The 230575-nt window shown below is 37.9% G+C and overlaps 4 protein-coding genes across 8 annotated transcripts; 1 reads left to right on the forward strand and 3 right to left on the reverse strand.

Moving 5' to 3' along the window:
• Positions 1 to 37083: 37083 nt before the first annotated feature.
• On the reverse strand, positions 37084 to 94853 carry SLC17A8 (solute carrier family 17 member 8). Of its 2 annotated transcripts, none has more exons than XM_046010761.1 (12): positions 94762 to 94853; positions 70067 to 70319; positions 64477 to 64595; positions 60093 to 60207; positions 58713 to 58800; positions 54668 to 54754; positions 54157 to 54296; positions 53882 to 54031; positions 52796 to 52928; positions 45484 to 45594; positions 40998 to 41125; positions 37084 to 39334 (listed from the first exon to the last, which is right to left on the reverse strand). In XM_046010761.1, exons 2-12 carry the CDS (start codon positions 70178 to 70180, stop codon positions 38993 to 38995), a joined length of 1527 nt encoding a protein of 508 aa, XP_045866717.1. In that variant the 5' UTR covers positions 70181 to 70319; positions 94762 to 94853; the 3' UTR covers positions 37084 to 38992. The 2 variants fall into 2 exon arrangements, with proteins under 2 accessions (XP_045866717.1, XP_045866716.1); XM_046010760.1 differs by lacking the exon at positions 94762 to 94853 and adding an exon at positions 85281 to 85577.
• Positions 94854 to 100347: 5494 nt separating this feature from the next.
• Positions 100348 to 157816, reverse strand: SCYL2 (SCY1 like pseudokinase 2). Of its 4 annotated transcripts, none has more exons than XM_046012948.1 (19): positions 157591 to 157816; positions 142230 to 142433; positions 133547 to 133704; positions 130237 to 130381; positions 127684 to 127833; positions 125695 to 125916; positions 124901 to 125017; positions 124186 to 124311; positions 123102 to 123278; positions 121034 to 121045; positions 120799 to 120921; positions 117161 to 117274; positions 113977 to 114109; positions 111747 to 111865; positions 107628 to 107728; positions 105621 to 105687; positions 104568 to 104660; positions 103477 to 103596; positions 100348 to 102411 (listed from the first exon to the last, which is right to left on the reverse strand). In XM_046012948.1, the coding sequence occupies exons 2-19, from the start codon at positions 142404 to 142406 to the stop codon at positions 101767 to 101769; spliced, it is 2799 nt and encodes a 932-aa protein (XP_045868904.1). In that variant the 5' UTR covers positions 142407 to 142433; positions 157591 to 157816; the 3' UTR covers positions 100348 to 101766. The 4 variants fall into 4 exon arrangements, with proteins under 4 accessions (XP_045868904.1, XP_045868902.1, XP_045868903.1 ...); XM_046012946.1 differs by having other exon boundaries at positions 104568 to 104663; XM_046012947.1 differs by lacking the exon at positions 157591 to 157816 and adding an exon at positions 157174 to 157550 and having other exon boundaries at positions 104568 to 104663.
• Positions 157214 to 190853, forward strand: DEPDC4 (DEP domain containing 4). The gene is given in 15 exon segments (XM_046011784.1): positions 157214 to 157468; positions 157907 to 158072; positions 160449 to 160594; positions 160596 to 160657; positions 161450 to 161591; positions 176097 to 176197; positions 176199 to 176260; positions 182744 to 182869; positions 184162 to 184220; positions 184222 to 184272; positions 184274 to 184302; positions 184394 to 184439; positions 184442 to 184484; positions 184697 to 184803; positions 190716 to 190853. Coding segments are annotated over 15 exon segments (1533 nt in total).
• Positions 190854 to 199972: 9119 nt separating this feature from the next.
• Positions 199973 to 224179, reverse strand: ACTR6 (actin related protein 6). The gene is made up of 11 exons (XM_046013919.1): positions 224053 to 224179; positions 222186 to 222303; positions 221714 to 221782; positions 219736 to 219859; positions 218131 to 218266; positions 217983 to 218039; positions 210595 to 210693; positions 210422 to 210500; positions 203461 to 203632; positions 201894 to 202032; positions 199973 to 200143 (listed from the first exon to the last, which is right to left on the reverse strand). The coding sequence occupies exons 1-11, from the start codon at positions 224118 to 224120 to the stop codon at positions 200014 to 200016; spliced, it is 1191 nt and encodes a 396-aa protein (XP_045869875.1). The 5' UTR covers positions 224121 to 224179; the 3' UTR covers positions 199973 to 200013.
• Between the last annotated feature and the right edge of the window lie 6396 nt (positions 224180 to 230575).

Raw genomic sequence — 230575 nt, forward strand, 5'->3', positions numbered from 1 at the left:
TTTCGAATGGCAGAGCTGAAAGGTGGAAAGACCTTGGTACCTGGTGACACCTCTGAACCCCTGAACCAACCCTGGAACAGACTATCTCCAGACTTCTTGTTCTGTGAGATGACACTTAAAGTTCATCATTGTTCGGCCATTGTTGAGTATTCTGATGTCTGCAGCCAAAGTCTCCTGAAATAATGCAGATATAATCTGCATACCCATGGTAACTGAACCCATAGGAGTGGATGAGACCAGTGCCTTGGGTGGGACTCTGATAAAAGCCAGTATTAAAAGTACGGACAGGAGGGAATAGAATCTATCAAGGGATGTTTAAAAGACCAGCTCAGACATTAACACTCTCAAATAACAACGGCAACAGTACTCATAATCTAGTAGCACACAAGGAAGAAATGTAACTGCAAACTGTCGATTTAGCTCTTTAATTGCAAATCTGTTCAAATATTTGACCAAGATAAGGTGGAAAACAGGAGCCACAGATTTTTATCTAAATAAACTTTTTTTAAAAATTCTGATAACTTTTAACTTTATACTTTTTTTTCCCACCCCATTATCCCAATCAAGAATTAGTATGGAGACATTCATTGATAGATAAAGTGAACGTCTTCAAATTCCTTGCTTAAGAGTTTCCTATGGGGTTGGGTCATGAAATTCACTTGGCCCTGGAGAAATCATTGCTTGTCAGCATGAAGCCAGGCTGATGAATAATTCTGACAACATCACACACCAAATTAGTGAACTGGCCAAATTCAGATTTCTCAACTAGCTACTGTTTTTGCCAAGTTTTTAATTATGAATGGACACAATAAGGTTATCTCTCTCCCTTCACTTAGAATAAATATTTGTACACTCACTGACATTACCCTGTCCATATAATGCATTTATTTAGTCATTGTGTTATTGGTAGTTTAAGGGGATAATACTCTGCTAGACCTAGCATAAAAGATGAGGTCAGGGAATACTTTGTGGGAGATAATAGTGCAATTTTAGAAATGTTTAAGGTAAACTAATTTAGCACTAGAAAGAAGAAAGGGCCTGGGAAAGAGCTCAGGAGTCAGAGTTGCTGTTGAATTTCAGCCTGTCACTTAGAAACTGAGAAATTAAGCAAGTTACTTAGACTCTCTAAATCTCAGTTTTTGCTCTGCCAGAGAGATAATAATATGAACTCCCTAGGGTTGTTCTGAGGACTAAATCATGTCTGGAAAGAGCTAGCACATGCCTGGCTTATAGTCCATTTTAATAACTAAAAATCCTAAATGAAACATTTGCAGGTTGTTTTTAATATTGGAAAAGATTATTGAGGGCAACTGTCTATTAACTACATTGCAAAAATGTTCTCCCAAGCATTCTTATGTTTCTTAACTTTGTATATAGCGTTTTACTTTGGGCAAAAAATTTCCACTTTTATGTAGTCCTGTCCACCCATTTTTTTTCTCTTTATGGCTTCTCTGTTTATGTCTTACTTAGGAAAGCCATTCTCATTTTTAAGATTTAAATATGCTGCTCCTTATTTTGTCCTAATACTGTCTTAGTTACATATATGTAATAATCTGAGACTTTGTTTTAGATTATGATCTAACTCTTTTCTAAATCAATATCCAGTAATCTTTCTTTACTATTGAAATGACAACCTTACCGTAGATTAAATTCTGTAAACGTATGCCTCCATTTCTCAACTTATTGTTTCATTGATCAATTTATTTATTTCCACATAAGTACCACATTGTTTTCATTAATACTGCCTTACAATATGTTTTAATATCTGGTAAGGCAAGATCCTCATTATTCTTTTTTCTCAAAATATTTTTTAATCCAGCCCAGTTTTTTTCAACCAGATGAACTTTGGAATCAGTTTATTAGCTTTCTTTCAAAAACAAAAAATCCAGTTATAAACATTATTGAGATTGGACTGAATTGACATATTTATGAAATTCAGTCTTCCCTTCCAGACCTATTTAAAATGTCTTTTGTATTCTTGAAAAGAGCTTTCTGCACCTTTCTTGTTAGTTAGGTTTATTCATATATGTATGTATAATAGTTTTTAAGTCATAAGCACAATTCTTATTAGGTTTTTTGATACCCATTTTATACTTTTATCACTAAGATAAGCAGTTTTATGTTATGCTTTCTAATTGGTCCTCACTACTATACATGAGAAAGCTATGGTTCCTAGCTTCTTGTGTGATCATGTGTGATCTTCTGAATCTTCATATTAGTCTGCCTAGTTTTTTCATTGGTTCTCTTGAATCTTTAAAAATAGAGCATCAGATTTTCATGAAAAGTGACAATTTTATCTCTTCCAATCCAATATTTATACTTTCTTCTTTTTCTCATTATATCATATGTGTTAAGCCCTCCAGAATAATGTTGAATAGTAGCAGTGATAATGGGCTTCCTTGTCTTGTTTCTGACAGAAGCAGGAATTTTTCTGATTTTCACCTTTAGGTATAATGATTTTTTTCCAATCTTACTTTTGCTGAGTGGTTTGATGAGATACATACATATCAAAAGCCTTTTCAGTATCTATGTACTTTTTACCTGTTAGTAAACAGCTTTTCAAATATTGAAGCATTCTTGTCTTCCTGGGATAAACCCCATTTTTTTGTGAAATATTATTTTTCTGTACATTGCTGGATTTAATAGGCTAGTGTTTTATTTAAGAATTTTTCATCCTGGGGCGCTTGGTTGGCTCAGTAGGTTAAAGCCTCTGCCTTCGGCTCAGGTCTGCTGAGCAGGGAGCCTGTTCTCCAGCAACCCCCCCCCCCCCGCCCCCCCCAACGCCTGTTTCTCTGCCCACTTGTGATCTCTGTCTGTCAAATAAATAAATAAAATCTTTGGGAAAAAAAGAATTTTTCATCCATTTATCAATGGGTGGGAATTTGTGTGGGTGCTCTCTGTGATAGTTTGAGTTACTGTCGCTCAGGTCCAAGCCTACCCTTCTATACTTTGATTCGTGGTGCTAGAACTCTGCAAGTCATATTTCTGCTCTGCCAGCTAGCTTTTTATTAGGCTCTAACAAAGAAGACTACAGGGCTAGAAGAGGAAGAGGGTATTTATTCCTTCCTGACAGCTTGCTGTGGTCTTCCTGTTTGCTCCTCTTCTTGTGTGTGGTATCCTGGCAACGCTTCTCGACCCAGGCAGCAGCAGTTCCTTCCCATAGCAACAGCTGACTTCAGTTGGTAGGGTTTTTTTCAATACTTGCGGAACCAGTCTTAGCGTGTTCCACATATCCACTCCACCGCATCCCAGACACCAGGACAAGTAGGGCAGTAGCTTCTCTTGAGAGATCTGAATTCAGTTCATGGAGATCCTCCTCTAAACTTCTGTATTTTAATAAATTTAAGTTCTTTCCTTTATTTCTTCATGCCCTGGGGTGGAACCTGCTTTCTGCTGTAACTGCAATGCTAATAGTTCTCTTGCTAGCCTTTCGGTTACCCGGGTAACAATTTTATATCAAGTTACCCATTCTTTTCATTATTTAATCATTTTTCAATAACTGGCAAGTTTTCTATCCCCTGACTGGACCTTCACCAGTCCACTATCCTGTCTGGCTTTGATAACAAGGTCTGGTCACCTCTTTGAATGAAGTTTTCCTTTTTTTCATCTGTTCCTTGAAGTTTAATAAAACTCTTCTATAGATACTTCTGGGCCTGGTGCCTTTTAAGAGGTAATAGTTGAAGTTAATTTTTAATTTATTTTGTAAATATAGTTCTATTCAATTTCTCTATTTCTTCTTAAGTCAATTTTGCTAATCTATATATTCTTTTTTTTTTTAAGGATTTTTTTTTAAGATTTTATTTATTCGCCAGAAAGAGAGAGTACACACAAGCAGGCATAGAGGCAGGCAGAGGCAGTGAGAGAAGAAGGCTCCCTGCTGAGAAAGGAGCCCGATGCAGAACTTGATCCCAGGACCCTGGGATCATGACCTGAGCCGAAGGCAGCGGCTTAACCACCTGAGCCACCCAGGCGTGCCTAATCTATATAGTCTAAGAAAACTGTATATTGCAACTTTCTTTCAAATTTGTTCCTATTAAGCTGTTCACAATATTCTTTTAAAATTCAATTATCACTCATATTTTAATTTGCCTGGGTATAGAATCTTAGATTCAAAATCAAATCCTGTCAGGCCTTTGAAAATTTGGTACATTGTTTTCAGCATTCTGCCAATGAGAAGTCTGTTACTACTTAGCTGCTATCCTTTTTGTAGAGAAAGCCTCCCTTTCTATTGTATTCTTTCTCTCCCTATAAAAGTTTCCTAATTTTTTCTTTATACTTTTAGAGTGAGGAATTTTCACCAGACAGAGTTTGTTACAAAAATTTTTTGTTTACAATTCTCTGTAAGAATGTCTATTTCAATGTAACATGTCTATTCAGTTTCAGAATTTTTTTTATTGTCTTGATAATCTTTGATTATCTCTTTTCTCTGTCTGGTAATCTTATCAGATGAGTGTTGGACCAGTTTCCACTCCTACCCATGATTGGGTAATAGGGACTAAATTTATGCTTTTGCCTTAAACGACTAGAAAACTGGATCAAATATCAGAAATGGTGGGTATTAAGACATTGAATAATGGAATTTAGGACTATCATCCCTGAGAAAAGTAAAACAAAAGAGGTGAGACTTAGGATCAGTCCAGCTTACTGTTGGGAGGCAATTTCCAGGCCATAATGCAGGGAGGTTGCTGCCAAACAGAAATCACTTGGCAATCTTGTTAAGTTAAGGATATAGAAATCATATTTTAGGGAGGCATCATTGTTCAGTTATCAGGTGGACAAAAGTTAAAAAGTATGGCAAGACTGGGGAAACAGATACAGACACCCTCATACATGCAGGTGGAATATAAATGGTAAAAATCTTCAGGAAGGAAATTTGGCAGTATATGACAAAACTACGTGTGCACTTAACTTTTGAACAAGCAATCTCACTTCTTAAGGGTAAATCTTCAATTATATGTATGTTCACTCCATCATTGTTTACAACTGCAAATATATGGAACAACCTAAATGTCCATATATAGGGGATCGGTTGGGTAAACTATGATACAACCACACAATAGCATGTAATTTCAGTATAGGAATGATAAGATTTCTATGAGCTGATAGGGAGCAATCTCCAGGATATTGCCAACTGAAAAAAAAAAAAGTACAAAGACTGTATGTAGTATGCTATCTTTCCTGTAAAAAAGAAAAGTACATAAGAAAATAAATGTTTCTGCTCATCTGTGCAAAAGAAATACAAGAAGGTTTAACCAGAAACTAATGAGATTACTACCTGTGAAGAGTGGGTGAGAATGATATGGAAAGAATGGGGGAGGAAGCATGGGGTGGTCGGGATGACAAGGGTAATGACATTTCTCTGGATACACCTTTTGGATAACATTGACTCCTAGAATCATGGTCATGTTTCATATGCCAAAAGAGAAAAACCAATTAACATCAACTGAGATGAATGTATGCAGAGGGGAGGGGAAGAGGAGGACCCAAAATGGGGTGTAAACAGTACAAGAGAACCTAACTGTATTGGGTGAATAATAAAGCCACACTTGCTGGACCTCTGCAAGGTCAAATCAGAGTCCAAACTCACAGCAAGGATCCACTGAACAAGCCTGAAACTGCCTCATAGCCAGAGACCTAACTTTGTTATGCCTTTCCTTGCCTGCATATATGGAGCCCTCTGTTTTATTGGGTTTCAGTTGTCATCATCCTTAGTGACAACCTTAGCTAGCATCTGAAGAAGCCATAGGTTTAGGAAAATGTTCATTATCTTTAGATTCTGCTCTTAGTTTTAGAAATACCTGCTATTGGGATCAGGAGCATGCCCTACCAAAGAGATTGATCGGCATAGGCTTGGTGGAAAAGGAAATTCTTCTTTTGTGAAATAAAGGGCATGATGTTGGATGAAAAGATTTCATTATCATCAGTTTCTACATGACTTTAGAATGTTCTTCATGCTCATTAACAAAGATTAATTATAGTTAGCCTTTTCAGTTTAATCAAAAGTGGAAAAGGGACAGGTTTTAAAAGCCTGGTGAGACACTGAGTAAGTGAGTGCTTAAATGATTCACTGTTGGGGACCTTAACTCTCAGCTTATCATGATGTGTTGGGTATAATGCTGAGAAATAATCAATAATCAAGAAGTCATTTTTTTTAACCTTTAAAAATATTGACCTGCTGATTTTCACTCAACAATTTCTCACAAGGAAGTCATCAGAGACACACCAAGTGTTTACATACACGGATTGCAGCATTATTTTTCATAGCACAGTAATGGAAGGTACCTAGACATCCAACTATAGAGAAATGACTAAGGACACTATATTACAGCTGTATTGTGGTATATTATGCATCTATTTAAAATGTTTTCCAGGGACGCCTGGGTGGCTCAGTTGGTTAAGCGGCTGCCTTCGGCTAAGGTCATGATCCCAGCGTCCTGGGATTGAGTCCCACATTGGGCTCCGTGCTCGGCGGGGAGCCTGCTTCTCTCTCTGTCTCTGCCTGCCACTCTGTCTGCCTGTGCTCGCTCTCTCTCTCTCTGACAAATAAATAAATAAAATCTTTAAAAAAATAAAAATAAAATAAAATAAATAAAATGTTTTCAAAAAAAAAATAAAGTGTTTTCCAAAACCATCTAATGACGTGGGGAAATACTCAGAATATTAGAAAATAACACTATAGGGAAGTTTGCCTGCATAGCAGAAAAATTTTGGATATCAATAGCCCAGATATATTTTCACTATGTTTGTTTGTTTTAAAAAAGCAGGATGTGTGTGTGTGTGTGTGTGTGTGTGTGTGTATACCAGTTTATATATATTTATTTATTTTTGTAAGTATGTATACATACACACACAGGGAAAAGCCTAGAACAGTAAATAAGGGAGGAAAAAAGACTACATGGAAATACCAAATTTTAACAATGTTTATCTTTAGGTAATAGGAATTTGAGGTAATTATTGTTTTCTTACTTGTATTTTAGATATTTCCCAGATATTCTGCATTAAGCACGAGTTACTTTTGATAATTTTATTTTTCCTGTTGCTCAAGCCAATAATCTTGGAGCTACCAAAAACCATTTTTCTGAAAGATCCCATATCCAATGCATCAGCAAACCTGTCATCTCTACTTTCAAAAGAGTTCTGAATCTATTTGCTGACTTACCACCTCCCCTTATGATGATCCAAATCACTGTCATCTGGCACTTGAATTTCCACCATAGCCTTCTTTCCAGTCTTTTTTAGTTTCCACACTTGCTCTCCACCTCCACCCCCACCCCTAGAAGTACCAGAGGAGGGGTTTCGGAGAAAATTATGGAGAGTAAAATGAGGTCCCATTTACAGAACAACAAGCCAAAGTCTAAAGAGGAGCATTTTTAATGGGGGAATTGCAGGAAAGGTGATACAAGAAATACCAGAGTCTGACATTGCATATGAAGTTATGCTCCTACTCTGTGATTAAATTATACATCCTACTTCCCATTATCCACTCAAAACACACAGTAAAAATCTCTTATCCATAGTAACATTCAGTTAGTTGTGCTTTGGGTTGCTGTAATAAATCATTCAGATCTGGCACAGTGCAAGTAGGAGACAAGATGACAAAGGAAGAGCAGGAAAGAAACTGGCGTTAGACGTGACTACCAGGAATCTTCAGAAAGCACTGAAGTGGGGCACTGATTTCCCACAGTACATGTGATGGAGGTTTGAGCCATCTTATTACCATATGAAGAGAAAAGGTCCTCTAAAGTCTAGAGAACATGGGACATCTATGTGGTACAGTTGGTTAAGTGTCTGACTCTGGTTTGGGCTCAGGTCATGATCTCAGGGCTGTGAAATCAAACCCCATGTTGAGCTCTGTGCTCATTGAGGAGTCTGCTTGAGATTCTCTCTCCCTCTCCCTGTGTCCCTCCCACTCTTGCTCTAAGATAAATAAATCTTAAAAATAAATAAATAAGTAAAGAGAAGAAGAAAAGAAAAAGAAAAAAAAGTCTGGAGAACTTAAGTACATCCACTCAGGCAATTATGTTACATTAACACAATATCAGGGGGAAAAATGGGTTGAACAGATGCCATTTCCACATTGCTTTCTAATTGGCTTCATGTGAAATCTCATGAGCTGAGGCATTGCCCCATTAATCTTCATATTGTGACACTTCCCACAGGGCCCTGCCACAAAACAGGTGTCAGAAAACAGTCATAAAATGAGAGGATTAGTGAATTAAGAAGGAAGAAGGAAGGGAGGGAGGGAGGAAATATGGAGAAATAAAAGGAAGGAGAGAAAGAGGGTAGAGAGGGAGGGAAAGGAGAAAAGAAGAATGAATGAATAAATCTATAGATAATAAGAATGGTTAGTGCTTCTGAAGCATTTACTATACCAGGTGCTACTTAAGCATTTTCATGTATTAACTCATTGACTCAAGATTAGAATTCAATTCCCCCTGGCTTTATGTATCTTGTGTATTTTCATTATCAGCTTCACCAGTGATCAGACTCATGATGCAAAAAACTCTCTAATGAGACTGATTTTAAAAAGCAGACATCCTTAATTAAAAAGAGGATGCTCATCAAATCTATTCTTATGCAAACTGTACAGGTGCTGTTGACTTATGGAAATGCATATGAGCAACCAGAAGCTAGAAATGCTGAGGGGATGTCCTCATTATTCCATTATATGAGCAACTAGAATAGACAGGCTAAGTCAAAACAAAGTAATTAGGCTGTTAATTCCGGCCTCCCCAAAAGCTACTGGTCTCAGCAGTTGTCTTAGTTCACTAATAACAAACCTAACATAGATTTGCACAGTTTTCCCAAAGGTCTTTGAGTACATTCTGTTTAATGTACTCACTCAACAAGTATTTATTGAGCACCTACTATGCACAAGGCACCACTCTAAGTGCCTGGGTACAACAGTAATCCAAACACTGACATGGCTCTATGGAGTTCACATGACCTCACCACTGAGACAGCAGGACAGTAATCCCCACTTCACAGATAAAGAAGTTGAGGTTCAGATTGCTTAAAAGACTCTGATCATGATCAGAGATAATGGCACTAGATTCTAAGTCTTGCTACTTGAATTTAAAACATGGTAACTTGAGTGGGGGAGGAGCAAGATGGTGGAGGAGGAGTAGATTGAAATATCATCCAATCCCAGGAGTTCAGCTAGATAGTTATCAAACAATTCTGAACACCTACAAACTCGAAGAGAAGAAGAGCAGCAATTCTAGGAACAGAAAATCTACCACTTTCTGGAAGGTAGAACATGTGGAGAAGTAAATCCGAGGCAACACACAGGAAGATAGACCACAGGGTGATGGGCCGGCTCCTGGCAAGCGGTAGAGCAGCAGAGCACAAAATCGGAACTTTTAGAAGTCTGCTCCACTGAGGGACATCACTCCAGAGGCTAAACAGGGAGTGGAGCCCTCACGGGGACTATGTGGTCTCAGGACCCATGGGGTCACAAAAAGAACAGGGGTGTCTGAGTGTGGCAGAGCTCCCAGGTATCAGAGTGAGGAAGCCAGCTGTAGAGATGGAACTGAGAAGTAGGCTCTCAGGTAGGAGTTACCTTAAACCATGATACAAGGCACAGTCAGGCCACTGCTTTTCAAGCAGGGACCCCACAAGTAGCAGATCCCCTCCTTCCTCCTCTGGGAGGAGCAACACAGGAGGGTATGGCAGGAATCTGCTGGGTTTGGAGATGACTCCAAATTGGGCCATGGGCCAGAGATAGAATGCTTGGTCGCAGCCTGGGTGAGCTTGGAGTGTAGCTGGAGACCAGGGAGAGGGAATGACTGACTGCTTTTCTCACTGAGAAGTGGGCTCCTGAGCTCTTGGCTCCTACAGGACCAAAGATTGGGAGGCCACCATTTTCATTCCCATTCTCCAAAGCTCTACAGAAAGTGTTAAGGGAACAAAAGCTACCGAGAGTGAACCCGAGCAGATTACTTAGCCTGGACCCTGGCAAGCGTAGTGAAATTCTACCTCCAGCAAAGACATCTGAGAATCACTTCAACAGGCCACTTCCCCAGAAGATCAGCAAGAATAATCCAGCCAAGACCAAGTTCACCAATCAATGAGAACTGCGGAACTCCAGAGTTAGGGAAAGCAACACATACAATTCATGGTGGCTTTTTCCCCATGATCCTTTAGTCTTTCAAAGTTAAATTTTTAAAATTTTATTTTTTTTCTTATTCTATTTTCTTTAATTTTCGCTCTTTCATATTTTAATGTTTTTTAACAATTTTATCTTATCAATACCTTTTTAATTTTTTTAAATTTTCATTGTTATAGTCATATTTTATCCCTTCATTGCATTTAACCTTATTTTTTGCATACATATAAGTTTTTTTTTCCTTAAAATTTTAGGATACAATTTCTTCTAATAGACCAAAATATACCCTAAATCTACCCCATGGCTTTGTTCGAGTCTCCAGCTTGGTCACATTCTTTCCTCTTTTTTTTCCTCTTTTCAACCAACTTCTTATCAATTCCTTTTTTAGAATCTTTTAAATTTTCATCATTATAGTCATATTCCATCCCTTCAGTGTGTTTACCCTCATTTTTGTATATATGTAAGTTTTCTTTCTTTAAAATTTTGGGAGGTAATTTCTTCTAACAGATCAAAATAAACCCCAAATCAAGTGTGTGGCTCTGATCTACTCACCAGTCTAATATATATACATTTTTCATCCCCCCCCCCTTTTCTACATCCAGTTTTGGGTCTTTTCTGATTTGGCTAGTATATACATTTCTGGGGTCATTTCTACCCTTTTAGTATTTTGTTCTCTCATTCATCTATTCCAATCTGGATAAAATGACAAGGTGGAAAAACTCACCACACAAAAAAAGAGCAAGACACAGTACTGACAGCTAGGGACCTAATGAATATGGACATTAGTAATAAGTCAATTCAGAATGAAGAATAGCAATTATCAAGATGCTACCTGGGCTCAAAAAAAAAAAAAAAAAAGCATGGAAGACACTAGAGAATCCCTTTCAGGAGAAATAAAATCCCTTTCTGGAGAAATAAAAGAACTAAAATCTAACCAAGTTGAATTAAAAAAAAAGCTATAAATGAGGTGCAATCAAAAATGGAGGCTCTTACACCCAGGATAAATGAGGCAGAAAAGAGAATTAGTGATATAAAAGACCAAATTGTTGGAGAATGAAGAAGCTGAGCAAAAGAGAGACAAACAACTACTGGACCATGAGGGGAGAATTTGAGAGATAAGTGATACCATAAGATGAAACAATATTAGAATAATTTGGATTCCAGAAGAAGAAGAAAGAGAGGGTCAGAAGGCATAGTGGACCAAATTATAGCAGAGAATGTCCCTAATTAGGCACAGGGAATAAGCATCAAGTCCAGGAGGCACAGAGAACCCCTCTCAAAATCAGTAAAAATAGGCCCACACTGTGTCATCAAATAGTAAAACTTATAAGTCTTGGTGACAAAGAGAAAATCCTGAAAGCAGATCAGGACAATAGGTCTGTAACATATAATGGTAGAAATATTAGATTGGCCGTAGACCTATCCACAGAGATCTGGAGGGCCAGAAAGGACTGGAATGATATAGTCAGTCATTAAATGAGAAAAATATGTAGCCAAGAATACTATATCCAGTTAGACTCTTGTTGAAAATAAAAGGAGAAATAAAAAGTTTCCAGGACAAACAAAAACTAAAACAATTTGCAAACACCAAACCACCCATACAGGAAATATTGAAAGGGTCCTCTAAGCAAAGAGAGAGCCCAAAAGTAACACACCAGAAAGGAACAGAGACAATATACAGTAGCAGTCACCTTACAGGCATTACAATGGCACTAAATTCATATCTTTCAATACTTACCCTGAACGTAAATGACTGAAATGCCCCAATCAAAACACACAGAGTATCAGAATGGATAAAAAAAAAAAAAAAAAAAAAACAAGACCTATTGATATGCTATCAGCAAGAAACTCATTTTAGACCCAAAGACACCTCCAGATTAAAAGTGAGGGGGTGGACAGGGCACCTGGGTGGCTCAGTGGGTTAAAGCCTCTGCCTTCAGCTCAGGTCATGATCCCAGAGTCCTGGGATTGAGCCCCGCATTGGACGCTCTGCTCAGCAGGGAGCCTGCTTCTTCCTTTCTCTCTGTCTGCCTCTCTGCCTACTTGTGATCTCTGAATGTCAAATAAATAAATAAAATCTTTAAAAAAATAAAAAATAAAGTGTGGGGGTGGGAAAAAATTTACCATGCTAATGGACATCAAATGAAAGCTGGGGTGGCAATCCTTATATCAAAGAAGTTAGATTTTAAGCCAAAGACTATACGATATGAGAAAGGTCACTATATCATACTCAATGGGTCCATCCAACAAGAAGATATAATAATTTTAAATATCTATGCCCCTAACATGGGAGTAACCAACTATATAAACCAATTAATAACAAAATCAAAGAAACACATCGACAATAATACAGTAATAGTAGGGGACTTTAATACTCCCCCTTACTGATATACACAGACCATCTAAGCAAAAGATCAACAAGGAAATAAAGGCTTTAAATGACACACCAGACCAGATGGAAATCACAGATATATTCAGAACATTCCATCCCAAAGCAACAGAATACACATTCTTCTCTAGTGCACATGGAACATTCTCCAGAATAGATCACATGCTGGGTCACAAACCAACTGGTGCCAAAAGATTGGGGTCATTCCCTACATATTTTCAGACCACAATGCTCTGAAGCTAGAACTCAATCACAAGAGGAAAGTTGGAAAGATCTCAAATACATGGAGGCTAAAGAGCATCCTACTAAAGAATGAATGGGTCAACCAGCATTTTAAAGAAGAATTGAAAAACTTCATGGAAACAAATGATAATGAAAACACAGCAACTTCTTTCAAGATATGTCTCCAAAGGCCAAGGAAACAAAAGCGAAAATGAACTTTTGGGACTTCATCAAGATCAAAAGCTTCAACACAACTGATATTTGAAAATAAAATCTGTGGGACACAGCAAAGGCGGTTCTGAGAGGAAAGTATATAGCAATACAAGCCTTTCACAAGAAACAAGAAAGACCTCAAGTATATCACCTAACCCTACACCTAAAGGAACTGGAAAAGAACAACAAATAAAGCCTAAACCATGCAGGAGAACTGAAATAATAAAGATCAGAGCAGAAATCAATGAAACAGAAACCAAAAGAACAGTAGAACAAATCAATGAAACTAGGAGCTGGTTCTTTGAAAGAATTAACAAGATTGATAAACACTTGGCCAGATGTATCAAAAAGAAAAAAGAATGGACCCAAATTAATAAAATCATGAATGAAAGAGGAGAGATCACAACCAACACCAAAGAAATACAAACAATTATAAGAACATATTACGAGCAGCTATATGCCAGCAAATTTGACAATCTGGAAGACATGAATGCATTCCTAGAGACATATAAACTACCACAACTGGACCAGGAGGAAATAGAAAGCCTGAACAGACCCATAACCAGTAAGGAAATTGAAGCAGTCATCAAAAATCTCCCAATGAACAAGAGCCCAGGGCCAGACGGCTTCCCAGGGGAATTCTACCAAACATTTAAAGAAGAATTAACTCCTATTCCCCTGATACTGTTCCAAAAGATAGAAATGGAAGGAAAACTGCCAAACTCATTTTATGAAGCCAGCATTACCTTGATCCCAAAACCAGACAGACCCCACAAAAAGGAGAATTACACACCAATATCCTTGATGAACAAGGATGCAAAAATATCCACCAAAATACTAGCCAATAGGATCCAACAGTATATTAAAAGGATTATTCACCACGACCAAGTGGGATTTATTCCTGGGCTGCAAGTTTGGTTCAACATCCACAAATAAATCAATGTGATACAATACATTAGTAAAAGAAAGAACAAGAACCATACAATACTCTCAATGGATGCTAAAAAACATTTGACAAAGTACTGGATCCTTTCTTGATCAAAACTCTTCAAAGTGTAGGGGTAGAGGGTACATACCTCAATACCATCAAAGCCATCTATGAAAACCCATAGTGAATATTATTCTCAATAGGGAAAAACTGAGAGCTTTTCCCCTAAGGTCAGGAGCATGGCACAGATGTCCACTATCACCACTGCTATTCAACATAGTACTAGAAGTCCTAGCCTCAGCAAACAGACAACAAAAAGAAATTAAAGTCATCTGAATCGTCAAAGAAGTCAAACTCTCACTCTTTGCAGATAATAGGATACTAGGGGAGAACACAGGCAGCAACCTCTTCAACCTCAGCCACCATAAATTCTTCCTATAAAGATCGCCAAATGCAAGGCAAGCAAGGGCAAAGATGAACAATTAGGACTTCATCAAGATCAAAAGCTTTGGCACAGCAAAGGAAACAGTCAACAAAACCAAAAGACAACTGAGAAGGGAGAAGGGAGAAGATATTCGCAAATGATATATAAGATAAAGGGCTAGTATCCAAAAATCTATGAAGAACTTATCAAGCTCAATACCCAAAGAACAAATAATCTACTCAAGAAATGGGCAGAAGACATGAACAGACGTTTCTGCAAAGATGACACCCAGATGGCCAACAGACACATGAAAAAGCATTCAACATCTCTTGGCATCATGTACATACAAATGAAAACCTCAATGGGATACCATCCCACACCATCCAGGATAGCTAAAATTAACAAGTCAGGAAATGACAGATGTTGGTGAGGATACAGAGAAAAGGGAACCTTCCTACACGCTGGTGGTAATGCAAGTTGGTACAGCCACTCTGGAAAACAGTATGGAGGTTCTTCAAAAAGTTGAAAATAGAGCTACCCTATGAGCCAGCGATCACACTACTGGGTATTTACTCTAAAGATACAAAAGTAGTGATCTGAAGGGGCACATGCACCTGAATGTTTATAGCAGCAATGTCCACAATAGCCAGACTATGGAAAGAATATAGATGTCCATCAGCAGATTAATGGATATTGATGTGGTACATACATACAATGGAATACTATGCAGCCATCAAAAGGAATGAAGTCTTGCCATTAGCAATGATGTGGATAGAACTAGAGGGTATTATGCTGAGCAAAGTAAGTCAATCAGAGAAAGAAAATTTTCATATGATCTCTCTGATATGAGGAATTTGAGAGGCACGGCAGGGGGTCATGGGGGATAGGGAGGGGAAAAAAAATGAAACAAGATGGGATCAGGAAGAAGACGAACTATAAGAGACTCTTGGGGCGCCTGGGTGGCTCAGGGGGTTGGAGCCTCTGCCTTCAGCTCGGGTCGTGGTCCCGGGGTCCTGGGATCGAGCCCCACGTCAGGCTTTCTGCTCCGCGGGGAGCCTGCTTCCTCCTCTCTCTCTGCCTGCCTAGTTGTGATTTCTCTCTGTCAGATAAATAAAATATTAAAAAAAAAAAGAGACTCTTAATCCACAAAACAAACTGAGGGTTGCTGGGGGTGGGGGGGTAGGGATAGGGTGGCTGGGTTATGGACACTGGGCAGGTATGTGCTATAGTAAGTGCTATGAAATGTGTAAGCCTGATGATTCACAGACCTCTACCCCTGGGGCAAATAATACATCATATATTAATTTTAAAAATGTATTGAAAAAAGCCAATGAAGCAAATATAATGTAATACAGATGATTATTGTATCTTGGTGATAGGGGTTTAGTATACTTCCTATTTTTCTTATGATTGCAAGTTTGCACAATATAAACTAAGTGCCTCTGGGGAAAAAAATAAATAAAAATAAAACATGGTCACTTGTATGGAGAGATCTCCTTATATAGAGATGAAATCGTTTTCAGCGTTTTGGTTTCCTCTCAAACTATAGAACATTTTGCCATGTGTCACACCCACAGGGTGAAGGCTGAAACTTTCATTCTCTTGTGGCAGTGTTGCTTAGAGGTTTCATTTGGGAGACTCCTGGTGGGAAAGCTGTAGACACCCTTGATTCCACTCTTTCTCTCAAATCCCTCAGCAAATCTGACCCAGAACCCAGTTACCTCCCTCTACCTCCATTGCTACACTCTGGCCTAAGCCCTGTTCATCTCTTATCTAGGTGTCTACTATCCTCCTTCCTCTTCACTTCTCTCATCACAATGGCCAGAGGGATCCTTTTAACATGTATGTTAGATATTGTTACTTCTCTGCCCAAAACCCTACAAAGACTCCCCCATTTCACTGACAGTAAAAGCTAGCCAGCATCCTTATGGTGGCTAACAGTGCCCTTCACAATCTGGCCCCCACTTCACCTGAACACTTCTCCTTCATTCTCCTCTTTCATTCACACTGACCTCATTCTTTCTCAAACCATAAGGCATGTTTCCACCTCAGGGACTTTATACCAGCTCTTCTCTCTGCCTCAAAATTTCACCCCAGACATCTGCATCTTCACGTCTTTGCTCAAGTATTATCTTCTTAGTGAAGTCTGCCCTGAGTACTCTATTTGAACTTGCCACACTCTCAGATACTTCCAGTATCTTTTACCATGCTCTATTTTCTGTATCACACTTACCACCTTACACAAAACTATATAAACTGTTTCTATATTATGTTCCTGGCCTTTCTTCTTCCACAAAGTCAAAAGTCTTTCATCCATTTATTTTCTTATGTATTCCCAGGAACTAGAATAATACCTGGCATATTGTAGGCACCCAGCATACATAATCATTATAATAATAATTTCTATTGATATTATTTGGAAATGTCAAGGGGCAGGAACTATGAGACCTTTAGAGAAAGAGATTTGCTCACTTGGAGACACTGGACTTCAGAGAAGTATATGAAAAATTTTCATAGTCAAAGATAGTTAGACGTGAATCCTAGCTCTGCCATTTACTTGGGGCCTTGGGCCAGCTACTCAGTGACTGTGATTTTCAAGTCTCTTGATGTCAAAATGGGAAAACTAATACCTATGTCAAAAGGTTGCAGTACGGGTGAAGTGATGTGATATATAGCCAGTATCTGGTGGTGCATTCCAAGCATAATTAATATTGATTGGCAATAGTTTGAATATCTCAAACTAATACTCAAGTAACACTTGTGTTTTCCTTGGTCAGATTCTTACTTAACAGCATGGCTTTGAACACATTCTGTCCCCTTTAGAGCCTGGGTCCATGGAGCTATGTAACAAAAGTGTTTGTTGCCATGTTCTCTCAGCAGAAGCCTATGAACATGGCTTGGAGAGTTCCAAAGGGACTGGTAGGAACCTTGGGCCTCACAAGACATTGCTTCATCTTTTCCAGTGGGTTAGCTAATCTGCCTCTGTTCGTTACCCAGCCCTTTAAAAGTCAACAGATAATAACAGGAGATAAATAAAACCTTTGTCACTTACTGCTGCCTCAGTTTTATGCATGTGATGCAAAAGGAATTGCAATAGGAACCTTTGAACAGGAGACCAGTCAAATGGCACATGCTGATAAACTTGTTTAGAATGCAGCTTTTTTTCCCCCCACTGGAATTTCTCAAAATTAACTAACTGCACTAAGACCCTTCTAGACAGCTGCTTTGATTAGTTATTCCCAAACTTCTTACCACTAGACATCTCCAATTACTTCCCACAGCCTCCATCATAGAAGTCCTGGTCTCCAAAGTTATCTCTACCAAAAAAATTGTTGTATCAATGATAATTCCTGTATTTTACATTAGTCAAACTAATGAATATAGTCAAACACTTATGCTCATTGGAACTTCCAATCAGCATGAAGCAGACATACTTTCATACTGCATGGTTATCATTTGAGACACAAACAAAGAAATGTGATATTTTACACAGCCTGAGCAGCCTAATTAGAAGTATATTCATTCATTCAACATATACTTAATGAACCCCTTTTATCTTCCAGACACTATTGGAGGATAAAGCAGTGAACAAAATGCACAAAAATTCCTATCCCCATGGAGTTCACATTCTAATGAAGATAGACAATAAAGAAAAATAAATAAAATATATAGATAGCATAAGTTCTAACGGAAACATAAAGCAGGAAAGAAAATGGGACGCTCAAAACACAGTAGGGGCACAGGATTGTTTTTTTTTTTTTTAATGGTGAGGTTAGAAAAGTTCTGACTGAGAAGATGACAACTGAGCAAAGATCTGGAGGAGGTGACAGAGTGATCCCTTGAGACATCTGAGAGAAGAGGAATAGGCCCTGAGAAGGAAGCATGCCCAGTATCTCTGCAGAGCAACTAGAAGGTCAGGACAGCTTAGACAAAGGACAGAAGCCGGAGACACAGTTAGGAGAATAGATCAAAAAAGTCTTGGATTTGTGCTCTGGATCGGTTTTTACGATTAGTGAGAAGGGAGCCATTGAGGGGTTTTGAGAAAAGCAATGGCTTAATCTTCGATTTTTAATGGCATCATTCTAATAGTTGTGTGAGAACATGTGATGTTTCCAGAAGTACCCTTGAAGGGATGCCTGGCTGGCTCAGTTGGTAGAGCATGTAACTCTTGATCTCAGGGTTGTGAGTTCAAGCCCCACTTTGGGAGTAGAGATTACTTAAATATAAAATCTTTTAAGGAAAAAAAATTCCAAAATTGCTTTGTTAAAAAAAATTTAAAATAAAAAATAAAAATTTAAAATAAAAATTAAAAAATGAAAGTTGTAAAGGCTTTCTCAAAGATGCAGAGCTTAAGCATTACTAATAATAGCCAAAAAGTGGAAACAACCCAAATGTCCACCAATTAATGAACAGATAAACAAAATGGTATATCCATATAATGGAATATTATTCAGCCATAAAAAGGAATGAAGTATTGAAACATGCTACTACATGGTTGAACCTTGAAAGCATTGTGTTAAATGAAAGAAGCCAGTCACATAAGACCATATATGAACCCAGGTATATGAAATGTTCACAACAGGCAAATCTGCAGAAACAGAAAGTAGATTAATGGTTGCCAAGAAATGGAGAAAGGGAGAATGAGGAGCAACTGCGAATGGGTATTCTTTTGGGGTGATGAAAGATGTTCTGGATTAGATAATGATGTTGGTTGCATAACTTTGTGAAAATACTAAAAGCTACTGAATTTTGCATTTTATTTATTCATTTTTATTTTCTAAAGATTTTATTTATTTATTCGACAGACAGAGATCACAAGTAGGCAGAGAGAGAGGGGTTGAGGGGGGGAAGCAGGCCCCCTGCTGAGCAGAGAGCCCGATGCGGGGCTCAATCCCAGGTACCCTGGGATCATGACCTGAGTCGAAGGCAGAGGCTTTAACCCACTGAGCCACCCAGGCGCCCCTGAATTTTGCATTTTAAAAGAATAAAAGTTATGATATGTGAATTAATCTCAAATTTTTAAATAAAAGATTTGACTTTTGGAAAGCAATGCCAATAAAGTTACTTCTCTCTGCTCTCTGCCCAGTCACCCTCCTCCCCTTGGGAAAAACACAGCACTAAATAAAGTCAATTCTGTGAAACTAGTCAATGCTCAGCCAGAATAATTTAATCCAGGAGAGTGGATTGTGATTGTGACTTGTTTCTTTCCTCCAAATGTCTCTCACATCTACCCTTGACTACATGTCCCTATCACCATGACCCTTATCTACTGTACACGGATAAATGCATCAGCCTGGCTGGGGCTCTTAACTCTTTTTCTTCCTGTCTCTAATCTCCAATCTGTTCTAACAGAACAATCACAAGACACCACTTTCATCACTCCTGTGCCCCATTTAAGAATCTGAAGTTGCTTACTCAATGCATATCCCATGTCAGAGAATGTATTTTCTAAAGAAAACAGATTTTTATATTTTCTAAAGAAAACGATTTTTATATTGCTTCTGCCTTAGAAATGGTGTTTGGATGCTAAAGTGTCAAAGATGTTTTGTTGGTTTACATGAAATATGGAATACAGTATTTCCAATCAGAGCTAGTTTGGAAAATTCAGGAAGAATGGTTGATGTAAGATACTGTTTATTTAATCAAGTATACCAGCCTATCCCTGACATTTTTTTTTAAAGATTTTATTTATTTATTCGACAGAGAGAGATCACAAGTAGGCAGAGGCAGGCAGAGAGAGTGAGAGGGAAGCAGGCTCCCTGCCGAGCAGAGAGCCTGATGCGGGACTCGATCCCAAGACCCTGAGATCATGACCTGAGCCAAAGGCAGCGGCTTAAACCACTGAGCCACCCAGGCGCCCTCCCTGACATTTTTTTAATTCTGCAACATCCATTTGCTTTTTCCCTTGCTCCTCCTATGTCTGTTCTCCCTAGGCCTTCTTCCTCCCTTCACTATTCTGAATCTTGCCTTCTTTCTAAGACCCAGCCCTCATTCCTGCTTCACTATGAAGTTTTTAGGCTAGGCCGGCATCCTTCAACTTGTCTGTTCTTTGGGATCTGCCAGCATTACCAGCTATCCAGAGTGTCGTCTGGGCATTACTCCACACCCTCTGGGGTGGATTTCAAGTGTAGCCAAGGTTGAAACCCATTACACTAGGCATATTTTTAATCCTGTTATATGTAGGAATAAAGAAGACAGATGAAGCCTTAATTCCCATAGAACTCCTATTGCACTGGAAAAATAAGCATGTTTTTAAAGTAAGGTAATTTCAGAGAGTGATTTTCAAAATAGATAAAAGCAAATAAGTAATAAAATGAAGAGTAGCTAAGAGAGTTGGAAGAGGCAACTTTAAACAGAGTAACTTTAAATATTATGAGAATTTCCACTTACATGTGAAATCTAGAATAGACAAACTCACAAAAGCAAAGAGCAGAATGGTAGTTACCACGGGCTGGGGGGTGGAGGCAGGGAAAATAAGCAGGTGATGGCTGAAGGGTACAAAGTTTCAGTTATGCAACATGAATAAGTTCTGGACATTACTATATAGTTTAGAGCCTCTAGCCAGCAATATTGTACTGTATACTTAAAATTTGCTAAGTGTAGATCATGTGTTAAGTGTTTCACACACTAATAATAACAAGAGGGGATGTGAGGAAATTTTTGGAGAGGATGGACATGTCTTTGGACTTATGGAGGTGGTTTCATGGATGTAGACCTCCCCCCAAACTCATAGAGTTGTACATATTGAATATATACAGCTTTTTACATACCTCAATAAGTGGTTTTAAGAAGAAAAAAAAAGATATTCAGTGACATTTAACCGAGATCCGAATGATGAAAGGAGCCAAGATAATAGGAAGGAGCAATTCAGAAACAGAAAGTTGTTTTTGAGAAAACAATGATAACAGAAAAAAGGGCAATGAACAAAGGAAAGCATGGAAAACACAAGATTGATAAAGAAGGCACATGAGGTAGCAACTTGTAGGTCATGGCAAAGTTTGGGTTTTAATTCTAAATGTGATGAGAAGGCGTGGTAGATTGCTTGCAAAGACGACTGCTATAATCCTTGCATCCCTATGTGGATGTGCCCTTGCAAAATGACTTTGAGACTCCTTTCATCCAGAGGCAAAATCTATTTTCCTTCTCCTTGAACTGAGGAGACTGGCCCTGGATCCAAGGGGATGTGGCAGAAGTGGCATAGTGGGACCTCAGAGACTTGCCCTGCAGCTTCCATATTCTCCTCCTTATAATGCTGCCCAGAGTCAACCATGAAAAGAAGCCCAGACCTGTCAACTGGAAAACGAGACCATCCAAACACCACCAAACACAAGATGGCCGAAGTCACGTGAGCGACCACACGGGAGACCAGCAACAGAGCCACCTGCCTGAGCCCAACCCAAATTGCTGATCCATGGGACTGTGGGCCATTACATAGTTTTGTTTTAAAAACATAAAAACTTAGTGGTGGCTTGTTCTGCAGTGATAAACAAGCGCTACAGAAATCTTTGGAGTTTAAAATGAGGAGTAAAATCAGATTTTTATCATTTAAAAAGCCAATTTCATCCCAGATACACTGATGAATCCATCTGTAAAAACAAAACAAAACAGGGTCTTAGGAGCACCTGGGTGGCTCAGTCGGTTAAGCATCCAACTTGATTTTGGCTCAGGTCATAATCTCAAGGTTGTGGGATTGAGACCCACAACAAAACCCCACATGGGCTCCATGATGGGCATGGAGCCTGCCTGAGATTCTTTCCCTCTCTTTCTGCCCCTCCCCCCTTACTTACACATGCACATGTTCTCTCTCCCCCTCTCTCTCTCAAAAAATAAAAAGTAAAAAAACATGGTTTTCAATCTTTCTTAAAAAGGTAAAAATATTATGGCCTTCATTACAGAGAGTGCTGCTTACAGGTCTATGTTGGACCACAGGGGCCTAACCCCGTCTCTTCAAAATGAAATCTTATCCTCAAGTGTATTAAAAAGCATGTGAAACCACAAACACTACACAAAAAAGGGAGCCAAAAGTTGTTTGACTCTTTACCCCATTTCAGCTAAGAATAGTATGAGAAAAATTCTGATGAAAACCAGGATAGCGTTTTAGACCAGAATTCATTATGAAATGTATTTCTAAAGAAGATTAAAAAGGAAGTATCTGTGAATCCTAAACTCTGGAACTTCGATTCCATGTTATGGTGAAATAATCAAAGAAGCATTACATCATTCTAAAAAATGTGAAAGATTACATCATTTTTAAAAATGTAAAAGATTAAAAAAAGATTAAAAGATAATCTTTGAACGTACAGTCTCGGAAAGAACTTTAAAACAACCAGCGCTCTTAAAATACAAAAAGCTATTTGTGTAATTAGTAAAAGCCAAGATGCTTGCTCTTGCTGTGCATAATTATTTGATCTGCAGAGAAATGGGATTCACTTTCGGTATATAAATAGCATAATTTTGTAAATGGCTCTTTAAGTGATAATGTTTAACCAAGCTTTATGGCTATTTATTCACAGTATTTCATGGTATTTTCCAGTAATTTCTCAAGAATGTTAACATTATCTTCCTGGGGTGTTCATCATTATGTTTGAGCACATATTATGGTCAAATGGTATATGGCTTGAAAAAAAACTATGCATACTACTTTCAAAATGATTTTACCTATTTAAGTCCAATGTCTTATAATCATATCTTATAAGAAGAGTGGGAAAGGATGGAAGAGAAATAAATTAGAGAAGTTCTGACCTACCTGATTGCTCCACCATTTGAAGCCGAACTCTCCTGTTCAGTCTATGACAGTAGAGAAAAAAGAAGAAAAGGAGTATAGAAATAGACAAAAATGAAGAAAGGTGGGTCCAAGTGAAGGGGAATTGGGGGGAAATGATAGGGAATAAACCAGGGAAGTTAGATGAGGAAAAGAGGAGAGATGAGGCCAGACACTTGAGCCAGAGAATTAAGCTTTCACAAACGGCATGTCAGTTACAGCTGTTGTATAACAATTAAGTTGCCTTCCATTCAGCACCTGTAGCTCATTCTGGGCAAATCTTGGCCTCTTTGGGGTCATGGACAACTTTGAGAATATGATGACAGCTATAAAATATAGATAGATCCTCTTTCTGGGCAGAATTGAACATCTATGCTTGCCATTTCCTTCTTGTTTTCTGAGGGTGTTCTATGAAATTTGGTGTTCTATCCAAAACTGAGAAGTTTTAAGGTCTCACGTCAAGGCACTCGGGTAGCTTCTCCCACACCAACATTATCCGGAACCACCATGGCTTTACTTGGTTTCAGGATCCAACTATAACTGCTCCTCTTTCCCTAGTGATACTCCCTTCACATGAAATTTGTGGCAAGGTGAGCACTTGGCCAGAAAACTCAGCCTCCTCCCCTAGTTCGGGTAAAGGCGGTTATTTCTGTCCTGCCACAGGCCATGGCTGAAAGGTGGTGCTATTCATCCTCATTGGAAGAATTTAAGGAAGAAAGGAAGTGGAGTCACCTGGCAGCAAATCTCAAGCCAGTCTGCAAACTCCACACAGAAGCTACCACACAGATGGCTGAAAGAGTTGAAAGTCTCAGGTTGGTGGGATGTCTTAGTTATTTGATGGAACTCCATTTCAGAATTCAGACATTGTGAGTAGATGTGTATATGTAGAACAATAAAGTTAATTCATATATCAGGACCCACAAAATGAAGGCAGCTTTTGTGGCCCGGCCCACACCACAAATCTAAACCCGAGCCAGCCTGCCAGAAAAAACACTTGTCGGGGAAACCTAACACATACCAATCACAATTCTGCAACGCAGCGTTAGTCAGCTTACCTGACCCTAGAAAATAGGACCTGTTTGCCTTATAGGAAAATCCTCAACCTCCTAGCCAGTCATGTCCTATTTCCATGTTGCCTCTTCTAATGTTCCCTAAAACTCATGCTTGCCCCAAACCCTCAGGAACAGTGTCCCAACTGCTTGTGGAACACTGGACTCCCACAATCTGTGGGTTGTTTTCCCTGGAATAAAGGACACCAAACTCATTACCGAATTGTTTTAGTTTTTTTTTTAAATAAAAGTAAATAAATTGCTTAGTTTTGTCATTTTGTGGGAGAGAGAAACAAAAGGGTAAGGGAGATGACGGGTGGAGCAGGGAAGGGGAGGGAGAGATAAGAGGAAAACACTATTACTAGGTGCTATTCCTGTGCTTGAAGTACTATCAGACCCTGAAATTTTAGTTACCTAGTCTCTTTATATATAACTATTAAAGAAATGCCTTTCAAAGCCACTTTGAAATTGTTTTTCAGACAGCTACATTTTTGCATCATCTATTCTGTTGTTGCTGCTAATAAGCTTAACTGGTTACTTATAGAATGATAAATAGAAATGAAAAGTCAGGTTAATTTTCCCTGGAAAATACCTCTTACAGATGAAGTCAAGGATTTATAATCAGGAACTATTATTTAAATAGTGAAAATTTAGAAATTGCCTAAAACATCTAACAACTGGTCTAGGCACATAAGATGAAATGATACCAATCAACCATTTTAAAAAATCATGTTTTGGGGGTGCCTGGGTAGCTCCATTGGTTAAGTTTCTGCCTTCAGCCCAGGTTATGATCCTGGGATCCTGAGATCGAGCCCCATGTCAGGCTCCCTGCTCAGCGGGGACCCTGCTTCTCCCTCTCCTGCAGCTCTGCCTGCTTGTGCTCTTGCTTGCTCTCTCTCAAATACATGAATAAAATCTTTTAAAGAGTAATTAAATAAATAAAAATAATTTAAAAATCGTGTTTTCATCTACAAGGATGTGGAACAATGGGAACTTATATTCATGATGATTGGAAAGTAAAATGAAATAGCTACTGTGGAAAAGTATTTGGCAGCTTCTTACAAAGTTTTACACCTACCCTATGACCCAGCAGTCCCGCCTCTAGAGAAATGAAAACCTATGTCTACAAAAAACAAGAATGTTTATAGCAGTTTATTCACAGTAGCCTCCTCTCCCCAAAATTGGAAACAATCCAAATGCCCATCAATAGGAGAATGGATAAACAACTTTTGTTATAGCCATATAATATAATACTATATGCCAATTTTTTTTAAAAAGAGAAACTACTGATAAACACAGTAACTTTTATCAGTTTTTTAAATAGTGTACTAAGGGAAGGAAGTAGGATTCAAAAGAGTTGATTCTATATGATTCCATTTATACAAAGCTCAAAAACAGCTAAAACTAACCCACAATAACAGAAATCAGAATAGTGATTACCAGTAGGGGCAATACACAGGTGTATGTATACATGAGTAAAAATCTGTCCATGTGTAAACCTAAAATTTCCATATTTTACTCTATGTAAATTGTATCTCAGTGATTATTTTAAAATCATGTTCTCAAAGAATATTTAAAGACACAGGAATTTATTATATAAGGTTAAGTGCAAAAAGCGGGACATAAAACTGTGTCTTACAGTATGATCCCAGATTGTTGAAAAATACATATGTATAGAGGAAAGGCTGGGGCACATGTGCTGAACGGCAAGAATAATTAAATCTGCTATAATATTAGCATGTATGCTAATATAAATAATATAAATCTGCTATAATGTTATAATATTATAAAGGAGCATGTTTATATTTTTTTAGGGAAAAGAAGTTTTTTAAGTATTCTGTAACTACCCTCTCCTCCCCATTTTCATTGCTCCAATCCTGGCTCTGCCCTTGTTTCTAAATTATTATAGCAGACTCCTAACTGATGTCCCAGACTCAAGAGTTTATCTAGCCCAATCTGCTTCTCTGGGTATTTCTTCCTTTTTAAAAAATAGAATTCTATTTTTGTGTCATGCATGTAGTATTTTTTTCTTCCTCTTTAGATTAAGATTTATTCTAATCCCTGTATAGACAATAAAAGGCCCACCCTTTGTTTGACCCATTCATCCAGATTTTGTTATTACCATGACACTGAAACTGCTCTAGTCAAAGTCACCAACAATCTTCATGTTGCTATATTCAAGCATCCATTCTCAGTCCTCATCTTCCTTGACCCCCGTTGGACACAACTGATCATGTCCTAACCCTATGTCCCCCTCTGAGCCATGCTTTTCTCACTTGGACATTAAGTTCCTCAGCCCACTCCCCAACTTCCCTCTGAACTCCATTTCCCCATCTCTTCTGCTGATTCCTCTTCATCTTCCTGATCTCTCTATGTTGGAGAACTCCCCAGGTTCAGTCATGTTCAAATCTTGTTGATCTCATCTGGTCTTGTGGCTTTAACTACCAGTGAGACGTGATGATGACGCATAAGTACACAACTTCAGATCTGACCTCTGCCCTGAATCCCAGACTGTTTCCACTGTCCACCTCATAAAGCCACATAGATATCAATAGGCAAGTAAAATTTCAAAATCAAACATGCCCAACTTCTTAATCCATTCTTCACCAGTCCTGATCCTCCCCAGTCTTCTGCCTCCCAGCAAATAACTCATCTTCCTTCAAAATGTGTCCAGAACTTCAAGGAACTGGTGTTCTTTGAATATGCCAAGTGTGTTCACCCTGAATGGCCTTTGTACTTGCTTTTTCCTATTCCCGAAACTCTTTGCCCAAATATGCTTCTGCCTTACTCCCTCACTACCTTCCTTTCTCTGCTCAAAGTTCATTTTATCCCTGAACACTCAACAACCCAACAACCCCCACACTCCACACCCCTCTTACCCTGTTTTATGTTTGTTTTTAGCATTTATAACCCTCTGACATACTGTGCATTTGATTTACTCATCAACCTGCTTATTTTTTTTTTTGTCTGCCCCCTAGAATGCAAGCTCCATAAGAACAGATTTTTTTATTTTGTTAATTTATTTTCTATTCCCAGTTTCTGGACCATTGTAGGTACTCAATAATTGAGGTGCTCATTATTAGTACTAAATAATTATAGGATGAATGAATGAATGATGGAATTTCTATTCCCATAGCAGGACTCTGTGTGTGGCCTCCACGGGGACTGACTGAGCAATTATTTTGATGCAGAAACAAATCCCCAAATGTCAATGGCTATAAGCATTTCTCTTAGTGAGTTTCCCCCCTCACCCAGGGGTTCCTCTAATCTCCTACCTAGGGACTATAAACCTGACTACCAGCGTTAAGGAAGTTCAACTCACAAAGGCAGTTGAAAGCTTTCAGTGTTCAATATGCAAACTGTTAATTAATTTCCCTGTGTTTAGTAAGGTTCATTCATTTATTCCTTAGACAAATATTTACCAAGTGACCACTAAAGCCAGGCACTGTTCTAGGTACTTGAGATATAACAGTGACCACAACAGACTAAAATCTCTACCTTTTGAAGCTTATATTGAACTATGACAGGTGCTCTTAAGTCCAGAGAGTTCCTGTCCAGAAGATTAACCTCCTATTTCCACTAGGTATGGAGAGAAACAGTTCCTTGGTTGAACTGATCAGGGACAGACTCTGGGGTTATAACTACTCCGTATATGCATTTTCAGCAGGGTTAGGAAATCTGGCAACTCTCACTTTCAACCAATCCTTGTTTTCAGCCCCCTTCCTCTGATCTCATTCTACCCCTGCCCCTCCCCATCCTCCAGAGGTACTTGGTGCTGGTGCCTTCAATTCTTCAGCTTCTGTGGGTACAGTAATTCAAAACAGCTTCCTTCTTTTTCCTTCAGTTCTGAGGTCAATTAATTCTGATGTATCCCCATTCATCTCCTAAATGCAATTTTCACCTCCTTTCTTGTGTTTGTGTTTCTATAACTGGGGTTCCCGGGCCTGGGAGAAATTCAATCCTCTGGAACCTGCCCCCACTCCCCAAGACACACATACCCAGTAAACATTGGGTTCAAACTTTCCATGTTGCACTTTGTGTAGTCAGGGAAATAGGGAAAAGACAAGGGCCTCTGATTCTTAATCTCATTTTAGTCCAGTAGCTGATGAGAAGAGGGCTCTCACCTATTCATCTGCTGTCTCACCTGTCCCTGTGCATGGGTCTAGACTAAACTACCAGGGCTCATTCCATCAGCTGGCTCATTCTCACTGAGATAACTGGGACACTTTCCTGACTTTGAGAATCACCACTGTCTGGAATTACTGCAGGCCAGGAGAAGGAGTGGAGAACAGATTAAAAATTAAGAATTAAGATTAAAATATGTCCACTTGGGGAACCTGGGTGGCTCAGTGGGTTAAAGCCTCTGCCTTCAGCTCAGGTCATAATCTCAGGGTCCTGGGATCAAGCCCCGCATCGGGCACTCTGCTCAGCGGAGAGCCTGTTTCCCACTCTCTCTCTGCCTGCCTCTCTGCCTACTTGTGATCTCTGTCAAATAAACAAATAATAAATAAATAAATAAATAAAATATAAAAAATAAAATAAAATAAAATATGTCCACTAGAGTCTTGCATTTAAGTTCTGTTCTGAAACACCACTTACTTATTAATAAATGTTTGAAATAAATAGTTGAACTTTCCTCATGGAGTTGTCATGAAAACTAAATGATCATGTATGGAAAAGCCTTAGCATAAGGTCTGGGACATAGTAATATGTGAAATCTAAAGGAAGACGTAGTTTTCCTTGTCCTTCAAATAGATCCATGTGGTTATTAACTCAGATTTGAATCAGGCCAGAATTTATTCTGCTCTAATGAGATTGAATTGGTATGTTTGTGGTCTCTCTTGGATGGGGCTCAAAACTCACTCCCTTATAAAATTTGCTCCCTACAACCTAGTTCAGATCTTCCAGAATGCCACAAAGTGGAGTCACATCATTTATGGCACTTGGAGTTAGGGGACTAATTCAGTATGCCAAGTGAGAGTTCAAAAGACCCTGAACCTAGGCTAGAGCTGAGTAGAGATGTAATTAGTGTTCACTCTCGGGATCCACAAGCTCTCCTTCATGTCCCAGCCACCTCTGAAGTTAGGTTGGGACTATATGACTAGTGTAGGTTGATGGACTAGAAGCAGAAATGACTGTGTCAAGATGGTGGAGGAGTAGCAGACTGAAATGACATCAGGTCGCACGAGTTCAGCTAGATAGTTATCAAACCATTCTGAACACCTACAAACTCAACAGGAGATCAAAGAGAAGAGCAGAAATTCTAGGAACAGAAAATTGACCACTTTCTGAAAGGTAGGATGTACAGAGAAGTGAATCCAACGCAACGGGAAGATAGACCGTGGGGGAGGGGCTGGCTCCCCACAAGCAGTGGAGCAACAGAGCACAAAATCAGAACTTTTAGAAGTCTGCTCCACTGAGGGATATCACTCCAGAGGCTAAGTGGTGGTGGAGCCCTCTCAGAGACAGTGTGGTCTCACGACCTGCGGGGTCACTGAAAGATTGGGGGTGTCTGAGTGTTGCAGAGCTCCAAGGTATTGGAGCGGGGAAGCCAGCTACAGCAACAGAGCTGAGGAGTGAGCTCTCAGCTCGGGGGTTACCTTAAACTGTGATCCGCAGCATAGTCAGGCCACTGCTCTTTCAGCAGGGTCCCAACAGGTGGCAGATCCAGGGAGACTCACCTTCCTCCTCTGAAGGCAGGAATCTGCTGAGTTTGGAGACTCCAAATGGGGCTGTGTGTCAAGATAGAAACACTCGATCACGGCCCAGGTAAGCATGGAGTGCAGTCGGAGACCAGGGAGATGGGAAGGATTGAGCGCTTTTCTCTGAGGGTGCACTGAGGTGTGGGGCCCCGAGTTCTCAGGTCCTCTGAGCTGGGGATTGGGAGGCCTCCATTTTCATTCCCATCCTCCAGAACTCTACAGAAAGCATTCAGGGAACAAAAACTCCCGAGAGAGTACTTGATCGGATTTCTGAGCCTGGCCCAGGCAAGGATGGCGCAATTCTGCCTCGGGCAAAGACATCTGATACTCCCTACAACTGGCAGCTCCTGCAGAAGATCAGCAAGAACACCCAGCCAACACCAAGCTCACTGATCAAGGAAAACAGTGGAATTCCAGAGATAGGGGAAAGCAATGCATGGAATTCATGCCTTCTCCCCATGACCCTTTGCCTTGCAAAGTTAAATTAAATTTTTTTTAACTTTTATTCTTCTTCTAATTTTTTTTAACTTTCCCTCTTTCCTCTTTTAACACTTTTTAACTACTTTATCTTAACAATACCTTTCTTTAAAAAATCTTTTAAAACCTTCATTATTATAGTCATATTTCATCCTTCATTGTATTTAACCTTATTTTTTGTATACATATAGGGTTTATTTTTTCAAAAAAATTTTGGGATACAATTTATCCTAATACATCAAAATACGCCCTAAATCTAGCACAGGGTTTTGTTCAAGTCTCCAGCTGGAGGACATTCTCTACCCTCCACCATTTTCTTTTTTTTTTTTCATTTTTTCTTCTTTCTTTTTCCAACCAACTTATCTTATCAATTCCTTTTTTAGTATTTTTTTTAATTTTCATCTTTACAGTCATATTCCATCCCTTCATCATGTTTACCCTTATTGTGTGTGTGTGTGTGTGTGTGTGTGTGTGTGTGTGTATGCATGTTTTTCTTTCTTTAATATTTTGGGAGGTAGTTTGTTCTAAGAGACCAAAATACAACAAAAATCAAGTGGATAGCTCTGTTCTATTCACCCACTTGAATAGAAATCTGTTCTACCAAAAAAATATATGAGGAAGGACACTATATCATACTCAAAGGGTCTGTCCTACAAGAAGATCTAACAATTTTAAATATCTATGCCCCTAACAAGGGAGTAGCCAACTATATAAACCAATTAATAACAAAATCAAAGAAACACATTGACAATAATACAGTAATAGTAGGGGACTTTAATACTCCCCCTTACTGATATACACAGACCATCTAAGCAAAAGATCAACAAGGAAATAAAGGCTTTAAATGGCACACCAGACCAGATGGAAATCACAGATATATTCAGAACATTCCATCCCAAAGCAACAGAATACACATTCTTCTCTAGTGCACATGGAACATTCTCCAGAATAGATCACATGCTGGGTCACAAACCAACTGGTGCCAAAAGATTGGGGTCATTCCTTACATATTTTCAGACCACAATGCTCTGAAGCTAGAACTCAATCACAAGAGGAAAGTTGGAAAGATCTCAAATACATGGAGGCTAAAGAGCATCCTACTAAAGAATGAATGGGTCAACCAGCATTTTAAAGAAGAATTGAAAAACTTCATGGAAACAAATGATAATGAAAACACAACTGTTCAAAATCTGTGGGACACAGCAAAGGCGGTTCTGAGAGGAAAGTATATAGCAATACAAGCCTTTCACAAGAAACAAGAAAGACCTCAAGTATATCACCTAACCCTACACCTAAAGGAACTGGAAAAGAACAACAAATAAAGCCTAAACCATGCAGGAGAACTGAAATAATAAAGATCAGAGCAGAAATCAATGAAATCGAAAACCAAAAGAACAGTAGAACAAATCAATGAAACTAAGAGCTGGTTCTTTGAAAGAATTAATAAGATTGATAAACCCCTGGCCAGACATATCAAAAAGAAAAAAGAATGGACCCAAATTAATAAAATCATGAATGAAAGAGGAGAGATCACAACCAACACCAAAGAAATACAAACAATTATAAGAACATACTACGAGCAGCTATATGCCAGTAAATTTGACAATCTGGAAGACATGGATGCATTCCTAGAGACATATAAACTACGACAACTGAACCAGGAGGAAATAGAAAGCCTGAACAGACCCATAACCAGTAAGGAGATTGAAGCAGTCATCAAATATCTCCCAATGAACAAGAGCCCAGCGCCAGACGGCTTCCCAGGGGAATTCTACCAAACATTTAAAGAAGAATTAACTCCTATTCCCCTGATACTGTTCCAAAAGATAGAAATGGAAGGAAAACTGCCAAACTCATTTTATGAAGCCAGCATTACCTTGATCCCAAAACCAGACAGACCCCAACAAAAAGGAGAATTACATACCAATATCCTTGATGAACAAGGATGCAAAAATATTCACCAAAATACTAGCCAATAGGATCCAACAGTACATTAAAAGGATTATTCACCACGACCAAGTGGGATTTATTCCTGGGCTGCAAGTTTGGTTCAATATCCACAAATCAATCAATGATACAATACATTAATAAAAGAAGGAACAAGAACCATAGGATTCTCTTAATAGATGCTGGGAAAGCATTTGACAAAGTACAGCAACATTTCTTGATCAAAACTCTTCAAAGTGTAGGGATAGAGGGTACATACCTCAATACCATCAAAGCCATCTACGAAAAACACACAATGAATATTATTCTCAATAGGGAAAAACTGAGAGCTTTTCCCCTAAGGTCAGGAGCATGACACAGATGTCCACTATCACCACTGCTATTCAACGTAGTACTAGAAGTCCCAGCCTCAGCAAACAGACAACAAAAAGAAATTAAAGTCATCTGAATCGTCAAAGAAGAAGTCAAACTCTCACTCTTTGCAGATAATAGGATACTTTATTTGGAAAACCCAAAAGACTCCACTCCAAAACTGCTAGAACTGATACAGGAATTCAGTAAAGTGTCAGGATATAAAATCAATGTACAGAAACCAGCTGCATTTCTATACACCAAGAGCAAAACAGAAGACAGAGAAATTCAGGAGTCAATCTCATTTACAATTGCACCCAAAAACCACAAGATACCTAGGAATAAACCTAACCAAAGAATCGGTACTCAGAAGAGGCAAAGAATTGGTACTCAGAAAACTATAAAATACTCATGAAATAAACTGAGGAAGACATAAAGAAACGGGAAAAATTTACATGCTCATGGATTGAAAGAACAAATATTGTGAAAATGCCTATGCTACCTAAAGCAATCTACACATTTAATGCAATCCCTATCAAAATACCATCCACTTTTTTCAAAGAAATGCAACAAATAATCCTAAAATTTATATGGAACCAGAAAAGAACCTGAATAGCCAGAGGAATGTTGAAAAAGAAAGTCCAAGTTGGTGGCATCACAATTCCAGACTTCAAACTCTATTACAAAGCTGTCATCATCAAGACAGTACACTACTGGCACAAAAACGGACACATAGATCAATGGAACAGAGTAGAGAGCCCAGCAATAGACCTTCAACTCTATGGTCAACTAATCTTTGACAAAGCAGGAAAGAATGTCCAATGGAAAAAAGACAGTCCCTTCAACGAATGGTGTTGGAAAGATTGGACAGCCGCATGCAGAAAAATGAAATTGGGCCATTTCCTTACACCACACACAACAATAGATTCCAAATGGATGAAAGACCTCAGTGTGAGACAGGAATCCATCAAAATCCTAGGGGAGAACACAGGCAGCAACCTCTTCAACCTCAGCCACAGTAAATTCTTCCTAGAAACATCTCCAAATGCAAGGCAAGCAAGGGCAAAGATGAACTATTAGGACTTCATCAAGATCAAAACTTTGGCACAGCAAAGGAAACAGTCAACAAAACCAAAAGACAACTGACAGAATGGGAGAAGATATTTGCAAATGACATATCAGAACAAGGGCTAGTATCCAAAATCTATAAAGAATTTATTAAACTCAACACCCAAAGAATAAATAATCCACTCAAGAAATGGGCAGAGAACATGAACAGACATTTCTGCAAAGAAGACATCCAGATGATCAACAGATATATGAAAAAATGCTCCACATCACTTGACATCAGGGAAATACAAATCAAAACCACAATGAGATACCACATCACACCAGTCAGAATGGCTAAAATTAACAAGTCAGGAAATGACAGATGTTGGAGAAGATGTGGAGAAAGGAAGATCCTCCTACTCTGCTGGTGGGAATACAAGCTGGTGTAGCCACTTTGGAAAACAGTATGGAGATTCATCAAAAAGTAGAGCTACCTTATGACCCAGGAATCACACTACTGGGTATTTACCCCAATGATACAAAAGTAGTGATCCAAAGGGGCACGTGCACCTGAATGTTTATAGCAGCAATGTCCACAATAGTCAAACTACAGAAAACCTAGATGTCCATCAACAGATGAATGAATAAAGAAGATGTGGTATATGTATATACAATGGAACACTATGCAGCCACCAAAAGGAATGAACTCTTGACATTTGCAATGATGTGGATGGAACTGGAGTGTATTATGCTAAGCGAAATAGTCAGTCAGAGAAAGTTATCATATGATCTCCCTAATATGGGGAATTTGAGAGGAAGAGTGGGAGGTTTTGGGGATAGGGAAGGAAAAAATGAAACAAGATGAGATCAGGAGGGAGAAAACCCATAAGAGACTCTTAATCTCACAAAACAAACTGAGGGTTTCTGGGGGGTAGGTATGAAGAGGGTGGTTGGATTCTGGAGATTGAGGAGTGTATGTGATATGGTGAGTGCTGTGAAGTGTGTAAGCCTGACAATTCACAGACCTCTACCCCTGGGGCAAATAATACGTTATATGTTAATAAAAATAAGTAATAAAATAAAATTTAAAACTTTTAAAAAAAGGGATGACAGTGTCATTTCCAAGTGAGGCAGTAAATAGCCAATGTGCCTTCCTTCCCCTTTGCATGGTGATAACAGAGGTCATATGTTCCAAATGGTGAACTGTAAGATGTGAGTGAAGAAAAAGACAAATCCTAGATACCTGAGTGACCATCTGAAACAAGCTTCCAGGCCACCCAACTAAACCCACACTCAATTAGCAACATCAGAGAGAAATCAACATTTGCTGTATTAAGCCACTGAGATTTGAGGTTTATTACCACACTATCTCTAGAGACATAAATCTGTTCAGGAGAATTTGTGAAAATAAAATTAAAAAGGACTTTGTTGTCCATTAATGACAGGCTACATAGTTCAGGTGAACCTTCACACTAGAAAAGCTGAGGAAAAAAATTTTCTTTTTTATTGTCTGTTCAACAGCATTGGAGAGTCAGCATGGAAGTGAAAAGTTTCCCGGCTACCATCTGGCCATCTGGGTGAAGACAAAAGTCCTGAGAAGTGAGCCTGGCATTTGAGGCCACTTTTCTCCTGGGAGCATTTGTTAATTATAACAAAGCCAGTGCTTGATAGCTAAGCAGTTTGAGGGCTTGGTATAGACCCAAAGTAATGCACAGCAGGGTGGGTTGAGACCCTGATGTGCTATAATCTAGGAATGAAGTTGAAATGAGAGTAAAAGAGCCTTCATGCTACCTGTAGCCCAGCTTTGAGTCATCTGGGTGGCCCAGAAGTTCTCAGATTTCACAAATGGAAACTCTCTGGGCTCTTGGAAAAAAACAAACAAAAATCCTTTCTGGACAGAGAGAGGAAAAAGGTATTATTTTAAACCTAAAATCATTTCTACAAACAATTTTTCTTTTTTTTCTAAGATTTATTTATTTATTCATTTTAGAGAGGGAGCAAGAGCAAGCATGATTGGGGGAAGGGCAGAGGGAGAAGGAGAGAAAATCTCAAGCAGAGGTCCCACTGAGTGTGAAGCCCTAGGCGATCCCATGACCACAAGAGCCACCTGGCGCCCCTCTACAAATAATTTTTCAAATACAATTTCGGATACAGAGAAAACCAAGTACAGACCAAGATAAGATAATATGAACAAGAATCAGCAAAACCCACAGAAAATGGGAACAGAATTACATGGTCTTCAGATATTGGCACTGAACAGACTTTAAAATAATTAGCTTACTGTGTTCCAAGAAATAAAATACAGGATTGAAAAATTTCAGCAGAGAACAGGAAATATTTCTTTAAAGACATAGTAGAACTTTGAAAGAATCAATAAAATTCTCAAACTGAAAATACAGTAACTGAAATTAACAACACAATAGATTTCTTTTTATCAGATTAGACCTTGCTGAAGAGAGAAATAAAGAACTTTAAAAAATCGGAAGATATCCAGAATGATACAGAAAGAAGGAAAAGTCTAGAAAATATAGAAAACGTAGAAGAGATATGGAAAAGACTGTCCCACATCCTGTCCAGCGTCCATTTAGCTAGACTCTTAGAAATTGCACACAGGTGAAGCAAAAGCAGTATCAGAAAACAGCTGAAATTTTTCCAAAACCAATGTAAGACATTGATCACAGACTGCAAATAAAATTAAATAGATTTGGCAGGGAAGACAGAGAGAAAGAATTACTTTTTTAAAAGTCAAAAATGACTCCAAGATTCCTGGCTCCAGCAAAGAGTGATGTGATTAGCTGAGAAAAGAAACAGAGACAGAACAGGTGTGTTGGGGGTCAGAAGGAGGCAGTGTGAAAGAGAAACAGTATATTCCAGTTCTTACCTGTTGAACTTAACATCCACACAGGGATAACAAATGTGTCTTGATTTCTCGAATAATTTTTTTAGTCATATTTAGGAGTCTTCCAAGACTTGCGTTCTTTACAAAAAGTCAAGCCTTTCTTGTCTCAAGAATCCAACACTTCAGGCTTTCCCATCCCTTCTGCTGAATTTATGATTTGTTTCCTGGGTTAACCTACAAATGGATATTTGTAGCAAAATATACATGGACTGAAAACTGCATCTGTCTGGTGTTCGAATGTAATTATCTGTGCGATGCAATCTTTGCAAAACCCATCACAACAAAATAATGTGTTTTCATTTTCAACACAATGACCCAGGGCTCCATTCTTTTTTCTTTCTTTAATATTAGAAGGGCAAGTTACAGGCACCTTAAATGCTTTGATTTCTCAAAATGTGGGATTTCTGCATATGACATTGACTTTAAATGATGGAGCAAATACAGCTTTGTATTGCAATCTTCAATATTACCTCAAGGATTATCATGAGTTTTTTTAAAAGTTATTTGACTTTATTAACAGAAGAAAAAATAAAACACTAGCTACCGTAAATTTCTCTGTCTCTCTTTTTTTAACGTAGAAAACAGCACAATCTTCACAACAAATTCTATGGCTGATGGATGAAAAGTATATAGCATGGTTTCTTTTCAACTGAAAAGTTTCCAGAAAGGTTGCAGGATGATAATGATGATAATAGTTAATATTTATTGAGCACTTTCTACATGCCAGGAACTGTTGTATGGGACTTACATGCATTCACTCATTAAAGAGATTTAAAGATATAACAAATTATATACCAATGACATACAGGATATTATTTACTAGAGAGTCAAGCAATTCTCTTTTGCTCCCAAAATTACCCTTTTGCAACTCGGCTGATACAACTAGCAACAAGAAATGTATGTGGTAGAACTTACAAAAAACACTTTATAATAAACTACAAGTAAATCTATAATTTTTCTTTGACATATTTTTCTTCTGAAAGTAGGAACAAAATTTTCAAAACCAATGAACAAGAAAACAATTTTATTTTCAAACAGTACCTTACATGCCAACTTTAAATTTTAAAATAACATTGGATTTTAAAATATATCCAGAGAATATCCATATTACTGCCTTATGTGATCAAAGATGAATATTTCAAGATCAGCTATAGGTCTAGTTGTTACAGGTGCTTTCATTTCATTTCCCTATATAATTACTACTATGTTATTTTTGTTTTTTTCCCAATAACATTCCAAATACAATCATTAGGAATACTTCAACCATAGTTGTGCATAGTTTAATCAAAGTTCCAAATATCACTAGCAAAAATGGCTAAAGATACACATTTTTTTAAAACAGAAGACTCTTCCAAGAGAATTTTACCTAATAAAACACATGAAACTACTTCTTGAATTACTGAATGTCTTAAAGATGTATAAGTAATTTGGGGCATTATTTATTTAACTAAATTCTTGATGCCATGAAGGGTCAAAATTTAGCCAACCCCTTGCTTACTTCCTCTCAGCCATTCTGGACATCAGATTCCTGAAAATATAGCTATCTTATTTAGCTTTTTTCCTTTTCTTTCTTTCTTTTTTTTTTCTTTCTCCTTTCTTTTCTTTGTTATGTTTTAACCTCTCTCCAAACTCAGGATCTTTGAATCCAGTCCCTCATACAGTGGCAATGCTTTCACACCAAACCAGATGTTTCCCATCCCTCATGTCTGCCAAAATAGGGAATTATCCCCAAGACAACCCTGTTGAGTTTTAGTTTTCATTATCTTAAAAAAAAAAAAAAAAAGTCTTCTCTACACTGAGGTGAAAACTTCTTCCCCAAAACTGCCACCTATTTTGGACCCCACCAATCTCAGCCCTGGCCCTTGGGTAAATCAATATCTTGTTGCTTTAGCGTCCTTAGCTGTAAAATGAAGGCAAGAAATTTGTCATAGCAGTGTGGGAATTAAATGACAATGTTTATAAAGCACCTGGCACAATGCAGGGCCTCCATGAGCAGTGGCCTTTATTGGGAATAGGAAACCCTCTTCTGCATGGCTGCCCTCGGAAATGTAGAGACAGCTACTGCTTTCTTTGCTCCAGGCCAAATATTCTCAGTTCCTTTGGTTTTTCTTTGAACAGCATGGTACTGTCTCCCTTATTCTTCTAGTCATTACTTCCTGAATAAGTTCAGTACTTTGAGAACTGAACTTTCAACCTAACTTTCAGAACACTTCTTTGAGAAGAGCCAACTGCCAACCCAAAAAATTATATATTTATCCCCATTTTGTCAACTGAGAGTGAGCTCCATACCCTAACATGTCATTGCAAGATATTTTCCTATCTTTCTCTATTGCTGATTAGATTTCCTCTCTCCTCCCTCCTACCTCCAGTATCACCATATTTGACCCTCTAGCAAGCCGGGCTATAGGGAAGGCAATAGGTATGGATACTTTCTGACTCTATGTAAGGAGAAATGGAAGTGCCCCTCAGACTTTAGGCTGAATCTGAGAAGTTTCTCTCTTCATTCTGGTAGGATGTCAGCTCTTCTTCATCAAGGGTCACGCCCCTCTGTCCTCTCCATTTCTTCTGGACTTCACAATTCTGGGTGGTGGCACCATAAGACATCTTCTTTTTGGGACTTGCAAAACTCTCATGGTTGAGTTCTGTCTCCTCAGCTAATTCATCTTGGTCAATGATCCCACACTTCTCCTCAGAGAGATTCTCAGGGTCAGCCCACTCCTGTTTCTCCCCTGAAGCAAAGACTCCATAGAAGATCACACCACTGTAGTGCACCAGAGCAGCTATAAGAAACACATTCTGCCATTCCTCACGGGTCTAGACAAGGAAATATAGTAACAATTAATGTGTTTTAGCCAAAAATAGAGATTAACAGTTTGTTCTAGGAGCTTCTACGGGGACAAAATCTCCTGCCCACACCCAACTGCAATGCTGTGCTTCTAGGGAAGGTGTGTGGCAGAAGACAGCCCAGGAGCCAAACAGAATTTGCATGTTTAAAAAATGAAAATTAACACAACAGTGAATACAGAAATTAGAGATAACCATGAATGTGCATTTTTAATTTAGACAACTACTTTTTAAAATAAACAATATGGGGGAGACTGGGTGCCTCAGTAGGTTAGGCATCTGCCTTTGGCTCAGGTCATGATCCCAGGGTCCTAGGATTGAGTCTCTTGTTGGGCTCCCTGCCCAGCAGGTAGCCTGCTTCTCCTTCTACTCCTCCTCCCTGCTCGTGATCTCTCTCTCTCTCTCTCTCGATCATGTTCTCTCTTCCTCTCAAATAAATAAATAAAACCTTTTTAAAAAATAAAAATAAAATAAATAATATGTAAGAATACATGCAGCGCCATTTCATGGGTCTTTTAAATATACAAATGGGGTTTCCATTCATATGGTAGGTTACATTAAACTTGCTTTAGGAACCCACCATTTAAAATATCAGAGGTCTCCCTCTTGCTTACTGTTGGATACATAACAATATTTGAATTGTGAAATTGTACACTCTTGACTGTCAATAGCTTACTTTAATCATATTATCTGTGTAAGATACGGTAAATCAAAAAATAATGGGAATTTGTGTTTAAAGTTAGGTGAAGTCATTATCTGAGATTTAGTGGTCAAGTTACCCATCCCACAATCTCATGAACAGAGAGGGAGAACACAGAACTTCTGCCTATAAAACCCCCAAATCCCACCTTCCTTTTCTCTTAAAGAAGAAGGAGGAGGAGGAGGAGGAGGAAAGTTAACCTACATTTTTTTCTCCAAGAAGCTGACTTTCTAAAATCATGTTAGTAATAGGCAATCTAACTAAGAAAAGTCAGGTAAAAACTCCAAAGAATCAGACAATTTTTATTTGTGCAAAGCAGCATCCTAAAACCTTTTCAGTGACAGGGATTAAGAAACCATGTGGCCTCTGGTTGAACTCTGGATAGATCTGGGCTCTTCTCTACTACCCACCCTCCTCTAAATACACAAAGGTTCAGTTATGACTGAGTGCCCCACCCTTGAAGGTTCTTAGATAAGGCTATTAATGTATTGTTCATTTTCTTCATAATAAGGAAGTATAACAACACTAATATCTTTACACTGGAACATGCTAAGTAATAGATGGGAATAGGCTATAAAGTTTAATTACCTAGAATTATAAAACAATCTTGGGTCAATTATTTATCCTGAGTTGATCACCTCAGTTTCTTCTTTGTATCTCTAAATAGTCCCTATGATGTCCATTTCTCTCCCCGACCCCCCGCAATACACACCCCTTGAGGAAATGTGGAACCAGACCTCAATCAGCCCTCTTGTCATCAATAAACAACATTTTTTTTAAAAAAAAAGAAGGAGGAGAAAAAAAATTCAAATGATTCAACCAAGGTCAAAGACATACACATTTACAGGCTGGGGTAGGGCCTTGAGATCTCAAGTTTGCACAGTAGTTCAGTCCTCTGATACTGCAACCCAGAGTCCCAAAGGAGACCATTACCTTGTGCTTAGTCATTGCACCAACAATGAGGGGACAGACCATTCCAGAGAGGGTCCCCACTCCATTTGAGATCCCCATGAGAATGCTGGCATAGCGGGGGGCAATGTCCAGGTGGTTGACGTTAAAACCTACAGTGAAGCCAAAATCTCAAAATCAGAGTCAAGAACATTTTGGTAACAACACAGCTTTTCCTAACTCTCACCTATCTATTTAGTTTCCTTGACCATATGACTAATGAACACCTCTCCTGAGACAGCTGGGTTGAGAAGTGTCAGGTGTGCCTGCACGTAGAAGAAAAATGTACTGTGATTGACCAGCAATGGCTCCCATGGGTTCTCCATGGAGAGAATTGTGACACCTGTGCTCCTAGGTGGAACTCCAAAATAACAGTGTTTTTGGGCAATACGGAAAAAATCGAAAGGATCACATTTACTCAGAGTAAATAACCGCAATGATTGTTGACAGTATGATTAGAACCAAACCTGGCCTTATAAAACCCTCCCTCCTAGTCCTTAACTCACTCCCGAAAGGCCACGGGAGGTGAGCCTGTCTTGGTGGCCACATGGCACAATGGAAAAGGTCCTTTTTTGATAACAAATATTTGCACAAACATTGGCAGAATCCTCTGTAACTTGCAAAAGACTTTCACATACATACTTGATTTGGAGTTTGTAAATCTGGATTTCAATCTTATTTCTACCACTTATGTAAGTTTTAGGGCTTTGTTTTCTCCTCTCTAATATGAGGGTAAAATGACTACTTAACTCCAAAAGATGCTGTGAGATGAGCCTCAGGAAATATGCATGCAAGAGCCCTTGGCAAGCAGCTAAGCTCTGCTAACCAGCGCTGCTACCACCAGGAGGACACCACCCGCTGCAGCTGCTGGGCTGAGCATCTCCCTCTCTTTGAGATCTTCTATGGGATGATAATGCTCCTGGGAATGGTAAAACAATAAGATGCCAACACCTCACTATTTATCAAGAGAGAGGAATGAATGGGTGGCTTAGTCGGTTGAGCACCTGCCTTGAGCTCAGAATCCCAGAGTCCTGGGATATAGCCCAAACTCCCTGCTCAGTGAGGAGCCAGCTTCTCCCTCTCCCTCTGCTGCTCCCTCCGCTCATGCTCTCTCTTTCAAACAAATAAATAAAATCTTTAAAAAATAAAAAATGAACGAATGGAATGAAGGGGGAAGAGCAAAGGCAGGAGAAGGGGCTAGGCTCCGAAGGAGGAGGCCACCTGCCCCCAGAACCAGTTCTACTAGTGTTGCCCAGGCAAGCATTCTAGAGTCAGAAAGATCTGCCTCTTGCAGATTGAGATGCAAACGTGGACAAAGGATTTAAACTTTCTGAACCTCTGTTTCTTCCTCTATGGGCTGGCATACTCATTCTTATAAAATTGTGAGAATTAACTTAAATAATGTATGCTAAGGACATGATACATAGAAGTGAAAACCAACATGAACGTTCTTTATAGCTGGTTATCCATCTGTCTTGTTTACCACTATCTTACCTGAACTGGCAAAGTGTCTGGTACATAGTATGCACTTGATAAATAATTAATTATGCATTTGAGCCATTGAAATTACAGCAAGAGATTGTAGGTTTTGCTTATTCATGTTTTTGTTTTTCTTTGCCTTGCCTTTCAATTCTCTATTCTGTGCAAAGAACCTGAAAATAGGATTTAAAAAAAAATTTTTTTGCCCTAATCTGGCACATTGGTTGTTTTTCCCTAGCTCCAATTCAGGAAGAATTTTGAGAAAACCTTTTTTGTAATAAATATACCTTCTCTTTCAGATCAAAGTGGCAGACAATCAGAATGTAAAACAGCTGCAAGATTAATTAATCTTACTGATGATTTGAAAGCGATAAACACTTTATTAGAAAAGAACCCAGAGATAAGAAGCAATTAGTATGATCGTTGAGTATTATATTCTGATACAAAGCCTAGGCATCTGTGCTCAGCTAAAGATAATGTGAGAAAAGCCATTTAGATTTCTAGCTGCACAACCCTGGTGTTTAGGAGAAAAAAATCATTGAGAAACTGAGATACTGTAGTGGATACAAAAAAAAAAAAAAAGCACACAAGCTAGGAGAGTCTCTCTTCTCTACATAGGACATTTCTCAAAATAAGGATCACCCATTCCTGTATCTTCCTAATCCCACCTGCGTCAGCTCTCTTGTTGATAATCAGTTCCTGAATGGTACCATCATCCCTGGCATCCCTATGAACTGCTTATAAAGTAGGTAGATAGCAGATGCTGAGGAATAATTGCTCCCAGGGCCCTTGTCCCTCCCACAGTGTCACTGCTGGATCAGGTAAACCATTTTTCCAATCCCAGCCATCCAATTTACATGGGCAAGTTAAGTTGCCTTTCTAAACTCTAGTGTCCTCACTAGTAAAATGGATACAGCAATATCCTTCTCACTGGGTTGTCAAAAAAAGAAAGAGAGAGAGAAAGAAAGAAAGAAAGAAAGAAAGAAAGAAAGAAAGAGGAAAAAAGAAAGAAAGTAGGAAGGAAAGAAAGAGGGAAAGAAGGAAAGAGGGAAAGAAAAAAGGCAGGGGCTGTTTTTTGGTATATTGGGTTTGTTTTCTTCCAATCATGGTGTAATTGCCAATCCAGGAACAATGTAAGCCTAAATATTTCATTATCTCTGGACACAGGATATGAATCCCTTTTGCATCACAGAGCTATCAGAGAAAGGTGTTCCACATCTACTGGAAACAAGTCATGATGGCTTTATCTTTGCTACTCAAAGTATAGACCATAGATCAGCAGCAGCAGCAGCAGTGCTGGAGAGCTTGTTGGAAATGCTGAATCTCGGGCTGAATCAGAATCTGCATTTGACAAGGTCCTGGGGTGGTTTGTATGTGCCTCAAAGTTTGAGAAGCCCTGGGCTAATGTGAATGAATAATGACTCAACAACACAATTCACAATAGTGAATACTTGTTAATTTTGTTGTGTATCTGGCACTGAACTAAGGGTTTCAAACACTTTATTTCTACCAGAATGTAAACTTTATGAGGATGGCATGTGATTTTTTTTTCTGCTATACTCTCCCTCCTGCTGCCAACAGCACCTGGCTCATAGGAAATGTAAGTGAATGCATGAATTATCTCAAGTTCATGGCCATCTCCCAACAACCCCCGTGAGGTTGCCATTATACCTCTTCAATTTCTAGTGAGGAAACCAGGGCTTGAGAATTTAAATAACTTAGTATTTTTTTTCTTTTATAAATAGCAAAAAGTAAAGAGAGGCCTCAAAATCAGGTCTATGCACCTCCAAATCCAATTTCTTAGCTGCATGCTACTTTTAAAATAGACCCCCCCTTCCCCCAATTTCATTGTCCAACAGCTCTATTTATTTTGAAAAGATCAAGGCTTTATTTTAGGATGGTTTAAAAAACTATCAGAGGTTCCATATTTTTCTGTTCCGGGATATTCTTACTCTGATCTTTCAGGCAGCCTAGAACAGCAGAAAGCACAGGCTTGGAGCCAGACAGAACTGCACTTTACTTCTTCCTTTGCTACCAACTATATGACAGTAGAAAAAGATCTGATTTTTCTGAGCTTTAGGTACCTCCTCGGTAAACTAGTGATATTACCTACTTGTTTCAAAGTGTTGTGACATACACATCATCTGTGTAGAGTGTCCAGTAGGTGATCACTGCCAGAGTGACAGTCTGGTTTAAAGTAGGAGAACAACTAAATTTTACTTTTTTGTCCAGTTGTGCATAGGGGGCTTCTGAAGCCCCAAAACATGATATAACAGTGTCCTGGCCTCTCACACACCCTAAGTAGACTGGTCTTCACTCCTATGAAACATGGAGAGACTGGTCTTTACTCCTATGAAACATGGAGACTGAGGCCACCTCAGGTAGTGTAAGAATTCCACAGAGGGCTTTGAACAGTCCCAGGAACAGAGTCTGCGCTTGGTCAAGGTTAGCTCTCACTAGCATCATTATTATTCTTAGTACTTGCTCTCGCCTGTTAGGAAAGTCACTTCCCTTCTCTAGACCTGCATTTCCTTCTTTAGAAACCGAAAGCCATGGAGAAGACAAAATCTAAAGACATTTTCCACTCTAAAACAACAACAACAACAAAACAAAACAAAACAAACAAACAAAAAAAAAACCTTTGGATTTTATAACATGATGTCAAATGACTACATCACCTGACTTTTGAGCTAATATTAGCCATTCTCTAGTTAGAAATGAAGATCAAAAATTCTACAAGAGCTTCTATGAGATGGGGTGACCTGGTCTTGAAGTATGAAGGGACCACTTCATCTGGGGCATGTGCTTGTGCCTCTGCCCATGACTCAGGGGGCTTATCATTCCCACATGATGAAACTCTCTAGCCCAGAGCCTGTTCCTTGAGAATGGCTTGGCTACTAAAAGAAAGTGGTAGAATATTCCTTTTCTCTCTCTTCCTCCCAAGACTCACTGAATCTGTAGAAAAGATTTGGAAAATGAAAGCACACCTCACCTGAAATAGCAAAGCCGCTAAATCCTACAGCAAGCACCAGAAAGGAGATGGCCACCCCTTTGGTATGGGAAAAGCCAACCACCAGGAGCAAGGTTGCTTCCATGCCAAAACCTGCAAAGGGAAACAGCAGGGAGAAAAAAACATATTGTTTCCATGTCAGTCAGCTCAGTTCATATATTTATCAAATAAGAATCTATTCCTATTTCCATAGACCTAAGTTTTTAGTATCTACATTCTAGCCCATTGCTAGCAATATTACCTGGGTGCTTCCTGATTACATGACTATACTAACATTACCCAGGTGTTCTGTGAGCCTTCCAACCTAAACCCTGGTGCACTGTGAATACTGAATGTTTCCAGCATGTTCCAGTGATGCCCCTGGGATGGGGAATATTTATTATCAGTTGCTTCGTGGGTAGTTCCCCCTGCCATTTCTAGATTACTAAAACTCTCTAATATACTGTCTGTGATCCCCCTTTGATTATATAAGTAATGGCCACTCACAGAAAAAAAAAATGACAACACTCTAACATATATTGCCAGAAATGACCAGAAAGCTGTGGTGAATATCTGAAAAAAACAAAAAAAAAAAAAACAAAAAAAAAAAAAACAAACAAACAAAACCCCCCAGAACCTCCCTTCTTGTAAAGCACAAGGCAAAATTCTTCCCTTTTTAGAAGTTTGCTAAGCTCTCAGCCTGCTTCATAAAAGCGTTGAGATACTTGCACAGAAGTACAGCAGGACAAAAGTACTTTCTGTTCCTTTCATTCTGAATAAGTGAATCCAGTACAATAAAAGATGAGGAAATTATGAAGATGTTCCTTCTCACAAAACACACACACATACACACATCCGAGTTCAGTCAACAGCAGACAGAAAGATGATATAAGTGCCATTTTCAGGTATATGAAGTGTCCTGGGAGGTGGAAGATAATGATTCTTCATTCTGGAGACTGTCTGCTGATTCCAGACATCACCTGACTGTTCTGTAGTCACCTCAAAGCCCACATACTCACATCAAGTCTCTGTTCCCCTATTCTTTACTTCTAAACAAAGAACACCACCACCATTTCACCTCCACCATGTTCTCTCTTGCTCCCTCAATTAATCTGTCCACCTGTGCTTAGAACCCAGACTTTAGAGTCAGATAAGCCTGGGCTCAGATTCCACAACAAATCACAAATTATGTGACCCTGGACAAGTCACTCCACTTCTTAGATGCCTCATCCCCCAAATGGTGCTAATAATACAACCTTGTAGGATGCTGGAAGAGTGAATGAAATTGGGTTAATAAGGCATCAAATACAGTGCCTATCACATAAGCATAGTGGGGCACCTGGCTGACTCAGTCAGTGGAACATGCCACTCTTGATCCTGGGACTGTGGGTTCAAGCACCACATTAAGTGTAGAGATTACTTAAAAACATAATAAAATCTTTAAAAGAAAAAAGCCAACAAAAGTCAAATGCTCAAATCTCAGAATCATCTTGGATACTTCTCATTCTTCCTCAGCTTTCACAGACAAATCTACAGACGTCAATTTGACCTCTGCTTTCTCCTCTGCCACTGTCTTGTCCTGATCCCATTACCTCTCACCTGGACAACGTCAACAGCTCCTTTTATGGTCTCCCCATCTCTCCTTCTTCCGACCCATTCTCCACATCAGTCTCTCTAAACCACAAAGCTAGACCATCGACTCTTTGCTTAAAACTTTCATCAAGGGGCACCTGGGTGGCTCAGTGGGTTAAAGCCTCTGCCTTCGGCTCAGGTCATGATCTCAGGCTCAGGATCAAGCCCCTCATCAGGCTCTCTTCTCAGCAGGGAGCCTGCTTCCCTTCCTCTCTCTCAGCCTGCTTCTCTGCCTACTTGTGATCTCTGTCTGTCAAATAAATAAATAAAATCTATTAAAAAAATAAATTAAAAAAAAAACACAAAACTTTCATCAAGAGCTCCACATGACCACTATAGTGCATATAATAAGCCTTTCCTGCTGTTCCATCTGCGAGCCCTCATCTCTCTGACCCTAGGCCATATAAAACCCTCCTTGTAGTCAAGCAGATCCATGAGCCATTTCCTACTCACAAAATTTGTTTCATGCCCCTAATGTCTTTCCACAGGCTCTTCCTTTGCCCAGGATACTGTTCTCCTACCACTTACTTCTCTTTTTCTGGAGAAAACTTACTATCCTTTAAAGTCCAATTCAAACATTGCCTCTTCTAGGAAGTTTCCCCAGCAATCCTGCCCTTCCCCCACCCCCATCAGTGAAGCTGACATCTCTTTCTTCGTACTAATTTTACAGAAATTTTCGTCATTGCTTTGTAATTTTTCATTTGTGTTTCTGCCTCCCCCACAAAGATACCAAATGTATAACACAGACCCTGGTTAGCATGTAGTATCACTTAGTAAGTAATATTTAACAAATTAATGCAAAGGGGATAAAAATGGGACCCAGAGTCAAGACAGGTTGAAATACAAGCCAAAACGCTTTTTGTAGACCTTGGTAAATTGCTTACCTTCTGAGCTCATTTTCTTAAAACTATCAAAGAAACAAGGCAAGCATCGGTGATTTCTTTAGATGGTCACTTAAAAAGAATCAGATGATGGAGCTCCTGGGTGGCTCAGTCAGTTAACCCTCTGGCCCTTGATTTCAGCTCAAGTCATGATTTCACGGTCATGAGATGGAGCCCTGCCTTGGGCTCCATGCTGGGTGTGGAGCCTGCTTAAGATTCTGTATTTCCTGTCTTAATCTCACAAAACAAACTGAGGTTTTTTTTTGGGGGGGGAGGGTTGTGTTATGGACATTAGGGACAGTATGTTCTATGGTGAGTGCTGTGAAGTGTGTAAATCTGATGATTCACAGACCTGTACCCCTGGGGCTAATAATACATTATATGTTAATAAAAATTTTAAAAAAAATTTTTTTTAAAGATTCTATCTCTCCTTCCGCCTCTGCCCTTCCCCCTGCTTTCACACCCAATAAACAAACAAACAAATAAAATCTTTAAAAAAGACTCACTTGAAATGGAAACAGCAGTATTTCTCAAGTGTGGGGTTTATACCACTGTTACTTGTTATCAATTTTGTTTCAACGTTTTAAATTAAATATAAAGGACAATTGCTAGTGTTTTATACACTAACTGATGTGCTTTAGAAGTGCCCTGTCTTAAATAAGAAGGCATCTGGCTGAAAATTCTTTAATTTTAACACTCTAGACAAAAGTTGTACCGAAAAATTAATTCCTCCAAACAATTAGAATGGAGACATTTTGTGAAGAATAAAACTTATGAATGAAACATTGGTTCATCTATAAGGGAAGAAAAATGATCTTTGCCAAATAGTCAGTAGATTTCAAAAAAGAAAAAAAAAACATTTATGAGCTTAAATGTTCCTACTGAAAAAAATGCTATAGATAGGACTATATATTTCAGGAGCTTGAGGATAAAACTTGAACTTCAGCAGTAAACAAGAGACCTTGAAAGTGAACCTATCAGAGCTGACAAGAGAAACAGAATTAGGATTTAAAGGTCAGAGAAAAATGTTCATTTCATATTAAACAATCTAAAAGTTCACACAGGCAACCAATTCAGCCAGACTAGAATTTTTTACCTCAGTCACGCTTTACATGTACTATAGAGGGAAGTACAAGGATTTGACATCTGTTTTTGAGGAGCTTGGAAATGTGCCCTGATTGAGAATGAAGTAGAGCAGAGCTTCATGTCTTAGGTGATCTGTTTGCTTTAAGTGATTCTAGCAGCAAACATCCCTTGTCTGTGGAAAGAAAAAAAGGTGACAGACTCTAGGAAATGTGTGATAGAGGATGAGAAATGTCCTCTGTATTTCCTCTTTGAGAACATGAAACCAACTAAATTCTCTAGAAGATCATGCAAATGCTTCCTTATGTCCAAATCAATCTGGCTTCCTCAGTGATGGCACAAAGCTCTCTCTTCATGTATTTATCTCTAGTCTAGCATCTTTGCATATAAGCAAAAGAAGACAACCATCTTTAAGACATACAATGTAGAACTCACTAGTCTGCTATTTCAAAGTATAAAATGACATGAAAAGACATGTGAGGGGGTTTGGGTTGGTTTTTGTTGTTGCTGTTTTGTTTGTTTGTTAAAGATGGGAGAGAAGCTAGGGAGATTCTATGTTTGCATTCTAGTTTCTGGAACAAAAAAAGGTTTATTTTCAACAGTCACTTCATTAGCTCTTTAAAATCTTTGATAATTCTCACCACCACCACCACCACCCAACACTGCCACTGTCAATTATGGCGGAACAATGGCTGAAGTGACTGGGGTAAAATTAAACACGAACAAGACAGTCCTATACAATATGTTCAGAGTCTTCAAGGCATGTGGCTTGAGAAACAGTTGTGCAAGTGGGGTTGAAATCCAGAATTTTTCTTCAAGTTCCAGGTTAAGAGATTACATAGTTTTGGCCATCAAAGATACATTTGAATAGCAGGTAGTTGTCCAATGTCTCCTTAGACAAACTTCTGTTTTGTCAGTGTTTTAAACACAGTGGAGGAAAAAGGCACTAACATATGCTGACAACCTTCTATATGTTGGACCCATGCTAGGTGCATTTGTACCTTGTCCCATTTCACATTTGTAACAATCACTGGAAGTAAATACTATTATTCAGATTTTAAAGAAGAGAGTTGGGCTCAGAGACTTTAGAAACCCATCCCACTCTATCTCCATTGATACCACTTTAGTTAAAGACACCATCTTCTCTCAACACAATAATTGAAATGGCCTCCTTACTGGTCTCCCTTCTTTTACTCTTGTGTTCTATGTTCTAGTCTTCAGATTTGAAAACATAAATCAGATCATGTCACTTTTTCTGTTTTAAACCTTCTATTTGCTTTGCAGGGTATTTCCAAAAAAAAAAAAAAAAAAAAAAAAATCCAAGCTCTATGCATATCTCAATGCCTCCCAAGATCTGGCCCTAGTTGAGCAGTCCCATCTCGTCACCCTCTGTCTTACTCTTAAGCTCCAGCCATTCTGACTTTCCTTCCTTCTGCTCTCTGGCATGCCACATTCATGCCTGCCTTTGGGCCATTGTTCATGCTGTTCCTTCTGCCTAAAACACTTTCCTGCAAGAGCTATAATACGATAGCTAACATGATGAGTTACCACCCAAGTGTATGCAATGGAAGGAACAGTCACTGAAGGTTGATGTGAACTTCACAAGAGGGAAGATGAACCCATGTGGAAGGACATGTGGTAAGGACTAGGTGAGAGGTGAAGGTGTGCAGAGCTCACAGTAAAGAGCAAGGGAATGAGCGGAGTCAGAGATGGAAAGAGATATCCAGGGCCTGGTGTGGAGGGAGATTTTCAGCTGGGGCAGAACATGATAACCAGAGGAGGAAAATTTGGCTCCTATATTAGTTTCTGATTGCTGCAGTACCAAACTATCACAAGTTTAGTGGCTTAAAACATTCAAATTTACTACTGTACAGTACTGGAGGTCAGAAGATAAAAATGGGCCCTAGAGAGCTAGCATCAGGAGGCTAGCAGAGTTGTGTTCCTTCTGGAGGCTCTAGGGAAACTCCATTCTTGCTTTTTCCACTCTAGAGACTGTATTCCTTGGCTTTTGGCTATATCTCAGATGTTTGCCTCTACCATCATATCTCCTTCATTGACTCTGACCCTCTTGCCTCCTCTTAGAAAGAACCTTGTGATTAAATTGGGTCCACCCAGATAATCCAAGATTATCTCTCCATCTCAAGATCCTTAATTTGATCACATCTGCAAAGTTCCTTTAGTCATGTAGGGAAACATAAGTACACATTCTGGGAATTAGAACTTGAACATTTTGTGTGTGTGGGGGGGGAACATCAATCTGTTTACCTCAGCTACCATAAATGCAGTGCCCCAGAGCTTCACCTCTCACCTGCCAGAGAGCAGGTCCACACCTGCCAACCTTCAGTCTCCTGTAAAAAAGTTCACGTCAATGGACACCTGATGCCAACACATTATTCCCAACTCCCTGGTCAGACTTTATACCTGAAATACTGTGGGACCATATTATGTTTGCCCTTGTGCAATCTCTGTGTATTCTTCATTTCTAAATGGCCCTGACCCATTTAATCTAGAGTGACTGTCCACCTGTTCCCTCCTTTCCAACGTAGTAGCTCCTGTGACTTTTCACCCATAGGTGGCACTGTTCTCTACTTCCTGCCTGCCCACCCTAACACCCCCGCCCAGTCCCGAGGAGGAGTAGTAGCAGTGACTGGGACTTTGGCAATGAGCTCAGACAGACCTGGGATCTTGCACAACATCTGCCACTTGAGCAAGTCACTCCTCTTTACTCCAGTTTCCTCACTGTAAACCACAGCATGGTTATAAGGATTAAATAAGATAATGTGTATAAAAGATGTCATTTAGTGTCTCACACAGAAAGCATCCAATAAATACTAATTTAAAACACAAAAACAAAAAGAGATAAGGAAAAAGTGGAAGGTTTAAAAAAGGTAAGCAGTCATAAACATGGCAGGGGTTCACGATTACTTTTACCTACCTTTTTTGGAAAATCACCCAGCTTCCTTGTCTTTGCCAAATCAAAACATAAAGCATGAAATAAATACAGAAAAGAGGATGGGGGTGTGTGTGTGTGAGTGTGTGTGTGTGTGTGTGTGTGTGTGTGTGTGTGTACCGCATACACAAGCATAAGCTGAGAGGAAAGAAGACTATTTGGATAAAATATTTTTCTTGTGTTTCTTACCAAAACCTGTTTGTGTAGAAAGGGAAAGAGATAAGGGAATAAACTACATAAGCAAAGGATTATGTGTTTGGGAGGATGTATGGGAAGGACAAATGATAAAGATATTGTCACAGGAAATCAGTTCACTTTGGCTTAAGAGTAGACAAAAGAAGCATTTCTGCAGTTGGGGGTGTGTACTGATTTACCAGCTAAGTTGCCCTATCTCAGGCCGCACAAGCACGGGCTGGAGGACCTGTTGGCAGGGACATGATAGGCACTCAAGTAACTGGTGGATGATGGACTTAGGAGCCTTTAAGATCCTTTCTTCTTTTCTTTCTTCCTTTTTTTTTTTTTAAGATTTATTTATTTATTTGAGAGAGAGGGGGAGAGAACCAGACTCTCCACTGACATGGATCCCAACACAGGGCTTGATCTCACAACCCTGAGATCATGACCTGAGCTGAAACCAAGAGTTGGCTTCCCAACCAAATGAGCCATCCCAGGAGCCCCAAGATCCTTTCTAATGGGTAGATATGCTCTGCAGCTCAGTTTCATCTCATTCTGTAAAGGCTCCTGAAGCCACCTATGACGTCCATAGTACCTCCACAGTTCATGATTTTTCTGACAGCCGTTGTGGTCAAAATTTTCCTGCTTCTTAAATAATCAGCCAATTGTCCTCCAATAGGCACAATGATGGTCATAACCATGTGGGGGACTGCTGACAGGAGACCCACCTGGAATAAAAAGAAGAAATGAACTATTTTTAGCTGCTATGGAGAGTTGCACTTCCCTAATTCTCTGGGTCCCCTCCACTCCTGCCCCGATCGAGTTTAATTATCTAATTACCTGGGATCCAGATGGGCCTGAATTTTGTAATAAATAATGAATGAGTGAATGATTTTAAGTACAGACCTGTATCTCCGACCAGATCGGAAGCTCCTTGAGGACAGACAAGACTCGTATTCATCACAGAGGCCCCAGCACCTCCCATAGTGCCCCCACATGCTAGTCAAACACTTGTAGCAGAGTGAGCGCTCACTGATGGCGCCACTATGACTTGACTATTCTAGCTCCTCCAAGGTCACTTCAGACAGTACCTGGAGCTACACACAAAACGACCTCTCCTAGGCTACTGTTCTCCGCCTTATACAAAGGAGGTTGCATCTTTCATGATGATGGTTTATGTTTTACCATCTACCCTTTTCCTTCCCAAAACACAGACAACCTAATGACAATGGCTGGGGACATTGAAAGAGGTTCTTTGTAAACCATACAAGGCAATGGTTGTTATTGCTATAACAACTCTCTCTGCCATTACAGAGAGAGGAGTAGTCAGCTACTCACTGAGTAATTTGGGGGGGAAAAACCCACAAAAACATCTTACCTTCAAATCTTTTTATCCTTACCTAATATGAAGGTCTTGAATTTAGCTTCGAAACCACTTTGAAATCGAATAGAACATAAGTCTTTAAAAGCAGTTTAATATAGCTCTGATCCTTATGAAGAAGAAATTAATAGCTATATATACCGTGCCCAAAACGTAGAACTTGTCTGACCTCTAGGGTATTAGGTGTCATAGAACTGTTATGAATGCTGATCAGTAATTTAATTATTTTGTCATGCAAAGATTTTCTCAGTCGAAGCAAGGGATTTAAAGTTCAAGAACATTTGAAGCATCTCTGTTTACCTTACTTATTGCAAATCCAAAGACCTCTTCAAAGTAAGCAGGCTGACTTATTAACAGCAAATAAAAAGTCCAGCTTCTGCAAAAATTTGCCACAATGATTGCATAAACAGGCAATGATGTGAAAAATCTTTTCCACGGGGTGTTAAATTTCTAGAGAGTAAAAACACCATGAGATTTTTAGCGGCTATATTGACATATTATTTTTTTAAGAGGACAACACAATCACTAAGATAAGTGGAAAAGAGACAAGTCTTCATCTTTCCCTCTGTACTTACACTGAGGCTAACCACGTTGGCTCCTTCTCCTATACTTGTCTCTATGTAGGTCCTCTCCTCACTGGATATGGTTGGGTGAGCAGCTGGGCACTCATAGGCCTGCAATAGCCAAAATGTGTACCAAATAATCCCAAACATGCCTGCAGTAAAAAACAAAATGTTTAATAATGTGGTTTCCTTGTCCTCCATCTCTAAATATTCCAATTTTCATAATATTCCCAGATGGCATGATGTTCATCTAGAAAAAAATATGTTGTTGCTTTTCCTACTGCTGATGCTGCCGTTGTTGTTGTTAACCAGTATTTAAAGAAAGATAATATTGTTCTCATTAATTAACCCAACTTTAATATAAGCATTAAAAGAACCCTAAGCAGACAAGTATTCCATTTATATGATAAGCTTGTTTTAATCATCTCTATCTTCCTATAGTAAATTCTTAGCCAACCCCATGATACAGTAAAATACCATCTCTATGAGTCATCCATGGAACTCATGAAGTCAAATTACTCACCATAAATATAAAAGACAGAGGCCCATCCAATGTACTGAACCAACACCCCAGCCAGAGGCATGGCAATCACTGCCCCCGCATAGGAACCTAGAACAAGAAAACATGGAGGACACTTGACAACTGCTACGTGGGTCCCTTTAGCCCATCTAGAGTCCCTCTTATGGAGAGGAAGATGAAGCCACCTGAGCGAGATCCAGAATGCCTCTGTGCAGAGGGACAAACTCTCCATGTGACTTAAAATAGGGCTCTGGGAGAGGAAAGTCACTGGATGCCCTTCAACTTTCTCCAATACCATGGAAGGACAAGACAAAGATTACTCAGGAACAGCAATTTCGAATCACATGAAAAAATAGGACCAAAAGATGGGGAAAAAAATCTAAGAGAAATTTGAAAAATTCAACCAGGTACAATATTAGGGGTGAAGATAGTAAACAAAGGAACAAATGAATCTGCCTTTCAGAGCTCACAGTTCAGGAGAATTACCACCTCGGTCTTTAAATGAGGACTTCAAACTAGTAAAAAAATCATACTTTTTAGAGTCTTAATTTCTTTTTAAAAATCATGAAACAATTCTATTCCAGGATGGCAGAATGAACAGGAAGGCTGCTCTCTCCACCTACCTCTAGAATGGGCCCATTTTTAAGACTATTTCTTTGTAAAAACAATTAACCTTATAAATACTTACATATATGTGGTTATTTTCTTGTCTAGACAAGATCCCAAAGTCTAGAGGCAGCAGCCTGGTCTCCACCATCCCCTACAGATCCATGATAATCTGCTATAGAGACATGAGCCCTAAAAACTCCCAATCAGTATTAACTGAATCAAAAAAATTACTCCCTCAAATTCCCTCTAGGATGTGAATTTAAAAAATTCTTGCTCAGAGAAAGTGAGTAGCAACAGGAAATTCTGTTTCAATGCCTAGGAGACCTTCAGGAAATGGGAGTTTGGGGATCTTCCACAGAAAGAGATGAAATCCCATCTTTCCAAGCTGGGCCTGACTGGCCATGAAAGGCCCAACCTGGAATCCTAAGTCTGGGCACCATGACACCTGAGAGAGTCTCTCAGTCTCTCAGAATCATTATTCTTGGGTAGAAGATGGGAAAGACATCTCTATCTCACAGAGATGTTTTAGAATTAAATAAACTATGTGTGTGAAGATGTTTTGTAAGCTGTAATTAGTGCCACACAAACCCCAACTATCAAGTGACTGTGATGTACAGAATGACAATGCATTTTTTTTTTTTGGCTCAAACTTACACAAACCAATAAGACAAGTATTCCAAGGCACATTGCTTAGAAAGATCTGCAGGCCTGACTCTGCTGTGGGTGTGGGGAAGGTGGTCTTTCCTGGACCAACGTTGCTAGAAGTAAGGGGTAGGGAAATGCCCAGGACAGTGAAGGTCCAGGGATAACTCCACCACCTAAGAGGCATTGGGTACTTTTTGTGTGTCCACTACTATGTCGAGGATTCCAAAGCCATGATTTTACTTAACGCTTCTTTCAAACTCTTGGTGTTGGTACCAATATCATCCTCATTTATAGGGGAAACCAAGGTGGGGGAAGGGCAGATAAATTTCCTGAGGTCACACAGGGGTGAGTAACAGGAACTAGGTCTGTAGGAATCCAGAGCCTTTATCTGTAACTACTTAACAATTTGGTCCTGCTTCCTCCACTCCAAAACTCCCATTAATTCTTCATAGTAGGAAGCATTCTCTCATCGAGGAAATTTTACACTTGAAATTGTCCTTCTCTGTCTAGTAGAAAACTCTTCCTCATCCTTCGAGACATGGCTGACTATAATCCGTCACACTCACAGCCCCTGAAGCATACCTCAATGGGGCGTGCCATCCACATAGCCCTGGGGGAGCTCACTGTACCTTGATCCCTCTGTTGGCAGACAGTGGAGGACAGAGGAGCCCTCCAATGATTGTCAAATGGTGTGGAGGTGGGGGAGTAGCCATTAGGAGTGGGCAGGTCCCCACTTCTGTCCTCACTAGCTGTGAAAACTCAACTAGATATTTCCTAAAGTACCTGCCAACTCCAATATTTTTTGTGTAAGAATGGATTAACCCCAAATTTGGGTTTCCTTCTAAGGACACTTGGCTGTTCTTTCAAACCAAGACCACACCTTAGCTGGGAAAAGTAATAAAGCTTATGGTTTTGATCAGGTAACCTTCCTTGAGAGTCAACCATTTCTTAAACCAGCCCTTGAAGGGTTATAACGATGCTAAGAATGGGGTGTGGCAGCTAGTCATTCTTGCTTTGCTCACAAATCAAAATGAAAAGCCCTATAAATAAACCATCCAAAGAAAATAAGATCAAGGATCTGACAATTCATAAGGTCAGAATCTTATATTCTTCTAGAGTTGGCACAGGTCAGTAGTGGAAGTGGAGATGATCTTAACTACAAACAAGAGGACAGAAATGGTTTCTAAGGACAAGAGAGGCTAAAGATGCAAAGACATCTCAACTGTGCATGCAGTTCCAAGCTAGGCATAATTTGGGCACATTGGTGAATACTTCACACCAAAGTCCCAGGGATTCTATATAATAATAATGATGATGATGATGATGATGATGATGATGATAATCTATATTATAACAACAATAATTATTATTATTCAAGGAGGTAAAGAGAAAGAGCAAGGGAGAAATAAATGAAAATATTCATAGAAATTAAGAAGAAGCTTTATTTCTCCCTTTCCCTAAGAAATACAGGTTGGTTTTTCCTAGTAAAGACACACTAGCTTGAACAACTAGGCAGAGCTAAATTCTGATCCTAATTTTACCCAATCCCCATTGTGACTTTCATGGCCTGAGGCACTTTTATCTTCCTGAACTCCTTCCCCCATAAAAAAATATTGGAAAATATATTTAACAACTGTGCTGATGGTGTCAGCATCCACTGTCCTTGTTAAGTTATGGATTGGTATCCAGGAGACCCTTCAAACACTGATTATTCCAGAGACCCATAGAGGGCCAGTCCCAGAAACATGACTTGGAATAAGACAACATTAACAGGGTGACGTTTGGTGACCCAGTAATTTACAGTCACTTCATTACTTAAGGACCACTAATATGCTTTCAGGTAAGAGGGATGGCCTCCATTTTCATCTGGAATGTAATGGTTAAAATTAATTAAAAGATCTCTATAACATTATGTACATAGTAGTGTGTAGTGAGGAAAGTTCTGAATTAAGAAACAGGTGGTTTAGTAGTGCCTGGGAGGCTCTGTAGGTTAAGTGTTTGCCTTCGGCTCAGGTCATGATCCCAGGATCCTGAGATCGAACCCCGCATGGGGCTTCCTGCTCAGCAGGGAGTCTCCCTCTCCCTCTGCCCCTACTCTCTCTAATAAACAAAGAAAATTTAAAAAATAAAAAAGAATCAGGTAGTCTAGCTCCTGTTCCATGTCCAGTGTGACCTTGGACCTTGACTTCCATTCAATAAAACGAAACTTTAAACTTTAGTTTCAACTTCTCTGTCTGTAAAAAGAAGAGGCGCAAAAGGCTTAATGATTCTCTCTTTTCTGCTTTTGACCTCAGCAAATATCATTTGTTGCCTAACTCAACAACCACTTCCAACCCCTTCTTTCTGACCTTTCTCTACTAATGGTGCTAGCAAAGACAGCACTTGGTTTCTTAGCTGCTTCTGCAGTTTCTAAAGAATCTGACACAATTAGGGTCAAGGAAATATGTGGAAGCCTCATAAAGGGCTTCTGGAAAGCATATGCTTTGCTGATAAAGGGAACAGATGTGGCTAGGGCGACCATTTCCACTTCTTCCTGCCTGGAATGTGGGCTTGATGCCTGGAGCTGTAACAACCCTCTTGTGAACCAGAGGAATGAGTGGGAGAGTAAAAAACTATCACTCCAAGGACAGCGGCATAGAAAATCAGAGCCCTGATGGATCACTGAGCAATGAAACCAGCACCAGCAATCACTCACCTTTAGATTTCTATTATGTAAAATAAATAAATCCTACATAGTAGGGTCTTCACTTGAAGACAAAGCATTCCTAAGTAAAACTTACTCTAACACACTTACCACAAAAAGAGGTTGTGGCGAGTCGGCTTCTCTCCAAAGGTGGTGCCCACTTACTCCACATCCCATGGCAGGCTGGGTAGGTCACACCCTGGCAAAACAGTTGAAAATAGAATATTGATTTGACTCCAGTTTCTGTTTGTGTTTGAAACGTGGACCTGCTTCTTTAAGAGAGGCTATAGGATCAAACCTAAATCATGAATACCAAGTAGCTTGTGTCAGCTATTTTAACTCACAGCACAGATGCTTCAATTTGAATATCAGTTCCAATGTAAGGGTGGTGGGGAATGGGGACAGAGCCTTTATATTTCATATTATTATAGAATATTGGTGTATAAAGAGATTTGTGCAATCAGCTGGTCCATCCCCTCAAGATATAGAACCTGAGGCCAAGAGCCATGAAGTGACTACATTCTAGTTTTCATGGCTGTTAATAGCAAGTTCTTTCCACCCAACAGTATTTTCCAAAGTCTGGTATATGTCCCTCTAGTGGAACTAGAGTTAGATTTGAGTTGCTACAACAAATGACTTTTTTTTTTTTTAACCATAACTGGTGCATATATACTCTAATAGGCTTTAAGAAACAATGTAACTGATGCATGAACCCATGATTTCAAAGATATTGTTGCTTGTGATAAGATTCTTATGTGTGTGTGTGTGTTAATGAGTTGATCTAGGGAAAAACTGTAGGTAAATAATAGTACAAATTGTACATGGATATGACAGAAGCAAAGGAGGTTAGAGGTGAATGACTGAGCTTGGGAAACGCTGCTCTATATCAGGGCTCAGGAAACTATGGCCTGATTTAGCTCACCATCTGTTTTTGTACTACTCTTGAGGAAGTACTGGTTTTTATATTTTTTTTCTAGACTCACATTTTTCTTTTCTTTTTTTTTTTTAATTCCAGTGTAGTTAATATACAGTGTTATATTAGGTTCAGGTGTACAATATAATGATTCAACAGGTCCCTGAGTTAAATCTTTGTGTAACACTACATCCTGGAAATTTATAGATTTATTAATAAATCCATTTAAGTTGTTTTAGTGGAAAGGGCCACTGCTATGTGAACTATCATATTTGGGCTTCAGTTTCATCATTCATTAAATGACAGGGGTTGGATTAGATTGCCTCTAAGATCATTCCTGCCTCCTCATGTGAAATTCTGCACTCTATGAAACGGTCCTTTATTGTGTATACATTTGTAATCACACAGCATTCTAATGAAAGCATTCGTGACTGTAGTTAAAACTGAAGAGTGGAAATAGCAGGACAAGGTGGAAGACCAGAAAACTCACTAAAGCAGTTTTCTTTAGAAGCTGAATTATCTAAAGGACCATACTGTATCAAGCAGTAGCAAAAACCATTAAGGATAGAATCTCCTACCTCCACTAGACCTTGCAAGATTCTGACACACATGACGCAGCCGTAATGCACTCTGGCCGCAGAAGGGATGAACATGTTCAAGGTTGATGTTAAGAAGATGGCGGCTCCAAAGACCCTGAGGGACCAAAACACTGTGTTAGGGGGCAGGCGCACTTGTGGATATGGTGCTTCAGTCAGACATCAGGAATGAACGTCACCATTCATGGAAAATCACCATGGAAATTAGTAAAAAGAGAAATAGATATTGTGTTAGGATCTGGTGTATCCCAAGCTAGACTGTTGGGCAGCTATGAATCCTGAGCTCATCCCTGGACCTATTACAGGCAGGTTGTTGGCAATATGGAAAAACCCTTCCTAAATGAGGTCCTGAAGCTGGAGATTGACCAACATGAGGTGAGCTTACTGGAAATCCACCATTCTGCTTGCTTCTACCCAACTGACTCTTTCTATTACCACATGACATTGACACATTTGGATTGTGTCTCCTGCTTCACAATTTTGCTGTCACTTTACCAAAAGGCCATACTATCAGAAAGCAGTCTGTGTCCTGGGACAAACCAAGCACAAAACAGGCTGTGTACCTCTCTGAGCTCCCAGCCTGTTGCCCAGTCCCCCATGCCTTCTCCCTGCCTGGACCAGAGTGTTCTGGGAAAAGAGAGCAGGCAGCATTTTCTTCTTTTCTCACACATAAATGATGCTTCAGCCCTTTTAACATGTTAGAAATATGTGTGATTTCCTTTTATGGCAGAAGTATAAGCAGTAATCCCTGAGATCATATGAGCCAGTATTTTATCGCTTTTTGAAAAGAATACAATAGATAAGTGATAATAAATGAAGGACACAAATTAGACCAGAATGTAAGTAAACAGAGTCATGCCTATACATATTTAGATCTTATGGTACTGACTTTCTTTTTTTACCTTAACCCATAAAACAAAATATATTTTATATTGCAACTCAAAACATAATCATACTCACAAATGTAACCAAAACAAATTTCAAGAACCAATACTTAAGTGTGCAATGAATTAAGATATTTTCTATTCTATTTTATTCTATTTGGTTTTCCTCTTTTCTATTTTTCTGTCCTTTTTTAGAAAATGCTCATTGGTACATTAAAAAGATTATCCACCATGACCAGGTGGGATTCATCCCTGGGTTGCAAGGTTGGTTCAACATTCTCAAATCAATCAATGTGATAGAACAAATCAATAAGAGAAGAGAGAAGAACCACATGGTCCTCTCAATTGATGCAGAAAAAGCATTTGACAAAATCCAGCATCCGTTCCTGATGAAAATGCTTCAAAGTATAGGGATAGAGGGAACATTCCTGAACTTCATAAAATCTATCTATGAAAGACCCACAGCAAATATCATCCTCAATGGGAAAAAGCTTGCAGCCTTCCCGTTGAGATCAGGAACACGACAAGGAGGCCCACTCTCACCACTCTTGTTCAACATAGTATTAGAAGTTCTAGCAACGGCAATCAGACAACAAAGAGGAATAAAAGGTATCCAAATTGGCAAGGAAGAAGTCAAACTCTCTCTCTTCGCAGATGACATGATTCTTTATATGGAAAACCCCAAAGACTCCACCCCCAAACTACTAGAACTCATACAGAAATTCAGTAATGTGGCAGGATACAAAGTCAATGTACAGAAATCAGTGGCTTTCTTATACACTAACAATGAAAATACAGAAAGGGAAATTAGAGAATCAATTCCATTTACTATAGCACCAAGAACCATAAGATACCTGGGAATAAACCTAACCAAAGAGGTAAAGGACCTGTACTCGATGAACTACAGAACACTCATGAAAGAAATTGAAGAAGACACAAAAAGATGGAAGACCGTTCCATGCTCTTGGATTGGAAGAATAAACATTGTTAAAATGTCTATACTGCCTAGAGCAATCTATAATTTTAATGCCATTCCGATCAAAATTCCACCGATATTTTTCAAAGAGCTGGAGCAAATAATCCTAAAATTTGTATGGAATCAGAAGAGACCCCAAGTTGCTAAGGAAATGTTGAAAAACAAAAACAAAACTGGCGGCATCACGTTACCCGATTTCAAGCTTTACTACAAAGCTGTGGTCACCAAGACAGCGTGGTACTGGCATAAAAACAGACACATAGACCAGTGGAACAGAGTGGAGAGCCCAGATATGGACCCTCAACTCTATGGTGAAATAATCTTCGACAAAACAGGAAAAAATATTCAATGGAAAAAAGACAGTCTCTTCAATAAATGGTGCTGGGAAAACTGGACAGCGATATGTAGAAGAATGAAACTCGACCATTCTCTTACACCATACAAAAAGATAAACTCGAAATGGATAAAAGACCTCAACGTGAGACAGGAATCCATCAGAATCCTAGAGGAGAACATAGGCAGTAACCTCTTCGATATCAGCCACAGCAACTTCTTTCAAGATATGTCTCCAAAGGCCAAGGAAACAAAAGCAAAAATGAACTTTTGGGACTTCATCAAGATCAAAAGCTTCTGCACAGCAAAGGAAACAGTCAACAAAACAAAAAGGCAACCCACGGAATGGGAGAAGATATTTGGAAATGACAGTACAGACAAAAGGTTGATATCCAGGATCTATAAAGAACTCCTCAAACTCAACACACACAAAACAGATAATCATATCAAAAAATGGGCAGAAGATATGAACAGACACTTCTCCAACGAAGACATACAAATGGCTATCAGACACATGAAAAAATGTTCATCATCACTAGCCATCAGGGAGATTCAAATTAAAACCACATTGAGATACCACCTGACACCAGTTAGAATGGCCAAAATTAGCAAGATAGGAAACAACGCGTGTTGGAGAGGATGTGGAGAAAGGGGGAACCCTCTTACACTGTTGGTGGGAATGCAAGTTAGTGCAGCCACTTTGGAGAATAGTGTGGAGATTCCTGAAGAAATTAAGAATAGAGCTTCCCTATGACCCTGCAATTGCACTGCTGGGTATTTACCCCAAGGATACAGATGTAGTGAAAAGAAGGGCCATCTGTACCCCAATGTTTATTGCAGCAATGGCTACGGTCGCCAAACTGTGGAAAGAACCAAGATGCCCTTCAACGGATGAATGGATAAGGAAGATGTGGTCCATATACACAATGGAGTATTATGCCTCCATCAGAAAGGATGAATACCCAACTTTTGTAGCAACATGGACGGGACTGGAAGAAATTATGCTAAGCGAAATAAGTCAAGCAGAGAGAGTCAAGTATCATATGGTCTCACTTATTTGTGGAGCATAACAAATAATATGGAGGACATGGGGACATGGAGAGGAGAGGGAGTTGAGGGAAACTGGAAAGGGAGATGAACCATGAGAGACTATGGACTCTGAAAAACAACCAGAGGGTTTTGAAGGGGCGGGTGGGGTGGGAGGTTGAGGAACCAGGTGGTGGGTAATAGGGAGGGCACGTACTGCATGGAGCACTGGGTGTGATGCCAAAACAATGAACACTGTTATGCTGTAAATAAACAAATTAAAAAAAAATAAATTAAAATAAATAAATTTAAAAAAAAAAGAAAATGCTCATTGGTAAATCACATGTTGATTTCATTACCATCTAATGAGTTATGTTTTAGAGTTTGAGAAACTGCTTTATAAAACGTATGGTTCATGAAATCCATACGTGCACAGTGACACAGGACGTACAATTGGAAGGAAACTTGAGACATTTAGTATCCCTGTGCAGCTACGTATACACCCTATGTATCCTCCAAGAGGCCATCTTCTTTGGCTTGAATGCCTGTAGTGACAGAGAACTCTACTGCTCCTTGAGGCAGCTCATTCTGTCTTGGGTAGTTTTAATTGCTCAAACATCTACAATAGAATTTCAAGGTCATTAAAGACATCTTGCAACCTAGAGGCAAGCCCCTACTACTCACATGACAAAGTCTATATGGTACTGGACTATTTTAAATATAGTACATAGGATCACAGAACGTCACTTGTCAAAGGAACTCAAACACAATCTAAACCATGCTTTATTTCACAGATGAGGAAAAAGACCCAGAAAAACAAACAAAAAAAAAAAAGTGACTGTAGAGGTCACCAAGTTGAGTTATTTAATGTCCAGGAACATTTCTTCTGATTCAGATTCAACTGCTCTTTTTACTACATAATCACTAAAAGAGTTGCAAGATAAATTAAGTTAGACAAAAAAGCAAATAACAAGAGACACTTAAGAACAAAATCACATCACATCAATATCTGTGCATCACATCTATTGGAATAGCTCCTGTCTTTCCTTCTGCATCTCTAAATTGAGAGCAAACTATGCAGATGTTATAAAAACACAAAATTATGTTATGATGTGTACCTCATTCATGTTATTTCAGTTTGCCTTACCTGTTAGCAGCAAACTTATTTGAAATGAAACCACCTGGAATTTGTGTCACAATATAACCCCAGAAGAAAGATCCATGGATAAGGCCCACTGTTTCTGGATCCCAGTTAAATTGTGCTGTCTGAAATGAGAAATCAGATATGGTTGTGTTTGTAAGAAAACACTTGACAACCATTTTTCACCGATGATCCTACATAACAACCCCACCAGGTCCTTCTTTCCTTCATTTATTCAACAAATATTTGTGGGGGCACCTGGGTGGCTCAGTGGTTAAGCCTCTGCTTTCAGCCCAGGTCACGATCTCAGGGTCCTGGGATCAAGCCCTGCATCAGGCTCTCTGCTCAGTAGGGAACTTGCTTCTCCCTCTCCAGCTTCCCCTGCCTGTGCTTTCTCTCTGTGTGTGTCAAGTAAATAAATAAAATCTTAAAAAAAAAAAAAAGAACGAAACTGGGGTGCCTGGCTGGCTCAGTTGGTAGAGCATGTGACACTTGATCTCAGGGTCATGAGTTCAAGTCCCATGTTAGGTAGGTATTACTCAAAAAAAAAAAAAAAAAGAAAGAAAGAAAATGAGAGAGAGTAAAATGAAACTAACAATCATTATTCAAATCAGCTCACCAAATTTTTACTTTCTGCTACTATGTGCCACACATTGTACTAGGCCCTGGGGATACAACAGTGAATGGAACAAGAGTAATTGTTGTCTTCACAAAGATGCGAGTAGGGACAGCAGCTAATAAACAAATAAACAAGTACAGTCTGTGTTAGATGGTGATCAGGGATGAGGGGGATAAAAATAAAGCAGGGATGGGGACAGGAAGTGCTAGATCGGAGTGAGGTAGAGCGCAATTTTAGATAGAGAGGGAAGGCTTCATTGAGGAGGTGATTTTTGAGTAAAGCTCTAAAGGAAAGAAGGGAGCAAATAATTATCTGGGAGAACTTTCAAGGCAGAAAAATAGCAAGTGCAAAGGCCCTGAGATTAGAGGAACAGCAAGATGTCAGGATACCTGGGAGGTAATGAGTGAAGGACACAAGAATAAGAGTTAAATTAAGCAAGGTTCAAATGATGAGAGACCCTTGAAATCACCAAAAGGACCTTGACTTTTAATCAAAGAGAGATGGAAACCATTAGAAGCTTGGAGCAAAAGAGGGACATAATTTTATTAAGGCACTGTCCATGTATTCCCTCCCTTAATTCTTATAACACCTAGAGGTAATTCTTGTCTCTTCTTTTGCAGATGAGGAAAACAAGGCTTGGAGAGACTAACTGACTTGCCCAAAGTCATACAACTAGTTACAAGGAGAGCCAAGATCATGATCTCTTATCGGCTTGACCCAAAAAACTACATTCTTTGCACTGTTTGTAGAACTTGACTTTCTTACTAAGAAAGAGAGATTAGACATCTTTGTCTTGAGTCACAGAATGACCCAAGGAGCTAAAGATCCAAGGCAGAGGGATCCACTTCTTCCAAAGACTAATTACCAATCAAAATGTCTCCTGCTCATACTTTCCTCTCTGAGGGACTGTGTTTCCAGGTATTCTCTGAAGGAGATCATACATGTCAAACAGCACTTGGGCCTGCTGAGAACTGACTTTCATCATCACTTGAGCCCCCATTAGAATCATAATGGCCCATGTATGTGTGTCTCTCTCTCCAATCTGAACCCAGAAATTGTACTTAGACAAGACTGAACACCTGAACTGAAACTTTGAGTTTAGTTTTCGTTTCAAGGCCAAGTATGTCAGTTCCTGAGCAAGACACTTCACCATGGAGGATGGACATGAGAAGTGATGGGAAAGGAAAGAAAAGAGTCCATGGAGAGATCTAGGACTTCTCTCAGAGAGAAGCAGATGAGGTACTGTATGGAACAAGCAAGCTGGAGACCTTAGCTAAGGATTTCCTCGTTCCCAGGAGGGCCAGCTCCACTCTGCCCATCTTGGCAGAGACTCTGTTTATGCCCTGGAAAGAATTAGGTAAAGACTCATTTTCTGCCCCTCATGGAGTACAGCCAGGATTTCAGTCCCACCACATGCTGGGCTCCCCACTGTCCAGGGCACGGACTGCACAAATATACACCTCAGACCTGCTCTCTGCCCTTCCCTCTCAGGAGATCCCATACAGCCCTAGCATAATTCCTTTTTAAAAAAAATAATTTCTTTCTTTTTTTTTAAAGATTTTATTTATTTATCTATTTGTCAGAGAAAGTGCGTGAGCACACAAGCAGGCAGAGCAGCAGGCAGAGGCAGAGAGAGAAGCAGGCTCCCTGCCAAGGTAGGAACCCAATGCAGGACTTGATCCTAGGACCCTGGGATCATGACCTGAGCCCAAGGCAGTGGCTTGACCGACTGAGCCACCCAGTGTCTTGCATAATTCCCTTTTTAACTTGACCTGGTTTCACTGCATTTCTATTCCTTGCAATCAGCAATCCCTGACCAGGACAATAAGGACAACTTGTTCAAGGTCCCAGAGTTAATAAACAAAAGAAGTCAAGTGTGATACCAGGTCTCGCCAATTCGAAAGCCCATGCTCTTAACTCTACAGGACTCATGATTCATGGGAAGGAGTTTGGACTTTTCCTGAAGGTAAAAAGAGATAATCACAAAGTTTCTCAAATATCAGTCATTTATTGCTTACCATATGTCAGATGCTATTCTAAGTGATTCATGTGTTTTAAAATTCATAATTATTAAACTAAAAGTGAGTATTCACACATCAGCTAAAATTACCCTGTATACCACTAGTACAGTATAACCGAAATATTTGCAAGACCTACATACTCATACTGCTTACTTCTCTCCTCTTTTGAAAATGAGGACTTCAAAATATCTCAGTGAAAAATATGTAGTTCCCCATGCCCATAAACTGAAAAACCAAATAAACAAAAATATCAGTAAAATTTTTGTCATCAGGTTGAACATGTTCAGCTGACATGTAAGCTTTGTTCTACTTGAGTAAGAGAGAAATGGCCTGCTATAAATTGGAGTTGTCCTAGAGCTTCCGAAATGCTCCCAAACTCCTATTTTTGAGACCAGAAATTATACAAAGCATATTTTAGATCTCAATCAGTTTCTCTAAGACTCCAAAAGAAAAACTACAGAAACCAGAGGGCACACACTAGCATTGTTCCTTAGGTTTATCAAAAATGTCTTTTCCATATGCCTCCAAGCAGACTCTGTTGACCTAGGCCTATCTTTCCAGGCAACAAACAAACACAAACCAGCATCTCATTTTGATCTGGGCCTTGGCAGACAAGTTTTAATTAGCTGGCCCTGCTCACAAAAGGCTGGGAGAATGCATGCGATACGCATCTGAAATCTCACTAATATACATCACCCTTTATTTAAAAAATGCATGGCTTGCCCCATCATACCTCTCCTGCCCTCCCTCCAAACCAAAAAATAAACAACTAGCATATCATTTTAGGACAAATTCAGCTGCGGCATCAGAAAGAGGCTAGCAGACTCTCCATTGTGCTCTTTTCATCTGGCAGAAAAATCTCTTAGGTAAAAGGAAAAAAAAAAAAAAGCCTCCAGGGCCAACTAAAGACTTCTTTTTAATGGATAAGAATCAAACTTTCCCAAACCAGTGCTTAGCAGGAACTGTTCCAGGTAATGCTAATAGCTGTGGCATGAAAGAAAGTGTGTGACAACAAAGTCCGGGAAATAATGCACACCACAGCCCCCTCTTGGAGACTCACACAGGACACAGTACAATAAAATCTCCCATTTCATATGACACCTTCTTCCTGGCACAGCCTATAGACAGTGACCAAACAGCAGTGGGAAAACTCTGATGTCAGTGTTTCTCACATATGCACAGGGACCAGAGACCTACTAGGTGCCTCTCTGCGAACTGGTGTACCTCCACACAAGTCATTCCCCGGCATGTGTTCAATACAATGAGCCATGTATGCACTGGGCATCCACTAGGCATACATTTTGGGTTTTTTTTTTCCCCCATAGCCTCAATACTTCTCTAGGTCTACTATGTAAGAAACAAGCCAGATTTCATCTTTCCAGTGATTCATAAAAACAATGCTTTTTTCTAATATAAATTCAATTAGCTAATATATAGTATATCATTGGTTTTTGATGTAATATTCAATGATTTGTTAGTCGCATTTAACACCCAGTACTCATCACATCGTGCGCCCTCCTCAATGCTCTTAAGTCACATCAGAGTATGCTTGCTTGTGACTACGACAGCCTTTGAACTGGGCTTCCTGCTTCCACTCACTTCAATCCCAGTCCACTGGGAGACCCCTGGCTGGATACAGTGAGCCCTGCACAAAGCCCACCCATGACTCCCTACATGGCTTACCAGTCTTGACCTGGCCTAACCCCTGTTTACCCTGGTGTCTCCCTGTCTTGATGCCTGCTCATGCTCTACTCTCCTGCAGGGGTTCTCAGCCTTTAATCCAAAGATAGAAGGTTGCGGACCTGTGAACTTTGGTGGAAAAATTCGGCATTTTCATGTTCACTAACTGATAGCTGAAATTTAGCATTTCCTGTGATTATGAATGTAGGCCAAAAACCACAGTAGTATTATCAGTACCTGTGACTCCATCGCTAGTGGAAATTATAAATCTGTTCATATGACCGTTGTCACCACTATCTTAAACTATGGTTTGTACTGCAGACTTCAAACTTACAGTAATTTTATTTTATTTTTTAAAAGATTTTATTTATTTATTTGTTGGGGGAGGCAGAGAGCACAAGCAGGGGGAAGTGGTAGGCAAACGGAGAAGCAGGCTCCCCGCTGTGCAAGGACCGTGATGTAGGACTAGATCCCAGGACCCTGGGATCATGACCTGAGCCGAAGGCAGATACATAACTGACTGAGCCACCTAGGTACCCCAAAGGTACAGTAATTTTAGACCTATTGTTAAATTTCATCATCTGATGGGTTCATAAAGAAGCCCATATGTTTCTATATCATTAACCTTATTTTTCAATACTTTGATATAGATATTTCAGTATAATTAGTTTCATTTATAATCCCAAGAATTTTATGAATTTAAAACATTATTTTGACAAAGGACTCGTAAGTCTACAGCAGATTGCCAAATGGGTCCATGGCTCAGAAAAGATGAACTCCTATCTCAGTTCCTAAATAACATCCTTTTCTCTCTCTCCCTCCTTCTCTCTCTCTCTTTCCTCTTCTCTCCCTCCCTCTCCTTCTCTCCTACAGTCTTTATCACAAGATGTTCCTTTCTCCTCAAACGCTCTTCTTCCCATCTCAAGGAAACACCTTCTGTCTGTCAGTTCCTCCTTATCTTTCAGAACCAGCCATCACTTTCGGTGGCAATTCTTTCACGATATCCAAGTCTGGCCCAGCATTCCCCGATGTGACTCCAAGCATTCTGAACACCTCCAACATAGCACTACCACTGTGAATGATGCTGACTGACTTGTACATCTCTATGGCAACAAGGGCCCAGCCTGTGCTGCTCATCATCCTCTCTCCTTCACCTTGCACAGCGCCTGGCACCTGGTAGCCATTCTACCATTTTGTCACATCAAGGGAAGAGGTGCAGTGCTTTCTTTCCTAGAGCCAAGTATTTGCACAGCCCCCACCAAACACAGACACTGACCTGAATTTCTGGTTTTCCATCAACATAGACAGTGCTGTTGTTGACCATTTCCACAATGGCTACTCCTAGATTGCACCGAATCCCAAAGGAAATGCAGAATCCCAGCCCACTCATGATGGCAATGATGTAACGCTTGGGGAGGCCACAGCAGTGGCAGTTGCAGAGCGGGGCCGTCTGCCTGGAAGTCTGCACTGGTCTTCCTTCTTCATTCAGCTCAGTGCTATCTTCTTCCTCATTGGTCCCATCAATTTTTCTATAACGGAAGAAAAATGGTCAGAGAAGAAAGACCAGGATTAGAGGAAAAAAGGAAGTATACTAGGCAAAAAGAAAAGGTCTACCAAAGAAGAAAAAGGGAAACCCAAAGTAGGTTACAGCCTGCCTTTTTGAAAGTTGTTATTGTCATGAAAATAAATAATAATGACTAACATTACTGATCTTCTGGGGATTGTATTGCACTTATAGGCATTAGGTCATTTAAAGCGCACAACAACTCCATGCCATCAATGGTGTTATCTTGCTATTACACAGGTCAGGAAACTAGGTCTTGTATGAGATGGGATGCAAATCCAAGTCCAAGTCTGTGTCCTCAACAATATGCTTCACTGAATTTCCTGCTGGAAAAGTATTGACAGACTTTCTTCACATTGTATGACCTAGATAACTATTACACTTCTTGATTTTAGTGTCACCTAAAGCTTGATAAAAAGATATACAGTAGAAAATCAATCCAATTGCAGATTCTTTTCTTCCTCTTTATCTAAATCTTAATAAAATGTTACGTAGAGGTCAGGAGGCACATTTTCTACCACAGCACATAGCCAGTTGGTTGTACATCCTTTCTTTCTAGGTGGTTCTTTCTAGGATTTTTCACTGACTTCTACAGGTTCAGATTACGGTATGTAAATTACAGCGAATTCACCCTTTTCTTTACAAAATAAAAGGGAATTGGGCAAACTGAATACTGTCAATTATCAAAGGAGCTATTTGCATCTTCTCACATATTGTAACCCTTCTGAGGATGTTGCTATGACCCAACTAAGGTCCAAATTTTTGTAAAAATGAGCAAAGCTATTAAGCTTTCAGGAATATTGAATTCAATAATAAATAGCTAATACAATGATTAGCAGAATGGATTGAGATACAAATAATCTGCCCACCCATCCACAGAGAATATGGTCTTGGTAGTTTTTAAGACTCAAGCAAAATGAGATTTAAAGTATATGTATAGAGAAATATACTAGATTCAATTCAATTCATCAAATACTTATTGAGTACATGTTGTATGTCAGGCACTATGCCAAGTGTTGGGGAGCAATAAAGTATGTGACATGTTCTCTGCCCTCCTTCAGGTCTTAGCTGGTGAGGAAGAAAGTCAAGGAGCCATAATTACTGGATTATTCAGGTTTTGTTGAATTCAAAGTGAGAGCAGTGATAAAGCCAGGGAAGGAGCTTTCAATTTTAACTGAGCTCAGAGTGGTAGCTTAATAAATGGATGATCACACTGAAATAACCAGAAGAGAACTTCAGCAACTTCTCAACATACCTAGCTACCCATCTGCATTTATGCTGATGCATTCTACATTTTCTTTGGTAATTGTCAATGCTGCTACCCAAAACCAACCTCTCTCCCTGGACACCAGATTTCACCTCCTCTCACCTACTCAAGGATATTATTCCAGAAATTCCCACTCCCATAATTCATCAATTATTTTTGCCTCTCTGCTAGATCATTCCTACTATCTACAAATATGATCTTATTTCTCCCACATCATTCTCCTCCAGCTACCCCCATTTTCATCTTCTTTTTTTAGAAAAACTGAAAGCCTCTTTCTTCAATTCCCCACCACCTATTCTCTCTTGGACCCATTCCAACAAGGTATCCCCCAGCCTGTCCACCAAAATTGCTCTTCTTAAGGTCATCAGTGCCTTCTGTTGAGCCTTTGGCTCAATCCAATGGTCTTCTTAGGTCCTCAAGTAATCAGCCTATTAGCACTTAACACAACTGATCACCATTTCTTCCTTTATTTTCTCTCAAGAAAATAAACACTCATGTGCTCTTCCTCTTAATTCTCTGACCACTCTTTCTGTTTTGTTTTCTGTTTTAAACCGATTCCCTACTTCCCTGACCTGTAAACACTGGGATGCCCAAGACTCAGCTCACAGATCTCTTTTCTTTTCTATCTACACTCTGTAAGTGATCTTATCCCATCTGTGGGCTTTAGATACAGGTCCCAATTTTCATAAAGAGACTTATTTGACATCTCCTTGGACACACAATCAGCATCTCAAATTTAACATATCCAAACTGAGTTTCCCTTAAAAAAATAATTTCTAAGATCTTTCCCATCTCAAGTAATGATAATTTTGTTCCTCTGGCGGCTCAGATAAAAATCTTGAAGTCATCCTGGATGCTTGATTTCTTCTCCACCCTATACCCAAACTAGGAGCCAGTGTGACTTAGTTTGAATGTTTACTCTTCCACCTACTTAGCTGTGTGACTTTGGCCTAGTTTACCTCTCTGGGCTTCAGTTTCTTCATCTGTAACCTAGGAATGATAAAAGTAGTTTCTTCTTCATGGGGTTCTTCTCAGGATTATCACAAGTGGATTATTATATTTAGACCACTTAGAACAGAACCTAACACACATGAAAACTCAATGTATATCAGCTACTTTTATTACATTAATCCCCACAATCATTGAATGAGTTCATTCTGTTAGACTGAGCATTGATGCCATGTATTGTCATTAAATTGATGTCCAAGAATCATTTGAATCACAGGACTATTTATAATGAGTGGTCCTGGTGATCTCCATGAATTTCTGGCATCAGAACATATATAATTTGTATCCCATGGAAAACTGTTGCTCTAATGTTGACACCCCATTACAATGGTACCAGTAGTATTAGCTAAAACAGGGATAATATGCAACAACTACACTAATATTGGTATAAAGCAAATTCAGTTCTTTCTCCTCATTTCATATAATGACCTCATTATGTTTAAAACTGCTCAGTGAAATATAGGAAACCTAATACTTCCATTTGGCACAAATTTACCTGTAGTCCAGAAAGCAAGAGTGGATTGGCCAAGACCACACAGCCAGAAGAGGATATAGGCAAGGTGGGAAGGCTTTCTCCTGGTTATCAGGTCTGCTGATTCCCTCTCACATGTGTTTCCTGGCTCACCAGGCTATGTTCTGTCTCCCTGAGCTTCTCATCACCTTGTCATCTGCATTCTTGCCCTTGCCCCAGCCACCATGGACAACCCAGTAGAGGAAGATATTTAAGAGAATGGCCTCTGGAATGCGAGAAGCTGAGTGCTATTTTTCCTGCGTGCTAGCTCTATGACTTTGACCAAACCACTGGACCACCTGAAGCCACAATATACTGGTATTAGCTTGCCAGGGCTGCCATAATGAAGTACCACACACTGAGTGGCTCAAACAATGGAACTTTACTTTTTCATAGTTCAGGAGGCCAGGAGTCCAAGATCAAGCTGTTGGCAGGATGGGTTCTTTCTGAGGCCTCTCTCTTTGACCTGTAAATGGCCAAAACCATGAAAGACTCTTAACTATAGGAAATAAACTGAGGGTTGCTGGAGGGGAGGGCAGTGTGGAGATTGGGTAACAGGGTGATGGCCATTAAGGAGGGCATGTGATGTAATGAGCACTGGGTGTTATATAAGACAGATGAACCACTGAACTCTACCTCTGAAAATAATAGTATGCTATATGTTAATTAATTGAATTTAAATAAAGAAAAATTTTTTAAAGATGGCTGCCTTCACATTACCTTCCCTCTGCATATCTGTGTCCAGATTTCCTCTTTTTATAATAACACCAGTCATTTGGATTAGGACCCACCCTGAAAACCACATTTTAATTTAATTATCTCTTTCATTTGTTTATTTGATCAATTTCTACTTTTTTTGTTTAAATCTCAGCATTCCTTTATTTTCTTTATTTAACTTTTAATTTTAATTCCATTATAGTTAACATATGGTGTTATATTAGTTTCAGGTGTATAATATAGTCATTCAACAACTCCATACATCAGCCAGTGCTCATCCATCGTAAGTGTACTCTTCAATCCCCATCACCTATTTCACCCATCCCCCTACCCTCCTCCCTCTGGTAACCATCAATTTGTTCTCTGTAGTTAAGAGTCAGTCTCTTCCTAGTCTCTCTCTCTGTGTCTTTTAGTTACTTCTTTAAAGAACCTATCTCCAAATACAGTCATATTCTGAGGCACTGGGGGGTTAGGACTTCAACATATGAATACGGGAGGAACACAGTTCAGTATACAACAACCCCCATCTCTAAAATGGACTAATGATCATAGCTAATTCATAGGATTGTTTTAATGATTAAATGATAGGATGCACATAAATTATTTAGTGCAGCGCCTGGTACATGAAAGAGCTTTTTATTGCCAAATGGTAAATACTACTATTATTGTTATTAATAAAATTGTTGCAAGTCATAAACTCAGCATCTCTCTGTAATCATGCAGATGTTTGGATGAAGAGTAAGACAAACTAACATTTTCAGGCACCAGGGAGCCTTGAGGAGTTTAATTAAAGACAACCCCAGCTGCTCTGCTCTGAATGCAGCAGAGTTTTGCTGGGAGGACTACCTTCCCTCAGGCTGCTCCCCACCAAGCACTGAGCACAGCAGGCATAGAGGGCAGGTGTTCCTGCAAGAGGCAAGGCCCATCAGTGGCCCAACTGGCTCCAGGGCTCCGCCTTGGCATTACAAAACTTCCTAGTACTAGGGTATAGTCTGAGACTCTTCCCACAAAATCTTCCTTCCCTTTCTCCTACACAGATAGCATCGCAGTCCAAATGTTCTCCCAGTCCTCCTCAGCTCTTTCCCCATTTTCCCTCAATAAATCTCTTATGCATCTGTCCCTGTCTTCTCAGAGGGCCTGGACCAACACAAGCACCCTCTGTGTGCATGTTGCCATCTGGGACACACTGAAAATTTCCAGAAGGACACAATGGTATGGGGGGCAGAGAGAAAAGAAGAGTAGTGGGATAAAGGGGAAGATAAAACTCCATGGAAGGAAATATGGGCTCCCCAAGTAGCAGGACCTATAGCTGCCTGACCTTGAGCCATCTCCTTTAGCACTCCTCCAACTTGGAGGTAGGATGTGGGAGCTGTGGAGAGGAGGCTTGGGTGCTGGGTGGCAGTTTCCCTTGCCCCAGGTGATAGGGGAGTCAGTAGACTTCAAGCCACCATGCAACCAGACACAAACACGGATCAACCACTAGAGGGACCCCCTGAGTTGTTTGTGTGATCCTTGCACACCCTAGCTGCCCCAGAAAGAGCCCACCCACATCAACGGAAAGTTCATTTCCACCAGGCTTGGCTCAGAGTCAGATTTGATTTGTTTTAAAAACAGTAAAATAGTGGAACATTTCTTGTATAACAAGCTCAGAGAGGAAGGTTCTCAACCCCCTCCCACTGTATGATGGGACAAGTGAGGCTTCACGGCTATCAGTCAACCCAGGTTTGATAGCCAGCTCTGCCGCCTATGTACTAGCTTTACAACTCTGGGCAAGGAAAGTCGGCCTTTCTGAATCTCGTATTTCCTCATCTATAAAATGAATGTGATATTTATCTCACAGAGCTGTTGTTGAAATTAAACAAGCCTAGCCAACAATGAGTAAAACATTACCACCACAAATGAGTAGACATTGATTCAGTGTTAGGGCTACACCAACCCAGATGTGTCCTAAGTATTTCACACATTCCTCAGTCAGACCATTTATCACACTGAGTTAGTTATTTGCTTTCATTGGCACCGTAGGTGTTGAGTAAGGGTCCGTGGATTTGAGAAATTTAATGAGTGAATGAATGCCTCTCCAGAGGATGTAAGCATTTTGAAGACAGGAGCCATTTCTGACTCCTCTTTATTCCCAGGGCTCAGCATACGGCCTGGACATAATTAATCCCTATTCAACTGAATGGAGTGGGTGGATCAATTCCAGTCTTCACTCCTGACTTGAAGCACACACAGAAGTAAAGATCTGTTCACCCTTGCCCAGAAACAAGTTTGTCTGTTGGTTTGTTTTTCTAAAGAGGGCTGAGGTCATAAGATGGAGAAAAGAGGACTCCGTTCTTAACAAGTGGAGGGCTTTAATTATCAAAAAGAGTTGTTTGTCATATTAGGTGTTTTGGTGTTTGTCTGCACTTGGTTTGGAAGATCAGAGAATCTTCATTCTGGCCAACGTGACATCTGTCTTGTTGTTTCCCCAAATGCAGAAAGCAGCAGTCTGTGGACTGCTGGCCCCTTACACTCTAGGATAAAGTCCAAGCCCATTGTTCACAAACACAATTGTCCAGTAAACACGTCAGCACCAGGAGTCTAATTGCTTAAGACACACTCACTAGCCTTCAGCCCCTAACAGAACTACTTACTTACAATTCGAATGTACTCATAATTACAGCCCAGTTTGATCTAGTTTTGTAGGCAGTAAGGTCAACATTTGCAGCACAAAATGAGCAGAACTTATGGATCATTTTATGGCTTTTTAAAATCCATTCACTTGCTCACTTATGGTAAGTATTTATTATGGACTGATTGGGTCAATACTATCCCTACTCTAAATTCCTACTTTGAAGCCTTAACACTCAGGACCTCAGAATGTATTGGGACAAAAGGCCTTAAAGAGTAATTAAATGAGATTATATGGGTGGGCCCTAATGCAGTAAGACCAGCATCCTTACGGGAAGACACAGCGAGTAGGTGACCTTGAGGAGAAACCAAACTGTCAACCCCTTGATGCTGGACTTCGAGTTTCCAGAACTGTGAGAAAATAAACTTCTCCTAAATTACCCAGCCTCTGGTACTTTGTGATGGCAGCTCAAGAGACTAATAGATTATTAGGGGATGGAAGGGTACTGACTACCTTCTACACCAGTACTGTGTACCGGAGAGGTACATACTTATAGATACATCTATATACATAATCTCCCTTAATCCTCAGAACAATCTTGAGAGGTAGAATTTATCCCTCTCTCACAGCTTGGGAGCCTCAGAACACGTCAAAAACTTGCCCAAGAGGCACCCAGCTGCAGTGGGTGAAGTGAAAACACAAGCCAGAGTTGTATCAAGCCCGTTCCTGCCAGTACATCCAGGACCAAACAAGAACACGCCTTATACATATCAAGTGCTTCAACTAAGTAGACATTTTTAAAGGTTTTGGAGAAAGAATATTGAAGAAGGATTGAGGGAACATGCCCTATAGTCAGACAATCCTGTGTCAAATGCTGAGTCCAGTATTTATTAGCTGTGTGACCTTGAGGCAGAGACTTAACCTCTCTGAACCTTGGTTCCCTGGAAGGAGAAAGGACTAATGTGAGCACTAGAGGAAATAAAGTTTGTAAGGCACTTAGTAGCATTTCTACCGCTGGATCATAAATCAATAAATGGTCACTTTTTAAAAAGGGAGGAGGTACTTAAAATCTGACTCCCAGCACTAGTTTGGGATTTGCTTTAGGATCTCATCCATGCGGCTCTCAGGACATCAAATTCTAAAAGATCTCAATAAAATTCAACTCCTACCCAGTCAATACTGTTCATACTACTTGGTTTTTTTTTTTGTAATTTTTAAAATTAGTATTTCCCTCTTCCAGTATACCATAATAAGTTCAAAATCAGGAACCAAGTATCCCTAGCACCTGGCACAGTCACACTGATTTTGATGTGTTAACCTGTTTTTATTTCCCCCTGGTAATTTCATCCTTTCCCGTCCCCTCATTCAAGCAGAGAGTCAGAGCTTATTACCTCATCAGGGAATGGTAAGATGGACAATTTAAAAAAAAAAAAGAAAAGAAAAGACATGGTCTCTGTGGCTTTTTATTCCAAAAGCCAGGCTTACAGATGACAGCTCAAAGGCCAGTCTACCCCATAGAAATGTTTTGTTTGATGGTTTAGATTGTTTGTGTCTGGGTGTGTGTGTGTGTGTGTGTGTGTGTGTGTGTGTGTGTGGTTTTTCAGAATATGGATTAATTTCTAGAGTTTAAAAATCAGGAGAGTACTCCCAAAAACAAAAAGGTATTTTATCTCTGATATTTGTAAATATGACTTTACTTAGAAACAGGGTCTTTGCAGACATAATCAAGTGAAGATGAAGTCATATTGGATTGGGATGGGTCCTTATCTGATGACTGGAGTCCCTGTAAAAAGAGGGAAATCTGAACATAGACTCAGAAGCTCAGGGCAGAAGGCCAGATGACAGCACAGATGACGTGCTTGTCTACAAGCCAAGGAATGCCTAGGGTTGCCCGTAGCCACGAGAAGTGAGGAAGAGGCAAAGATAACCCCACTTCAGAGGCTTCACAGAGAGCATGGTCCTGCTGACACCTTGATTTTAGACTTCTGGCCTCCAGCACAGTGAGAGAAAAAAGAAATTAACGCCATTCAGGTTGTTTGTTACACAACCTTGGGAAAAATGAATGCAAGGGGCCCATGACACAGGATTTAACATCCTGGCAAAGGCCAAAAGAAATAGTTCCAACAAGCTACCAGCATGGTTCTCAGAAGTTTAGACAAAGTAGAGGTGCCAAGAGGAGACTGACAACTTCTCTTTAAAAAAAAATAATAATAATTGTGTAGTGATTTCTAGTCATTGTTGCACTGTGGGAAGAAATTAGCCACTATGACGGTTTTTTAAAAATAACTCAAGAGTTTCTTATGGGTCAGAAATTGAGCAGAGACCATCTCTGTGAAGTGGATTTGACTATCTGTGACATCTGCCTTTCAACTTGACCATGAGCAACTTCCCCCTTTGAATAAGAACCTAGAAATGGGGACCTGGAGAAAGTCAGGTCATGGTTTAATAAGCATGTCCGACATCATTCCTCTTGCCATCCATATTCATTCCAAAGACAGAATAACCAAGGCTACGAGAATATTCTTTTCTGAGTTCAGGGGCTCACTTTCTCTCCCTTCCTTCCTTCGCCAATAAACCTAAATTACAGGCCTATTTCCTGTTTTAATGCCTATTATAATGACTACTAAATTTGATTGGACCATATAGATGAATTAGTGAGGATTAAATTGGTTATCTTCTATCCTTTAGCTAAAATTTTGACGTCTGCTATTTGCAATATAAAAATCCATGACATATTTTCAATGTTAATCATACTCTTCAATAAATAGGTCTCCCTTTAACTATTTGTCTTGTTTTGTTTTTTAAGAGAGATGCCAGAATATTATGGCAGATTATAGAAAAAGAAGATGTGTTGTATGGATTTAATAGATACGGCAGAAAGTCCACATGCTAAATATATTGCTCAGGAAGTTTGAGGAATCACATTCCTTTACCAAGACAATGAGGAATGGGCCCCCAGCACCACTGAGCCTCTCAGCAGTGGCTGTCCTGGGCCCATCCCGTCCGACCGCAGGAGCTGCCATTCCAGAACTGGGCTCCCAGTGGCCACCAGAACACTAGAATTCTGAAAGAGCAGAGGCCAGTGGCAGCACTTCAAGATCAGAGACAAGGGCAAGCAAGGTCAGAATGGCATTTAAAGGCTCTGACTCACAGGAACTGACAGACATGAGGATGAACGTCGAGCACGGACATGATGGCTGGCTTGGCTGGTGGATGTTAGCCAGCTCCTCCGCTCAGCCAGCCAGCCCCGCAGCAGTGGCATGTGGGATAGCCATGGTTGCAGGGATGGAAGGTACGTCTGGGATCTCACTCACCGAGACTGGTGCTACCATGGGAGCTACCACAGCTGTCAGCAACAAAACCAATTCTGCACCCCTGATACTGCACAGTCTCCAAGGAGACAAACCAGCCTCTTGGTGGCAAATTGTTTATATCAGACTCCTTCCATCTTGGAAAAGGTAGCAATTCATCCTGACTGAGGCTGACATATATTTTACAAATGAGCCTGCAAGTCTTGGCCAGCATCACTACCTGAGGATTCAAAGAATCCTGATTAGCCAACATGGGATCCCACACAACATCACCTAAGACAAAGACACTCAATTATAGCAAAGGAGGTACATCAGGGGGCATAGGACAATGGGATCCACTGGTCCTACCTCAAGCCACACCATGCTGAAGCTCGTTGCCTGACAGAGCAAAGGAAACCTCTTTAAGATGCAGCTGAGGCATTGGCTCAGAGAAGAATCCCTGTGAAGATATGGTGCTGTCCTTTAGGATGAAGTATGTTCCATAAACCAACAGTTGTTATAATGGGTGCTGGGCAGAACGCATTAGTCTGAGAAACACAGGGTAGAAGTGGGAATAGCCCATTAACCGTTATGTCCAGTAACTCACTTACGGGATATCTCATCTTTTCAACTCTGGACTCTGTGGCTCTAGGAGTCCTGATGCCCAAGGAAGAATTCTTCCACTTGGAAATACGGTGAAAATCCCACTAAATAGAGCTATCTCTGCTGTCCAGTCATGTTGGGGTCCTCATGCCAAGACCAAAAGGCAACGCCAAGGGTCACAAGAGTGGCAAGGCTGATTGGTCTTGAAATGGTCCTGATCCTCAGCAGGGGCAGCCCACAGTCCATGACTGACAAATGCAGAGACACAAAAGACTGGCCCCTTTGCTTGAAGGGACAGCTCAGTGCTCAGATCCTCCCACTGTGATCTGGCCCCTGTGTATTACCTGAGATCACATCCTTGCTTGGTTTTCTCCTTTCCTATCCTGCTTTACCCCCTGCCTCCCAATTTCTACCTCCGTAAATCACATCCTAGGCTCTCCAAATTCCTGTTTCAGGGTCTTCTTTTAGGGAACCCTAGCTAAGATAGAAGTGGAGTAAAATGCAGCAGGGAAGAGAGATTGGGAGCGGTGGGAGGAGGAGGGAAAGAGAGTCAGGAGAATCCTCCCTGGGAAGGTAACTTTTGGGAAGAGACTTGAAAATGGGAGAAAAAGCCATCAGGCAATTGGAGATAAACCTTACAGGGTGAAAAACAGGATGCAGAAGCTGGCACAGGAGGGGTCTAGGGAGTTTCCCCCATCAGTGCAGAGTATGGCTGGAGTGGGATGAGGCAGGAAAAGAAGGCCAGAGATGAAGTCAGAGTTCTCAAGTTCCCACAAATCAGGTAGGGTCTTTAAGTCCATTAGAAGGATGTTGGCTTTAATTCTGAGAGAGGTGGGACACTGTGGGGAGGTTTTGAGCAGGGGAGAGATGTGACCTGACTTTGCTTTACTAGAATTACCCTGGCCAGTAGATGCCAACTTGCCTGAGGTTGTCCAGGCAGAAAGTAAGTGATGTCACAGCAGTTAGAACCTGGACTCACCTGACCTCAGAGCCCACTCTCACACACTTCTATTTGCCAATGGACTAGACAAAGCATGTCTGGCACATAAGGGGAATACACAGTCACGGAATGCTGATGATGGAAGCAACACACAAGGATTGGTTCCATCTCTTTAAAGGGAAGATATAAATACTTATAAGGAGACCAAGCATCCCATCAGTTTCCCTTGGGAAGTCTTCAATACTACCACTGATTGGGAGAAAAGCTCATACTTGCCAAAAAGATCCAGTGATCACTGGCTACACTGCAACCCAAGTAACTCCCTAAACCTAAATGAGTCATTAAGTTTCAACACAGTAAATGGGAAGAGCAACGACAGAGAGGTCACACAGTGTAATGACTAAGAATGGTGGGCAGAGAACATCTGGTCTGAAACCCAGCTCTGCCACTTATAAGCTATGTGACCTTGGGAAATTTACTGAACCTCTCTGTGCCTCAGCTTTCTCTTCTAAAATGGTAACTGCAGTAGTCCCCATCCCATAGGGTTTAGTAGAAATAAAAGTGTTTACAGTGCCTGGAACAGATGTTTGCCATTATTATTTTATTATACATAAGCAATTAGAGGACACCCAGATTGTTATGTAAGTCAAAAAATCTACATGTCTATTTCTAGAAATCAGCTTCTAAATGTAATGCCTTCCATGTCATCTGTTCCAATACTGGACTATGAGTGAATGTATTCTTTCTTCCTACACTTCTGAAATACTAGTGTACTTTTAGCTGATGAAATTGTTCAGCTGTGTGTTATCAATGACTCTTCTCCAGAAAGGCTAATAATGCCTGACTATAGTCAGCCCCATGTACAAACTTCAAATGTTTCCCTGTGCATTTGCTATTCCCCTGAGCATGAGAAACAGTAATTAAAAAGCACCCCAAAAGAAATGCCTGGGTGGCTTAGGAATTTAAGCATACAATTCCTGGTTTCCACTCAGGTCATGATCTCAGGGTGGTGAGATTGAGTTTTGAGTGGGGCTCTGTGGTCAGTGTGGAGTCTGCTTGTGATTCTCTCTCCCTCTCCCTCCCACTCCACTCCTCTTCCCTGCAATGCATGTGCATGCTCTCTCAAATAAATAAAATCTTTTTTAAGAAAAGCACCCTAAGAATTCCATTTAGATGATGATTTCAGTATCCAATATTACAAGCCATCAGTGATTTACACTGCTTGCTGAGTTAGGAAGTCAACGTTTCTAACTTCTGAACGTTCTTGTACCTTACAAAACAGAACAGTATTTTCTGATTTTTTTTTTTCCATTGGAGTCTGCCAACTGGTTTTAAGTGAAAAATCAGCAGGGAGGAAGGAATGTTCATTGTATACCAGGCTCTGGTATACTTGGGTGAGGCACTTAAAAATAAAAATAGCTTATAGACAAGGTGAACACCAAGTGTATATCAGAGTTGGTCTCGGTGAAGGAGCCCTAAATTCCGGAGCTCTGCTCAAAGACTGTCAGAGCTTAGGGTCAACTTGGATTGCTGGTCAGTTAATGCCTTTTTTTACCTTCCTCTGCCAATTATTTCCTTCTAGGATCACAGAAAGAAGGGGTTCGAGTTTGGCACTATTTTTTCTCAAGTCATTCTACTAGTAAGCCAACAGTGATAACATCTAGCATGCATTTAGTGTATCCTGTATCCTCTCGAGCCCTGTTAGTCATTTTCTATTGTGTTGTGATTCACTTCCAAAGAAACCATTCAGAGTCCTAAACACATAGCTCCGTGTTGGGTTGAGGTCGTACAACATGGAAATTATGAATCTTGTTCTATTCCTAAGCAAACCAATCTGGCAAACAAAAGAATCTTCAAGTGGATCACCTAAGCAAACACTAGAAAACCAGCTCTTACAATAAGTCTCTTACCGAAGAAAGTGATTCCGTTTCAAAAAAGCAATTCATCTTAATGTTGGACAGAAAATTCCTAAGTGCTTCCTTGTCAAATATTGTATAAACTAAGGCACAGAGTTGGATGATTATAATGGTGACTGTAGTCAACGATATTCCAAAGTCACGGTTTTTGTTCCCGGCTTTGTCAGATGCCTTTGTCATCATACTTAAATATGCCAATCAAGCCATTGTGCCTTCCTCTCTCATTTTTAATCAAAGGAACACCACCACAGTAAGATGGACGTTACCTGGGGAGTGCGCAATACAAGGCTAAAACATTCTTAAAAGGAAAGGTCATTATAATTACTTCTTATGTTTGGCTGGTTTATCCTGCTGTCAGCTAGGTTTTTATCTATACGTGATAATTCACTGTGGGTCTAGTTGAAATCTTTTTGGTTTTAATATTTAAATTAATGACAGGCTGAACCCAGTTCTCTTACTATGAAAGTTCATCAAGAGTGATACAGTGGAGGGGCGCCTGGGTGGCTCAGTGGGTTAAAGCCTCTGCTTTCGGCTCAGGTCATGATCCCAGGGTTCTGGGATCGAGCCCCACATCGGACTCTCTGCTCAGCAGGGAGCCTGCTTCCTCCTCTCTCTCTGCCTCCCTCTCTACCTACTTGTGTTCTCTCTGTCAAATAAAGAAATAAAATCTTTTAAAAAAAAAAAAAGAGTGATACAGTGGAGGGGCACCTGGGTGGCTCAGTGGGTTAAGCCTCTGTGTTTGGCTCAGGGCATGATCCCAGGGTCCTGGGATCAAGCCCTGCATCAGGCTCTCTGCTCAGTAAAGAGCCTGCTTCCCTCTCTTTGCCTGCTGCTCTCCCTCCTTTTGATCTCTCTGTGTCAGATAAATAAATAAAATCTTAAAAAAAAAAAAAAAAAAGAAAGAAAGAGTGATACAGTGGAAATTTCACACTGACAAGGAGCCCCTGTGTTATAAAACCCAAGGAATGGAGTGAACCTCTGTGTGCCTAGAAATAGTCCCTTCCATGCTGAAGTTTTTTTTTTTTTTTTTAATTTAAAGGATACCATATAAAAGTTAAAAGGAGATACCAGATGGCATTTTCACTCATCAGGATCAGAAAGAGTCATTCAAACATATAAAAATCTTATCAAGAGTATTTTTCACATTTTTTTATATCAGAGAGTTTAAAGAAGTCATTTTACCTTGTGCATAAGGACTGCTTATAAATTCACCTATAAAACCTAGAAAGGCTATGTCTATAAAAAACCACAAATTAAAATGTCCCATCAATTCATTCATCTGTGGCAAACTCTCCTTCCAATGACAATGTATTTTACTTTTTTTTTAAATTTTATTTTTTTCAGTGTTGTATTTTACTTCTAAAAATTGTTTATTTTTTGGTTTGGAAATGACCACATACATGCATTTATTCTAACTTCCAGCTATTAATTTCTATCTTAATACAAAGTGTTTCTATTTTGGACAAAATCATCCACTTTAATGATAGTACATATTTTCTCACTGTAACCATGTAAGGTTTTTTTTACTTAAATACTAATTTTTAAACATACTTTCTTCAAACTATTGTGACTCTTCTTTTCTTTCAAAACCAATCAGCAACTACCCTATATAGTTTATATAACAAGCTAAATACATATCCAATTTTCATTTGTAGTGAAAAATTCTTAAAAATTATTTCAGCTAAAAGCATAACCATGTAACGGGGTTCCTGATTTTGGCATTATTATTGAATTAACAGGAAATATTATCTCCCTGTATCTTTTCTAATTCAATGCCAAACACACAATATGCAACATCACCATCTCCAGTAAGTACACATACTACCATATAAACAGAATGCCTGTCTTGTTATTTTCCTAATTCAATCCTATACTTTCGATGCATTTTTTTTTAAACTCCAGGCATTGTGTGTTGGAGCCGGAAAGGACTCCAGAAGCCATCTAATCTGACCTACCCACTCCTTTTTAAAAAGGTGGCTTTTAAAATATGAAGCAAATTCTTTCAAACATTGGCAATGTGAAACTACTCAGAAATAAACCTGAAGTTTGCATTCAAACTTTACCTTTGTAAAATCCCCAACGAATCTCCAACGGCGTTCTTCACTCCTTCTTTTCCAGGTTTCAGAATTTTTTCTTTGAAGGTATCAAATGCTTTAAAAGGCATTTTGAATGGGTGAGGGGGACCTCCAGGAACTAACAGTTAAGTCTCAGAAACTGTCATCCTTCCTCATTTCCAGCGTGGGGACCACTCTGCTCTCCTGGATGAGCAGTACCCTGAAGTCAGTTCTCATGGAGGTAACTACTTAACATCAAAAAGGAGAGGAAACCCAGCTCAGATATTCCAAGAGGAGACACTCTTCCTAAATCCCTCCCCCCTCCCCCCAAAAAGAGAGGCCAAGTAGTGTCTGGCTGGGAGTTCAGTCCCTTGAAAGCCACAAGCTCAGCAGCAGCCCGTGACACTGTCTCAGGCAGCCACTCTCAGGCTGAGCGCAGCCTCACTCCCTCCCTGGGGCTGCAGCTGGAGAAGCTGAAGTGGGCTCCAGCCCACGAGGTGTCCTGAGACCAGCAACAGCATCTGCAGCCTCTCTCCAGCCCCTCTGGCTGCTTCTGACCACATCCCCCTCCTGCCTCACTCAGCCAGTGGCTCTCACTGAGTGATCCTTTCCAAGGTGATGCTATAGTAACCGGCACAATACCTGCCCCTCAGCGGCTGGGGCTCATTAATGGGCTGTCAGCCAGAGCAGACACCCAGAGCGAAGTGAATGAAGCATTTACAAGTCCTCAGCGTCTCTGAGCTCTAGCCTTACAGACAGGCTCTCGGCCACCACAGTATGCCTCATACGTCCCTCGTGGGAGCCCTGAAGCGGTTTCTCAGTCAGACACTAGTGTGGATGTGGTCCTTGGAGGAACACTAGCATGCTAGAGTGCTAAATGCAAATATCCAGGAAAGCATTTATTTGTTCCTGATGGCCAGAGCAGGATATCTCAAGGTACAGTGCGAGGATCCATTGGGACCGCCTAACTGAAGGTATCTGAGCCGGTCCTAGTACTTGCTTAGACCTCTTCACTGGTCCTCACTGTCCTCAGGAGAAATCCAAGTTCATGGCTCACAAGGACCTCCACTGGATCTTGTTTCTTGTCACTCTGCTCTTCATATCAGCCCTTTACTGAACTCATCAAGCTCCACATAGGGGTTTGCTCAAGCTGTACCTTCTGCCTGGGTAACTCTCCACACCCCTCATCTGGGCAATGTCAGGGGATTGTTAAGCCTCACCAAGACATCTCATCCTCTAGTAACCCTCACAGACAAGGTGTCCCTCCTCCACACCTCCAAATCACCTGTCCTCTGCCCCAGTAGGACCTGGCACATAGTGGGGTATAACATAAAGTGTTGTTGGACTGAAGTTAAAATATCCTATGTTATGGGCAGCAGGTGACACCTTTGTAAATGATGCTGCCACGAAGAATCAGCTTTCATTAGCAAGGCTCCGGTGCTCTAATCTCCCAGCCTGCATGTGCCTAACAGATCCTGTGCAACGGGCTCTCAGATTCCCCCAAAAGTCATGTCCACAGGACTGGTCACCGTCATTTGCAAGCTGCAGTCTGATCCTTCTTCAAGATTTGAATTAAGTTATCTAAATCACAGCTGCATCCTTGGTAGATTAAATACTACTACCAATAATAACTATTATTACTATTATTATTATGGTTAATATTTTATCAGGCTCTCTCCATGGCCCAATTCTTTTAAGCACGCTTCATATATTATCACAATCTTCCCAAGACTGCTTTGTGATTAGTAACTCATTTTTCCCAATTTCACTAATAGGAAACTAAGGCAAAGACTTGCCAGGTTTCAGATCCAAACAGCCTGGTTCCAGCTGTTCTCACCTGTCTCTCTTTGTGTCTCTCTCTCCTCCCCATCACACCCTCTGCTTTGCCTCCTCTGACTTTACTGAGGTATATATTGTATATCATATAGTTCATCCATTTCAACTGGACAATGGTTTTCAGTAAATTTACCAAATTATGCAATAATGGTGGGTATTAGGTGCTTATGCTAAACCACAAAGTAGATAGAATGTGTCTATCATCCCCCAAACATCACTTACATTCACTCTTAATGCCTATCTCCCCCTCCCACGCCCAGTCCCAGGGACCCATTAATCTATTTTCTTTTCATATAATGGAATCATAAACAATATATGCTCTCCTGTGCCTGGCTTCTTTCACTTTTGAGGTTTGCCCAAGTCACAGCTCCTATCAGCAGTTGTTACTTCCTTTTTTTCTTTTTGGCGGAATATTTCAATATATGGACTTACCACATGATGCCTATCCATTGATCTGTTGATGGACATTTAGGTTGTTTCAAATTTGCGGTTATTATACATAAAACTGTTAAGAATATACCCGTGCAAGTCTTTGCATGGACATACTCCTCATTTCTCTTGAATAACTACCAGGAATGAAATTGCTGGGTCATTTCATAGGTATTTGTTTAACTTTTTAAGAAACTGCCAAATTATTTTCCAAAGTGGCTGCATTATTTTGTGTTCCCAGCAGCATGTATGAGGGCTCTCATTTCTGTACATCCTCACCAATATTTGCTATCTTTTTTAGTATAGCCATTCCAGTGGGTAAGAAATGGTATCTCACTGCGGTTTTAATTTGCATTACCCTGATAACTAATGACATTGACCACCTTTCCATGTTTTTACTAGCCATTTTTATGTCTTTTTTAGTGAAATTTCTATTCAAGTATTTTAACCACCTTTTCAACAAGATTTTTGTCTTATTATTGAAGTGTATATGTTTTCAATCCTTTTTTAGATTATGTGTTTTGCAAATATTTTTTTCTTGGTCTGCCATTTGTCGTTCCATTTTCTTCATGCTATATTTTGAAGTAAAAAATGTTTAATTTTGGGGCGCCTGGGTGGCTCAGTGGATTAAGCCACTGCCTTTGGCTCAGGTCATGATCTCAGGGTCCTGGGATCGAGCCCCACATCAGGCTCTCTGCTCCGCAGGGAGCCTGCTTCCTCCTCTCTCTCTGCCTGCCTCTCTGCCTAGTTGTGATTTCTCTCTGTTAAATAAATAAAATATTAAAAAAAAAAAATCTGCAAAGCAGCTTGTGGTTTCCTATTTAAAAAAAAATGTTTAATTTTGATGAGGTCCAATTTCAGTTTTTTCTTTTATAGACTTGCTTTTGTTTATATATCTAAGTGATCTTTGACTAATCTGAAGTCTGAAAGATTTTCTTCTATTTTTTCCCTACAAGTTTTATTGTTTCAGCTTTTATATTTAAGTCCATAATCATTCTGAGTTCATTTTTATATATGGTGTGAGGTATACATCTAAATCCATCTTTTCCATGTGGATATCCAGTTGTCCCAGCACCATTTGTTAGAAAGGCTATCCTGGATTAATTCGTGGCAGCTTTGTCAAAAAGTCAGTGAACATAAAGATCTATTTCTGGAGTGTCAATTCTTTCTATTGATCTTCATGTCTATCCTTATGCCAGTATCATGCTGTCCTAATGCAGCTTAATAATAAGTTTTGAAATTGGGAAATGAAATCACTTGTTCTTTTTTTAAAAATTGTTTTGGCTATTCTAAGTCTTCTACATTTCCATATAAATTTTAGAAGCAGCCTGTTAGTTTCTACAAAAATTCCTGTCCGCCCTGTGCTCTTAAAAGGATAGTTTCTGGCCACCAATCCTCAAGGCTGAGAATGCTAAGACCCCAGCACCTCACACATACAATCACTTCACCAAGACTTTACCTGTTTCCCCAAAAGCTTACTCCTTCATCAAAAGCAAATACAATCACAATATGATAAGCACACTCATTCACTACAGAAAGCATCCAGTGGCAGAACTTCTAACCCAATTCTTGGTCCCTAAATATTCCAAGGTTACTTATCTCTTAGAGCACACAATGGAAGCACTACCAGACAAAGACCACATGAACCTCTTTCTGAAGGGTCAATGGCTGCTGAAAACACTAACCATACCTTAAAGAACTGGCCTTCATGTTGCTCATGAAACACACTGAGGTCTACAAAAGTTTCTTGGTGGTGATTTAGATGGTCGATAATGATAATAACCTTTGTGGAGTAGTTTCTAGGTGTCAGACTTTAAGCACTCAACTCATGTAATCCCCACAACGACCCTCTGAGGTAGGTACAATTATTATGCCATGTACAGATGAGGAAATGGAGGCCAGAGAAGTTAGGTAAACTTGCTCAAGTGCACACAACCAAGACACTAAACAGAGACAAGAGATGAACCCAGGAATTCTGCCATCAGAGCCTGCACTTTAAGCTTCCACACTAGAATTGTGGATAATAGAGACAAGAAAATATCAAGCCAGACTTTAAAGAATTGAGGTTTGTTTCATTCACCTGCTGTTTTTCTTGAAGGCCTTCTATGTGGCAGGCCCTTCTGAGGCACTGTGAGAAGTTGAAATGGAAAGCCCTCTTGAAAAACAAACCAACCACAAAACGAGCTCATGCAGCGCAGCAATTCTATGCAGTTACGGGAGCACAGGCAAGGACACCTCACTTGGCTTGCTGATGGGGAACAGGAGAGGACTGCCTAGATGAGGGGTGTGGGAGCGTTACTTTTCAGGGATGAGAGAATGAGGCAAACTAGAAAAAAAAAACACGTGGGACAAAGTCTTGCATGAGGGAGTGTGGCATCTGAGGGTAACTTGCATACTTTCAGAGTCGGATGAGTGTGTGCCATGTGGTAGAAAACAGCCAGAATGATGATCTTGAGCTTTCTATAACTCAACTGTTAAACATTGGATCCCCATCTCAAAACATCAAATAGCATAAAGATACAGGAAATGTTGTATAGAATAGAACACCCTGAGGGCCATGAAATGAAAGCTTTGTTTTGAGATATGTAGACTGAATGTTTATTAGAAAAGAGTCCACCCATCAACACATATTAGATGACTTCTTGGCATCCTGTATCAAAAAAGTCTCTTCCCGGGGCGCCTGGGTGGCTCAGTAGTTAAAGCCTCTGCCTTCAGCTCGGGTCATGATCTTGGGTCCTGAGATCGAGCCCCGCATCGGGCTCTCTGCTTGGTGGGGAGCCTGCTTCCCCCCTCTCTCTCTGACTGCTTCTCTGCCTACTTGTGATCTTTGTCTGTCAAATAAATAAAAAAAATCTTAAAAAAAAAAAAGTCTCGGGACGCCTGGGTGGCTCAGTTGGTTAAGCAGCTGCCTTCGGCTCAGGTCATGATCCCGGCGTCCTGGGATCGAGTCCCACATCGGGCTCCGTGCTCCGCGGGGAGCCTGCTTCTCTCTCTGTCTCTGCCTGCCACTCTGTCTGCCTGTGCTCACTCTCACGCTCTCTCTGATAAATAAATAAAATCTTAAAAAAAAAAAAAAGTCTCTTCCCTTAGACAAAATATTAACTAAGACTTCTTTAGAAACACTTGTTCAGATCACAGCAGGTTCTCATCTCTTCTGACCACTGCTGGATGGATCAGGGGTGAGCTCCTAAACCCAGCTAAGGCAGTCAGATGCCAGGTTCTCCTGGTAATTAAACTTTGGAATTTAAAGACTACTAGTTAATTGTGCAGGACCCGAGGGCTTTAACTGTGGAGTGGCTACATTCCCTGTATGGACTGGAGATGCAGAGAACACTGGTCTGACAAAGAGAGGAATGAAACAATGAAACTTTATCAGAGTGAGTATGTCTCTGCTTATAACAACCTTCCAGTTCCTGGTGGTCTAGATCCAGCTGTCCTTCTACCCTTGGGTTTCATGAAATACCCACACCCTTATAACAAATTGATCTTTTGTAGCCTGCTCTAGTTAAGACAGCTCCTGCTCCTCACAGATAAAGAACTTTGACTAATGCAATGTGTTAAAACCCAAACCCTGTAATGCCAAGACTGTCGCTACCTACATGATACAGGAAGATTCACTGTCCAGTTTTGTTTTTTTTTAAGATTTTATTTATTTATTTGACAGAGAGAGATCACAAGTAGGCAGAGAGGCAGGCAGAGAGAGAGAGAGGGAAGCAGGCTCCCTGACAAGCAGAGAGCCCGATGCGGGACTCGATCCCAGGACCCTGAGATCATGACCTGAGCCGAAGGCAGCGGCTTAACCCACTGAGCCACCCAGGCGCCCTCACTGTCCAGTTTAATGACAGGTAGGATTTCTAGTCCCCAACCAACAGTGAAAAGAACAGAGCTTGTGGCCTGGTTGTGAGCTGATGTTCTAATCTACCTGGGATGGGTGTATGGGGTGGAGTGAGTAAGCAAATGAATCCTAAACACCCTGAAGATAATTATTCAAGAACATAATTTCATCAAATCCAATCAAAGTGTTGGTGGAGAATTTTAACCAGGCTTAGAGCTAATGATCAAGTTATTCACCTTTTCAGATAAGAAACTTCATATGGAAACTACGGTAATGAAGAAAACTAATCATCTTGAGGTCCCTTGTCTCCTGAATTCTGTGCCAGCTTTTCCAGCCAATCCCTTTCTCCACCCCAGCTCCACACTCCTCCTACCCATCCTCCATTACATACTGAGACCAGCATAAAAATTTCTTTTTTCCAGGACCTCTCTCAACTTTTTACAATTTATAATTATATTGTTGATAACTATCAGTACTAATCAGAATGTATATAAAACGATTTTTTGTTACACTTCCATATTTAACATTCATTCTTTTATTAATAGTCAAGGTTGTATAAAAAGCAATTTCAAATATCTCATTTGATTCTCACAACCCCAAGGAACAGTATGGATATCAAAACTCAATTCTGCCCAAGGCAATCTGGCTAGTAGATGTGGAGATCTGGGGGTAAGTCCTTACACCCATTTCCTGAGCTTGTAATACCATAGTACACAGTACATTGTTATCCTATAATCCTACTGTGCGTACTGAAGACTGCCTTTAACATAAGGTATACTCAAAATCTTTGTATCTTTTTTTTTAAGATTTTATTTATTTATTTGACAGATAGAGATCACAAGTAGGGAGAGAGGCAGGCAGAGAGAGAGAGAGGAGGAAGCAGGCTCCCTGCCAAGCAGAGAGCCAGATGCGGGGCTCGATCCCAGGACCCTGGGATCATGACCTGAGCGAAAGGCAGAGGCTTTAACCCACTGAGCCACCCAGGCACCCCAAAATCTTTGTATCTTTTTAAAAACATCATTGAGGGGTACCTGGGTAGCTCGGTCCACTAAGTGTCTGCCTCTCGATTTCTGCTCAGGTTACGGTCTGAGGGTCTTAACAGCAAGCCCCAAGTCAGGCTCTACACTGAGCATGGAGCCTGCTTAGGATTCTCTCTCTCCCTCTCCATCTGCCCCTCCCCCCTCTTCTGCTCTCTCTTAAAAATGAATATAAATAATACCTCTAAAAGTAATAAAATGCTATCTATTAAATTGAATGTAAATAAAAAATTAAAGGGCACCTGGGTGGCTCAGTTGGTTAAGTGCCTGCCTTCAGCACAGATCATGATCCCGGGGTCTTGGGACTCAGCTCCTCATTGGGCAGCCTGCTTCTCCCTCTCCCTCTGCCTGCTCCCCTGCTCATGCTCTCTTGTGCACACTTACTCTCAAAATCTTTTTTAAAGAATGTTAATTAAAGATGAACGAATGAATGAACAAACATCACTGAGCACCTAATAATAGGTAATCTAGTGCAGCTACTGTGGAAATTTTAGAAATAAATAAAATTGGGTGTTGATTTTTAAAATTACATCCCATGTTGTTGGCTTTCACTAAAAAGTTCCACCAAAAAGTAGGGCCAACCAATAGTAAAATCAAAAGAAATTTACAAAAAACACTGATGTACTAGCCCCTATATTAAGACTGCCACTTTCCACCAAAGTGTGGTAACATAGCCTTTCTAAGGTTAATGGGAATCTTTGGCCCATTCTATAGTAATTGCTTCCTTATCTATCTTTGTGACTTGAGTTTCTTGATATTTTATTCTCACAAAGTAGAATGATAAAGTGTATGCAAAAAGTAGAATGACCAAATAAATAGTCTCCATTTTGCAAATCAGGAAACTGAGGCTGAAACTCAGTAACTCGTTCAAAGTTACAGTTTGTGGAGGAGCCTGGATTTAAACAAATCTGATTACAAATGTTCATTATGCCCTGCTGATTCAGGTCCATCAATAAAGCATTGTCGGTCCTATTATGTTTCAGCTCACTCTGAGTTGGGTACTAGAATTCAATTAATTTGACTCTATGTTCCTAAATCATAGAACATTTTATACCCTTATTAAATAAAATACATCTCCATATACTTTGTAAACATAAGGTTGCATAGAGGGACACCCTAGAAACATATCCAGTTCTATTTCTGGTTCATCAACGTAATTGCCTAAATATTCGGTGTCATTAATTTTTTTCCCAATTAATGAAAATTTAAAAGAAAGTCAAATAATCAAAATAGAGAAAGACAGGATGCCCATACAGCATGGAATAATTTCTAAGTGTTTCACTTTTTCATAAAAGAATTTACTCATGACATAAATTCATAAATTCCTTGTATTTATGAAGCACTTTTAACTTCATTCTTAACTGCTTCTTTGATCTTTATAACTATGTAGAGGACCAGCTTGGGCAGACTACACCTCTTTACTGTTAAAGCCAACAGCACGGAGAAGACTAATGATGTACTTTGTTCTTTTGAGGTACTGAGGATTGCACTCGAAATCATACCCATATATTCATCTGCTAGCTACCCCTGAGTGCCTTTAACAAATTACCTACCATTTCGTCTTAAAGAATCTCATTCCCCACAGCCCCCAGCACAAGACAATTATCAATTCTCAGGTCTGTCTTCTGGCTATAAAGACAAAAGAATTTATTTTTCTTTAACAATATGCTATTGTCTGGACACTCTTGAGTATATATTGGCTCAAACTCAGTCTGATATCCCTATTTGTAAATAATTGGGGAAATACTGGTTCATTTCATCCATGGAAACACTTTCCAGCTCTGCTTTACACACAACGAACGGTGATTTGAAAAAAAGATTCAATAGCTTAGGTTGTTGTGTCCAAGGCCAAAATATCCTAGAAGATCTGATAAATTAGCAAATACAGTTGCATCATAACAAGGCAACCTGAAAATGTAAGCAGAAATCAAGATCGGAGAGCATATTTTGAAGAATTTTTCATCTTCACTTTCAACTTCAGACAGAACTCAGAGTGTCCACATAATTTCAATATATGGAGCAGCTAACAGGGTTCATATTTAGGCCATAAAGAATCAAGATGAAACAAACCTACACACCTTGGATGCATGTTTCTTGTGAGGTCCTATCCTTCTTATAAATTCAATACTAGAAGACAAATACTCTTAGCAATTTATCACAGCCCGCTAGTGTTCAAAAAAAAAAAAACAAAAAAAAACAAAAAAAAACACCATTAACTGCAAAAGTGCCAAAGGAGCAGACCATTAATTGGGAGACAGTGACATCTTCTGGTAGTTTATGACAAAATACATTTATGCCAGACATTTTTTCCCCTGGAAACCAGCCACTGTTTTAAAGCAATAGATTTACTTACCTATTTAGTATACCTTTATTATACCCATAGGTGCAAATTCTTTAATTTCTGAAATGAATGAAACATAAATTAGCTAAAAAAGGACATTATAGCTCTTACTTGCTCCTTGCCTTATCATCCCTGGGTTCATCTAATACACAAGGTTTTAAGCAGCCAATGTTCATTCTACATTTTCTGGTAATCAAAGTCATTCAAACACTTTCCTTAATTCAAGCAATTTCATAAAATCTTTTCTTAATAAAGATTTTACTTATTTGCCAGAGCAGGAGAGAAAGAGCACACAAGCAGGAGGAGCAGCAGGGGGAGCTGCAGAGGCAGAGGGAGAAGCAGGCTGTCTGCAAGCATAAAGCCCGATGTGGGACTCCATCCCCAGGACCCTGGGATCTCGACCTGAGCTGAAGGCAGACACTTAACCAACTGAGCCACCCAGGCATCCCTGTATTCACATAATCTTGTAATTCCAAAAAACCTGCTCCCTATTCCTCTCCACAGTGTATACAGCTTAATTTGGGAAAATGTGGTCCCTAAAGTAATCATTTGAAAGCATCAAAAACAATTTTAAAAGGGCAGCATAAACAACTCACTGTAAGCAAGTTGGGGGGGGGGGGGGGAAGATAGCATCCAAGGTTGACCTCATGTCCCATCTCTTGAGGAAGTCTTCCTCACTCCAGTCTAGGTTGGGCTTGTCTCCTACATACATCTGTCACTTTACTGTCCTATAACTGTCTGCTTACTCGGCTATCTTTGTAACTACAGTGCAAATTCCTTGAGGGCAAGGCCTATATCTCATTACTATTTGTGTCCCAAAAATCTCACTTTGTCAAACCTATAACCTATTTTTTGAAGAATGCATTCAAACTATCCTAGGTGAGGTATCTGTTCTTCACTCAAACAGGTATTATTTTAGAGGCCTATGTCCATCATTAGAAGATGAGGATATCTATTGAACACCTACTATGTGCCTGGAGCCTTCCCAGGTACTTCATACACTTTTACTTCATTTAATCCTAATAACTCTGTAAAGCATGATCCTCATTTTATGGCTGGGAAAACTCACTGTGGTCAGCTAGTGAAAGACACAAGATTTAAACTCATTCATTCTATATATTTATATGCTTATTCCAAAATGATCATGTCTAAAGAAATGATACAAAACTACAAAGAAATAAAAGAAAATCAGAACAAAGAAGAAAGCATAATTAAAAAAATCAGAATCAGAAGGTAAACACTAAACAGTGCATACTATTAACACACTACATTTGCTATAAGTAGACTACAAATTGGCTGAACTTCCCAGCTCTTTATATGTGATTTCTTACATTATTCAGAGACATTCTTTTAAAGATAAGGGCAAACCTGTTACTTAGAAACACGTTTACTCCTGAACTGAAACCTGAAATTTCTCCTGTGGGTCCTCAAAGAAGGCATTGTATGTTAGCGTGAACCGTCGTCATCCCTGGCATGAATTTAAGTTTCACAATACAGTCTAAAGCTAAGTGTGGTAAAGGAACTTGATGTGTAGCCAAAGGTGCCCCAGACAAAAAGTCTCCAAAGAGGGCTTAATTTCATTCACAATTTCAAAGAGAAATGGACTGGTTACTAAATTTTTTGGCCTCTTCCATAAATATTTCTCCAAAATGAGAATTTCAATGTTGGGCAAGGTTAGATGTTGTTCTCTGACAAGTACACTGGGGGCCCATGCAGCATATAATCACTGGTGCTGGAAGAGAGGACATCCCTTCTGAAAGTAGAGCAGCCTAACAAGGATATTGCTTTAGGGAGAGGCCTTTCCCCCTTTCCACAAGAGTGATCTTCAGAGTACCTACTGTTAGAGACAAGATTTTCGTAAAAACAAGTTTGGATCTGTTTCAACACATCAACAAATGTATAATCATGCCATCTCCATACAGCATGAATGCTATTGTTTTGGCTTGAAAAATTTTTAAAAAGCATATACCAAAAACCCCAACTTTATCTGGGTTCACAGTCCTATACACTCTGTATGCTTCTAGTGTGGCCCTGAAAATGCCCTGTATTGGACTTTTGTTTCATCATTGCATTTAGAAAAACTGGCAAGCTTCAGGACAGAGACTTAGAAAAGTCCTGTCTGAATGTTGATTCCTACCTTCAAACTTTAGACATTAAAGTCTCAGTCTTGACTTACTTATGTGGAAATCCAAACAGACTATCCTAGCAACCGAGGCCACCAACAAAGGAACATGTACAAGAAGATGGAAAATGCTAAAAATTAGAACTGCATCAAATAAGTATAGTTAAAGTAGCTAAACCATATCTCCACTATGAGCACATTTCAAAAGAACTTTTAGGAAATCAAGTTTTAATATAGGCTAGGCATATATAATCAACCCCATTATCCCTTTTGTTAGCAGCATAAATATATATCCTATGACCCCATTTTTAAATGGCCTGGTAACAACATAGTTGTCAAATCACTAAGTTGTATACTTGGAACTAATGTAACATTGTGTCAACTTTATAGTTCAATAAAAAAATTTAATAATATTTTAAAATTCTAAAATAAAATGACATAGTAGATTCAGGAGTCTATCAGTGAGGTTGAAGCCAGGAGAGAAGCCACACCAGGTATCTGAATGGGGAAATTCAAATAAAGTAATTATTATCCAGAAGGTGGTTAACTAATTAAAGGGATAAAAGAGAACTCTAACCTTAGAGTACAGAAGTAGCAATTGCAGAAATAAGCAGGTACTTCTAGGCAGAGAGAAAGTGAAAAAAAATTAAGAAACTAAAGCCAGCTGCCTGATGAAATGGCTGAGTTGTCAGGGAAGCAGCCCACTGGAGCTGCTCCAAAGGAACAGTAAGGTTGGGAGAGCCTCACCAGGGTGCAGCTGGAACTCTCCTGCTGGGGCTGCTGAGCTCCTATGTCAATTAAAATGGAGAACCTGGACCCAGAAGAAACATGTCTTCTTGCTGCTCCTGCTTTGCAGAGCCACTTTAGGGCCCTCTATCAATGAAGCCTAACGCTCTGCCAAGCTGTCTAGAGAGACAAGTGTATAGGGTCCAGCTGCAGCATCACAAAGCAGGGCAGAAAAGGGTGGGTTTGGAGCTGGGAAAGAGTTAAGTTGGTAAGTGCCATGGTTCACTCTCATGGCTACTCAGCTTCTATATACACCTACACTATGTAATAGGTTGCTACTAGCAACATATGGCTACTGAGTACCTGAGTTCAGCGTAAAATATACACCGTAAAATAAACACCGGAGCTCAAAGACTAGGTACAAAACAAAATGTAAAGTATCTCATTAAATTTTATATCAATTCTATGTTGAAATACTTTGGCTTTACTTAAAACATGTTATTACAATTAATTTCACCTATTTTTGCTTTTTAATGAGATTACTACGATATTTTAAATTACGTACATGGCTTGCACCACAGATAGTTAAATACTTCCTTGATTGGCTGGAGAAACTTGGCTGCTTTGGACAGAAAAAGTTTCTAACATCCACCAAGCTCCATTTTGATGAAATGTTTTTTCCCACTGTACCCCCCTCTCAAGGTCATGTGTTTTAATTCTGCTACACGTCTTGGGTACTGCAAGGAGCTCTAATCCGGCTCCCTCAGACCTCCTCACCCACAATTCAGAGAAGCAGAGAGGCTGATTTTGACCACAAACATTTGTTTTGTTATCTCCCTCTCCTTCCTCAATGCCAATTTTTTCCAACATAAATATACATAGAATCAAATGAGTACTGAAGACATCACTGCATTCACAGAATAGTCTCAACAAAAGCAATTCCAGAAGAATTCGTACAATAAGGGATATAAAGCATCCCTTTAATCTGATACTGTAGAGTATCAGATTGCAGATTAGGGGAAAAAAAAAAAATCTAGCTTCTATTCCTGGCTCTGATCTCTTTGGGTGAGGCCATATAAGTATGGTCCTCTATTTCTACATCTCCTTGGAAAACGGGCTGAATCATTCCAACTTTATTCAAACTACATAACGAAATTCTTTTAGAGATTGTAAAGATGTGTGTGTGTGTGTATGTGTGTGTGTGTGTTTTAATGAACAGAATAGAATAAAAAAATCAGAATATACTACATGTATTAAAGACATTTTCTTAAACTTTTGTTACTGGTTTGCAACATAATATATATGACTTACTGAGTGTCAGTTACAGCTTGAAAGCCACCAACGTAGATGATCTCTTCAAATCCTATGTAGTTAAAATTCTTACCGATTCATCTTGCTCAAAAATTATTTCAAGACCAGTGAATCACAAAGCATAAAATCACAACTTAATATGGAGATTTTTATCAAAGCTAAAATTTATTTGGTGCATACTGTGCTATCAGGTATTTTCACACATACCTTTTCTTTTAATCTTGTAAAAGCAACCATGTGAGGTATTTTACAGGCCAAAAGAATAACAAAAACCTACTTCCTCAACTTGTTCAAGTGAAGAGTTATAAGCATTCCAAAAAAAAACCACCAAAAACAAACAAAAAACAGCCAAGTACACAGTCCATTTCCATCTCCTTTTATACATCTTTTCACACATTTTAGCATTAGGAGAATAAGGAACCAACTCAAATAAAGGGAATCCTTCTGGTCATTTTTGTCTACAGGTACTTTTTAAGCCACCAACTTTCTACTCTAAGGACCTTAAGGGCTTAAATGCTGTCAATGTCTGAAATAATTTTAAAGTGATCTAATATTTTGAAAAATTTGTTCCCATAGAAATACAAGCCTAAAAAGGGCACTATATTTTTTCAGATGTTATTTATTTATTTACTTACTTATTTATTTCAAGTAAGCTGTATGCCCACTGTGGGGTTCGAACTCACAACCCTGAGATCAAGAGTTGCATATTCTACTGACTGAGTCAGCCAGGCACCCCTCAGATGTAATTTCTCAACAGGCAATGGTACCAGTTCAACTGATGGAAAAGATTTAAACATCTTCAAGAAAACAGAAGAGTAGGAAAAAATTTCTAAAAATGTAGCACCATTACTTCAATGAATTAGCAAATTTCAAGACATGAAAACTACTTAAGAATTATGTATTTTTTCAAATAATCTATCTTTATATTTAGAAGTTCAACTTGTATGTTGTTATATTCAGCTTTCCTTCTAATTAGGAGCTTAACACTGACATCAAGTTATTTTACAAAATAAAAAGCAATTTCCTAACAGTGACTATTAACTTGTTACTAAGGAAATTCTTCAACATTTGGCATTTATTCCAAATGCAAACTTTTCTCAAGAGAAATACTGTGTTATGAACAAGACAGATAACCTGGTCAAGGTGTGAATGTATTTCACAAAAAGCATGTGATCTTCCTAGTGCCTTTCATTTCTTGTATAAATTTCTTCAACATTCTTATGAATCTTTTTTCTAAAACCATATAATAACAAAGTACAGGTCATACAGAAACCAGATGTAAAGCTGACCTTTTATTTTTTTAAAGTATGCCCTTACTGAATAATGCCAGCAATATTATCACAAAATTACATTTTATAATCAAGTAATGTATACTCAATGTATATTTTTAGTATGTGTGTGTGTGTGTATCAAAATATATATATATATCAATGACACACTAAACTTCATATGATTTATTTTAAATGATTGCTGGTTTCGGAGACTTAAAAACCACAAACTCTATGGCAGCAACTATAATGCATATATAGTTCTGAAAGATCATTTTTAAATTATTACATAATGGTGAAATATAATTTAAACAAAATACAAATAACATTTACAGCATAAGGCTTCGTGGTTGAACAATCAGCACATCAAAGAAAAGTATCAGAGAAAGGCTTTAAAAAATAAAGCATGTTTCCTGTTAGAAGAATTTTGTCTTCTTTCCTAAAAATGGCTAACTGTGCACATAAAAATGCAAACGAAAGGTTCCTAAAATTTCTAGAAAACAATTAAACTTTAGTTGCATTAACTGATGAGGTCAGACTTTACCATGATGACCTGAAAATTAATCTGTTGGTAGCGAGAAGATACAACTGCTCATTTTTAGAGAAGTAAAGTTTATTACATTTGAAACGATACAGCAGAAATCTCAAAAGTTTACTCATTAAATATAGTTTCTTACAAATATCCTTTTGAAAATGCAATTCATATATGCTGCAACCTCAGAAGTTTGAATTCAAAATGAAATATGAAGGCAAGAGTCAGGGAAATGACGTCAGAGGGCTTTGTCAAATATCTGTACAAATCAGTACATATTCTTCCGTCTGTGATATAGTAGGAAAGAAGGTGATTCTAAATATATCCAGGTAAATGCAGAAAAATACATTACTATTTGAGGCAGACCATGCTAAAACATAATTTACAATGATTAGTTTGCATTTAAGATGGTTAATAATGCCTTTAGTTTGAACCAATGAAATCAACATTAAGTGAAATTTTGCAGTATTTTCTCAGTCTTTTGTATTGAACATTAGTTAATCTGAGAAGTAAATAAGATTGGAAAAAGCGAATGACCTGATCCTTTTCGTTAGGTTTATCATTATCTCACTCAGTCATACTAAATGCAAACAAATCAATAAAGCATCAAGATTTTTCACACATTAAAATGAAGACAAATGACTTGTGAAGGCAGACTGTGTACCATGTAGTATTTAACATATGAATCCTGCATTAACCATCAACTCAATTTTTTAAATAAAACAAGATTTACAAGCTAAAATAAACATTTGATTAAAAAATTCTGCTATTCAAGATACTCAGGTGTCTTTTTTCTCTTTGAGATTGGTAAGGGTTGGGTCTTTTTAAAAACTTGAAGAGGAGGTGGTTAAGAGGAAAAAAATCCTCAATGCTTTTAAAAACTCAGCTGTTCAGAAGTCCATACAACTACTATGCTGGCAAGGAAACAAGGTGCTTTCTGTCACAGAACCATGCACTTCCCCATAGAAGTAGTTCCTCCAAGCCAACTATATAAAGATGTAAATCAGCTCACCCATGATTAAAATTGAAGTAATTCTTCAAAAATAGAGCAAGACACCTCACCCAAAAAGATCTTTTAAGTCATTACTAGCTGAACTGCTATTGGTCATAGTAGTTGGCGGCTGTGCAAAGTTCTGCGGGTTAAAGAAAGGATTAGCCTGTACACCAAAGGCAGATTGTCCTATCATATTCATCTGTGTTCCCATTACTGAACTGCCCATACCTGGAGACCCCTGTGGTGGTACAAATTGATTAAGCCACTGATTTGGTTTCTGTTGTGACAACTGGTTCATGCTAACTTTGGGTTTTTGAGGGCCAAAGAGATTATTAAGAGCAGACATATCTGTGGGTCTTTGTTGAGTCGGCTTTGCACCAGCAGGAGGAACACTCACAGCACTGAAGTTTGGCAAAGTGGAAGGTGTTCCCAGTGTCAGCTTGGTGACTCCAGGTGTGCTTGGACTACTGAATAAGTTCTGGTTTGTATTAACCGGCATGCTGAATCCTGAAGTCTGAAAGCCCATGTTAGCATTTAAGCCGTTGGTCAAATTTCTCTTGGTATTATCAATTGGTGTAGAAAACATCATGCCAAGGCCCATGGAAGGAACAGAAGTGAAGGTACTTGAAGCAGAAATTTTAGGGGTACTAACAGAAAGGCTGGTCAAAGATGACATGTTATCCATCAATGTATCTGTCAAGTCCTTAGTCTGAAAAATATGAGGGAATTACTTTATCTCCAAGATTTCTAAAGTAATTAAAGTCAATAAATGACAAATTCAAATTAGGCTCAACAGTCTATACCAAGTTAGCAAACCACAGCCTACAGGCCAAGTCCAGCCAGCCACATATTTTTTATGGTTTTTACAAATGAACACTGAATTGAACATGAACACTGAACAAGACAAGAAACCAAACTATAATCAACTTGATGACAGGGAACACTAAATTTGAATTCCAATTAAATAAAATGCTGGCCTCCCCCACTGCTCCCCAAAATAGAAATATGTTCTTCTCTCATTGGTATATCTGTATTGCAAAAAGGTACTCTATTACTTTTATATTTTGAATTATATCACAATTTTGTGGAAATTTGGTTTCTCTATTCTTACAAAAGTACCTAGAAAATAGTTTTTATTTTGCCTCTTGCCCCACAAAGATTTTCCTCAGAAGAAGAATCTTAGTGAGCAGGAGATAACAAATAATTTAAAGACTGCTTTTAAGATAAAGTTATTTCTGCAGCCAGTAAGAGAATAAACTCTCTACAGGCAGGAACTTAGAACAGTGCCTGAAACATAATAGGAAATAAATACTGGTCAGGGCATATAGGCAAGTATTCCTAAATCAAGTTACAGACAGACCTGACTGTAACTGAAAAGCCAAAAATTAAAGATTACTTTTTGCTCAAAAATACATAAATGCATAAACATAATATTCCTGATCATTTCAAGGTGAACAGAGTTACTTAATACTATTAAATCAAGTATTTTTAAAGAAACCCTCTTATTCATGTAACTTTCTCTTTATTGGTAACAATCACTATCATAAAACACTACCTTAGACAGGCTATTGAGGTGTTATTGGAAAATCCTTTCTGCCCATACTTCTTAGAAACTGCATTATTGAAGTATTCTTTGAAATATATTTTTATACAAACACAAGTAGATAGAATAAGTTATATACTTACTTCTTCAATACAGTATGCTTGAAGTCATGCAAAAGTGTAACCTGAAATTAAGTATGCTTAAAATTATGCAAAAGAAATGAATTCTGACCTGTTTGACTGGAGCAACAGGTGTGTGTACTTGGGGTTTAAGAGGCTGCTGGCTTTTCAACTTCTGTGCCTGCTCTTGTTCTTTTGCTAATTTTTGTTTTTCTTCAAGAGTAAGAGATGCCTCAAAATGAAACAAAACAAAGTATCAACTGGCAACTTGGTAATTCCACTTGTAAAACAGAAGATGTCTTTTTTTGTAAAGTATGTCTTGGTATGTTTGACAATACCAAGCAAGCTACTCTTGCACTGGTGATCGCCACAGGTAAATTATATTTTGAATTATTATAAAATTCAACTTTAGGTAGAAACAAATCTCTGCTAAAATACTTCCTTCCAATAGAAAAACAGTTATTATTTTAATACCATTCATCAGATTGACCTTTTTCCAGACAAGGGGAATATCATTTAGTGGTTTTATTTTATAAAATTGGGAGACTCTTGTTCAACTCTAATCTATCTTCAAAAATATTTTAGGCACTAAACAAAAAGCTAAGGAAAACATAAAGAGCGTCTTTCACTGCTAATTTCTGAATCAAATTTGACATTTATCTTTTTCTTTTATCAACCTTGCTAAACTATAAGCTCACAGTGTGTTCTTACAATTTTGCAAACCCAATGCCCAGCAGCTTTGCACATATAGGTTCTAGTATTTGTCAAATGAGCAGAAGAAAAGTTGCCCCCTGCAGAAATTCAAACTTGACATATTTATCATAATGAATACTAACAAATACTTCAACTACAAAGTATCATTTTATAATTTATCACTGGAAATCAGAAGCAGAGAAGAAACACACTTCTTTATCAAGAAGTGTGACTGGCAAAGTGCAGTAGAAAGGACAAAGAAGGCAGGCAATCTACAAATGTTACCACGTGGGAGGCTGTGTAATAAAGGAAGTTAAAATTCTCAAGCCTGTTTATTCTCAATGTGAGTCAGGTCATGTTTCCATGATAATTTTTAAACTTCATAAAGATTATTAAAGCATGCTTCCTGTTAAAATGGTAAACAGTAGTATTTCCCAACAAAAATCTGTAGTTTACAGGAAGTCCTATAATATAAATCAGTGCACTATAAGAGCAAGTAAAGAAACTTACTCTTTTATGCTTATTCTGTAACCCATCCTCTTTATTTTCTGATTCACTGCCAGTCAGAAAGTCTGCTCCAATGTTGTTAAAGACTTTGTCAATCTGCTGAAAAAGAAAAATGTCAACCATTTGAATGACATCAAAAAACTGTGTTTTACTACTTAAAAAGCAAAAGCCCCTCGATGAAGCACACTGTCAAACTCTTTTTACAAAAAATTAAAATGATCTAAATAAACTATCTTGTGACCCAGCAATTGCATTACTAGGTATTTATCTAAGGAATATAAAAATACTAATTCAAAGGGGCACACGCACATCAATGTTTATAGCAGCACTATCAACAATAGTCAAATTATGGAAAGAGCCCAGATGTCCATCAACTGATGAATGGATAAACAGGTGGTATATTTGTACAATGGAATATTGCTCAGCCATCAAAAAAAATGAAATCTTGCCATTTGTGATGACATGGATGCATAAACATCATATCTCTGATCATTTCAAGGTGAACAGAGTTACTTAGTACTATTAAACCTAATATTTTTAAAGAAACCCTCCTGTCCATATAACTTTCTCTTTATTGGTAACAGTCACTATCATAAAACATTATACCTTAGTCAGGCTATTGAGGAGTTGTTGGAAAATTCTTTCTGCCTATATTTCTTGGAAACTGCATTACTGAAGTATTATAAACATAATGCTAAGTGAAATAAATCAGAGAAAGACAAATACCATATGTTTTCACACATATGTGGAACTTACAAAAAACAAATGAATTTAGAAGAAGGGAAAGAAAAACGAAATAAGTAAAAACAGAGGGAGAAAAACCAAAAGAGGCTCTTAACTATAGAGAATAAACAGGGCTGCTGGAGGGGAGTGGGGAGGGGTTAAATGGGTGATGGGAACTAAGGAGGGCACTTGATGTAATAAGCACTAGGTGTTGATATACAACTGATGAATCACTAAATTTTACTCCAGAAACCAGTATTACACTATATGTTAACTAACTTGAATTTAAATAAAATCTTAGAAGTAAACAGATAAATAATCTAAATTTCTTACCTGAGACCCAACATTTGTAACCTTTGTCTCCTCAGAAGCATTCATTTGGTTTCCTATATCCAAAGATCTGCAGGAAAGTTGAATTATGACAAAGCAATAAAAAGAAGTGCTTATTTTTGAAATACTCATACCAAAAACAGTTCATCCCTATGGGTTTTTTTAAAATTATTTACTATAATTAATGTCTGCTTGCCCAAAAAAAGTAACATTGCATATACAAATCTTTTTTTTTTTTAATTCCATATTTGCTATTTACTGGAGAATTCACTTAGTGTGTCATAAAACCAGGAAAGCATGATTCTTACTGTCAGAGAGCTTATAGCTCACTGAGAGACAAGGTATGACATGAGGAACGATGTGATTAAATTCAGAATCTGATTTTCACAACAAAGGCTATAATCACTATGATGTACTAGATCTAGGCCTTGAAAAATAGATAAGATTTAGATAGGAAAAAGAAAAAGAAATTCATTTACATCTCGAATATAAATATTAGATTTTAATTTTTCTTATAAATTTTTAAACATTATTTATCCAGTTCTTATGTTAATAGTCAATCCATCAAACATAAATATATACATCACAGAATATTAGAACATACAAAGGGCTATTTCATGTCATTCTACACCTGGTATATTTATTTCCATTGGCCTTTATCTTACGCTGGGGCAGAAGCTAAAAAATTTCTATCTGGGAATCTTGTTCATAATTGGTATCAACTTTACTGATGTTCTGGTATCTTTTTTTTTTTTTTTTTTTTTTTAAAGAGGGAGAGGGAGAGAGGGAGTGAGAGAGACAAAGAGAGATGCAAGGCAGAGGGAGAAGGAGAATCTTAAGCAGGCTCCACACCCAGCAAAGGCCAGATGTGGGGCTCAGTCTCACAACCCTGAGATCATGACCTGAGCCGAAATCAACAGTCAGACGCTTAACAGACTAAGCCACCTGCATGCCCCTGATGTCTCTTTTCACTGATGTCTTTTGGCTCAGGATTAAACAGACATCCTAAAATCACGTGTTTTTCTTTGGCAAACAAATACAGTGGAGATTTCATTTTAGTAAACTGGAGTTTAATGAACTCCAGTAATTTTCACCTTTCCCTTCTTCCTTTGAATACTAGTATTTTGCAAATAACTTAGAAAATTCTCCCTTAAAAAAAAAAGTAGGATGCCTGGGTGACTCAGTTGGCTGAGCGGCTGCCTTCGGCTCAGGTCATGGTCCCAGCGTCCTGGGATCGAGTCCCGCTTCGGGCTCCTTGCTCGGCGGGGAGCCTGCTTTGCCCTCTGACTCTGCCTGCTACTCTGTCTGCCTGTGCTCACTCTCTGTCTCTCTCTGACTAATAAATAAATAAAATCTTTAAAAAAAAAAAGTAGATGATGTGTTATTAAATGAAATGAATGCTCTATAAATGTTTCTGGAATCAGGAAAAAAAAAAAGGGAGAAATCAAAATACCAGGGTTTCACAGATTTGAAAATTATTTGTAAGTGGTGCTCTTAGTGATCACCCTGAATTTACACCTCCAGTAGCTAATGCTAACCTAACAAGAGACTTTCTCAGAAACAGAATTTTCCTTATGTATAGAAAATGCTAAGATTGTATCGTATTACACTTTTGTACTCAGAAATGACATTTGATTCTCTACAAGATTCTATTTTACACAGTTCAAGTTAACATATAGGAAAATTTTTAAATGCTTTACATGTAAACAAATTGAAATCTACCAGTTTTTCACTACGCAGAACAAACTGATGGTCACCAGAGGGAAGATGGGTGGAGGGATAGGTGAAAATAGGCCAAGGGGATCAATGATGAACACTGAGTAATGATATATAAAATTGTTAAATCTCTATATTGTACACCTGAAACTATATGTTAATGATACTAAAATTAAAATAATAAACTTAAACTAAAAAAAAAACATCTTTCTAGTCCTTATTCCAGAAAATCAGTCATGAAATAACTTTAATCTCACTCTGGGGCCATGTACAATCCATATGCAACCTACTTACTTCTGCTGTTCTTGCATTATATGAAGTTGCTCCAGTTTAGTCTTATGTTCAGACTCCAATCTGTTAAGCATCTCTTTTATGACGGAAATGAAAGAATTGAACTGGTACAATAAGAAATTGATACAGTTAAAATGTTTGAAGTTAGCAGCAAATGTAATCTAATAAAATAATTCAACAAGTTAACCATAATACTCTCTATTTTTACCAGAATATGACCCACTCATAGCAGTGATGTCACAAGAATAGTATATTTAAACTCAGCGTATCACAGCAAACTTTTATAGTATTTCTGTATGATGGTGATAAAGTTGATGAGGATTTTAAGTTCCAGAAATTATGTCTCAATTAGTTTTATAGCCCGAGTTCTCTAAGAGCTATTATTCAACAGTCTTACAAATTTACCCCTACCAGTTATTACATACTGATTTTCCTAGAATAGTCCAAAACTGACCATCTGAATTTGTACATATCTGGAAACAACCCATTTAATTATGCATAACAAAGTCAGTTTATTCAAATTGTTATAAAAATGACATGTTTGGTTAAAATAAATCTGTTTTCTAAAGTTAGTAGAAAGATTAAATGTATATAGTTTAACTTTCAAATAATTATAGTTCCTAAAGTGTATCTAATACTATGTCATAATGTAGTTTAAGCTTTGGTTAAATGATGATTCTTAGGGTACCTCAAATCATCATAAACAATTTATTCAACAATACCATATACTACAGGAAGAATCTAGAAACTGCTTTCTTTCCCTCCTAAATCTTTTTTGTACTGGGTGCTTATACAACTCTTCATAGTAGGTTTATTAGTATTTCTATTCCTTGGGGCACCTGGGTGGCTCAGTTGGTTAAGGGTCTGCCTTTGGCTCAGGTCATGATCCCAGGATCCTGGGATCAAGCCCCGCATCGGGCTCCCTGCTTGGTGGGAAACCTGCCTCTCCTTCTCCCTCTGCTGCTCCCCCTGCTTGTGTTCTCCGTCAAATAAATAAGTAAAATCTTAAAAAAAAAAAAAAAATTCTATTTAAATGAGTAAACTATGGCTCTGGGAGAGAGAAAGCAACTTAGTAAGAGATACTAAATAACATACGGGAGCATGACAATTCACTTAAGTCTGTCTCTAGAGCTTGTGCTCATTTGTACTCAACACTGCTTCTCACCATGATGCTCGATCATCCCTTGTCTTACCATGAGAGTAACAAAACGCATTATTTCCTTAGCAGTTTACCTGGATGGACACTCTGATTAGGTTTGTTTGTTTTTTTTTAACTTTGTAATGAAGTATGAAAAACTAACGGAAAAGTATACATAGATAAGCACACATGTTAAAAAAAAATGAGTTTTGGTCAGATGTAGAAAAAGAACACTGGCAGCACCCCACAAGCTTCCTTGTGACCTCTTCTAGTTACTTCCCACCCTCTTATTCTACAAGTAAACACTAGTCTGACTTCTGGCAGTATCGTTTTGACTATTTTTATACTTTATATAAATGGAATCATTTGGTAGATCTTCTTTGTCTGGTTTCACTTGCTCAACATTATGTTTGAGAGATTCATCCATCTGAATGTAGTTGGTTACATATAGTTGAATGTAGTTGGTTCAGAAGAATTAACACAGTGGGCCTGGACTGCTATCTTTGAAAAGGCCTGCTTGCGAGGTTGACTGTTGGCTGGTGTCCAGGAACTCAGATTTTAGGAGAGTTACCACCATTAACTGATGAAAGTGGCTCACTAAATTGTACAAAGGCTGTTTTATGCTAAACATCTGCTTTCCTTCTGGAAGTCTGGAATTTGGGTCCATGTCAGGCAGATAGAGCTACAACACTTCACACATACTATGACAAAGTATTATATTGAGATGACTCTGGAAACCTGCATCTGGTTTCCTCCAGAGTGCTCCAGTCTTCTTCCTTTGCTGATTTTGCTCTATACCCTTTCACCATAAAAAAATCATAGCCATGAATACAACTATATGCTGAGGCCTGTGACTCCTTCTACTGAATTACTCAATCCGGAGATGGTCTTTGGAACCCTCACCAACACAAGCTGTATTATGTTTTTATTGCTACTTAGTATTTCCTGTTTTATAATCAAATGCAAAAAAAATGTACTTTCTTAAATCAAGTTACCTTTTTCCATAATGCAAAATATCCTTAGATTAGAATCAGAACTGACAGAAGAGGGCAGTCTTAAATTAGGAACCCTCTCCATGAAGTGACTAGCAGACCACACCCATGTTAACTATTGGAATATACCAGAAAATATGAATCAAAATATTTCTGTTGATGAAAATAGGCCCCTAAAAAAATCAACCATAAAGCTGAAGAAAACTAACACCACATTCTAAATGAAATTATATATTATGAAATAAGCATTTGGGAATATTTAAAAACATTCTAAATGACCAAAAGTTGGACTTGGGCATATTACCATCATATTTTTCCCCCATATTCACTGTTTCCCTTTTTGCCAATTGTAACCTCAATCCTGCCACCCAGGATATGAAGAAATTTCTCAAGCCAATTATCAAGCCAAAATTGAAATTTAGGGACACAAACTTTCAAAGGTTTACTCTACCACTTCAAATGAAATTTGGGTCTGATTAATTTTATAAATTTCTCTAACTCCAAAACCCAATTCACTCAGCCCTCTCCCCTAAGGTCAAAAGCTTTCCTGCTTAACTCCCACCTTTCTGCTTCCTTAATTCCTCTAATTTATTTTCAGTACTTAATTCCCAATCTTGCCTGCCTATCCATTTCTGACACTCTCTGGTAAATAGTAACCAATTCTCGGTCTTTTTTCCATTTTACTCCATTAAACACCAGTTCTACAGTGAACAAATGACTTGTCATTACTCTAACTCAAATTTTCTCTCAGTTCAATAAATATTTTTGATTTTTAGCACTGCACTAAGTACGGGGCTATAATAAAGTATAAGATATAGTAACCAGCCTTCTGGGAAAGGCAGACACGTAAGTACATACCTGTGATAACTACAGTGACAGAGCCATACAGAGAGATAACTGTATAATAATCTTTGACCACATTACCTCTTTAAGCAAATGTTTACCACATCTTAAAATCTCAAATACCTAAACCAGTACACCAGAAACTAACACTGTATGTTAACTATACTGGAATTAAAATAAAAAACACATCAACAACAACAAAAAAACAAATACCTAAATGAGAGAGCAATTTGAAGTCTACCTATACTAGTCTCAATTTATCTCTCTCCCATTACTCCTCTGCTGTATTATAGGTATCTCTCAGTCAAACTGGATTATTCATTTCCTATGGCAGATACACTCTAAACGCGTTCCCAATTATCTCCTTATTCTGCTGCTCAGGGCTTTGTGTAACTCCCTATCTTTGAGACTAAGCAGGAGCTGTGACTTACTGGTAACCAACAGAATTCAGCAAAGGTAATGGATGTCATTTCCTTGATCACACTACAGGATGTTGTAACTTCCATCTTTTTAGCAGATTCTCTTTCCCACTTTGATGGAACAAGTTGCCATGTTGGAAAGCCCATGAAGCAAAGAACTGACAGTGCCTCTAGCTAACAGCTAGGAACTGAGGCCCTCAATCCAACAACTTAAAAGGAACTGAATCCTGCCAAAAACTATGTAAGCAGGTTAGAAGCAGAGCCTTCTTTCCCCCAATTGAGCCTTCAGATAAGACCCCAGGCTTTGACTGTAGCATTATGACAACTCTGAGCAGAGAATTCATGCCCTGGCTTGGCTGACCCACAGAAATGATGAAATACCCATCTAGTGTATACTCATTGCTATGTAACAATAAGTGTTATGTAGCAATAAATAACAGATATACACCCCAGACACATTACATTGATTTTTTTCTTTGTTCATGTCAACTTCCCAGCCCCAAATCTGAAGTAGCCCAAAATCTTACATATCTTTCTAAGTTCTAGTCATTTACTATCTCCCAATGAGAGGCCTACATACTGCTTACTTTGAATCCACAAACTTTCTTTATTAAATTCTTTGGCATATTTTTTCTTGTTTTAGCCACACTTAAATGTAATATATTTATATATTTAATGCCAAGAAAACAGTAAGCTGGATAAACTGAATAAAGCACAAAACTATCCTTACCTGATTAAGATTAAGATTATTTTCAATACTCAGGGGAATCAGATGAGGCAATACTTTTCCAGCCAACTGCTCTTTGGTGATTCCCAGCTTCTTATGAGTGAAAGTACATTTGTAAATACCTGATAGAAAAGAATGAGACAAATTTCATAGTTCAATACCACAAGTTAAAAGACATTAGGAAAATACTGTATCTACATGAAATATCTTGATAATTAATATAATTTCACATTTCTCCTTGTCAGTGCCTAGAAGAAGAATGTTCTTACATATGGATCAGAATGATTTCAACTTTATCACCAGTTTAGATTTAAATACCATGACATATTTATCCTGAATTCTTTTGGCTTAAGAGCACATTTAATGTCAGAATAACATTAAAAGCCTATCACACCACAGGAGCAAGGTTACAGAATGACCCTCTATCCTGAAATTATCTGAATATATAGTTCAGACTTCTCACTCAAGCTTGAGACATCTATTTTACAAGTGTGTGTGAGGATAGGTCTTATACCTTTATTCACTTCTTTGACTAATCAGACTTAACATGCTTGAAACTTTAATAATTTAATTCAACTCCACACAATCCTTCCCTATAGTCTCACGTATTTACTCAAAAACTTCAAGACCCTGCTTATTAACACTTATGCTACAAAGCCTTCATTTGGTAAACTGAGCACATTTGTTTCTCATTCTCTAAATGCTTTTGTTGTGTTTTGTATATAATCCATACCCTCAGAACACACCATACCCTCTAATTTTGCTGTTAATGTACACTTCACTTATATACTCAAAGAGTAACTTTATTGAACACCTACTAAATGTTTATTCACTAGGCACTTATTTGCTATGCTCATTACTTCTGCCTTCTCATTTTCTCACTGAATTCTCGTAAGACTCCCATAATGATGCATTTTATCATTTTATCCTCATTTGGGAGATGAAGCAACTTTTCAAAGTCACTGCAGGAACTGACCAACCAGGACTGCAGCTAGAGATCTTTCCACTGTGCCAAAGTCCTTCTCAAGAAAACAAGTTTCTTTGAGCGGAGAAGTTTTATACATAGCCCATGCCTACATAGGTCCACAATAAATTATTTGCTGACCATTCCTACATATATTTACTGAAGACTTTCTATAGACCAGGCACAACAGTAGGTGTTAAAAATAAACAGCTGGGAGTGCCTGGGTGGCTCAGTGGGTTAAGCCTCTGCCTTTAGCTCAGGTCATGGTCTCAGGGTCCTGGGATCGAGCCCCATATCGGGCTCTCTGCTCAGCGGGGAGCCTGCTTCTCTCTCTCTCTCTCTCTCTCTCTGCCTGCTTCTCTGCCTACTTGTGATCTCTGACTGTCAAGTAAATAAATAAAATCTTTTAAAAAAATAAATAAATAAACAGCTGAATAATTTGGTTTTTCTTCAAAATTAACAAACTTTAAATTTAGTAAAATGTAAATTCGTTCATGTTTTTGTGATTCTACAATTATGTCTGTTTTCATGAGTATAGTAGTACCTCAGAATTTCCAGACTATAACTAATAGTAAGAAATTTCTATTGTCAAAGCTATAACTATAGTAAAAAATTTCAGAGTTTCTTGACAGAGTAATTTGTAATTATGCTGATGGAATAGAATGTGCTGTAAGGCTAATATGCTTCATAAATCCATCGTTTAATAATGAAACATACTGGCTAAGATTTGAACATATATAAATCAAAAACCAGCTCTACCATTTATCAGTTGTGTTATCTTGGATAACTTATTTCAACTCTGGGCCTCAATTTCCTTACCGTAAAACAGAAATAACAGTACCTATCTCGTTGGAATTTGGAGAGGACAAAATGAGATAATGCAGAAAAAATATTCAGCATAGCGCCTATTACAGACTGGGTACCAAGTAACCATCAAGTATTACTATTAAGACTGGTATCAGCATTTTAAGCAGCTTTGTTTGCCTTTCTTATTTGGTATCATTTCACAGAGAAAACTACATATGATCATGGTATTTGTGAAGCTAGGATTTCCAAATGTCTAATTCTTTTGTAAATGTCAAGGAAGACCATAGTTTTTGCTAAAATTAACAAAAAGAAAAGTTATATCATGATATTTATCCCACCATTCCTCAAATACTGAATGCAATATACCTGAAAAAGGATACAAAGGTTTTGTAATTTGGAAGATTCATTTGCATGACTATAAAACAATAAAGTAGCATCAAATGACATTAAGTTTTCAGCTACCTAAAATTCCCATGAGGACTGCGGGTTCCTTGGATGGAATTTGTTGTAAGAAGGGCAGGATATCATCAAGTACAAACCACTTATCCAAGTATTCCAAAATCTTTCCTAAGCACACTAAAGAATTTACACGAACCTATTAAAAGAGATAAATTGCATTAGTCATTTAAAGTATTTGCAATCTAGAACAAAACATTTAACTCTAAGTTTAATCTTCATATAGATATGTTAAAATCTCAAGAATAAAAGTAGGTTTAAAAGCTCCTCCTTTAATATAGGAAATCCACATATTTACAAACTCCCCTGGACTTGTTTCAGAAAGAATTTATGATTGCTTTACCAGAACACTAGTTAGCTAAAGGCAAGAAATGACTTCAATTTTGTATCCTTCTAAATAAAGTGATTAGGATTTGAGAAGCTTTACTATATATATGTTTACTATATATGTGTTTACTAACAATAATTCTTTGGGGACATGTGAATTATGAAAAGGACTACATTCTCCTAGCTTCCAGTACTTTCCTCTAACTCAAGGTTAATTCATTCTTAAATTAAGTATTTCAGCATCATGTAAAAACTATTTATATTTTACCCTACATAAAGTTTTCCATTTTTAAATATATCTTTAACACCAATAACTAGAACCTGATACTTAGCACTTTTATCAAAATTCTATCTATATCTGCTTGACAACTTTGATAAGCATGTCACACCCTATTTTTTTAGCTTGAATATGTTAAGATAGAATACCTTCAGAAAAAAGGCAAAGCAAAAAAGTACAGCACACTGTTACATACAAAAAACTGATGGTTGCCGAACGGGAGGTGGGTAGGGAGCTGGGTGAAATAAAGGGGATTAAGAGTATACTCATCATGATAAGCACTGAGGAAGGTATAGAATTGTTCAATTATTATATTATACACTTGATACTAACATGACATGGTATGTTAATTATATTTCAATTTTTAAAAAAAGAATATTTTGAGTCAGGATCCTATCAATAGAACTGCAGAAAAAATTTTAAAATTTTTAAAAAACACACTAAGAAAAAGCAGAAAATAATTTAGTTGGTTAAAAAAAAGCACTATATTTCTGTAAGAAAGATGGAAAAAATTTTCTGAAAAATAAGGTATAATTTTTTTTCTGAAATTCAAACATAAAGGATAGTACAAATTCAAAAAGATACCCAATTAATTTGCTCTTAGAATCAGTGTTATAAAAGGAATTGCTACATTTTTATATGTGTGTATAGGTGTGTCAAGAGAAGCTAGAAATACTAGTTTAATTTTATTTTTATTTTTAATATAAAATATTAGTCATGTAAGTCATGAAGAAATAGAACTCTTGGAGCATCTTACCTACCTCTGTGTAGAATTTATTTCTCTTTATTTTCAGGAAACAGTATTAAATACAATTCTAACTCAAAACTCATGTTTCACTAATTTCCCAGTTAGAATTCTTTAACGTTAGAGGTCTATGTATATGAATGAAATTCAGAATTCAGATTTGCTCCTCTGAACACAAGCACTGTACATGTATAAAATGCAAATCCATTCCAGAGTTACTGTTCTAAATACATTCATTCTAACTCTTTGTAATTATGTCTTTAATGGCTCAGCTGGCATCTTAAAAAGAGATATAAACATTCCCAGGCATTAATACAGACCATTTAAGTATCAATGCTTCCCACTTCACCCTGCATATTTAGAACTAAACTAGAACATGTACTTTTACAAAATGTATGCTAAAATAAATCTATGCTGTCATAAAATACAGTGTGCCTTATGTGATTTTTATATTCTTTTTTTCTAAAGATTTTATTTTTTATTTTACTTTGAGTAATCTCTACACCCAGTGTGGGGCTTGAACTTACAAGTCCCAAGAGCAAGAGTCACTGCTCTACAATCAAGCTAACCAGGGGCCTGCAGATTTTTAAAGGACATTTTGAAAATGAAATTTTTAGCTGAATATTACTACCATCTATTTTAAAAATTCAATCATAAAATTTAGAAAATTTCAGAGGAAAAGAAGTGGATTTCAAATCTTTTTAATATTTATGAAGAAAAAGACTCAGAGGGGTAAGTTAACTTGCCCAATGGCACAGGACGGTTAATAGTAGAGTCAGAATAAGAACTCGGGTTTTTTTTACTTCATTTCATACTGCTCATCTTGGTAAACAATGATATTTTTTTCCATTTTGATGTTGCTTTCCATCTCAATGCTTTTATACCAAATAAATAAATAAAACCCATGACCTAAAATGGACTGGATCACTATAAGGTCAAATCATGTCATTTAAATCAGCTTAAGCTACAAATTCTTGTTTTTATTTAAATTTACGTTTTACCTAATAAAGATGGAAGAGGTCTCCAAAGAACTATATTTACAAATTTAATAACATGACCATTATCAAACATTAATATAAAGAACTGATCTGATGAATGAAGGACATCTCTCCCTCTTTTCTAAAGCTGCTGTTTGAAGAGAATATTCAATGTTACTTCCATAAAGAATTATCTGTGAGATCAATTCTTATGATCTACTGCTAGAGAAAAGATTGGGAATAAATATGTCTCCCAATATGAGATAATGAGAACTGTTATTTACTGCTACTTACTACATCCTTGACTACCAACTGTGTTACAATTCTGTATTCAAAAAAGGAATCAGCTGTCTTTGGCCTAGATTCTTGAGTACAACTATTCCCCCCCCACCTTGTTTTCTTATTAATGTATTTTACTGTACCCTAATTTTTTTTTGAAAGTAGGCAAGTAAGTGGTATGTACAAAAATATAGATAACTAAAAGTAAAGGCAGTTTATGAAAGGAAGCTGTTCAAAAAGTTTTTAGGTTTTTACACCAAGTTAAACTCTCATGATTATTTTAAAAACTAACAACAAAATAAATTGTGAATTAAAGCATAAAAGTCTTAAGAAATAAAAATTACTCAAATTTTCTCTTGAAGCACTCAAATTAGGGGATGGGAATAAGACCAGGGATGTAATACTACAAAATTATGTATGAGGGAAAACTACAGCTATTGATCACTTTTATAGCACTGTATGCAGGCTACCTATAGCCAAGATGAAATATATGAACAAACTATAAAAGAGTTACTTAACAATAAGAAAATAATTTAAAACAATGAGAAGTTAAAGAAAAGCAAAAATTGATATGTAATTACTTACAGCAAGGGAAGACGTTTGTAGACATGCATTTTTAATTCTTGGTATCAAAGCATTTTTCATAGATGGATAGTCTATAAGATTTGCAAAGGTTGGAATGATGTTTAAACAGAGTTCCTATTAAGAAAATACATGGATTCAATCTTAGGGAAAGATTCTCTTCACTTTTCTCCCACATATTAAAAAATATTTTGCATTTGCATAGCTAATTTGTCACACAGTTTGAAATAAACTTTTATGTATGTTGTATCACTTGCTCCTTTCAACAACTATTTGAAAGCAGAATATTTATCACTAGTTTTCAATTTCACAGATGAAAAAACTGACTCAAAAGACCTTCCTCAAAATCATACAAGGTCATATGACCTAGCATATGGTAACAACAATCCTTGGTCTCATACCTAATTTCTTTTCCTCACAACACAATCCATCACATATTATTTAAGAATAGGAACACCTAAGTTATGCTTTCTTTCACAATGAGAGAAAATCAAGTACAAAGTGACATCAAACTATTCATCTTAAATAAGGGATTTCTTAGCTGTTACATAAATCCTTATGACAGAATATAATATGAACATTTTATTTAATATATTTTAAAAGATGGTTTAATAATACCAGGAAGAAAATGCAGTAAGATACTATCACATAATCCCAACTTTTAAAATGTGTAGGTACATGTGTCTGTCTATAAGCTCAGGGAAATAGACATAAGGACATATCTGGAAATGTTAAGTCTGGGCATCTCTGAGAGAGGATTTTAATATTCTTTATATTTTTAAGTACTTCCAAATTCTGAAACTTCAAGTATAACTCACAGAAACAGGAAAAAGTTATTTAAAACATTGTTAACTAATGCTGGCCATAATGTAAATGATTTTAACTGGGAACTCTGAATGAGGCTAACAGAGGAAAAAGGGCAATGACTAAGGAAAAGGAACTAAATGAGTTAAGGAAAAGAACAAGAAATGGCTTGAAAACTAACTGGCTGAAGAACATACATCTCAGATACCTTAAAAGGGCAGAATGATCCTTGTAGCAAAGCACAGAAGGGATTACTGAAGAAAATGAGGGATAAATGTGTATCAGGGAAGGAGTTAAACAAATCTGGTATACTTAAAGACATTCATTTGTAGTTAGCAAATAGAAATGAATTAACTACTAAGAATTTGTTATCAAAATAATGGCCACATATTTTATTTGCTTTATTCCCAGATTTCTAAAAGGCATATATGAGTTATATGTTTATATCCACTCAGAACTATAATAAATAAGTGGGTGATGTACCTTGAGGATAAGAAGTACAAGCTCCATTCAAGGGGCATTTTCTACAGATGGGAGAGAACAGGCAAGGGGGAATAGCTCGTGCGATACTGTGCTCCTATTACCAGAAGGTGTCTCCATAGGGAAGGTCAGCTTTTAATTCAAGAGAATGAGCATGCATACACACTGTACTGTGTAACCTAGCAGTAGGTTACAAAGAGGCAAATCTTAAATTATGTCTAAATCATATAGGTGAAGGAGGGGAGGAAAAGCTTTTCCTGAAGAGGAAATACAGTGAAGAACCTAAGAACAGGAGACTGAAACAACCCAAAACCCAAGGAAGTCATTAACTCATTCTCAGGAACTTCTGCCTTTTAGTTTATACTTTATAACTGGCGGTAGAGAGGGAAGAATAAACACAGCTTCTATGTTTAATTCTAAAGCTAAAAATTTTTTAAATTGGTTTACATACATATTACTGTTCGTGCCTCTAAGTATCCTAACTTTTATAAACCATCTACTACTTTTCCAGGTATTTTTCTAAACTCTTTAGCCTCTTAAATATTTCTAATCAAACTTCACTTTAAAAATATCACTCCAAAAATGAATTTCAGAAGTTACTTTCCAGTCTTCTACTTGCATGAAACTTCAAAAGATTTTTGTTTCTTGCTCTTGCTCTAATACTCTCCCAAACCCTAAACAGTCTTTTAGCTTTATCAGACTCTACCAAGCAATGCTCATACTAATTAATTGGACTGGTGACTAAAGACTTACATTGAATGATACAAGAAATGCTGGTTTGTAAAATTCAGCAAAGTTGCACAGGTCAATCTGAATTAAATGTTAACTGCTTCAATAAATATTCAATGGCTGATAATTACTGGCTAAATGAAGTCCCTTGGGAAGAAAAATGGGCTTTCACGTCACTCAACTTTTTTTCTCCTTCCTAATCTCAGTGACTATAAAACCAGGTTGGCTACACAGGGCCTGTGGGAATGTTTTAAGAAGCTGTAATTCACAACCCCTTTGGAAAGGGCTAAAAAGTAGAAGTAAGTACACCCTCCCCAATTGTCCCCTGTCATTTGGACAAAGGCAGCATATCCTCACCTTTAAGGTATGACCTTATAAGGACAAAATTTAACATCAATTTCACAACTTCGAATAAACAAATGAACTTAGACAAAGACTGAAATGAGCCAAAAAAGTAACCTCACACATGTAGGATTAGGTTCACATCACTTATTTTTAAATAATCTCTATATACAATGAGGCTCAAACTCACAACCCTGTAATCAAGAGTCACATGGTCTACTGACTGAGCCAGCCAGGCACCCCCAATATTAGGATCACATTAGGAAAAAGAAGGTTTTGGTCAGTAACTTTTAAATATTAAAATTCAAGGGATACCTGGGTGGTTCAGTTGGTTAAGCTTCTGCCTTCGGCTCAGGTCATGATCCCAGGATCCTGGGATTGAGTCGTACACCGAGCTCCTTGTGGGGAGCCTGCTTCTCCCTCTGCCTGCCTCTCCCTCTGCATGCCACTCCCCCAGCTTGTGCTCTCTCTCTCCTCTGACATATAAATAAATAAAATCTTTTAAAAAAATTAAAATTCTGTTTTTCTTTACTAGAATTTCTATACTGGTAAATAAACTTTAAATATAAAACAATTAAGCAGTGCGACGATCTTAACATAAGTACTTATTTTTTCCAAAGTAAAAAAATCAAAAACATAAATTACACTTTTAACAGTGATCCAAAATTTTTTTCCAGACAGTTCTGTAGAACCAAACTTTTAACAGCAAAGCTAAAGAACCAAAAGTTTGGCAAAGTACACGATATTTTAACATCACCTCTGTGACAAACAAGCACGACTACGAATGTGTTAGGAATGGTCACACTAAATTACTGTCTGGTTTTCTATATACTTGCTCCACAAATTAACTTCAATGTAGAAGGAACACTTAGAAGACTGAGTTATCAACCATGAAAGAAAATTATGAGTATGGGAGTACCTACTTAATATTTTCATAAGAAAAAGGCACATGTATCTTTGACATCTTCATTCCTATGTTTGCTATTCATTCAGGAAGAAGATATACTGACCCAAACGACAATAAATCAAATTTTCCAGAATAGAACATCTTTCATTGTATTTCATTAAAACAGGCATTTGTCAATTGATTCTTTAAACTAGTTGGGAGCAGATACATTTTAGTAACAGTACACAATCCAATTCAATGGATTAATATATATCACTACTGAGTTTTATAGAAAAGATTTTACAACTCAACCCCAAAATGTACTTCTTTCTTTTGCTTTAAAAACAAAACAAAAAATAAATCAAAATCATTATTAAAGAAAAAAAATCAAATATTATACCTGTATCTGAATGGAAGGAGCCTCTAGTGCTCTGTAAACCATTGGTAGGACACTGTTCTTTATCTCATCAGGAGGAGTTTTGGTTAGTAGCAAATCCATTTTTTGTAAGAAAATTAACAAAATCTATGTAAGAAAAGAGGAACAATGTATTAAAGTCTAGAATCTTTAAAAGATTTCACTTATGACAAAATTTAAAATATCTTCAAAAAAGAAAGTTCTACATTTTGACACTCACCATGTTGCTAGCCTGAAGGCATGGAAGACAAAAACATAGAAATCAAGTTTCTTACATTTCCAGAAGCACACTATTTACTATCTGCTCTCAGTTTAAATATTTAAATGAAGACTAATTTCCTAACTCTCACACATCTTCAGTAATAAATCACTCACCCATAACTACCACTCTCTGGAATCTACTGAATTGGAAAATAAAAACAAAACAAAACAAAAAAAAGCCTTTAAACAGCAAAGTCAAATATCCCAAAGCAGTAAATTCACTTGGCTTCTAAGTTTAAGAGTAGAAGAAAAGGTACAGAAATGAAAGGGACTCCATTCCCCTATGATCCTTGTTGTGTTTCTTAAATTCCATATATGAGTGAAACCATATACTTCATTTGAATGACTTATTTTGCTCAGCACAATACCTCCAGTTCCATCCATGTCATTGCAAATGGTAAAATTTCATCTTTTTGATGGCCAAGTAGTTTTCCACCATACACACGTGCGCATACACAGTCACACAAACACACACACATCCATTCATCTGTTGATGGACATCTGGGTTCTTTCCATAGTTTGGCTATTGTGGACATTGCTGCTATAAACATTGGAGTGCAGGTGCCCCTTCGAATCACATTTGTATCCTTCAGGTAAATACCTAATAGTGCAATTGTTGGGTCGTAGGGTAGCTCTATTTTTAACTTTTTGAGGAACCTCCATACTGTTTTCCAGAGTGGCTGTACTAGCCTGCATTCCCACCAACAGTGTAAGAGGGTTCTCAGAGAGGGAGACAAACTCTAGGAGACTATTAACTCTAGGAAACAAACTGAGGGTTGCTGGAGGGGAGGTGGATAGTGGAATGGGGTAACTGGGTGATGTGCACTGAAGAGGGAATTTGATGCAAGGAGCACTAGGTGTTATATGCAACTGATAAATAACTGAACTCTACATCTGAAACAATGATATACTATATGTTAATTAATAGAACTTACATAGGATTTTTTTTTTAAGAATTGAAAGGGACTCTCATGAAAAATTCTACAAAGAACATTTTCAATTGTCCCAGATCATTTTCTCACCTAGCTGCAACACATACCTACATTATAAGGAATAAACTGTCCCTTCTATTCATGCAGAATACTGAGTGAACATGTGGCTCCATCACTTTTCCTCCAAACATCTTGACCATGTTTGGAAAACTCTGTTTCAAAGTCTATAGTCCCTCACCTGCCCTTTCCTAGCCACAGGAACTCTTGCCTTACCACCACAGACTTCCTTTTGTTCCCCTCCTTTCAAAGAAAGAACCATGAATAGCCTGTCATAAAACCATTATAACAAGTAGTTGATGGTTTACTAATACGCTACTGCCATGTAGTGGCAGAAACACATAAAAATATTTACTATGTACCTAGAAATTTCATTTAATCTCAACAACCCTTGTTGTTTCAGAAATGAGCAAACAGGCTTTAAGAGAGTAACGACTTGTCCAAATCATGCTCCTAGTAAAGATGAAGATCAGATTCAAACCCAGTCTTAAACCTAAGACTACCCTGATTCTGACAAATAAATATTATACTATAGTCTACATCAGAAACTAATTACATTTTCACTTACAATACACACACGTATTATTTCTCTGGTGCTATAATCACTTCACCTCTTCTGGTGAAACTATTTATTACCAGGAAAATAAAAGAGAAACAACTGGCAAAACTATCTACAAATTAAAGACCCTAAATAACAAAACAAACAAAAAGCAAATACATAAAAGTGCAGGATGTAACTTTTAATAAGACCAATAAGAATGGTATACCACATGCCAAATCTCATTACAATTTATTTTCTGAGATGGTAAATTATGAAGAGCTATACACACCTATTTGCAAAGTTTAATTATAATTTTAGGAATGGTTCACTTCAAATATATGCAAAACAGTTTCTGACTAATGGAAAAGAAGTCTCTTGCACTTACCTCAATTTTTAAAAAGCCACATATCCATTCCTTTCATTTTCAATGATAGTCATCATTGACTAACATCATTAAATAATAGCAGATAAATAGGAAAGAGTATCTATACACATACCTGGATTGGCTCCTGCTGTTTAAAGACAGGGCCAAGTTCAGGTAGAATTAATTTGACATATTCTTCTTTGGTGCATTCTTCGGCAATCAGTAGAACATTGGGCAAAACAAAAGGTACCATGTCAGGGTTTACAAATTCTGAAGTCAAACAAGGCAAAATTCTCTGCACAATGACACGCTGAAAGGCAAAAATGTTTTCACAGAACTAAATTTAACTTCACATCTTTAAAGTATTAATATTGAAGTTACAGTCTTAAATCTCCAATCCCTTTGGGGAAGATGACCATATAATTTATGGTTGAAACTAGGACATTGTTGAGAGTAAAATGGGGTGCTCCAACTAACTATGTCAAGACAAAAGAAATAACTTCGGAATGTTACAGATAAAGGGGACATATGGTCACCACTCCTTTATGAAACCTTCTCTCATTAGTCTTCGCTAGTATGTCTCTCCTCTTCATTACTTACGATTCATACCAAACAACTTAAACACTGTTCTGTATTGTTAACTCTATCTACATATACTCTGAGTCTTGGAGAGCAAGAATATTTTGATTCCTTTTTTATCTACATAGCATCTAAGTAAAGGGCTAGACAAACTGCATAATCAATGAGTATCTGACAGATTAAACACTGAAGATATTTTTGTAACCAGGAATCACCAGTTTTCCAACCACGGACTTCTAAGGCATTCACCAACATTTTTTATACTAGAATACACTCATGATATAATATGTCAGAGAAGGTAACTTAAAGGCATAGGAGAGGAAGTAACAATACAGATGTACCACTTAATCGCTGGTGAGGCAATGATCTCCACAACGACAGCTTATGGACTTCTCTTCTGACATTTAATGTCCAGGTACTATCTTTGCATAGGTAGTACTCTTCTAATTTTCTTACCTATCTAATTTATTAAATTATTTTTGGGCCCTGAGAAAAAGGTCCACTAAACTGTCAGGTTCAGTCTGCAGCCTTCCATAGTCATTCATGCACCTAAAGCAGAAGTTACATTTATTCCTCTGGAGGAGTTACTATAGTAAATAAAAATCCTGATTATAATAAAAAAGTGATCAACAACAAACCTTGGGCAGTTTTGGTAGGACTTTTGGCAGTCCTTTAAAAAACTGTGATTTCTGAAGATTATCTCTTTGGAATAAGGTATCAAAATACTGCAGCGTTACTGCACCAACATCATCAAAGAAGGGAATCTAAAAACAGGAAATAAAATTATTTTCATAACTATTAAAGTACTTCTCATACCTGAAACTGCCATAATATAGTAAAACAAATATTTAAAAACATTTAGCAAAATGCTAACGATTCACTTAATAATTCTAATTATAAAAATAAAAATAAGGAAGTAATAACCAAATTTCTTCTCAAGTTCAAATTTTCAGTCACTACCTATAAGTTAGCTGGGCAGTACCATTTTATTTACCTAACTAGTAAATACTGAAAGATTAAGTAAAATATCTTGAAGGCATAAAGAGTACTATTCATCTATTAAAATCCATAGTTACATGAGTAAATTAGAGGCTCATAAATACTTGTGTCCAAAATTTCTATACTTACATGACTGTTAAGACTCTGATTATTTGAAATCTTAATTTTATATCAGAGTAGTTATATACATAAATTATTTAACTGCTTAAAATTAAAAGAAGTTGAATATTTAACATACTCAAGGATAAAGATGCTATTTGGGGGACTCTATCTGGCTAAATCTTGCTTTAGAAGCACTTGATTTACTTTAACTCGTTGTCCCTCCACCTAAGGCAGGAATTCATGTGTACTTACCTTTGTCATTTGATCTGCATCTGGTCTTACAGTTGGAGTGACATTTAAGAGTAGTTTTACATGTTCACGGACTTCCTCAGGTATATTTGAAAGTGAACTAGATCCTAAACGACTCAACTATTTAAAAGAGTGATAATATTAAATATGAATATAAAATATGCAAGAACACCATACATTTATAGTCAACAGTCTGTTTTAAAAAACTTTTTGAAATTTACTCAAAAATACATGTTACAGGGGTGCCTGGGTGGCTCAGTTGGTTAAGCCGCTGCCTTTGGCTCAGGTCATGATCCCAGGGTCCTGGGATCGAGCCCCACATTGGGCTCTCTGCTCAGCAGGGAGCCTGCTTCCACCTCTCTCTCTCTGCCTACCTCTCTGCCTACTTGTGATCTTTGTCTGTCAAATAAATAAAATCTTAAAAAAAAAAAAAAATATATATATATATATATGTTACAGTGAACAAACTGCTAATTCTGTGGCAAGATAACTAAAACACTTATCTTCAATACCTGAAATTGTTTATATTACTGAAACAAATGCCCAGCATTTTAGATCATATTTCAGTAGTAAATAAAAGCAACAATTAAAGTTGTGGTAACAAACATTAATCTTCATTATTTACAAAATTACTTTTGTTAAGTTGATTTTATGTAAACTTAAAATATGAGACATCTTATTTTAGAGAATTTTCTGAACTCTTTTTTTAAATCAAAGAAACATTTAATACTTTGAATGCAAGCAATTATATATATATATATATATATATATATATATATATATATGAGGCAAATTACCTGATCCAACTGCCTACTAAAACTCTTGTAAATATCTTGCTTGTTAACTTCAAATATGGGTTTCCCTTTATTAAATACAGCATACATGACAGTTCCTAGTGAGTACATATCACTGGCTGCTTCACAGCTCACAGAAAGTATGTATTCAGGAGCCAAATATTCAGGATTTGGAAGACACAATGATGGTAAATTTGGGTCCCATTCTTTACAAGGAAACTTGGGCTATAAGAAGACAGAAAAAAAGATTATATAGATAAATATTTCAAATTAAACCAAAAAACACTATCAAGCAGTAGCAACCTAGTTTTAAATTCATACTCAGTCATGGAAGTAAAAATATCATCACTACCTTCAATCTTAAAATTTTCAAATTCTCAAATCTGGAAAGGGCACTAAACAAACTGAGAGATATGAATAAGAACTCTTGCAACCTGGGTGCCTATGTGGCTCAGTAAATTGAGTATCTGACTCTTTTTTTTTTTTTTTTTTAAGATTTTTTATTTATTTATTTGACAGAGAGAGAGATCACAATTAGGCAGAGAGGCAGAATTAGAGAGAGAATTAGAGAGAGAGAAGGAAGCAGGCTCCCCGCGGAGCAGAGAGCCCGATGCGGGGCTCGATCCCAGGACCCCGAGACCATGACCCGAGCCGAAGGCAGCGGCCTAATCCACTGAGCCACCCAGGCGCCCCGAGTATCTGACTCTTGATTTTGGGTCAGGTTGTGATCTCAGGGTCGTGAGGTCAAACCCTGCAATGGGCTCTGTGCTGACTATGGAGCCTCTTGGGATTGATTCTCTTCCTCTGCCTTTGCCCCTCTGCTCACTCACTCGCTCTCAAAATAAATAAAATTTTTTTTTAAAAAAAGAACTCTTGAAACCTTCAGATTATTGGAGTTCTCTCCCAGAAGACAAATTATCACCATAAGATTCAGTATGAATATGAAAAGGTATAGCCTATGTTCTATGATACATAGGCTTCAAGTTTTATGGACTCAGATTATTATTTGAAACCTTGTTCTTTCACTAACTAGCTGTGTGATTTAGTTAACAGGTTCAAAAGGTTGTTGTAAAATTAAACAAATGTTCCAAAAAAAAATGGACCTAACACAGTATCTGACCCATTATATACCAAACCAATACTAATTCTTTCTGCTTCCCTTAGAAGTTATTTACTTAAATTACAAATCTATTTTAAGGTCAAATCATGATGCCTTTAACAACTGCATACATATATTAAAAACTAGAAATATTGCATTATTTTCCTAAGTATAAATAGCCAGAGATATCATAATCACTATGTAATAGGTGCTTTAGAACCAGAGAGAACAGGTTCAAATCCTACCTCTACCACTTAACCACCTGCCTATACTTAGGTACATTATTTTATTCTATGAGCCTAACTTACCCATCTATATTATTCCCATATCTCACGGATTGTGGTGAGGATTAAATAAGTAAATACATTAAAAAGTGCTTTGTTAGAAAAGTACTTCAGTAAATGTTAGTTCTTATTATTACTGCTACTGTTGTTATCATGCTCCCTAAAGAAGATTTTGTGGTCCAATGTTGGGAAAGCACTGCTAGACATTCGCATCAGGAGGATATTTGCCTACTTAACCCAATAGTTCTCAAATTTGTTTAACTCTAGCATCCTTTAATCAAGTAACACTACTGTGGAATTAACTAGCTAAAGAATAATCTTAGGTAAAATGAACATTAGAAATTTTCTGTAAGGCTGTACATTTAAACATACGTTGTACCATGTAGCCTATTTCTACACATTTATCAGACTTGCAAATTCTCTAATCCATTCTGGATGCATCACAAATTTCCATAGCCTTAAAAATATTAGAAGACTGGGGCACCTGGGTGGCTCAATCAGTAGAGCATGCAACTCTTGATCTGTGTTGTGAGTCTGACTCCCACCTTGACTGTAGAGATTACTTAAAATCTTAAAAAAAAAAATTAAAAGACTTAAAACCTTCATTACCTCTTGCTCAGAAGGATTGGTTGATGATACACAAAAATCAAAGCCCATTATTTTCCAGGCTCCACTTTTATTCAAAATTATATTTTCAGGTGTAATATTTCCATGGACCATTTTCACACTGCTATGTAAAAATGACAATCCTTCAGAAACCTATAATTGAGGGGAAAAAAAGACTTTTACATTAAATAAAACTCCTTTCAATTACAATTATAAAATGTCTTTAAAATCATCATTGCTGCTTCTCACAATAAAAGATTTTTTTTATATGTCAGGGAATAATTAAATTTCATCATAAATGCAAAAGAGTAGATATTCTCAGTTGCTATAAGGATCTTAGCATTAGTGGGAAAAACCTAGTTATAAAACCAAAATACAATTTTTTTTTTAGTATTTTATTTATTTGACAGAGAGAAATCACAACTAGGCAGAGAAGCAGGCAGAGAGAGAGGAGGAAGCAGGCTCCCCGCGGAGCAGAGAGCCCGATGTGGGGCTCGATCCCAGGACCCTGGGATCATGACCTGAGCCAAAGGCAGAGGCTTTAACCCACTGAGCCACCCAGGCACCCCCAAAATACAATTCTTGCCACTATTGTTCAACATATTACTGGAAGGCCAGCATCAGCAATCAGACAAAAAAAAGAAATTAAAGGTATTCAAATTGGCAAAGAAGTCAAATTCTCTCTCTTTGCAGATGACATGATACTTTATGTGGAAAACCCAAAAGACTCTATCCCCAAATTACTAGAACTCATAAAGCAACTCAGTAATGTGGCAGGATACAAAATCAATGCACAGAAATCAGTTGCTTCCTTATACACTAACAATGAAAATGGAGAAAGGGAAATTCAAGAATCGATTTCATTTACAATAGCATCAAAAACCAAAAGATACCTTGGAATAAACCTAATCAAAGATGTAAAGGATCTATATTCTAGAATTTAGAGAAAACTTATGAAAGAAATTGAAGATGACACAAAAAGATGGAAAAACATTCCACGCTCATGAATTAGAATATACATTGTTAAAATGTCTATGCTACCCAGAGCAATCTATATTTTCAACACCATGCTGATCAAAATACCAATGATATTTTTCAAAACGCTGGAACAAACAATCCTAAAATTTGTATGGAACCAGAAAAGACCCCAAGGCGCCACGGAAATGTTGAAAAAGAAAAAGCTGGGGCATCACGTTGCCTGATTTCAAGCTCTACTACAAAACTGTAATCACCAAAACAGCATAGTACCGGCACAAAACAGACACACAGATCAATGGAACAGAATAGAGAACCCAGAATTGGATCCTCAACTCTGTGGTCAACTAATCTTAGACAAAGCAGAAAAGAATATCCAATGGAGAAAAGACAGTCTCCTCAACAAATGATGTTGGGAAAATTGGACAGTCATATGCAGAAGAATGAAACTGAACCATTTCCTTACACCATACACAAAAATAGACTCTGAATGAACAGAAGACCTAAATGTGTGATAGGGAATCCATCAAAATCCTAGAGGACAAAAGAGGCAGCAACCTTGCTGCCCTCCGCCACAGCAATTTCCTGCTAGACACATCTCCAAAGGCAACAGAAACAAAGGCAAAAATGAACTTTGGGGACTTCATCAAGATAAAAAGCTTCTGTACAGCAAACGAAACCATCAACAAAACAAAGAGGCAACCCACAGAATGAGAGAAGATATTTGCAAATGACACTACAGATAAAGGGCTGGTATCCAAGTTCCATAAAGACCTTCTCAAACTTAACCAAAAAAACAAATAATGAAGCCAAAGTTTATTGTATGTGAAGTTTATTGTATGTTAATTAATAACTTAACAAAGCTGTTGAAAACAATAGATAAAATTATCTCTGTCCCCAATGAAACTAAGAATCTACTGTTAAGTTTGCTCTATAGAGCTGAAGATATTTTGGTAGGCAGGGAAAGGAAAATCAGAAAAAGTGGACATTGGGTGCCTGGGTGGCTCAGTGGGTTAAAGCCTCTGCCTTCAGCTCAGGTCATGATCTCAAGGTCCTGGGATCGATGCCGCACTGGGCTCTCCGCTCCCCATCCTCTCTCTGCCTGCCTCTCTGCCTACTTGTGATCTCTGTCTGTCAACTAAATTAAAAAAAAAAAAAAAAAAAAAAAAAAACTTAAAGAAAAAAAAGAGAGAAAGAAAAAGTGGACATATATGAAAAGTCTAACAAGATCTCTTGATACCTATTAAATAATTTCCTTAAAGATGTAATTTTTATTTTTTATTAAATATTTCAGTATTTCAACTTAATATTTTATTTATGAAATAAATTCAAAGAACTCAAAAGGGAACCAACCCATCGTCCAGTAAGTACCCTTCTACAAAGGTTATCAATGTTATGTTTCATATAATTTAAACCTAACAATAAACTGTAGAAAAACTGCAGAGCATAGAAATAATTTTTAAATTACTGAGAGGATCCAAAAGTTTACATAGAGCAATTGATATTGCTAATAAGTTTTAAACAGCCAAAAACAATTTTGAAGGATAAAACTCTTCTCACATGGTAAATAAAAATACATACCTGTAGCAAACCATATTTAGTTTCTACATCATAAAGGTTATAATCCTTAATGTCTGGAGGTACAGGGGAAGGTAGATTTTCCCAGTTACCTAAAACATTGGCTAAACTGGCAAAAACTGGTTCTGTACAAAATGCTAAGCAATCCCTGTTTTAAAAAAGAAAAAGAGTTATTTACCATCATTTTTTCCCACATTATCAAAATCAAATATACATAAAATATTCATAGTCAACAAGAAGGTAGACTTAGATTTGTTTTCAGCATCAATATAACATTTAAACCACCATTTTCAGAATGTACTCAAAGGAACTTGCTCCAGACCCCTCTGGAGCAAGAGAAGTCAGAAAGAGGCACAGAGGCATACAGCACTATGTCCCCTGTAACTACTTCAATCACAGCAGTTTTGCTTTACCCTTTTTTATATATAATTTTAAAAGGTGTCACAGTTTTTATATTTTTAAATTACTGCTCTTTGATGTATAAGAATATTTAGAAATTCAGAAAATGTTAGATACCAAAATTGTGTAGGCTTTACTCATAAAGAGCTCAGGCTTTGAAGACAAATACCCAACTTCATGTCCCAGCACCCCTATTCCCTGACTAGGTGAGTCGGACACCTTGGCTCTGAGCCTCACTTCGCCCGTTTGTAGAATGGTGATAAAAAACCACCCTGAAGGGTAACTGTGAACACCAAAGGAGATAATGAATGTAAGGTACATAGCAGAGTCACTAGCATGGAAACTTAATAAATCTTTACTGCTGCTATTATTATTACCAAGTGTTTGAGATTCAAGTCCTAACATTTTATACTTTGGGCTTATTTAGGCTCTGGCAATGAACTACAGACAAGGTACTGTGGTAACAAAGCTAGGCCAACCCTCTGCACCTGGACTGTAACTGTTTAATGGCAAGTACACCTTTTGCTGTTTCATCTGTCCACTATACCTGTAACTTTTCTTTCACCTTGAACCCAGTTTTCAAATGAAAGTATATGCAGAAGCTTAATATACATGAAAGATTAAGAAAAAGCTGCTTAGGCTGAGGGAGAGTCATCTCCCTGTTGATGACCTGCTCAGTCATCAACAAAGATGCTACCTTGTTCTTTACTCCCTCACCAAGCTCACAAACACAATGGACACCAGGTTTCCATTTGCTGAACTAACTGTACTGGAGGAAAACTGATCAAATACTCTGAAGTCTTTTCTATAGTACTCTGTAATTCCCAAGACTCACGTATTTAAGCTACTATTTTTTTCCTCTCTTTACTGATCCCAACATCATCCTTGGCCACATCACTATCCATATTATTACACCTCCAGCTGGAAGCCCTCTTATCTTTCATGAATATTCACTCCCATCACCACTACAGTCACATACCAGAAGGGCTATATCCTCTTCTCAAGAACCACTTCCCCAACCACAGCTACTTACTAGCCATTATCTCCTACCCTTTTACTACCTCCACCAAATCTACCTCCCCAACACCTTTATTAACAAAATTCCAAGTATTTGGTCCTGACCGTATGTATCTAATTCCTTTTTCTCCCAACTATCACAATAAACATCACCCTAATTATCCTTTACCAAGCAAACCCCTACTAACCCTGTAATAACCACTACAAGTTTTTTTACTCTCTTGCTTATGTCATAAGCACAAGGAAAGAATAGAAAGCCCATGCCTTTTTAAATTCAGTGTTAAGTCACATAGTATACTTTAACCTTGCTCTTTTTTCAACATTTAAGAGCATTCCTTTATAGTCCTCTTCCTAGCTCCTCATTCCATGGCCCCCCTTTACCCACTACTCACCTATTATCCACTTTCTACTTAAAAAAAGAATAAAGTTCATCTAACATGAATGACCTCATTTCCCTAAACTTCACCTCAGTATATTAGTGATTAAACTATCATCCCATAATTTCCTTTGAGTTCGTCCTCTGGGACTTTATTCACATAATGAAGTCTTCTCTGCCAGTCTCCTCGGTATCTATTTTCTAGCTTCCAAACCACCATCCTACTACTGATATTATTAAGATCAATAACAACCTCTCACTAGTCAAATGTAATGAACTCTTCTCAGTCCTTATTTTCTTTTTCCTCAGTGGTCCTCAGTGTTAGTGGGTCCCTTCACCTCCTTTAGCTTCCATGCCATTCAGCTGCCTATTCTTCTCCTGCCATGTAACAGAGATCGCTGGTTTCTTTCCTTGACTCTTCTTTTCCCTCTACATTTCAAGTTCTTCCACAGTACTCTGCTCTTTTGACTCATGCTCTTGCAAAACTCTTTTTTTCATGGTTTTGATTACTGCCTCCATGTTACCCTCAATACACATCACCAACTCTGACCTTTTACCTGGGTGACTTTACTACAGCACATTTCTTTTGGAGAACTCCAGTGTTATTTCTACATTATTAACTCATTAAAAACTGGAAGTCATTTTTTCCTTCCCTATAGCTCTCCTATTTCTATTAATTTTATGTTTACAACTTAATAATGAAAATGCCTTAAAGTAATATTGGAATTATCTCTCTTAATGATTGCCAATAAATCCCTCGTTCTATAATATTTAAATTACTATAAAAGAAGTTGTAGGGACAGCTTCGCCCCTCAAGAGACTTGAGAAGTAATAAGGAAATATAAGACACATCGATACAAGTTAAAATAACAAAGATGGGTAGGATTCTGATAGGTGACATTGTAGACACTGAAAGAAAACACTGCAGAGGAAACAGCACTGTTTGAAAAGCTCAGAACAAGTGTAGCAAACAAAACGTATCCACTTTGGGGCAGAGTTCACAATAATGAATGTTACATAAGAGTCAATAACTATACTCTTCTTTTGGGTTTATTCATGAAAAGAAGAGCAATAAAAATATTAACATCATAAAAGATTTATGGTCATACTTCTGAGTAGGAACACCATGATATACTAGAATTTTAAAAAATGGGCTCAGGAATCAAGGTGTCATAACTATGTGACTTAAGTAATGTCTCTGATCCTTAGTTCTCCCATGTAATGAGAACTGAATGAGTTAAGCAAATGTAAAGCATTTAATACAGTTTTCATGGTACTTTTTTTTTTTTCTTTTAGGTTGTGCTCTTGGGGGAGAAGGGTAAGTGACAGTGGGTGACTGAAGATTTCAAAATAAGAATTATACAGAAATCCAATACATAAAAAGATAAAAGCATCCTGGTTGAAGGAAAATTCTAAAAATTTTTCATTGCCAGCATGCTCCACAGACAGAACTTAAACATACAATTATTAACTATTTGTTCAATAAGTCTTTTTTTTATGTAAATCTTTATAAAAACTTACCTGGATTCTTCTAAAGGATGCTGGACAGTAAGAAGTCGAGGGTGTCGTAGTCGAGTTAACTGCTGGACTCCTCGTTTTAGAGAATCAATGATTTGATCCTTCTCAAATTTTTGATATTTGTCAATCAGCTTTTTATCAAAGACAAAAACAGCCACTTCCTAATGAAAGAATTGTGCATCTAATTTTAATCAAAATATACAAAAGTAAGAAAATTTTATTCAAGTGTCACAACAGTCTACAACTAAAATTTAATGTCATGGAAATTATAGCACCATTGTAATACTTTTCTGATATCAAAAAGTTGGTTTCTTCATGATTAGTAAATCTAAATATTATTAAAAGTATGAGACCTAGAGCCCTATCTAAGGAGAACATAAGAAAATCTCCATCTTTGAACTCTGATACACACAAGGTGTATGTAATGTGCCGTACCCTACGTATTCTTATTTAACCAGAATTCAAATAAAAGTTAAAATGCTGGGCACCTGGGTGGCTCAGTGGGTTAAGCCGCTGCCTTCGGCTCAGGTCATGATCTCAGGGTCCTGGGATCGAGTCCCGCATCGGGCTCTCTGCTCAGCAGGGAGCCTGCTTCCCTCTCTCTCTCTCTCTGCCTGCCTCTCTATCTACTTGTGATCTCTCTCTGTCAAATAAATAAATAAAATATTTAAAAAAAAAAAAAAAGTTAAAATGCTTAAAAATTCAAAATGTTATTCATAATGATAATCCTGGATAACCTGATACCCTACCCTACAAAATCTTGAATCATTTTTTGAAAGAAAAGTTGTGTATGTCAAGGAGTGCCTATTTATACAAAAGCCCATGCTGTAAGCAACTTCTATATATGAATAACCTATACTCACTCCTTCCAGCCTATCCCTCTCTTATTATGGGCAGAAACTGGTAATGAATAGTACCAGTAACAAAAGCTGCTCTCCCACTGTTCTCTCTTCAAGAATCATTCACACTTATTTATCAAAGCACACATCATCCTTACTATCTACTTCCTTTCATTTTCTCTGTTACCCAAGGAAAAATAGTTCCTGCCCAGTTACCCAATCTTAATAAATCAATCAAAACATAGCTGTATTGATAGTTGATGTATGTGGAACATATCAGTGATGCTAGATTTCTATCATAAATGGAAAGAAAAATGATAAAGCTGGAAGCAAAATTAACAAAGAATCAATGCTAGCCTTCCAAACTTCCTTGAAAGATTTTGAATGACTTTTTATAAAAGTATGAATTTTTATAAAAGTATCTTTCAAAAGCCTCTAATTCAAACCTACTACTACTCAACTATCAATATCCAAGACAGTATTTTTCCACTTTATTGTTCTCTTATTATTTCTGCTACATTAGGATTGTTTTTCACAAGTTAGTCTGGCTACCTAATTGCATAACAGAGATTCACTGCAGAATCCCAAACCAATACATTTCTCAAACACAACCTGTTTTAAGTTGGAGCTCCTTATATGTATATAAGTAAGTTAAGGATTTTAGAGGATTGAAAGATAACAAAGGGACTATTTAATAACTCAACTTGAACATCCCATTCCCAAATCATTTGTAAAATTTTAAGGAATTATTTCATTCCTCATAGCAATCCTACAAGACAAGTTATGACCTTAATACAAAGAGGAGGATACTATGGAAAAGGTATATGTATTATCTAAAATCCCACAACTGTTGAGATCAAGACTCAAATCCAATCATTTTAACTCTGAGGACCACAGGCTTAGCCAATACACCATGCTGTCTCCCCAGAAATAATACAGGGACAATAAATACAGAGCACCCCAGTAAAACATAATATATGCCTTCAGGAAAACAATCATTGAGAGATTTAAATAACATCCATGTGTAAATATATCATCTTAGCTGCTTTTTTTTTCATAATCTTAGCTCTTTTGATCATCTATGAGACACAGAACTATCAAGAGCTAAGAGTGTTATGTAATATTAATTTGAACTAAAAAACAAATGACCTAGAAGTTCAAGTTCCTATCTCACTATTAGAGCGCACAATCTTATTTTAGTAAGTGTTCTGCTACAACACATTTTATAAATGCATCTAATTTAAATGTGTTTATTTTTCAAGATGTTTTGAGTCCTTTAAAAAAAAAGATCACATGAAATGGTTTTTGAGCTCTTGCAATTTCACCACTCTTAAGGAAAAACACTATAGTTCATGAAGAAAAAGAAACAATACAAAATTCTCTCTCAGATATTTATTTATTATTTTAAGTCACAGATAAAAGATTTCTACATAGATCAGATTATCAACCATCTTAAAAAGAGTTTTCTTTGTTCCAGTTTAATTAAAATTAACCAATTTCAACAAAGTTGTGACTAACCTCAGACCTCATAATGACTTCCTAAAAACTCTTAGCCTGCACCTCAAAACAGACTATCATTTTTTATTATCTTTTTAAAGATTTTATTTATTTATTAGTCAGGCAGAGATCACAAGCAGGCAGAGAGGCAGGCAGACAGAGAGAGAGAGAGAGAGAGAGAGAGAGGAGAAAGCAGGCTCCCTGCTGAGCAGAGAGCCTGACCCGAGGCTCGATCCCAGGACTCTGGGATCATGACCCGAGCGGAAGGCAGAGGCTTTAACCCACTCAGCCATATCATCTTTTAATTTATGCTTTCCTTCTACTACTTCACTACCCACTGTTAACACATACCACTTGTGTAAAAGTCCTGACCCCATATATATTATAGCTTCTTAAAAAAAAAATATTATAGCTTCATAACCCCCACACCCCCTGTCAAAAAAAAAAAAGAAGAAACCATGCCTTAAGTGTCTCTGTATCCATTATAGGATCTACACCTAGACAACATTCAGATATTTATTGCCTAGTGGTCAATTAAAAAAACAAGCAGTTACTGGAAGCTTTCCATTATCATCCTGAATTAAAACCTCTTTTGATTATTATGAAGATTTTCAAATATACAGAAAAGCTGAGTTAGTGCAATTACCCAAATACCTTGCACTTAAGAGTCAACTGTGAATTCTAATTAAATTTGAAGCCTCTTATTTACATAAAAATTACTAAAGCGGCACCTGGGTGGCTCAGTGGGTTAAGCCTCTGCCTTCGTCATGATCTCAGGGTCCTGAGATCAAGCCCCACCCACATCAGGCTCTCTGCTCAGCAGGGAGCCTGCTTCCTCCTCTCTCTCTGCCTCTCTGCCTACTTGTGGTCTCTGTCTGTCAAATAAATAGATAAAATCTTTAAAAAAAAATTACTAAAACAAAATGTAAGAGTATTCAGCACTCTATTTTTCTTTTATTCACTTCATAGTCTTTAAAATACATTGGCAAAAAAGTTATCTACTAAAAAGTATTTTTCCTCAATAACCTATCTTAAATAAAAATGGCTATAAAATAAATTATTCTAAAAACTAATACTTGTCAAAATGGAGACTACCTTTTGATACATGTCTAATTTATAACTTTTTAAAGCTACTTTGCTTACTACAAAGTTGAACTCTTGCTGAAAACAAAACAGTCTAAGTAATAAAAATCTAAGTAGATATATACTGATACGTTTAGGATTCCCTAATAGTAATCATAACCTTCACTAACCTATCCCTCAAAACCACCAGGGATGGTTTCTGAGATACAAATATTCTCCATGAACTCTATTTTATAGACTTTTCATGACTGATAATGATGACTGCCAACCATCACACTCTTCATTTTTCAGGTGATTTCAGGGCAAAGTTCCTTTTTTAAAACAATAAAACAAAATCTAAATTTTTATTTAGATTAAGTTTGAGAAGACTGAGAGGTAATAAGATATACCTCTTAAAATTATTAAAGATAGTCTATGATCATTATTGACCTAAACAACTTGACTAACACATTCAGCTTTGCATAATGCTTTCTTTTATTTAAAACTGTTATTATACTTTAGCTTTCCATAATAATTTAATCATGCTTTTGCCTACACAATATCAGTAAACCTCACCCATGAATACTGGCATTTGGATAACATAATGTAGATTATGCAGTAAGGAAGGGACATGTCCAAGACTACATCTGGTAGAGTGGCTATAATAATGAATATCAGTTATTTATTATTTAAATTTATAAATCAATCTTCATTATCCTCATAGAAACAGCCATTTAACTAGGGATGTTTTAAAGCTTATGCAGTAGTTAGGGCAAAAGAAACGGGCCAACACATGTGACTTTTAAGCCAAAATAAGACTAAAGCTGCCCTATTTATGGGGGCGATAAAGTCTATAAGAATATGCTTGACAAGAATACCTATGTTTAGATACCACTTTAATCCTAAACATGCTACTCTGTAGAAAGACTAAGTCAGTTATAAAGCTCTAACAGAAACACAGCAGTATAAATTCTAAGCCCAGCAATTAATTACCTACGAGACATTATAAAAGCTTAGGAGGTAGAGGAGTAAGGAATAATTCACTGAATTTTCAAAAATTAAACAGACTCTGAGATCGTGCCATTTGCAACAACATGGATGGACCTAGTAAGTATTATGGCAAGGGAAATAAGTCAGACAGGGAAAGACAAATACCGTACGATTTTACTTACATGTGGAATCTAAAAAAACAAAACAAATGAATATACAAACATAAAGCAGAAACAGACCCAAAAATACAGAACAAACTGATTGGTTGGAGAGATGGGCTAAATGGGTAAAGGGGAGTGGGAGGTATAGTTCTCCAGTTATGGAATGAATAAATCACAGGGATAAAAGCTACAGCACAGGGAATATAGTCCATGGCATAACAGCGTTGTGTGGTGACGAAAGATGAACAACATCTGTGGTGAGCATAGCAAGATGTAGGAGACTTGTCAAACCACTATGTAGCAAACCTGAAACTAATCTAACATTGTGTGTCCACTACAGTTCAATAAAAAATTAAAAATAAGTAAAAGGAGACTCTCTGCTCAGAATGCCTTAACAAAAAAAAAAAAAAAAAGACTATAAAAAAGGTTGACATGAATGTGAGAAACTGTAACTGCTGACGGAAGTATACATTCATACAGCCACTCTGGAAAAACTGGCACTGAACAAATATAAACACTATTACCTAAGCAATTCTATGTCTAGATAATGTGTCATGTATGCCAATGGCACGTACAATAATATTCATACCATATTTTACCCCATATCATACCCCATATTTTAAAGAAAAGAAAAACTATGCTCAGCAACACAGATGTATCCCATGAACATACATTTAAGGAAAAGGAACCAAACACAGCAGCACATACTATGATTTCATTTAAATGAAGTTCAAAAACAAACAGGGAACACACACACACAAAAACAAACATACAAACAAACAAAGGTTCAAAAGCAGGAAAATTACTCTAAAGAGTCAAAGGACGGGATAGCAGCTACCACCGGGGAGAAGGTGGGGAGGGTAATGACCATGAAAAGGCATGATGAATATTAGCAATGTTTCCTTAATCTGGATGTTGGTCACTGGTGTACTCAGGGTGAACATTCCTCAACCTGTGCACTATTCCACACATTCTTAAAAATATGCTTATATTTAAAAAACTAAATAGACAATTTTTATTCCCTAAATGTCATCCCGAAATGTCTTATAACAACATCTCTACTGAAATTCTAAAAAGAGTAATAGTTAGGAACCAAGAGCTGCTTCTAAATGAACACTCAAAAAGGAAACCAAATGATACATAAGCCTAAATAGTAGCTTCAAATGCTTATAGGCTATAATTAATGATCTATCCATTTCAACATGTTTACGTGTTTTAAGTTTACCCAAATAATAACTTTTTAAAATCTTCATTTTGTATACAAACCTGGCCTAAACACCTTATTTAACTATTTAAGCAAATCAACTTTAAACTTCTCTTTAAGACTTGGGAATTCTTAATTGTACTTTCATAAATTACTCATTAGGAGATGTTTCTTTAATGAATGTCTTTCAAAAACAAAAACAACAGAAATTGGTTTTTGGAAGCATAAACCCAGAATAATAATAATACGGATATCCAATCAGATATAATGATGTTACCAGGCACACAAATAAATTTTTATTTACCAATTCTTTTTATCTTGCTACATTCCAGGTTTCATAAATATGCACTTTTTTCATCTGTCTGTAGGTGTTTTTATTGCTACTCTACTCCTCTAAGAGGCTTTCAAACATTTACATTAAAAAGGCAAAAGTTGTACATGATCTGAAAATTATAATTCATCGTGTACTACCATGAACTTGAAATAACCCTAGCAAAAAGTACACAGAGAGACAGTCCTAACCTTAAGTCCCTAGCCTGATGTTACCTCAAAGTCAAATTTAAGAGCATATAATATGCTAAAAACATAAATGCAATCAAGTACACTGTATGTTATATCAAGAAAGACTGAGAGGGCTAAGAAAAATGCCCTCCCTCAGTGTCCCTTTATGCAAGGGGAAAAAAGGACCAAGAAAAATATCCTTTTCCATTACTTTTCCTCTGGTTTCTCTAAGATCAGTATTGTCCTATAGAACTTTCAGTGATGATCAAAAGTTCTATATGTGCATTGTCCAGTATGGTAATACTTGTCACACAGAGCTAAGGAACCTAATTGGTGACTAGTGTACCTATGGAAATGAATTTAATTTTAACTAATTTAAATAGGCATATGTAGCTTGCAGTTACTATAGTGGATAGCACAGTTCTACATTACCTATCTTCTATAATTCCCTTTTATTAAAAAATGAGATAATGGAAAAAGAATTAAAACTACAGGGAGAAATTAAAATGAGGCTTCAATGCCAAGGTGTTTAAAGACTTAGCTATTCCTCAAGGAATCAGCCAGTAGTCCAGAGAGGATAGTCAGGTCAGACACCTTAGGTCTGAAAGAAGCAAAGAAAGAATATTCAAAACTGTATCCACAGAGAGCACAGATATATTACAAAACTATCGTGTTCCACAAAGCAATAAATTTGGGGGGAAAATGTAGTAGTTTCCTAAGAGAACCCAATTCTGGCATTCAGCCAGTTGTGAAATGGTGTATTATTGTGCAACATCTAATCAATTACCTATTATTTGTGCCCAGTTTTCATGTTCTATAAACAGCAACAGAGGCTTCAACATTATCAGAGAATTTCTGCATATGGACTTCTCATATAAACACAAATAACTAGAACTCTTTTGGCTAAGCCCAAAGACACTATTAAGTTACATCCTTAATAAATAATGCAAAATTTAGTACATCTGGTGTTCCTTCATTTTCCTGCTATATAATTGATTATAAAAGTTAGTGTTAGAGGTTGGTCATTCACATAACTTCATGGTCTCATTAATGGCTTTTTAAGTATTCAGTACTTAAGAAATCACTTATTTTTCGAGCTCTTGATGAATTGAGAGAGAAAACAATGTTCAAAAATGACAAATCAATCAGCATTTAAAATAAAAATTGGCTCTGGACTTAAAGACTTCCAACCAAATGACAATAAAAACAAGATTTACAGGTCAGGTACAAAGTGCATACCAGCAATCTATCACAAGACCAAGATTCCTACTTCATAAAAGAATAACCAAAGCCAATTCAATCTTTGATATACTTGCTGTTTGGGAAATAAGCTGACTTTGGAAAAAATCACAAGTAATACATATCCATAACTGTATGACTGGGACAGAGTCACTGGAAAATATGTGTAATTAATCCCAAACATTTTATAATCCATATGTTTCACCTGTAGAGAAAGAAAAGTGCTTTTGGAAACAGTGATTTTTCTTTTTAAAGAACCCTATATCTACAGAGGTTTTAAACCTGGAGGTTTTTCAGTTCTTTAACAACTCCAACAGAAAACAGTTAGTAAAATTTAACACTAACAATCCTCCACATTTCTAAGAACCATCTGTTGGTCTCTTAAGTCAAATTTAAAAAATAAAAATAAAAATACAACTCATTCAAATGACTCTACTGAAAGAACAGTTAGTTCTGAAATAACTTTGAAATCAATATATTGTAAAACACATTACTATTCCACAAATGTACTCCCTTCTGATAATTAAAACTAAAAAGAATGTTACAGAAGTCTAAATTTTCCAGAAGGCTATAAAACAAAAGAATAAGAATGCACTAAATAAGAATGTATTTAATGTTGGAAAAATTTAATGGAGTATTTTGCCAATAACTTATTGACAAATTTGAAAAGGAACACAGTATTTATTCTAAAACAAACACTTCACTAAAAATCTAATATGTGGGATGTGTGCATGGCACAGTCACTTAAGTGTCTGCCTTCAGCTCAGGTCATGATCCCAGGGTCCTGGGATCGAGTCCCACGTTGGGTTCCCTGCTCAGTGGGGAGCCTGCTTCTCCTTCTGCCTGCTGTTCCCCTTGCTTGTTCACTTTCCCTCTCTCTTTCTCTGACAAATGAATCTTTAAAAATAAAAAATTTTTAAAAATTAAAAAAATACAAATCTAATATGCTTTGTTGCTTAACACATTAATTTTATTAAGTAAGCAAAATTAAATTACAAGATAGGATGATATAGTAAACAAGTTATTTGTAACCAGGAGATTCAGGGCATGTTTAAAAGCATTTTTTTTTTTATGACTTCATTAGATAGAAATGAGAAGAACCCATTACTTTTGGCATTTCGTTCATAAAAATGCATTATGGTACTTAATTAGCATGTGTGTTTTTGCCAAATGGACTGTGAATCGAAACTTACCTGTTTTGTTGACTTTTTTGTGCCATTGAAAATTTTCCAAGCTAGCCCATTGCCACCACTGGCAATGTGTCGACCAACATCAAATTCTCTAGTGACAGGATTTCCCATTACAGCACTAGTGACATCAGCTGTTACTTTTGTAACGGTACTCTTTAACTTATTAAGCATTGACTCCATGGCTGCAATATGAGTAGCTATAATTACCTAGAAACACAGGGGGACAGGGAAGCACTGATCATTTGTTTTTACTTGTTTAGGCACTGAACATTTGTTATTTAGTCTGAAAAACTTAATATACCCCCAAACTGTGAAGAAAACAGCCCTATATAGATAAAAGCTACATGTTGGTTTTGTCTTCAAAGAACCCAACACACCTAAATCCAAATTTATATCTAGGAACCAAACTGTTTTTTTCAACCTCAATTATTACAGACCAGGAAAAAACACATTCCCATTTGACACTAACATGAATGTTGTTCAACTATATAACATGGACCCTCAACATTTTAGTGGTATAGAGGGTCTAAATCTTTCCCCACACTGAAAACAACCATATAAAACCTGAAAGGAGCAGGATGCCTGGGTGGCTCAGTAGGTTAAGCATCTGCCTTTGGCTCAGATCATGATCCCAGGGTCCTGGGATCAAATCCTGCATTGGACTCCTTGCTTGGTGGGAGCCTGCTTCTCACTCTGCCTGCTTGAGCATGCACATACTCTCTCTTTCTGACAAATAAATAAAATTTTATTAAAAAAAAAAAACCCGAAAGGAGCTAATGTTATACTCAACAATAAATTTATATTTTATAAAATTTGTACTCACTAGTAAAGAAATTAATAATGAATTGATTGGCAGCACCTGGCTGGCTTAGAAGAGTATGTCACTCTTGGTCTTGGGGCCCTGAATTCGAGCCCCATGTTGGGTATAGAGATTAACTTAAAAAAATGAATAAACTTTAAAAAAATAAAATATTAATAATAAATAAATAAAACAATTAATGTTGAACTATGAAATCACTTGAGAGTATCTTCTAAAAGAAAAGCACTGGTGGCAAAAGAACAGTAAAATATGCACAACCAACAGGTAATAAAATATGTTTAAAATTTTACACACTTCTAGGGGTGCCTGGGTGGCTCAGTGAGTTAAGCCTCTGCCTTTGGCTCAGGTCATGATCTCAGGGTCCTGGGATGGAGCCCCACTGCTCAGCAGGGAACCTGCTTCCCCTTCTCCCTTTGCCTGCCTCTCTGCCTACTTGTGATCTCTCTCTCTGTCAAATAAATAAATAAAATCTTAAAAAAAAAATTTACAAACTTCTGGTCATGATACAGAAACAAAGAATGAAATTTATCCTCTCCCCTTGAACAACTAGAAGCTGGACAAATATATGAAACAAATGTTTTCAGACACTGAACAGACAGCATAGGCATATAATCCTAGTGAGAAAGCAAACTAACAAGGTGAACCCTAGGATTACCCCAGCTTTCTGTCTTGAGACACACTGCAAATCAGAGAAGAGAGTAGAATTCCAAGCAGCAGTCTAGCTGAGTTAAAGAGTTGAATAGACAAATTGGAATTCAAGGATGCAGAAGTGGCTAAGAATTCCGGGATCAAATTTCAAGAAGAAGAGGGAAAAATCAGGGAAAGAGAGAGAGAGAGAGAGAACTATGCTGAAAAAGAGTTCCAGAAATTTGCACAGAAATCTGATGCTTTGTTGAACACTAAGATGCCCATACATGGTATGAAACTTAACCAGGTCAGTCAAGGACCAACTAGAGAGCTATTAACTGAATAGTTCAAGTGCACACTGGGCTGCAAATCACTTAATTTCTCACAAGCTAGACTAGAGAGTCCTCATTGATCACTAAAAGCATTCAGCAGAAACCCCACAAGGACCATGCCATAGTAGTAGAATAAACTGTCCTTAGAGTAAAATGTACTCTAAAGCTGCCCTAACAAACTAAAAGCAAGCCTCAAATGATCAAACTAATCATAAATTACTTAACTGCCTACCAGAAAGAAACCCAATATTAAAAAAATCAGATATTTAACAACATAACATTCACAATGTTCAGCACGCAATCAATAATTACTAGACATGCCAAGAAACAAGAACAAGTGTTCATAATCAAGACCAAAAGCAATCAATAAATACTCCAAAATGATAGATTATGGACATTTAAAGACATTAAAAGGCTATCATACATCTAAGTATTTCAAGAAAAGCATGAACATAATAAAAGAAAATGGAATACCTTTTAAAAATCCTAATGAAAATTCCAGAGATGAAAAATAAAAAGCTTAAATAAAGAATTCAGAGGAGGGGTTGCCTAGGTGGCTCAGTGGGTTAAGCCTCTGCCTTCAGCTTGGGTCGTGATCTCAGGGTCCTGGGATCGAGCCCTGTGTTGGGCTCTCCTCAGTGGGGAGCCTGCTTTCCCCTCCCTCTCTCCGCCTGCCTCTCTACTTGTGATCTCTGTCTGTCAAATAAATAAATAAAATCTTCTTAAAAAATTCAGAGGATATCATAACAAATTAGAAAAAGTAGGGAAAAAAATTAGTAAAACCATGGGGCACCTGGGTGGATCAGTTGGTCAAGTGTCCAACTCACTCAGGTCTTCATTTCAAGTCATGAGTTCAAGCTGCATGTTGAGCTCCATACTGGGCATGGAGTCTACTTTAAAAAAAAAAAAAATTAGTAAAACCTGAAGATAGAATAAAAGCCTAGGAGGAAAAAAATGAGTAAAGTCTCGGCGAACTGTGGGACAATATCTCAGTCTAAAATATATAAATGAATCCCAGAAATGAGAAGAAAAAGGAAGAAATAATATCTGAAAAAATAATGGCTAAATATTCCTGAGTTTGATGAGAACTATACAAGATGTCAAGAAAATCTATGAACCACAAGCAGGATAAACACAAAGAAAACCATACTTAGACATGTCATACCAAGTAGCTGAAAGTCAGTGATTAAAAGAAAAATTTTGAAAGCAGCCAAGGAAAACGAGAAAATCATACATAAAGGAAAAAAGATAAGAATTTCCCCAGATGTCTCATTACAAACTATACAAGTCAGGCAAATGAATGGAGGTCTCTAAAGTACTAAAACAAAAACAAAACAAAAAACTATCAAAACCTATCAACCTTGAAATCTATGAGCCATGGGAAAAAAACTTTCAGAAGGAAATGTGAGGGTTGCCTGGGTGGCTCAGTTGGTTAAGCTTAAGTGTCTGCCTTCACTCAAGTCATGATCCTAGGGTCCTGAAATGGAGCCCCATATTGGGCTCCCTGCTCAATGGGGAACCTGCTTCTCCCTCTCCCTCTGCAGCTCCCCATGCTTGGGCTCTCCGTAGCTCTCTCTCTGTCAAATAAATAAATAAAATCTTTAAAAATAATAAAATAAGGGGCGCCTGGGTGGCTCAGTGGGTTAAAGCCTCTGCCTTCCGCTCAGGTCATGATCCCGGGATCCTGGATCAAGCCCCGCATCGGGCTCTCTGCTCCATGGGAAGCCTGCTTTCTCCTCTCTGCCTGCCTCTCTGCCTCCTTGTGATCTCTGTCTGTCAAATAAATAAATAAAATCTTTAAAAAATAATAAAATAAATGTGAAATACTTTTTCAGGAAAACAAAATCTAAGAGAATTTGTTACCAACAGATATTCACTGCAAGAGATATCAAAAGAAGTCCTTCAAACAGAAGGAAAAAGATATCAGACGGAAATGTGAATCCACAAAAAGAACGGGGGACACTAGAAATAAAAATTATGTGGGTATATATTTAAAAAAAAAACTCATGTTGTCTTTAAAAGATCATTTCAAACAAAATAACAAAAATATATTCATATATGAAGTAGTGAAAAATATGACAAACCAAGGACAGGAGAGGGGAAATGAAGCATATGTTTGAAAGGTTATTATATGTTAAGTAGAATAATATCACTTGAAAATATATTATAGCAAATTAAAGGCATATAATAAATCCTAGACTAATAAGTAAAATAAAAAAAATACAACTAAAAGGTCAATAATGGAAATAAAATGGAATCTTAAAGGAAAATGAATACAGAAAGTAGGAAAAGAAGAAAGGAACAAAGAATAATTGTGACAAGTAGAAAATAGCAAGATAGCAGACTTAAATCCAACCCAATAAATAATTACATTAAGTACAAATGATTTAAAATTCCAATTAAAAGGCAGAGATTGTCAAACTAGATTAAAAAGCAAGTCCCAATCATACGCTGCTTTCAAGAAATCCACTTTAAACCCACTTTACAAGATGACTTAAAACTAAAAGAATGTGAAAATATATCAAGTTAGAGTGGCCATATTCATAACAAACAGAAAAGGCAACATTTCATAATAACAGAGATGTTAATTCACTAAGAAAACAAAATCTTAAATGTGTACATACTGAATAAGAGCTTTAAAACAAATACAGTAAAAAAAAATGACTGAAAGAAATAGACAAAGCTAAAATTATAGTCAGAAACTTCAAGGATCCTCTCTCAGTAACAGGTGGACATAGACTGAGTAGACAAAAAATCAATAAGGATACAGAAAACCTGAATATTATCAAACAACATGACCCAAAACACCCGCTTGACAACAGCACAATCCATTCTGTTTTCATGTGTACATGCAACACTCAGTAAGACTGACTATGTTCTTCCAGACCATAAAACATATCTCAAAATATTTAAAATTACTTTAATACAAAACAAGTTCTTTGACTGCAATGAAATTAAACTAGAAACCAGTAACAGAGAAATATCTAGAAAAAAGTGCAAATATTTGGAAATTAAACACTTATCAATAACCCAACAGCTAAAATAGATAAATCACAGAAAATTTTTAAATACTTTGAGGTGACTGAAAATGAAATATTGGGGTGCCTGGGTGGCTCAGTTAGTTAAGCGGCTGCCTTCTGCTCAGGAACATGATTCTGGGATCCTGGGATTGAGTCCCTTTTCAGGCTCCCTGCTCAGTAGAAAGCCTGCTTCTCTCTCTCTCTGCCTGCTGCTCTGCTTACTTGCACTCTCATTCAATGTCTCTGTCAAATAAATAAATGAAATCTTTAAAAAAAAAAAAAGAAAGAAAATGAAATATCTGTGGGATGTAGGTAAAGCAGTGATTAGTGGGAACTGTACTGCTTTAAATGTTTATAATATATGTGTGTGTATATACATGTATATATATATATATATATATATGTATATACATATATATATATATATATATATATAAATGAAGGGGGGAAATGCCAAAATCAGTGGTCTCACCTTCCATCTTAGGAAGCTAGAAGGGGGGAAAAAAAAAGTAAATTATATGCAAAATAAGTAGGAAAAAGTAAATAAAGAGTAGAACTCAATGAAACAGACTGAATATAATGTAATACTCTATTTAGGAGAGAAATGAAAAAGAAAAATCAATGATGCCAAAACCTGTGTTTGTTTGTTTGTTTTTTAAAGATAAGCCTCTAGCCAAATTAAGGAAAAATTTAAAAGACACAAATGGTCAGTATCAGAAATAGAGGAAACTCTACAGACTTTAATCCTATTTAAATCTCATAGATTTTATGGGTGCCTGGGTGGCTCAGTGGGTTGGGCCTCTGCCTTCAGCTCGGGTCATGATCTCAAGGTCCTGGAATAGGCCCACATAGGGCTCCATGCTCATCAGGGAGCCTGTTTCCCCCTCTCTCTCTGCCTGCTGCTCTGCCTACTTGTGATCTCCCTCTCTGTCAAATAAATAAATAAGTACAATCTTTAAAAATAAATAAATCTCATAGATTTTAAACAATAAGGCATACTATAAATGATCTTATGCCAATTAATTCAACAACTTGAATGAAACAGAAAAAAATCCTTGAAAGCCAAAACTACCAAAATTGACTCAAGAAGGAACAGAAACTCAGAAAAGTCCTATAAAAAGGAAATCCAATTCATAATTACAACCTTTACCACAAAATAAAACTCCAGATTCAAATGGCTTCACTGTTGAATTCTATCAAACATTTAAGGAAGAAATAATAACCAGGTCGGCACAAGCTTTTCCAGAACACAGAAGAGAACACCTCCTATGTCATGTTACTTAGTCATTATTGCCCTGACGCCAACAACAAATGACACAAAGGAAAAATGCAATATCCTTCATCAACATGTAAAAATCCTTAACAAAATACTAAGTACATCACATCCAATAAATCCAACCTGATGACCAAGAGGGACTTATCTCAGGAATGCAAGGTTGATTTAATTCCCAAAAACAAATTCATGTAATTTGCCATATTAATTGAATAATGGAGGAGGGACATACAATTACCTCAATAGAAGCAGAAAACATTTTTCACAAAATTCAATACCCATTCACAATAAAAACTCTCAGCAAACTAAGAACAGAAAGAAACCTCCTCAGGGAAGTTGGCTGGCTCATTCCATCAAGCATGGAACTCTTAATCTGAGGCTGTGAGTTCAAGCCCCACATTCAACATGGAGCCTACAAGGAAGGAAGGAAGGAAGGGAGGGAGGGAGGGAGGAAAGAGAGAGAGGGAGGGAGGAGGGAAAGAGGAAGAAAGAGGAAGAAAGAGGGAGGGAAGGGAGGGAGGGAAGGAAGAAAGGAAGAAAGAGGGAAGGGAAGGGAAGAACTTCCTCAACCTGATCAATGGAATCTTTGAATACCTACAGCTAATTATATTATATTTAAATTAAATTTAAATTATTATTATATTTAAAATTTTTTTTAAAATTGAACATTTTTTCCCTATGTTTGGGAACAAAGTAAAAATATCTACTTTTACCACTTTAATTTAATATTCTAATGGAGGTCCTAGCCAAAGGAATTAAGAAAATAAAATTAAAGGTTTTCAGATCATGTACACAGACAGGCAGAAGGAATCTACAAAAAAACTACTGGAACTAGTATGAGTTTAGTATTACAGAATATAAGAATGGGAAAATGGCTATTTTGATACACTAGAAACAAACACTGGAACTTCAAAAATACCATTTCAAGGACAAGAAATACCTATGGATACATTTAACAAGATATACAAGACTTGTACAATGAAAACAAAAAAATTGCTGAGAAAAACGAATAAAGACTTAAAAAGAAAGACTGTGTTCATGAAATGGAAGAGTCAATATTGTTAAGACAACAATTTCCTCACTGATCTATGGACTCAATACAATCCAAACAGAATCCCAGAAGCTTTTATAGAAATTGACAAGCTGATCTAAAATATTACTCTATGAGAAGGGGTCCACAGACTTTACTAGATTGTGAAGGGTCCATGGCACAAAGAGATCTAAAACCCTCTCATTCTTCAAATCTTCCACTTCCATGTTTACTCCTTCCTAACGATTTGTCTGACAAAGTCTGTGTCCTACAAATCCTCCTTAACCAACAATTTCCTCCTAATTTTTTCCCACTTGACCACAGAAAAGTGTTTTTCTCAGCTATCATAATCTTCTTACATGGCATTTCCCTGGATATAAAAAACTTCGAATTGGGGAGATGCAATTCAAGAATGCATTAAAACTGAAAATCTCTTAGGGTGCCTAGGTGGCTCAGTGGGTTAAGCCTCTGCCTTCGGCTCAGGTCATGATCTCAGGGTTCTAGGATCAAGCCCCGAGTTGGGCTCTCTCCTCAGCGGGGAGCCTGCTTCCCCCTCTTTCTCTCTGCCTGCCACTCTGCCTACTTGTGATCTCTGCCAAAAAAACAAAAAAACAAAAACAAAAACAAAACCTGAAAGTCTCTTAAAAGTAAAGCAAGAAGGAGGTGCCTGGGTGGCTCAGTCAGTTAGGTGTCTGCCTTGCTCCAGTCACTCCTCGGATCAAGCCCTACATCCACAGACTCCTTGTTCAGGAGGGAGCCTGCTTCTCCCTCTGCCTGCCACTCCCCCTGCTTGTGTTCTTTGGCCCCCTCTCTCTGTCAAATACATAAATAAAACCTTAAAAAAAGAAAGAAAGAAAGAAAGAAAGAAAGCAAAAAGAAATTTGGAAAAAAGTACTGAAAGAGGCTGTACTTTATTTCCTCCAGGCCAGATACTAACAGCAAGACCCCATGCCTTATTGATCACAGAATTTACAATTAAGAAATAAGATAGCTGTCATCCAGATGTATAAGAACAAGTTAATTTCACTATTCATTAAGCAAAAACTCCAAAGTTGTGATAAAAGTAAAATAATCACAATATGCAACAGCCTAGAAATTAAATCCCTTGTAACTAACAAAACTCTTGAGGAAAACTTTCAGATACCATCAACTTAAAAACAAGCAAAGGAGTACATTGTTTTTCAAATTTAGAGAACACACAAGCAAAAATATTTGGAAGGCCATTGGCCTAAGGCAGCACTAGTTTGTATCCAGTTTTCTATGTTAATTAAATTATATTTATGTAAATATGACCTACTTTCTTCTATGAAAGATTTTAACTGTCTGTAAACAGAAAGAGACTCTCTTTCCCTTTTTAATTTAATGCTGCATTTCTGTGAGCAGTTAGAAAATGTTACTATTGGCATTGTGAAAATATTTATTGCTATGCCAAGTTGTTCTCTATGAACATCTGCTGCTGATTTTGATGGGGGATGTGAAGGGACATAAAAACCTTATTTAAAACCTACATATCCATTCCTCTAATTCTGCCTGAGTAGCTACATATTATATGCCATGTACGAGTTATACATTGGGAATACAGATGTAAATGGGAACACTTCTGCTCTTTAGGGACTTAATCTGTAGCTAGTGGACTCAGACTGGCAAAGACCTACAGCAGTTAACAGAGAGGTACATACCATGCTACAGTAGGAGATAAAAGACCATGATGTGATTTGAAAACTACAAATAGCTCAATATGAAAGCAAAGGATAATTTCAGAGGTAATATTCAAATTTGAGAAGCTCTTCCATCATCCATCAGAGCCAAGAGTACCATACACATGGTAGGAAAAGACATGGAAATTCACCTGGTAAATTATTTAGTATTTATTGAGTACCCACCGTGTACCTGATACTATATAAGAAACTGTGGGCAAAAGAAGGAAAAATAAGCCACGAAAGATCTTACCATCAAAGGGGCAAGAAACAGAGAAGTAAACCAACCATAGCATTAGGCCACAGTGATAAAATCTACAAAATATACATATAAAGTCTTAAAGGAGCAACAACAACCAGAACAAAAACCAGAAACAGAGGGAAGAAGGTGTTAGCAAAACACTAATGCTAGAGATGTCTCTAAAGGTGAATAGGAATGAACTAGACAAAGAATGAGACTAGTACAGAAGTAAAGATAAAGTAAAAACAAAGCACTTCCAATAAAAGCTGGAGGAAACAGGGAAATATAGGAAAAGAAACAGAAAAGCCAGATCACCCCAGATCACCAAGAGCAATTAGTAGTAAGCAATCAAGCCACAGAAGGGTTTCGAGCATGAGTAAGATCAATCACTCTATCAAGAAGAATGAAAGATATACCAAGAGTGGAAGCAGGGAATATGGCAAGACTGAAGAGAACATCAATATGTAGTTCAGGGATGATATATATATCATATATATCTATACATATATATAGATCATGTATATAGAATATACATATATAGATATCTATACATATCTATATATAGATCATATATATACATATATACATATATAGATCATATATATAGATATATATCTATACATATATAGATATATGCATATATATAGATCATGATCTATACATATATATAGATCATATATCTATAGATCATGATATATCATATATATAATAATGTATCATTATGATATATACAGATATAGATCACATATATAATTAAAAATGTATACAAAGCAAGAAGACAAAAGAAAGGACACTTGGAAATAGAGGCAGGGAAGACAAGGAAGAGATGGTGTGATAAGGGGGTATTTCAAAGGTGTTACATGGATATTTATTTTATAACTATATTATTAAACTTTGCTATGTACTTTTATGTACCATATGTTAAATTTTAAACAAATTTTAACAGAGGGAGAGGTTGCTCAAGTAAGGTAATAGTAAGGAAGGAAAAGAAAGGAAAAAGTAAGAAACAAGTATGAGTTAAAACTAAGAGAATTTAGTGACCAGTTAGATAAAAGATAGGAACAAAACTAGGAATTCCTATTAGGTCTCCCATTTCAGAGTCTAGGTTTTAGGAGAGGAAGAATTCAATTTTGGACATGTTGAAGTTGAGTTGCCTGAATGACATTCACATAGAGATACACCTAATAGGTTTTTAGATATACAGGCCAAAAACTTAGGGGAAAAAGTCTTGATTGAAGACAAAACTTTGGGTACCATGAGCTTATAAGCAGTACAGCAGTTAAGGCTATAACCTTGAAAAAGGTTAGCCAAGAGGGCCCACGAATATCATGAGAGTAACAGAAGGCTAAAGACAGATGAACTGAAAGAACTTTTAAAAGAAGACCTGAACTTAAATGAGATTTTGAACTAGCAATATCCCTTTGACATGTAAGAAACCTAGAGTTCAATACCTTTTCTTAAAATGACAGCTATTCAAATTTTCACTTGATTGTTGAAGAAAAAAGCTCATCTTTTCCAAAGACAAAGTTATAAATGACAGAAATGTCCATTCACATTTCCCCTCGTACACCATTTAGTAGAATTCACTTCAAATTCAATCATCTTTCCCTCCTAAATCTCAGTCAAAATAAGATTTGGGACAAGTTAATTATGATAGAACCAGAAGGTAAATCTGAAGCAATACTAGATTTTATATGCACCTTCCAGAAGGTGGGTTGACTATTACAGCACCTGATGGCAGGTAGCTGAAAGGAATTAGCAATTCCTTCATTTCTACCTACTCATAAATCTAGAGATAGCAGGAATATAATCGGTAAAATTAGATTTATGCTAAAAAAAAATTCTTGCATTTTCAAGTAACACAACTTACTTATTTCCCCAAGAATAAAATATTAAAGAGTAGAATTAGCTTGCATTTATGTATTTATTGTGGAATTACTGTAATGCAAATAAAATAGTTACAGTAAATACATGTATTTATGTATTGTGGAAATACTGTAATACAAATAAAATAGTTACAGTAATTACATGTATTTATATATTGTGGAAATACTGTAATGCAAATAAAATATTTACTATAATTACAATAATTACAACTATAATGAAATTATATTTAGTACTTGTTAGTCTCATGGCACCTAGCAGAAACTAATCTTTCAGTAAGCACAAAATAATACATACTGACCACTAATGAACAATGCAAATAAATACCAATGAACTCATAACATTTTGTTTTATTCCTTAAAGAGGCACAAGTATCTGAAATTTCTTTCTATGTAAATGGCTGAAAATAAAAGAATACCACTTATACAGTGACTTATATAGCTAAGTATTCATAAAATGAAATTTTGTGATTCAAAATAAGAATTACATTAATGTGACACAAATACTTTTGGTAAAGTGATTCATAAAATTTGGGGAAACTGTCACACCTTACACTCCCATACGCAGTGCTTATCTATTTATGTCTAAAGTAAAATGATTCTGAGATATATTCTCGAAATACATTTTTTTCTCTTATGAGAGCACTCAGAGATTACTATAAGCTTTAAAAAGATACAGTTGTTGGGGCGCCTGGGTGGCTCAGTGGTTTAAGTCGCTGCCTTCGGCTCAGGTCATGATCTCAGGGTCCTGGGATCGAGTCCCACATCAGGCTCTCTGCTAGGCAGGGAGCCTGCTTCCCTCTCACTCTCTCTGCCTGCCTCTCTGCCTACTTATGATCTCTCTCTGTCAAATAAATAAATAAAATCTTTAAAAAAAAAAAAAGATACAGTTGTCAAAAAAATGGTGAACAGGGGTGCCTGGATGGTTCAGTGGGTTAAGCCTCTGCCTTCCGCTCGGGTCATGACCCCAGGGTCCTGGGATTGAGCCCCACATCGGGCTCTCTGCTCAGCGGGGAGCCTGCTTCCTCCTCCCCCTCTGCGTGCCTCTTTGCCTACTTGTGATCTCTCTCTCTCTGTCAAATAAAAAATAAAATCTTTAAAAAAAAAATGGTGAACGGTATTCTTGGCCTTTCCATCATGTTTAATCTTATTCAGAAAACATAGATTACACCAGCCGAGTACAATCATTCTCTTTACAACTACAAACAGTATCTAATAATTATCAGTTGAGCTAGAATAGATTAATCACAAGAGACAATCAGATTTAAGAAAAATATAAAACACTAAAGAGTCTTGGGAATGAACAGCGATGCACACATGTGTTCAACAAACTACTGGTTACCTACTACGTGGAAAGCACCAGACTCGATGCAGTAGGAGAAACAAGAAGTAAAACATTCCATCACTATTAAGACCATTGTGCCATAAGACTTAAAAAGCAACATGAGAAATTTTAAGGCAACATATGTTCAAAAATCAAACTAGTAATGTGAACAATAAGATCTGAGAAAAGATCCCATCCAACTCTTCTGAAGGCACTTCAAGCTCACGTGCTTAGTGTAGTTTTTACTATAGGAACTCAACCAGATTCTTAAAATTACCATAATTTCTAAAAAGTAGCAGCAGTGGGGCGGCATCTCACTATTCAGCCCCTTCCGCTGGAGAAGGGGGAGAAGGAATAACTGGGAAATGAGACTGACCACTAAGCTCATTTTCTTGGGTCTACAATTCTTCCTTGCTTTAAGAACATACAAAATCTGAAACACAGGGAAGTAAAATGTGTGAAAACTGAAACTCATAAAGCACTGAACTGTTATCTAAGGCAATGGTTTTCAAACACTGATGAACATCTAAATACATCTAATAACATCCAAATGACTGGCTAATTTGATAATCACATGGATGCCTACCTACTACCTCAAACCTTTGGAATCAATCTATAAAAAGCAGTCAGGGCATTTGTATTTTGAGCAGCTCCCCAGCTGTTCTGATGCAGAGTGTGAGAATTAAATGTTAGGTGATTAAGTACACGATCTTTAGTGGCAAGGAAACCTGAGTTCAAATACCTTTTCTATACTTACTAGCACTGGGACCACCAATTACCTCCCCAACACAATTCCTAATCCATAATAAGTGGGACATGCCACCCAAATATATCAAGTGATTGTTTGGAGGGCTAAAGATGACGACACATAAAATGCTTAATGTAATTCCTAGCACATTTAGTAAGCACTGAACGAATTCATTCATTTAACAAACATTTATTTAGCACTTACAGAGTATTAAATGAGAAATATCTCATTAATTTATTAAGTATTAATAAATATGGCAACTCTGCAATGGTGTCATGGGAACAAAATTATGGGAATCTATCCTATCCAATAAAGTCTTCCCTGAACTGAGCTGAATAGGCAGTAGTAACTGGATCAAGAGGAAAGAAGTGCATTTCCAGGCAGAGGAAGTATCATAGCCAAAAGCCACATACTTGAAGCGGAAGAGAAAGAACAGTGATTAGGGGAGAAAGGAATGCCAGAACTCACTGTGGAGATGAGGCTGGAAAGGTAACCAGGGACCCAAACAGGTTGTTAAGGATTAGTTTCTCTTAAAAACAACAACAAAAAATCATTGAAGGGCTTTACACATGAAGACAATATAAATAGATCTGCATTTTGAAAAAGTCAGTCAATCTGGTGTGGAAAACTACAGATCTGGCCACAAAAATGCAGATAGGCCATAATTAGGAAGCTGGTTATACTTCAGATGAGATTATGATGATGGCTGGAACTGGAGAACTAGTAGTGGAAATGAAGAGTGGGCATAATCAAGAGGCCAAATTAATAAACATCAAGAAAAATTAATATGAGTCATGCAAGACAGGAAGATGTCACATTTCTACTATAGAAAGGGATTGAAGCTAGTCACTTGAGTTAAACACAATATGAGGATTGTTAGTGATGGGGGAGAGATAATGAATTTCAAACATGAGTAGGGTAGTTATTCCCAATTATCAGGTCGAATTGTTCAGAAGTATGCTATTGTATAGAAGTACAATGCGTCTGTTTTTATTGGGTGTTTCTGGATCTCAGGGACAAAAGAATAGGTCTTGGCATGTGTCTAAAGTGGATCTGAACAGAATGAAGATCCCTACCTTCCATTAGGTTTCTTTCCTTTACACAATCTTCCAAAAACGTCTTTTATGACTAATTTAATATTGTCTCAAAAATTCTATTTATATGGGGAGGGCACGTTTTGCATGGAGCACTGGGTGTTGTGCAAAAAGAATGAATACTGTTACACTGAAAAAATAAATAAAATGGGAAAAAAAAATTCTATTTATACATTCAGCTAATAAGTCATTTTTAAGCTTTAACGTGAGTATTTATATTAAAGAATAAGACAAGAAGTCGAAGGAGTACCTGACTTTCAAGCCATTACCAGAACACGATCGGGTTTTAAAGTGACAGGCAGGTTTGAAGCATTCTCATTAAACTATGCTAATTTTCCAGAACGGATAGAGGTGGGAACGGAACGGAACGCTACTTAGAAAACTTATTATTCACAGAATCCAATTTGTAAAAAAAAAAAAAAAAAAGGAAAAAAAAAAGAAAAAGTCATCATACAAATAATGCCTGATTTTGATCTACAAACAAATTAGTTTGCACTTACAAGTTAAAGTACTGACATGGCACTTTTAAGTCTCTCGAGTCCAGTTCCACTGAAGATTGTTATAGGGGTTGACCTACCAGTAGTGGTCTCCTTAATTAGTGATCAGAGGTGTGTATTCAGTCGGAACCCAAGAAGTTTCGCAAGCTTTATCCGTTTAACCCTTCCTCCACCCTTTCTCTCCCGCTTAGAAAAAAAAGGGCGCAGGAGCCACCGAGGGGGGTGTTAGTCTTCACAAATCACCTGCCCCACCCACCTCACACACAATAACCTTCCGTTCCAGAACTACAGCTACAGTCTGAAAAGGACGCCTGGCAGTAGGGCGCTCGCTGTTCGGTAACCCGGGTAATCAGGTGCAGACCTCAGAACTGACTGGAGCTGTCTCACCCAGTCGCGGAGTAATGTCCAATTTCCCAAAAGGGAACCAAGATCGCCACCGCGGAAACCCGAGCTCCAGGCCTGAGAGAGGGGCTCTCCTCCCGCAGATGACTCCGGCCCTGGTCTCCCGTCGCCTCCAGGCCTCTTCGGGGGGCGCGGGCCTCTCGTATCTGCTCCCCGGAGCTCGTCGCTCCCCCAGCCCGGCTTGGAGAGGGCGCCCACAGTCCCGGCCCGCACCCCGCAGCCCCGTCACCAGGCAACAGTCACCAGCTCCAAGGGCCTGGGGAAGGCCTACCTAGCGCGCGGGTCCTTTCCTATTCCCTCCTCGCTAGCCTTAAGAGCCCAGGAGGGAGTGTGGCAGGTGAAGGAGATCTCCCGGTGCCCGTGGGCGGTCACTCACCTCTTCCCCTCTTTCCCGGGAGGGGCGGTGCTAGGGCTCGTTTCCCCCACCCCCCCAAACGCTTCTTGGCGGCTCCTATTCAGCCTCAAAGTCTGGCCGCGGCCGCCGGCTTACTCCATAGCCTCCTCCACCCGTGCGGCCTCAAAGGCTGAAGCCGGAGGAGGGAAGGGGGAGGGGAGGGGAGGGACTGGGGAAGAAGAGTACGGGAGGGGGAAGAAGACCGAAAGACCGGCCGGCCAGGGCATGACGTCACTTCCGACAAGTTCGGAAGGGGCGGAGCCCAGGGATATAGGCCCCGCCCCAACAATGTACTCAGGGGCGGGGTCACAAGCCGGGGGAGGAGCCGGAGCGAGAGCTAGTGGCGGTTCTTTCGACCCTGCGGTTCCGTAGCCTTCTCAGCTGGAGCTGGGTTCCCGGGCCGGGACCGAGCGGGCGGAGTTTCGTGAGCCCTAGCGGTACCTTCTGTCGGACAAGGAGAGCAGAGAACCCTATAGATCCAAATGCGTACTGAAGGGAAGGGCAGCTGAGAGGAGCGGGTGGTTTGGACCTGACTCCTTGAGGGCTGTCCCTTTCCCAGTCCACCTGCCCGCTCTGGTCCTGGTGAAGAATCACTACGATTTTTCTCGAGCTACTCTCCCTGGGGTGTCCAGGGAAGCAGTGCTTCACAAACATTAATATGCACACGAATCATCCGAGGACTTGTTAAAATGCAGTTTGGATTCAGGAATAGGGTCTGATACTCTGCATTTCTAGTAAGTGCTCAGATGACGCCAACGCTGCTACTGATCAGCAGGCTTTACTTAGAACAAGGGTTAAAGTACAAGGTGGCAAGCATGAGAACTATGTCCTTAACCCAGCCTGCTTGTTTAATGAAGGTTAGGGAGACAGATGGTCGACCTTTGTCTGCACCCATCATAGCCTTTTCCACCCCCCTCCGCCCTACCCTCTTACCCCTCGCCCATCACTCCTTCGCCCATCTAATTCCTCACTTTTAACTCCTCACCCTCTACCCCTTACTCCTGTCTCCTTAGTATCCACAGGGTATTGGGCTACTATTCCAAGGATAAACAGTTTCTGTAACAGAAGACATTTGAAGGCGATGGGGTTTTATTTCTGTCATTTTGTCATAAACATCAGACTATTATGGAAACTTGGGCATCCTGTTTCCAGTCAAAGAAGGAGAGAGCTTTAATTCTTGGATTCTAACAAAAGACCTAGAAACAGTAGTCTAGATGTTTCAACTTATTCCCTTATTCTTAAAATTGTTTAATTAAAAATTCACTGGCGTAAAGAAGAAATAGGAGTGACTCCTTAATGTATGGCTTTCTTTTTGAAGTGATGAAATGATCTGAAATTAAATAATAGTGATGGTTGCACAACTTTGTGAATGTACTAAAAAAACCATTGAATTCTTCATGTTAAAAGGGTGAATTCCAGGGTGACTGGTTGTCAGAGCAGGTGACTCTTGATCATGGGGTCGTGAATTCACACGCTCCATCTTGGGCATAGAGCCTACTAAAAAATAATAGTAATTTTAAAATAGGGATCTCATGGTGGCTCAGTTGGTTAAGCATCTGCCTTCAGCTCAGGTCATGACCCCAGGGCCCTGGGATCCAGCCCCACCTTGGGTTCCTTGCTCTGCAGGAGCCTGCTTCTCTCTCTCCCCACTGCTCATGCTCTCTCTTTCACTCCCTCTCCCTCTCTCTCTCAAATAAATAAAATCTTTAAAAGAAATAATCTAAAAAACAAAGGTAAATTTGTGGTATGTGAATTATATATATCTCAATGAAAAAATTTTACTGTCTCCAATTAATTGAAAAATATATGTATGTATATTATTAAAAGTTCACAAGTATGTATAATAAAAAGTGAACACAAAGTTTAATTGTTTGAAGGTTAGTCTTTTAGACCTTTCTATTTATTTACATATATTTGTGTGTAATTCAGGAATTCATTTTTATGTAACTAAGATGAGAGTATATACATTTTCTACTTGCTTTCATTTCTGTTTCATTTTTCCTATTTAATGAAATCCTTCCACGCTCTAAATTTCATTCTTCCAAATTAGCTGTTTAATATTCCACAGGATAGCTATGACATAATTTATATAAATGTACCCCAGGTTTATTGTTTTCAGGTTTTCATTATTCCTCACAAACTTTGTCTTACAGAACAACTGGCAGATAAATTGATTTGTTTTGTCCAGCTCCTTGGCCTAGATCTCTTTCATGAAGAGCTTGCCATTGGTCAAGAAAGGCAAAATGAAGAAAGAAAAAGCAAAGAGCCTCATGAAGCCACAGCTCTAATAATCAAGACTCTAATGTGTGTGTGCATTTCTTTTAAATATCCTGGAAAATAATATTCTTTAAGACTAAGTGTAGCTAGCAGTTAATCATGAAACACTAAGGGTATATAAATTCACACAATAATATATTCCATACCAGTGAAGCAAGTTCCTGGGTTTACTCTGTTTTTATTGGCAGACATGGTGCAGTCTTAGTAAATAGATTATGGCTTACATAAGATGGGAGGAAAAGAAAAGAGGTGCTGGCAGCAGATATGCCCTATAAAAACATAAGGTTGTCAAAACTGGGAAACTTACATATTTTTGTGTAATCTAAATTTGTAAGAAACATGTTTAATTTTTTTCTTTTCAGGATGCTCTGGTCCTTTTCAATCTACTCAGCTATGGGATGGTATTATTCACTCCCATCAAACTCAAGTGGAAATGAAAAGGAGACATCATTTATGAACATACAAATACTGTTTTACTGGTTCTGTTCCTTGATGTAGTTATTATGCCATCTTGTGCAAAATATGTGCCTAAGTAGTGTAATGACACCTCTCTTCTTAAAGGAGTTTGTCTTTGCACGTTCTAATGAATCATAAAGTATTTGAACCAGTAGGAATGAAGCTATTGAAAAATGAAAAGGAATTAGAATTTGAAAATTCAAACAGTAGTCTCTACAGATTTCTAGGCAATAAATCATCTTATATTTTTTGCAAAAAAACAAAAGGATTCTGCGAATGGGTTAACTGATGAAATAAAAGTGAAGGAATCTTTAAGGTTAGTATCAGCCAATATACTGTAATATATTGTGTTTAGACTCAGACAGAACTGACTTTGATGAGCTCAACTTAAACGTCATGCTTTCAGATTTATTCAGAAGCCAATAAAAGAAAAGCCACGTGAAAATTAATCCATGTCTGTGTTTGCTCTAAAACCTCTATGGAAGACATTACCACATAATTTTTTCAGAATTACAAGGAAAATTTGTGTCTTCTTTGATGAGTTATAAGCTTTATAATTTTGAAAAGTGACTTAGCCAAAGTAAAAAGAGCCAAAATTATCTGGAAACTAAGAGTAAAAATTTTCTATTACATCATAGTAATCATGTTAACTTTAGAGTTAGTATATTTTATTTATCTACAATCCTAATTTGTCCTCTCTTGGTGACATTCTATTATCTAACAAATTTATTACTGGTGTTTTTTTATTGTAAGTTCCCTGAAATCCATTGTGGAAATAGGGAATGTGTAAATAAGTTTTAATAAGTTAAAATGTATATTTGAAATTTTTTTTTAAAGATTTTATTTATTTATTTGACAGAGAGAGATCACAGGTAGATAAAGAGGCAGGCAGAGAGAGAGAGAGGGAAGCAGGCTCCCTGCTGAGCAGAGCGCCCGATGCGGGACTCTATCCCAGGACCTGAGATCATGACCTGAGCTGAAGGCAGCGGCTCAACCCACTGAGCCACCCAGGCGCCCCTATATTTGAAATTTTGATCCCACATATAATATATAGAATAGAATAGAGAATAGAATAGAATAGAAAAGTCCACATATTCTTCCTTAACAGACCAGGAGATAAAATGATTTCAAATCCTCTAGCACAAGAGATTGGTGAGGAAAGAATAAAGGAACTTATTCATACAATGAGTGGGAATATGGCTTTACCTTCAAATATCGTATTTGACATGTTCTCTCACTTTCAAAAGAAGGTAATTTCAGTTTTCATTATTTTTTCCAGAACTTTGTAAGGAAGAACTGATTTTTAAATTACCTTATTTTTTAGAACAGTTTTAGGTTCACAAAAACTTGAGTGGAAAATAGAGTCCCCATGTATCCCCTGCCCCCATAGATATCAACATCCTGTACCAAAGTGATTTATTTGTTACAATCTGTGAACCTACTTTGATACATCATTATCATCCAAACCCTATAGTTTACATTAGTGTTCATTCTTTGTGTTATATATTATATATTACAAATGTGTAATGACATGTATCCACCATTATAGAATCACACAGAATGGTTTCATTGCCCCAAAATTCCTCTCTGATTCACCTATTCATTTTTCCCTTCCCCATAACTGCTGGTAACCAACTTTACTGTCTCCAAGAATTGATTTTTCAAATATGATAAAATTAGTGTGTTTGGTGTATTGATTCTGTACTCCTTTATTAGAGTTTCCTTCTACATAGCGATTATATCGGACAAGATAGGTGAGTCAACATAGATTCAGTAACATTTATTTTTTTACCATGACTGTGATCAGATTAACTGAAGTGTTGAATCCATACTACCAGAAAAAAGACATGTAGACTCACTACCAGTCCTCACTATGTATAATCCAAGACCATCTTCTACAAGCATATCCTTTTTCCATTGTATAAACCCTTCCCAAACATGTCCCTACCCTTTACCTTACTTCGTCTACTTGTGGTTTTCTCCTTATGATGCCACTAAAGGTGGAAAGAAGAGCCCCATACCCAGGGCAGTTAAGAGGGATGCATACATAATTCATTAATGGTCACATCTTTTATTGCATTTGGTCAAATCATTAAAGAAGCAAGATGAGAATGATTTGCACCTTGGAGGAGCAAAATATAACAATAAATAAGAGAAGTGTCGTAAGGGAAAGACAAGGTGCCCAAAAGGGGGGCAATAAAAGAGAAGTGGGACTAAAAGAGAAATCTGAGGAAGACTAGTGGACACTCAGAAGAAGAGGAGTCAAGCAAAAGTGATTCTTATCTACTACACATAAAATAAGTTGTCAACATCATTTCCCCTTGAAGATGTAGGGTATCTCTAGAAATTCCTAACTAAAGATGGCTATAATTTATCAGTAAATATGTCAATTAAAAAATAGTTTCCAGTTATTGGGTCTTTCCCTTCTTAAGCAATCTCTTATGCATTTTGTATGTATGATTAATAATCTAACAACAGGCCTGTAAAGTAAGGGTTAAAACTCCCATTTTATGGAATACTACGTAGCCATCAAAAGAAATGAAATCTTGCCATTTGTGACGACGTGGATGGAACTAGAGGGTATCATGCTTAGTGAAATAAGTCAATCGGAGAAAGACAACTATCATATGATCTCCCTGATAGGAGAAAGTGGAGATGCAACGTGGGTTTTTTGGGGGGTAGGAAAAGAATAAATGAAACAAGATGGGATTCGGAGGGAGACAAACCATAAGAGACTCTTAATCTCACAAAACAAACAGAGTTTCTGGGGGAAGGGGTTGGGAAAGGAGGGTGGGATATGGACATTGGGAAGGGTATGTGCTATGGTGAGTGCTGTGAAGTGTGTAAACCTGGCAATTCACAGACCTGTACCCCTGGGGCTAATAATACATTATATGTTTATTTAAAAATTTAAAAATTGGGACGCCTGGGTGGCTCAGTTGATTAAGTCACTGCCTTCGGCTCAGGTCATGATCCTGGGGTCCTGGGATCGAGTTCCACATCGGGCTCCTTGCTAGGCAGGGAGCCTGCTTCCTCCTCTCTCTCTGCCTACCTCTTTGCCTGCTTGTGTATACTCTCTCTCTCTCTGACAAATAAATCTTTAAAAAAAAATTTAAAAATTTTGTTAAAAACTCCCATTTTATACTTGAGGAAACTGAGACTCAGAAGGATAAATAAATACATAAAACATAGTAGGAAAGGAAAGCTGGCATTCTGATGTATTTTTAAAATGTTATTATTGAATGTGAAACATTCGAGTAGTCTTACATGTTTTATTAACAAAAATTAGGAGTTCCCTACCCTTCTCCTGTCACTCATTTCCTCCTCCCCAGAGACATTCATTTACAACTTGTATCTCCTATTTCTAAATAGCATGCTTATAACGCCATCTCATGATCTTTTGTTTTAAATCTATTAATCTCCTACGGAGGAGAATGGGGTTTTAGATCTCTTCCCTCCCTGATATCTATTTCGCAAACATCTTGGTTTTTTATTAAGGTTTTATTTATTTTAAAATAAATAGAAAAAGAGAACAAGTGGTAGGAAGGGCAAGTGGAAAGGGAGAGAATCTCAAGCAGATTTGGCACTAATTTGGCACCAAGAAATAGATTGGCACTAATTTGGCACTAATTTGAGCCCACTCAATCCCACGACCCTGAGGTCACAACCTGAGCCAAAACCAAGAGTCAGACGCACAACCAACTGAGCCACCCATCACCCCCCGCAAAATACTTTAAATGGTACATATGTTTTTATGTACTTTTTTACGGGTGATAGAATTAACAGAAAATGTTAGATGAAATTAAGAAGAATATATACAGATTAAATACTACTGTATTTAGCCAGAAATTTTAAACATTAAGTCATAAAAGAATAATCTATTAAGCTTTGTAAAAAAGAAAAAAGAGAGTTTTTATGTTAAAACAAAAATCATCCAAGTCTGGGAACCACTGAAGTTTAGACTGATAATTTTATAGATAAGGGAACAGACTTAGAGAAATTAGATAATTTGCCAAGTTTCCACATTTAACTAATGTCATCAGATTCAGACATAGATTTCCATACTTTTATCAGTGTTTTGTCATTAGTGTTGCTGCAAAGTGTTCCTAACTTGTGACATGAGAATGATTGAAATACATTTGGTGTATGTTTGCTCTTTGCGCCAAGTGAATATGTCAGCCTTCGGATTAGAGAAACAAAAAAATTATTTTAGTTGTTCTTTCTAACAAAATCATAGTTTTCAATGGAGTTTTTCATAGGTGACTAAGAAGAAATCTCTTTTATCTTCAAAAGCCTTTTAAATCTAGCAGTTTGGGGGGTTTTCTAGTTTTTGTCTCTTTAAAAAGGTTTTCGAAAGAGAACTAACTTGAAAATTCACTGATTGCTCATGGATTTAATGCAAAAAAAATTCACTTGCTTAGAAGAAAAATGTTCAAACCAAAATTTTCTGGAGAAAGTATATTTGGAAGTTTCTCCCATTACTAACAAATCAGGCATGAATGGGTTTTTTCTGTTGTTATCCACTGAAATCTGATTTTTTTCGTGATCTTCTAGCATAAAACAACCCCAGCAGACATATTAACAGATATAAAATTAGGAATAAAACAATACAGGCACTAGCTGATTTTATAAAATTAAATAATTAGCTGGCCAACAAGACAATTTAAGCCACTTTCTCTTTGACAAAACATGGCTGGTTAGAGGTCCAGGCTGGCTCAGCTGGTAGAGCATGTGACCCTTTTTTTTTTTTAATGTTTCAAGTTTTTATTTAAATTCTAATTAGTTAACATATAGTATATTAGTTTCAGAGAAGAATTTAGTGTTTCAACACTTAAATATAACACCCAGTGCTCACAACAAGTGCTCTCCTTAATATCCATCATGCATTTAGCCCATACTCCACCCAGCCTTCCCTCCAGGAATCCTCAGTTTGTTCTCTAGTTAAGAATCTCTCTTATGATTTACCTCTCTCTCTTTTTTCTTTCCCCCATGCTCATGTGTTTTGTTTCTTAATTTTCACATTTGAGTGAAGCCATATGGTATATGTCTTTCTCTGACTCATCTCACTTAGCGTAGTACTTTTAGCTCCATCCACACGATGCAAATGGCAAGATTTCATTCTTTTTTTAAAATTAGTTCTTTTTTTACTTATTAAAATTTTTTTTAATTTTTTTATAAACATATAATGTATTTTTTTTCATTTTTGCAAGGCTATTTGCTTTTTATTGTGTAGATATTTGTAGTAATAGCATAATGGCATCCTTTTGTTCTTTTTGACAGCATCTTTTATTTTTTTATTTATTTTTATTTTATTTTTTTATAAAGATTTTTTTTTCTTTGTTTATTTTCAGCATAAATATATAATGTATTTTTATCCCCAGGGGTACAGGTCTGTGAATCGCCAGGATTACACACTTCACAGCACTCATCATAGCACATGCCCTCCCCAATATCCATATCCCCACCCCCCTATCTCAACCCCCTCCCCCAGACCCTCAGTTTGTTTTGTGAGATTAAGAGTCTCTTGTGGTTTCTCTCCCTCCCAATCCCATCTTGTTTCATTTATTCTTTTCCTACCCCCCAAAAAACCCACGTTGCATCTCTACTTTCTCCTATCAGGGAGATCATATAATAGTTGTCTTTCTCCAATTGACTTATTTCACTAAGCATGATACCCTCTAGTTCCATCTACGTCGTCGCAAATGGCAAGATTTCATTTCTTTTTTTTTAATATTTTATTTATTTATTTGACAGAGAGAGAGATCACAAGCAGATAGAGAGGCAGGCAGAGAGAGAGGGAGGGAAGCAGGCTCACTGCTGAGCAGAAAGCCCGATGCGGGGCTCAATCCCAGTACCCTGAGATCATGACCTGAGCCGAAGGCAGCAGCTTAACCCACTGAGCCACCCAGGCGCCCGGCAAGATTTCATTTCTTTTGATGGCTGCATAGTATTCCATTGTGTATATATACCACCTCTTCTTTATCCATTCATCTGTTGATGGACATCTAGGTTCTTTCCATAGTTTGGCTATTGTAGACATTGCTGCTATAAACATTCGGGTACACGTGCCCCTTCGGATCACTATGTTTGTATCTTTAGGGTAAATACCCAGTAGTGCAATTGCTGGTCATAGGGTAGTTCTATTTTCAACATTTTGAGGAACCTCCATGCTGTTTTCCAGAGTGGTTGCACCAGCTTGCATTCCCACCAACAGTGGAGGAGGGTTCCCCTTTCTCCACATCCTCGCCAGCATCTGTCCTTTCCTGACTTGTTAATTTTAGCCATTCTGACTGGTGTGAGGTGATATCTCATTGTGGTTTTGATTTGTATTTCCATGATGCTGAGTGACATGGAGCACTTTTTCATGGGTCTGTGGGCCATCTGGATGTCTTCTTTGCAGAAATGTCTGATCATGTCTTCTACCCATTTCTTGATTGGATTATTTGTTCTTTGGGTGTTGAGTTTGCTAAGTTCCTTATAGATTTTGGACACTAGCCCTTTATCTGATATGTCGTTTGCAAATATCTTCTCCCATTCTGTCAGTTGTCTTTTGGTTTTGTTAACTGTTTCCTTTGCTGTGCAAAAACTTTTGATCTTGATGAAATCCTAATAGTTCATTTTTGCCCTTGCTTCCTTGCCTTTGGCGATGTTCCTAAGAAGATGTTGCTATGGCTGAGGTCGAAGAGGTGGCTGCCTATGTTCTCCTCAAGAATTTTGATGGATTCCTTTCTCACATTGAGGTCCTTCATCCATTTGGAGTCTATTTTCGTGTGTGGTGTAAGGAAACGGTCCAATTTCATTTTTCTGCATGTGGCTGTCCAATTTTCCCAGCACCATTTATTGAAGAGGCTGTCTTTTTTCCACTGGACATTCTTTCCTGCTTTGTCAAAGTTTAGCTGACCATAGAGTTGAAGGTCTATTTCTGGGCTCTCTATTCTATTCCATTGATATATGTGTCTGTTTTTTGCCAGTACCATGCTGTCTTGATGATGACAGGTTTGGAATAGAGCTTGAAGTTGGGAATTGTGATGCCACCAACGTTGGCTTTCTTTTTCAATATTCCTTTGGCTCTTCAAGGTCTTTTCTGGTTCCATATAAATTTGAGGATTATTTGTTCCATTTCTTTGAAAAAAAATGGATGGTATTTTGATAGGGATTGCATTAAATGTGTAGATTGTTTTAGGTAGCATAGACATTTTCACAATATTTGTTCTTCCAATCCATGAGCATGGAACATTTTTCCATTTCTTTGTGACTTCCTCAGTTCCTTTCATGAGTACTTGATAGTTTTCTGCGTACAGATTCTTAGCCTCTTTGGTTAGGTTTATTCCTAAGTATCTTATAGTTTTGGGTGCAATTGTAAATGGGATTGACTCCTTAATTTCTCTTTCTTCTGTCTTGTTGGTGTAGAGAAATCCAACCGATTTCTGTGCATTGATTTTATATCCTGACACTTTACTGAATTCCTGGACAAGTTCTAGCAGTTTTGGAGTGGAGTCTTTTGGGTTTTCCACATATAGTATCATATCATCTGCGAAGAGTGATAGTTTGACTTCTTCTTTGCCGATTTGGATGCCTTTAATTCCCTTTTGTTGTCTGATTGCTGAGGCTAGGACTTCTAGTACTCTGTTGAATGGCAGTGGTGATAATGGACATCCCTGCCATGTTCCTGACATTAGCAGAAAAGCTTTCAGTTTTTCTCCATTGAGAATATTTGCGGTGGGTTTTTCATAGATGGCTTTGATAATATTGAGGTATGTGCCCTCTATCCCTACGCTTTGAAGAGTTTTGATCAGGAAGGGATGCTGTACTTTGTCAAATACTTTTTCAGCATCTATTGAGAGTATCATATGGTTCTTGTTCTTTCTTTTATTAATGTGTTGTATCACATTGATTGATTTGCGGATGTTGAACAAACCTTGCAGCCCTGGAATAAATCCCACTTGGTCGTGGTGAATAATCCTTTTAATGTACTGTTGAATCCTATTGGCTAGTATTTTGGTGAGAATTTTTGCATCTGTGTTCATCAAGGATATTGGTCTGTAGTTCTCTTTTTTGGTGGGATCCTTGTCTGGTTTTGGGATCAAGGTGATGCTGGCCTTATAAAATGAGTTTGGAAGTTTTCCTTCCATTTCTATTTTTTGGAACAGTTTCAGGAGAATAGGAATTATTTCTTCTTTAAATATTTGGTAGAATTCCCCTGGGAGGCCATCTGGCCCTGGGCTTTTGTTTGTTTGGAGATTTTTGATGACTATTTCAATCTCCTTACTGGTTATGGTTCTGTTCAGGTTTTCTATTTCTTCCTGGTTCATTTGTGGTAGTTTATATGTCTCTAGGAATGCATCCATTTCTTCCAGGTTGTCAAATTTGTTGGTGTAGAGTTGCTCATAGTATGTTCTTATAATTGTGTGCATTTCTTTGGTGTTAGTTGTGATCGCTCCTCTTTCATTCATGATTTTATTTATTTGGGTCCTTTCTCTTTTCTTTTTGATAAGTCTGGCCAGGGGTTTATCAATCTTATTAATTCTTTCAAAGAACCAGCTCCTAGTTTCATTGATTTGTTCTACTGTTCTTTTGGTTTCTATTTCACTGAGTTCTGCTCTGATCTTTATGATTTCTCTTCTCCTGCTGGGTTTAGGGTTTCTTTCTTGTTCTTTCTCCAGCTCCTTTAGGTGTAGGGATAGGTTGTGTACTTGAGACCTTTCTTGTTTCTTGAGAAAGGCTTGTACTGCTATATACTTTCCTCTTGGGACTGCCTTTGCTGTGTCCCACAGATTTTGAACTGTTGTGTTTTCATTATCATTTGTTTCCATGAATTTTTTTCAATTCTTCTTTAATTTCCTGGTTGACCCATTCATTCTTTAGAAGGATGCTGTTTAGTTTCCATGTGTTTGGATTCTTTCCAAATTTCCTCTTGTGATTGAGTTCTAGCTTTAGAGCATTGTGGTCTGAAAATATGCAAGGAATGGTCCCAATCTTTTCATACCAGTTGAGACCAGATTTAAGACCCAGGATGTGATCTATTCTGGAGAAAGTTCCATGTGCCCTAGAGAAGAATATGTATTCTGTTGGTTTCAGATGAAATGTTCTGAATATTATCAGTGATGTCCATCTGGTCCAGTGTGTCATTTAAGGCCTTTATTTCCTTGTTGATCTTTTGCTTGGATGATCTGTCCATTTCAGTGAGGGGAGTGTTCAAGTCCCCTACTATTATTGTATTATTATTGATGTGTTTCTTTGATTTTGTTATTAATTGGTTGATATAGTTGGCTGCTCCCACGTTAGGGGCATAGATATTTAAAATTGTTAGATCTTCTTGTTGGACAGACCCTTTGAGTATGATATAGTGTCCTTCCTCATCTCTTATTATAGTCTTTGGCTTAAAGTCTAATTGATCTGATATAAAGATTGCCACCCCAGCTTTTTTCTGATGCCCATTAGCATGGTAAATTGTTTTCCACCCCCTCACTTTCAATCTGGAGGTGTCTTCGCGTCTAAAATGAGTTTCTTGTAGGCAACATACTGATGGGTTTTGTTTTTTTATCCATTCTGATACCCTGTGTCTTTTGATTGGGGCATTTAGCCCATTAACATTCAGGATAACTATTGAGAGATATAGATTTAGTGCCATTATATTGCCTGTAAGGTGACTGTTACTGTATATTGTCTTTGTTCCTTTCTGATCTACTACTTTTAGGCTCTCTCTTTGCTTAGAAGACCCCTTTCAATATTTCCTGTAGAGCTGGTTTGGTGTTTGCAAATTCTTTCAGTTTTTGTTTGTCCTGAAAGCTTTTGATCTCTCCTTCTATTTTCAATGATAGCCTAGCTGGATAGAGTATTCTTGGCTGCACGTTTTTCTCATTTAGTGCTCTGAATATATCATGCCAGCTCTTTCTGGCCTGCCAGGTTTCTGTGAATAAGTCTGCTGCCAATCTAATATTTTTACCATTGTATGTTACAGACTCCTTTTCCCAGGCTGCTTTCAGGATTTTCTCTTTGTCACTAAGACTTGTAAATTTTACTATTAGGTGACGGGGTGTGGACCTATTCTTGTTGATTTTGAGGGGGGTTCTCTGCACCTCCTGGATTTTGATGCTTGTTCCTTTGCCATATTAGGGAAATTCTCTCCAATAATTCTCTCCAATAGACCTTCTGCTCCCTTCTCTTTCTTCTTCTTCTGGAATCCCAATTATTTTAATGTTGTTTCATCTTATGGTGTCACTTATCTCTCGAATTCTCCCCTCGTGGTCCAGTAGCTGTTTGTCCCTCTTTTGCTCAGCTTCTTTATTCTCTGTCATTTGGTCTTCTATATCACTAATTCTTTCTTCTGCCTCATTTATCCTAGCAGTGAGAGCCTCCATTTTCGATTGCACCTCATTAATAGCTTTTTTGATTTCAACTTGGTTAGAGTTTAGTTCTTTTATTTCTCCAGAAAGGGCTTTTATATCTCCAGAGTCATTTTCTCTAATATCTTCCATGCCTTTTTTGAGCCCAGCTAGAGCCTTCAGAATCGTCATTCTGAACTCTAGATCTGACATATTACCAATGTCTGTATTGATTAGGTCCCTAGCCTTTGGTACTCCCTCTTGTTCTTTTTTTTGTGGTGAATTTTTCCACCTTGTCATTGTGTCCGGATAAGAGTATATGAAGGAGCAAGTAAAATACTAAAATGGTGGCAAAGACCCCAGGAAAATGCGCTTTAACCAAATCAAAAGAGACCCCAAATTGTGGGAGGGAGAAAGGGGATAAAAAGAGGTTCAGAAAAAAAAAAAGAACAAATGTAAAAAAAGAAAACAAATAAAGAAAAATATAAAAAAGAAAAAAAATATATATATTAGATAAGTTAGTTTAAAACGTTAAAAAAGAAAAGGGTAAAAGTTAAAAAAAAGTTTAGCAGAAGAAAAAAATTGAAAAAAAATTAAATTAACTGCAAGACTAAAGAATCATGGGGAGAAAGCCATGATTTCCCGTGCTTTGCTTTCTCCTCCCCTGGAATTCTGCTGCTGTCCTTGGTATTGAACCTGCTCTCCTTGGTAGGTGAACTTGGTCCTGGCTGGATTTCTTGTTGATCTTCTGGGGGAGGGCCCTGTTGTAGTGATTCTCAAGTGTCTTTGCCCAAGGCGGAATTGCACCGCCCTTACCAGGGGCTGGGCTAAGTAATCCGCTCGGGTTCGCTTTGGGGAGATTTTGTTCCCTGAATGCTTTCTGTAGAGTTCCGGAGGACAGGAATGAAAATGGCAGCCTCCCAGTCTCCGGCTGGAAGATCCGAGAGCCCGGGGCTCCACTCCTCAGTGCGCCCCCAGAGAACAGCGCCCAATCACTCCCAGCCTCCAGCTACGCTCCGAGCTCACCCAGCCTGCGACCAGTTCAAGGAAACCCTGAGCTGAGAGCTCAGTCCTTGGCTCTGTCTCTGTAGTCGGCTTCCCCGTTCTAATACCTGCGAGCTCTGTGACACTCTGACACCCCCGATCCTTCTGTGACCCTGCGGGACCTGGGGCCACGCTGACCCCACGTGGCCTTCACCCCGGTTTAGCCTCTGGAGCAATGTCCCTCAGTGGAACAGACTTTTAAAAGTCCTGATTTTGTGCTCCGTTGCTCCTCCGCTTGCCGGGAGCCAGCCCCTCCCCCCATGGTCTATCTTCCCATCGCTTTGGATTCACTTCTCTGCCAGTCCTACCTTTCAGAAAGTGGTTGATTTTCTGTTTCTAGAATTGCTGTTCTTCTTCTCCTCGATCTCCCATTGAATTTGTAGGTGTTTGCAATGTTCAGATAAGCTATCTAGCTGATCTCCTGCTACCTGATGTAGTCTCAGCCTGCTAATTCTCCGCCATCTTGACTCCTCTCTCAAGATTTCATTCTTTTGATGGCTAAGTAATATTCCATTACATATGTATACCACCTCTTCTTTATCCATTCATCGGTCAATGTACATTTGGGCTTTTTCCATAATTTGACTATTGTTGATGAGAATATGTGACTCTTGGGGCCTCTGAGAGGCTCAGTTGGTTAAGCTTCTGCCTTCAGCTCAGGTCATGATCCTGGGGTCTTTGGATAGAGCCCCCTCCCCCAATTGTGCACCTTGCTCAGTGGGAAGTCTGCTTCTCTCTCCCTCTGACCTTCCCTTCCCCCGCCTCCGGCTCCTGTTCTCACTCCCTCTCTCTCTTTCTCAAATGAATAAATAAGAAACCTAAATAAATAAATAAAGCTCTTGATCTTGGGTGTTTAAGTTCAAGCTCCATGTTGAGTGTAGAACATACTTAAAAAAAAAAAAAAGGCTGGCTAAAGGTATGCAATTGGCAGCATACCTATATAAATTTCATCCAAGAAATAGAAATATTAGTTCCTCTATTTTTGAGAAAATCCATTTCTTAATTTCCGAATAACTAAAAAACTACTTCACTTGAGTTGAGAATTCTGCTAGCAGTGTTAAAGCGTGTGATACTGCAGGCTTCATTGCAAATTCGCATTTGTTTGGCACGAAGAGTTAAGGTGCACCTTTGCTGAGACTTGTTTGCTTTTAACAGTTATTTGGTTTTTTACTCATAATATCTGACTAATATTTCAAAAATATGTGTGTGTATTGTTTTAGAAATGTTAGGGTGCAGAATATGACCTCTCCCTCATTTCTGTGGGGTAGGTCTCAGAATGTCGATACCAGCTAGAGCAACTCCATTGTTAATATGTTTTACTTGACTTCCAGAATATGTTTGGACAAAGGATTCCTCAGTGGAAACAAAGTTTGCATCCTACTGAATACACTGTACTCCTCCTACCAAAACATTTTCACACTTTATGAAATTGCCTGTTTACTTACTTGTCTTTATTCCCACTAGAGTGTGAGGTACTTAGGGACAGTCCTCTTCTTGTTCATCATTGTATCCCCATTGAATGGCACAGCGCCTAGCTATTGGTAGGTGTAAACATTTAATGGATAAATGATGCAAGTACAGTCTCCTCACCGAATATTTTCTTTTTATATATATATCCTGTACATATATATATGTATATGTACATATACATATATATGCACATATATATATGTGTATATAATCTATCCTAAACACTGGATAGGTTGTATATTCATCAAATGCAGATTCTACCCCCCGTTGTATCCTCCACTCAGCACAAAGATCACGGAGTATGAAGTGCTCCATAAAGGTAACAATAATGATGGTATGTGTCACCACATACCCATCTTGAGTTTGGGGGGCCTGGGTGGTTCAGTTGGTTAAGTGGTCAGCTCTTGATTTTTGCTCAGGTTATGATTTCAGGGTCTTGGGATCTAACCCTGTGTTAGGCTCTGCCCTCTGTGGGGAGTCTGCTTGTCCTTCTCCCTCTCTGTCTGCTCCTCTCCCCACTCTCTCTCTCAGATAAATAAATAAATCTTTTTTAAAAATTCATCTTGAGTTGATTTCTCTACCCAGAACTAGCTATTCTGTTTATCATCTCGGCATTGGGTTACTATGTTCTAGACATGCACATTTCTCTGCTCTGTCTCCTTCAGATCCTTGTTTAAATATCATCCTCCCAATGAGAGTTCCCTCACATATTATTTAAAATTATAATACTGGAGCACTTGGGTGGCTCAGTTGGTTAAGCATCTGCCTTTGGCTCAGGTCATGATCTCAGGGTCCTGGGATTGAGTCCCACATCGGGCTCCCTGTTTACTGGGGAATCTGCTTCTCCCTCTCCCTCTGCCCCTTCTCCTGCTCATGTTCTCTTCCTCTCTCTAGTGTGTGTACTCTCAAATAAATGAAATTTTTTTTAAAAAAGGATTAAAATTGCAATAGTAATCCATCTTGCACTGCTTCTCTTCTTCTCTGTTCAGTTTCTTTCCATAAAACTTATCCCTAACAAACACACTACATATTTCACTTCTTGTTTGTTTGTTTCTCTGTTTATTGCCTCCCGTCCCCCTCCCCTAGAATATAAGCCCTGTTAAGGCAAGGATTTTTTGCCTGTTTGGGTTACCATTATATGTCTGGCACCAAGAACAGTGCCAAGAACAAACTAGGTCTCAATAAATATTTGTTGAATAAGTTAATGTTCTGCCTTGATGCTCTTGCAGAATACTCTTTTTTCCAGTTTTGGGCTTATTTATAATATATCTGCTTGTATTTCTCAGTGATTTCATAAAATTTGCCTTTGCCCATTTCATATGTGGCTATGTCAGCCTCCTTATTTAGGGTATGGCTCCTGAAAGTCCACTAGTTTTTATGTATTTTTTTTCTAACACCTGTTCAGTGCCATGCCAAAAGATTAGTACTAACAAATGTGGACTAATTGATTAGAGGCTATTTATGATACCAAGTCTTCACTAAAAGACTGTTAATTTGATTTATGTTTGGTCATTAACTCGAAGGTAGCAAAGTGAGATGCCTTTAGGAGCCAGACAAATCAGAGATCAAGGGAGTACTTAATTATTGATCATGTAAAGATACATACACCATTATTTTGCTTGAATGTATGGCCCTCTCAGGCTATTTTTCCTTTTCCCACTTAACACAGAGATATAAATATCTGCAGGGAAAACTACAGCAAAACCAATAGGACAGTATCAAGAAAATGGTAACTAAGACTCTGCCATACTGTTTGGGGTACAACAGAGTGGTAGGGTTTATGGTTAACTGGAAATGACATGCCAACCCAAAGAGAGTATCCAATAATTCATACCAACTGCCTGTGGTTAGGCATTTGAATTCAAGTCCAGTGTTTTATGAGATCTTGTGATTTTTTTAATAGGGAAGCTTGAAACCCAGAATTTTACATGAAATCTGTCATTTTATGCAAGTATATTTTATTCAAAATACTTTGTAACAAAACAACCCATAGCTATGGTCCAAATTTAATGCATAGGCTACCAGGTTGGGAGCTCTGCAAGAGATTTACTATAGCTACTACTTTTATAATTTTGTTTGACTTAAAGGAAAAACAAAACATTAATTATGGGGATGCCTGGGTGGCTCAGTTTGTTAAGCGGCTGCCTTCGGCTCAGGTCATGATCCCAGCGTTCTGGGATCGAGTCCCACATTGGGCTCCTTGCTCAGCAGGGAGTCTGCTTCTCCCTCTGCCTCTGCCTGCCCCTCTGTCTGCCTGTGTTCGCTCACTCTCTCTCCGTCTCTCTCTCTGACAATAAATAAATAAAATCTTAAAAAAAAAACAAACATTAATTATGATCTCATGATTAGGATAATGAAAATTTTCATTAACTCTTAAAAGAAATGACGAAAAACCCAAGTTAAGATTAACCTAATACTGTATTTTAATTCAAAAGTAAGAAATACAGTTATGTGTGCCACTTGGATAAAATTATAATTAGTAATCTTATATTCTCTCAGATGTGTACAATAACTCATAAGCTTGAGTAGCAGTTTTTTATGTTTGGAATTAACCTATCATTGACTTTCAAAGCTAGGTCAAGAGTATCTGGGTGGGTCAGTCAGTTAAGCAGCCAACTCTTGATCTCAGGGTTATGAGTTCAAGCCCCATGTTCGGCTCCATGCTGGGCATGCAGCCTACTTAAGAAAAATATAAATGAGGTGCGCCTGGATGTCTCAGTCATTAAGCATCTACATTCGTCTCAGGTCATGATCCCAGAGTCCTGGAATCAAGCCCCACCCTGCTTGGCAGGAGGCCTGCTTCTCCCTCTCCCACTCTCCCGATTGTGTTCCCTCTCTCACTGTGTCTCTCAAAATTCATCTCTTTAGATTTGGTTAAATATAAGCTAGACTTTTTTATATTTTATCAGTTTTTAGGTAGTTAATGGAAATGTTAACTATCTATTTGTTTTTGTTTTTAACTCTGGGGTTGACAACTGGTTTATTAATGCATCATTTAAATGTCTGGATACTTTTCTGACCAGTTATAGTTACAGTTAATCAGCAGTTAGTACAGGGGGAGGAGTCAAGATGGCGGAGAAGTAGCAGCCTGAGACTACATCAGGTAGCAGGAGATCAGCTCGATAGCTTATCTAAACATTGCAAACACCTACAAATCCAACGGGAGAGCGAAGAGAAGAAGAACAGCAACTCTAGAAACAGAAAATCAACCACTTTCTGAAAGGTAGGACTGGCGGAGAAGTGAATCTAAAACGACGGGAAGATAGACCGCGGGGGGAGGGGCCGGCTCCCGGCAAGCGGCCGAGCAACGGAGCACAAAATCAGGACTTTTAAAAGTCTGTTCCACTGAGGGACATTGCTCCAGGGGCTAAACCGGGGTGAAGCCCACGCGGGGCCAGCGTGGCCCCAGGCCCCGCAGGGTCACAGAAGGATCGGGGGTGTCGGAGTGTCGGAGAGCTCGCAGGTATTAGAACGGAGAAGCCGGCTGGAGAGACAGAGCCGAGGACTAAACTCTCAGCTCGGGGTTACCTTGAACTGGTCGCGGGCTGGGTGAGCTCGGAGCGCGGCTGGAGGCTGGGGATACGGGAGTGACTGGATGCTGTCCTCTGGGGGCGCACTGAGGAGTGGGGCCCCAGGCTCTCGGCTCCTCCAGGCTGGAGACTGGGAGGCCGCCATTTTCATTCCCGTCCTCCGGAACTCTACGGAAAGCGATCAGGGAACAGAAGCTCCCAAAAGCGAACCCGAGCCGATTACTTAGTCCGGCCGCTGGTAAGGGTGGTGCAATCCCGCCTCGGGCAAAGACACTTGAGAGTCACTACAACAGGCCCCTCCCCCAGAAGATCAACAAAATATCCAGCCAGGACGAAGTTCATCTATCAAGGAGAAAGCAGATTCAATTCCTAAGACAGCAGAGCAATTCCCGAGGAGGAGAAAGCAAAGCACGGAACTCATGGCTTTCTCCCCATGATTCTTTAGTCTTGCGGCTACTTCAATTTTTTTTTTCTTTTTTCAATTTTTTTTTTCTTTTTTCTTTTTTCTTCTTCTGCTAAATTTTTTTTTAAACTTTTACCCTTTTCATTTTTAACATTTTTTGACTAGTTCATCTAAATATATATATTTTTTCTTTCTTTTTTATATTTTTTATTTGTTTTATTTTTTAAATTCTTTTCTTTCTTTTTTTCTTTTTCTTTTTTTTTCAGAAGCTGTTTTTATCCCCTTTCTCCCCCCCACAATTTGGGGTCTCTTCTGATTTGGTTACAGCGCATTTTTCCGGGGTCTTTGCCACCCTTTTAGTAGTTTATTTGCTCCTTCATATTCTCTTATCTGGACAAAATGACAAGGCGGAAAAAATCACCACAAACAAAAGAACAAGAGGCAGTACCGAAGGCTAGGGACCTAATCAACACAGACATGGGTAATATGTCAGATCAAGAGTTCAGAATGACGATTCTGAACATTCTAGCCGGGCTCGAAAAAGGCATGGAAGATATTAGAGAAACCCTCTCTGGAGATATTAAAGCCCTTTCTGGAGAAATTAAAGAACTAAAATCTAACCAAGTTGAAATCAAAAAAGCTATTAATGAGGTGCAATCAAAAATGGAGGCTCTCACTGCTAGGATCAATGAGGCAGAAGAAAGAATTAGTGATATAGAAGACCAAATGACAGAGAATAAGGAAGCCGAGCAAAAGAGGGACAAACAGCTACTGGACCATGAGGGGAGAATTCGAGAGATAAGTGACATCATAAGACGAAACAACATTAGAATCATTGGGATTCCAGAAGAAGAAGAAACAGAGAGGGGAGCAGAAGGTCTATTGGAGAGAATCATTGGAGAGAATTTCCCTAATATGGCAAAGGGAACAAGCATCAAAATCCAGGAGATGCAGAGAACCCCCCTCAAAGTCAACAAGAATAGGTCCACACCCCGTCACCTAATAGTAAAATTTACAAGTCTTAGTGACAAAGAGAAAATCCTGAAAGCAGCCCGAGAAAAGAAGTCTGTAACATACAATGGTAAAAATATTAGATTGGCGGCAGACTTATCCACAGAGACCTGGCAGGCCAGAAAGAGCTGGCATGATATATTCAGAGCACTCAACGAGAAAAACATGCAGCCAAAAATACTCTATCCAGCTAGGCTATCATTGAAAATAGAAGGAGAGATCAAAAGCTTCCAGGACAAACAAAAACTGAAAGAATTTGCAAACACCAAACCAGCTCTACAGGAAATATTGAAAGGGGTCCTCTAAGCAAAGAGAGAGCCTAAAAGTAGTAGATCAGAAAGGAACAAAGACAATATACAGTAACAGTCACCTTACAGGCAATATAATGGCACTAAATCTATATCTCTCAATAGTTATCCTGAATGTTAATGGGCTAAATGCCCCAATCAAAAGACACAGGGTATCAGAATGGATAAAAAAACAAAACCCATCAGTATGTTGCCTACAAGAAACTCATTTTAGACGCGAAGACACCTCCAGATTTAAAGTGAGGGGGTGGAAAACAATTTACCATGCTAATGGGCATCAGAAGAAAGCTGGGGTGGCAATCCTTATATCAGATCAATTAGATTTTAAGCCAAAGACTATAATAAGAGATGAGGAAGGACCTATATCCTACTCAAAGGGTCTGTCCAACAAGAAGATCTAACCATTTTAAATATCTATGCCCCTAACGTGGGAGCAGCCAACTATATCAACCAATTAATAACAAAATCAAAGAAACACATCAATAATAATACAATAATAGTAGGGGACTTGAACACTCCCCTCACTGAAATGGACAGATCATCCAAGCAAAAGATCAACAAGGAAATAAAGGCCTTAAATGACACACTGGACCAGATGGACATCACAGATATATTCAGAACATTTCATCCCAAAGCAACAGAATACACATTCTTCTCTAGTGCACATGGAACCTTCTCCGAATAGATCACATCCTGGGTCACAAATCAGGTCTCAACCGGTATCAAAAGATTAGGATTATTCTCTGCATATTTTCAGACCACAATGCTCTGAAGCTAGAACTCAATCACAAGAGGAAAGCTGGAAAGAACCCAAATACATGGAGACTAAACAGCATCCTTCTAAAGAATGAATGGGTTAACCAGGAAATTAAAGAAGAATTGAAAAAATTCATGGAAACAAATGATAATGAAAACACAACAGTTCAAAATCTGTGGGACACAGCAAAGGCAGTCCTGAGAGGAAAATATATAGCGGTACAAGCCTTTCTCAAGAAACAAGAAAGGTCTCAAGTACACAACCTAACCCTACACGTAAAGGAGCTGGAGAAAGAAGAAGAAAGAAACCCTAAACCCAGCAGGAGAAGAGAAATCATAAAGATCAGAGCAGAAATCAATGAAATAGAAACCAAAAAAACAATAGAACAAATCAATGAAACTAGGAGCTGGTTCTTTGAAAGAATCAATAAGATTGATAAACCCCTGGCCAGACTTATCAAAAAGAAAAGAGAAAGGACCCAAATCAATAAAATCATGAATGAAAGAGGAGAGATCACAACTAACACCAAAGAAATACAGACAATTATAAGAACATACTATGAGCAACTCTACGCCAACAAATTGGACAATCTGGAAGAAATGGATGCATTCCTAGAGACATATAAACTACCACAACTGAACCAGGAAGAAATAGAAAACCTGAACAGGCCCATAACCAGTAAGGAGATTGAAACAGTCATCAAAAATCTCCAAACAAACAAAAGCCCAGGGCCAGACGGCTTCCCAGGGGAATTCTACCAAACATTTAAAGAAGAACTAATTCCTATTCTCTTGAAACTGTTCCAAAAAATAGAAACGGAAGGAAAACTTCCAAACTCATTTTATGAGGCCAGCATCACCTTGATCCCAAAACCAGACAAGGATCCCACCAAAAAAGAGAACTACAGACCAATATCCTTGATGAACACAGATGCAAAAATTCTCGCCAAAATACTAGCCAATAGGATTCAACAGTACATTAAAAGGATTATTCACCACGATCAAGTGGGATTTATTCCAGGGCTGCAGGGTTGGTTCAACATCCGCAAATCAATCAATGTGATAGAACACATTAATAAAAGAAAGAACAAGAACCATATGATACTCTCAATAGATGCTGAAAAAGCATTTGACAAAGTACAGCATCCCTTCCTGATCAAAACTCTTCAAAGTGTGGGGATAGAGGGCACATACCTCAATATTATCAAAGCCATCTATGAAAAACCCACCGCAAATATCATTCTCAATGGAGAAAAACTGAAAGCTTTTCCGTTAAGGTCAGGAACACGGCAGGGATGTCCATTATCACCACTGCTATTCAACATAGTACTAGAAGTCCTAGCCTCAGCAATCAGACAACAAAAAGAAATTAAAGGCATCCAAATTGGTAAAGAAGAAGTCAAACTATCACTCTTCGCAGATGATATGATACTATATGTGGAAAACCCAAAAGACTCCACTCCAAAACTGCTAGAACTTGTCCAGGAATTCAGTAAAGTGTCAGGATATAAAATCAATGCACAGAAATCAGTTGCATTTCTGTACACCAACAACAAGACTGAAGAAAGAGAAATTAAGGAGTCAATCCCATTTACAATTGTACCCAAAACTATAAGATACCTAGGAATAAACCTAACCAAAGAGACTAAGAATCTATACACAGAAAATTATAAAGTACTTATGAAAGAAATTGAGGAAGACACCAAAAAATGGAAAAATGTTCCATGCTCCTGGATTGGAAGAACAAATATTGTGAAAATGTCTATGCTACCTAAAGCAATCTACACATTTAATGCAATCCCTATCAATATACCATCCATTTTTTTCAAAGAAATGGAACAAATAATCCTAAAATTTATATGGAACCAGAAAAGACCTTGAATAGCCAAAGGAATATTGAAGAACAAAGCCAAAGTTGGTGGCATCACAATTCCGGACTTCAAGCTCTATTACAAAGCTGTCATCATCAAGACAGCATGGTACTGGCACAAAAACAGACACATAGATCAGTGGAACAGAATAGAGAGCCCAGAAATCGACCCTCAACTCTATGGTCAACTAATCTTCGACAAAGCAGGAAAGAATGTCCAATGGAAACAAGACAGCCTCTTCAATAAATGGTGCTGGGAAAATTGGACAGCCACATGCAGAAAAATGAAATTGGACCACTTCCTTACACCACACACGAAAATAGACTCCAAATGGATGAAGGACCTCAATGTGAGAAAGGAATCCATCAAAATCCTTGAGGAGAATGCAGGCAGCAACCTCTTCGACCTCAGCCATAGCAACATCTTCCTAGGAACAACGGCAAAGGCAATGGAAGCAAGGGCAAGAATGAACTATTGGGATTTCATCAAGATCAAAAGCTTTTGCACAGCAAAGGAAACAGTTAACAAAACCAAAAGACAACTGACAGAATGGGAGAAGATATTTGCAAACGACATATCAGATAAAGGGCTAGTATCCAAAATCTATAAGGAACTTAGCAAACTCAACACCCAAAGAACAAACAATCCAATCAAGAAATGGGCAGAGGACATGAACAGACATTTCTGCAAAGAAGACATCCAGATGGCCAACAGACACATGAAAAAGTGCTCCACGTCACTCGGCATCATGGAAATACAAATCAAAACCACAATGAGATATCACCTCACACCAGTCAGAATGGCTAAAATTAACAAGTCAGGAAATGACAGATGATGGCGAGGATGTGGAGAAAGGGGAACCCTCCTCCACTGTTGGTGGGAATGCAAGCTGGTGCAACCACTCTGGAAAACAGCATGGAGGTTCCTCAAAAGGTTGAAAATAGAACTACCCTATGACCCAGCAATTGCACTACTGGGTATTTACCCTAAAGATACAAACATAGTGATCCGAAGGGGCACGTGTACCCGAATGTTTATAGCAGCAATGTCTACAATAGCCAGACTATGGAAAGAACCTAGATGTCCATCAACAGATGAATGGATAAAGAAGAGGTGGTATATATACACAATGGAATACTATGCAGCCATCAAAAGAAATGAAATCATGCCATTTGCGACGACGTGGATGGAACTAGAGCGTATCATGCTTAGTGAAATAAGTCAATCGGAAAAAGACAACTATCATATGATCTCCCTGATATGAGGACATGGAGAAGCAACATGGGGGGGTAGGGGGATAGGAGAAGAGTAAATGAAACAAGATGGGATTGGGAGGGAGACAAACCATAAATGACTCTTAATCTCACAAAACAAACTGGGGGTTGCTGGGGGGAGGTGGGATTGGGAGAGGGGGAGCGGGCTATGGACATTGGGGAGGGGAGGCGAACCATTAGAGACTATGTACTCTGAAAAACAACCTGAGGGTTTTGAAGGGTCAGGGGTGGGAGGTTGGGGCAACCTGAGGGTTTTGAAGGGTCAGGGGTGGGAGGTTGGGGGAACAGGTGGTGGGTAATGGAGAGGGCACGTTTTGCATGGAGCACTGGGTGTTGTGCAAAAAGAATGAATACTGTTACACTGAAAAAATAAATAAAATGAAAAAAAAATCAGCAGTTAGTACAAAAAGGAAAGACAAGACTGAGTATACAGAAGATACTCTTTGATGTCATAATAAAATACTATAATCAAGAGAGAGATTGCCTATTAACTGATGAGTATTCTGATATTCAGTCAGGAATTATTGAACTTTTAGGTAAAAGAAGATATTTAAACCTTAGTTTTTCTGTATAATAATATTTTAAAAGATTTTATTTATTTATTTTATAAAGAGAAAGAGCAGGGGTGTGGAAAGGAGCAGAGGGAGAGGGACGACATGCTCAGTCTCATGACCCTGAAATCAAGAGTCAGACCCTTAACTGACTGCACCACCTAGTCACCCCTAAAATATTTTTTTTTAAAGATTTTATTTATTTGACAGAGATCACAAGTAGGCAGAGAGGCAGGCAGAGAGAGAGGTGGGGAAGCAGGCTCCCTGCTGAGCAGAGAGCCTGGGGCTCAATCCCAGGACTCTGGGATCATGATCTGAGCTGAAGGCAGAGGCTTTAACACACTGAGCCACCCAGGTGCCCCACTCCTAAAATATTTTTAAAGATACAAGTTTCATGGGGAACCTGGTTGGCTCAGTCGGTGGTACATATGAATCTTGATCTCAAGGTCATAAGTTCAAGTCCTACATTGGATGTAGAGCTTACTTAAAAAAAAAATAGCAGAACATTTAAATAAACTGAGTATTACATTTTAATATTTTTCTTCAGTGGTGTCAAAGTACTTGATGAAGTCTTTTTTCATTTCACTAATGTTACCTGCCATCTAAATTGTACTATCAAATGTAACTAATGTAGTATAGGGCATTAGATCTAAGGTAACTACATCACAGGGGCATATACTACTTTAATATAGTATAGCATTAGAGAGCAGAGGTATCTGGAAATATTAATTTCTGATATATTAACTTGGCGATCTTTTACAAAAATAAAAATTGAGTGACATACATTATGTCACTTTTGTAGCTATGTAGGTAGCCATATAATTTCATGTTAAAAACAAAATACTATTTGATAATGCTGGATGTAATTATGCATGTGCTTGCCGTATAGAATTATAAAGATTTATTCATTTTTTATTAGAGAGAGTGTGGGGGGGTAGGGGTAGGGGGATGGGGGAGGGTGGGTGGACAGAGGGAAGGAGAGAGGAAGAGGGAAAGAATCTCAAGCAGATTTCTCGCCTAGCTGGAGTTGGGCAGGGGGCTTGATCCCATGACCCATGAGATCATGACCTGAGCCAAAACCAAGAGTTGGTCCCTCAACGGATGAAGCCACCCAGGCACCCTATAGAATTATAAAAATAGTTTCCTGTGTGTTTGAAATATTTCACCATAAAACCTTCTTCCTGTAAAAAAGAATCCACAAACCAAATACAGCATCATAGACTTATAACTGACTACCAAGTATTACAATCTCCATTTTTCTGTAACCCATGTTACAGAAAATGGGAAAAGAATAGAAGCACTTGAAACAGCATAACTGTATCTAAGATTGTTACTGCCACAATGTTAGAGAAGAATCATGAGGGCTCCTTACCTTTATAACTCTTGTATTCAGAACCTAACACCCACAAGTTACAGAAACAGGGAAAAAAATTTCAATAACAGTTTTACAATTTTCTAGTCTTTTGTAAAAAAAAAAAATCATTTAAGTTAAGGTTAATCTTTCTGTTCACAGTATGATAACAAAACAGTGATCCTGAAAACTCTTGTCAAATCAAAGCAGTTTTGCAAATGAGATCATTATTGAAATTATGGGCAGGAGGTGCCTGGGTGGCTCAGTCATTACGGGTCTGTCTTCAGCTCAGGTCATGATCCCAGTGTCCTGGGATCGAGCCCCACATGGGGCTCCCTGCTCAGCGGGAAGCCTGTTTCTTCCTCTCCCACTCCCCCTGCTTGTATTCCCTCTTTCCTCTCTCGATGTCTCTCTCTCTCTGTCAAATAAATAAAATCTTAAAAAAAAAAAAGTATGGACAGAACAATTAGTCTGGTTTTTACTGGAGTATCACTCTGAGCTATTCAAGGTATTTCTGGCATTTTGCCAAGGCGCATTTATTACTAAACTATTTGTGTCCAGCAAAAAGGTAAATCATTCACTTAATAAATAATTTACTGAGTACGTGTAATGTGCAAAGTTTGAAGGGATGCTGTTTCCCCATATCCACTGAAAAGAAGAAGCAGGCTTAAAACAATGTCAATATTTGCAAGCATATTGATACATTTCTTCAACCCATTTCCGGTGCATTACTAAGTGCCAGGCACTGTTACCGCGGTTAGAATACATCCGCATACAGGGGCGCCTGGGTGGCTCAGTGGTTTAAGCCTCTGCCTTCGGCTCAGGTCATGATCTCAGGGTTCTGGGATCGAGCCCCGCATCGGGCTCTCTGCTCAGTGGGGAGCCTGTTTCTCCCTCTCTCTCTGCCTGCCTCTCTGCCTACTTGTGACCTCTCTCTCTGTTAAATAAATAAATAAAATATTTAAAAAAAAAAAAAAAAAAGAATACATCCGCATACAAAACACAATGATGCAGGCCCTTGAGGAGTTTATATCCAAGCAAGGGACAGCAGACAATAAAAAATACACATATAAATCATATATGTATAAATCATCAAGTCGTATAGTTTGATGGAAGGCAATACATGGAATACTTGCAATATAAAGGGGAAAAGAGCTTGGTAAGGGGATTTAGGGTACTAGACTGAGGTGAGCGGGAGCTTACAGCATTAAGGGGGCCAAGATTAGCCTCATTAAGAAAGTAAGAGTTGAGCAAAGCCTGGAAGCAGGAGAGAGATTCAGCCAAATGGCTGTGAGATCTGTGTAGGATAGAGGTCTTGGGCAGAGAGAATACTTCTCTTGCCTAGCTGGAGAATGCTTCCTAGTGCAGAGGACCTAGGGGTCATGCATGCGTGGATGCTGAGGAACAGCAAGAAGTGGTGAGCAGAGGGGAGAGTAGTAGGAGATGAAGTCTGAGAAGTTGGGGGCCATTGTAAGCCATTGGAGAAACTTTGTTTCTGCTTGGAATAAAATGGGGAATCACTGGAGGGTTTGAGCAGAACAGTAGCAGTAGCCTGATTTGACTGACATTTATAAAGATAATCCCGTCTTGTTTTTTTTTTTTAAGATTTTATTTATTCATTTGACAGACAGAGACCACAAGTATGCAGAGAGGCAGGCAGAGAGAGAGGGGGAAGCAGGCTCCCTGCTGAACAGAGAGCCCGATGCAGGGCTCTATCCCAGAACCTTGGCATCATGACCTGAGCCAGAGGCAGAGGCTTTAAGCCACTGAGCCACCCAGGCATCCTGATAATCCTGTCTTTTGTGTTGAGAATAGGTTGTACAGGGGCAAGGGTGGAAGTGGGAACATCTTTTTTGAAGGCTCTTGTACTAATCTGAACAAGAGATACGGTGACTTGAAGAAAAAGAGTAGCAATAGAGTTAGTAAGATAGGGTCAGATTCTTGATATATTTTGAAATATCTTAGAAAAAGATTGTCTTTTAACCTCACTCTATATTTTAGTACCAGACAGAGGCATTTTTAGCATTATTTCTCTTAAAGCCTCTACAAAGAATTATTCCTTCTTCAATTTCTTGGTTTAAAAAAATTCTGATGTCACAAGAAACACATTAGCTCAAATTTTGTAGCAGTTCTGTCAGCCTTAACTGAAACTTCTTTTTCATTATTTCAGAAAAGAAGATGGTTTTAAGTATATGTAATGGAAGCAGTCCCCCATTTATGAATTTTGTTGTTTTGTTTTAAGTAAATGCCATGCCCAGTGTGGGGCTCGAACTCACGACCCTGAAATCAAGAATCTCTGCTGATGAGCCAGTTGGGTGCCCCACCGCCATCTGTGAATGTAAAATGAAATATATTCTTTTTAAGTCAGTTGTTATTCTGCACCTACTTTTTCATCAAAATAATAATAATGATAATAACAATAAAGGGAGCTTGGGGCCAAGTTTACATAAATCTTTAATTCTACAGTCACTAAACCAAAATTCATGTGGATGATTTACTTGTAAAATGGTCCCCAGATTCCAAGTAGGAATTACGATGAACATCTCCCCTGCCCTCCCTTTCCTTACCACTTAACTTCTGCACGTTCTTCTTTCTCACCCTGCCTCCTCCTCTAGGTAAATAAATTATTTTTTCTACCTATGGCCAAAAAGTTACCTTGTCCTGTCAGAACTAGTGGTGTCATACAGAAACTCACTGGTTCAAATTTTGTAACAAGCTACAAAAGAACTTGATGTGGGGGTGGGATTCAATAAGTGGGGGGTGAGGGGACGCTTCTGGAAACCTGGGATAGGGTATTTCAGGGAGGCTGAGATTTGGCTATTTATGATAGGGGCTAAGCTTTTCCCTGTTACAGGGTTTACCTATACTGTCTACAAGCCTGTCTGGAAAATTTTTCTCCCAAACCTTATGGCTTATTCCTTCACAGCTGTGCAGGCCTCTGATTAAAATGTTATCCTCTCAGAAACACAGAAAACTTCCCTAAGATAGCTACCCATCTTCTTCATTCTAACCTCTTACCTGCTTTATGCTTTCTTAATGGCACTTAGCCCTGCCTGAAATTATATGATGTGTTTGCTGATTTTTTTAAATTGTTTTTCTCTCCCAAGAGAACGTAAGTTTCATGAGTTCAGAAACTTTTCTTTTCTTTTTTTACTTCAGAAATTTGGTTTGTTTATTCACCACCTAGGACAGTGTCTGGAACATAGCAATCACTCACTAAATTTTCACTGAACGACAGAACGAATTAATGGGGACAGCTCCATGACTGGAAATCGGCAGTACTTTTGAAGCTAATGGAAAGGTATCCCAGGGTCCAGGATGAAAGAGCTGCGTGGAGGGTCTTGCATAACAATATTAGCTGATGGATTATTTACCCCAGATACATACAGTAATCTGGGATTACTTTTGTGTAACCCAAACTGGAAAGGAATATTTATCTTTTTTTAAGAGAATAAAATTGTAATATATTTAAAAGCAACCATTTATATATGGGCGATGTAATTACAATGTAAGATTATTTAGACCACTGTTTTTATGGAAATACAAATTTTCATTATTATAGGAGAGCATTACACTAAGGATTGGTTAGCCTAGTTTCAGTTAAAGTATATACATGAGAGTAGAAAATAGAATATGAAGAATTCTAAAAAAGTTTCAAGTATTTATACCCTCTATAATTCAGAGACCTTCTGCTACCCACCCCCTCTCTCCATCTGCAACCCTCTTCCTCTATTCATTGGTCAAAAATTTTGAGAGGTTTTTCTTATGTTGGATTCCTGGCTAGAAAAAAAAAATTCATATTAAATATTTGAAAATACCTGTTTTTATGTTGGGTAAAACACAAAAACTGTTTTATGTTGGATCTGGTTGTAAGAAACTTAAGAAGTTTCTTTGTGGAGAAGATCCAGATGCCATACCAGATATTGATTCAGATTTGTTCCTTCTTCATCATTAAGAGACTATTATAGCCAAGTAAGTTGGAAAGGAGCCAAGGGTGAGTGTGTAATAAATATATAATAAAAGATAGTTATATGAAGGTAAATTTTTTTATCTCCAGTGCAGGTTCTCCAGTGTAGTTCTTTTTGAAAGCTCTTTGATTACCTTTCATCTAAAAAGGTGAAAATTTTCTCTCTCAATGCTGTTTCCAAGTCTCACCTCCGCTTCTGCCTATTACCTACCTGCCTGCTTCCTTGCTCCTATGCTCTCTCTCTCATCTCTTTTTCTGACTGTCTCAGATTCTTTCTCATATGTGTCATTCTCTCTCACCCCTTTCCTTCTCTTTTCTAGGAAATGACCTAGTTTTACGAAGGAACCTGGCCTTCCCAGTTGAATAAATGCCATGAATTGTTTCACTCGATGTCTTGTGGCAATTGATCTAATTCTTTAGTTTAGATTCTCTTTAAACTATCAAATATTTTCAGTATAAATTTCCTAAGATTGTCATGTGAGAGGCAAAATAGCATAATAGATCTAACTGTGAGTCCTGGGGCCAAATTACCCAGGCAAGTGGCTTAATCTCCTTGTGCTTCATCTTCCTCACTGACAAAATGGGAATAAGGATGGCATCTACCCCACTGGGTAATTATTAAATATGTAACATTTATACTCAATACTAGTATCATAAATTTTAAAATATTACAAATATTTAAATTGTATAATTAAATATTAAATAATATTACCATTTACTATTACTTGATACTAATATTGAGCCCTATTATGTGTCAGACACTGTGCTGAAAACTAACATAGGTTTATAAAATTATTTCTTCTACACAATATTTTTTGTAGGCATTACTACCATCCTATTTTATAAGTAAGGTAACTGAAGCTTTAGAGAGAAGTTAATTAACTTGGCCAACTAGAAAAGTAGGTAACATTGTTTTCCTTAAAAAAAAGTTCCTGAGGCATTACTAATTGAAATGAAAAACAATCATACGTGGGACATAAATTTGTTTTCCTGACTTACTTGGAACTTCTCAGCTAATAGATATTTTTCTCATTCCTTTCTTTAAACACAGGGCATACGGCAAAGGGTATGTTGCCACATGTATCCTGTCTGTTGGATGCAGTTAAACAGCAGTGCTAATAAAGTATTCTGAACTTAGCATCTGGAATCTTTTTGGGTTAATTCAATCATATCTTACTAAACTTCATTTGGTTGTCACTGCTACAGTAGCTGTTTACATTCAATTTCTCATTACTTTTGGCTTCTGAGAGAGTGGAGGAGTTGCAGGCATTTAATATTTATTTCTGTTCAACAACATGCTTTAAAGAGAGATAATGAATATGAGTCCTTGCACAGGGCTATGTGCTGCAAGCATTTGGAAAGTGAAAAATGATCTCATAATATTTTCCCCTAAACAGCTTAGTTCTTTTGTCTCTTCTTGAAGCTTATCCCTTCTTGAATAAGATTCAGATTGTATCATTATACAATTTAATTGAAAACTTTTTAAGATTTTATTTATTCATTTGTCAGAGAGAGTACAAGTAGGGGGAATGACAGAGAAGCAGACTCCCCACTGAGCAGGGAGCCCAACATGGGGCTCGATCCCAGGCCCCTGGGATCATGACCCAAGCCAAAGCAGACGCTTAGCAACTGAGCCACCCAGGTACCCCTAGGGAGATGATTGAATCCAGTTTGGCCTTTTGACTTAAGATATGTGTGAGACATCCTGGTCGAACTTTTCAGTAGGGAGGCCGGATTCACACCATTGAAGCTCAGCGGGGAGATATGAGCTAAAACTAAATATCTGGGAGGACATGGAAATTGAGGTCATTTGGAGTACATTGAGTAAAATAGGAGGTCCAAGAATAAAACATTAAGGAACACCAATAGTCAAGGGGCGAGTAAAGAGGAACCTACGAATGAGACAGAGAAGCAATGTGAGGAGGGAACTGAGGTAAAGTCAGACCCATAAAGCCAAGGAGAGGTAGCATTTTAAGGAGGAGGACTCCGTGTGGCAGATCAGGACCGTGATGACTCTCTGGAGCCGATTTGTGAGAGCGGATTCAGCAGTATGACAAAAACCAGGATGAAAGGGAATGAATGGGGAATGAATGGATAAAGAAATTAAGAGTGGCTGTACATAAGGGGAAGAGAGAAAAGTGGGTGGTAATTGGGGTGGTGCTGAGTCAAGCCAGAGGTTCCAGCATACTGATCCACCGAGAGGAGAGCAGAGGACATGTGCTCAAGGGCACGGACCAAGGGTTTGCCTGGCACAGAAGGAGAGATATTGGAATAAAGACGACAGTGTGTGTGGATGTAAATAAATGGGGAGGGTCAAGGTAGAACGTTGAGAGAGATTGCAAGAGATGCATTTGTTTTCCTTGATGAAGTAGGAAGAAGAGATATTGTCTGAGGAGTTGGACCAATGAATGGATCCCGTGAGAAGAGAAATAGACTGTCAGGTGAATGGGAAAAGCAGCTGAGAAAGGACAAGTAAATGTTGACGAGGAATTTTGAGCACCTGGATGCTATAGATTGTAAATGTGAGTGGTGCCAGTTTGTACAGTACGATTTTGTCAGCAGTACTTACTTACTCGAATGCCAGAGTGGAAAAGGTGGATCCAAGCATTGATGACAAGCTGAGATGTTGCTCGTTGGCTGTTGCAGGATAGGAGCATATGCGTTTATGAGATATTCGGTTCTGTATCTAACTCAGGAGAGGAAAGAAGAGGTGATGGGCAAAGAAAGGTGGCCCGTGAGGATTTGACGTTCTGAGATTGAGAAGAGTGGTGACAGCTCCTAAGCTAGTATATCACAGCGGGAAAGACTACAGGCCCTGGGAGGGCACAGTCCTTGTTTCAGATCCTAGCTCAGCCACTTGTTAGCCGCGTGGTCCAAGCTTTTGTTCGTCAGTAAGGTAGGGCTGATACTAATAATACCTACACACCTAGACCTGAGGTTACTGAAGACTTAATGAAGGAAAAGTACAATAAGTTTGGCACATAGTATGCGCTCATGTTAAGCTACTACTCTATTGTTACATGAAGGATAGTAGATTCTGGATAGAGAGTTGGGTCCAGGTTTTAAATTTTCAAAGACATTATAATTCCAGGGTATCACCATAGGTGTGTTTAAATAAAAGCCATTTTAGTGACGATAGATAAAAACCCTAAAATTGATGGCCTTCGGGATTTCAAAGGTAACTCTGATTGAGAACTGCTTTCGTATGTGGAGGCTAAGGTGTCTTCAATTGTAGATGAGCATCAGGAGTCGCTTAGTTGACTGTACGTGCTAAGACAGCTCACAGAACAGTGAAAAAAGCATTGTTTGTGTTCATGAAATTATTTATGTCTTGAACATGACTCTGATGAAGTTCATGACATACCACCCCAAAATATGACATTTGGCATATTGAATACTTTAAGCTGAAAGAGTCTGAGAACATGGCAGAAGCAGGAAAGCCACCGTGACCTTCTCCCCGCCTTGCTCATCACTCGTCTTCCCTGATAAAAGCCATAAAACAGGAGCACCTGGGTGGCTCAGTGGGTTAAAGCCTCTGCCTTCAGCTCAGGTCATGATCTCAGGGTCCTGGGATCAAGCCCCACATCGGGCTCTCTGCTCGGCAGGGAGCCTGCTTCCTCTTCTCTCTCTGTCTGCCTCTCTGCCTACTTGTGATCTCTGTCAAATAAATAAATAAATCTTTAAAAATAAATAAATAAAAGCCATAAAACAGTCCTGTTAGAGGTGCCCTCCTTACATTCAAGGTAAGGAGCTTCTTTACCTCTGAAAACAAAGGGACACAAGAAGAGGTGGAACAAACAGGCCTTGCTAAGTTTTCCCCAGTTTATTACAATTACCTGACACTCAGCTATCGTATTCTTCCACAGCTGTCCACTGGTCATCAAACCTAGCACAAAGCTATGAGGACTGTTTCTTTGAGTTTCCATTTCCTTATGGAGTTTCCTGTGGCAAACAAAACTTAATTTGTATGCTTTTCTCTTCTTAATCTGTCTTTACCACTTTACTTTTGAGACCCAGCCTGGGACCCTAAGAGGTTCAAGGAAAACTTTTTCCTCCCATATGCCTCCAACTTATTAGCCACAACACTTCAGTCCCTTGTGTATTTGTCTTGAAACTGGGGTAGGAGTTCCTTGCTTCTCCTACTTCATGGAGACATTTTGAAGATAAATGAAATAGTGTATGTAAAATAAGTACCCGTTTTGCTATGGAGTGCTTTGTACAGAAGCAGTTTTATTACTCTGAGGCAAAGAAAATATGAACAAAAGTAATATCATCCACCGTATTCTGGAAAAAAATAAGTCCAGCATGAGGCCAGTTTGGATATATACATTTCAGGTTGGTTGTTTTTTTTTTTTTCTTACTTGCTTTTTCAACTTTTTCTTTTTTTTTTTTAAGGCTTCACATTTTGCCAACACTTAACAAGGAGTTTGGAGAAAAAAGGAAAGGAGAGTTCAGTATCTTCACCAGCTGGCTCTTCAAATCAATAGTAACCTCACAGCATCTCTTTGAAACAACAACAACAAAAAGAGAGAAATGAATTAGGGAATTTCAAAACACCTTCCAGAAGCTTTACTTTAACACTCCTGGGGGGCAAGAAACTACCATTTGTAAATACAAGCAATTCTCTGGTGATTTTTTCAAACTGCTATACTTAGACTTCAGAGACAATGTAGCCTAAAGATTGTGTGATTATCCTTAAAATATGTTAAGGAAGGTGGACAAGAGGTACACATTTCCACTTACATAAGTCATGGGGATATAATATACAGCATGATGATTATACTTAATAATACTGTGTTGCACATTTGAGAGCTGCTGAGAGAGTATACCTTTAAAAAGTTAAGAAAGTTTTTAACTTTATAAAGGAATACAAATTAAGTTCATGTATGCTGATTCACTTAATCATGCCATTAAAAGCACTTACTAAATGTGCTATTATTGGGGATCTGGTAGAGTTAATTCTGTTAAAAAAATTTCTTCCCACAGAAAAGGAACATTTTAATGCATTTGTTCTCTGAAGAAAGCATGCACTTTCCTTTGTATGTATTATTTTTAAGTTACTTTCTTACTTTCTTACTGTGAATTGTCTAAACAGAGTAAGATTTTTTAAAGTAGAATATTTTAAAAGTCACAAATCTAAAATTCTTTAATATCTCAAACCATGATTTTGGCTTCTCTAAATCTTCATTACCCCAGAGAGTATTTTATGGGTTTCTTCTTCCCTCCTGGTTTTCTTCTCTCCCTCCCTTCCTTCTCTTCCCTTCCTCTCTTCTCCCTCCCTCTCTGTTTTTAAGTTGGTTATGTCACTTTGTGACATCATTTTTTCAATGCCATATAGGTTGTGGATTAAATCCCTGCTGAAAGTTACACAGCAATACATTCTTCTGTGGTCTTAACTTGGGCTTTGATCAGAGAAGAATGTATCATAAGTACTTGAAAAAATATATATTAAACTAATGTCATTTTTTTTGTTGTTCAAAAACTGATACAGTTTCTTGAATTTGAATCCTTAGCGTCAAAGTTCTCAACTAAGAGTGTGAAAAGGTCTCAGAGGGCTGAAATACAGTGTACTTTCTAAAATCATGTACAATTTTTTTGTGTGTATATGTGCTTATGGTGTATTTCTAGGAAGTAATCCACAGCATCACCAGATTCTCAAAGGGTATTATGATCTAAGCACATTAAGAACCACCAAATTAGAAAATCAACACTATTGATTCTGTCTTCAGAGAATATACTAAAGGCCTTTATTGATGTATATATATTTTCAAAATTTTGCTTTTACTTTGTGAATAAGCCATTATTCTCAATGTTCAGATATTATGTGAAAATAAAGGTATTCACTGGATGATTTCTGAGTTCCTGCCCATTTAAAACAAAACAGAAAACAAAGTAAAATAATTTTATGATACTAGAAGATATAACTACCCTAATCTGTGGGTCTTTTGAGATGAGGAGGACATTGATATATCTCCAGTAGGAGACCTGAAAGGGTGGTTCTAAGATTTTTTTTTTTTTTTTTTGACAGAGATCACAAGTAAGCAGAGAAGCAGGCAGAGAGAGAGGAGGAAGCAGGCTCCCCACTGAGCAGAGCCTGAGTGGGGCTCAACCCCAGGACCCTGGGATCATGACCTGAGCCAAAGGCAGAGGCTTTAACCCACTGAGCCACCCAGGCACCCCTGAAAGGGTGATTCTAAAGAGATCAGGAAAACACTGAAAACATGCAGCCAAATATTCTTTAGTGGAAAGGGTGCAGGGGAGAGTCTCCTTATTAGGAAAGTCTCCGTTTTAATATTCTATGTGAATCAGGTAGGGGGATTGCTCAATATCACTGTGAAAGTTTAGAACTTTGAGGAATGCATGAAGAATATTACCATGTCTTTGAATTTGCTGCTGAGGAGATTACATACAACCTTAAGGAAACATCTTCCTTCTGAGCCTTTTTTTATTTTAATTTCTAGAGTAAAAATGTACATGCATAGATTTGTATTTCTAAAATTGGACCAGAAATATCAAAGATAAAAGGCAAGTGTGTGGTATGGCAGGTAACACCAGGATATGGGCTCTGGTGTCAAAGACCTTGATTTACTACTTGACTTATCTGAGTTCAGAAGGGAAAATGTTAGCAAGTAAGCTCCCTAGATTTAGGTGAAATCCAATTTATAATTAGTAGAATTACTAGTTGTTCAGCAATGCTTGAAATGTTTCACTATTGTATAAGGTGAATGAAAATTTCTTATAATACTCCCTAATAAAGCTTATTTTGGCCAACAAATATACTATTATTCAACTGAACTTGTTTACAAAGAAAAGTTGACTTCCATTGAATAGTTTTTGGATGTTCTGAGGCATGAATTCCTAACCCAACAGTTCCGCTCCATCTAGTGACAGCTCCACAAATTACAGTCACCCAGCTTTAGAATTCCCAAAGGTATTATCATTCATATTTAGATTAAACATTTTTCCTTTTTGAGAGAGGATCTATAAAGTTCCCCTCCTCTATAAAGTCCAGCTCCAATCATCGAAAACAGTACCTCCTGTTAGAATATTCAGTAAATTTCTGTGATAATTAGCAGCCTGGTTCATTAGTCCTTGAGACTCTGCTTAAACTTCTTATGCACATTCTCAGGTACTACCCAGGTAAACGAAAGATTTTTTTTTTTGAGGTGCCTGGGTCGCTCAGTCGGTTAAGCATCCATCTCTTGGTTTTGATTTGGGTCATGAACTCAGGGTTGTGAGATGGAGGCCCACATTGGGCTTCATACTGCTGAACATGGAGCCTGCTTGGGATTCTCTCCCTCTCTCTCTACCCCTCCCCTACTCCCTCTCTCTTAGATAAAATAATTTCTAACTTGAAGAAATAAATGTTGATACAAAACTTTTCTCATAACTTATATACATAAAGAATGTTCAAGACTGAAAGGCATTCTTGAGACCTTTTCCTCTGGCATTCTTTCTTCCTTGTACTCTCTACAAGTGTTTTTGGAAGTGTTTTTAGTATGCAATTGCTTATGAGCTAGAAAGATTTTTGACCATAAAATCTAAGAAGTTAGCATTGCAACCCCAGCTCTTGTCAGTTGACTCTGACCAATTATATTAGACAACTCTTTCGTTGCCTGATGTATTCAATTCACGAGTATAGTAATTCAATAATTGATTTGTGCCAGCACTCTGTTTCTGGCTAGGACCAGCTGCAAACCAGGTTTGAATTTTTTCTCTGGTATTAGATCACCTCCATAAGGTCACAGATGTGGGCTGAGGGCAGGTAAACAGTGTGTGCAGTAAAAGTGCTCTAAGCCTGAGCTCATGGAATTGACTTATCCAGCCTGAGTCCAATCTCGTAGATACCACTTCCCCTTGACACTGACGTGCTGCTGTGCATGCCTAACCTGCGGCAGGGAAGCGAAATGATCCCAGAAGCAGGACTAAGAACAGCCTTTCTTGCTCAGTTTGCATGAACATATGGGTGGCTAACAGTTTGACCAGAGGATCAGATATTTGAAAACTACAAGAAACCTGGGAACTAGAAACTTTAGGAAAGAAATACATGGATGGATGTCTCACAATAGTCTCCAGGAATGAGGGTATTTGTGTTTTATATACGGAAGGCTCTTAGTATCCAGTGGACAACATAGCCTATATTGTGAATACTGGCTAGCTTCTTGCCCCAGCCATCCTAGTGCTTGCTCAATTGTGTTACATCTTGGGAAAATTCCCTCAGCTTCTTTCTAGTCTTTAGTAGTGTCCATTCTGCTATTCAGCCCATCATTTAAGCATAAGTAATCCTATTTTTTTAATTTCTAGGATCTCTGTTATAGTACTCTGTTGTGATAGATGCAATTGTCTCATTAGTCTTTGAGAGAATATTACTTTTAAGTTTATTTTCTTCTCTTAGGGATTCATTCTTGTTGCTGGATTTGGTGTACCTCTTGTGGTGTTTTAAGTATCCCTCAAATGTTTAATGTTTGGTTGTCCTTTTTTTTTCCCCTCTTTTACAAATTCCTGTTTACCTGTTGAATCTAAATTCAAGTTATGGTGCCTTTCCTCAGCAGAAGCACCTATGTTGCTAAGTGCCCTAGGGTACTGCTCTGTCAAAATTCTTTCCAATGAAGTCTGAGCTCTTATCTTTAGCCTGAGATCAGTGCCACAATCAGCTGTTCTCTTTAAGATTTTTTTCTCTGATGTCTTTAGTGGATATAAAACTATTGTAGATTCTTTCCCTGTCCAAACCTTGCACTTCAATTCTTTCTGCTGAGCCTGAATTCCAAGAAAGTGCATAGGGTTCAGCTGTTTCCAATTCATTCTCTTAATGACTCACCCATGATCTCCAATTCTCTGTATTTGTCCTAAGATTAAAATATCTCTGGAATTGTTATGTATTTAGTCGTTTTGGGGACATGGATTTTGAGATATAAATATAATCTCATTTAATTTTTATCTTTAACAAATTCCTTCACTTTTGTCCATCAATAGCACCCTTTGTGTTTCCTAGAGTCACTTAAGGATATACTCTTCTATGAAAATATAGTGTGAACTATTTCACACACACAGTATAGATTCTACTACAGTGAACACCCATGTGCCCACCACCCAGCCTGAGAAATAATATATCACAAATAGCACTGAAATGTTCCCTGTATATTCCTCCCTGATCTCATTTACTTTCTTCCCTTCTCCACTAGAAATGGTTAAAGGGATTTGGGACATGAAGTAGGTGAACATGATCCGTTTGCTATGCCAAGTCAAACACCACTGAATTAAAAATTTCAAAACCAAGACAGAAAAGTGTTTGAAAGGACTATTCTATCTTAATTAATCATTGATGTAAATCCTAATTCTACTGTCTTAAGGGGTATACGATGCATGGCCAACACTGGAACATGTTATTTCCATGCATGCAATTTGCAATAAAAAATGATGAACTCTAGAGGAACCTGGGTGGCTCAGTTGGTTAAGTGTCTGCCTTCAGCTCAGGTCATGATCCCAGGGTCCAGGATCAAGCCCTGCATCATGCTCTCTGCTCAACAGAGGGCCTGCTTCTCCCTCTGCCTCTCACCCCCATGTTCACTCTCTTCCTCCCTCTCTCTCTCAAATAAATAAAATCTCTAATTTAAAAAAAACTATGAGCGCTAATGTGGCTAACTTCTCAGCCCACTTTTAGTGAAGTTTAAATTAGGAATTTATGGATTTTATCAGTATCTTTCCAAAATAACTGATATCTTTAACATATCACTTAAATGTTATTATTTAGAACTAACGGTAAATGTTCTCTTTGAAACCAACTTACTATATAATACTAAAATAAAATCTCTAGCAATGAAGTTTCTAAATCAGATAGGTGTGGAAATGGCTGGAAGCTTTAATGTTCTAGAGATAGAGGATTAAGGTCTATATTCATTAATTTCAGAAATGAATTTTTAGTGTCTCCAAGATGACCACTATGAGATGCACATTGCATACAGAAATTAGTTTACTATAGTAAGCATGTGAACACATACACATCAGTCTCAGCAAGACTTCAAGGCCAGGGCACGTTTTGGAAATGCAGCTTTGAGGAATGCATGTTCAAGGAAAAACACCTGGTTGGTGATGAATAAGTATTCTGCCCGTCCAACATGAGGTCTTGACAAGTCAAGGAAAGTCCTTTATTTTTTTTTTAAAGATTTTATTTATTTATTTGACAGAGAGAGATCACAAGTAGGCAGAGAGGCAGGCAGAGAGAGTGAGAGGGAAGCAGGCTCCCTGCTGAGCAGAGAGCCCAATGCAGGACTCGATCCCAGGACCCTGAGATCATGACCTGAGCGGAAGGCAGTGGTTTAAACCACTGAGCCACCCAGGCGCCCCAAGGAAAGTCCTTTAAATGGGGATTTACCCTTTTACGTCCAACCACATCATCTTGAAATTCTAACTGAATGGCTGCAAAACCTCATTTTGTGCTAACAGCACTGTCTTGCTACACTGCCGCTGAGTAGGTGCTAGTAATTGGGTAACACACAAACACTCAATTTGCAACTTCCAGCCTAAGTCTAGGAAGGACTAACTAGGTCCTAACCCAACAAAACCCAAGTAAAATTGTAGTTGACAGCTCTTTCACTCTGATCAGCATCTGTCTCTTCACTTTAATTTTCCTTTGGGAAACAGGACCTGCTTTTACTCTATCTTAGTAGTGCTGTCAAAGTCCCTGAAGGCATGGGGTAAATGCATGATCCTAACTAGGATGAAGAAACTGGTAGGAATTTGATTCGTGAACATAATGACATTAAGACAGAAAATAGAGAAGCTGAGCTATTTGATGGCAGGGCTCTAAAAGGATTGTTTCTCAATTTCTGTAACCTAGATTCCTAAGGTTATCCTGGTTTTTTATCTTTCTTAAGGCTGTTGGTCCAGTTTCTTTTTTTTTAATTTTACAAAATACTATCCTACTGATAAATTTTGTTTTGCTTAGGATAGCCCAAGTGAGTTTCTACAATTTGTAAACAGAGAAGCATACCTGCTCTATTTATTAATGTCACTGCCAGCTCTTTCCTTAAATTGGAAATCTGTAGCTTTTAACACCTGACTTTGTCTACTGTGAATTATATGAGTTTTTTTTGGTACCCCATATGAGTTTTTAAAACAAACCATTAACATTTGTTTCAAGAGTTTTTGACCAACCCTGAGTTAACGACTAATTTCTTTTCAGCCTAAAAAATGGTACAGTATTTTTATGAATAAAATAATACATTTCTGCCAACATAGTACTGATCAAAAAAGCACTTTAATAAATTGGCTTTCGTTTCCACCCTTTCCAACTTACTCTAAATAAAAAATAAATGCAAAACACAAATAAGATTTGTCTTCCCAACTTTAGTATGTATAAACAAAAATGACAATTTTTAGGTAAAATACTCAGTTCTAAAAGAGAAATCATATCAGCCAGGAAACACTTTAGCCAATCCCTCTCTAGTCATAGCCACACAAAAGAATCTTCCGAGGAAAACTGACCAGTGAGACAATTACGCTTGTGCTCTCAGCTATAAAGAATTAAAATTTAAAATGCATTCACTCTTTCATCTTCTAATGAAACATAACCTATTCTCAGGAACAGTGTGAGCACTGTTATGGTAGTCTAACTTCTAAATGAAAATATGAGCTGAGATACAGTTTACTGTAATAACGTAGGTAAGAAACCTTTGAAAATTAGCCAAGGATCAAAGTATTTACATTAAGTTCAAGATCTTATCTTAGGATGAAAGGTAACCTACTTTAAAAAGAACACTGAAATTAAACCTTTCAATTACAACCAGTCAAAACTTTAATTCAGAATGTTTCTTAAATATCAAATTTCTCTTCACAGACGCTATGTCCATTTTCTTCATAATCTTCTCTTGTTACTACCATATCTTCAAAATCGTCATTCTCTGATATCAATTTTCCACCTTCCCAGGCATAAGTAATAGGGCTAAAAATAAAGTTAAAATAAGTGAACCGAGATGATTTTACAAAACTGAAACGCCAGAAAACATTCATTAGTAACTAAAATGTGGCAATCTCTACTCAACCTAATTTAACAGAAAAATCACTTTAAGTGTGAAAATAAGCATAAGCTTCATAGGAATAAGGTAAACTCAGAAAGAACAGAACTTTGGTCACCAGTACAACAAAGTGTTATTTTTTCCCCTGTGCCCTGAATTTATAGACCCTCTATTTCTAATAAAAAACAAGAATATGAAAGGTCAAAAATGCATAAAAGGAAAAACAGTCATAACTAGATCTAAATTCTGTATGTGACAAAGATATGTCATCTATTTTGCCCAACAACCCATGAAACAACTATTCTAACTCTCATTTCACAGATTTGGAAAATGAGGTTCAGAGAGGTTAAGGGTGAGACTACATTTTAACCCAGAATAATTTTCAGTCTGTGCTTTTGCTGCTATACTGTTACCTCTAATAAATGAAACATTTACAAGGTAGGACACAGTCAGTAAAACTGGAATGCATAAAACATTTAGTTTTGTTTTTTTCAACTGAGGTTATATTTTGTGTTATGACTCAATTCTATGTCTACTGTTCCTCTCCCCCAAATCAGTTTAAAATCTGAAAAATGGAAAGTTGATCAATGTTTTATTATATTCATTTTATTGCCTAATCTTTAAATATGTATTTACTTACATACATATATAAAACAGATGTACAATAAAGATTTGATGAATAAAAGATTAAAGACTATTTCTCTGGATCCCTTGGCCTTGCATTTGACTTGCATTTCAAATGCAGGACAAAAAGCGTATGAGGGGGCAAAAGAAAAAAAAAGTGTGGGGAATAAAGAAACGAGGGGGAAAAATAGTAAGAAAATAAACACACAGGATAAAAATCCAGTATGCTTCATATTCTATAAGGTATATGAACATTAATGCTGATAAAAATCATTCCAATATCCAACAATTATTTATTCTTTAATCTGATAGCTATAAATTAAGTGAGCAGATAGAGACCTTTTATTCATTGCTATTGATTTAGAAACTTCTACTTTAAAACAAAACCCTAAAATTAAGAGTCAGGTATATGGGGGGCAGCTGGGTGGCTCAGTTGGTTAAGGCTATGACTCTTGATTTTGGCTCAGGTCATGATCTCAGGATCATGGGATCGAGCCCGGCATCAGGCTCTGTGCTGGGCATGGAGCCTGCTTAAGATTCTCCCTCTCCTTCTGCCCCTCCCCACAACCTCCCCTTGTTCTCTCTCTCTCTCTTAAAAAAATTCAGGTATATGAGGTCTTATTTGCAATTCTGTCACTTAAGACTGGGACAGCAGTGAGATGGTATTATTTACACACATATTTGGTAAGAGATATGTATTTGTTCAACTCAAAATAAAAGAGAACTAGGTTTTAGCCTGGTCATTGCTATTAACTTACTATAAGGCCTTTGCCAAGTCATGAGACCTTGTTTGTTTATTTATAAAGTAAAAATGTTGAACAGGATGTGGCTCTGCTAAGGTCCTTCCCCAGGAACTACACTCAGCATATTAGCATCAAGCTGTCATGGCCCACTGAAATGTTAGGTTTATTCTAATTTTTGAGAAAGGGAAAATGAGGATTTCAAAGGTGAAATCAACCTGCTAGAATGAGGCTTTAAGCTCAAGTCTACCTATTGACCGTTTTAGCTTCAAAATGACTTGCATGTTTTATCTCTGTATCAGCCAACACTTACTTTTCAGGCAGCACAACTGAAACATCATAATCTGTTGGAGTGAGACATCGAACTTCTGAGTAAACCCGATCTCTAAATCCTGGGAAAAGGGAATTTCCTCCTGTCAAAACAATGTTCTTAAAAAAATGCGGCTGCATTTCTTTAAGAGGGAAAAGAAGAAGAAGAAGAAGAAAAGGCATCAGAAAACCTGTTTACTTATCTTTCCAGAAGGATAGATATGAGGGCTCAGGCAAGAGCTAACAGTTACAGTTACTGGTTGGGAAACCATGTAATTTTTTAATAATCGTAACAACTATTTATAATTTGTAAGATTTTATAATGAAGTTAAAGTTTACACAAATTGACCCATTAAACAAGTGAAATATGACCTCATAGATCTTTAAAAGAAAGGCTAAGGTGAAGAGTTTGAAGCACTGACTGCTTATACACAGATGTAGCTAATACATAATACATTCTAGCAACAGACATTTGGTAATGATACTCGTTCTTCCCTAAAATGGAGGAAGTCTTTCTGCAGGCTGAGACTGTGAACTAGGGTAAAACTAAAAAGGAAGCCCTTCAAGGCATTTTAACTTAGAAGCCCAAACTTTCATTTTATCTCACAAAGACAGATCTCCTTATTGTGCAACATTTACATCTGATGGTGAAAAACACTCATGATCCATAATAATAAAGGATCTTGTGTTCTACACTCATTAAAATTACATGATGGCAAACCTTATTAGGTGCCATATGGTTAGCTGGTAACCACAGGGAAATCTATGAGGAATTAATAAATAATTGCTACCCCACCTAATGCTTCTGTTCACAAAAGAGACACACGGTTCCCTTATACTGACACTGAGTCTCATGACATTAAAGCAGTGTAGTATAAAATGCTGCATAACACTACCTGCAACTTTATATAAAACATGAAATGAGACACTAACACGAAAAGAGTTGTAAGATAACTACATTAAGATGATGATGGCATTATGTGATCATCTTTTTTTTTTTTCAATGGGAGGAAAGGACATTGCAGGGGCTAGATTTTCTCTAATGCCTGAACTGTTTCTTATGAACTAGAAAGACACTTTCAAGATATAAAAGTACTCTCTAAGACCCTAGAAAATTACTTAGGTGAATCCTGCTTCAGGAGAACCCACATACCACTGAGAAGCACCAGACTTCAGCCTCTTTAAAATTAACTTCCTGTACATTAGTTCAAATAAAAATGAAAGGACAAACCAGTCCCATCAATAGCTAAAAACCATCACTTTGTTAAATTATAAATTTCTTTTCTATGTAAATTTGAGTTAAATTAAAACTTTTCTAAAACAGATACAGCACTTTAATAGTCATGAAGAGATTAACGTCTTCAGGTTTTAGCAGACAATTTTCCCTGTAACAAATTTCTAATCTAGGACCAATAAAGAATTATTCAAGTGCACTATGGGATCTCTGTAAATAAAACAGGCTTGCCACTTGCCTGTAATTACTTGGGAAATTTAGATGATTTCTCTATGGTTCATAGAGCTTATGACTTTTTTAAGAAATATCATTACCATTCAATACTTTATTTATATACCTTCAGGTAAGTTCTGAATTGAATAGACAATAGCTTCTGGAATACCCATTTCTTGAATTCCTATATCAGAAGGATTAAAAAGTATTTCTGGAACAGCAAATCTCTCATTGGCCAGACGAAGAATTTGTTCCCCGGATTTGTATTTTCCACTTAACACCATCTCTTCCCTTGGCTTAAAGAAAAATAAGATAAAAAAGTTTAAGCTACACTTTTTAGTCTATATGACTAGTAACATTTAGTAACATGTTATTACTAATATATTAACCATGTTCTTGGAAATTTCAGGATTCTCAAAAGTTAGAAAAACCTGGCCCTCTCTGTTGCCTAAACCACACAAAAAATAATTGCTCACTTTAATATAACTATTCCCCAAAAGATGATCTGGCCATATTCCTTACATTTAAAACAGAAAGAGGGGTGCCTGGGTGGCTCAGTTGTTATGCATTTGCCTTTGGCTTAGATCATGATCCTAGGATCCTGGGATGCAGCCCTGCATCGGGCTCCCTGCTCCGTGGGAAGCCTGTTTCTCCTTCTCCCACTCCCCCTGTTTGTGTTCCCTCTCTTGCTGTGTCTCTCTCTGTCAAATAAATAAATAAAATCTTTTTAAAAAATTAAAAAAATAAAACAGGAAGAAAAGGAGAATAGAGGAGAGGGAACTTCTTAACCTGCCTATAATAGGCCAACTTCAGCTCCCAGAGAACAAAGAATACTGGGTGGCTCAGAGGGTTGAAGCCTCTGCCTTCAGCTCGGGTCATGATCCCAGGGTCCTGGGATCGAGCCCCGCATCGGGCTCTCTGCTCAGTGGGGAGCCTGCTTCCTCCTCGCTCTCTGCCTGCCTCTCTGCCTACTGTGATCTCTCTGTGTCAAATAAATGGATAAAATCTTTAAAAAAAAAAAACAAAAAAACATTTGGTATGTCTTATATCTACTTCCACTCTCCTATGTATGCATGTATGTATATGTGTATGTATTTTTTGTTTTTTGTTTTTTAAAATATTTTATTTATTTATTTGACAGACAGAGATCACAAGTAGGCAGAGGCAGGCAGAGAGAGAGGAAGGGAAGCAGGCTCCCTGCTGAGCAGAGAGCCTGATGCCGGACTCGATCCCAGGACCCTGGGATCATGACCTGAGCCGAATGCAGACTTTAATCCACTAAGCCACCCAAGTGCCCCTATATGTATGCATTTTTAAGTAAGCTCTACACCCAACATGAGGTTTGAACTCATGACCCTGAGATCATAAGTTGCATACTCTATAGACTGAGCCAGCCAGGCACTCCCACTCTCCCGTCCTATATATTTATTGGACCTTGTAGCTGTATTATATCAAGATTTCCCCTTTCCCAGGCAGCCCCTTTGGGTCCCCTTCCTCCTTGGGAGCTCTATACTATCATTTTGCTATCACTCAATAAAACTTGCTTTGCTGCCCCCTCCAAAAAAGAGTTCCCTTCTCCTTGTACAAAAAAATCTAAATATTTAAATTCATTTATTCAATTTTCAGAAACCAATTTTGAAATCCATGCACTTCATCAACCAAATTTTCTTGTTATTTATTTTCTGCTGAGCTGTGTTCTTGAAGGGATCAGAAAAAATAATCTAAAACATTCTGCGACATTAAAATAATGATCCTTTCAATTTTACTAAGAATCATCAGCTCTTCTAGGTTCAGTTATAGACATTCATTTGCAATTATACACACAGGGCATAACCCAATCTTTTATATAAATTAAAAAACTTAAAATAAACAAAAATATTAATAATTAGTAAAGAGTAATATATTTAAAGATTATAGATCCCTTAATATAATCAGTCATCCTTTCTCTGTCCAGATTTTTTCTTCCTCAAAGAGGCTTTTTCTGACTTCCAAATGAAAGGTCCCTCCATTATTCTCCACTATCACTCTATATTATCCCTCATAATTTACACCATCACATATCTACCACCTAGCACATAATAAGTATTCAATAAATTCTTGAATAACAGCATGCAAGTCAACAATGTGCCGTTCATTGTATTCAGCATTTTATATACATTATCCCATTGAACTCCCACATAACCCTGTGAGGTAGGCATATTTTCCTTTTATTAATGATGTAATTAGGTCTGGCAAGGATACACGACTTGTTCAAGATCATTCATCTAATAACTAAAAGCACACAAAATATATTCCTTCCACTATATTGCCTCTCTTAACCTGAATATATTTCTGAATTCTATCATTTGGAATTTGGAAATTCCAAGTTTAAAACACTATTCTTTTTTTTTTTTTAAAGATTTTATTTATTTATTTGACAGAGATCACAAGTAGCCAGAGAGGCAGGCAGAGAGAGAGAGGGGGAAGCAGGCTTGCTGCTGAGCAGAGAGCCCGATGCGGAACTCGATCCCAGGACCCTGAGATCATGACCTGAGCCGAAGGCAGTGGCTTAACCCACTGACCCACCCAGGCGCCCCTTAAAACACTATTCTTAAGAATATCCAAAAATTAGGGGCACCTGGGTGGCTCAGTGGGTGAAGTCTCTGCCTTCGGTTTAGGTCATGATCTCAGGGTCCTGGGATTGAGCCCTGCATCAGGCTCTCTGCTTAGCAGAGAGTATGCTTCCCCCTCTCTCTCTGCCTGCCTCTCTGCCTACTTGTGATCTCTCTCTGTGTCAAATAAATAAATAAAATCTTAAAAAAAAGAAAAAAGGTTATCCTTGGGGCACCTGGGTGGCTCAGTGGGTTAAAGCCTCTGCCTTCGGCTCAGGTCATGATCTCAGGGTCCTGGAATCAAGCCCAGCATGGGGGGGGGGGTGGGTCCCTGCTCAGCGGGGAGCCTGCTTCCCTTCCTCTCTCTCTGCCTGCCTCTCTGCCTACTTGTGATCTTTGTCTGTCAAATAGATAAAATCTTAAAAAAAAAAAGATATCCAAAAATTATATAATTTTCATAATACTTTAAGAAGAAAAAGGAAACTCAAATCACTTTTTATCCAACACACTATTGTTACAGTAGTAAAGAGGAAAGTATCCTCTCAGAGTAGTCTTCCTTCTCAGGCAGAAAGGAAGTATCTCCTACAGATTTACAAATTCACTTAAAAGTGATACTGGCTTGAGTTTAAAGGATATAACTCATTTTGTCAACACTCAAAATAAGCTGAAACAGACACAGACTTGGGGGAAATTCAGTTGACAAAACATTAATGATTATGTAGTCCATTACCCAGATTTTACAGAAAAGAATCATGTGATTGTCCCAGACTCAAATATCTAAACCAGTGGAAAGAACCAGAACTAGAAATTTCTTGTTGTATGCTGGGCTCCAAAACCATCAATATGTAATGTGGAACTACAAGTAGTTTCTGTTTTAGGAATATAACTCCAAAAAACATTTTTTTTTGAGAATTTTTTTTTTAATATTTTATTTATTTGACAGAGAGAAATCACAACTAGGCAGAGAGGCAGGCAGAGAGAGAGGAGGAAGCAGGCTCCCCGAGGAGCAGAGAGCCCGATGCGGGGCTCGATCCCAGGACCCTGGGATCATGACCCGAGCCGAAGGCAGAGGCTTTAACCTACTGAGCCACCCAGATGCCCCAAAACATTTTTTTTTTAGACATAGACAAAAGGACTTTATAAGGGCTGCTGCGAATTGCTATTTTAGTCAATGTAGACCATGATTACTATACAGCTTCATAAATTTTGTTCTAATACTGCAAAAGAAATGATCAGTTTAAATCGCAATGACTCTGCAGAAACTATTACTGTAATCATTAATCATGAGCCAGATTTTCCCAATTTAAGTTCGTCAAGTACATTGCATTTCAGTAGGTTACCCCTTTCTGATAAGAGATAAAACTGGAATTTGTATCAGTTGTAACCAGTAACAATATTATAGACCTTATTACTATTACTGTTACTATCATAAGTACTAGAAAATGAAGGTTGTTACCTTTTCCCAATTTAAAAATATTCTTTTTTTTTTTAAAGATTTTATTTATTTATTTGATAGAGAGAGAGATCACAAGTAGGCAGAGAGGCAGGCAGAGAGAGAGGAAGCAGGCTCCCCGCGGAGCAGAGAGCCCGATGCGGGGCTCGATCCCAGGACCCTGAGATCATGACCTGAGCCAAAGGCAGCGGCTTAATCCACTGAGCCGCCCAGGCGCCCTGCAATTTAAAAATATTCTTGAATAAATTATCAAAGTACAAGTTTTAACAATATCCTAGGAATAAGGGCTCTTAAATAATAATTTTTTTCATATTATGCAGTTACTGTTTTTCTAATTTCATAAACATATATCAACTTTCATCAAAGTTGTTGCATATTAGGCAACAATGAAGTAAATTAAGTAATAAATACAAAATAACACTTTTTTTTTTTTTACTCTTTGGAAAATAACATATTTTAGGATTAATCCTAACATAGACTTGGGGCACCTGGGTGTCTCAGTGGGTTAAAGCTTCTGCCTTCAGCTCAGGTCGTGATCCCACACGCCTGGGATCGAGCCCCACATCAGGCTCTCTGCTCAGCGGGGAGCCTGCTTTGCCCTCTCTCTCTGCCTGCCTCTCTGCCTATTTGTGATCTCTGTCTGTCAAATAAATAAATGAACTCTTAAAAAAATCCTAACATAGACTAAATAAAATTATTTCTAAATCTTAAGATTATTAAGATATACACATAATTTTGCTTGTATTTTTGTCTTGTTTTTTTCAATATACACATGATTTAACATGTTTAGGTAGCTCTTGAACATGGGTTTGAACATGAGGTTTGAACATGAGGTATGGTACAGTACCTCACTGCCTGCTTGTGATCTCTGTCTGTCAAATAAATAAATAAAATCTTTAAAAAAAAAGATTTTATTTCTTCACTTGATAGAGAGAGATCACAAGTAGGCAGAGTGGCAGGCAGAGGGAGAGGGAGAAGCAGGCTCCCTGCTGAGTAGAGAGCCCAATCCCAGGACCCTGTAAATCATGACCCAAGCGGAAAGCAGACGCCCAACCGACTGAGCCACCCACGCTCCCCTGGAAGAGATTTTTAAGAATAAAGTTTCAAACAAGGATATCCAGGAACAGGAACTGAGAACATAGATATAGATTACTTTTCAAGTGCCCTGGGTGATTCTAATGATCAGTCAGGTTTGGTGAAATTGGGAATTACTGAGAATTTACTCAGTCTCATCCCTGTGAAACAGATTATTTTACCACCATTAACTCTACAAAATGCTGTAAATTATCTAGAAGATATTTTATATAACTGGAATGTTTTAATGATATATGAAGATGGGGCTGTCTATGTATTTGCAGTTTTCGTTGTCCCCAAGGAAAAAATATACTTTTGATATCTTAAAGAGGACTTGGGCTTCCAGTTCATGAAAAGGCAACCTGATCTCATAACCTGTCCCAACTCCCACTTTCGAAACCCAACCTAGGTCCTTCCACAAGCATCTGTCTCTAAAAACATTGTAGAGTGATTTCAATTTTATGAGCCCTCCTCAGAATTCTGATTTGTATTTCACCTCAATAATATGTCCATTTTTTTTAATTTCAGGCATATAAATAAGTACAGTTAATATAAGTGTAAAATTAAAGAAGTATAAAACCCATATATCCATCAACTAGTTTGATACTTTATAAATTAACACTCTTCTTTTTAATTTGGTGTTATTACTCACATACAGTTCTTTTTTTTTTAAGATTTTATTTATTTATTTGACAAGAGAAATCACAACTAGGCAGAGAGGCAGGCAGAGAGAGAGGAGGAAGCAGGCTCCCTACCAAGCAGAGAGCCTGATGCGGGGCTTGATCCCAGGACCCTGGGATCATGACCCGAGCCGAAGGCAGAGGCTTTAACCCACTGAGCCACCCAGGCAGCCCTCACATACAGTTTTATACTTTTACTTCACACTTATGTATTTCTAAGCAACATAAATTACTCTACACAGCATGAAAATGAACATATCTTCCTAAAACTCGCCTAAAGACACCATCACGTCTTAGATAGTTTAGACAGAACCATGTTTTTGAGATGTATACATAATTATCATGTAGCTCCACTTAATTTTCACTACTGCTTATTTTATAATATGAATACATCAAAATTTATTTATTTTCCTCCAATAGTGGATATTTGGGCTCTTCTCAATATTTCACTCTTAAAGTACACTGCAATGAATGGTAACCTAAATATTTCCTTATGGAAGCATGCTTAAATTTCTGACCAAAGATTGTTAACTTCCCAATACTCCTCCATCAAGTCAGCTAAAAGGCCAACCTTCACATTTACCTAAGTGATGCTTTACCTGAGCTGATCAAAGGTAAGGAGAAATTATTTTAACACCCAAGATGAACTACTTCTCAACACTTTGAAAGTACACTAGATTTTTCCCTTTTCAACTACAATTTGATCATATCAGACAAAACAAGTAAAATTCAGCCACATCAGCTATTTTAATAACTTTCACAAGGCAAATAAACAACTTTGAAATGGATTTAAACTAATTCTTAAGAAAATAGAAAAGGGTTAACCAGAATATAAATAATGATATGATCTATCTCCAGATTTTTCCCATGTGCTATCATTCAGCTGATGGTTCTTTCTCTAAATAACTTTATTAATGAGATATTTATTAATCATTTATACATTTGTGTCTGGAGAAACAGAGAGCAGAAAAGCAGTTATCAACAACTTTGTAAGACTCTACCAAATCCAGCAAGATGTTTTTCTTTTCTTTTCTTTTTAAAAGATTTTCTTTACTTATTTGCCAGAGAGGGAACACAAGCAGGGGAAGTACGGGGGCGGGGAGAGAAGCAGGCTTTCCGGCTGAGCAGGGAGCCTGATGCAGGGCTCGATCCCAGGACCCCAGGATCATGACCTGAGCCGAAGGCAGGTTATTAACAACCGAGCCACCCAGGTGCCCCCAGCTAGATGTTTCTCAAATCTGACTAGTGGTCACATCAAGCAATGTCATTGAGGATTTTAAAAATTACCTTACAAAAACCCTTTTTAATTGTACTGAAGTCAGGTAAAACATAGTCTATCATTACTGTATTTTCTTCTCCTTTCAACCTGGAAAACAAAATAGAGACTTGTGAAATAATTAACTTTGTATAACATTACCCAAGAATCAACTTTCTAATTCTTAGATTACTATTATACATACTTTGCAATATCCATATCTCTATAAAAATCCTGAGACACATAGCACACATCTTCTTTCACTTGATTAATCACATGTGTTTCATCCATAACATGTAGCTGCCTAAACAGAAATAAAAACTGTAAAATGTGAAATGGAAAAATGTAAGTATAATTTACAATTACTTAAAATATTTTTGCTGGAATTAAATATTTGGGTAACTGACTTTTTAAAATATCAAAGTTTTGAATGTGTAAAATATTTTCAGCTTTATAGAATAATCACATTTCCATTATATTTAAACTCCACATTATTCCTCTGAGGGCAGATATTAGTCCAGTTTGCAGAAAGAAACTGAAAATAAAGGCTTTAAATATGGTAACATTTATTAGAGAGCAAACTTTTTCCTCCTCCAACCATTCTGAATAGAATCTTGCTAAAATAACTTAACTCTCTCACTTTCTTTTCTGATCATAGTAGTGAGTTAGCACGCAGTACCCGACACATAGTAGATGTTTAACAAATATTTGATAACTGAACCCAAGAAACACAGGCTTAATGAAGAAAAGAAAGATGCTTTTAAAAACAAAACTGAAGGGGCGCCTGGGTGGCTCAGTGGGTTAAGCCTCTGCCTTTGGCTCGGGTCATGATCTCAGGGTCCTGGGATCGAGCCCCGTATCGGGCTCTCTGCTTGGCAGGGAGCCTGCTTCCTCCCCTCTCTGGCTGCTGCTCTGCCTACTTGTAATCTCTCTCTCTCTCTCTCTCTCTCTCTCTGTAAAAAAAAGAAAAAAAAAATTTAAAAAAAAACAAAAAAACTGAAGACAACACAAACAAGTGGATAGTCCATGCTCATGGCTTAGAACAACTAATGTTATTAAAATGTCCATACTACCCAAAGCAATCCATAGATTCAATATGATCCCTATTAAAATGCCAATAGTATTTTTCAGAGAACTAGGACAAATAATCCTAAAATTCATATGGAACAACGAAAGACCCTGAATAGCCAAAGCAATCTTGAAAAAGAACAAAGCTGGTGGTATTGTAATCCCAGATTTCAAGATACACTACAAAGCTATAGTAATCAAAACAGTATGGTAACTAGCAGAAAAACAGACACATAGATCAATGGAACAGCACAGAGCCCAGAAATAAACCCATGCTTATATTAATCTATGGCTAAGATCATCTCTTCAATAAAGGGTGCTGGGGGGCACCTGGGTGGCTCAGTGGGTTAAAGCCTCTGCCTTCGGCCCAGGTCATGGTCCCAGGGTCCTGGGATCGAGCCCCACATCGGGCTCTCTGCTCAGCAGGGAGCCTGCTTCCCCTCCTCTCTCTCTGGCTGCCTCTCTGCCTATCTGTGATCTCTGTCTGTCAAATAAATTTAAAAAATAAAATAAAAAATAAAGGGTGCTGGGAAAACTCACTCCATCTATTAAAACAAACTCAAAATTTATTAAAGACCTAAATGTGAGATCTGAAACCATAAAACTTAAAGAACATATAAGCAGTAATCTTTTGGACATTGGCTTTAGCAACATTTTTCTAAATATGTTTCCTCACACAAAGGAAATGAAAGTGAAAATAAACTATTGGGAATACACTGAAATAAAAGTCTTTCACAGAGTGAAGGAAACCATTAACAAAATGAAAAGATAACCTACTGAATGGGAGAAGATATTTATAAATTATACACCTGAAATGATTTACTGATAAGGAGTTAATATCTAAAATACATAAAGAAATTTTAGAACCCAACACTAAAAAAACAAATAATCTGATTAAAATGGGTGAGGACCTGAATATAGACATTTTACCAAAGACAACATACAGATAGCCAGCAGATATATGAAAAGATGCTCAATATCACTATCATCAGGGAAATGCAATTCAAAACAATGAGATATAACCTCACACCTGTCAGAATGACTACTGTCAAAAAGATAAGTTACAAGTGTTGAAACAACATAGAAAAAGAGAAACTCATGCACTATTGGTGGGAATGCAAACTGGTGTATCTACTCTGGAAAACAGTATGGAGGTTCCTCAAGAAATTAAAAATAGAAATATCATACAATCCAGTAATTCCACTACTGGGTATTTATCCCCCCAAAACAAAAACAGTAATTTGAAAAATATATATATACCCCTTTTTATTGCAGTATTAGTTATAATAGCCAAAATATGGAAGCAACTCAAGTGCCCAATGATAGGTAAATGAATAAAGAAAATGTGGTATGTACACACACAGAGACAGATACACACATAGAATGGAATACCAGGAGCCATCAAAAAGAATGAGATCACGCCATTTGTGATAATATGGATGAACCTAAAAGGTTTTATGGAAAATGAAGGAAGTCAGAGAAAGACAAATACCATAAAATTTCACTTATATATGGAATCTAAAGAATAAAACAAAGCAAAAACAGACCCTACATACAGGTAACTGGTGGTTGCTGGAGGAGAGAGGGTAGGGGGATGGGCAGAATAGGTGAAGGGGAATGGGAGGGATAGGCTTCCAGTTACAGAATGGATAAGTCACAGGGATGAAAGGTACAGCATAGGGAATATAGTCAATGTACTGTGTAGTAGTATTCTATGGTAACAGATGGTAGTTATATTTATATAGTATAGCATTGTCAAATTCCTACATCGTACACCTGAAACTAATGTAACATTGTGTCAACTATATTTCAATAAAAAACATAAAAAAGATAAAAATATGAAATTATTCGAATATTTATCTCTACACATATATACAACATATACTTTTTGTTTTAGACTCAACATCATCTCTATTTTCTTATGCTATCATTCTTTAAAAATATGGTTATTTACTGCCCTGTAATATTTATTAAAGGGACCTATTAAAATGTATTTATTAATGTTCCTATTGTTGGAAGTTTAAATCAGGGAGGAAAGATATTTGTATGTTTATAAACATGGACTTTGGCTTTGTTGTTTTTTGTTTTATTTTAGGTAGGCTCTATGCCCAACATAGGGCTTGAACTCATGAGCCTGAGATCAAGAGTCACATACTCTACCAACTGAGCCAGCCAGGTGCCCCAGACTTTGGCTGAATCACAACTTGGCAACCAAGTTACTTTACCCCTTTGGGATTAATCTCTTCAACTCTAAAAGGGTAATAATAATAAGATCACTGACTTAATATATCTGCAAGAAGTAAATGACTCTAATTATACATGTAAAGTGTTTAGCATAGTCCTTATACTCAATAAGTAAAAGTCATTATTATTGCTTCCTTTTGCTTTTGTTATCTCCATACACAGCATATTCTACCTTCTTTAAGATTCACTATTGCACCAATGAGAAGAAAAGTTGATAATTAAACTATAACAATTCTAAGGTACCGACAACTTGAAGATCCATTCCAACTAGAGATGTGAGAAAAGTGTAACTCAAAATTGATGCAATACAGGTATTTTTATCTGTATCTCAGATTATCTCATTATTTATTCATACTGTAGGGCACAGAATTTGAAATATTGTTCATATCTTGGTGTAATGCCAAACTGTTTACCAGAAAAGTTATTTCAAGTTATGCTGTAATCATTAACAGCCAGCATCACAATCTGCAAGGTCTTTTTTTTTTTTTTAAGAACATCATGTTTTGAAAAAATTCTACTAATTCAAATTCTAAAAGTTGTGGCATTTTAATTTGTATTTTTCTACAAGGAAGTACCATGGAAAAGAGGAATTCTTATTTGTTAACTCATATGTCCCAACCTCCTAAACAAATGCTCAATAAATGTTTTAACTGAATTTTTAATTACTTCAGATACTTACAATTTTTTATGTCTGAGAATTATCCATTTATATCCTTTGACTGTATGTAATTCTAATGACTATCTATCTGTGCCACGGACCATTTGTTTTCTAAGAATCATCTAGTAGCCATTTTATACCAAGGTAGTGCTTTTCTTAAGGATTGGTAAGAGCCCTTAATATATTAAAGATAACCCAGTGTCATATTTGTTTCAAGTTTATTTCTCAGGTTCCTATTTATATTTGTTTTGTTTACAAATGCTTGAAATCACTGGTTTTCCAGACCAGAAGAAGACAAAGAGGGATTAGAGTGCTGATAATATTCTGCCTGAGCTGTGTTATGGTTACTTGGGTATATTCAGTTTTTAAAAAATTCACTGAGTTATACATTCAAGGTCTGTAAACTTTTCTGTAAGTATGTTTTACCTCAATAAAATGTTTATTTTTTTTTTAAGTAGTATATGGGGGGGCACCTGGGTGCCTCAGTCAGTTGAGCATCTGACCCTTGGTTTTGGCTCAGATCATGATCTCAGGGTCGTGACATGGAGCCTCACATTGGGCTCTGTGTTCAGCACAAAGTCTGCTTGAAATTCTCTAAATCTCCTTCTCCCTCTGCATCTCTCACTGTTCCCGCGTGCTGTCTCTCTCTCTCAAATAGCTAATTAACTAAATAAAATTATTTATTTATTTATTTATTTGAGAGAAAGAGAATGAGTAGAGGGGAGAGGCAGAGGAAGAGGGAAAAGCAGGCTCCCTACTGAGCAGAGAGCCCAATATGGGACTCTATCCTAGGGTCCCGTGATCATAACCTGAGCCAAAGGCAGACTTAAACAACTGAGCCACCCAGGCACCCCTAAATAAATAAAATCTTTTAAAAAAAAAAGATATAGGAAAATGATATCCTTTATTATTTCTTTGACTTTTTTTATCGCTTCTCAGCCTTTTGGCTAAGATCAAGTGTATTTCTTCTACTCTTTTTATTCTTTTTTTTTTTTTTTTTTAATTTATTTGACAGAGATCACAAGTAGACAGAGAGGCAGGGAGAGAGAGAAAGGAGGAAGCAGGCTCCCCGCTGAGCAGAGAGCCTGATGCAGGGCTCAATCCCAGGACTCTGTGATCATGACCGGAGCCAAAGGCAGAGGCTTTAACCCACTGAGCCACCCAGGCGCCCCTCTACTGTAATTTTTATTCTTAACTCAAATATTCTCCTGCTGTGGCTTTATTTTTATATTTAAATCTTAAACCCGTTTGGATTTTAGTGTATGAGCCAAAGGAAATTTTTTCTCCCAACAGCCAACTTTCCCTGTATCCTTTCCTGAATAATTAATAGTATATATTACTTTTTCTTTTACAGTGTTTGATTCAGAATTAACTATTCAGTCTCTCTGATCTATCTATCATTTCTCATCTAAGTATCACTTTATTACAATTAAAAATGCTTTATCATCTACTAATAAAGTCTCCTTTCACTATTATTCTTTCCCATAACTGTATCTTTTAAACTTTTTATTTTTATTATTTTAGAGAGACAGAGCACAAGTGTGCAATTGGTGGGGGGGGGGGCAGTGGGAGAGGGAGACAGAGAATCTTAAGCAGTCTGCACACTCAGCACAGAGCCCACCACAGGGCTCAGATCACGACCTGAGCTGAAATCAAGAGTCGGACACACTTAACCAACTGAGCCACCCAGCTTCCCCTCCCAAATACTATTTCTAAGTACTCTTGCCAGGTGGTTCTTTTCAAATTCAACTTCAACAGCCTTCCTTTTTAAAATACGTGAACTAAAAAAATAATAATAAAAAAAAAAATACATGAACTTTTTTCAGTCATGAAAGGAAGGAGGAATGATTTAATACACGGGTCATGGACTCAAAACTGTCTAGGTTCTGGTTAACGTCCTCACCTGTCTCAACTTCCTTTGCCTTTCAAATTTGTTGCTTCTAATCTGATGAAGATAAGGGAACTAAATATCTAAATCTTTTGAAACGGAGCCCAATTCTGTTTGGTTCTACAATAAATAACATTCACATAATCTTAACACCATATATGCCATTTATGAACCCTCCATTTTTAGAATTAAGGCAAGAAGACTTAACTATAGTAAAAAATCATATGTAAATGTTATCTCAATAATTAGGAAGAAATGGTATAGCATTGTTTAATGAAAAGAGTCACTGTCTAAAGATTACATATTATAAGATTTTGTTTCTTGCAATAACAAAACTATAGAAGAGGAAAAAAATTAGAGGTTGCCAGGGAAGAGGGACATGTGGGGAAGCAAATATAAAGGGGTAGCACAAAGGAGTTCCTTTGGAGAGATGGAACAGTTGTACATCTTGACTGTGGTGATATGTACATGATCTATACACAGGATAAAGTGGCACAAAAGTACACACAGATGCATGTAAAAAATGGTGAAAACTGGAAACAATACTGTACTAGTGTTAATTTTATCATTTTGATACTATATTAGTTATATATTACTAAGATTACACAGGGCTCTATGTACTATTCTACAACTTCCTGAGGCTGTAATTATTTCAAAATAAAAAGGTTTTTACAAATGTGCTAGAGCTGGGTAGGTTGGATAAGGTCAGTGGGTCTCTCTTGGGGGTAATGAAAATGTTCTAGTACATTAAAACCCATTGAAAATGTACACTTTAAATGGGTGAATTGTGTGGATATATATTATAGTTCAATAAGGTGTCTAAAAAATAATGGTACCTCTAACAGAAGAAAGAAGAAAAACGTGGGAGGAAACACAGAAAGAAATGCCGATTCACTTATTTTCTCATATGACATAGGGGAAGCTAAGAGATATTGACGGTATCATACCAGCCAAAATTGTTGTAGTGAGAAATTGAGATTTAAGAATTCTACTTATAAAACAAAAAAACCACTTAAGTTTTTAAACAAAATAAAATAAAAAATAATACCATGAATAAAATTTAGGAAAGGGAGAAGAGTTAGTGCACTAATGTGGTAGTGCACTAATTCCTCATCTTTTAATGATGGATAGTCAACTAATATTGGTTAATTCAACAAGCAGAAATATCAATACATTATTAAGGCTCACAGAGACTAAAAATATAAGAGATAAATACAGTTTAAAGACTTTGTGTGGAATGCAATTGACATGAGACAGAAAAAGGAAGAGATTTATTTTCCTTTGAAACCCTTTTTTCCTTAAATACATTTGTTTTATAATGTGTAACATCTATCACTTCTTATAAATTCTATAATTTTAAAATATTAAACTCCCTAGAATTTGGAAATATTCAAATTTTGACGGACACTAGCATTTCATGTGCTAGAAAGCTTTTTTTTTCTCTCTTTTTAATGAGATCTACGCCCACTATGTGGCTTGGACTCATAACCCAGAAATCAGGAGTTGCATGCTCCTCTTCTAAGCTAGCCAGACGCCCCACTACAAAGCTTTTCAATCTGAACATCATTAGTATTTATGTATGTGATATAGTTTTTAAAGCAATAATATAGAATTGTCGCCTGAAGTTACAACTAACAGTTAAAGAATAATTTTAAATTACTTTAAAAAGTTCATCACCAGGAGCCATGCCACCCCCCGCACCCCCCCACCACCAAAAATCAAAGCTAAGTATTACCTGTAAGATATGATCTCCTTTAGATGATTGGTTAGGAGTTTTCCTCCCACATTTATCCTAAAAAAGGAGAATTCAAATTTGGTTCAGTTTATCACACCTTTCATTCAGTTTTAACCTAAGAAAAACATGAAAATTGAATACAACTCACCGAATAATTGCTTCTTTTTTCTTTTTACTTCTACAGTAAGGAACTATATGGGTAAAGGAATATCCACTGTCTACAATGATACAGCATAATTCAGAAGGATTATCTCGAAAATACCTATGTGCACTGAGAGCACCAGCTATTTAGAAAAAGATAAAAAAAAAAACCTGCATTAAATAAAAGCATACTTAATTTAAAGCAATAAAGAAAAGCAAATTAAGACAAGCACAAAGACAAAAACTTTCCTTTATTTCTATATGCTAATTTAAAATAATATTCCTAATTGTCACAAACTCTCTGCAGCATTTAAACTAAAACACCAAATTTTTGTGGTAAATGTGGATAAAAAAATTTTGTGATCAATTTTTTTTTTTTAAGATTTTATTTATTTATTTGACAGACAGAGAGAGATCACAAGTAGGCAGAGAGGCAGGCAGAGAGAGGAGGAAACAGGCTCCCTGCCGAGCAGAGAGCCCGATGCAGGGCTCGATCCCAGGACCCTGGGATCATGACCTGAGCCGAAGGCAGAGGCTTTAACCCACTGAGCCACCCAGGCGCCCCTTGTGATCAATTTTTAAAGGTAAATAGTCATGACTTAATTATTTTAACATCGTAACTTAATTATGAGCATTTATTACATGCTGGGCACTATTCTAAAAACTCCATGAGTATTTGTGTTTTAATCCTCACAACAATTCCACTTTATGGATGAAGAAACTGAAGCACAGAGAAGTTAAGCAATATACCCAATGTCATACAATTAGAAAGTAACAGAGCCAAGATTCAAATCTAAGCACTGTGATTCTAGAGCAAGGTTTCTCAACCTCAAAACTACTAACATTTGGGGCCCAGTGATTCCTTGTTACTGGAGGCTTTCCTGTTCACTTTAAGATGTTTAGCAACATCTATATCCTCTACCCATTAGATGCCAATAGCATCCTCTCAGTTGTGACAACCAAAAATGTCTCCAGACATTGCCAAATGTCCCCAAAGAGCAAAATCACCCTTGAAGAGTACTGTTCCAGAGACTGTGCTCTTAAGCATTATAGCACAATATCACTCACATATATTTGAATACTTTCGTTATACTGTCACGTAATGTAATTTTAGCCTTTCATAAATTTACTTCTAGATGCTATTTTCAGACTGTTTTTCCATATATTGGCAGGCTAAGCTACTAACATTATTTCAATCAAAAATAATAATGATAGCAAACATATCAGTGGCAGAAAAGGTAACTACCTCAGAAACAATAATCTTTTAGAAATTAAAAATACATGGCTAGTTGGGGCACGTGGCTGGTTCAGTCAGTACAGCATGTGACTCAGGATTGTAAGTTTGAACCCCATGTTGGACATAGAGATCACTTTAAAAAAAAAATGTGGCTAGTAACTTCATTAGGGAGAAAATAGTGTACTAGTGAAAAGATGAAGTGAGAAAAGTCTGATTAGATAATCTCCAAAAGTCCATCTAGTTTTTAAATTCCATGTTTTATTTTCTTTAAATCTAAAAGAATGTCACCCAATATTCTTGTATTTTAAGTGTTTCTCTTTACCCTATTCATATCCATATTCCCATTACTTAACTGTAATCAAAACTTTAACTCACCATTTACTCTTAAGACTGCTTGGAACTGATATTCTTCAAATAGGATTTCATTCATTGATTCTTGAATTGAAGTGAAGTTAAAGTATGGTTCTGTAATAATAATATTGGTATCTAAAAAATCAACCTATGAGAGAAAAATTTTCACAAGTTTTATAATTTTGTAGTTATAAACACTCATTTTACATATATAAACAAACATATTAAATTCTCACAATAATCCTAGATTATTATTAGGATTACAAGTCTTATTACTAAACCCATTTAATTGGCAAACTGAGGTATAAAAGAGTTGAATAAGTTACCAAGGTTCATTTAACTAGTTAGGGACATAGCTAGGATTTGAACCCAGAAGTCTGATTATAGAATTCATGAACGTTATTATTTAATTTTAACTCTTTTAATGGTAACATTGATAAAATGGTACTATCAAATTGTTTGAAGATCAGTATGCAAACGTAATGAACAATATAACTACAAGCATCAGGTATTTTGTTTTCAAAGTTAAAAGGCCAGAAGCTTTAGCATATTTAATGTTTATATAATTCTCTCCCACACTCTTAAGAAGTATTAAAAACACATTATTTGCTCACTATACCTAAAGTTATACTACAGACATTAAAAGCACAAATCCTCACATAAAAGTCACAATTCAGATATGCAGACCAAAATATTTTATTGTGAAAATAAAAATGAGATAGTGAATTAGTCTAATAATAGCAGACATGTGGACAATCTTGAGTTTCATAGACTCTCATAACCTCAAATTCCACTTCAATTCATTTATACTTAATTAAGATTTAAAAAATCAAAACTAAGAACAGTGTATTAGTGACTTAAATGTATACCAGAAACATATTCAAAAGTTAAAGCTAGATACCTCAATTACCTTCAACCCAATCCTAGACTCACTCTCTGGAATCTGCCCTTGGCTTTTCCTGATACTGCCTTATCTCTCATCTGAAACAATGCCACTGCCTTCTCAGTGCCCTCTATGCCTCGGTTTTCTTTTCATTCTGATCCGTCTTCTGTACTGCTAGCAAGTATTTTTCTAAATCAGAAATCTGATCATCCTCCCCAAATGTATCTCTCACCACAGAAGTCTTCTCTTCCATGACTTAACACTGTTTTTGAAATAATGTCCATACATTTGCAATCTCATCCCTCCTTCCACCCACCTTCAGTGTGTGCTGGTAAATGTTCAACAGCCAGATCTCCAGGGAGGAATAAAAGCCCTGATTTGTACAGCTTACCACTTTCTGTGTTATAAATACTGTCACAGTGGTTGATTTCCAGCTATCCTGAAGTCACCAAATTCTGAACGCAGAGTTGGGAAGAGACACATGTAATTGGTTCTCATGAGCCGGTATGAGTCAACCTTCAGCACAAGACTATTCAGTAAAAATTCTGAGTCTATTCACTTTCACACCATGCACTCTTCCCTAACAGATTTTAGCACAAGTAATCTCAAGCATGTATTACTTTTCATATACATGCATATTTTGGCAGTATATATAACTTTTATAGAAGTTAAAAATATGACTGATATAAATACACAGTGAACATATGTAACAGTTTTATTTAAGTCATATTGAGGCATAAACTTGCTTTAGATCCTATCCTGTTGGTTCTTGCATTAACATGAGTTCAAATTCTTTTTTTTTTTTTTTAAAGATTTTATTTATTTATTTGACAGAGAGAGATCACAAGTAGGCAGAGAGGCAGGCAGAGAAAGTGAGAGGGAAGCAGGCTCCCTGCCGAGCAGAGAGCCCGACGCGGGTCTCGATCCCAGGACCCTGAGATCATGACCTGAGCCGAAGGCAGAGGCTTAAACCACTGAGCCACCCAGGCGCCCCGAGTTCAAATTCTTATTATTGTAATTTTTCATTTGACTAAGACATGGAGTGCTCGCTTCGGCAGCACATATACATTTGACTAAGACATGGAAATAGAAATTTGAATACATACTCTAATTTGTTACCTGATACATTTCTTTTCCAAAAAGGTAATCCCATACTTGTCTTTGGACATCCCAATTCACCAAGTAGCCCTAAAAAAATTCTTGTATAAATTATCACAAATATTTGAATAATTTTTTAAATCATACTAATATATTCTAAACCGCTAATTTATCTTTATGGTTACTTTCACTATTCAAACATTCTTTAAGAAGATGCCACTCCACACTTTTTTTTAATGTGTTCATCTCATTTAGCTTTAACATAAACAAGTAAAATTCAGTACCCACAATCTTAACTAAGTCATGGTCATTTATTGTTAACAAGTCAATTTAATTTCAATTTTTGGTTTTAATAAGATCTTATTTAAAATTTAAATAACTTTTTCTCAAAGATCTAAAAATATTTCCATATATACAAAACCTTAATTATACATTTAAAAATTGTCTTTACATTTAGGTCTTTGTCGTTAGAAATGACATATAATTGAATTACCTTCTGAAAAGGAAGGATGTAAAAGAGTCCAGAAGGGTCCTTTATTTCATCTATCTGGTTAGCAGTAAAAGTTTTAAGACGTGCTGTTTTTGACCTGAACTGACAGTTAGGAATTACCCTATAAACAAAGAAAAAATATAATTATTCCCTAAATACTCACTCACAAAAAAAACAATTACTTTACCACCGTGCTCCGTGACAAAAAATACCCACAATCAGTGTTTCTCATTTTGTCTTTTTGGGTAACTCAGTGGGTTAAAGCCTCTGCCTTCAGCTTAGGTCATGATCCCAGGGTCCTGGGATCAATCCCTGCATCTAGCTCTCTCCTCAGCAGGGATCCTGCTTCCCCCTCTCTCTCTGCCTGCCTCTCTGCCTACTTGTGATCTCTGTCTGTGAAATAAATAAATAAAATCTTTAAGAAAAAAAAATTTTTTTAAAGTTCTAACATGCACTAGACTCTACTGGAGTCTACTGGACCCTTTATCGTTCTCAAGTAATCAATCCTTAAGAAATTCTTCCAGGTGGGTATTGATCCCGCCATCACACAGATGACAGGGCTTAGGTAAAGTTCCTGGTCTTTCTGGCTTTAATGTGGAAATCTTTTTTTCTTTTTTTTAAGATTTATTTATTTGAGAGAGAGCGGAAGCACCCAGAGGGAAAGGGGAGGGAGAGGCCAACTCCCTGCCCAGCAGGGAGCCCTGCAGGGCAGATCCCAGGATCCCAGGCTCATGACCTGAGCTGAAGGCAGATGCTTAACTGATTCAGCCACCCAGGCTCAGTGTGGAAATCTTAATACCACTCTGGTAATGGATTTATAGGTTCAAAATTCTTGCCATTAAAACTAAGTCTCTAGGATTCCAAAGATTTTTAATTAGCAAGATGCCAACTCCCCTCTGAGCGCAGAGCCCAAACGGGCTCAATCCCAGACTCTGACATGACCTGAGCCGAAATCAAGAGTCTGATGCTGAACGTACTGAGCCATCCAGGCCACAGGACGACATGATTTTTAAAAACTGCATTGCAGCCAATCTTATGGTTATATTATAATTTTAGTCAATTTTCTATTCTTGACTATTCAGCTTGCTTTCCATTTTTTAAACCATATACAATGTCTATAATACAGAGCATCCTCTATTCGCTCTTATCAAACACTTCGAACTTACTGTGTCAAAGGATAAAAACAATGATACACACTCCCAAAACATTTTCTAAAAGACTAACAATTTACATTCCTATGTGGTTTGATTGTTCACTTTAAAAAAGAAAAAAAGGAGGAAGGGGGGAAATCCTCTGTAAACATAGAAGAAAACATCTTTTCTTCTTTATATACACATATATAACATATATATTTTATGAATGCCATTGTAGTAATTCTGTTAAATCAACTCTAACAACGAGGTCAGCTAATGAGTACTATGGGGGGCTTAGGTTCGAAGCCTTCAACGTCTCCAATCAGTAAGACAACTGTTTTTAAATTTTGTGGGGGGAGTTCACAGAACCCACTGAGGATGTGATGAAAGCCATAACTGGGTCCTCAAGAATATGTATATACATATACACGTCCACGATTCCTGAGGGTTCATGAAATGTGTACGCGACCCTCCCGCAGGAACTGCTTCTTTAGAAGCCTATTTTCCTGAGCTATTTCCTGTTACGCACGAGAGAACGTGGGAAACGCAAGTCCCACTTCCGGGGCCGCGTAGCCTAAATTAACACCAAAATAGCAGTTCAAAGCACCCCACTCAGCAAGCTCCAACCAGAGCATCCCTCTGGCGCAGGTTAGGGCGACGTAGGAGCATTTGCAGTTTACTGTGATCCCAAGATGAAGCGTAGTCTCTCTTGTCCTAAGGACCGAGGGAACACTTACGACACATTTTCATGACTGTAACCGATTTTGGCATTGTAGGCTCCGTTATCCAGCACTAAGGTCGTCATTTCAACGAGAACCAAACGGCAGCCGCTTGCTTTCTCCTCCTGACACTTCGGCTCCCTCTTTTTCCGGTACTCTATGGTTTGCAGGGCGGAGCGTAAGAGCGCTTCCGGTCTCCCTTAGCAACCGAGGACGCCGGAAGCCGGAGACTGTCTTCCCTCCCTGGGCCTCAGGTGGTTTGTGCTGTTCTCGCCCTTTTCAGTCGGGGGGAGATCCAACAGGAGTGGGACTGGCTCAGCGCTTTTTCACCCATAGCATTGCATCTCTGTCCTCTACTTCGCATACTGACTTGGTCCTACAAGTTTATTCTAATACTCGTAGTGAACCTATAGCTTTTTGCCTGTGTTTGTATTTTCGAGTAGTATTCTCAATGACATTTCCCAAGGAATAAAGTGCAAAAACCATACACAGCATGGAACTGGATAAGAAATCTCTTCAGCCTCGTTCCCGCCAATGCCCATTCGACTGTAGGGTCCAACCACCCTTAAATTACAACATGGTATTCTGTCAACAGCCTTGCTTCTCTACTCATTCATATTATTCCCCTGCCTACTTGTTCTTCATAACACCGCTCCGTCATTCCTATCTAAAAGGATCTCTTGACATCTCACACTACTCTGTTCTCGCTCTTAAAATTAAGTGCTCCTATGTGTTCTTGTAATGCCCCAGGCTAACTCCTGTATATAATAATGAATAAGAGAATGAATTTTGTATTAGAATCCGGACTCCACCTCAAAATGGCTGTGTAACCTTGCTCGATGAAGATAGTAATGGTTAACACAAAGTGCTTAATACCTGCGAGTAAACGTTCTAAGACGTTTACACATATATTAACCAACTTAATCTTTACATTTATGAACTATTATTGAAATCAAAGAGATAGTGATTAGAAGTGCAGTCTCTTCATTCAAACTCCTGGGCCAAATGCTGGCTCTTACTAGATGCTGTAGACAGGCTAATCCCTCTATGCTTTAGTTTCCTCATCTGCAAAATAGAGTAATATTAATAACACTCCCATGCAGAATTGTTTTATGAAGAGTAAATGACAAAAGTCAAGTACCTGATAGTAGTAATCATTATCATCATCATTTTCATCTTTTCATCATGCAATCATTCTCCCTCTCTCTCTTTTTTTTTTAAAGATTTTATTTAAGTAATCTTTACACCCAAGGTGAGGCTGGAACTCACAACCGCAAGATGGAGAGTCCCATGTTCCACCGACTGAGCCAGCCAGGCTCCCACATATAATAAGGCTCTTAACTTGCATAGACAGCAAACTCCTTGAAGTTAGGCACTCCATTCCATTGGTGTCTATATCCTTTGTATTAAAAAGTCGTTAAATGTCCAAAGTTAATTATGTCCAATTTTAGTCACTGTGTTTTCTCTAATTTATTTTTAAATGTATAAAATCTCTAACTACGAGCATGTTTTATAAAACTTAGATCATAGAACTGCCACCATTTCTGTTCATCTCTCGTCTTTTAAAATGTGTTTCCTTCTGGTTATCAGCCCTTTGTCATTTAAGCTTCTCTTTTTGTTTTCCTCAACATTTACATGCTCCTTGATCAAGACAATTTTTTGCTCTTGGTTTCAGTTGTCATTAAACAATGATAAAACCTAAAGCAGAATTTCCACACCCAAGTGTAATCTGAATATTTCTAGCCAGATATCCTAAGATAACTTCAATAGCAACAAATCTAAAACTGATTTTTTTCTCCAAAATTGTTTGTTTCACCTAATTACTTATGTATATTAATGGTGTATCCCAAGTCCCAAGCTAAATACCTCAATTGCTTTCAACCCCAATTCCTGACTTATTCTCTGGAATCTGCCCTTGGTCTTTCCTCTCTACTGACATTGTATTATCTCTCACCTGAAATGCCCTTTCTGCCTCTGTTCTCTTCTCATTCTGATCTGTCTTCTTTATTCCTAGCATAATTATCAGCAAGTATTTTTCTAAATCAGAAATAATGTCCATATATTTGCAATCTTACATCTTACAGTGTGTGCTGATAAATGTTCAGCAACTAGATCTCCAGTGGGGGTGAGCCCTGATTTGTATGGCTCAGAGTGAGCCCTGATTTGTATGGCTTACCACGTTCTGTGTTACAAATACTGTCACAATGGCTGATTTCCAGCTATCCTGAAGTTACTAAACTCTGAATGCAGAGTTGGGAACAAATTCATGTAATTGGTTCTCATGAGCCAGTATGAGCCAACTTTCAGCACAAGACTATTCAGTAAAAATTCTCAATCTAGTCACTTTCATGCCATACACTCTTTCCTAACAGATTTTAGCACAAGTCATCTCAAAGCATGTATTACTTTTGTTAAAATACAATTCAATTGAGTAAATTTGAAGATTTAATTGATTTTCCTTAAAAAAATTGTGACTTTTCTGAAGATTCATAAACCAGTCAGTTTATGTTAGTCAGTATCTAATCTAGCAACTAGAGGGGAACTCCAAGGAGAGGAGTTGTACAAAAATGGAATGTTTGTGTAAGAAGAAGGGTGGCACAAGAAATCATTTGCAAAGGAAAAGAAAGGATAGTTTCAGACAAGATCAGTTTCCCTGAAGGGGACAGGCATGAAGTCCTATTAGTGGATTACCTCATGTTCCTTTTGGGGGAATGGAGAGGGCTCTTGTGACAGATTACTTCATTGGTGCTGAAGAGAAAACTCCTGACTAAGGGGTTAAGACTATATTTCTGAGGGAGGTTGAAACTTTAATTAGGTTAGTTATTAAGTATCAGCTTTGTGACATGACCTAGCATAAATGACTTCAATTGGGGCTGATGGTTTTTTTTTTTCAACACTTTTCATATACATGTATATTTTAGCAATGTGTAATTGTCATGTGAAACTGGGTTTGTCTCTTCATAGGTGTTGAGCCGAAAGACACAATTAAGCTAAAAAATAGGAAAAGGAAACATTTCACTTACAACAAGTGAAGAAGAACACCAGGAATCTTTCCCAAAGCAGAATCTCCGAACAAAATTGGGGAATTTATAAGCTAAGGGTATAAGTATATGCATGAAGGGGTTTTTGAATGTGGAATATTGCATGGAATTGGAGGAAAAGTTATTTTAAGGTTATAAACGTTTATTTTAATATTTCCAGGTCAAAATGGGAAGGGCAGCAAGGGTCAGCATCATTGATTCTCTGGCTCTAGTTGGTCTGGTGTCCACGTGCTCAAAGGAGCTTAGATTGTGTAAAGATAACCCAAGTGTATGAATCAAGTCAATCTTCACTTTTCCAATTTTTTTTAATTTTAATTTTTTTAAGAGAGCATGTGCAGGAAGGGGTAGAGGGAGAGGGAGAGAATCTTGAGCAGACTCCCCGCTGAGAATGGAGACTGATGCAGGGCTCTATCTCAGGGTCTTGAGATTATGACCTGAGCCAAAATTAAGAATCAGGCACTTAATTGACTGAGCCACCCAGGTGTTCCTGTTTTTTTTTTTTTAATTTTTATTTATTTATTTGAGAGAAAGAGAGAGTCAGTCTTCACTTTTGAATATGATTAGGCTATCACCTAGACTAATTTGTTCTCACATTCTTTCAGAAGATGACTGGAGGCCTAAAATGATTTTCCTTCCTTCCTTCCTTATATGTGGAGGTCAGTGCTGGGCTTGAATTCAAGACCCTGAGATCAAGACCTGAGCTGAGATTATGAGTCAGACGCTTAACCGACTGAGCCACACAGGTGCCCCCTGAAATGACTTTTCCTATGTGAAAGAAGGATGTTGTCTTTTTCTAGGGACTCTTAACTCCTTTTGCTTATATAATTTTTAAAAGAATTAAAAATAGGACTTTGCTATAAGTACATAATAAACATGCAACAGATTATTTAAGTTATATTAATGAGTGAACTTGCTCTATATCGTATTTTGTTGGCTTTTGCATTAATTTGAGTTGGTAAATCTTTGGTGTACGTTCATTATATATCTGTATGACAGTCATGTTTTTAACTTTTTGGAAATTATACTTTGATAAATAGCAATTAAGAAAAATGTAAAAGGGCACCTGGTTGGCTTAGTTGGTTAAGCAACTGACTTTGGCCCATGTCATGATCTCAGGGTCCTGGGACTGAGCCCTGTGTCAGACTCCCAGCTCAGCTGGGAGTCTGCTTGGCCCTCTCTCTTTGACCCCCATGCTCTCTCTCTCAAATAAGTAAATAAAATCTTTTAAAAAATATATATTAATTTAAACACTGATTTTATAGTGGCTTTGATATACGTTCCCTCAAACCAGGGAGAGAAAAATTGAAAATGTATTTTCTCGGGGTGCCTGGGTGGCTCAGTGGGTTAAGGCTCTGCCTTCGGCTCAGGTCATGGTCTCAGGGTCCTAGGATGAAGCCCTGCATCAGGCTCTCTGCTCAGTGGGGAGCCTGCTTCTCCCTCTCTCTCTGCCTGCCTCTTTGTCTGCTTGTGATCTCTCTCTGTCAAATAAATAAATAAATAAATCATTTTTTAAAAAAAGGAAAATGTAGTCTCTCAATAAAAAGATATTGGTAAACACCAGTAAAAACTCAGTAAAAACCACAGGCTCAGCTTAGAGTGAATTGCCCACAGGAAACCAAGACTTAATTGCAGTTTCAACCTCCCTAGGTGTGGAATGTTAAGCCAGTGAGCCTGGAATTTTCTGGTCTGCACCAATGAGGTAAACTATCACACTTGGTCGCTCCTCATCCCAGGCCACACCTCCGTCTCCACAAGGAAGATAATCCACTTAATAGGACTCCTGGCCCTTCCCTCCTAAAGGAAGGTAGTCTTTCCTTTTGCCGGAAACAATCTTTTCTCTCTTTTCTAGCTAATAACTTCCTGTAAATTCCTTCCTATAAATACTTGACGTTTTGTACAATTCCTATCTTGGAAGCTCCCCTGTACTTGCTGTGTGGGATGACCCCCAATTCATGAATTGCTTAAAGCCAATTAAATTCTCAGATTTGTTCAGTTGAATTTTTCTTTTAAACTACGCTACAGCTATAATTATTAAGAGATTTTTTAATACTTACTACTACTTTGAAAAGGAATCCGTATTTTGTTCTAGCCACAACATTAGGCACCTGACATTTATAAGCCATGAACTTTGCCAATTTTACCTGCCGTGAAACATCCTCTTCTGGATAGTGAATTAGTAATAATAGCTTCCATGCTATTGTGTCTGGCACTCTCTTAGGTACTCTTTTAAGTACTCATTAAGTACTTATTTAACCTTCATTAGCTTAGTTAATCCTCACAACAACCATCGTGGAGGCTGAGAGATTCCATACTTTCTTCATAATCATATAGCTAAAAACCTGCAGAGCTAGGTATATCCACATCTTGGACTTCAAGGTCAGTTCTAGTAACATTAAGCTGATTTAGTCTCATTTTTGAAATAACATCTCCACTGTATATCTGTCTTTGACTTAAGGTAGAATGAATCACTCCTTTCTTTGTAATAAATTTGCTTCTGTTTTCAACAATGCTAATGATTATAATAGCATTTATTAAGAGCACTTTGTTGAAGACTTTGTATGCACAATCTCACTGAGACCTCACAAAATTCTGAGTTATAAACCATTAATATTAACTCCAATACATGAGGTACCTGAGGCTGACAGATTAAATAACTTGCCCAAGTTTACACGGCTACAAATGGCTGAGGTAGCATGTGGCATAGCTCAAGGTCTTGGCACTAAGAGTCTACCTTCCTTTCTAGGCTGTTAACTCTTTGATGACAGAACAAGTTTTTTTTCATTTGTTCGTTTTTGTTTAGGCAACCCTAGATATTTGAATAGTGCCTAGTTTATAGTGCATGAAGAATGGTGAGTCGTCAAAACACTATCAACTTTCCTTTCTACAAAAGAGGCCAAGTTGTTGGACTATATCTGAACTGCCTTCTCTCCCCCATCCATAACCACATTCTTCCTGATACAACCCTCAGAGGCAGTGTAATTTCTTTTCCTCCTTTAGACATCATTGGGTGGTCATTTTCACCTCTGAAATTGTTGGTTTGGAGCTGGGTGAGGTGGAGGTTCATAGCTGTAATACTTCTATTTCAAGAATTTCCTTCCTTTTTATAGAAACTTTCAAGTGAAATTTTACATTTTTATTTCCTTAGATACAACAACCTAGAGAAGTGGGTAAAGAATACATTATTAACCTATTTTATAGGCTAAAACTAAGGGCATTATTTTCTCCAGGTTAATATAGCTAGAATACAGTACAGCCAGGACTTGAGCTTGGAGCCCAATTCCCAGGTTCTCTTAAGTGCACGTTGTCCACTTCCACTTCCTTAGCATTGGAATCACCAGAGGACACACTGAATCGTAGCATGGGGTTGGGAAACAGTTACATCTTAGAAAAGGAGAAGAAACTGAGGCAAGAATATGAAAAAAGCTGAGGTAGGGAACAAAGCAAGCAGGGCAGTTCAGCAAATTCTGAAAAACGAAAAACAAGAAGAAAGAGCACTCAGT

This window comes from Meles meles, chromosome 7, assembly GCF_922984935.1.
Source record: "Meles meles chromosome 7, mMelMel3.1 paternal haplotype, whole genome shotgun sequence".
NCBI lineage: Eukaryota > Metazoa > Chordata > Mammalia > Carnivora > Mustelidae > Meles > Meles meles.

What these genes read in the sequence shown, in the direction of transcription:
- SCYL2 (XM_046012946.1), bottom strand. Translation starts at nt 142,406, where the DNA reads ATGGAGTCAATGCTTAATAAGTTAAAGAGTACCGTTACAAAAGTAACA. An exon ending in TACAAACGTCTTCCCTTGCT is followed by an intron (nt 114,110 to 117,160) that starts GTAAGTAATTAC and finishes CTCTTTTAATAG; the next exon opens with GTTCGTGTAAATTCTTTAGT. An exon ending in AGTCCTCATGGGAATTTTAG is followed by an intron (nt 111,866 to 113,976) that starts GTAGCTGAAAAC and finishes CTTTTCTATCAG; the next exon opens with GTATTTACAAATGTACTTTC.
- ACTR6 (XM_046013919.1), bottom strand. Translation starts at nt 224,120, where the DNA reads ATGACGACCTTAGTGCTGGATAACGGAGCCTACAATGCCAAAATCGGT. An exon ending in AGCAGTCTTAAGAGTAAATG is followed by an intron (nt 218,267 to 219,735) that starts GTGAGTTAAAGT and finishes TTTTCTAAATAG; the next exon opens with CTGGTGCTCTCAGTGCACAT. An exon ending in TTAAAAAGGGTTTTTGTAAG is followed by an intron (nt 203,633 to 210,421) that starts GTAATTTTTAAA and finishes TTTTTCTTTAAG; the next exon opens with CCAAGGGAAGAGATGGTGTT.
- SLC17A8 (XM_046010760.1), bottom strand. Translation starts at nt 85,381, where the DNA reads ATGCCTTTTAAAGCATTTGATACCTTCAAAGAAAAAATTCTGAAACCT. An exon ending in TCGTTGGGGATTTTACAAAG is followed by an intron (nt 70,320 to 85,280) that starts GTAAAGTTTGAA and finishes CTTCCGTTATAG; the next exon opens with AAAAATTGATGGGACCAATG. An exon ending in CTCTGTCTTTTATATTTATG is followed by an intron (nt 54,297 to 54,667) that starts GTGAGTAATTTG and finishes TTTTTACTGCAG; the next exon opens with GCATGTTTGGGATTATTTGG.